Raw genomic sequence first — 288,358 nt, forward strand, 5'->3', positions numbered from 1 at the left:
GTAAAGTGGAAAATTCTACCAAACCCTTGCGATGCACACATCTAAAGTATTAATAATTCACCTCTTTCAAAACTGGCAACTTTTTAATGATATGTAATTTGCTTATAAAATATATTCTCTAATGAACTCTTCCTGAGATATTTAACTGCCCAAAGAACCAATGCCCTTTTGTCTTTTGTATTTAACCAGCTATGGCCATGAGAAACTGGCCAGTCCAGTACTTCAGGTGAACTTCTGACCTGAATCACTTACAGCATTTAAATGACTTCAAGTAGTCATATTTAAACTAGTTCAAGAAAAGAGGCACAATTAAAAGCATGAATTGAGCTCAAAAGAACTCAGGTCTTCTGAAAGAGCAACCAGTGCTCTTAACCTTGAACCATCTCTCCAGCCCCCATACACACAGTTAACTTTGCGCTGGTTTTTGTCAACTTGACAAACTAGTCTCTTTGGAGGAAACCACAATTGCAGGAAGTACTTTTTTCACATGGGCCTGTGAGCATGTTGGTGGGGTATTTTAATTGCTAATTCATGTAGGAAGGACAAGGCCCCTGTAAGGGTGCCATCCTTAGGCAGGAGGTAGGTTAAAAAAGCAAAAACACGAAGCTGTGAACTGGCTTTTTGGAGTCCATTTTCTTAGGAGGGATACCTAACTCAGCCTAGATATAAGGAGGATGACTTGGTCTTGCCTCAAAATGATGTGCCCCTTTGAGGACTCCCCGTGGGAAGCCTTACCCTGAGGAGTGGATTGGGGGTTGGGTGGAGAGGTAGAGGAAGTGGGAGAACAGAAGAGGTAACTGAGATTGGCATGTAAAATGAAAAAAAGATTGTTTACAAAAATAATTCAAAGTGGGGGGGAAAAAAGCTGAGCAAGCCAGTAATCTTACGTTCCTACTGGGTCTCTGCTTCAGTTCCTGCCTCCAGATTCTGGCCCTAGTCCCTGTCCTCATTTCCCTCAGTGATGAAACTTCAAGTCTAAGATAAACCAAGTTGCTTCTGGTCAGGATGTTTATCATGGTAACAAAAACCAAAGGACAGACAAAAATCAATAATAAACTAGAAATTGTGTCTAGAATTAAGTAACTATATAAAACTAATAGAAATATGTGAGAAACCGTACCAAAGAAAAACAAGATTAGTCCAGCCCCCCTCCACACACACACAGAGTCCTTTTGCAGTTGGCATTCTGATTGGTAAGTCACACAAGAACATCAATGTTCTAATGTCTGGCAAGGTACAATTTTAGACCTTACAAAAATAATCAGAAAGCCTTGTTTAAAACCTTTGACCAGTTTTAACCATGAGTGTTGTACAGAGATTTCTGTATAGAAGTATTTACCACAGTCATCACAAAGGGACAAAAAGCAAGCTGAAGGACGTTGAAGGGATAAGGAATGTGATGATACAGCTGTGGCAGCAAGAGAAACAGTATTCGGTTAGTAGTTTACCAACAGGCTGCAGATGTGGTGAAACACCCCACCATCTGATACAAGTCTAACACATATGTATGCACGTATGTTAAAAACTACATATAACATCCATGTATCCCCCAGTCACCTATCCCCATGATCACTGGAGGACCAAGCTGCTGCCTTCCCTGCTGCTACTGCTCTCTAGCAGCTGAGGTTGTCTCTTCACAGGAGGAAAATCCTCCAGTATTCTTATACCCCATCTGACCTTACTACGTCTAAGTGAATAATCTATAGTAATTGCTTCTAATATAAATTTGAAATTTATCAATAAGACAGGTATTAGTTGGTTTTCAAAGCCTAAGAATTAAATGTACTCTTGGTTGAGATTAAAGAAATGATCAGAAGTCAGTTTCCCAAGGTGTCATGAACTAGTGACTTCAGTAGTAAAAACTCAGTAAAATGTCCATTCCCCACCTTGCCACCCACAGACTCTGCTCTCAGAGTGCCTACCACCTTTGTAAGTACTCAGGACCCAATGAACATGATTGAATTTCAGGTTGACCAAATTAAAATTCTACCCAAATTGTAGTGTGCTGAGTATTCAATAGCACTAAATGGGAAATGGGCTCTGAAAAGAATGGAAAGTAGCTGGTGCATTCTAGAGATGCTTTATTTAGAAAAAGACAACAGGACTTTAAGATTTTTTTTTAAATGGCACCCTAATTAGACATAGCTAGTTTCTGATACTACAAGTTATTTACAAGTGGAATACAAAATAAATCTCTAGTAACTAGAGAAGCCAGTTGTCCACTGATTCATTCTGCATTCCCTCTGTTCATCTTTTGCTGCAGTTTCCGATGCCTTTTGTAAATCCGTCTCTTTCTTGCTGTCAGATCTACTTTAGGCTCTGGTTTCACCCACTGTATTTCTACTGGTTTCTCCTCTGCTGGTATAACAAAGACATCTGCAGTGGGATCGTGTGGAACAATAGTCTTTGGTTCTTTCTTCCTCAGTTTCTGAACATCTTTGACTTGTTGTTTCTCTCTGTACTTTGCAGCTGTGACGGACCTTATGATACGCCGATGCTGGACACAACAAAGATGATGGCTTTTAATAAGGCCTCCACTTATGTACCTTCACCCAGAATCTTTTTTTTTAAGTAGTAAATTGCATGCATAATAAAACAAATTCAGTCATATAGGCGGCAAAACACTAATTACAAGAAAAAGTTGCAGACAAAAATAAAACCACCCGCCACACACACACACACACAGAGAGAGAGAGAGAGAGAGAGAGAGAGAGAGAGAGAGAGAACAATCAAAATACCTAGCTTACCATGTTTGGAGACTGGTAATGAGGATTTTCATATAAAGTTGGTCCTCCAAAGCTTCCCTGAAAAATCTTTATGAGATTTAAGACAAAACGAGGTCCTATTTCTACCAGAGCAGCATCTTCTTCTATAATCTACAATAAAAAAGAAACAGTCCTCAGGTTTGGGCATAATATTGACAAAAGGTAAACTACCCAAGCTGTCATCACAAGTGGGCTCTAAGAATTAATAAGCCATGCACAACACACTTTTAATCTCAGCACTACTGGGCTGAGGCAGAGGCAGGTGAGTTCCAGGCCTGCCAGAGCTACATAGACGGACACTGTCTCAAACAAACAAATAAAAAAAATGAAGCACAAGACCATGAGTGATAATCTTGGAAATAAGGTATGGTAAGAACCTGGCAAGTGGCAAATCATAACACTTCTCACAGGACTCAGTTCTCTCCCATCACATGTGTCCCAGAACAAACTCAGGTTACCAGGCTTAGTGGCAAGCATTTACCAGCTGAGTCATCTCAGCAGCCCCACTTTTTAAGATGGCTTTACTGGTACCTGGAACTTGCAGATTAAATTAGGCTGGCCAGTCCACAAGCCCCAGTGATCTACCTGTCTCTACTTCCCAGAGCTAAGATGATATACACGCCACTTATGCCTCAAGTTTTCATGCTCACATACCACGAACTTTACCTCTCAGTGGTTTTCTAAGTTGAGATATCTGAATTTGTTTCATATCTTGAGTCTCACAAACATTCTTTCTTTTTGGTTGTCTGTTTAGACAGGGTCTCTTTACATAGTCCTGGCCATCCTGGAACTCACTATGCTGAACAAGTTGGCCTTGAAGTCACAGGGATTTGGCCGACATTAACATTCTTAATAGATCTACTGTCCTAAGTCAAATTTAACTGATACTGTAAAGCATCTTCTATAAAAACATGCAGACAAGAGCCCCACACCCAATACCTGCTGCATGAACTCTTCTCCATTTTTCTGCACATTTGCATTGCCAAATTTCTGATAGAGACTTCCAGCATCCCTACTTCTACTGATGAGTCATGCAATGACTCACCTAAGCTGTTACTATAGCAATTATGTTTCTCAAAGTCTTACAGCATCCTACCCGTCCCCCTGCTGCACTCTAATACTGCAGGAGAGAACAACGAACTGTCCTTTACAGGATTCCGGAAAGGCTGGAAGCCACTCAGCCCACAGATTTCTAATCTACTTTCTTTTCTAAATGAGTATAGTGGCATGTTACAAACGTTCTATGTCACATCAACTGAAAACCATAAAAAGAAGTAGACAGTGATGACTTCAGGTATGTGACGGCAGACAATCATTTGTCACAAATATCTGAAGGGAAATGGAGTTATTTAAAACAACGAGCACACATTTGCATTGTCAGTAATGCTATATATCCCAATATATTTAAGCACATAAAAAATAAAAGCAAGGCTAACCTGGAAGTTCCGAAACCATATCCTGTTATCCAGAATGGTGAACGTAAACACGTGGTCCACAAATGGCTGACTCCTGGGATGATACCGTGGTGTACTAAAGATCTTGTAGGAAACAAGCCTGTTAGTTTTTCATCCCAACACACTATGTGCTCTGATGTCTAAGTCAACAAGCAAGTTCAGAGGAAGACACTCATCTATTATACAAAAAGTTATGTACCTGAATTAAGAGTTCTTTCAACAAAGCATAATGTGGAAATTCATCAAAGGCCTACAAATAAAAATATAAATACATTATTTGAAATACCTCTTTAAAGACCTTTTTATAATAACTAAATAGAGTTTATAGTGAATGAGAAACTTACAGGGTCAAATGACAAAAGTGGGCGAGAACCTTTCAAGCAGTTTCCAGTCATCTTCAGTTCAGCCAGGGTATGAACTAAAGAATTGTAATGAAAGCACAGTTAAGTCCTTTGACACAATTAACCCCCAAAATCTGTAAGATTTTCATTAAAAAAAAAAAAAAAGTTAAGTCAGACTTACTATTCTGAACTAAGAACTTTGCGGATGGCCCATGAGGTGAATTTGAAAGCCTGAAATACAAGAAAGCTTTTCAGAGGACTGGGATGCACGGTGCAGGGCGTGTTCACTGCAAGCAGATTATAGAAGAAGCATGTCTATGGCACAGACAGGATGTCTATAACATAAAATGTGCATGTCTATAGAACGGAAGACAGCCCATGCCTCTAATATTCATGTTAAATGTTCTTTAGGGGCTTCAAATATTCTACAATCAAACAAGTATAATCTATCCCTCCTTTTCACATAAATGGCTGATCTTGTTATATAAGATGGACAAACAATAAACCCATTCCAACAGCCCAACTCAATTCTACTGTCATATTCTCTTACCACATATAGAGATCCTGCTTTTTCTTAGCTTCAAAGTAGATGCATTTATTGCAGTTTTTCATTTCACAGACCTAAAAAATAGAAACAAAAAGAAATAAAAAGCAACAAATATCATTATTATTATTATTAAGAAGTAAAGTAATTTGCTGCAATAATCAGATTCCTACAAAAAAGATTTAAGCATGGATACCAAACAAATCTGTCTATATTTACTCACAGAATTTTATTTCCTTTCTGGCATTCCACTCAAGGTAAACCTGATACTGTATGCATCCCTCTCAACTCTCTAGTCTACGCTGTATTTTTTTTTTTACTGGCAGGGTACCATGCAGCCCAGGCTGGCTTTCTCCCAATACTCTGCCACCCCCAAGTGTTGAATTGCAAGCCCAGCCAGCCTAGTATTTTAGCGTAACTGTGTCCTTGCTGTACTGAGAGGCCTTCTAATTACAGTTCCTGCACAAACAACAGTGACTGAAAATAAGGCACCAGGCAAAAGAGATGCAATAACTAAACTCTATCTCAACAAAGATACCCTTTACTTTAACCATAAACTTTTCAGTTTTAATTTTATAAAATTTAAAAATTTATTTACACAGGCTTTTGTTCAAGAATTAAGGGATTGGAAAGAAGCAAAACCTCCTTCAGAGCGATTTAATCAACATCTTTTTTCCCCCCCGAGACAGGGTTTCTCTGTAGCTTTGGAGCCTGTTCTGGAACTAGGTCTTGTAGACCATGCTGGCCTCGAACTCACAGAGATCTGCCTATCTCTGCCTCCCAAGTGCTGGGATTAAATGTGTGCCACCTCCAGCTTTATCAATATCTTAAAAGGTTTTATTTTCCAGTGTTGACCTGTAAACCAGGCTGGCCTTGAACTCAAGAGATAGATCCGCCTACTTCCCAACCACACCCATTTTAAATCACAAAAGCATCCTAACAATAAACTTCTGCAATTAGTAATCTCAAGCTACCCAAGATGTGAAACCTGCCAATTTAAGAAATTTAAGTATGGCTTCTTTCTTTCTTTCTTTCTCTTTTTTTAAATTTTTGTTATCTATCTTTTGTGGCTGGTTTTATTTTTTAAAATACTTTCTGAGTTTGTATTTGCCTCCTCTACCGGAATGTTCTTCTGCCAATTTCCTTTTTAAGCCTGGAATAGTAAGTTGACAACTCCCCTTCAGAAAGGCTTTCCTAGTCTAGCTCAGCAATGAAAAATACACACACCACTTTCTTTCTCGCACTTTCTCCTGCTGTTGTAGATCGTGTGTGTCCCGTCTCCCGCACCGGAAGGAAAGCTCCCAACAAAAGGGATTGTTCTACTTCTGGTCAACAAAGCTGCCACAGCTTGCACAGTAATGTCATGTTACAGCAACTTTTGTGCCAAAGAATTATCTTAAAACTGTTTACAAAATTTCACTTTGAAATACAATATTAGCACCTTCAACAATTCTTTAAAATGCTAACTGTTATTAGTCTGTAATACTGGAAGACAAATTTTCCCTGCATATTTAATATTGATAAAGTACTTTTATACAATATAAGTTTTCTATAAATAGCCATATTTTTGAAACTTTATATATGGTGATAATTATTACATGTATCTATCCTAATTTTCAAATATGCTATCATGTAATAAAAATAACTTGAAGATTAGTGAAATTAATAAAATTTCAATTATTCACAAAATGATTTTACAAGTCATTAAATAACCTTTGTTAAATGAGTTATCTTTTTGTTGATAAAATATTTGCAATTAACTATAAAATTACCTCATTTATCACAAATAATTTATCTTTACGGTCCATTTTAGTATCTATAAAAAGAAAGAGAAAGCAATTAAATTATGGATTTGAAGACTACTTTACTTTGACTACATATCCTATCTAGATAATTATTTTTACAATAAAGATTTTCAAGACTGATTAGACCCAAAACCATTCAACCTCTCCATTCTTTGTAAATATAAACTAAGCAAGCAGTGGGCCAATTATGCAGTGTATACTTGCCACTGTTCTGGGGAATAGATGCCAGGGGGAGGCACAAGCCAGGCAAGCACTGTACCACTGAGCTATAGTTTTGCTTTGGTTTTAACTTTTTACTTTATCCAGCCCTCTTACTTTCATTTCAGACAGAGTCTTACCAATTTGCTCAAGCGGGCCTTCAACTTTCAATTTCCAATTCCAAGTAGATTCCAAGTAGCTGGAATTGTAGGTCTGTGTCGCCTGGCCTGGCTCAAAACTGAAACTACTCTTTTATTTATTTATATTTTTTAAGATAGGGTCTCATGTAGTCCAGGCTGGCCTCAAATAGCCCATGTAATTCAGAATGACCCTCAATTCCTGATCCTCCTGCCTCCATCTTCCTATCACTGAAATGACAGGTAAGCACCACTCTGCTCAAGCTCCTGAAACTAAAGAGACAAGCTATGCAGACCAAGCTGGCCTTGAACTCAAGAGATCAGGTGATTCTGCCTCCTAAAAGCTGGGACTACAGATCTGTGTCACCACACCTGGCCAATATTTACAATTTTAACTAATGAAAATATAATTTCGAATCAAATAAACCAATTTTAAAATTGGCTTTGGATAATCAAAGGAATGAAACACATCAATGAAAATTTTGAATTAGTTTCGGGGTGGAAGGCAGCACAACCAATGTCAGCCTGAGAAGCGACCGTTCTGTAAACACCACACAGAAGCATCTCAGGACACAGCCGCCCACAGCAGTGCAGACGGACTGGCCGCTACAACAGAACACTGCTAAGTCATGCGTGGTGGCACACACTTTAGTTCCAACACTGGGCTGATGCAGGCGGATCTTTATGAGTTCCAGGTCGGACTGGTCTACATACTGGCCTCCAGGCTAGCCAAGGCTAGTGAGACCCTGCCTCAAAAAAAAATTTAAAAAAAGTAAAATTTTTTAAAATTCAAAAAGCAATATATGCCAGTCCTTACTGAGTACCTTACCCACCTACCTTCTGATCTTGGAAGCCACTGTAATGAATCCTTGGACTTTTAGAAAATGTTTCTATATTAATAGATACATGTTTAAGAAAGTAAAAAAAGATGTGAATTTTGCCAATAATTTATTACAAAATGTTAAATTTCTTTAAAAAATATGGTACTTGAAAAAACGAACTTTAGAAATGTATGTGTGTATGTCTCTGTCCATCCAGTCAGAGGTCAACCTCAGGTGCTTTTCTTCAGGGGCGCTAACCTTGTTTTTTGAGACAGGGTCCTAGAGCTTGCCAACTAGGCTAGGCTGGCTTGCTCGCAAGTCCTAGATGTTCGCCTGCCTCCATCTTCTAGAGCTGGAGTTACTATCGTGACACAGGTCCACGCAGTTCTGGGGATTAAACTTCACTGACTGAGCTATACCCCAAGCCTTGTACTGTGGTTCTTTACCTGACAAGGCTGAGCAAACAAGGAAATATGTAATGGTATCGTTCTGCAAATGTGTGCAAACGAGCTCAAAGTACACGATATTAAAGTACCTGCTTTAGCATGAGGCATCAACATTCTCAAGTCTTGCATTAAGTGTCTTGTTCTGAAATTTATTCCTCTGGAAGAAAAGATGAGGATCCGCTCCTTATTTTTCCATTTGCCCTAAAGAAAAGAAAACTTTAATACTTGTGCTGAACTTATCTAGTGTGTTTTAACGAGAGTTACTAGAACCAGGCATGGTGGTACACCTCCATCAGCCCCAGCTAGTGAGGCTGAAGCAGGAGAACCACTTGAACCTAGGATTTATAGCTATCTTGCAAACATAGTGAAGGGTCTAAAACAAAGACACTTTCCAACCACCCCTCACTACCCTAACAATGCCTTCTTAGCACTTTTTCTTTTTTAAAAATTTTATTCTCTGCCTTTACAGTCCCCTATGCTCATTCCCAGTTTAACTATGCACAGAAAGAGAAAAAGTCTTTCTAGCCCTAATAATACACGTATTAACGTAAAGTCTTAAACTCAAGTGTATGACTAAACTTGGCCATCCTTATATCTGGCAAATTTCCTTCCTGTCCTCTCTTTTCCTCTCCTTTCCTACTTTCTGCTACCACCATTTCAGTTTCTCTGACTCTGCATAGCCTACTTGCCCTTATTTTCTTACATCGACATCACAGGCACTACTAAATACTGACAGTGCCTCTACACAGTTGGGAACACTTGCGCAGTGTCCTTACTTAAACCCTTACAACTGACTGTGAGATGCAAAGCTCTGGAACGCCTGGCGTCCCCAGACAGAAGCACTCTGGCAGCTGTCTAACTACCAAAATTTAAAAGCCAAGTCATGACTTTACCTCCCGGGGTTTTTCAAAGTTCAAAATGGCATATACCCTCTATTATTGGATTCTAAAATATATTTTATCTACGACATCACTGCCCAACATTAGCCCTGAAAACTGCTCATCTAACCTGGTTCTAATTTTCAGATTTTCTGTGTCTCCCAACTTTAATGCCTTTGATAAATTCTTTTTTTATTCTGTCTCCCCCCCACCCCGTATCAAAATTAAACCCTTTCTCTGAAAACCAACTCAGAGGTTAAGTCCCTCATGTTTCCCCACTATCCTAAAAGTAAGTCTTTATCTCATGAATTCAATGAATGTATCATAGAGCGACTCTGACTAACGATTCCCACATGGTTCTGTCCGCTCCCAAAGGAGGGGGGGGGGCACTAACATGTATCGAAAACCTAAAAGACCAGCTCATTTTTCTCAAAAGTATCTCTCATCCTTTCATACAAGAGGACATGATTTAACTGTTAATTAAAACTGGGCTATAATTTACACTCACCTGTCACATTTCCCTTTTACCTAAAAGCCACAGTACTACACTAAGCACAGAGGACAGATGTTAACAGGTCTAAGGCAAGATCTTTTTCTCCATTAACACATCTTCCTTAACGGGTTTTCAGCTGAGTGAAAATTAATTCTGCTCGCCTTTTGAATAATCATGTAACTTTCTATGACGCCCTCTTTCCTTTGAAACGTCAGTATTTCTGGAAGAAATTTTCTCCATCATCTCTGAGATGCCAAGGCCAGGGAAGCTCACCTTGGCAGAGGGTGAACTGCTGAACACAGATAAAACTCAAGGTCTGGTCTGGTATTTTATTATCCCTAAGATCCAACCAAAGAAGTTAGGGTCACAAGACATAACTTTAAAGGTTTGGCAAAGAAACTTTGGTATCCCTGTCTGATACCGGTCAACATGGCAGGGAATGGAAGGAATGGAGTAAGTAGATACACCCATGAGGAAAAAAAGAAAAGTAAAACAACGACGTCAACAATATCCACGGAAAAACACTACCCCGAGGAGGCTGGGGTGTGGGGAGACGAGTGAAAATACAGTATTAGAAGTAAAAGCCCCGTTAAATGGCCTCCCTGGCTACGGGCTCTACGGACGCCTGACTCAAGGAGGCCACCTGCACAAAACTTTAACATACACATTGTCCAGTCCAGTCAAGGGGATTTTGGCTGCAGTCACGTTGGTAACCAGTAAGCGGGTCACGAAGCTTACGCCACATGCACAGCCCCGGAGCTGGGCCTTTTACCTTGCAAACGGGACCTGGGATGCGATCTCTATCTTCCTCTTCCACCTCATTTGTCACAGCTGCCTGCTTAGCTGGCTTCCCTGTATCTTTCCGACTCCTTTTCGGTTTCTTTGCCTGAACCTCCAAGTCTCCACGCCGCTTCCTCTTGGTCGCCGCCATCTTGCCTCGCCGCGTTAGTGGCCGGCCGTACTTCCGGTTCTGCCGCTCGCGCCTCCTTCCGGTCTCTATGGTAGCACACGCTAGGTTCTGGGTTAGTCATCCAGCCTGAAGGAGCCTTCTTCCGGTCTCGAGGTAGACTATCTAGGCCGGCGGCGGCTCGGTGGTGACGGTGGCCCGCGGGGCGGCGGGACGGAAGAGTGGCGGGAGCTGTGTGACGGGCTCGCTCACTTCGGGGCTCAGGGTGTCTGTTCTTCCTGGGACGGGGCTGGAGAGGGCCTTGAGGCGTCAGACGTCACCTCGGAGGCAGGGGCCTGTGCCCGGGACGCCCCTTGTGCGGCGAGCGGGCCGGTGAGCGGGGTGACTGTCCGGGCCACGGCCGGCCGGGTTGACGGCGCTGGGAGCTGCCGAATAGACCTTAAGCGGGCTGCGTAGCCTTTTTATTCCGTGGAACCCGCGCCAGTTCCAGCTGCCCTGTGAATCGCTTCTTTTCCCCTGGAAGGCGAGGAAACCGTTGTTTTGAGATACAGAATTTTCCCAGAAGTTCAAGACCGTGCAGTGGCAAGAAGTGGGGCGCTCTCTCTCGACAGCCGATTTCGGATTGAGGTCGCCAGCCCCATCAACACTGATGCCAGGTCTGTTGTCCGTCTCTCAGGTTTTCGGAAGTTTGGAAGAGCGGCATCCCTCTCTCCGAACCGCCTGTGCGGTGGACCATCCATGCCTCTCCTAACCCAGCGCGTTCCGGACGAGGACGAGCAGTACTGCTTAGTGGCCAGCCTCGACAACGTTAGGAATCTCTCCACCGTCTTGAAAGCCATTCATTTCAAAGAACACGCCGCGTGTTTTGCTACTAAAAATGGACTCAAAGTTACCGTGGAAAATGCAAAGTGTGTGCAAGCCAATGCTTTTATTCAGGTATGGGAGAGCGGAGGCCCGTTATAGCATTCGCCTAGTTATTGAACTTTGAGGAACTTTGAAGGACTTCTAAAAAACTCAAGTTAGAGAATAAAAATGTCATCACTTGATTTTTTTTCTTTCCCCCACAAATACTTTTCCCATCGTGTGCCACACAGATAATGATTCCTAGTGATAGTTTATTAAGGTTAAACTATGAGGCACTCTTCTCATCGTTTACCGATTTTAAAAGTCCTCACAAAAAATAGACACCTATATCCTATTTTACACAAGTGGCAACTGCAGCAGATTTTATTTCAGCAGTTTCCTGATGAAAACTCAGAATGTTTGTTTACTCCTTACATTGTCATTCTTGTCCTGCACGGTTTAGTTTTTCATGTTACTGGCTGAAATAGCATTTATTTTTATTTTATTTTTTGAACTGAGACAGGTTTTAACATAAACCGGTTACCTGGAACTTGCTTTGTAGAACACACTGAACTCCAGGGCTAGGAGAGCCACCTGCCTCTACTTTTCATTGAAGTCCTGGGACTAAAGCCCTGCACCATCACCCTTAACTGTAATCTATTATAGCTATAATCTTATCCTTTGTCTGGTTCAGATTGGAGCTCAACATTCAATTCATATTTTTGAACATGTGTATAGTATGACCTCACAAATGGAGGAATAAATAAAACATGGTTTCTGTCTTCAAAAGAAGTTGGAGGGGCTCAGCATTAAGAGCTCTGGCCGCTCTTCCAGAGGTCCCTGGTTCAGTTCCCAGTACCCACGTGGCACCTCACAACCATCTGTAACTATAGTTCCAGGTGATCTGATATCCTCACACAGAACACCAATGCACATGAAACTAATTAATTTTCTAAAAAAGTAATTAGAAACTATTATCATTCATGCATTATTAAATTGCCCTCTTTTCAAGTTACTTTAGCCTAAACTGATCAGCACAAGGAAGGAGCAAGGGAAGTAGGTAATAGGTTTATATCCAGAAATGAAGATGAAGGACCATTGCTTGTTGGGGGAGTGGTCTCTTTTTTGTGACTTTTTAATTAATTTTTAAAAATTTTTGTGTATGAGTGTTTTGCATGCATGAATGTCAGCAAAAGGTATGTACCTGGTACCTTCAGAGTGCCTTCCAGAAGAGGGAGTTGGATCCCCTGGAAATGGCTACAGATGGTTGTGAGCCACCATGTGGGTATTGGGAATCGAAGCTGGGTCCTCTGGAAGAGTAGCTGGTGTTCTTAACTGCTAACGTATCTCTCCAGCCTCCCTTTTAAACTCATACATTTTCATCATATCCCCCCCCCCCCCCGCCGCCACTTTTGGAGCTTCTAAATGGGACCTAACTGTTATACCTTTAAAGATTAAACCATTGAGTGGTATTCTAGTGGGTAATGGTTGACAATTTGCCATATCTTAGTGGGGAATGAGAAATTATTATCATGGAGTTGGCACAGTATTGTTAATTTTTAAGTGTAAAATGAAATATTGCATGTGAACTTTCATTCTTTACGATAACCCCACTTTCATGTTCACTTTTCTCAGGCTGAAGTGTTTCAAGAATTTATCATTCAGGAAGAATCTGTTACTTTCCAAATTAACTTAACTATCCTTTTAGACTGTTTATCTATTTTTGGATCAAGTCCTACTCCAGGTAAACTTTATTATTATTTTATCATTGTTTGTTTCCTAGGTGAGTCTAGATCCTGTAGGGTTCACAAAATCATCTCACAAGGCTCTAAGATTCTAAGTTTAAAATCAAGACTTTAAACAGTCATGAATTATATCTTTAACATTGTGAAATTTGTTTTAATTATATATTTTTTCTAACTTACTCAGAATTGACATCTACTTACAGGTAGAGAAAAGTAAGTTTTCCTGACTCCCAGTTGACTGTGTTTAACATTAAAATAAAACTTTTATAAATTATGTCTGTTTCCTCAAATAGTTTTTTCAAAGCATATTTTTACTTGCTTAGGGAATTATTTTTAGAGATTAAAAAACTTAGTTGCCTTGGGCATAAGATTACAAGAATCTCAGAAGAATCCGAGAATGATTTTATTTTATAGGAAAGTAACTTGACGGTAAGCTAGGAAACGTTTAGGTATTGTTGGATCTGAAGAACAGTCTGTAGCTGAGTCTAACTATGCATTTTGAGCAAGTGAGATGGTTAGTGAGTAAAAGTGCTTATCCAGCAAGCCTGACAAAACCTGGGTTTGATTCCCAGGTCCTTTAGGAGCACCAACTCCCAAAAATTGTTCAGTGACATCCAGAGGCATGCGATGGAATTCATGCACCCACACTTATAGCCATTATCCACATGCTAACATACTACAGTAAACATGTTTTTAACTATGCATTTTCTGATGCAGTTCCCCCGCTGGTTTTTCCTAAGAATATGTGCTTTCCCCAAATCCCTCACTGGCCCTCTAACCAGGAGAAAGAAGCCAGAAGTTTTTATATCCCTCCTCTGTAGGGATTTAAGGTGTTAAATAACATCACCAATGGTCACCCTCTATTACTAACAATTTGATTTAAAATAATCTCAGTAGGAGGCATTGTAGATGAGCAGGTGTTTTTCTGAGGCATGTTTCCATTTTAAGTGGAAAATTCATTCAACAAGCTAAACTTGCTCTTGTGTCCTTGCAGTTACAGGAACTGGGATCCTTTGAGAAGAGACATGCATTCTAGAAGCTTAGCAGAATTAGTTATTCTTGAGACAGTATGTGTGTCGTTTAGAGGGAAAGCTAAACCCAGAGCCACAGAGCTGAGCCCCATGTGACTTCTGTCATTGCAGGGACTTTAACTGCACTTCGGATGTGTTACCAAGGTTATGGTCACCCTTTGATGCTATTTCTAGAAGAAGGAGGAGTGGTGACAGTCTGCAAAATTAACACCCAGGAGCCTGAAGAGACTCTGGATTTTGATTTCTGTAGCACCAATGTTATAAATAAAATTATCCTGCAGTCAGAGGGGCTCCGGGAAGCGTTTTCTGAGTTGGACATGACGAGTGATGTTCTACAGATCACCGTATCTCCTGACAAGCCCTATTTCAGGTACATGAGTGCAATTATCCTTAATGTGGTCTGGCAGTGGATCCAACTCTACATCCAACATTTGCTTGAGTTGCAGGAATTTCTACACCTCCTAAAATTCTCAGAACTTTCAGAAGCATTTGATTACTTTATAATTTTACAACTCCAAGATAGGAAATTTAAGACATAAGAAGAATCTACTAAACGTTTTATAGTCGGGCAGTGTTGCTTTGGTGATGAGAAGCCCATTCTTGTAATCTGCAAACCATTGGTATTTTATTTTCTTTTTTAAAAATATTTATTTATTTATTATGTATACAATATTCTTTCTGCGTGTATGCCTAAAGGCCATAAGAGGGCACCAGACCTCATTACAGATGGTTATGAGCAACCATGTGGTTGCTGGGAATTAAACTCAGGACCTTGGGAAGAGCAGGCAATGCTCTTAACCACTGAGCAATCTCTCCAGTCTAAACCACTGGTATTTTCATTGTTGTGTTCCATGATATAGATGAGGTTACATCATGAGGAAAGTTGAGTGAAAACATTTATAACAGCCTAGTTATATTACATGGTATATATATATACATATATATATATGTACATATATATATATATATATATTTCCTTTAGGTTAGTTCAGGATACAAAAGGAAGTACATATTGTTAATAGTTTAGCTTTTTTTTAAAAAAAAAACTTAGTAGCTATTGATCTAATGTACAAATCCATCTTAAAGACACCATCTTCAAATTAAGACAAAAAAACACCATCTTAAAATTAAGGTAGAGGAAAAAGTGCGAATCAGCAGAGAACAAAATTGCAAGCCCTTAAGTACCGAGATAATACTCACAAGTACTTGGGAAACAGTACTTGAGTACTTAGAGGATTGGTCAAGGTGAGCCTCATAGGTCCAGGCATTTTTCAGCATGAATACAGTGTTAAAACTGTTCTGACATTTGTGCCACCAAAATTTCTATGTTTATTATTTCTTTCAAAACTAGAATTTTATAGAACTTAACAACTTTGAAGAAATGAAATAAGAAAATATGTGTTTTGGGAATTTTGTTTATTATTTAGGAACAATTGCAGCATGCTCTTTCTCATGATATTGGCCAGATAAAACTTGCTCATGTTATGTCAAAAAGTTCACCAAAATGGAAAGCAATGGCAACTCCAATTAATTATTTAAAACGAACATCAGTGGCTCCTTTCCCAGATCAGCTCGCAGCAGAAATAACTAAACAACTCATCTTCCATTTCCAGAGCACTAAACCATTTGGTGTGTGGAAATGGTAGTGAATTCTTTTTTTGGATATGTTAAAATTTGAAGTTCCTATGGCACTGGGGAATGGTTAGGTGTGTGGACATAGTGCCCAGGTAATGAGCCTAGACTGGACATTTAGATTGAGCCTAACTGAAGGATATTGAGAGAGAAGCTGTATTAGAAAACAGACTGACTGGGAACATGGAGAGTAGACATAGAACTTGGGAAGATCTCCCAGGTCTGATCGCTGTGCTTGTCACCATGTTACTCCCATGGCAAATACTCAGGCGTTCTAGACATTAAACTCAGATTGTGTACATTTGCCAGCAGTCCAATAGGGACGATCAGTCTAACACAGAAACGCTGTCAGAGTAAAGTGTAATTTCACAGCAGAATTGCATGTAAATGATTCAGCATGAAAAGCTAAGAACAGGCCCCACGCTTACAGTGGTTTAAATGAGGTCTTCCATTACTCACAGTTCTCTGAGATACATTAATATTTATATCTACCTGTGTGTGTGTGTGTGTGTGTGTGTGTGTGTGTGTGTAGGTTTAAGGATGAGGAACATTAACTGTGATTATACAGCTGTACAGAGTATAGCATGTACTCTGAGATTTATTCAGAACTGTTTCTAGGCTAGAGAGATGGTTCAAGCAATTAAGAGCATATACTGCTCTTTCAGAGGGCCCAGGTTTGATTCTGAGCACCATGTCTCACAACTGCCCGTAACTTCAGCTCCAAAATGATCTCTTAGAGCACCTGGATTCACATGCACAGACCGGGACACACACGAATAAAAGTAGAAAATTTTTTTTTTACATGTTTGTTTGTTTTTTTTTGATACAGGGTTTCTCTGTGTATCTTTGGAGCCTGTCCTGGGACTCTCTTTGTAGATCAGGCTGGCCTCGAACTCACAGAGATCTGTCTGCCTCTGCTTTCTGAGTGCTGGGATTAAAGGTGTGTGCGACTACCACCCAGCAGTAAAAATATTTTAATATTTTGTTACAGATACTTTCTACAGCATCCTGTGAAATCTTTATTATGGTGCTTGGTTGGTGTATTTTAGCTGTGTGTGGTGTTCCATGCCATAGTCTCAGCATTTGGAGGTGGAAGCAGAAGGATTTGGTATAAGACCAATCTAAACTATACAGGCAGCTGCAGACCAACATCTGCCTTTTATGTGGTATCACCCAAGTAACCAAGTTTTTTTTTGTTGTTGTTTTACATATATTTTATGTACATGTTATTTTTTGTATTTATAAATATACATATACACATATATATAAATATACACACACTCATTGTGTGTGGTCTATGTGTATGTGGTGAATTTACATGAGTATACAGATGCCTGTGTCCTTATGTGCTCATATAAGGCCAGAAAAGGGCATCGGGATTTTCCTCTGCTGCTCTCACCTTATTGCCTTGGATCACAAGCTCCTCATTTTGGCTAAGCAGCTGCCTACTGGGTTCTGAGAATCTTTCAGTCTTCGTCCCCTAGTGATAGGATTATAGACATACAGTCATATCTGGCCATTATGTGAATTCTGGGATTTGAACCTGAGGCTTGCACTGCAAATGTACTTGCCTGCTGAACCATCTCCCCAGTCCCTATAGCCAGTTTTTGAATATGTCATTTAAGGTAGCATGAGTACTAATATTGCTTATTATCAAACCTATTAATGAGTGATTTGCTTACTTTCAACTCTAGGTTATCTACTTTTGGAAATGCTGGAAGCTCCCACCTTGACTATCCCAAAGATTCCGACTTGGTGGAAGCATTTCACTGTAATAAGACCCAGGTCAACAGGTCAGTTATTGTTTTGTTTTTTAGAGATAGGGTTTCTCTATGGAACAGTCCTATCTGTCCTGAAACTCAGTCTGTAGACCAGGCTGGCCTCGAACTCAGAGATCCAAATGCTGGGATTAAAGGTGTGTTCCACCATGGCCTGGCAACAGGTCAGTTCTTAATATAAAGGCTACATTGTTGATAAAGATGAAGTTAAGTACAAAATTTCCATATAAAACCAAAAAAGGTAATTTTTAATGTTAGAAAATGTATCACATTTAAAAAAAAATAGATGGGCTCTGAATTTCCTGGAGATGTTGGGTTGTAATCACGGGTAGATAAAGTAAGAAAAAAGACCAACACATTGGCAAGTATCTGCTGCTAAATAGTTCCTAGCTAACTGTACTTGGTGTCATGTGCATTGCATTTAGTGGATCCAAATAACAGCTTTTCCTTTGCTCTCCTGCAGATACAAACTTGCTTTACTGAAACCCTCTACAAAGGCATTAGCCCTATCCTGTAAAGTATCTATCCGAACAGATAATCGAGGATTCCTCTCACTACAGTACATGATTAGAAATGAAGATGGGCAGATATGTTTTGTGGAATATTACTGCTGCCCTGATGAAGACGTTCCTGAGTCTTGAATAATTCATTGGGAATATTTGTATGTATTTATAGTTGTCTTGTCACTCTGGCTGTATAATCTTCATGATTTCATAGTGGATTGTCTGCAGAGACTCATGGAGAAAACAAGATCAAGGTTCCATTTTGTAAATTTGTAAATACTTTTATTTTGTGAATAAATATTTTCATATAGCCATAAAGCAATCTGGCTTATTGTATTGCCCCTGTGTCTTTTTTCTTTATTTTATGTATATGTGTGTTTTTTACTTTGTATGTATATGCATTGCATGTGTGGCTGGTGCCTACATAATTCAGAAGAAGGCACTGAATGTCTTAGAATTGGAGTAAAAAATGGCTATGAGCCACCATGTGAGTTCTGAGCACCAAACCCCAGTTCTCTACAAGAGCAACAAATGCTATTAACCCCTGCATTCCCCTCTCCACGGCTATCTTTAGGACTTATACAACACACACACACACACACACACACACACACACACACACATGGGTTTCTCTGTGTAACCACCCTGGCTGTCTTTGTAGAGTAGGCTAACCTTTGTAGCTAGACTTTGTCCTTGTACACAGAGATCTGCCTGCCTCCTACTCCTGAGTACTGGGATTAAATGTGTGTGTTACCATGCCCTGCTCTGTATTTTTCCCCGAACACCATATACAGATAGCCTTCAGGGTTACAGGTGTTCCTGTTCTCGGAGCTGTGTGATACAGTTAGCACCAGATACCTTCCATTTGTCTACAGAAGCTTCTTGACCAAATTGAAACCAGCCATTAATTATTTTTGTATTTTTCTGAGTAAGTTTTACTAAAATGTTTTTTGAGGCATATAGAGTCTTTTGTCTTTAAGAAAACATAATATTAAATTGTAGGATAAGTCCTCTAAGTAGGAGAAAATACACAACTAAAATGAAGTTTCTGACTCTTTACTGTGCTAGGTACTAGCAACTTAGTATAAACCGGTACTAATAGTTTTGGGGTATGATATTTTGTCATGGGAAAATACTGTCATTCCATTGCAATATTCATTTAACATTGCTGGCAGTTGTCTGTTTTTCTAGTCAGTTTGACTCCTGTCCCCAAATAAAAATACCCAAGACAACTGATGATTGAAAATGATTCGGTGCTGTCTACCAAAATGTGAGGGTGCTTTTGGAATGCCCCACCCTAAAACAGCACACAGAACCCTGCAGAGAGCTGGCTTGGGGAGAAATGAATCAGGTGGCTAAGGCCCGAGGTTAGTAGTGATGACTTGTAAGTACCCCAGACAATCTCAGGGTGTCCAGCAGCTACCAAGCAGTAGATATTTGTGAACTTTAGTGTGTGTTTTAAGAGGGAAATGGAACAATTACCTAAGTGTCAGAATACTTTCTGTTTCCGTGAACACTAGGACAAGAGCAACCATAAACTGCAATTATGAAAGGCAGCCATTGGCACTTGAGGGAGCACACTTTTCCTTTATATTTAAAGTAAGACAATTATAATTTTTTAATTGCTTTTTACTAACCCCTCTCTCCCAGCGCACACTATACATTAAAAATGGAGTACATATGATTTTGGGATTTTTTTTTATTGATATTGAGCTCTACATTTTTCTCTGCTCCCCTCCCTGCCTCTCTCTTCCCCCTTCAACCCCTCCCCAAAGGTCCCCATGCTCCCAATTTACTCAGGAGATCTTGTCTTTTTCTACTTCCCATGTAGATTAGATCTATGTATGTCTTTCTTAGTCTCCGCATTGTTGTCTAAGTTCTCTGGGATTGGGGTTTGTAGGCTGGCTTTCTTTGCTTTATGTTTAAAAACCATCTATGAGTGAGTACATGTGATAATTGTCTTTCTGTGTCTGGGTTACTGAAACATGCGGACCTGCTTGTTGGGGTTTCTGTCCTGCCCAGTTCTCATAGCCCGTATGTCCCAAAGAAAATCACACAGAGGTCTACATTAGTTATAAACTGATTGGCCCGTTAGCTCAGGCTTCATATTAGCTCTTATAACTTACATTAACCCATTTTTTTTTTTTATCTATGTTAGCCACATGGCTCAGTACATTTTTCAGCCGGGCAAGTCACACCCTGCTCCTATCCAGACACCGAAGAAGAAGCACTTGGGCGCTGCTAAAGTTCATTTCCCATACAGCCAATGAATGAACACAAGCTGGGTTTTGCAAGATTTGGTTTTGTCTTTTTGAAGTTTATATCATTTTATTTTTGGTAAAATTTTGCTTATCACTATTGGAAGATAGCCCCCCCTTTTTTCTTTTTCGACTTGTTTATTCCCTATTTTATGTTTCTACTTAGAATTTAATCATTCAAGATGATAAAGAGATTAAATACTTTATTAGATTATACTTTTACAAGTTATAAAATTTCTGATATGAACTATTCCTACAAAAATAGTTGTGATTGCTTGAAGCAGTAGGATGTATCATTCTCTGCAGTTGGAGTAGGACTCTTTCAGAATGATATAGAGAGCCGGAGAGATGGCTCAGTGGGTCAGTGTTATCCAAGCAAGTCTGGGGACTTGAGTTCAGTCCTCTAGGACTTAAAGGAAAAGCTGGAAGCAGTGGCATGTACATGTAATCCCAGTACTGGGGCAGGATGGGAGGTGAACAGAGTCAGCAGAAGGTTATGGGCCAGTTTGTCTGGAGTACATCGCACAGCAAAAGGAAGACCTGCTTCAGAAGAGGATAGAAGAATAGACCAAAACTCCTGAAAAGTCCTCAGACCTTCATGTGCACCTACACTCATTTACAATTCTTTAAAGAATATATAGACTCGCCTCTTCCCACCTTTACACTGCATGTTCCTTGTCACCTGAAATAACATGTCTTAGGCGAACCACTAAACTTGGTCCTCACTTCCCAGCATGACTTAAGCATCAAGTTATGTGCACCTAAGCACATACATTGATACTGTAACAGATTTCCCTTTAGGGGAATAGACAGTGCTCTAATTAGCAATGTTAGAGATACAGATTTATCATGGATTGGAATTTTGATCTTTGAATATGTTTTCCTTGTGAAATTAGTAGCTTATTGTTCAATATAAGATAGCTGTAGATTCCCTTGGTAAACTAAAGAAATTCAGGGTTGTAAGTTAAATAAATTCAGAGAATTTAGTCCCTTATCCTTTATGAAAAAGAGTCCTGTTAGGGCCATGGTCTATCCCCATAGGAATGGTGCTGAAGTCTGCTCCTAGTCTTCCTACAGTTACTGTCCTGGAGGGTTTGGTTGATGTTATTGTCTGAGAGGTTTTGATTTGTTACCGATTAGGTTATAACAATATTGTCTTGTCTCTGATCAAGTGGAACTTTGATAAGAAAGTGTGGATGTCTCAGCCCATAAGTGGAACTCAGCGAGCTTATGGACAGTTCGCAAAAACTTTGATGAAGCTGCTTAAACGTGTCCAATATGACAGAATTTGATTTGGGCTTGGATTTCTTCTAACTTGATATGAAGATCATAAGAAGCTAGCTTACCCTTCTACACCCCAAAATGCCACCACCTGTTAGCTAATCCAAAAGATTTGTGTAGCTCAGGCCCATTAGCAACAGTAAGCATTTGTCTACAGCCATACTACCCCAAACACACAATCTAGTAGGTCTCAGCAGCTTAGCAGAGTTAGCCCAGGTTAGTACTTGAATGGGAGAAATATCAAGAGCTTAATTGTGTGATCCCTGTCACTGGGTCCCGACAGACTAATTTAGAAAGTAGCTTGCTACTTACGTAATTTTTCAAAGAGAATGCAATTTTAAGTTAGGTTATGCTATACTGAACATTTCTACTGTTTCTTAATGGTTCACAAAACAGTGAAAATTTTAAGTTGGTGAAACGACTCAGTATGTTACCACGGTGGATTCATGCCTATACATTTATCAAATCCATAAACTATTGTGTGGAAGTGGAGCAACTATCCCAAGCTTACTGAAGTCAATCTGGAACGTCTGGATACCAGCAAATGTCCATCTCCAGGCAGGGAAAAATGAACAATGATAAGCCGAGTAACCAGTAAACAATGACAAAAAGAGTCACAGCAGCACCCAAGGACTAAAGCATGCTGGGAGAACGCTGGCAGCAGCCTGGAGAAACCCTGCCAGTCTGTGGGCTGGCCTTGAGAATACAGTGCGCACAGGCTCTGGCCACAGCCAAACGTCACTTAGGGATTGTGTGACTATTGGATTTTACAGACTGAACAAATGTAAAACAAAATGTCCTGTGAGTCCTAAGTGGTAGGGTATTTGTAGTGAGACACCACGTTCCCCAAAGTCAGGTAACACGGTGAAGGGAGAAGAAATTTTAAAGTTGTATAAACATCTATGAAATTTCTCTCTTGCCTTTGCACCCATGAAAAATCCTATGACTCAGTAATGCCCACTTCTTTCCTAGCTATTTCATCAGCTGAGGAATGTCTTCACAAATCTCTCAGCCTTCCTTTTCTAAAGACTTGTTGCTTATTTATGTGAGGGGCACACGCCGTGGCACCTGTGTGAAAGTGAGGAGATAGCTCTAGAATCCGCTCTTGCCGCGGACTTGGTTGGGCCAGAGTCTCCCTTAGTTCTGCGGCAGCGCTGCATGCTCCAGGCTAGCTGGCTATCAGCTTCTACTTCTAGATGATTCTCCTCTGCCTCTCTCCTCTCCCTAGGAGGGCTGGGATTACAGACACGTGCCACAACACCCAGTTTAGGCTTTTTTTTTTTTTTTTGAGTTCAATGAACGAAATCAGGCAGTCGGGTTTGCACAGCTGGGCCTTGGATGCACAGAGCCACCTTCCCAGCACACCCTTTCCTAAAGATTTTTGAGGCCAGTGTGGTGGAGGCAGTGTGGAAGGAACAACCAGCTATAATCTAGGGATAATTGCCAAGATGACCTTAGACTAAAATCCCTTAATTTCTCTAGTCCTACCCACAATCTTTTCATTTATAAACACAAGTCTGTTCTAATTCTGATACATAGTCAGATCATCGCAAATGTCTCAGGAGACCCCAACATCACTCACAAGCAGTTTTAATAGCCTTAAACAGGCTGTGACAAAAACCATTTCCAAGGATGCTCATCGATGAACTGCTTAGTAAGGTACTGTATAATTTGTTTTAAAACTCAGGGCTGGGGATATGGCGCAGTGCTGGACCAGCACGTGGGTCTGTCCAGCCCATAGTATCTAGAGGGTGGGGCGTAGGAAGAACTTAAAGGAATGAACTGCAATTAGAAAAGAGAAACGGAAAATGATAAGAGTCGTAATAAGCACAAATTCCTGAGAGAGACACGTGAGAGGTGAGAAGTCCAACCTAGACAGAACGCCGTCAAAAGACCTCTTTACCGAGTTACAGCCCTGACTCTGTTCTAAGAGACCTTACGTATCCCACCTGCAGTGCTGCTAGGTGGAACTTTTTCCTCAAGAACTTCCTCAGGAATCCTTAGTTTTAAAAAAATCTCTTCCACTTTGGCTCTGCCACTGCCGTCCATGCTGATAAACGAATTTTGTGCTATAGCGTTCAGGTTAGCAACACAGTTGTTTTTATTGTTGGCTATCTTACGTAGAGTTTTCAATTCACTGACAGCGGAAGGCCTAGAAGGAAGGAGAAAGCATTTTCATTTGTCTTGGTTCTTCCCTTAGCTGACAGTCCTCCCTGCCTCAACTGTGCTCATCCCGAGGCAAGGACAGCATCGTATGGCTCCACATTACCGTCCTCAACCCTGCTGCGTCTTTAAACATGTCCTAAATAGAATCAGAGTCTTGGGTTTCTCCCAAAAGACCTAGAAGTTTTTCCCTGGACTTAGGTGGCAAAGCCAAGTAACAACTCCCTGGGTCGTATTTAATAGCTGCTGAGAAAAATCCTACCTAATTTATCGAATATACTTCAGGATTTTCAAGTAATTTCTGAAGAGCATGAAGATTCGAGTCCCAGCGGCCCTAAGAGGACCCATCTTGCCTGTTTCCAGCCATTAAGGCTTCTATACTCCTGTTTCCTAATACTGGAAGAGCTGAGGCAGCTTAGAAGTATGGGCCAAAATACTCATCCACAAAGTTTCTATAAAGAGTGGTTTTCAGATGCTACTTATGCCTCAAATCTACAAAAAGGGTGATTTTTCATAGCCCTTGGAGGGATGCAGTTACGACATTCCACAGCAATCTGATACACAATAAGGAACTTGGGGTTTTAAGTGTACGCTGTCACTAAAGAGGGTTTCATAACACATAGGAAGTTACCTGTGGCTTTCGTTACCTAGTCAGTAAAGGAGAGTTCACATTAGCAGAGGAAACAGGCACAGATTCCATTCTGTTCAAGGGTCACACCAAATCGGAGGTGGCAGATGTGAGGACTGGACCGGTAGGGTAGTAACCACAAGTCAGCTGCCACACGGTGGCAGGGTTTCCCTGCACAAAATCCTCTGTGTGGCAAGAACATTGACTTGCACTATGTATAATCAGTCTCTGCTTTGGGTTTAAGCGCTTATTTCAAACTATATTTATATTTGCTGTTTTCAGGGGTTCTAGATCCCAATTGAAATGCTAACCAACAAAATGCTTTCTGCATTAGCTTAGTGTTAGTTCTCCCAAGCAGCCAGCTCCTGCCCCATTTGCTTTAAGCATCAGTGGTGTAAAATGAAAAGATCATACACTCACAATAATAAAAGTGGCTGTGAATTTAGTACGTGATTACTGTGGGCCAACACTTTGCAAGCATTTTAACTGCTTCCCCCAGCAACCCGGACACAGGTAAAGCTGTCGTCTCTATTTTATAGACACGCTGAATGGGATTACACATGCTAGAAAGTATCCGTGGTTTGAATCCAGACCTCCCGGTTTCCAGAGTTGGAGTGGAACTATGGCCCACTATGTTGCCAAGGCTGATCTCAGGGTTTATGGGATCTGCCTGTTGCCACCTCCCAAGCAGCTGGGACTAGATGCAGGTGCCACCATGCCCAGCTTTGGAACTACTACTCTACACCACCGTGAATTATAAGGAACAATTAGTTCATAGGGGCATGTTAAAGTCCAGTTTCTCTGATCAGATAAGTGGTTGATTGTTGATATAATGACTCTCCTAAGACTTCATCATGCTCTAAAGTAGGACCCACATTCTTTACCAAACTACAAAAGCATTCTTGAACCCTCAGAGCAAGCATGTCCCACACCCTCTGATTTGAACAAAACCAGCTTAGTCGATGTTGGTCCTAAAGAGAGTAAATATCTTCATTTGCTAAAATTTAAATCCCTGATTATTTCAAAAAGAACACAGGTACACAAAAATACAGCATTAAAAAAAAATAGTAGCCTGCTCTAAAGATGTAGGTGGAGAAACTAGTGCATACAAAGGCCTGGGGCAAAGCAGCCCACGTCCCTGTCTACTGCTGCTTGTGTTCCCCTGGGCTGATTTCTTCCACAGCTCTGCCTCCCTCCCCGGGTAGGCTGTGTGCATCTCTCGGAGTCAGCATTCGCTATGAGAAAGCGCAGCCCTGTGCCAGGGCGAGGCTCTCACCATTCTTCCCAGGCACCGCCCTCCGTCATTCCACTCTGTCTCTGCACACGCTTCTCTTTCTTCTCGCAGCGGCTTCTCTCTTCCATCTGGATGAACTTGCCCTTTGGGAAAGAACTCAGTGGTCACACTCTGGAGGCTTTTCTGGGCCCTCTAGCTACTGCCTCCTTCTTATTCTCATTGCCCAGGGGGCTCTAATCTGTAGCTCACACTTAGTGTTTTCATAGTTTCTTTGAGCTGCTCCCGCACTGAGGGCTATCTCCTTATGGTGAATGACTTTTATTTATCTTCCTTACCTCTGACATCTGATGAATGACCATGTTTTATTTATCTTTTTTTAAGGTTTATTAATTATGTATACAGTGTTCTGTCTGCATGTGTGCCTGCAGGCCAGAAGAGGGTGCCAGATTTTACTACAAATAGTTGTAAACTACCATATGGTTAGTGGGAAATGAACCCAGGACCTCTGGAAGAGCAGACAGTGCTCTTTACCGCCGAGCCATCTCTCCAGCCCCCATGTTTTATTTTTTTATTGCTAGCCTCTGACCTCTCTAGATGTATCTGTTGTTTAGCAGCTGCTTGCCAGATGTTGAAGGCATGAATAAGGCAGGGAAACTGAGTCTGAAATGTTTGAGTGACTCGGAGTATAGTTGCTATCCCACAGGAGGGTCACTGTTTCAGAGGACAGCACTCTTCTCCTCTCCTGAATAGCAAATATGTGTGGATGGTATAGTTATGCCCCTGCCCAGTCTGTGGCAGAAAATGCCAGTAAACCAAGCACTACCAAACCTGGCATGTTGCTGTTGAGCTGCAAGTATTACTCCAGGAAGTTGACGACAGAGAGAGACCAAGAGATGAAGTGTGTGTGTTCGCCTTGCCTTATTCCATGCTAGACCCTCCTACGTGTCCATTTTGTGTGCACAGCAGAATGACTGTTGACTACAAGTCTCCTCTCGACTCTGTCAAAGACAAGGTACCCCAGAACTGCCTCTTAGAGGCTTAGAAGCCACTGTTTGCCATAAAGGAGATCTGAAGGCAGAGAACTAGTCTCCCAAGTTTTTTGTTTCTCGATGTGTGCGGCTGTATCAAGCTAGAGCTTCAGTCCTGATCTGGAAAGCTGCTGACAGTTAGGATCTGAACACTACAGTCAATGGCCCTTCTCGCTCTCTCATACTGACTCTCCTTTAATTTCACAAAGCCAGTGTTAGGATATTTACTTATAAATAGTAGGAAAAGAATGTGAACACAGAATCAAGTAGCAGTTTATGGTACATGTTTGTTAAGTTCACTACTGTCTTGCCTGAGACTGCCTGGCAGATATGCAGCTTTCAGAACAATTCCATTTCAGTTTTCGTGTGTGTGTGTGTGTGTGTGTGTGTGTGTGTATGTATTTCCCAAGACAAAGAAGTTTCTCTGTGTAGGCTGGCTATCCTGAAGCTTACTCTGTAGACCAGGCTAGCCTTGACTTCAGAGATCTACCTGCCTCTGCCTCCCAAGTGCTGGGATTAAAGGTGTGTGCCACCACCAACTGGCCCATTTCACTCTTGATACAGTTCTGCAGAGGTTCTGCAGCAAGACCTGTTTCCACCCTACAGTCCTTCCCCTTTCCTCTCCCAGCCTCCCAGTCCAGAAAAAACTGTCCCCTTGTGTTTATGTGGCCAAGAAGACCTGAGGAAGGACTGAATGCAGGTAATGGACATAAGCTATAAGAGAAGAAATAACGCCAAGGGCTTCTCTAGTTCTAATTATGTCTTAGGTTTTTCCTTTCTGTGTGGTGAAGTCCACTAACGTGCATTTGATAGTAAAAGTAAAATCCAAGGTGAAGTTCTAGAGCTTGAGAATGGCTAGTCTAGCTGAATAGAAGTTAGATGTCATTATGATGTATTGATTTTGGGTTTGGTGTATAGTGATCCCACCACAAAGTTCTTTTTATAATTAAGTTTATTTTTACAGAAAGATGCCTGGGCTTTGATAGGTCAATGGACTCTCTAGTATCTGCTTTCTTTCTCTTCTTGTAAAAAGGAAGATTTTCTTTACCCCCTCTGTTGGCATATATAGCTTCAAAATCCATCAAAAAGCTGTATCAACATAACTTCTCAGTTTGCAGTTGTCCCAGAGATATTTGACTAGGATTAAAATGAAGCTGATAGGCCATGCTCTCATACTGCCAACAGGTCTGGATTAATAGACACAGCCAATCCCTCTTCATTTCTTATTACCTTCCACATGCTAGTGCAAAGCTCTCCGTGTACGTTCTCTCACTCTGCATTAGATTTGTATGGTCTAGATTCTATTTGACCCCTCATTAAAGAAAGCTGAAATCTAGGAGAACTTGTACACAGAAAGTGTTGGAGGAAAGGAGACTAAAACAACTTTATAACGCTACATTTAGTCTGTGGTCTGCATCATTCCTTAGTTACAACTCTTTCGTAATGGAAGGACCACTTTGCAAGGTAATAAGTGACTTTCTGGTTATGGGACATGTTTAATCAGATACTGGACAAACATAATCTCAAAAAGCTGTTCTACTAATAAAGTTCATGTTAATGTTAGTAATGATGATTTCCTATTGGTCAATAGAATGGCTTCTCATTAGTCTCCATTCACTTCCCATCTGCAATCATTATCATCAGCTCTAATTATCACAGGCTCTATGCCAGATGTTCTGTGTTTATCCCTAGTTCATGGAGTAGGAAACTGAGCATTGATTTCTCTAAGACCATATGCTAATACAACAGAGCTGGGCTGAAGCACAGCCATTGGCTGTAATCCCAGTTCTTACTACTACATTGAGTCATACCTCTCTCTCTCCTCTCTCTCTCTCTCTCTCTCTCTCTCTCTCTCTCTCTCTCTCTCTCTCTCTCTCTCCAGGGTTTCTCTGTAGCTTTGGAGCCTGTCCTGGCCTCAGACTCACAGAGATCCAACCTGCCTCTGCCTCCCCAGTGCTGGGATTAAAGGCGTGCACCACCACCACCTTTGAATTATCTCTTACCATTGACACTTGCGTCACATGCTTGAGTTTATCTTTCTGTCATCAATAAAATGCATGTTATAAAATTTAATGCAAAATAACAGAAATACTTAACAGAGAAATTCTCCACACTCAGATGGCCCAGAGATAAAACCATCATCTTTAATAATCACATGTTTCTAAAAACCAGTGTGCATTTTTTCTTACCCCTTTCAGTATATCTGAGGTATTCTCTGTGACTCTCCAAAGCTACAACTCACGATTTTGAATGACTGTGTTATATGAAAACAAGCATGTACCACTGCTTCTTCTAGTTGGCATTTGAGTTTTTCTACCATTTTTTTTCTTCTGAAAGAAGTCAGGGAGATGCAGACAACATGTACATCACTTTTGTAAGGATCTCAAAGGCAAAGTCTGCATCATATTTCAGAGTCATGGGACACATGCGTTTAAACATTTTACTTACTTTTTCCCCCCAAAATACCCAACAAGAAGGTTCAATAGAGTATAAAGACTGACTCACCAACAGCCTTTTTTTTTTAAAGAACTGGACTTACAGTAGTTATAGTAGCTATTGTTTCCATAACAAAAACAGTAGGCTAACACTCGTATGTTTTAATGCTGCATGAGATTTCCAGTCTCATGTTCACTGTTCATTCACATCCCCCTACCCTACCCACATCCCACTCCCACACAAGACAGATTGTGTGTGGTGTGTGTGTGTGTGTGTGTGTGTGTGTGTGTGTGTTTGTAGCCCTTACTGTCCTAGAACTAGCTCTCTAGACCAGGCTACTCTGAAAATCATAAAGATCCGCCTGCCTCTGCCTTCTGAGTGCTGGGATTAAAGCCCTGTGCCTCCACTGCCCAGCCAATAATCCTTATTGTTGTTGTTGTTACAACTACAGTTCATGGGAGCTATGTGTCTCCCATATATTAAATGCCTAGATAGAGTGCTCTTACTATTTTTAGGGATAAAGTGAGAGTTAGGATGTTAATACGAAAGCTCAAATTTGTGTCCCAGTGCTCAGCTATTAGGTCATCGTGCTAGAATCTCTCCAAAAGAAGCAGGCGTGGCCTCCAAAGTTCTTTCCAAGCCTTATTGTTTCACATACACGTATTCTGTAGATTATTTTATCCATCCATATAGCCTCCAGAATATATCTCCTAAAGCTCTTGTTCCAATGTCTAGCAGCTTACTAGACATTGCCAAGTGACTGTGTAAGGAGTGGTACTTCAAACATAGCACACGCAACATGGAAATCATTATCTCCCTAAATCCTAGACTCCCCCAAGCTAGTCTCTTCTCCTCTGGCAGCAGAGGTTCATTATGTTCATCTAGCTGTCGAGCCAGAGACTTTGTCTTTTTTTTTTTTAAAAGATTATTTATGTATGTTAAGAGTGTTCTTTCTGCATGTACACTTTTACACCAGAAGAGGGCATCAGAGCCCTTTACAGACGGTTTTTGAGCCACTGTGTGGTTGCTGAGAATTGAACTCAAGACCTCTCTGGGAGAGCAACCACTGCCCTTAACTACTGAGCCATCTTTCCAGGTCCAAGTCAGAGACTTCCAAGCCACTTTTGTTTTGGGCCACTGCCGCACTTCCTGTCGGATTGGTTTCAAAGTTTGTCAGCATAGACTACAGACTGCTTCTCAATCTGTCATCTATACCTCCTTTTACTACAGCTTAGGAACTTAAAGACCGCAACACCTCTCTTGGGCTGTTGTATCTGCCCTCTAAGTGCTCTTCCTCCTTTTCCCTAGGTACTGTCTTTCAGGCCCTTCGCTATCAGAGCTAACGTCTGAAAGCTGATAACTGGCTACCATATCCTGTCCAAAGGTCTTCAATAGCTTCCTTCTAAATAAGTACTAAACTAATTAGTGTAGTTTATGAACATTCCCTAGAATGACCCTAGTATTTCACCCCAAGTTTATTGGCAGTATGCCATTACCTATGCACCTTAAACTATAGCAAGTCATGACTACTGACTTTCCTGAGAAATGTCGAGCAGCTCCAGGACACCGAGCTTGTGGTCACACTGCTTGGAAGACCCTCTCTGGCATCTTTTCTATCTGGCGTTACAGTTGTCTGCCGACGTTTAAGATCCTGGACCCTTCTTGCGCACAATTTACACTCACAGCTCTGGCTGCACAATTTAGTCCTTGTCATTTTTGTTCCTAATTCTATCAAAAATGTACTACAGGGGACTTTTAGACTGGTTATGTGTATGCTTTCTCCAAGGAAAATATCTGAAACATATTAAGTACTTCTTATTCTTAGGAGCGTTACTTACAAATCGAAGTGTTTGGCCAGGTGGTGGTGGCACATGCATTTAATCCCAGCACTTGGGAGGCAGAGACAGGTGGTTCTCTGTGAGTTCAGAGGTCAGTCTGGTCTACAGAATGAGTTCCAGGATAGCCAAGGCTATACAAAGAAACCCTGTCTCAGAAGACAAAGCAAAACAACAGAAACAAACAAACAAACAAACAAACAAAATGAAGTGCATTTGTAACTCGGGCAAATTTAAACCAAACAACTCCCAAGTTTGTTTCCAAATCTGAAAATCTCTGTCTTTTCTATGTACTGAAATCTTACAGGATGCCCTTGCAACTATTACTCTGCCTTGGAACAAACTCTTGCTTTGAGTGGCCTGTTCTGCTCTAACTTCTTTGCAGAGACTCCAAAAAACAAGAATGTAGGCTGCTGGCCATGGCAGTCCAGAGAGTGTTCCACTGAGTTCCTGAAGGAGGTGGGGTAAAGCACGTTAGAGCACATGGGATCCCGAGCGGAGTCTCAGGACATCTGGGACTGATTGTTCTGGTGAGAGGCTGAAGCCGAGAGAGCGATTCTTGCGCTGCTTTTGGACATCTGGGCTTTGGCAACTACCCCATGGCTTTGCTCAGCAGTTCTTGGGAAACGAGATACGGGCTTGTTTCGGGGAAAGCAAAACCTTTATTGACGTAACATCTACTACAGCGGAGGACATCAAAAGATTTCTTTCCCCCTTATATTGACTCTGGCTAGGTCTAGATGTCACTGTCTTCAGCAGAGAAAGAGCAATTAGCGACCTACGTTAAAATCCCAGCAGCCCTGCCTCTTCCTGGGCGAAGTATCTGGAAAAACTCAGTTCTCAGTGTGTCTGTGTCAAACGGGTTCTGGAGTATGACCTGCTTCATAGATCTCTCAATATGCAGATGCCAACCCATCAAAGTCAGATTCTCTACATAGTGAAAGAATAGGAATCTGAAACCTGATTGACCTAAGTTCAAGCACTTCAGGACACTTTAGACTGTCTGGTCTGCACTGGCTTCCACAAGTGCCCCTCAGTTTCTCCTCCTGCTACGGCTCCTGTCAACTTGAGGCTACTGAGAAAATATATTCACTCCATTTATCTTGAAGTTTCTCTTTAAAAAATTTAAAACATATTTTACTAACTCTGAAAATATACTGTGTTTTCACCATCTTATCTCCTCCCCATCTTCTCCCGGATCCACCTCTGATCTCACCCATCCAACTTTGTTCTCTCGTTTTTCTTAAAGTCCTCAAGTCCTATTAGTGCTGCCTGCACAATTTTACACGTGTGCCTTAAATTTGTGTGGACCTGGCTCATGTTGTCATAACCACTATGAGTTCACACGTATAACTGTTTTATGCAGAGGACATTTCTTCACTGTAGTCATCCAAGCACCACGGCCCCTTACAGTCCTTCCGCTCCCTCTTCCACAATGATCCCTGAGCCCTAGGAGGGGGGGAATGCAGATGATGTGTCCTTGCAGGCTGAGCACTCAACAGTTGCTTAGTCTTTGAACCTTGACCATCTGTGGGTCCCGTATCTTTATACATATTTATTTTTTTATTGCTTTAGTGTGTGTGTGTGTGTGTGTGTGTGTGTGCACGTTCCAGGGCTGAAGGAGCAGAATGCTCCCACAGCACATCAGCATGCATTTGGAGGTCACAGGACAGTTTGCAGGAGTCTGTCCTTTTCTCCTACCGTGTGGGTCCCAGGGATCATCTTCAGAGGTGGCAGCAGGTTCCTTTAAGGGACTTAGGCATCTCACCAGCTCTGAGGTTTCTCTTACTTGAATATAAGCTGGGTAGAAAAAGTTTTACTCCAATTTTGAGGAAAGAGCCTGTGTTGCTTCTCTGAAATTACATACTGCTTGCATTTTCCTTGTCGTTTCATTAGTAGTTATTTCAACACACAATAGGTCCTTTAAAGAGGGCAGCCTGTCAAAGCCTCAATCACATTGTGATTCTGACTAACAATTCCCTCCAATTTCAAATATTTTGACGTGTTACCTCAAGAGTAAGCAGCAACAAGAGTTCTGTAAGGAAGGGGAGGGAGGAGAGTCTAGCTCACACTGACTTAGCAATGCTCTGTTGGGCTTGTTTAGACAGGATTCTGCTTAAATCCTTATGACTTAAGAAGTCCTAACAGCTCATGATTTACTGATATGTCAGTGGTGGAGAATCCCAGTCTCAAGGAGGAGTAAATGATTTGCTCAGGTTCATGGAACGTCCTAAGCAGTGAAAAATAGGTTAAAATCATAAGTCTTACTCCAGTCATGAACATTCCTTACCCTACTCATAACATCAAATAATAATATGGTAATGTCTATGAGTCATTTAAACATCCTGGCTCATTATGACTCCACTTCAGAACACGAATTACTGTCATTATCGATATTTTATTATGATGTTGACAATCAGTGAGCATTTAAGATTTAAGGTTTGCCAGACCTGAGCTTTATGTATGGTCTCATTAATGCAGAAATGAGAGGGAACTGCCATTATTATAGTGGTGCCTAACTACAGGCTAAGGGAGTTGAGTAAGTTCTAAGTGGGGCCAAGGGCGTTAAAGTAAATTCTCTAAGACGGGAGAGCAGAGCGTAGGAGCCTTGAGTCTTGAATCTGCTTTTAGAGTAGAAGCTAGACTGCCTCCAGAGGCCGCATGAAAAAGTTTAGGGACCTGTATTAAATCCCAGCGCCGCCTCTTTCTGGGCACACTAGCTTAAGCGAATCAATTCTCAGGTTTTCCATACAGAAATGGTTCTGGAGCATGTCAGTTGAGTTGCCGTGCGCATTTGTATAACCAAGTCCACCGAAAGTCCTTACTACATTGCAAAAGGAAAAAAAAAATCTGATCAACTTTAGTTTATATCTGACCCCAAACATCTTAAGTTTCGGTTTTAACCTGAGACAAAAACATACCTACCCAGCTGGGGCTTTTAAGTCAGAAATAGCATGTGTTACAGAAATGGAAGCAGATTCATATTCTAGTTTTTTCATATTCTTATTGTTTTGATTTTTAAAATATGCCTTTATACATACTTGCATGCAGGGAGCAAATTCCTCCCTGCTTCTTTGTGTGGTCCTCTGTACCCCTAAACTGAGTGTTATAGAAGGACACTGAGGAACCCAATTCTCTGGACAATAAAGGCAAGAGCCTTTCTCAGGGCCTACCTGAAGTGTGGCTGACGAGGCTGGTGTGGATAGCACGGACTGCAATGTTCTGCAAGCTCATTTCTCCCACTTGACTAACCTAGGGAGTCTGCTGAGAATGGACTGATTAGGAACCACTTCTGGTGAACGAGATCAGAATCCTAACCACATCCATTGTGGTAGATTGAATGTAAGTTTTCCCCATAAGCTCATAGGAAGTGGCACTATTAGGAGGTGTGGCTTTGTTGGAGGAAGTGTGGCCTTGTTGGAGGAAGCATGTCATTGCAGAAGCAGGCTTTGAGGTCTTATATATGCTCAAGCCATGCCCAGTGTCTCAGGCCACTTCTTGTTGCCTTTAAGTCAAGATGTAGGGCTCTCAGTTACTTCTCCAGCACCATGTCTGCCTGCTCACCACCATATCCCACCACAATGATAATGGATTAAACCTCTGAAAGTCTAAGACACCACATTAAATGTTTTCCTTTATAAGAGTTGCCATGTTGTGGTACCTCTCCACAGCAATAGAAACTCGAACTAAGACACCAATAAACCGGACCCTCTTTGTTACAGAACTCTCTGAGAAAAGCACACAGCCTTTTGGATCACATTTATTTGGAACCAAATCTCTAAGTCTATGAATTTGAGAAAAATCTTCAGAACCTTGAGCTCCATTCTGTCAAATGAGAGCTTCATATTGGGTAGTTATAGAACTTTAAATGAAATTGTTTCTAAAAAGGACCTAGCTCAGTTGGGGATTTTAGCAAACACAACCATTTTTAATCTCACTTTTTTTAAATGGCAGCAATTCAGTGCCAATATCACATTGAGATGTACAAGTATAAATGATAAGGAAAGAGAGGAGATTGGGTTAGGTCTCTGCCTAGTATCCCCTTTGGCTTAAATCTAAACATCAAAAAAAAAAATCTGAACATGCTAAATAGGCCCAACTGCCTGCCATGTATTTAGAGACCTAGATATATTCAATGAGAAAAATAATTTTAATATGTTCACTTATTGACTGTTGAAATCCACAAATATACAATCTTGTGGCTATCATATTGTCAACAAAGATCTTGTCTTGCAGGATTTGTCTAAAATGCTCAGCACTGAGAGTGATATGCTTAATGTACACACACACACACACACACACACATTATATATATATATATATATAATATATATATAATATATATATATATATATACTGCATATTACTACAGTCATCTTCTGGAACTCTGGACCGTAACCTAATAAGAGAGGAACTAATTATGTCCAGTATAGAATTTGACAAAAACTATAAATGAGCTAAGATTTTTGCTTAACTAGATAATCACCAGTACCTGGCTGAATCAGACAGGCTGATTCATATACCATAGTGACAACATGGTTTGTGTCTGTGGAAAATCTGACAGAAGATGCAGAACTTACCTCTGCAATAGGGTAAGGAGGCTTTTAGTTTCTTTGCTCTTGACGTGCTCAGTTCCATAGACAAGAATTTGAACCATCAGACACTGTAGGTGAAATGAGAAATGTAACAGGTTACAGACACTCAGAGCAAACATGCCAATGTCAATTGCAAGCCAAAGCCAGAAGCAGACTGGTGGGCCTGGGCTGTCCCAAGTTTACAGATGGAATGCATGCACTTCATCCCACTGGTTCCTGGCCAAAGAGAAGAGTGGTATGGACTGAAGGCTCAAGTTACTTTTTGTAGCCTGCATGTGATATATACACAATCCAGTTTACTGCACTTGTTGCTATAGACGACCAAAGCAACAGGACCCCAAAGTGATAGCATCCGTCCTTAAGACATGGTTATAACACTGGTCTCTATCAGGATATTGTTTTTAAAAAAATTCAAGCTAAATAGATACACAATTGAACTCCATGTATGCCTGCCAAAGCTGCCTTGTAGTCTGATGTTGATCACATTATTCTTAGGCAGGTTTCTTGATGCTTTATTGCTGACATTTGTTTCCACATAAAATAAATCTAATCTCTATCTCAAGCAGCCAACAGAACCTAAGCAAATGCATGAGTTGATTTTCAAAACACCGGACATCAGACAATAAAACAAAAGTGATTACCACAAAGAGAGAAAGTGAGTGTGGCAAATGACATGATTGCCCTAGGTTACCTCTTTGCATTTCTGGGCTATCATACAGAAAAGAAAGAGCAAATTAGGTTTACCAGAATCTCTCATGAAGCTGAGAGTCCAAGTAGACGTCTAGAGAAGGGATACAGAAAGGAGATACCTTCACAGGAAAACAATGGGGATCTGCAGTGACCCTCCCAAGTAGCAAAGGCTAGCCCTTGCATGAGAGAAAACTGCAGAAAGCACAGAAAGGAGTCATGGGCAGGGAATGGTGGGCAGAGCACCTGGCATTTATGCCAGGTTAAGTTAGTGACTGTTCTCACCATGACTAAATGGTGTCTAGTCTCATGCGAGACCTCCAAAGCCACACAAACAAACACCAAGTTGTTTACGAGCAGTTTAACTGGAATGAATTTCGAGAATAATTAGAAGACTACAATGAGATCCAATACCTACTAAGGTCTATAGTGTCAGCCTTTAATCCCAGCACTCTGAAGGCAGAGGTAAGCAGATCTCTGAGTTTGGGGCCAGCCTGGTCTACAGAGCAAGTTCCAGGACTCTGGAACTCAGCATGAAAAACAAACAAACAAAAAACAGTGAAACCTATAATGACAAAAAGCATCCAATCAAAACTAACCAAGAAGCATATGGGAACAGTGGCACATTCCTATAATCCAGCTCTCAGGTAGCTGAAGCAAGAAGAATCATGACTTTAAGACCAATATGAGCTATAGGGAGACCCTGTCACAAAAAAAAAGGAGGAGGAGGAGGAGGAGAAGGAGATGCAGAAGGAGGAGGAGGAGGAGGAGGAGGAAAAGGAGGAGGAGGAAGAGAAGAAGAAGAAGAAGAAGAAGAAGAAGAAGAAGAAGAAGAAGAAGAAGAAGAAGAAGAAGAAGAAGAAGAAGAAGACGAGCACACTGGATGCCCTTCCAGAAGTACTGAGTTTAATTCCCAGAAACCACATGGTGGCTTACAACCATCTGTAATGGGTGCCTCTTCTCACCTGCAGACATACTTGCAGACAGAACACTTTACACATAATAAATAAATAAATAAATCTTTTTCAAAAACTATCATTGGAACTATATTTGTTTTCCACTCACTGCCCCCACGTGTGTGTGTGTGTGTGTGTGTGTGTGTGTGTGTGTGTGTGTGTGCTAAGGTTGAACAGATTCATGGACACACACACATACAGAGAGGGATCAAATAAAAACTTTGGAGATAAATATGTCTTACATAAAAACAAACTGGATATGATTAACAGCTGTTTTGATACTAAATTAAAAAAAAATTTGAAGACACTGAAATGGAACTATCTAAATCAAAGCTAGCTATGGATCATCTCAGTGTAGACAGAATAACAATTTTATAATATTCAATATCTGCTTCTAATTAAAAGCTCTCACCAACTTAGAAGGAAAGGAAAACTTCTTCAGTATAATACAATATCTGAAAAGATCTATAGTTAACATCAACTCTAATAAGGAAAGCCTAAAGAATTTTTTCACAAAGTTTGGGATCAGACAAAGGCGTCTGCTCCCCTCTGGTCTACTTGACACAGCTTTTGCATTCTGATTGCGCAGTAGGATAGGAAGAAGAAATGCAAATCATCCAGCTTGGAATCAAAGATACCATATTTATTAGCACATAATGGGACTATCTGTGTGGAAAATCTGACAGAGCGCACAACACCGGTACTAGAGCTAACAAGCTAAGCAAATGTGCCAAGGTCATGAGACACAAGATTATAGAAAACCCAAATCAATTGTGTGTTCACATATCAGCAACAAACAATCAGAAAGATATATTTTAAACAGGATAAAAATGCAAACTCAGATAAATATGAGAAAATACGTGCAAGACATATATTGAAAACTACAAAATATTATTGTGATAAATTATAATTTATATTAATTCTGTAATCCATGTTCATGAGAGAGGTCACAAACACTATTAAGATGTCATATCCCACCTGGGTGATGGTAGCAGCAGGGAGGGCAATAGCGCAAGCACAAGCAAGCACATGTAAACTCACAATGAGTAAGCAAAACTGGCCAAGACAACCTGTCAGTCGACCCAAAGCATGGTAACTAGTGACACGTGCTCCTAGCCAATCACAACACTACCAGCAGCGACTGCCAGGTTCCTGTGGCAGTTTAATTTCCTTAACCCCATAACCGCTCCCCAACCCCAACACACCTTTTTACAATAAAGAGCTTCTGCATTGGAATCTCCAGAGTCTGTGTCTTCCACATCTTCTCACCCCCTGCCGCCCCTCCCTGGGAAACAGGGATAGCACAACAGGTGGCAACAACAGCCAGCAAAAACCACAATGGCCCATGCCTTTAATCCTTCAATCCCAGCACTCAGGGGCAGAGGCAGGCGGATCTCTATGAGTGTGAGACCAGCCTGATCTGTAGGGTGAGTTACAGGACAGCCAGGGCTGTCACACAGAAAAACCCTGTCTCAAAAACAGAGAGAGAGAGAGAGAGAGAGAGAGAGAGAGAGAGAGAGAGAATAAAATCTCTACAAACAAATCTGGGCCTTCTGTGCAATCTCAGTCACAACTCCAGTAAGTTTTAAAATATGAATTGACATAGTGACTGTAAAATTCCTCTGGAAATGTAAAAAACCCAGAATACCATCAATAAATTTGAAGCAAAATTAGAAGTTCCCAAATTAAAGCCTTGTTTTAAAACTACACCACTCAATATGCATTAGCATATAGACAGACAAATCAATGGAACAGAAGAGTCTAGACACGCAGAAAAATCTTTATTAAATCTGTTAGCATGCAGAGCCATGGGCTTCATTTCCATATGCATGTATCAGTTTACATGGTTCTTGCTGCCCCAGTGGCCACTGTCCCCGGTGAGTGACCCCTTCCTCACCTCTGCTCTCACTCACACCCATCCCATGATGCTCTCTGGTTCCTCCTCCCCCTTCTCTTTAGATTCTCACAGTAACTTCTCTACTTTCTTAAAAAAAAACTCTGAAACACACCTTTTATTATATTTTAAGACACAGAGTCCTAGTACATTTTGTAGACCAGCTTGGCCTGAAAATTTACAGCCATCCTCCTGGCCCTGCATCCCAATTTCTAGGATTACAGGCTTACATCATGCTCTTGGCATTGAATCTGCCTTTTTAGAAATAAAAATTTGGGCTGAGAGATGGCTCAGCCGTTAAAGGTTAGGCTCACAGGCGCGCAACCCAAAGATGAGAAATGAACAGTTCCACTAAGGTTCATCTCGTGAGAAAGCTGGGTGACAGTCTTGCCCTTTCCAAAGCTCAGGCTACACCCTGATGAGGTCAGTAACTGAGGGCTGTTCTCAGTCCTTCAGGCTTCGGTACAAGAGTGCTTCCACTGGCTTTCAAAAGCTCTGGGTCTCATACCCCAGCCGAAGGCCCTCTCCTTCCTGTTGACCTATGGAAGGGACTAAGTCCAGAAGGTTGAACAAACTCCAACAAACAAAACATGCTGCTCTTGCCAGGTATCACCCAGACAGCACCAGTGAGCAATACCAGAGGGGTGCTGTGTGATGGTTTTTGTTTTTTGTTTGTTTGTTTGTTTTGGTTTTGTGAGACAGGGTTTCTCTGTGTAGTCCCTGACTGTCCTGGAACTCACTTTGTTGACCAGGCTGGCCTTGAACGCACAGAGATCTACTTGCCTCTGTCTCCAAGTCCAGGGATCAAAAAAGTGCACCCCCATGCCTTGCTTAGCTCACTGAGTCTCTAGCCTTTTTTTATGTTGGTATACTCACTGGTTATAGACCTTAGAAAGGTTAACAAAAATCAGAAAAGATTGACATATTGTGCTGACTGTTGTTGATTGTCAACTTGACCACATCTGGAATTAACTAAGACTCAGGTGGCTGTGGCACACCCATGAGGGATTTTTCTTAAATCATTTGAAGTGGGAAGCCCCACCTTTAATCTGGGTCTTTTGAGGTGAAAATGTACACCTTTAATCAGGGTCACACCTCCTGCTGGAAGCCTATAAAAAACATGAATGAAGGAAGCTTTAGTTCTTGGCCTGCTTGCCCTCACTCTTGCTGGCAAATCCATCCCATCACTGGCATTAGAGCCTCCTTCTTCATGATCCCATTGTATACTGAAGACCAGCGGAGACATCGAGCCTCATGGACTGAGCAACCACGAGATTCTTAGACTTTGTGTTGGTAGAAAGTCATTGTTGGAATAGCTGGATGGACCACAGACTGCAATCCACTCTCATAAAACCCTGTGTGTGTGTGTGTGTGTGTGTGTGTGTGTGTGTGTTCATTCGATTGGTCTTGGTCCTCTAGAGAACCCTGACTAATACACATACATATATGCACACATTTCCCCCCATATTCTGCTTATAATAAGCCCATGAATAAATGGTAACAAAATCAACTAGAGGTCGCCTTTCTTCGCTCACCTTCCTTAGCAGCCGAATCGCCTTTCTGAGCTCTCCTCTGGCAAAACAGATGCTGCCCATATTGTAAAAGGTCTCGGCTACTTTTTCACCACAGTCACCATAGATGCCAGAATTCAGTGTACACATTAGCAGTCTGTAAGCCTCCTAGGGGGTAAAAATTCAAAATAAAATTAGCCATGCCTATGCTGCGGATATAGTGAAAGGTCCTTTTCCCCACAATGACACAATCAGTCAGGAGCAGTCAGTGACGCCAACTCTCCCAAGTACTCTACCATATGCTGAGTTAATGTTCCCGCTGATAGTTGATGCCAATTAATTCACACACACACAGTACCAGCTAATCTTCAGGCTGTTCTATGGGATGGGAGCTATCGCTGTGCTTTCTTTTCAGAGAATGGAAAGAGGCCTAATAAAAGCTCAACTCTTTTGCAAGATGGCTTTGGCCACAGAGTCAGGATTCCATGCCAGCCTAAATTCCATGTTTCTTCCACTTTTTAAACTTTCAGAAAAGCCCGCGAATAGCAGAATCAAACTCATAAAATTTCTACCTAGATTCACAGTGTTTACCACTTTTCCACATTTATTTTATTGCTATTTTCTTAGATACATGTATATATGAAGATGGGTAGTTATGCAAATATTGTTATTGAAAATCAGTTATATACCGGGCAGTGGTGGCACACACCTTTAATCCCAGCACTTGGGAGGCAGAGGCAGGCGGATCTCTGTGAGTTCGAGGCCAGCCTGGTCTACAAGAGCTAATTCCAGAACAGGCACCAAAACTACAGAGAAACCTTGTCTCGGAAATCAAAAAAAAAGAAAAAAAAGAAAAGAAGAAAGAAAGAAAGAAAGAAAGAAAGAAAGGAAGGAAGGAAGGAAGGAAGGAAGGAAGGAAGGAAGGAAGAAAGAAAGAAAGAAAGAAAGAAAGAAAGAAAGAAAGAAAGAAAGAAAGAAAAGACAGAAAGAACCCACTGATTAAATCTCACTGTACCACACATCCATCCATCCATAGCCGGTGGATATTCAGGCTGATCGCACTTTCTTGCTGTTGTGAAACAAACAGCAATGAAGGCACATATGCAAGTATCTCTGTGGTAGGACAGGTAGACCACTTCCGGGCATATGGCTGGGTCGTGCGGCAGTTTTAGTTTTCCATTTTTGAGATGCCTCTGCACTGATTTCGACCAGCAGTAGGCAACGGTTCCTCCGTCAACATATCACTGCCAGCATTTGCCGCCATCTGCTCTCTTGATTTCTAGAAATTTCTTTTCTTGATTTTGTAGCTGTTTACACTCAGGTGAGATGGAATTTCAATGAGGCTTTAATTTGCGATTCTCTGGTGGCTACAGACATTAGCCACTTTAATACACATTTATTGGGTATCTGTACTTCTTTAGAGGACTGTTTGTTCAGGACATTGTGCAGTTTTCTTTCACCCTCCCCTTGTGTGTCTAGTGTTTGCACTTCTTTATATATTCTAGGTATATCTGTTTCTAAACATGCAGTATTTAGAAAGAGTGAAGAGGCTTAGTTATTCAGTTCCTGCTGTACTCTCATGAATTATGTATGGCACTGCCTAATTACCCATTTTCGAATGTATAAACAAAACATTTCTTTAGTACTAAGTTGAACATATAATCATCATTTTTATGTGCTGTATTGAAGCAAATAGTTTACATATTTTAATATCTTAATAGTTTTGAGCGTTTAAAACATGAGTGTGCTGTATTTACCTCATTTCTACTCTTCATTCTCTCCAACTTCTTCCACACAGCCCCTCTCCCATACACATTCCCTTCTCAAGTTCATGACCTCTTCCATATGTACATGGATTTAGGGGCCACCATGTAGGCTTGACAACATATTAGGGGGTTCACCCCTGAAGAAAACTTGGTTTTCCCTCCCTCTTCAGTCACCGACAGCCTGTAGGTCTTCATCTGGGGATGCACCTTGTGAACGTTCCCCTGGTTGGCACGTCCACTGGTATGGTCGTATGCGGGTTTTATTGTTGGGAGTTCAAGGGTGCAGCCTGCATGTTCTGACCAGAGAAACCACCTCACAGCAGTCCTCCTGGTCCTCTGGCTCTTACAACCTTTCTATTTCCTCACTTGCAATGCTTGTAATGCTCCCCGAGTCTTAGGGGTTGTTGAATGATACATATTTAAGGCTAACTACTACTACTTTTCAGCAAACAATGCCAATAGTTCAGGAATGTCAAAACTCTATGCTTTTGCATTTTTCAGAATAAGAAAGTGTAGATATAGTTGAAAGATGTCTCTGTTAATTTTTCTCAGTATTCAAAAATAATTGACCTACCTAAGTAAATTTATTTCTAAGTATGTCCTCTTTTTTTATACTCATGTACTTGGCATTATTTTCTTTACTCTTCAGATTTTCCATTAATAGTGCAGAGATACAAAACCCATTTTTTGTGATTTTATCTTTTAAAATTTGTTAAACTTACTAGGTGTGTGTGTGTGGGGAGAGAGAGAGACATCTTTAGGACTTTCATATAACATTTCATCATTCTGAAGAGATAATTCAGCCTCCTTTTCTAATTTGAATACTGTTTGTTTCTATTTCCAGACTAATCACTTGATACTTTCAACACAACGTTAAAATGAAGTATTGAGAGTGGACCTTCTTGTCCTATCCCTACTCTATGACACTCAGAGAAAAAGCTTCCAGTTTCCCCCCACAGAGTCTGATACCAGCATGGGCTTTTCATATGTTGATGTAGGAGAGTTTCTATCTATCTGTTGCTTTCATTGGTTAATTAATAAAGAAAACTGCCTTGCCTAATAGGTCAGAAAATAGGTAGACAGGAAAGACAGAACTGAATTCTGGGAGGAAGAAAGCAGGGTCAGGAGAGCTGCCTGCCATGAAGCTGCCAGGTCAGACATGCTGAATCTTTCCCGGTAAGCTATGGCCTCATGGTGCTACACAGATTATTAGAAATAGGTTGAATAAATATGTAAGAGTTAGCCAATAAGAGGCTAGATATAAAGGGCCAGGCAGTGTTTAAATGAATGCAGTTACCGTGTAATTATTTCGGGTGAAGCTAGCTGGGCGAATGGCAGGAAGCAGCCCACTGTTCCATCTACAAATGGCGCCCAAGCTAGCCAAGATCCGGGCAGAATGCAGCCCGCTCCTTCCTTTTACAATATGTGGTCTTTCTTAGGTTGTGGAAATTTCCTTCTGTTCTGGTACTCTACAAGGAGCTTATAACTCACACCTGGCTTGGAAGTAGGTTAAAGAATTCCTTTTCAGAGCAGAAGATGTACAATCAAACTACACATAAGCAACCTCATGAAATAGTTGTTGAGCGCCTACTATGTGCTAGTTACTGCTTGACACACTGGGCGTAACTGGGTACACACTGGGTAGTGAACAAAGTAGACAACAGTTCCTGCCCTCAGGGAGCTTCCTCTCCAGACGGCAGAGCTATTGCTCACAGTCCTGCTTTGTAGCAGATTAGAACTTAATTGTGCTCAAGGTGCTTTTTTTTGTTATTTTGTTTTTTGTTTTTTGTTTTTGTTTTTGTTTTTTGTCTGTTTCCAAGAGTTCACTATTCTAGAGAGCACACAGTTTTAGAAGAGGAGGGCTGTGAAGCACTTTGCGTGTGCAATTTTATTATGAACAAGATTGTTGTGGAATATTACTTTAACTGGGCAAAGATGTGTTATATTTGTTTATGCTGTATTTGTTTAACTATGTAAAGATGTGTTGCATTTGTTTCACTTTGCCTGCCTAAGGCACCTGATTGTTCTAATAAAAAGCAGAATGGCCAATAGCTTAGGCAGTATAAGGCCTCACCCTTTCTGAGGAGTGGATGGGGCATAGGGTAGGGAGAAGGTGGGAGGAATGTCTGGACTGGAGGGAGAGGGAACTGGGATTGGTGTGTAAAATAAGACTGTTTTAAAAATAAAAAAGAATAAGCTATTAAAGGCTGAAAAACTCATCTTTGAAAGTAAAATTATAGACCTGAGATTATTCTATGGCACTGAGATTCAAAATTAACCTTCTGAGCTATTAGAAAATGTCACAGTCACTCTGTTTCTTTCATTTTTACAAATATTAGTTAATAAATGGTGTAGGAGGTTCTTCTGTCTGTGTGTTGCTTTCATTGGTTTAATAAAGAAATTGCCTTGGCCTTTTGATAGGGCAGAACTTAGATAGGCAGAGTAGACAGAACAGAATGCTGGAAAGAAAGGCAGACAGAAAGCCAACATGGAGCCGCCAGGTAAGACATGCTAAATCTTTCCCGGTAAGCCACAACCTCTTGATGACATACAGATTATTAAAAATGGATTAGATTAAGATGTGAGAGTTAGCCAATAAGAGGCTACAGATAAAGGGTCAGGCAGTGATTTAAATGAATACAGTTTCTGTGTGATTATTTTGGGTGTAAGCTAGCTGGGCGGCCAGGACAAAAAATAGGCCCGCATGTTCCTCTTACAAATAAAAACATCATTAGTTGTAAAAATACTTATATGTGGCATAAAGGAAGCTTTTATTAATGAAAAGAAATAAATCCTTAATCCTAGGCTTATAAATTCATTTTAAACTAGTTATATGGCAGAGGAGATCATGTAAAATCTCTCCAAGTGTTCCCACTTGTCTGAGGAAGCATAAGATCTCATAACACAAAAAGTTCTTCACTGTATTCAAATACATAGAGCTTAGGTCATAACCTCCTAAGCAAAAGACTTAGACTAATGGGGTCATTAAATAAAAATGTCAGTATCTGTGCTGGTTGTTTTCAATGTTAACTGGACACAAGTTGGAGAGGAGGGAACTTCAACTGAGAAAAAAATACTTCTATACATCAGCTGTGGGTCATTTTATTAGGGATCAATGGGGGAGGGCCCAGTCCATTATGGGTGGTACCACCCCTGATCTGGTGGTCTTGAGTGTAAGAAAGGCTGAGCAAGCCAAGGGGAGCAAGCCAGTAAGCAGTACTTCTCCATGGCCTCTGTATCAGCTCCGGCCTTCAAGTTTGTCCTACGTAGGTTTCTGCCCTAACTTCCCTCAGTGATGGACTGTGATGTCGAACTGTGAGATGAAATAAGTCCCTTTCTTCCCAATGTTTTATATGGACTTGGTGCTCCATCACAGGTCTAGAACTCATAACTGAGACAGCACCTAAGGCACTTTACAGAAGTTAAATGTGAAGATGAGGTTGTGTCTAGTGAGCGATGAAGGTGAGACTGAAAGGGAAACACAACCGTGAAAAAAAAAAGAAAGAAACCAGCAGTTAGATCCAAAGGTAGTGGCTAGGTTTGATTCCAATTAGTAAATTTATAAAGGTGGAGCTTGAAATGTACTGGATTTGAAGGACTTCACGTATTATCACAAAAGCAAACTATTTTATCAATATCATAAGCCGCAGCAGTCCTGTGTGTGACATCTAGTTTCATCTGACACTTGTGTGAACTCTAGTTTCTGAACTGTGAGACAAAAAAAGGCCATCTATCTATATCTAACAAACAAAACAGAAGTCATGTTTATGACTTGGTAACCTTACATGATTTTCGCCATTTTGGAGGAGCCATGTACAAAAGTCTTCAATGGTGGTGAGACTCTCATTGTTGTCAGAGCCCAGTATCTGATATGCACTAATACTCCTTATATAATATATCTCAACGGCATCTGAAAAAGAGGAGAGGATTATTTAAAGCAAATTTCAAGCCTTCGTAAATGTCTATTATCAGCTTGGGTTCCTTCGGCATCATCATGCTTAAAGTCTGTGCCTGCTCCTACCTCAGGTTTCACAAAACCCTTCAAAAAGATCAAGACAGGATCAGATAGAACCAGACAATAGGCTCATGATGAAACACACGTATGGATTTCAAGTGGGGGGAAAGGGCATCAGTCCAAATAGTCCTGTTATCTAAAAGGCCCAAATAATTCTCATATTAGACACTCAGGGACATTAAAAGACGATACCTCTAGCTAAAACTTAGATATTTTGTGTTTATATATAATGTATGTGTATATATTAAAGATATATAATAATATCAGTGTATGTATGTATATAGAGATATGATTTGACAAACGGGTCCTTGAAGGAAATGCCAGCATTAAAGGTGGAGCAATGGGTGTTACCATTAAAAGTATGGTAATACTTTTATATTATGGTAATACTTTTAATAAAAGTATTAAAAGTATAAAAGTATTAACTCAGAATGCCTTTTAAGGGACTGTGATGGTTAGGAGCTGTGACTAAAACCGGGGCCCTCCAATGCCTGCTTTACCATTCTCTCTTTTATTCTATTTTTTTCACAAAACATATCTTGTTCATATTCCCTTACCCCCCTCCTCTTAGGTTCTCCCCTCTTCCCCATCTCCCTATCCACCTTAAAAAAAACTGTCTCAAAAACTAAACAAAAACACTAAAATAAAAACAAAGAAAATTAACACATAAGTACCAAAACAAAACAAAAAGCACACGATACACACAAGGCCACAGTGTGCATTTTGCATTGGTCAACTACTCCTGGGCACGGAGCCCGCCCTACAGCGTGTGCTTGCCTTCTACTGTCAGCGTATTTGGCAGTTTCTCTAGCTGAAATGTCATATCCATGAACGACACATCGAGAGTAAAAATGAAGGAGGATGTACTGGTCTTCTTCCTTTTAACTCTGAGATAAAACTGCCCATAACCTTGATAGATGCAGGAATGTTGCTGTGGGTAGCTCCATGGCCATCATTCCAGTTTCCCCGAGGGGCTGTCCACCGTCTTCTTGGTGGCTGTGATGGCATGGAATGTAGCCATGAGTACGTCAAGTATGCCAAGTAGTCAAGTCACGGACTGTGGTCAGGTAGGGCCTCAAGTTGTCATGCTTCTCATGGCTCACACTCATCACAGACTTGTGCGCAGCATCAGAAGAGCCAAAGGTGTTTTCTCTTTTGGCCCAACCTTACCAGTGGGCCCAAACTTTTCCATGATTGTGAAGACTCCAGTAGACTCCACAACATACATACAACTACCCCACTTGATGTTGTCAGGATTACAGTCCTGGAAGATAGAAATGGCCTTCCCATGAGAAGTTTCCTTGTTCTCAGTATTGACTGTGCCGCGTAACTTGCTCTGGGTAGATTAATACTGGAGCATGAAGACTATGTCATTGAGGTCAGTTAAAGACATCATCGATGACAATATCCACTTCCTCACAGCTGAAGGCAACCTGAGTGATCAAGTGTCCAGTATGGCCAAATCCGTCCATTTCTACCTTCACCATAATGTCTCAAGGTGGGCATTGCATGTGGCTGTCTGTGGAATAGGAAGAGCTGAAAGTCCTTCTTATGGTTTTTTTTTTATTACATCTTAAATTTTGTTTTTGAGGGTGCACAAAAAGGGTGGTAAGGATAGGTATTTATGTGCCACGGGCACACACGGAGGTTGGAGCACAGCCTTCAGACATCAGTTCTTCCCTTCCGCTGTGCAGAGTCTGGGGACTGAATTCAGGCATCATGATGGGTGGTAAGCACCTTTACCTGGCCATCCTCCATCCTTCCTTCCTCCATCCTTCCTTCTTCCATAACATCCTTATGTAATGGAAATTATGTTGAACTGCTATTATTCTCTCTTCAAATGCTAGGTAGAATTCCACAATGATATTGTCTGCACCTGAAGATTTTTTTCTTAGAAAGGTGAACCACAAATTTATTTTTAATCCTTATGAGGCTATTAAGCTACTTGTTCATCGTGGATAAGTTTTAAATTCTTTGTACAGGACTTTAAATGAAACAAAGTTTCAGATCTTTTTGTAACTAAGTCTTCAATCTCTTCTTTCATAGTATTACCTTTATACATTCTTAGAAAACCTTTGCTCTTGAGTTTAAATTTTAGTTTTTTTCATTTTAGAACTTATTTTCTCATGGCTACTTTTTATTTTCAGTTTGAGTGCATAAAGTTTTAATCTAGCCGAAGTTTAATTTAGTTAATGATAAAACTTGACTATATACAATTTCTAAAACTTTTTTTATTTTATTGTACTGGACTACATAAGGCTTCTTTTATGCAAACCCTTGATGCCTCATATGGTGCTACTCTTGATTGTTAACTTTATGTTACTTAGAATCACCATGGCAACAAATCTCTGGATAAGTCTGTGAGGAATTAGCTGAAATGAGAAATCCTGCCTTAAGTAAGGCCAGTGTCCCTCTGTGGGCTGAGATCCAGGATGAATTAAAAGGAGAAGGGGAGCTGAGAATGGGCCCTCATCAGGGCGCTGCTTCCTGAATGTAAACCAATTGCTGCCATTACACCACACATTCTCTGCTCTGATGGGATGTACTGCCCGGAACTGGTAGCCAAAAGAGACTCTTCCTCCCGTCACTTCATCAGGTATAGTAATGCAGCAATGAGACATGTGGCTAACGTATCCTGCTAGCCTCCCTGTCCATCAAGTCACCTGCCCTCCCAGCAGTCCCCTTTCTTAGACAGTTTTGTTTCTCATTTTATGTCCTTTGTACATATTTCTGCAAATGACATAGCTTCATTCTTCTTTATGGCTGAAAACATTTCACTGTGTGTGTGTTTTATCCATTCCTATCAATGGACACCTAGGTTGTTTCATAATTAGTAAACACCAATATGCAAGTAACTGTTTACACTCCCACTGATAGTGTATAAGAGTTTGCTTTGTTTCACATTCTCTGATTTGTTGTTGCTTGTTTTTTGGTTTGGTTTGTTTTTTTTGTTTTGTTTTTTGAGACAAGGTTTTTCTGTAGCTTTGGTGCCGGTCCTGAAACTAGCTCTTGTAAACCAGGCTGGCCTTGAACTCACAGAGATCCACCTGCCTCTGCCTCCCCGAGTGCTAGGATTAAAGGTGTGTGCCACCACTGTCCCCACTGTCCAACTGGTCCACATTCTCACCAGCATTTTTTCTTGTTTGTTTGATGGTTTTAGTTACTTTTGTAATGAAAATTTCTAGCTTCTTTCATTGTATATTCATATCTCTATACAATCTTTATATATATATATATACAGTGTATATATGTATATATACAATGTGTGCTTAGAAAGTCTTTTCTCTAAGTTTAATTTTAGTTCTTTCTATTTTAGATATTTATTATATATTATGTATTTATTATATATTGTTATATATATAAAATGAGATTTATTATAAAGTTTATCTACAAATTTTTTATTTTCAGTTTTGATGGACAAAAGTTTAATCTAGCTGGAGTTTGATTTAGCTAATTACAAGGCTTGTAGATACACATTTGAAAACTTGACTGATTTAAGAGGGGGGCTACACATGCCTGCTTTCCTGTGAATTCGGCCTGGGGTGATGGAATCTCAACTTAGCCTCTGTGTGCTCTTCTCTGTTTCTGATGTTGAATTACTTCAGGTTTATCGGCTATTGTTGTCCACTTTTGTAACGGTTGCTGCCTTTAAGCTACAGCTATCCGAGTCAGCAAGTGCCCCTCAGCAGTGTGGCAATAAGAGCCACAGACTGAGGAAATTCCGTTCCCTACTAGGAGAACTTATCTAAATCTTTTTCCCACTAATGAACTCAAGATTCAAAGGTTGAGGTAGAATCCTGCTTCCCAGAGAGGCTGAATACCAAGCTGCTCACATAGCTCACCCCCAAGAAGTCCTCATGGTGCTTTTCCTAGCCCCTCCTTATAAACCTTTCTCCACCTGGCTCCTCCCTACAACTTCCTGTCAGCTAGTTGCTTACGCAACCTCCGGACCACAGGTGAATTTTATTTAATCAAACACATCTTTGCATCATTAAGCAAATGTTCCAGAGCACAAACAAACGTAACACATCCTAAAACATATCCCACAACAGGCCATCTGGAAGGCTACTACGCCTACCACTAACCAGGGCCACAAGGTTATTTGCATTTCATCTCCTAAAAACTACTTGCTCATTTCATTATCTCATTTATTGACTCCTTTTCGGGGTTGTTTTTTGTTTGTTTATTTGTTTGTTTGAGTTCTTTTTATATTCTAGATATCACTCAGATGTAGAGCTAGCAGAATTTCCTCCTGTGCTGTAGGCTGCCTCCTCGATGTTTTCCTCCGCTGTGCAGTGGTTGAATTTCGTGAGATCTCATTTGTCAGTTGCTGGTGTTGTTTCCTGAGTGACTGCAGTCATGCTCAGAAGGTGCTCACTGCACCAACAATGAAGTGTGGCCCCTGCTTATGTCTCTATCACTTGGGGAATTTCAAGCCTCATCTTTGGTTTGGTGATCACATTCGGAGCTGATTTTCTTACAGGATAAGAGATAAGATCGAGTCCCAAGCTTTTACATGTGGTAATCCAGTTTTTCTGGCACCTTATTTTGAAGAGCGTGTTTCTTTCCCCAATGTACATGTTTGACATCTTTTATTTAATATTAAAAAAGAAGCATGTAGGGCGCTGACAAGATGACTCAGTGGTAAAGGAACTTGCTTCCAAGTCTGATGACCTGAGATTAGATTCAACCCCCAGATCTACATGGTAAAAGAAAAGAACTGACTTTTTAATTTTCACATATGCACCATGGCATTCACACATGCAAGCATATCTATTTGATAGTAAGCACATGGGCACACACACAGAATAAATATTATTTTTAATTAAATATTGAGAAAAATGTTTTCTTGAAATTGAGGTTTTTCTCATATAAAAAGCTAAATATTCCTCACATTTACAAAAATATCAAATTTCTTATAACTGTAAAGTATGAAAATTTCTTATACATGGAATTCACACACCATGGGTATATATAAATCTTATAAGGAAAAAAATTATTCAATGAAAATTTAGACTTATGAAGTCTTTAATGAACATTTGATGTTGAGAAAACAAAATAAAAAACTTTAAAGTACAAAACAATACTCGGTAACATAGGAAAACAAGAGGAGAAAATAGTATGGAGATTCCCTCTCCAGTTCTCTCCCTCTTCCCTTTTCTCCAGTCGGAAAATAGCCTGCATCATCATGGATTAATTTTACAAGCAGAAGGAAAAGACATTTTACATTCTGCACAAACCCCAAATTCCTCTGACAGGGCAGACCCCACCCCATCGTCTATGGAGCCAAGACAGAGCAAAGGTCCTTTCATGATAGACGCCGGCATCCTTTAGGCTGCCCAAGCCAGCACTGTCCTCCCTCACAGTTCTTCTGTCTCTCTGCCACCCAGTTTCACACCAACAACCTTGGACAGAGAGGTCTTGCTGGAGGATCCACTAGACACTTAGCTTCCCTCTAGAAATCCTAGAACATTATCTCTGAACACATGTCGCACCATTTCTTCCTGCCACATCATTTTCTCTTGGAAGCCAGAAGAAAGGCGTTAAAGCTGAGTGCAGGGAGAAAAGCGTTGATGCTTCCCCTTCTCCTGAGCCCTCGCGGTAAGCCATACTTACAGTGTGCATGAGATCTGTAAGTGTGGCAGACATTCTAAGGGAATACAGGAAAGAGAAAATAGTTGGTTTGGTACTCAATTAATCTGGGAGGATATCATCAGGTGTTACCTCATGTGTTATTATGGAATTGATATTTTTACAAAATCGTGACCAGCTTTATCTTTCCATTATGTGAGTAGCTACCTATAATCTTTTATTTATATATGGATCACTCATTAGTTTGCTTTTCATGTCACCGGGGAAGGACGGTAGATGCAAGATCACCTCTTCCACATACCTCTGTGCTGGGATTCTCCGGACATGGCATAAGCTTTAGCCAGTAAAGCACTCGCCTCGGCAGTTTGGGGGCTGATTTCAGAAAACGAAGAAACACAGATAGAATAGGCCTGGAAAAGAGAAAACCATGACAAGATCAGTCCTGTTCCTTTAACTCTAAGCTCCTGGGTCAGATTTTCTGAGTTCAAATCTCTGCTGCCACTCGTTAGCCATGTAACTTCAGCTGAATTAGCTGTAACTCTGTGCTCCACTTTTCTGATCCTTAAAGGGAGACAAAATGATGATACCTCCTTTAAAAGTCTTTGTGGGTTAAATGAAATACATGCTCAAGCACACACAATAAAAGCAATCTATAATTTTTAACTCTTAGTTTTTGGTGTTGCTATAAGCATTGAATATTCATTACTTTCTTCATTCTGATTTGCTTGTTTTTTTGCTTGTTTATTGATTGGTTGTTTTTTGTTTGTTTGTTTTTGTTCTTGTTTTTTTTTTTTTTTTGAGAGAGAGAGAGAGAGAGAGAGAGAGAGAGAGAGAGAGAGAGAGAGAGAGAGCGTTTCTCTGGATAGCCCTGACTGTCCTGGAACTCCCTCCATAGACCAGGCTGGCCTTGAACTCAGAGATCCACCTGCCTCTGCCTCCGGAATGCTAGGATTAAAGATGTGCACCACCACTGCCTGGCTTGACCACAGTTTTAAGAGAGCCTTGAATTCAAAACTCACATCTTTCCCTGCAGGCAGTGACTCTGGCACCGAAGCAGATCCTCCCATGCTTCTCCCCGTTGTCTGGTGTCTATAATCTTGGGCTGTCTAACTGTTCTCCATGCTTTTTCTTAACTCTATGGGTTTCAGCATTAGACTGTGGGGCTGTGCTACTATTTTTCCAATTTCTGAAATCCAGCATATCTATACATCTGTGGTGAAAGCAGATTTCTGACAGCATTGCCACGTTTTATTCAAAAGAGAGAAAGGTGAATTTAACTAACAGTGCAAGCACATTTTAAATGGAAGTGCCTTAAATGGTTTTCATACCACAGGCTCAATATTTGTTCCTTTGTTTTGGTTTTCCCCGAATATTTGTCAATTAGCTACCTCCAAGGGAGATATACTTTTATTTGTTTAACCTTAAATTTGGCAAGAAAATCAGCTGCAGTGAAGTTAAAGGGCACCCGACATAACAAAATACCACGAGTTTTACATAAGAGGCCATTCTTAGAATTACTATTACTGTGAACAGACACCATGACAACAGCAGCTTTTATGATGGAGAACATTAATTGGGGCTGGCTTACAGGTCAGAGGTTTAGTCCATTACTGTCACAGCAGGAAATATGGTGGCATGCAGGCAGACAGGTGCTGGAGAAGGAGCTGAGAGTTCTACATCTGGATCCACAGGCAACAGGAAGTAAACTGTCAATCACATTGTGTGTGGCTTGAGCATATATGAGACCTCAGAGCCCACCTCCTCAGTGATAGACTTCCTCCAACAAGGTCACACCTAATCCAACAAGGCCACACCTCCTAATAGTGCTGCTCTCTATGGGCCAAGCATTAAAAATTATTATTTATTATTGTCACTATTATTATTTGTTTGTGCATGCAAATATATATGTATAGACACATGTGGAGGTAAGAGGGCTATTCTGTGGAATCTACTGTTTTCTTCCACTGTCACATGGGTTCCAGGGATCAAACTTTGGTCACCACTCTTCCCTTTTTGTCTTCTTCAAGTCAAGTTCAGCTGCCCCTTTGCGTTTTTCCTTTTGGGTTGGACATAGGTTTGGCTTCCTCCTAGCACTAACAGAGATGAGAGGCTTAGGAGAGGATGTGTCATTTCCCAATTAGGTATCAGAACACATATGTTCAATAGAGTCAGGGGCCTCTGGTCAGGTTTTTTAGGTTTGAGGTTGTTGTTTGGAGGAAAGTCAAGGTTAACATGTGTGGTAATTTGAATGTAATTGGCCCCCATAATTTCATTGGTTGTGACACTATTAGGGAGTATAGCTTTGTTAGAGTGGGGACACCTTGTTGGAGGAACTGTATCACTATGGGGTTGAGCTTTAAGGCTTCCTATGCTCAGGGTATCCCCGAGAGTCTCAATCAACTTCCTGTTACCTACAAGATGTAGGCCTCTCAGCTATTCCTTCAGCACCACGTCTTCTTGCATGCTGCCATGCTTCCTTTCATGATGATAATGGACTGACCCTCTGAAACTTAAGTGACTTCCCTCAATTAAATGTTTTCCTTATAAGAGTTGCTGTGGTCATGATGTTTCTTCACATCTATAAAAACCCTAACTAAAACAACATGGAACCAATTCTGCCCCTTAAGATGTTAGGGTTAAAGTAAAGAACCAATCTTATCTCCTTGTTATGAGAAGCAACTGGGCCTGGACTCAAACAAGGCCACCTTGCCAAAGAACCAACCTGCTGCAAATACTGGATGGCTTGCTCATGGTTCTTCCTCAGCTGCTCAATCTGAGCGACTTCTTCATACAGACTAATCAGATCTGATGTGCCATGGCCCTTGGCAATGATCACATTGCCAATGGCCTTTTCAAAATATGCCAGAGCGAGGTTCATCCTGTGCATGGCCAAGGAGGCTCTACAAGAAAAGGAAGAAGGTGAAAAGTCACACAGACTTTTCTTTGCAGACACATAAGGAATTAATTTCAAGAAGAATTTGTCTTCATAGACAAATCATCTGGACGGTTGGCTCAAAATCCAGCATTGCTTTAAATAAACTCCCATTATTCTGAATTTTGCCCACAAAGTCACACAAACTACCAGCATTTGCCTAACCCATGAATATGTTTGATTTTCATACAATTCCTATAAAAATGGGAAAATGTCACCCAGAAATTTATAAAGTGGGATAATTTATTCATAAACACTGACTGTGGATCTTGTGATACCAGTGAAGGTGGGGTTAAACACCAGCCCTAATGACTCAGCAAAAAGCTTGTCATTGCCAACATTGGACATACACTCACAACGCAGAAGCCGGAGAAGTCATGTAAATTTGAGAACAGCCTAAGCCACAGAGTTGAGTTTAACTCAACAAAGAGGAACTCAGGGCTGCCTATTTGTGACTTGCACCTGAAGAGAGCCAAGGCCTGCCAATTAGCCATTCTGGCAGACTGATCTTATCATGAAGATGAGGATGAGGGATAAAAGGCACTGGTCGATTATCTAATCAATCTTTCCGACAAATAATCTCTTATATCAACCAGACAAGTGCTTCTCTTGACCAAAAGTATATCTCTTGTTCTTCAGACATCAAGAATGGCTCCCAGCAAGAGCTTTGAGGGAAATATTAGCAAGTTGTTTGACCGTGACAATCTTGCCTTAGTATGTCTACCCTTCAATGGAAAAAGGCATCACTACAATCAAATCTAGCAGCATGGAGCAGAAAATAAGCTACAAATTCAGATGTTTCAATGACAAGCCAAGTTCTTAAACTCATTCTGTCACCTCCAGTTAATCTTTCTCTGCCTTGTTTTCTTATCTGTCAAATAAAACTATTAAGAATGCCTACCATTATAGGTTACAGCCAAGCCTGAGTGAAAAAAAATTCCAAAGCACTCAGAACAGGGTGTGCTATGTGTTATACCTAGTAAGCATTCTAACACTTAGTACACACACAAAACATACTCAAAGACTGTGGTGTGGATGAGTAAAATAAACACTGGAACTGAATGAGAAAGGAAACATGGGCTTGTTTCACGTAAAGCCGAGCACTTTAAGTACAGACCTTGGGGATAGCAGAAGACATTCACCAGAATCTAACCATGGCCCGATGGACTTGAGTCAAAGTCTGACTTTGTTCTGAACATTCCAACATGTCCCCACCATGTCCCGTTTGACTTCTAGAGTCCTGGCTGTTTTGAGGAGGCAGATGTGACACACGTGTTTCATTTTCTTACCATTCAGCCATCTGCCCTCCCGTGCCAAGTGCTTATAGCTTTTAAAAAGAGATTTCTCTCCAGGATGTGAAGATATTTGAAAAACCTGGGGAGCGGTAAACCTTCATCATTTCTTTTTCCTGATAATCTGATGGGCCCACTCTCCTTTCTATATACTCAATTCTCAGAGGATCCTTAACTCAACTCAGAAGTTCCCAGTCTTGCTCTGGCTGGAACACACCCCGTGGGCTTTCCTTAAGCGCGCATGTCTGTCCAAAGCTCTGGTAGTCGTCTTCAGTGTTCTTTCCTTATCTGCTAAGATGCCACACTTGATGGCAAACGTAAGAGGCAACTTAGAAAAACAAGCCAATCCCGAAGTAAATGCCAAAAGAGTTATGGTACTGCAGGGCAAAGGGAGGCGAGCTCAGCTCACAGATCCGCTATGTCTTAGTGAAGCCACCTGCCAGCAGCAGCGCCCAGTCCTCCTAATGATGCCACCCCAACTCAGTTCCTCATGGCACGGGGACCCCGAATCATAAGATCATGGGTCTGTTATTTCATAACTGTTAGGAATCATAATGTAAATATCTGACAATGCAGGATGTGTTTGCGACCCCAAGGGGTCACAACCCACAGGTGAGAACCACTGCCTGCTACCAATTGCTCAGACTCGGCTCAGTCTCCCAGCTCTCTGAGGAAACCACAATCTTACTGACCACCTTAATGGTGGTTGTAAGGATTAAACATGACAGTGTACCGTAAACTCATAGAACTCACTGATGTAGGTGGGTCTTGTTTCTATGTGTTGCTTTCATTGGTTAATTAATAAAGAAATTGCTTGGCCTGATAGGTCAGAACATAGGTAGGCAGAGTAGATAGAACAGAATGCTGGGAAGAAGGGAAGTGAGGCAGACGCCATGACTCCCTGACCCAAGATGGATGCAGGATAGAATCTTCCTGGTAAGCCATGACCTCGTGATGATATACAGATTATTAGAAATGGGTTAATTAATATGTGAGAGTTAGCTAATAAGGTGCTGAAGACAATGGGCCAGACAGTGTTTAAATGAATACAATTTCCATATAATTATTTCGGGTGTAAACTAGCCGGAAGCCGGGCAGTGGGAACGTGGCCCACGGCTCCTTCTACAACTCACAGTTGATACATATGACTTCTATTATCCGTTGAATTCTGGGCTATGTGCTCTGAACATTTCCCTCCTTTTATCAGGTCAGAGACCAAGGGGGGGGAAAAACTCAGACCTCATTCACAAAATCTTCTGCTTCTTTATGACCAGATCTTACCTGCCCAAAGCAATGGTTAGGTCTTTCTCCGAGACTTGGCTTCCACCAATGCCTCCGTTGCTTAACTCTTTCAGTTCCTTCATGTTTCTGTCCGCTTTCTGCAGGTGGATATAGGCCCGTTTGCCAGTGGGGCAGTCAAGGGAAATGCCAAACACACTAACGGCCACTGTACGGAGATGGCCCCTGGGGAAGCAGAGCGGCGTTTGAAAATAGGTGTTTATTTAACTGTGTTCTCTATTCTCCATGTGGATGTCATCAAGAAGGGAGAATTCTCTGGAAAAGAACACGGCCTTGGGCTTCCTATGGCGGCTGCCTGAATCCAGGTCTGGAATGGTGTCTGCGGGAACTAACGGAAACTGTAATTCATACTAGATTTCCTTTAGAGACACGGACTGCCTGACAACAGTTACTCATTTTCACCAAACTGTTTCATAGCAATGGGAAATGAGAGGAACTAATTATGCTGAAAGGGACTTTTTGGTTCATTTCAAAAATCCAAGGAAAGCAGGTTTGGGGCCAGAGGCAAATAGCAGGGAGGAAAATCCCCTTAATTCCCAAACATCCTTCCATTTCCCGAATTTCAGTCTCTGCCCACTAAGGGTGCAACAGCAGAAGACCACATATCAGCTCTACAATCTGACAGATCCAGCATAGAGGAGGGGGAAGGTGGGGAGAGAAGGGGCCTTCTGAGCTCAGAATGTCCAAAATCATTCAGGAACTCTACTTCTCTGGTCATCTCCCGAGAGGGGAGAATATACACAAATATCAAAACCACACAATGCATTTTTTGAGGACTTTTTTTGATAACACTTTGCTCTCTGGTGTCTGGAAAGGTCTGTGTATCAAGAGCTTGTATACTAGCATGATTCTACTGGGAGACCGGGGAACCCTGATGAACTGTAATCCACTCAGGGCAGATGCCCTTGATGGACATGGTGGGTTTCCAGCACCTTCCTCCTTGTTTCTCATCTCCTCTCTGACTATAAAGTCATTCCTGCGTCCGCACCTTCTTACGTGGACCTTATGGAGGACCTAGATGTTAGAACAGTTTCACGGGAGCCAGTTCCATTTTCCACCCTCCCATTTGGCACGTGGCCTATAACCTTCCTCACCAGATCCACCTGGGAAAGAAAGGATATCGGTTTTGCAGGAGCCAGGCTATCCCCAGGGTGTAGTAGAGCATGACCAGAGCTCCCAGGATTTCCTTTTTCTCCTTGTCTGGGGTTATGTTTCTCTTCCAGGTCAGCAGCGTGCCCCTGGCCGACTCAGCGTGTTTCTTGGCCTGAGATGGGAGGCCTGAGGAGGGTTACAGAGGTGTCAAAGAAGTTAGGAAATGTCAAGAAAAAAAAAGACAATGCATAAGGCATGTCCCAGTAAAGGGTATTCCTCAAAGAGCAGAAGGCAGACAGTGTGGTTGTCAGGTATGGTTCCTAATTTAATGAATCACAGTATCTGTGTTTAGACAGCACTGGTCCCCGTTTCTCACCTAGGCCTAGTAAGCTGGACTCTCTAGAAGAACAGGCCCAGGAAGTGCTATTTTGAACTCCACAGATGATCTTTATGCAGTCTCCCTGGCACTGACCTGTGGACCTCAGTTTAGAAATCCCTAACTGGCAGGGGCGGGAGCTGAGCAGCCCCTCTGAAATGCTGTTGCAAATGCATGTGACCTTTTCAACTTGCAAGCTTCTCCATCTGCCATCTGAGTAGCAAATGATACTCATTATGAAAGCTGCCCCTTACCAAGCACATGAAGACATACGGGGCTAGCTTTCAGCTTTCTGGAAAATACATTCTATAAATATAAGGGGTTAGGAATGTAATTATTTCCATATGAGGTTTTTTTTTGTCCAATCCAAGATGAAGCTGGTCATACTAATTGGACACACACACACACACACACACACAGAGTCCAATTCTAAGGGCAGCGAGGCCCCTCACTAGAAAAATGCAGGGAATGCCAAGTCCCAGCTAGACAGAACTGGCGGGGGTTTCCTCTTGTTTTCTAAAAAAAAAAAAAAATTGGTGTTCCGGAGAACTTATCCAAGCTATTTGTCCCGTTAACAGAGGTAGAAGGCAGACTTGAGAACACTGCCTGTTGGATTACTGCCTCATCATCGACCCTGGCTCACATCTTTCCTTTTCCCTTGTGGAAAAAGAAAGGGGCCAGATGCTACCCTGTTCCCTTCCACTCTATGGAAAACAAGAAGCAACGCTCACTTTCGGCCCTTGCTGCAGACATCTAGGGCTGGCAACCATGGTCATTCCTACCAAGGAGGCCTCTTGTGCCCCGAATCCTCACTTCACACCACTGATTTGTTCCTAAACTATTCTGCTTTGCCTTTGGCCTTGGAGCATGGTTTCACAGCATGAATCCAACTCAATTTCCAACCAGGACAATCTGAAAGGATTGGCCGATGACGCCCGCAGCCCTCATATGTTCTAAATGCGCAAGACCTCCTTATTGAGTTGCAACAATAAAAGGAATGAAGGCTTCTCTGGAATGACTCTAAACCTGATCCTGAACCCAACTAGTCCCCGAAGAGCTTAACTGAAGACAGAAGTGGGCTCTGTGAAGAGGGGGCTTGGTTCTAAGTAAGCAGACTGATGAGGCTTGCAGCCTGCCCTGTACAAATTCCAGGGCCCTGCTTTCAGCTTCTGGTTTACAAGCGCAGAGGTGAGAAACAAGAGTCAAACTTAAAGCAATAATAGGCCTTCAATGGTGGCCAGACACTGTTATTTCCCCTAGGTGATGTTAATTCAGGGTATCTGAGGCCCACACCTGTGTCTGAGGAGAAACAGAGTTAGTAAAAAATTTATTTCCAAGACAGGGTCTTACTTTGTAGCTCTTAGCTCTGACTGTCCTGGAACTCATGATGTAGACCAGGATGACCACAGACTCCCAGGGATCCGCCTGCCTCTGCTAGGATCAGAGGTGTGTACCACTACGCCTGACTATGCCTAGTTAGCATTAGTAAAATCCTCTTATTTTTATGGGCTTCTCTTGGTCTTGACCAGTGGGTAGAATAGGTAGAATTTTGATTGACAGAGTAGTTTGCATTTGAGTAAAGCCTGTGGCCATGAAAACGAAAGTGTAGGAAAAGATAAGAAGTAGACCAATTAAAGTAAAAGTAAAGTTTGAACGTAAAGATACACAAAATAAACACTGGGTCTGTAGTATACAGAGAGAAGACAGAGTCAGGGAGATGCCAAGTAGCTGCCAAAGGAGAAAGACACTAAAACATAGTATTTTTTTAGAAAGACACTAAAACCTTTTTGGTAAGTTGCAGTCTTGTGGTGATATATAAATTAATAGAAATGGGTTAATTTAAGATATAAGAGCTAGGTAGGAATACATCTAAGCCATTGACCAAGCAGTGTTGTAATTAATATAGTTTCTGTGTGATTATTCTGGTCTGGGCGGCTGGGAAACAAAGGTGCAGTTTACACATACTATGTATGAAAGTGTATCATAAAATGTCCTTTGACATCACTATCAGTGACACCTTTAAATGACTCAGCATTTTTAATTAAAAAATACTTTCTTTTATGTAAAGGCAAAAGTTCTGCACATGTGTGTCTACATGAGACTCTTCCCAGGTCTTTCTGTGGAGGATGTCATCTGACTCTAAAATCCATGACTTCCACCCCTGTGGTTGCTCACTTGTTTTCATGTCTCTTTCCTTGTCTGATGGGAAACTTCAGCCAATCACATTCTGCTTAGGGTATGTCCCCCTGGGGCCACACAAAACAAATAAAAGATCCATGTGCGCTTGCCGCTTCCTCTCTCTTTTGCCCCCCTGCGTCCCCAGATCGCTGGAACCCCGGTTTTGTAAGTTTTCCTTTCTTCTGTTTATTAAAGCTAAATCTTTTATATTAAGCTAGTCTGGTTAATTTTTAACTACTGATCGACCACGCCCTTCACCTGTCCTCACACCACCACACTTATTCCCAGAGTCAGTTTCTCTTATTGAGTAATTTATTATCTCTGTCTTAACTTTGAGCATTTTTCAGCTAAGACTCTCTCAAATGCAAACTCACTTTAAGCTGAGTTGTGCTTCCTGCAGGCTAGATCGTCTGTGGGAGTTTTTGTTTGTTTGTTCGTTGTTTGCTAAGCTTTGTTTTGAATTATCCTCAGTTTTGTCTGTACCAGTTTTTTTTTTCTAATCAGAGAAAACAGGGCTTATGACTTTTACCTTTTCTGTTTTTGTAACACAACGGAGCTATGAATACCTGGACAGTTCCCAAGGACAACAAACTGACTGATTAATTTACTGTCTCACTAATAATCAGCAAAATAGCAGGAAACTTGCTGTCCACATACCATATGCTCCTTCCTGTGCACTTGGGGGACAGTTCATTATCATAAGCCAAATGCCCTGGTGGCCTCTGCCTGCCCTTGCTCGGTGCTGCGTCATCAAGCCCTCTAAAATTACCCTTCAGGGCAGTTGGAAAGAGAGTCCCACCTCTGGCATCATTAGATTTATCTCACCTAGCGACAGCCACCTATACATTCTGCTCTAGCAAAGTTTCATGCTCCCTTAGAGACCCCATTCCACCCTCTAGTCCACCAACTGATTGACTAGGGTTTCACTATGTAGTCCAGCATAACCTTGATTTAAGATTCTCTTGTCCTAGTCTCCCAGGTGTGTGTCACCTCACCCAGCCATCCCATTTTAAAAAAACACTTCCTCTGATGGTTTGATTAAGAATGGCCTCCATTGACTCCTACATTTGAATGCTTGGTCCTCAAGAAGTGGCATGACTTGAGAGGTATTAAGAGGTATGGCCTTATTGGAGTAGCTGTGTCGTTGCTGGAGAAAGCATGTCACTGGGGTTGGGCTTTGGGTTTTTCTATTGCAATTCAAAATCAAAACATCAAAGCCAGCACCCAGATAGGCCTGGAAGTGTACGACATCGCCTGGGAGTGTACGACATCAATCCCCACAGTGTGAGGCAGACAGATTTCTGAGTCTGAGGCTAGCCAGGGTTCTATAGTGAGATCCTGTCTCACAAACAAACAATAACAAAAACCCTCCCACTCAATAATTCCAGTTCTCCTACCATGATCTAGTCATCAATGAAAAAGGCATCTTAGTGGTCAAATTTATCTTTGAGAATTCACCTTTTCTTCTGGGGTAGGTAGAGAAAACAAATGTCCTGTAGCCCAGGCTGGCCTTGAACTTGCTCTGTGGTTTGGTTTCTAGCTTGTGATTCTACTGCTGCTCCAGCTTCCTGCCTGTTGTAGATCTCACACCCATGCTGCTGTGCCCTCCTCTCCAATGAACATTTTAGGGTAGGTTGTTTATGACTGGAGAGTTAAAATCAAGCCAGCACTTGGCAGGTGGAGACAGGACGATCAGCAGTTCAACAAAATCCTCAGCTACGTGGGAAGTTGGAGGCCAGCCTGGGCTGCATAATACAACATCGTAAGAGGAATAAAAATAAAAAAGAAAAGCTACAGCCAGATGAAATAGCAAACCTTGAGGCCTCATTTCCAATCTGGTTCACTGTCATCGTCAGCACCCTCTATTGTCCTTTTCTTATCTTTCTCCTATATTTTGTCTATTCCCCTCTTACTCATGCAGGAAGAACTGGATTCGAATGTTGCACCTCACTGTGATTCCATTTTCCCTAAAGATGCACTCAGATATTTCCCTTATAGCACACAGAGGTCCTCCATGCTCTTTCATGAATCATTCCCATTTTGTGTGAATACACTTGTTCTCCATTGATGAATTGTTTGCTGTTTCTTTCAGTACCATAGCCAATCTTCAAAGCATAGCTTTATCCATATGTTGTAAGTATGTATTTAGGAAAGATTCCTGGGAATGCGACTTGGTTTTAAACCAGCCCTTCCTCCATAGACCCCTGAATCCTACTATTTTACCCATTTATTTAGGTTTAACTTTGGTACTAGATCCAAATAACTCAGAGAGCTTCCATCCAACTATCACTGAGAGATTAGTTTTGCTAAAGGGATGCTTTGATATTTTCAGCAGCCTACTGGAAAATTTCCAGTGATCTTCCTTGCCTACTGTATCAATACAAGGCCCTTGGCCCACATTTAAAAGCCATGCTGTTATCTGCCCAGCACAGCCTCTTTTCCAAGTTCATCTTCCTAGTCTAAACTATGGCTAGATAGCGAATCTCACCCACTCTACACAGATGCTGCACACCACACCATGGCTACATAGGGTATCTCCCTGCAGTCTAAAAGGGCACTGCACACAAAACCATGACTAAATAGGATATCTCCCTGTGCTCTCAACAGATGCTGCACACCGCACCATGGCTAGATAGGGTACCCCCTGCAGTCTAAACAGATGCTGCACACCAAACCATGGCTAGATAGGGTACCCCCTGCGGTGTAAACAGATGTTGCACACCAAACCATGGCTAGATAGGGTATCCCCTGCAGTCTAAACATATGCTGCACACCACACCATGGCTAGATAGGGCACCCCCTGCAGTCTAAACAGATGCTGTGCATTGCTCACTTAAGCCTTCACCTCTTGCCCCTGTCTTTCATTAGAATCTTACCTCCCAACAAAGTTCTCGGCTACCAACCACACCCTATTATTGAATGTGCATGCACACACACACACACATATACACATATACACACACACATGCACGCACGGACACATCATTTATCAATTGCTGCTTCAGTTAGGAATGACTTCACTCAGCCTGTCCAAGGGTATTTATTTAAATCAGTTGCAGACCTCTACCCTTAAGCACCTTCTACCAAGGGTCTCCAGGTCACCCTCTTCGTACAAGAGGTTCAAAGTTCTTTGTGTGTGGGTGCATGTACATATAGTCCCAGTGTGTCCCTCCTGATATTTCTTTGGTGCGCACAAATTTCTCATAAAATACTTACTGAAGGGCTGTGTATTGAGAAAAAAAAATCAGGCTTTGGGCTTGACACCCATATTCCCATGTAGGAAGGGACACAGAGGGAAATGAAGAAAGCAGTTCCGATGTCTAGAAACATGCACACACGTGCAGCCAGGCATGAGCACACACATGGATGTTCCTCTCCTTCTCCACAACAGGCTGGTTCATATATTCTATCCATCTGTTTAAAAGCAGTTCCAGGATTAATAGTAACAGAAGTCAGTAGAGCTCCGAGGGCCCTTTAGCCCCCTCAAAGGTCTACGGTGTTGAAAATCTTGTTGTTCTAGTTCACGGGCCAAACACTAGAAAGGGGGAGACTGGGTGAAGACTAGAACTGAACACCGAGGCACTGAGCTATTCTCCAAGAAAGGTCATAATGAGTGCAGTCTAGAAAACCCTAGGTTGGGTGTCGGGGACTCGTGTTTCAAGTTTAGGCTTCTAACTAGAAAATTCTTCCATCTGGAAAAATGATCAAACACTCCCCTTCACAGAATTTTTCTCTTCTAACCTCTTATCCCAAATGTGGTTTCCTCTCATGTAGCAGGCAGAACTGTGACTTTCAGAGAACAAGGCAGTTGACACCATCCTTTGTAGGATTTCCGCCTGGACTATTTTGACTCAGCTTCCAATTGAATAGGAGAGGTAAACTCAGTCAGTGTGTGGCTGGTAGTGTGATGGGACATGGGCAAGCTTGTATAGTCTGACCATGGTTCTCTTCCACCTGCACAATAAGAAACAGTCTCTAGTCTTAGACTAAGTTCAGACAAATCTTCCATTCCACTTCATATTGTCTATCTCCTCAAGTCTGAAGCCAGGTCAACGAGTCTTGGGTAGTGACTGTGAATCTGGGCTTTTCCAGGGCCCAGACAGAGTTCTCATCCATAACAGGGACCCAACTGCCAACGTCGGTCTCCAGCCTTGATCTTATTTGCCCTCTGATGACCAACTGAGAGGAGGCCAAACTTCTTTTGGAAACCATGTCCTCCCTTCAGTTCCATGACACAGTCTTCCATTTTCTTGTCTGCCTCCTCTCCTGTTGCCCATTCCTAACACACCTGCTTTCCACTTTCTCCTGCCCTCTTTCCTCCTCTTTTTGCTTCCTTTTTCCTGATCAAACGTCTAATCTTAAGGCTTCAACTTGGTGCTCTGTACTGATTGTCCCCAAACTTGTATTTTCCTAGCTGTAGATCTACTTTTTAGTTGCCGACAAGTCTAGTTTGCATTCTGTTGCTGGATAAACATGACCGCAAGCACCATGAGGAGGAAAGTTTCATGTGTCTTTCAGCAAAGACTCTCACCATTCGGGTCTGAAGAGAGCCTACAATGTACTGAATAAGGAGTTTTAGATAGGAAAAAACCCCGCAGTTCCCACTCACCCTTGTTCCAGAAATGCCTCAGTCTGTTGCAGATATTTATTGAGCCCTTACTGAAAAGTTCTGAACTCAGAGCTTTTACTTGGGTTCCAGTTTTAGCAAATGCATTCCACCTTGTACCCCAGTACCAGAAAACTCTTGGGTCAGCCTTCTGCATGAGCTGAGTGTTTTCACCTGGTTGCCAGCTTCCCCTTGCCCTGCTCTTTCTCACTGTGCCTTAGTGTCTTAGCCACAAACTAACACCTGCAGTCCTGCGAAGGATTTGCGAGTACTAAAAACTGCTACCTCGGCACACAGTGAACAGTCAATAACTTGTCACTGTCATCATTTTTATTTCTAAGGCACACTGTCTCCTGTGACCAGGGAGTTCCCCCTTTCCCTTGATGAGATATGGCATGGAATTAAGTAGGGGCCCTCCCAGTCATCTGAGCCCCAAGGGAGGGCTCGGTTTGCCTCACAGGCTGCCCCAGCAAGACCTGGCTGGGGAAAGCAAGTACCTCTCAGAGTCAGGTAACCATAAGCCAGGTTGGCTAAAGCTTGAGCACACTTCCAGTGTTCTTTCCCAAAAATAATCCGAGAAAGGATGAAACACCGAATCAGCTCCTTGTTTGCCTTGATATTCTGCAGAGAGAGGAAAAAAAGTCAGTTTAGGGCAGGAAGAAAGTCTGGGGCACCTCACTAGAGGGTAGGACTACATTGGTCTGGAATCTTTTTTGCCATTCTGTTTCATCACTGAGTCCGGTTGGCTCTCCTTTACACACATATCCTAAAACCAAGCTCTTCTCATTTCCGCTTTGTGTTTGTTGTCTCTCAGCCACCCCCAGCTTTTCGTGGCTGTACAGTAACCCTCCTGACTGCGGCCTCTCTTGTCCGCCACACTCGCTCTTCTATCTGTCAGCTAGAGAGCTTCCTTTAGTATTTGTCAGGGAAAGCTTTCATCATAAATAGAGAGAGAGTGAGTTAAATAGCATCATTAGTTTCCTGTTTCCTGCCATTGCCACTCCTACTCAAGCCTATACTCCCCATAACTTCTCCTTCTGTACCACTGAAGAAAATCTAGATTATTTCATCTATTAGTAATCTCGTAGGTAGATTAGAGACAACCACAAAATCATTATCACCAAAACATTAGCAGTGATTTCTTAATATCAAATAGAGTAATAAACCCAATATTTTGAAGGGATTTTGTTTGTTTGTTTTGTTTTGTTTTTTGAGACAGGGTTCCTCTGTGTAACTTTGGAGGCTGTCCTGGAACTCACTATGTAGACCAGGCTGGCCTCAAACTTACAGAGATCTGCCTGCCCCTGCCTCCCGAGTGCTGGGATTAAAGGCGTGTTTTATTGTTTGGTGTTTTGAGACAGAGTTTTGCTATGTAGCTCAGGCTGGTCTTAAATTTATGATCCTCCTGTCTCTGCCTCATGAGTGTTGAGTGGAACCATGCCCAGGTTATCTTTTAAAAAAAAAAAAAGAAAACAAGCAAACAAAACAAAATGATGAACCAAACAAAAACTTGTAGGCATAACTACTTTGTAAATATAGCATGCTCTTCTGTCAGAAGTTAATATTTGCTTGTCTTGTTTCCTGACATTAGCACACATTTTCCACCATTGCTCCCTCATATGTTAGCTGGAATACTTCTCTGAATTGAAATTCCTTAGGGCTGGTGAGATGGCTGAGTAGACTTAGGCACTTGCTGCCTAAAACTACAAACCTGGTGATCTAGGGCTCAATCCCCGGATCTCATGTAAAGCTGGAAAGAACTGACTTTGCAATGCTGTCCTCTCATGGCTATGTGTGCTCTGACGCAGGCACAGGTGCACAGACACAGTCGTCAAGAATGGTAAACAGAAATTTCACCCACCTACTTTTTTTGGCTGCCCAGTGGAACCGTTTGTAATGAAAAGGCAGGCTACCTGATCATTCTTACTCTTTGCTTACCCACTTTCAGAATAACAAGCTTGTTCGTGGGCTTCCTCTAATGGCAAGCAGGTACGTTATTGTAATTATTGTAAGCTTAAATGCTCTTAAACATTTTGTGTGGCAACAGAATCTTTTAAGAGTATAATTAGCTTATGTTACTGTCCTGGATATATACATCATCCTTTCTATTTTTAAGAAAATCCAAAGTCTTTACCATAGTCTCCACATGCTCAGTATGACCGTACACTGATCACTTCTTTAATTTTCTATCCCTTTCCATTCTTGCCTTTCTCTCACCGCTGCAAGCATACTGCCCAGCTGACCCCAAACAGGGTAATGAGCTTCCACTGTGGGCTCCCATGCCTGAGATGTTCTTGTGAGTATTTGGGTCTCTCGCTTCACTTTTATTGTGTTCACTTCAAAGGCTGTTCTTGGCTACTGTCCTAAAATAACCTGTTCCTTACCTGCTTTATTTTGAATCCATGGTCTTCCCATCTGATATGGTTGTTGGTTTACTATCTGCCTCCCCAAATAGACTCTAACTTCCTTAAGAAGTTTCCAGGTGTGATGGCTCACACCTTTAATCTCAGCACTCAGGTGGCAGAGGTGGGTAGATCTCTGTGGAGTTAGGGACCAGCCTGGTCTACACAGTGATACCCATACATCTAGAGCTATACAGTGAGACTCTGTCTTAAAACAACCAGAAAGAGAGGGATTTTTTCCCTCTCGTTCACTGTTATAGGACTGTACACAGAGAAGGTATATTTACAGCATTCAATGAATGGACCATCTCTTGTAATAAGTATAACAATAAGGTAAGAGAGGGAGCTCGGCAGAGAGCTCTAGAAGACCACAAACCACACATTTGTGTTGTCATGCATTTCAGTGACTTTACATAGTCATCCAGTGGCTACAGTGGTCATCAACTCCAAACATTAATTTTTAGGTGAAGCCAAAATAGCCCTTTAAAGAATCGAGAGCTAAAGTTCTGGCTAGTCTGTGATGTGTGCCGGCTACATTGCTTTGGGAAAGGTCAACCAAACCCCAGCTTCCTGTCCTGAAATTTGGAAACCTGTACCATCTACCTTAAAGAGTTATTGTAAGAAGACAATTAGTTCATGTTCACATGATCCAAATTTGTGAAGAGTCATCTAGTTACATTCTTTTTAAAATACAGTAACCCTTCATGTGGGTCCACAGACTGCCTCCTCTTGACTCCTGCATTTCCTACATCAACCAGGTACTTCTGCTTCTTCTGATGCAAGCCACAAACAAGGGACATCTCCCCAAACTTTAAAAATATCCAGTCAGCATTTTGGAGAGTTCATCAAGGGATAACCATAACAAACATTAAGATCTATTATGAGTATAAAACCAAGTACCAGGAAAACTTCCAACAGGAGGAGTCCAGAGCCCTGGGATGGGCTGGCTAACCCTTAACAGTTTGTATCACTCTGATACTCCTTGTCCTAGGGAAGAAGAGACAACCAGTATGGGCGTTAGAGACCACCCCACCACTGTTGCTTATAGTAGTATCCTGTCCTTTAAGGTTGTGATTATTAGACTGAGTGACATTTAACTCCTAAGATATAAATATTTTCATTATCTAAACTGGACAAAGAGTTTCAAACCATGAATCCTCTACTGGTTAGGCTGGTTAGTCTGCTGTGAGTCGACTGATGAGAGTGACTTTCATCTGAGGAACTACTCACATCAGATTGGCTTCTTGTCTATGAAGCGTTGTGTTGACTGTTAATTGGTGTAGGAGGGCCCCGACCCTTTTCTATGGGCAGAAAAGCCCTAGGCAAGTGGGTCTGGACTACATAAGAAAGCTAGCTGGGCATGGACCAGAAAGAGCAAGCTAGAGAGCATCTTTTCTCCATGGTTCCTGCCTGTGACCCTGCATGAGTTCCCGCCATGGCTTCCCTCAGTGATGGACTGTCACCTGCAAGCATAAGCCAAATAAACCCTTTGATCTCCAAGTCACTTTTGGTCATACTGCTTATTGCAGCCACAGAAAGCAGAGAAGCACACTTGCACTGTGTGGAAGACGGTACTTTTTTGCTTATAGAAATGATATTTCCAGAATACATGTGTGAACTGATGAAGATCTAGGTTGGGATGGCTGTCCACCGAAGTTCTTGAGACAGTTTGTGGAGGCAGATGGACAGATACTTATCAAAGAGGTAACAGCAGTGTTTGCCTCTAGGGTCCTTCTCAGTCTTTCCTGTGCCCTCCTCCCACTTTCCTCATATGTACTTTAGAATCATTTTCTCTTGGCCACACATGACCAGGAGTCAGTGTGTGAACTTCTCTGTTGATAAACCACAATCTGGGAGCAGGCTGATGGCTGTGTCCTAATAAGGAAAGTCAGTGTCAAGATCCTAGATTTTGAACCCTTTTGTTTGTACACCTACTCAGAGATCAGAATTCCCAGTCCTTAACTTAACCATATAAATACGTTCACCTTCATCTAGAGGCGAATATGTTCACCTTCATCTGGATGCAAACCTCTGCTGCTTTCTGTTTCTTGTTCTTTGGTTTGTCTGTGATGTGGGATTCCCCTTTGTATGCTTTGAATACCATTGTTGAGTAAAATCTATCTTGGCCTGTTGATAGGGCAGAACTTAGGTAGGCAGGGAAAACTAAACTGAATGCTGGGAGAAAGAAAGACTGAGTGAGAGAGAAGCCATGTAGCCCCACCAGAGACAGATGCCGAAACTTACCAGTAAGCTGCAACTACACGGCGATACACAGGTTAGTGGAAATGGGTTAAATTAAAATGTAAGAGTTAGCCAATAAGAAGTTAGAGCTAATGGGCCAAGCAGTGATTTAAATAATATACTTTCTGTGTAATTATTTTGGGTCTGAGCAGCCGGAAAACAAACTAGCAGCTTCTTACAATATGTCTGATTCTACGGTGATCTTGACATCCTCCCTATATCAATTATCTGCTTGACCGCTGCTGTTCTTGACCTTTTGCTTTACCATCCTGACCCTCTTCTTACCCAAGGATTATCTTGAAACCTTGATATAAGGCATAAGAGACTTCTTAAGATAAGGCTAAACAAACAGCAATTGGGTATGACAAACACCAAATGTTTTAGTTAAAATTTTGGTTAAAAGTTAAAAGTAAGGTTTTAATAGCCTGCCTGCAGAAAGGTAAGACTGCAGGCAGGGAGATTTCTGACCAGCAAGGGGCACTAATCCTGTAGCAGAAGACCCAGCGGAGTGAAGAGCCATTGGAGAACATCTGAAGGAAGAGATGGGCAGGTACCAAGGCAAGAATTCCTCCAACAATCTGAAAAACAACATGAAAACACCAGATCCCAGCGATCTTACGACAGAAGGACTTGAACACCCTATTCCGGAAGAAGTGGAAAACAGTGTCATTATGAAAGCAATAGAGTCTCTTAAACAGGGTATGAATAACTCACTTAAAGAAATAGAAGAAAAATATAACAAAAAGATTGAAGAAATAAATAAAGAAATGGAAGAGAAATATAACAAAAAGTTTGAAGAAATGAGTAAATTCGTAAACGATACCCTGGGAAACCAAGAAAAAACAATCAAACAGGTAATGGAATCAGTTCAAGAATTGAAAACTGAAATGGAGGCAATGAAGAAAACACAAACTGAGGGCCAGCTGGATATGGACAATCTAGGTAAACAAACAGAGACTTCAGGAACAAGCATAACCAATAGAATACAAGAGATAGAAGAACGAATCTCAGATTATGAAGATAACATAGAGAAAATAAATGCTCTGACCAAAGAAAACAGCAAATCCAACAAATTCTCATCACAAAATATTCAGGAAATCTGGGACATAAAAAAAAACCAAATCTAAGAATAATAGGGGTAGAAGAAGGAGAAGAATTGAGATCAAAGGTCCAGAAAATATATTCAACAAAATTATAGAAGAAAACTTTCCCAACCAAAAGAACGATATTCCTATGAAGGTTCAAGAAGCATACAGAACACCGAATAGACTGGATCAGAAAAAAACATCCCCTCGCCATATAATAATCAAAACACAAAGCATTCAGATTAAAGAAAGGATATTAAGAGCTGCAAAGGAAAAAGGTCAGTAACTTATAAAGGTAAACCTATCAGACTTACATAAGACTTCTCTATGAAAACCATGAAAGCCAGAAGGTCCTGGATAGAGGTACTGCAGAAACTAAGAGACCATGGATGCAAGCCCAGACTACTATACCCAGCTAAGCTATTGTTCACTATTAACGGAGAAAACAAAATATTCCAGGATAAAAACAAATTTAAAAAATACGTAGCTACAAATCCAGCCTTACAGAGAATATTAGAAGGAAAATCACAACCCAAGGAATCCAACATTCCCAATACTGCCTACAATAACTCAGACATCTAGCGACCCTTCACAAGCACAGCTCAAAGAAGGAAAACACATACACTCTACTACCCCCCCCCCCCAAAAATGACCGGAGTCAACAACCACTGGTTATTAATATCACTTAATATTAATGGACTCAATTCACCTATAAAAAGGCACAGACTTAGAGATTGGATACGAAAACAGGATCCAACATTCTGCTGTTTACAAGAAACACACCTCAACCACAAAGACAGACACCTGCTCAGAGTAAAGGGTTGGGAAAAGGTTTTCCAAGCAAATGGACCTAAGAAACAAGCAGGTGTGGCCATTCTAATATCTAACAAAATCGACTTCAAACTAAAATCAATCATAAGAGATGGAGATGGACATTTCATACTCATAACAGGAACAATTCATCAGGAAGAAGTCTCAATCCTGAATATCTATACCCCTAATATAAAGGTACCCACATATGTAAAAGAAACTCTTCTAGAACTCAAGACAGTCATCAAACCACACACAATAATAGTAGGAGACTTCAACACTCCTCTCTCACCAATGGACAGGTCAATCAGACAGAAACCTAACAGAGAAATAAGAGAATTATTGGAGGTATTGAATCAAATGGACTTAACAGACATCTATAGAACACTCCACCCGAATAGGAAAGAATATACCTTCTTCTCTGCAGCTCATGGAACCTTCTCTAAAATTGACAACATACTTGGTAACAAAGCAAACTTCCACAGATACAAAAAAATATTAGTAACCACCTGTGTCTTGTCAGATCACCATGGATTAAATTTAGAATTCAACAACAATGCTACCCCCAGGAAGCCAACAAACTCATGGAAGTTGAACAGTCAACTACTAAATCACCCCTGGGTCAAGGAAGAAATAAAGAAAGAAATTAAAGTCTTTCTTGAATTTAATGAAAATAAAGACACAACATACTCAAACCTATGGGACACTATGAAAGCAGTGCTAAGAGGAAAGTTCATAATACTAAGTGCCTAATTAAAGAAAACAGAGAAAGCACACATTGGAGACTTAACAGCACACTTGAAAGCTCTAGAAAAAAAAGAAGCTGATTCACCCAGGAGGAGTAGAAGACTCAAACTGAGGGCTGAAATCAACAAAATAGAAACACAGAAAACAATCCAAAGAATCAATGAAACAAAAAGCTGGTTCTTGGAGAAAATCAATAAGATCGACAAACCCCTATCCAAACGGCAGAGAGAGAACATGCAAATTAATAAGATCAGAAATGAAAAGGGGGACATAACCACAGTCACAGAGGAAATTCAGAGAATCATTAGATCTTACTATGAAAGTTTATATGCCACAAAGTTGGAACATGTAAAAGAAATGGACATTTTTTTAGATAAGTACCATATACCAAAGTTGAACCAAGAACAGGTGAACAATCTAAATAGACCTGTTAGTCTCAAAGAATTAGAAGCTGTTATCAAAAATCTCCCTACCAAAAAAAGCCCAGGACCAGATGGTTTCAATGCAGAATTCTACCAGAACTTCGAGGAAGAGCTAATACCTATACTCCTTAATGTATTCCACAATATAGAAACAGAAGAGTCATTGCCAAACTCCTTTTATGAAGCTACAGTTACTCTGATACCAAAACCACACAAAGACACAAACAAGAAAGAAAATTATAGGCCAATCTCACTCATGAACATCGACGCGAAAATTCTCAATAAAATACTGGCAAACCGAATCCAAGAACACATTAGAAAAATTATCCATTATGATCAAGTAGGCTTCATCCCAGAGATGCAGGGCTGGTTCAACATACGCAAATCTATCAATGTAATCCATCATATAAATAAACTGAAAGAAAAAAACCATATGATCATTTCACTGGATGCTGAAAAAGCATTTGACAAAATTCAACACCCATTTATGATAAAGGTGTTGGAGAGACTGGGGATACAAGGATCATGCCTAAATATAATAAAAGCAATATACAGCAAGCCGACAGCTAATATTAAATTGAACGGAGAGAAACTCAAAGCCTTTCCACTAAAATCAGGAACACTACAAGGCTGTCCACTCTCTCCATACCTCTTCAATATAGTGCTTGAAGTTCTAGCAATAGCAATAAGACAACATAAGGGGATCAAAGGGATTTGAATTGGAAAGGATGAAGTTAAACTTCGTTATTTGCAGACGATATGATAGTGTACATAAGCGACCCCAAAAACTCTACCAAAGAACTTCTACAGATGATTAACACCTTTAGTAATGTGACAGGATACAAGATCAACTCCAAAAAATCGGAGTTGCCCTTTCATACACAAAGGATAAAGAAGCAGAGAGGGAAATCAGAGAAACATCACCTTTCACGATAGCCACAAATAGCATAAAATATCTAGGGGCTACTCTAACCAAGGAAGTGAAAGACCTATTTGACAAGAACTTTAAGTCTTTGAAGAAAGAAACTGAGGAGGATACCAGAAAATGGAAAGACCTCCCCTGCTCTTGGATTGGGAGAATCAACATAGTAAAAATGGCAATTCTACCAAAAGCAATCTATAGATTCAATGCAATCCCCATCAAAATCCCATCAAACTTCTTCACAGACCTTGAGAGAACAATAATCAAGTTTATATGGCAAAACAAAAAACCCAGGATAGCCAAAACAATCTTATACAATAAAGGAACATCTGGAGGCATTACCATCCCTGACTTCAAACTGTATTACACAGCTACAGTATTGAAAACAGCTTGGTATTGGTATAAGAACAGAGAAGTCGACCTATGGAATCGAATAGAAGACCCGGATATTAACCCACAAACCCACGAACACCTAATTTTCGACAAGGGAGTTAAAGGTATCCAATGGAAGAAGGAAAGCATCTTTAACAAATGGTGCTGGCATAACTGGATGTCAACCTGTAGAAGAATGAAAGTAGATCCATATCTATCACCATGCACAAAACTCAAGTCCAAATGGATTAAAGACATCAACATTAATCTGTCCACTTTGAACCTGATAGAAGAGTAAGTGGGAAGTAGTCTACAAGATATAGGCACAGGAGACCACTTCCTAAGTAGAACCCCAGTAGCACAGACAATAAGAGAATCAATGAATAAATGGGACCTACTGAAACTGAGAAGCTTCTGTAAAGCAAAGGACACTGTCAGTAAGACAAAAAGGCTACCTTCTGACTGGGAGAAGATCTTCACCAACCTCTCATCAGACAAAGGTCTGATCTCCAAAATATACAAAGAACTCAAGAAACTAGACACTAAAACTCTAATTAACCCAATTAAAAATGGGGTACTGAACTGAACAGAGAATTCACTACAGATGAACTTCGAATGGCCAAAAGACACTTAAGGTCATCCTCAACCTCTTTAGCGATCAGGGAAATGCAAATCAAAACCACTTTGAGATACCATCTTACACCTGTCAGAAGAGCTAAACTCAAAAACACCAATGATAGCCTATGCTGGAGAGGATGTGGAGTGAGGGGAACACTCATCCATTGTTGGTGGGAATGCAAACCTTTGCAGCCACTGTGGAAATCAGTGTGGCGGTTTCTCAGGAAACTGGGAGTCAACCTCGCTCAGGACCCAGCAGTTCCACTCTTGGGAATATACCCAAGAGATGCCCTATCTCTTGTATATTTTATACAAATATAAAAGTATTTGTTCAACTATGTTTATAACTGCACTCTTTGTAATAGCCAGAAAATGGAAACAACCTAGGTGCCCCTCAATAGAAGAATGGTTAAAAAAGGTGTGGAACATATATACATTAGAGTTTTACTCAGCGGTAAAAAACAGTGACATCTTGAATTTTGCATGCAAATGGATGGAAATAGAAAACGCTTTACTGAGTGAGGTAACCCAGACCCAAAAAGAGGAATATGGTATATACTCACTCATAAGTGAATTCTAGCCATAGTTAAAGGTCTTTGAGTCTATAATTTGTGATCCTAGAGAAGCTAAATAAGAAGGTGAACCTGAAGAAAATCATATAGTTATCCTCCTGGATATTAGAAGTAGATAAGATTGCCAGGCAAACTTGGGTGCATGGGGGGTGGGGGGGTGGAAGTAAGGGAAGATGGTTAGGGAGAGGGGGAGGATTGGGGATGGCTTGGGGGAATGGGAGGGTGGGAGGGAGGAAGGATGGTTATGGGAGCAGGGAAGTTTATATCTCAACTAAGGGAATCATTTTAGGGTTTGCAAGAGACTTGATTCTGGAGGGGTTCCCAGGCCCAAGGAGAGATCCCCAGATTGTTTCCTGGGCTGCAGAGGAGAGGGTACCTGAACTGACCTTGGCCCATTAACCATACTGATGAATATTTTGCATGTCACCACAGAACCTTCATATGGCGAAGGATGGAGATAGAGACAGAGACACATATTGGAATACTGGACTTAACTCCTTAGGTCCAAATGAGAAGCAGAGGGAGGGAGATCGTGAGCAAGGAAAGCAGAACCAGAGGGAACCTTCATCCAACGATGGGTGGAGATAGAGACGGAGACCCACATTGGAGCACTGGACTGAACCCCCAAGGTCCAAATGAAGAGCAGAGGAGGGAGAACAAGAAAAAGGAAGTCAGGACCGCGAAGGGTGCGTTCACCCACTGATACAAGGGGATTGATCAAATGAGAGCTCACCAAGGCCAGCTGGACAGGGACTGAACGAGCATGTGATCAAACCGGATTCTCTGAATGTGGCTGACATGGGGGCTGACTGAGAAGCCACTGACAATGGCACTGGGGCTTGTTTCATCTGCATGGACTGGCTTTTTGGGATCCTGGTCTGTTTGGATGCTCACCTTCCTGGACCTGGAGGGAGGGGCGAGGAACTTGGATTTCCCACAGGGCAGGAAACCCTGACTGCTTTTGGGAACGGTGAGGGAGGAGGAGAGGGAGTGGGGGGGGAGCGGGAGGGTATTAGGAGGAGGGGAGGAAGTGGAAATTCTTTAAATAAATAAATAAGAAAAAAAAAAGTTAAAAATACGAGCCCTCTGTGAGGAACAGAATGAATGGGCCGAGAACTGAAGGGCAGACTGACTCCCCAACCCTGCTCTGCTATATTCTCTTCAAGTTCCAACACACGACGGTTTCCTCATGTGCTTCATTTTATAGCAAAGACAGGCAATCTCATCTTATGCGCACACTTTTGAATGGCAGTCCAAACCCAGTAAATATTTTGTTTTTTTACCATTTTTTCCTTAATGAGCTGATCATATTTCTTCTGGGACTGAGCCAGCTTATGTTTCGGAAAAGACATACAATCAGCAGTCATGTCCTCTTTCTGGACCGCAGTGTCTTCTTCAGTCTCTCTATACTGACAAGCAGCAAACAAATCATCTGTACACTGTGCGGGGTTCCTGGTTTGCTGTGACCTATGGGCATAAGGTGGGAACAAATCAGGATTCTCAAAAAGATACCACAGAAGGCTAAAATATCTTCAGCTGGAGGATATGAACTTGCTTTCTTCTTAGTTACGGTTTCTATTGCTGTGAATAGACACCATAACCACGGAAGCTCGTATGAAAGAAAGTGTTTAGTTGGGGTTGGCTTAGAATTTCGGAGGTTTAGTCTAATATTGTTATGGTGGCATGCAAGCAACTATGGTCTTGGAGAGGAGCTGAGAGATCTACAGTTTGATCCAGAGGCAGCAGAATAGATCCCTACACTAGGCCTAGCTTGATCATATAAGACTTCAAAGTCCACCTCTGCAGTAACACATTTCTTCCAACAAGGCCATACCTACTCCAACAAGGCCACAACCTTCTAATAGTGTCACTTCCAATAGGCCAAGCACTTAAATGCATGAGTCTTGGGGGAGCCATTCCTATTCAAACCACCACACTTTCTAAGTTCAATTTTAAATAAAGATATACAGTGAACTCACACTACTCTCAGATCCAGCATCTATGCAGCAATGCCGTAGCTCAAAGTGAACATCTGGCAAGCTTGCCACCTTGCATTAGAGTTTGTCACCTTGCATTAGAGTCACAATTATTCTGTTTGTAAACCGTGTAACCCTGAGTAAGTGCTCTTTAAATGATTTCTCTATGAATGTGGGTTGATGTGAATGCCTGCCTAACGCAGTTAGAAGGACTAAAGGGGGTGATACTCCTGAATCACTGTGTACAGTGAGCAACATTTTGCAAGCACTTCCTTAATGTCTGCTATTATTACCGCTATTGGTCCCATGGCTTGGTTTCTTCCTACAAAACGAGAGTATTGAGTTGGAAGACCTTGAAAGTCCTGAAATTTAGATCCAAACCAGGAAAAGAAATGGATACAATAAAATAGGGGACATGAAATTACATTCTGAGGATAGGCTAACTTCACAGTTCATTTTTCATAAGTCTCAAAAACTTCAATGTATAATTTGTAATTAACCAAAGAGAATGCTATAGTGGCAGCTGTACAGAAGTCGCAGGAGTCAGGGGAAGCTGCAGTAGTCAGAAGAGAAGGCAGCCAACCACATGCTGGGTCAAGTGCAGAATAAGAAGTGAGTGCCTATTTTGTTGTCTTAGAGACCATTGCGATAAGAAGAAGCAAGCTGAGAATTCTCCCCACAAACACCATAGACACATTAGTAGACAATATTGACAAATCTCTAACTTCAAGCCTCAGAGCAGTTTTGAAGGAGGTAACTGGAAATGTATTCATAGAGAAAAGAGACAAACGTATCCTCACATCACCAGAAAAAACAAGTCAAAATGATCTGGAATAAACAGAATTCTGACATCTTAAGAGCAATGACAGTTAATTAGAAATGTCTCCCATGAGAATCATCTTCATATTTACAAAGGTTTTTAGGGTTCCAACCAATGCAAACTTTTTAAAATAAAGTTTACCTTTCTTAAACAGTTGTAGTAGTTTGTGCCTATAATGCCAGGAGGCTCAAGCAGAAGAATTATGAGTTCAAGGCCAATATGAGCTGCAAAAATGATGTAAAAGAACAAGAAACACTCTCCTTTCACACTGACTGCTTGGGCAATGTACACTTGTTGCTCTTTTAAACAGAGAAAGGAGAAAAGCAGGACAGGAAAATGAATGTCAAGTGTTATCTTTTAGACCAAGTTTGAAAAATTATATAAAACCCACTCAGAGTAATCTCCCAAATAACAAACCCAAAGGCAAGCCGGCATGCCAGGTGACTTGCATAGAGGAGTATTTCTTCAGGCCCGGGAAGAAAGCCCTTCCTACAGATGAGCGTGCTTTGAGTAAACCAAGGGAAAGGCTGGTGATCTGGTATGGCTGGAAAGCAAGAGACAACCTGGGTTCTTATCTATCTGCTCAATGCTATACTTTTTCTCAGGACGTCTGAGAAATGAGTAGCATGGACGTCTGCTAGGAAATCTCTCTCAGAAGTGATCCAGACACGCCAACTCATCTTGGATGTGTGTAATATGTGTTTTAAGAGGACTCTACAGTGGTAGGTTTCTCTATGACCTTTCCAAAAGCTCCTTGTGCAAAGCTCCTTGTGCTAGTAATCCTTGTCTATTTCCCCCTTCTACCTTGCCCTAAAGGTCTTTATGTGAGCTGTCCTTTCCCATGTTTCCTCCTTGACCTTGCCCTACCATTGCCATCTCCATCTTCAGTTTAATCCTTCCTGTTCCCTTGCTTTTCTTACTACCACTGTGCTCCCCCTTTCTTTCCTTCAAAGCCCCACTTCATGGCCCCTTACTGACTTCCTGACCTCTTTGGGTATTCCAAATGAGGCACACGTAAGTGAACATTCAAAACTAACATCCACAGACAAGAGAAAACATATGACATTTGTCTTTCTGGGTCTAGGTTACCTTACTCAGAACGACTGTTTCTGGTTCCATCCACTTACCTACGAATTTCATAATTTATGAACTGAATAACATTCCATTGTTATTCATTATCCATGAATGACCATTATCCATTCATCAGCCAATGGACATCAAAGTTGTTTCCATTCCCTGGCTATTGTGAATAGAGAGTCGCGATGAACATGTATGAGCAATTTGGTACTACAACTCTGTAGTACACTATATGATGAGATACAGGATATACAGTGTTGTGGGTTATATGCCCAAGAGAAGTGTAGCTAGATCATGTAGGAAAGTGAATTGAAATGGAGTTACTCCATAATAGGGTGACAATGCTCTTACTAGACACAGCAGGCTAACAAAAAAATCCAGGGTCATGAATGGGCTACTTCTTTTGGAGTTGTTGGCCAGTGAAGTTCTGTAGACTCCTAAACTATAGACTATTGAGAATGGCCCCCATCGACTCATATATTTGAAGACTGGTCCCCAGTTGGTAGAACTATTTGGGAAAGATTAAGAAGTATAGCCTTGTTGGAGAAACTGTGTCACTAGGGGTAGGCTTTGAGGTTTTAAAATTCCATGTCATTCCCAGTTAGCTCTCTCTACCTCAAGGTTGTGTCTCAAGATGCACACTCAGTTATGACTCCAACACCATGAACACCTGCTTGCAGCCATGCTCCCTGCAATGGTGGTCATAGACTCTGAAACTGTAAGCTCCCAATAAAACTCTTTTTTTCCTGAGTTGTCTTGGTCATGGCTCACGGCATCTGATCACAGCAATGGAAAAGTAACCCTCCTCCCAAAGCTTAGGCACCATTTCAGAAGCGAGAGTGGAAGGATGGTAAGAGCTCGAGGTAGTGGGTGACTGCAGGGAAACAGTGTCTTCTGGACACCACAGAGTGGTTGCAGTTAGGATCTCACAGCCATTGTGATCGCATGTATGAGACCTGTACACAATCTAGCCAGACAGAATCCCAGCATACGGAGAGGAGGTGAGCCTGAAGTCTCAACCTTAGGGAGTTGCTGTTGGCAACTGATGGCTTCTGGGAGAGGAAGTCAGTTCTCTTTGGGGAATTACGCTAGTGGGGGCTCTACACTCAAGAGTGTGTGGTTAGCACAAATTGGATTCGATGGTGACAGAAGAAGACCAAGTTGGGTGGGCGGGGAAGGGGGTTGAACAGTATTAAAATACTTTGTATGAAATTCCCAGGTAGGAGGAAAGTTGGAGGGGATGAGAGGAAGGGAGGGAGTGGGAACTGGAATTGGCAAGTAAAAATGAAAAAAGTAGTTTGTTTTCTTTTTTTAAAAAAAAGTAAAATTAAATTTCCCCAGTAGGGAAGGGGATTGGACAGCATTACAATACATTGTATGAAATTCCCTAAGAACTAAAAAGATACACTCCAAAGGGGATTCGAAAATTTCTCCAAATTCTACTAGGATGCAATTCATATTATAGTCTGATAGAATCTCCCTTTTCTAGGTGCCTCTGTCCACTGCTTCCTCCCACTACCTGAGAGTCTTACTGGCCTGTTAGAAATAAATCCCATTGAAGCAGGGTCTGAATCACATTTGTTACTCAAACCCTATCTAGCTCTCAGTGAATTTAAGCCATTTGCTAGTGAACAAGAAAGGGTATGAGAAAGAGCATGAGTCTTTAGCATGTTTAAAAGTACCAAGGAGTGGGGAAACCTGTAAAAAGAGGTTATCAACTCAGAACGGCTACAGGACATTGCCACTCAATAGAAAACTTTGGCTCGAGCTTCTTATTTCATGGGTGTGGTGCAGACGTCAAGTCTATGAAGTCATGAGAGAGAATACTAATTATAGATATTAAAAATCATAAACTCTAATGTTTTAATGAAGCCTTGAAAGGGATTATGCTGAGATCAAAGCAGCAGTCTTCAATAGCACCCTTAAAGAATGACAAACTTTGAGGTCTTTCCCGCTGAGTTGAGAACAAAATTCCCTGAGCTAGCTTTGAACATTCAGTTAAAAGAAGGTAGGGAAGGTGGCTGTATGTGGTGGTTTGAATAGGAATTGCCCCCCTCCCTTGACTCATGTGTTTGAATGCTTGGTCCAAAGGCAGTGGCACTGTTAGGAGATGCGGCCTTGTTGGAGGAAGTGTGTGGCTGTGGGGGTGGGCTTTGAGATCTCTTTCTCTTGACCGAGAATCCAGATGTAGAACTCTCAGCCTCTTAATATTAACCAGAGTCTTACTATTAATTATAAATGCTCCAGCACTATGTCTGCCTGCGTGTTACCTTGCTTCCTGACATAATAGACTAAACCCCTGAACTGTAAGCCAGCCCCAATGAAGTGTTTTCCTTTTTAAAAGTTGTGTGGTCATGGTGTCTATTCACAGCAATAAAATTCTAACTAAAACACCACATAATAATGACAGGTGAGATATCTCGGGCAAGTCAGAATAAAAGGAATCAGCAAGGTGAGTGAAACCTTCTTAGACCGACTCATTCCATCTGTTGAAATAATAAATATAAAGCTTGATGGGTAATATATTTGAACAATGGCTATTTCCAATATGCTATATTGTGAACTCTACATTTAAAAAAGATTTACTTATTTTTATTTCATTGGTGTTTTGTATAGGCAGAGATTTCCTGGGTCAGCAGCTACTCTCAAATAACCAGAGTCTTAATATTAATTATAAATGCTCAGTCATTAGCTCAGGCTTATTATTAATTAGTGTTTACAATTTAAATTAACCCTTTTCTACTAATCAATATGCTGCCCCAAGGCTCCTGGCAGATCTCTCTGGTGTGTATTGCTTCCTCCCATTATGCCTGGCAACAACTCTGACTCTGACCTTCTTCTCAGGGTTCTCTGTCTGGCTCGGCCCCTAACTTTATCCTGTCCAGCTATTGGCCAGTCAGCTTCTTTATTAAACCAATCACAGTGAAGTATATTCACACAGTGTAAAGGGATATTCCACAGTTTTTCCTGTATCATGTCTGTACACCTTGTGTATGCAGTGCCTATGGAGGCCAAACGAGAGTTTGGATCTCCTAGAACCAGAAACAGGAAGACAGCTATTAACTACCATGTGGGTGCTAGAAATTGAACTCCAGACCTCTGGATGCATAGAGTGTGTTCTTAACTGCTAAATCATCAGTCTCAGAGATGAATACAGAATAAAAAATATAGAATTCTATATTTTAAAGTCCATTTTTATAGTTCCATAACATTTAACCTTATGATATTTTATGATATATGGTAGTTATTATGAACATGAAATACTGGCTAGTTAAAATTAAAATACTCTCAAAAATGTGAAAATAGGCTAAATTTTGATGACTCACTGTAAAAAATAGTATAAAATATTAAACAGTATAAATTATTTAGCAATTATACATAATATTTTAAGTATACTGAGATAAGACAGCATTAAAATTAAACATACTTACTTTTGTTTACTTTTTATTACTGCTCTCAGAAAACTGTAAATGCTGTAAGTGTTTGACAGCCATTGTGTCTCTATGGCCTGGAATAAAGCAGTGGTTCTCATCTAAGGCTGACTCTGCTCTCTGGGGCCATTTGGCAATGCACAGATGGGACAGTGCTACTTGCATATAGTGGCTAAAAGCAAGGTATACTTCTAAATCTTCCTAACAAAGAGTTATCCAGCTCAAAAAGTCAGTAGTGCCATGAGTAAGGAATCACCACATAGAGACAAGCTAATTGTCGAAAGTGGACGACCTGGATTAAATACCACTAATTAGCTGTGCAACTTTGGGCAAACTGCCTAGCCTTTCTCTTTGATTTATAATTACCATTTATACAATGCTGTAATGATGGTCCAGACAGCTCATCCTTACAGAGTCGTGAAAGGACAGGCACACAGAATCTGCTCAATAAGAATTGATTATTAGAATGTAAAAGTTTTATTAGGCCTGGAGAGACGTCTCAGTTGTTAGGAGCACTTACTACTCTTCCCAAACACAGCTCAGTTCCCAACACTCAGGTCAGGTTGTTTACAGCTAACTCCCTGCAGCACTGGGGGACCCAACACCCTCTTCTGGCTTCCACACATGTCTGGCCCATAAAACCCCTTCCCCATTTGAAATTTAAGATCATATAAATAAATCTAAAAATGCTTTTGTGTATCCACTGTCTCTTTATTTCGTGAAATCTTACTCTAATTTTGTCATGCTTTTCTCACCGGATTTACTGGAGTTGTTTAATGCTGCTTTATTTTTATAAACGTGAACATCTTCATAAGTTAGGGAAATACAATTGCCGTCCATCTTTCAGAAGTTGTAGACACCAATGGATGTTATTCCATAATCCTATTAACATAGACAGCCCAGCTGGGGGCCTTTCTCCTTTATGGAAAGTGCATGTATAGCTTTTCACCCAGACTTCTCTGAAAGTGGCGAGTGAGAATCCTGGCAAGGCCTGTGGTACTTACAGGTGGAAGCAGAAGTCCCAGTCGGTGTCATTGCTAACGGATGGAATGCGGATGGGGTTGGCTTGCATTTTCCTACCAAGAATCACAAGTGTGGTCAGTTTTGGGGGAAAGGGCTTAGACATTTGTTCTGTTTTCCTTCTGCTGGATATTACTAACTTTATAAATGAAAACTGCTAAATACAAATCTACAAGTAGACTATGCAGACCCATGTTGAGAAATTCCTAAGATGATGACATTGGAGGTGTTTTTCAGAGCTGAATTTCTTTTTTTCTGTTGTCTACTCTATATTACGTCTCCAAAGTTCCTTTGAAGTATTTCCTAAAGGGCACATCTTTTACATTTACTGGGTCATCTGAACAATGGTGACCTGTTCAACTCAAATACTCTTTGGCAGCGCTGAGGGAAAGCAGAACCACAAAGCAATCAGTTTTCCGTATAACCTGAAGTGTTTTAGTTAATCTTCTCTTTTCCAGGAACCACGCCACTATTTAATAGAAAGTTCTAGTTAAAAGGCTAAAACTCTTGTGCCTGCTTAGGCTGCTGTTAGCTGTTGACAAAAGTGAACTGCACGGGATGGGAGAAGAGTTAATAATGACTTGTAAAATGCATTTCTAAAGACTATCCTTAACCCTTGAATGCACACACACTCCACTAAACGTTGACAACCTCCTAGGCGCTCCCTGAAGATTACTGTGGCAGCTTTCCTTCACCCAGGCTCCAAACACAAGTTATACAAACACGGGATGGGCAGAAGGATTAACCTGCCTTCCTAGGCAGTCCTTCACACGGTTTCCATATAGTTAGTTACACAGGACCCTGGATTAGGACCCGGCCCTGAGGCCCCCCTCTAGAACAAATCTCTTGCTGTTTCTCCTCAGTTTTTCTACTGTTGCTTCCTAAACATGGACTCTCCTGAGTACTAACTAAAGCCCCATCTTCCCCGCCGGTTCAGGTGTTCTGCACTAAAAGGTGAGCCACCTTTGGTTCCCTGACCCATAAACGCCTTCCCGGATCCCTCACCCGGCTGGGCTGGGCAGTTAGGACCTCTGCTGCCTCGGGTCAGCCTCCTGGCCAGGGCCCTGTCCTGAAACACCGAAGCTAGGCTTCTGAACTTGGAGACAATGCGTTGCCATGGGGACGGACGCCGGCTTAGCAAGGACTCCAGCGAGCCATGGCAACACAGGACGCTTCTGGCTCCACAAGAGGGCACAAGGCGGGCTCTCCAGGGCCACTCTGGAGTGATTGATGCCTTGCTCCTGTGAATGGTCCTGTGGTGCCAGTCTCACAAAGACATTACTTCTCAAATATGAAGGATGAGAGGATAAATCCCGTGAAAGAAAGAAAAGAAAGCGTTCCCAGGAGCCTGATAGTTTTTAAAACTCCTCCTTCTGTGGGTGTTTTTGGCAATGATCCTTGGCTAGGCAGTCCAGCCCGTTCCAGAAGTACTCTGCACTTCAGCTGTCCTGGTGTTCTGGGTCTGATGATGATGACCCTTGTGAACAGTATGTTATCAATAGTATTTAATATATGCAGTCAAGTATAAGGACTGTTATCCGTTCCCTGTCATTTCTGTAACAAACTTATTGGCTTAAAAAAAAATACACCTACAATTTTGGAGACCAAAATTTGTGTTACTGGGCAGGAATGCACAGAAGACAGCCATTTTAGCTATTTTTTTTTCTCTTCTGCTTTCAAAGCTATTGAGGCAGTGCATTCAAAGTTCCCTTGAATTCTTGTTCTTTCCTCCACTTTAAAGGATGCCTGATGAGCTGGCATGATGTAGCTCAGAGGGTAAAGGTGCCAGCTGCCAAACCTGACGGCCTGAGTTATTCCTAAGGACCCACATGATCAAAGGAGAGAACAGAATCCAGAGAACACAAATTGTTCACTGGCTTCCACACGCTGCACCGTGGCACACAGGCTCACACATATATGTATGTGCACATACTCAAACACAAATAGATAAATTCTATCAAAATACTTCTAGGAGTTCTGGAGTTAGAGTAGGCCCATCCTAATGATCGTCCAGGACAATCTTAAGGTTAACTAATAAGCCATTTAAATGATCCTCTTCCCTGTATAGAAAAACTTCTTCATAAAGGTTCTGTCTTAGGTAGGGTTTCTATTGCTGTGAACAGACACCACGACGACAGCAACTCTTTTAAAGGAACTCATTTGTTGGACCTGGATTACAATCAGAGGTTTAGTCCATTATCATCATGACAGGAAGCAGGGCAGCATGTATAGAGGTAGCTGAGAGTCCTACCTCCTGATCCACAGGCAACAGGAAGTGAACTGTGTGCCACATGGGGCATAGTTTGAGCATAGGAGTCCTCAAAGTTCACATTTACTTTAGTGACACATTGACTCCAATAAGGCCACACCTACTCCAAAAAAGCCACACCTCCTAATAGTGCCACTCCCTATGGGAGCCATTTTCTTTCAAACCACCACAGGTTCCAAAGTTTGTTTGTTTAAATAGACCTCTTGGAGGAGAAAAGATACTCTTCCTACCAGAGTGTTTGACATGACTTAAATGCACAGCTTCCAAAACTTCTAGAGGTAACACACAGGGAGCCCTTACTACCTGTAAAAAGGCTATGGCCTTTCCTTTTCTCTTCCCCACACATCCTGTACAATCTGGTAGATAGTATACTCTTAACTGTGTTTTCTTCCTCTTTTAGGGCCTGGCTTGTAATAAAAGTGAAGGATTCTCTTCATTCTTATTCACTCCATCTCTTGGGACATAAGTCCTTCTGGAAACCTCTCCATAGGCCGGAACTCATTCCTTATTTGTTTTCAAAGACTATTTGTGGTGGCCTTCACGAGAGCTCATTTTGTTCTTTGATTTCTCCAGTCTCCCATGCCCTCCTGTAATGATCAACAGATCTCAGCCCTGAACTGCTGGCGGAAATCTCCCACTTCTTCCCGAGTCTGCTGCCCTTTCTGGCTCTTTCTCTTGCAGTCGACTTTTTAACTTTGATCAAAAAGCATCACCTCCATCACTGGTGGGCAGCGTTTCTGCTGCTGTCAGCACCCAACACTCCAGAGCTGTCACAGTGCAAAAAGCTGTGCTTCAACATGCTTGGGGAGGTTCTCCCCACAGTGTATCTCATGTTTATCTTAGGACGAGCGGATTGAGTTATTGAGGGCTCTGGAGCCTGTCTTAACAGTTTATAGAAGAACAAATATTCTATGATTCATCCACTACGAAGGATAAGACTATTCTTTCTCACTAATATGATGATGTCAACAATACTCTGTTCTCCATATTGCCTGACTCATAATGGGAAGGTAGAGTAAAAATGGTCACTTTGAAAATTACCTGCAAAGTCCTCACTTGCGAATGCATAGGATAGCTGTTAGCCCATTTTTGCAGCCACAAGGTGTTTGCAGATGAAAGACTCATCATCGAGCCTGCAGTTAACTAAATCACAGCACTAGGAAATACTGTCCTGCAGTTAAAAAGAATCTCCATATTAAAATACATTCCTACACAAGACTGTCTCAGGTCGCCCATTTAATAGTTGCGATTTCTGGAGAGGTTAGCTAAGGGCTGGGAGCCAGAAGGGAAAGGTCTGTTTTTAGTTTACTTAATTATCCTCGTTATAGCTTGACACCTAACCACGGAGGGATATATCCCCTGCCCAGTAATCTGTCCACATGACATCATCGTCTGAGTTGGTGGAATGGTTCCAGTGACGTCAATTGTTCTCTTGGGGAGCATGTACTTGATAACCTAAAATAGAAATAACTCCAATTGCCTTTACCTTTTCTTTCTTTTCTTTTCTTTCTTTCTTTCTTTCTTTTTTTTTTTTTTTTTACTTTTTTGGGGGATAGTGGTGGTGGAGGGAGGGGAACATTAAAGGTTCAAGTAAGCAAACTGAGTATCACACACATGCTTCTCTGGAAATCAAGTTTCAATGTATAACATATCGCATCATTAACAGCTGGGGCAGAGAAGGAAGACTCCAGCTATGAGTGGAGGGAATTGATGATGTTATAGTATGGTGAATAACGCCACTACTTAAGGAGTTGCACTGCTGAATTATTTCTCCTTGATTTAATATTTTGATTTTAAGGTCCAAGAGGTTTGATTTTGTCTTTGTTTTCTTTGCTTCTAGAGACAGAATCTCTCCTTATGCAACCCAAGAAGTTATTCCTTGAACTACTGATTCTTCTGCCTCCACTTCCCGACCACCAAAACAGTCTCCCCATCCCCTAGGATTGAATTATTCTTATTAATAAAATAGGAGGATGTATTTACTTTTTAAAAAACTTAAAAAAAATAAAGGAGATAGAAGCAAGGAAAAATCCAGTATAGGTTTGTATATATAACAAGTACTTTTGAATTAAAGAAATATGACATAAAATGCCTAAAACTGGCCTGAATGGAACAGAGTTCAGAATGAACCCAAGAGCCTGTAGGCAGGATGATGTCATCTTATGTGGTATGGTGGGGACAGCTCCCACTGGTCAAGGATGGAGCGGGATATAAAACCATCACACCGAAGCGCTATTAAACCAATCGACTGAAGGTACAGATCTGCTCACAAATACACCACAAATCAACAAAAGGGATGAAAAAATGAACCAAGTTTATTTTCTGCAATAATTTCTGAAAATTACAAAGATAAAAACGCTAAACTACAGCATATATCTTTTCAATATTTAACCAGAATACCTGTAATAAATATGCATCCTGAAACAAGGAAAAGGCTACGCGCTGTCAGGCATCCTGCAAAAGGTCTCAAGTTTTACATTCTGCAGCATTCCTGTGGGGGGTGGGCACAAGGAGGGGTGGCTTTGTAATTTCTTAAGTTCTGAGACAAATCCGTTCACATTTCTTTGGAGCATTTTTGAGAAATGCTGAAGTGTAATTAGACAACTTAAGAAGAGGACCACCACCAACCTGAAGCCACTTTTGTTTGGCTGGCTTTGGTCTTTACCTAAAACAGATGAACACAGGCAGTTCAGCCATGCGCCTCAGAGCCTGGGCAGCCCCGCAGTCCACTGAACCTGTCAGAGTGGGCCTCCACCCTCAGTAACTAACGTACTAAAAGTTCCGCATCCCACTTATCTCCCTCATGATCGGGGCCATAAGAGAAGCCGCAAGCAAGTCAAATGTTAGTTTCACCTGAAAGTCAACAGATCTATTTTCCCCCAAGACTTTTGCTATGCACCTTGTTCCCATGCCGGGCATTTACTTTTAACATGGAGACACTGGCTGGAACTAACAGTCCTTCCAGGAATCATTTATGGGCGCTAGAGTTTGGGGTGTTTACAGATAGTCAACTGGCAAAAGAAGGACTTCATAAGTAGACTAGAAAATTCTAGGGGTACTGTTGGCAGCTCATATTGAGTTGGGAATATATAACTGACCCTCTGCTATAGCTGAAAAATTTTGAGGAAAAAGTTACATTTTTAAGAAATCTTAAGCATGGTTACCTAAAAATATTCTTAATCTAATCTAATCCCACTTACTTTGGGGTTTAGCTATGAAAACATCTTTAAACGCCAATAAAAATATCATAGAGAAAAAAAAACCTTTTAAAAAAGTTGAGGTTAAGAACCATGAGGCATTTCTTTTGGCTGTAAACACATGGTTTACTGTCCTTTGCTGAAACACAAATATTTGGATTTCCTGAGCTTCGTGGATAATAGCAGGAGTCAAGTTTGCATAGGAAATTTGCAATATGTTGATTTACTTAGAAACCTTTAAAAGGACCGTTCACCCTTGGATTGAAACTTGTATTTCAGTTAGCGGTACTCACCAAACTGTGAGACCTACAAAGAGGGCAAAGACATGTAAGGCAGCTGGGGGGAGAAAGATGAAATCTGCGTTTTTAAATCCACAGGATAAAGGATCTTTTTTATCACTTATTACTCACTTTTAATGTTATTCTAATTTGGTTAGAAATCAAATCGCGGTCGGGGAAGGGAGGGCAAAGATGCTCCCCCGTGGCACAGCCCAAAGGCAGAGAGCAAGGACTATGCACCGTATCTCAGGGACATCACTCAGATAGCCAGGTACCAAGGAAGGTAGGGTAGAGTTTGGGGCAGAGCTGATCCCAGCTGTAGAGTCTGAAGAGATGACAGGGACCTTCACCTCTGCTGGTCTGAAGTACCCAAGCAGTTCTGAGGATAGCATCTTCTCCTGGGGCTAGTCCCCAGAAACCTCTGGAAAAGAAGCTGCACTAGGTCCCAGTGCACACCATGGATGAGAACAATGGCAGTGGTCGGCGACAACTCTAGACCTAACACAAAAACAGGCGACAAAAGGGGCGGAGTCCTGCCAACGCGTCCGTTTTACTTCTTCTGGGACTGGGTTTTACACATGGTGAGTATTTGCTTCAGGACTCTCTGGACATCTTCATCCATTTGGCCCTAGAAAATTCATACAGAAGATACACATTAGAACTTCATTACATCTTGGCACCTTCTCCCCTGGGGAGCGAGATGGCTGAGACTCAGCCTTTTCCGTGCTCCCCATAGTGTTCAGAAGAATATCAGTGCTACCAGTTCTCGCATTTCCATGAGGAGTTGAATCAAAGAGAGTTCCCTGCTTCTCCTTTGGGAGATGACTAAATCTACCAAAATCCTCAGTAAAGGGTAACTGCGGTCTTAGGAGCGTGAGCCCAGCTAGCCAGAAGCAATCATAGGGCAAGGCAGGGCTGAGGGGTATCTGAATATATTGGTATCCTTATTAAATAAAGCCTGGGTCTTCCTGATAGGGAAAGACAGATACATCTTTCAGAGTGATAATTCCCCCTCAGTAAATAATAAACCCACCACCAGTAGGCAAGGCATAGGCTTGACACAAAATCTTACGCGAAAGGCATTGGAGGTTTCTCAAAAAGGAGACTCCTCTAATTCTAGTCCATTCTGCTAGTCTGACGGCGGCACTCTGTGCAACATCTGCTGCCCCATTTACTACTGTTACTATTGAGACAGGGCTGCATGTAACTCAGGCTGGTCTCAAACTCACGACGTAGCAAAGGATGGCAATGAACTCCTGGTCCTCCTGCCTTTACCTCTCAATTTCAGGGATGACAGGTGTGTGACATTGCTTGGCTAGGCTGACACATTTCTTTAGGATGCCGCTGGTGTTACCATACCTGAACAGCATACAGAAGATGCATTCTATAAACCGATATGACCTCCTGGTGTTGTTTCTTACATTCCTGAAAGAGACAACCTGACATTACTAATGGGCTTGGTGGGGGGGGTCTTTGAAGATGCAAATATGAAGTATGAAAAGCTGTCACTCAGGTGTACCACTCTGGTGGTACACATCTGCATTCGTATGTTAGCTCAGAAAGTTTCTAGGGTTGTTAAATTCACTGGTTTGTGTTTCTAAATGCTTGTCACTATTCTAGAGATCTCATCTTAGTACGCCTCCCAGTTTAACACACACACACACACACACACACATACACACACACGAGGAGAGACACAGAGAGAGAGAGAGAGAGAGTCACTGTAAGTGAATGCTGTAAGAAAATAGATGAAAGGCAAAATGAAAGTATTTCAGCATTATTGAGTTAGGGGTAAACTTCATTTTAAGAGATTCTAAGTTGTTTATTTGTGTTTAATTTGCAAATTTATAATTACTAAGTCGTCGTTCACTTAGTTGAAGATAAAATCTATTCATTTTTAAAAGATGCACTGTACACAGATAACGCTGTGTAGTCCCATGGGGTTCAGCTATTTAGTTATCTGTACCAAGGACACAATCAAGGAACAGTCTCAGTCCCAAGGGTCTTCACGACTGCGGCTGCTGCGTCCATCGCTCCTTGCGAAGTTAGAACTACAGTTTCCCCCAGAGACTGTTACTACGGTCCTCGTCCACCTCCCACCTAATCGAAGAGAATGAGGCCCATCTCTTTATTAAGCAAATGAAAACCATAAAATATGAATTACCTAAACAAACCTACACATTCTTATCAATACCCTTTCTCCTCTCCTCACCAGTGTCAGCATCCGAGCGAGCTTTCCCGGTGCCACGTCTGAAGCCTTGATGTTCACGCTACAAGGCTGGTTTGAGACAGTCTTCCCATGTAGCTCAGTCTAGCCTGGACTCACTACGCATCCCAGGCTGGCTTCACTTTCACGGTGATCTCCTGCCTGAGCCTCCTGAGTGCTAGGATGCTAGGATTACAAGTATGTGCCACCGCATCTGCTCTGCGTAATTCTTCACCAGTGGCTTCCTTTCCATTCCTCCTCTGCCATCCCTTAGTTTTCTTTAATATCTGAGGGAAGGATCCATATAACAGCCCAGTCTCTCAAATCTTCATCAGCTTCCTAACGTGCCCTGCCATGTTGCTGCTCACTTCCATGGTCCTAGTCCTGTCTATCACTCCCATCTCTGACTCTGGACAGAAAGCACGTCCTCTCACCACACTCCTCTCTCTAGCAAGCAAGTTGGGTTCTGCCTGACCCCCGAAGTGATAGCTCAGCCCTACTGGACACCTATTTGCTTACTCACTTCACTAGAACTCCGCTGCAATCCAGAGCCCATCCCATCACTCCTTTGGAAAAGTTGTTGCCAAGGTTAAAAGGGCCAAACCATCTAAGTGACACATCCTTAAGTGGTAAAAAAAAAGGATCTTGCAGAAATCATTAAGGATTCAGAGGTGGAGAGGGATTATTATGGATAATCTGAGTAGCCTGCAAATGTAATGACAGGTCTCCTAAGAGAGGAGCAAGGAAACCAGAGGTGGAAAGAGGTAACAGAATAAAAGCAGAAGGTCAGGTGATGGACTCTGAAGCTGGGCAAGGTAAAATGATCCCTAGAAGGCAGGGGGCATCTAGAAGCTGGCAGATAAGGAGATGGATGTTCCCTTCAGTCCCATGAAGGAGCAGCCCTGCTGTGCTCTGATGGTGGTCCAGTGGAACTGATTCTCAGCATTCTCATCTCTACAACTACTTTGTCTATAAACAAGGCTGGAATTTGTGGAAATAGCCAAAGGAAACAAAAATGTGAGTGGGCCTTCTGGGTAGTAAAATAAGCAGAAAAACCAAGAAGCAACTTCAAATATGTAGATGCACAACTACCTAAGATCCTGACCCCCTAATGACAAGATGCACTCAGCACTGCCAGAGCTGAGGCATGACCATCACAGAAATATTGGAGTGACAAAGCAGTGGATGAGGGACTGTGAGTATCTGTCGCTCTCCTGACTTTCCCTTCTCAGTGACAGATGCATCTCCCCATCCCACTGCAACGACTCTACTGGTAGAGTCTGGAGTCCACTGCTCTCTGGACTATCTCTTCTGTGATGGAGGAGGGTTAACTGTCTATGTGTTACTTTCATTGGTTAATAAAGAAACTGCCTTGGCTTTTGATAGGACAGCAGCTTAGATAGGTGGAGTAGACAGACCAGAATGCTGGGAAGAAGACAATGAGGTAGTTGCCATGACTCTCTTCTCTGAGACAGACACAGGTTAAAATCCTCCTGGTAAGCCACCACCTCATGGTGCTACATACATTATTAAAAATGGGTTAGATCAATACGTAAAAGTTAGCCAAAAAGAGGCTACAGATAAGGGGCCAGGCAGTGCTTAAATAAATACAGTTTCCGTGTAATTATTTCAGGAGTAAAGCTAGCTGGGAGGCGGGCGGCGGGAAGCGGCCCACTGCTCCTTCTACACTTCTGCTCACTCTCCAGGCACGGCAGGCCGAGAAGAGAAGCACGCTCACCGTTAGCTGGTTCTGTAGCAGTTTGACCTGCTGCTGAAGCACCTCCAGCTGCTGGCTCTGCCTCTTGGAGGAGCTTGTGGAGTAGGAGAGCTGCGAGAGGCTGTTGAGGGCCTCCTTCAACTTCACGACTTCCTTCGACATCTCATTTATCTAGGGAGAAAGAAGAATGAAATTAGTAGGCTAATAATCTGTCTGCAGAAGCGAGATTCTAGAGATTTCTAGGCCTCCAACATTAGTCATTTCTTTGAATCACTCGTCCAAGTTGTTTTTTTTTTTAATTTCTAAAAGGAAATCCATAAAATAAAGTATAACAAATTCAGACAAACTACTTAAGACCTTGGCGGCTGTGCCATCCAGATAAGGCCCATTGTGTTTTAAGTGTACGAGGGTAGGAAAAACTACAACACCAACATTCTTTCCTTACTTTAAAAGGGGTGCAGCAAAAATACAGTTTTTTTGTTCAAATACAGATCTGCCAATCTGTCTTGTGACACAGGGAACTTTCGCTCATTCTGAACCCACAAAGGATTCTTCATCACCTACAAAGTCAAATACTCAAGAGGGCTTAACTCCCAGACTGCTCCTTAAAGCTCTGAGGACACCTCACCCCTTGTCAGTAGAGCCAGACTTTCCCCTCGGAATGGACAGTCAGTCAGTCCAAGGAGCCCTAAGTCCTCTGGACATCTCGCTTTAAAGTGAACACAATTACTCACGTCGCCCCAGCAGTACCGGGTGAAAAACGAACAGGGTTCTAACACCATTCAGAGCATAAGGGAGAAAATCCAGGTACAGAACGATCCTGAGCTCACTTCTTTTTGCTTCCTTCCATCCTTTGTTTCACACCCAGAAGCACCTCTAAATTGCTGGCTCCCTACAACCGATCACTCTATATCGGCATACCTCTGAAAACCAGCGTTTGCGGTGATTCGGGTGGTGCGGAGACCCGTCACACTTGTCCTGGATCCCTCATACTAGCTGTGCTGGCTAGCTCTCTGTCAACTTGACACAGGCTAGAGTCAGCTGAGAAAATGCCTCCATAGGATCAGGCAAGTCTGTGGGGCGTTCCGAGAAGGATCACAGCAGTAGCAACCCGAAGACACTAGCAAAGCTTGTGTTAAACTATTGATGTTTCTAATTTGTGTGTATGAGTGCACCTATACTGTTGTGTTTTCAGATCAGTCTTTAAAACAATAGCCAAAATCCTTTTTACTTAAAAGACAAGTCTTACTATACAGCCCAGGGTAACCTTCAAGGGCTGGGATTACGGGTGTCTATCACCATACTTGGCTCTCCCTGCTATGAACGTGGTTTTGGTGATGGCGACAGACAGACCCAGAGCCTCTGAGTATTCACGCAGGTTGCGACCAATACGTTCCGTAAAGGTTTAGCACAGGAAAATCGGGAGGGCCTTGTGAGGACTCAGTGCCAGAAACCCAGTAGCGAGGAGCGTTCACCAACCTTTTCATCCTTATCCTCCTCCAGCTTTGAAGAGGTCTCAGAACATCTTTTCATCCCTTCCAGTTCCTCCTGAGCACGCTGGAATTTCTGCAGGAGCTCAGTCACTTCCTGTTCTTTGGATTTCAAGAGGGTCTGGATGTTTTCCTTTTCCCTCTTCACCTGTGAGACCTCACTTCGAACCTGGGCGACCTCCGAGTGGGCTTTCTCTTTCTCTTTCACCGAATCCTTTAATTTTGTTGCTAACGCATTGACTTCACTCTCTAAGGATGCCTGGAGCTTCTCATAGGAAGCCTTGGGGACCATTGCATCTGTCACGGCAGCTTTCTCTTCAAGGAGCTGCTTCTCCAGCTTTGTGACTTCGGCTTCCTTGCTCGCAAGGTGCTCTTTGAGGTTGCTTATTCTCTCTTCCATCTCTTTGGCCGCTGTCCGCAGCGTGGTTATCACCTGCAAATGCTCTGTGATGGACACAGAGTTCTCCTTGTGTGCATCTACCAGCTGTTTGAGCTGCGTCAACTCGTGCAACACCTTGGAATACTGCGACTTCATTTCGGACAGTGCTTCTTCCGCTTTCGCCCTGGACAGGTTTTTCTCATGCATCAGCCTCTCATGCTCCGCTTTGTGGATATATTCAGCTGCATCTTCTAGAGATTTCCTCTTCCTATAATCCTCCAGCTCTGCCTGGGCTTCTTTGTACAGCTGCGACAGCTCGCTCACCTGTTTATTGAGTTCATCTATCATTCTGTTCATGGCCTCTTTCATGTCCCCAGCGTCATCAGGGGCTTCCTGCAGCATCTGACTTTTTAGTGTATCTTTTAGTTTCATGATTTCTTCTTGGGCCTGCTGGTACTTCTCAAACAAAAACGCCTTCTCCTTATTCATATTCTCGATGACAGCGCAGTATGAGCTTTTCACTTCTTCACATTCTTCTGCAGGTGGCTTAGCGGCCCCAGCCTTCTCTTTCTCTGCCAGTTTTGTTTCTAACTCTCTCACCCTCTCTTTATTCCTTTCACTTTCTTCCAGCGCATTCTGCAGGTTCTGCTTTAGAATGCCAACTTCGCCATCAGCCACCCCTGGCTCTCGGAGTTGCAAATAGCCATCTGCGCTCTCATGGGCGAGGAGGCCCAGTTTCATCTGCTTCTGTGCACTCAGGACTTCTTTCATGGCCTCCTCGTACTTGCTCTGAGTGTCTTTGAGTTTCTGGCTGAGGTCAGAGCCGTTCTCTGAAATCTCTGCGCTGTTCAGGCACCTCAGGTCTGTCCTCTGGGACTGGAGTTCGACCCGGAGCTGCTGCTTCTCCGCTTCAGAGCTCTCCAATTGCTTCTGCAAAGCTTGCAGACTATCTTGGAGCTGCTGGATTCTGACATCCGTATGTTCGACAGACGGCGATGATTTGGCATCTGCGGAAGGGGTGTCACTAGACTTGCCCAGGGAGGGGGCCAGGTCAGTCTGAGTGGAATGGAAAGACTCAAAGCTCAGGTCTGCTTCAGCTTCCTTGGGTGACTTGGCCTAGGAAAGAAACCAGGGATGAAAGTTACACTAAGGAGTGGCTAGGTGTGCACACTGGAATGCGAGGGACAACCTGAGGTTTAGGTATGGATGGGCAGTGTGATTCTGCATGTGTCCTGGATCACGTAAACACATGGTCTGTGGCACTGGAGCCAGACGGACAGCGCACGCTTACTCTGTGTTCTATGAGCAGAGATCATTTCTGTAATTTTAAAACATTTTAATTGTTTCATCTGAAGAACCTCCAACCAAACTTTTCTTTGCTTTTTATATCATTTTTCTTTGTCTTTTTTAATATCATTTCAATTGCCCAAGGTACTGCATAGTTATTTTTCACCAGGTTCTTAAGATGATTAGAGGTCAATTTTACTAATAATGGCTATTACTATATGCATTAAAAAAATTTAAGTATAAAATTTCCATGTTAAAAGTCTGGACGAGGAGGGGAAAGGACAAATAGGTAGACAAAACTATGGATATATGAAAAAGTCGTATGGAAACCTACTATTTATTTAATAAACTTATTAGAAATTATAACCTAAAAAGTAAAAGTTTGAATACAGGTACCCACCATGAATGGATAATGCTCCTGCCAGAAACAATAGGTTATTAAATGAAAATGCCAGAGTCAGCTGTATGGGATACCCTCCCCTATGAGTTCTTGATCAGAGAAGCCCCAAGTCTCCCAAAACATTACAGGTTAGTGACATGGCTTTTGGTTACCCACCAGACCTTGGTGGTAAGAATCAGTTGCCAAAAATCCTTTGGTTACATGATAAGGAGAAACCAAGTTGGAGAGGAGGTGAAGTTTTCTCCCTCCTGGCTAACTGCACAGTCAGAAGGTGCGCTGTAGGCTTATAGGGAAGAAAACCCATCAACCTTAGCCATCGTGAACTCTGTGAGAACAATAATGACCTGTCAGGTATGATGCTGCTAGCTGGATTTGAAGCCCACTCTTCAGTAGGAAACTCACACTTGGTCTGTGAACACAGGCCTCAGGGGTAGAGGGAACCTACTACTATTGTTGAGTCTTGCTAAATAATCACAGTCTCAATACTCATGTTTATATGCACAGATTCGTCACAGGTTAGTGTTATTCCCTTTCTTCATCAGGGGAGCTTCTTAGGATGGGTGGGTGACAGTTAATAAAGAATCCATAACTAGACAAAGTACCAGGGATAAGGGACGGTGGACTGACTGCTCAGCCCAAAGTGGACACCTATATCAGCTCCTTCTAAAGCTCGGAGAACAGCATGGAAGAGAGAGAGGAAAACTTGAGCCGGGCTGTGCGGTGGTGGCACACGCCTTTAATCTACAGAGCTAGTTCCAGGACAGCTAGGGCTGTTACACAGAGAAACCCTGTCCTTGGAAAACAAAACAAACAAACAAACAAACAAAAACAAAAAAACAAACCCTTGAATCTGATTGGGAGACGCAGCAAAAAGACGTCTTCTGGACATGAAATAGCCACTACACTTGGGAATCCACTGCAGTTGTGATTTTCTGCACAAGACCCACACAGAGTTGGGCCCTTCAGCATTTCATCGCGGGTGAAGAGGGCCCACGAGGGCCCTTCCCAAGGGACTGCTAGCTGGTAAGGATTGTTGGAGGAGGAGGTGCCATTTTTCTTCTTCAATGGTATAACCACTGGTAAAGTTGATCCAGTAAATAACCTCCTATCTAAGTTTCTGCAGGAACCTATAATTAAAATCTGTGGCTCACTAGCAGAAGACAAGAAAGCAGGAGGGAGATTTGGTGGAAGTGGGGCTTCAGCAGGAGGGGGAGGGGCTTGAGAGGGGAATGGGAGGGTAAAAGTGACCAACTATATAAATGTGTGAAACTAGCAAACAACAAAAAAGCAAGATATAGTATATATATATATATATATAAACATGGAAATATAAAATTTAGAGATGAAAATTTTCATATAACATTCTGTTTATACCACATATATATACTAACTTAATTTATATAAATTGGATCTATATTCTCTATTTAAGTTTTATGTCACTATACTTATTAAACTCTATATAATTATACACAATTTAGCAAGTTCCAAAAACAGAATTAGTGAACCCTGTTAAATAACCTAAAACCATTAAGAGTTTTACAGTTAACACTACTGAAAAAAAGAAACACTACGTAGGAAAAGAAGAAACGTGTAGCTATTTAAAACAAAATGGACCCAACTACCCTTGAACACACCAATACTTTACAGGGCAGCCTGTCAGCGACATGTTTACCAACCTGCAATTTATCTTGTAACTCCTTGTTGTGTAAGGTAAGGGAAGCGACTTTGGCTTGCAATAGGACAAGAAGATCTTGTTGGTCAGCCTCAGAACTGCCATCCAGCAAACTGTCCGCACCTTGGGAGAAAAGAAAGGAAATGTAAAGCCGTGCTTGAAAAACCGCAAGTGTTTTTCCTCTAACCCCTCTGCAGCTGGGCAGAGGGACGGCGGCCGTGAGCTACTGGTGTGTCTGTGCTGTGGAATCGCCGGCACAATGCTACAGGACACAGATGCAGAGCGGACTGTGGCAGCGGGCAGCTCTGGGTACCTGCCATTCACCCCAAGTACCACACCAGGAGTGATTTTCACTTCTCTTTGTCTCCACATCCCAGGTGTGAATCCTTTCAGAGGTCTCCTCTGCATCTGGTTTATCTCTTTACCCTGATTACTTCAGGCGTCATCACCATGCTTGGAAACGCTGCAAATGACTCCCCAACAAGCCTCTTCCTCCCCCGCCCCCTCCTCCCATTCCCGTCCTTCCTGCATGGGAACACATACAGCCCTCCAAACATACAGAGGTTGGCTCATTTCTTTGGTTCAATTATTCTCCCTCCAAAAACTATCTGGAGGTGGAGCAACACCGCTGTCTGTCCCACATCTTTGTTTTCAGGTTTATGTGATGTGGGATTTCCCTTTGTATGCTGTATTGTTTGACTGGCAGGCGCTCTCTCTGTCTGTCTGGGAATACTTAGAGCCCATGGTGTTAAAGTTAGCTTGTGGTCATAGCATGGCCCCATCTGTCTTGGGGACAGAACTTGGTGTTTGTCTGGAATGAGAATGTGGTGCTGTAAGCTGAGAGCTTAAAACCTAGGGACTGCATCTCGAAACAGTGAAAATGCTTAAGATAAATACATAGACTACAGTAATATGAAAGCCTATTTGTAACACACTAAATATTAAGATTGAAAGCAGGTCTAATAACTGCCATACTTTCTATGGGAGGCACTAGACATGGTATTTGAACATGTCTCCAGCAGTGAGGCGACAGGAAATTGTGAGTCCTCTAGGCAATGTCGCTACTCCGCGAGTGCTGTTCATGATTACAGAAACGACTAATTGATGGTGACAAATGATTTTTTTTTTTTTACATCCAAACTTAATTCTTTAACATGTAAGTTAAGCCCCCTTGCAGTGCAGACAGCATGGCCTATGCATGGCTGGCAGACCTGTGCTGGGCATGGGCATGGCTGGTCCTCACGACCTGACACAGAGTGCGTGACTGGCCTCAGCTCTCTTTATGGAAACACGTACAAACCTAAATGTGACCAAAGGAAGGAGAACCAGGTTTCCCGCCCTTACCTGTCGTGCTGTCGCTCAGCCTGTCTCTGTTTTCTTGGATAGAACTGATCTCAGCCTGTGTGGAGAAACACAAACTGACATTGAAAGAATTCCCCTCAATGTGCTCATCACACGTAAGAATCAAATCGCCTTCCCTCTGTGAGCTGCTAAGAGGAGAGCTGTGCTGCTCTGCTACAGAAAAAAAAAAAAAATCTCCCAGAACAGCAGTTAAAATCTATGCAAATAACAGACATGGTGACTTGATAAAGTTTAATTCTGAAAATATCAGCAACTGCAAAGTGTAATTTTGAAAACATCAACAACTCTCAGAACAACTTTAAAGGAACCTTATATAGTTATATTTTAAATTATAGTTGATGTGGCAGTTCATTTCTGGACCATGTTCTAAGACTGTAACAAATACACAGAGGAAGGCACTATGACAATCACAGACGCCTGCCAATCATCCCCCTTGTTTCCCTAGCCCAACCGGTCTCAGCCTGCTCCATTTCCAGGCAGCCAGTACTCCCCTTTTTGCATTTTCGAAAGCCATTCTAATAGAACATCACCTAGTAAGGGGTGCCTGGCCCCTCCTATTCATCATGACGATTTTCTATTGCTGGTGCTGTCTACACGGGATGCAGCTCATTCCGCCCATGGTTTACTATCAAGTGATAGCCTCTCATACAGATTAGTACCTTTATCCACGCAATTCCAGATGACATTTACAATGTACTCAGCTTAGAGATAGCGTGAATAAGCAGTGACATTAAGCACATGATTTGGTATAGGTATATATTTCCTTTCGCTGGATAAACACACTGGGCTGGAACATGTGGTAGGCGCACACTTAACTTGTGACAAAATTGTCAAACATACAAAGTACCTAGCATTTTATAATCCCACCTCCAGAAAATGATAGGTCTAGTTCTACCATAATACACACTCAAGAATCCCCAGTCTTTTTAAGCTTCAGCTATTCCAAATAGTTGTCATTTTAAAAAAATCTTGTTTTGTCTTGCATTGTTTAGGCACTAGATTCCATCTTCCTCTTAAAAGTTACAATTCGTGGTATCACTGGCTGGAACGCACTGCCCCTCTTGAGCTGCAATCAGATTAGAAGACATGGGGACACTAATAACAGGGACACGACTTTCTTGTCATCCCCTGCATAAGTGTGCATCTTAAAAGTTTATTAATGCAGCCTAGTTAGAGTGAAGGAAGTGACAGAGAGAACGGGCTTCAAAATTCATCTTTAGCAATCCTAAGTCGGAGGGAGGTGGATATGCAACCAGCCACACAAGCTTCATAAATTTCATAAACTTTGCTTCATCCAAAGTACAACTCCCTAGTGGTTGTTAGGTAAACAGACATTGACTAGATACCTTCTCTTTTTAAAAACACTTTCCAAACCCATATTCATGGAATGGGTGCAAAAAGGCCTACTGGACTTTCCAAAATTCCTAAAACAACCGCTTTTATAGTCATGAAAAAAACCGTACAGCTACAAGAAAGCAGGTTTCTTGCTGCTTTGGTTCCCTTATGTCAGCTCAACTTCGTGAGAAGATTAGGTTGAAGTAAGCTATTGTCTCTTTAAAAACAAAAACAAAATAATATAAAAATGTTTAATGATTGTGATTATGTTTAGTAGAGTATGTGGGGTGGGAAGTTTGTGTGCGTGAGTACAAGTGCGTGCAGACTTCAGCAGTGGGTGCCAGATCCCCTGGAGCGGCCTGACGTGGGTGCCGGGAGTGGAACCTGCTCTGAACTACTGAGCCATTTCTTCAGACCCTTACTCTTCCTTTTCCCATTTTTTTTTTTTTGTAATAAACTTCATACCCGGAAAATTTTGGATTTGTAAAGCAGTTACACAGAATTTAACATTAACAGAAACAGGGTAAAGATACTACTTTTTGACTGTGTTCATAATACATCTGCTAAAATAGAGATATTAGCAAAATAAATCACTGTTAACTAAACTGCAGCAGTTCTGTATCTAGGGTACAACACATTCCCCACTGGCATCCTTTTTGTCTTTACATGAGGAAGACAATCTGAGTCTTCAGCACACTAGGCAAACACTACCACTGAGCCAAGTCCCTGGGTTCTGATTTTTTTTTTTTTTTTTTTTTTTTTGGAGGCAGGGTGGCATTTTACAAAGCTCAGTCTAGGCATAAACTTTCCATATACTGGGTTGGCACTGAACTTCTGATCTCTGTGCCTCCACCTCTTTAGCTGGGTACTTCAGGTACCACCACATTTGTCTCAATTAATGTATTTTTTTCTAATCTAGTGTCTAATACAGGATGCTTTATTTCATGTCGAGAATTACATGAGATGAGTGCTAGCAACCAGAAGGAGGTAATTAATACCACTGTCATTTGGTTTTGGCTGGAAAAATGGCTCAGGAGTTAAGGGCGGCTGCTGCTCGACCAAAGGTTGGATCAGTGTTTGCAATGTCAGCTCCAGGGGATCCAGTGCCTTCTTCAGGCCGCTGAGGGCACAGCAGCACATGGTGCAAAGCTTCAAATTTTTAAAGTTCAAAAAATATTTTTTCAATTTGTAAACACTGCATATATTTATTAGGTACACAGTGGTGTCGACTTGTAGGATGAAGAGCAGCTAAACTGTGCCAGTTAACACTGCCTCGTGTATTTGTTTATAGTAAAAATACTCAAAACTGCCTCCCAATAACTTTTTGTGTGTACATACGTGTGTTAATAGTGTGTGTGTGTGTGTGTGTGTGTGTGTGTGTGTGTGTGCGTGCGCGCGCGCAGGGGGATGAGTATGGATATCAGAGGACAACCTCGGGTGCTCACCTTGCCTCCCTCTTTGCAACAGGATCTCCTGTTTTCTTTCCTCTGCTGCAGGGGGATTCTCTGTCTCCACCTCCCACCTTACCTCAAGAATGCTAGGGTAACAGACCCACGTTACTGCACCCAGCATTCTGGGGATCTGATCTCAGCTCTTCATTCACAAGTACCTTATCTACTGAGTCATCTCATTGTGAATTCAAGTCACTGTGTCATTTAATAGAGTTCTTTAATTTCTCAACATCTCCCCAAATTCTTGTCTTTTCAACTCTAAGAACCAACATTCTACTCTCATTTCGATGAATTAACGATTTTACATAAACATCATTTATCTCTTATTTAAAAATTATTAGTAAATGTGATTTATTTTTTCTAAACTTTTTTTTTTATGCTGTCCATGCCAGGAAAAATAATCAAGGGGCTCTTTGTGGAGAAATAGTGACTCAAAAGTGTAATCTGTTTTGCCCAGTCTTGTATAAATTAAAGCAAGGCCACCAGGTATCATACGTAGGGTAAGAAAGTTGAACGCAGAAAGGGAATACCTTGAAGGGTGCTTCAGCAAAAAATACTGATTCCTTTCCTGAAAGTGGTGTGGAAGTTATTGACCTTGGAGAAGACACATCGCTCAACTGAAAAAGAAAAAGAAAGCCACTAAGAACGGACATGTCTTCAAAGCCCATCTCCCAAGGTGCTGAACAATGGCTTAATCCCTGTGGTTAGATCTAGCAGTAGGTATGGAGAGGTTCATTTAATTGCAGAGTAAAATCCTCAAGGTAGTTCAGTTGCTTTGAGTATTTCTGAACGCTCTCAGAGTATACCTTCAACCTAATGCTACTATATTAACTGCATCAGCCTTTAAAATCTATAGAATTCTACTGTGGGTTGAGAACACTCTTAATGGATGTGATAACATATTTGTAAATGTCTGACAGATTCAATAGTCCTTCCACTATTTTATCTCTTTTATATCCTGTGCTTAACAATAAAAGCTATCCTGTTTTTATTTGATATTTTGTATTTTTTGTACTTGGTCCCCTACTACATACTCAGAAAAAAATTTAATATTAGTCACCCATAAGTGTAGTGAAAAAAGCAAATATTAATATCTTAAGAAACTAACTAAAATTCATCACTATCTATGTCCTTGCTAGCTAGCCATCCCCTCTGCACTCTCTAGAGCTGCTCATACGAGCTAATGACACTCGAGGCCATCTTAAGGAAAAGCTCCTGTCCTAAGACTTGAAGAAATTTCCTTGAGACTTAAAAAAAGGATACTGCTAAATTCTAATTTTAAGATAGATGAAACCCACGATATTCCAGCTTAATAACTTGACACTGCCATTTACTCTGTGTGAGAGTGTGTGTGCGCGTGCACACACATGCGTGCATGCGTGTGTTCTTCTGGAGCTCCAACCCAGGGGCTCACACATGCTAGGCAGGTGTTTTATCCCTATGCTTCACATCCAGCCCCACAGATTGAAACCGAAAACTACTAAGGGAGATTTGGAATGCGCACTTAGACGTCAGTATTGCAGCATCCCTCTGGACCCAGACGCAGAAGGATGGCTTTTGGTTTTGCTTATGGTTCATTCGCTCTTGATTTTACCTGGGTAGGACTGATAGGAGGTGGTGGAGCTTTGCGTTTTTTTGGAGTTCCACTTCTTTCTGAGCTTATTTTAGAGACTTGATCATGCTGAAAGTTATCACAGGCCACAGAATGGAGGTGGGTTAGTTATGTTAGTAAAGTCGGAGCAAGTAGCTGCAGCAAACGCGAGAACAACCTGCTGGCAGTTACACGTTCCTAGCTTCATCAAGGGCTGAAACACACCGCCCACAGTACAATAAGAAACATGCATTCGCTAAGTTTTCCTCCCAGCAACTCATGCTTTGATAGCAAGAAGGTTTAAAAACCAAACCAAACCAAACGGATTAAGGTGGTGTGTAGAACTGGGAAAAAATGAAGACATGCCTATCAATCACAATGCAGCACCCAGAATGCATTCCGAGTCAGCTTTTCCTCTTAATGCAGAGCACTCTGCACCACTGTGCGACTCCCATTCACCCACCACCCACCACCCTGCTTTGAAGGAATGAGAGGAAAGAAGAGCTTCATATGCAAAGGTTCCTCACAAGCAACAGCTAGCACGTAATAAATCCACTATTAAATATCTGCTTTCTATGACTTAGAAACCACGCTGTATAAATATATAGAAAAGCCAGACACACACAGAGAGCTCACAGGCTCTGAGGAAAACTTCCAAAAAGAAAATGTCCCTCTCGCTACCCCGTGTAACACCAATGCCAATTTCAAACACTTCAGCCAAAATTAAAAGGCTGAATCTCTCATTTTTCACAAATGCTTTAACAATTTTATGGGTATATATACTCACCCATAGGATATGATATTTAAAATATTTTCATTTAGTTTCAAGATTTAGCTACATCACAGGTCTGTTATTACTGCACTTCATAAAAACGCAGTATAAAGTACATACTTTTGAAACAATATAATAAAATGGTTAAAAAAATATTTGCCACCATGTAACAATGGATCATTCACTCAAAATTATGTCAGTCTTTTCTTAAGAATTTTCAACCCAGTTTTTAATCACTGCCCTAAGGAACCACAGCATTTATTCTCAACATTTTCATATTGTCACAAGCAAAAGTTAAAAAAAAATATAGCATCTCATTCCCAAGATAAATACCTGCTTTGGTTTTGTTGGGGTCTTTAAATCTAAAGAGAAAGAGTGAAGAAAAAAAAAGACTATGAGAACCATAATGATTCATATCTTTTATAAATTTTGGGTGGATGGATACACACAGACACACACACACTCAAAAAAAAAAAAACAACTCCCACACAACATTCAACACTTCATCTTTCTTCAAGCATGTATTAAGAAGAATAACAAAACACATCAGATTGCACGAATTCCTTGATCCTTTTGGGGAAAATGAGCGGATAACCTTAAAACAGCATTGGCTATTTTCTTTTACATACCAGCATCCTGAGAGATTTTTGATAATAGAAGGCTTTGAATTCCTGCGTTTTCCGAGAGTTTGGAATAATATAAGGCATTGTGTCCCAGAGAGTCTACAAGGTTCAGGTCGGCACCCTTTTTAATTAAGGCCTCCACAGCACTAGAGCTGCCGGCTTCACACGCGAGCATGAGAGCAGTTCTAGAGAAGAAGAGACGAAAGTCTAGTAAGAACCAAAGGCTGAAATGCTTTCCTGAGGCACGTTTGTCTTGAAAACAAGGAGAGGGGATTAAATACAGTTAAACCTTCAGTCATCTGGCGAACTAAGTGGAAAACTGTCAAGATGAAATAAGGTGGTATTTTTAAAACTTCGGACTAAATCAAAACGCTAAACTATAACCTAATCAAACAGCACAGACAGTCTTCCATACTTGGTCTACAATGACAGAAGGTCCTATGATTGGTGTAAATACCAAGCTTATTTTAGAGGCCGATTCTTCCACCTCTAGTATTTTAAAGGATATACATTATTAAAATTATTATTATTTTATTGCCATTGTTTTAAAACAGGGTTTCTCTGTATAGTCCTGGTTGTCCTGAAATTTACTCTGTAGACCAGGATGGCCTTGAACTCAGCCATTCTCCTGTCTCTGCCTCCCGAGTGCTAACATGAAAGGCATGTGCCACCATATCCAGCTTTAAAATTATTACTGTTGTTATTATGATTATTATTGTTGTTTTTGAAACAGGGTTTCCCTGTGTGGCTGTCCTGGAATTCACTATGTAGTCCAGGCTGACCTCAAACTCAGAGATTCGCTTGCCTTTACCTCCTGAGTTGCTGGGATTAAAAGTGTGTGCCGCCACCATCCAGGTTAAAATTACTTTTAAATACACTCAATATATTTACTTTTGTTTTGTTTAGGAGGAAAAATAAAATCACAGGAAATGGCTTATTCAGTTCAATATTTAATTAGTTTCATTGCAGATTCTTAGTCAAAACAGAGTCTCGGTTATCAGGAAGGTAGAAAGTTAAAAGAGGAAACCACTTTACAACATTAAACTAAAATGGGTATCAGCAAAGTTATGACTTCTGCCTTAACTTGTGGTACCTTCCATTTTTGTCCCTGGAATTCACATCTGCTCCATGATCCAAGAGAAAGTGACAGACCTCACTGTGGCCATTTTGTACTGCAACAAGCAGGGGTATATTCCCATCCTAGGAGAAAAACTCAGACTGTAACTCCAGTTCCAAATACCAGGACTGCAATACCTTGCCCTTCCCACATTTTTCTCATGACGTGTACTGCTAGGCTACACTTTCATCTGCGGTGAGATCCCATGCTCTCTTAGGGCCACCCTCACACTTCACCGTAAGTCTTACACAATGTCACCGACTTTAGCTGTCTTAGGCAATTTCACCCATGTTAGCTTTGCTCTAGAAGCCCAGCTATTCGGGTTGCCTGCTCCATTACCTATCACTAGCTCTGCCTGGTAATGTAAGAGAGAATACACACACTAAGTGTGTTCAGATGACAGTAAGTGGGGGCTGGAGAAATGGCTCAGTGGTTAAGGGCAGGTGCTGCTCGCGCTGAAGTCCTGAGTATGATCCCCTGCACCAACATGTAGGAAAGAAAGACCTGACTTGCTCAATATTTCCTCTCACTTCATGCATGCTGCACCCCCCCAATAAAAATATATGTTTAAAACAAACTTTAAAGTTTAAAGTAAAATTACTGGGGTGGAGAGATGGCTCAGGGTAAGAGCGCTTCCCGCTTTTCCCGAGTACCCAGCTCACAACCAACCATCTACAAATCTAGTTCCTGATGCTCTCTGACCTCCGCAGGCACCAGGCACGCATGTGGTGCACACACATATGTGTGGGCAAAAGACTTTCATACATAAAATAAATAAATAAAAAACCCTAAGCCAAAACAAAGCGATGACAGAAGTATTCCAGACTTCAGACCATGAGGACTTGGGACTGGTTACATAAAAAAGTAGCCTGGGGCCAGGACCCAAGGCTACATATGAAATTCATTTGTATGTTTTTTTTCATATAAAAGACCTTGCAGTTTACACATTTTAGCCATGTATATGAAATACAAGTTTCAGGCTGCGGCATATGTGGAGTTGGGGACTTTTGGAATAAGATGTTTAACCCTACACTGAGGTTCAGAAAGTGTACATGTGTTTCTTTGATCGGGGGGCAAGTACATGCAAATCACATTTCATGCTATAGCATGTCATTAAACCCTGGAACCACATGCCACAGGCACATATAGGTATTCTTGTGATAGGCCAGTGGAGTTACAAAGACTAAACGTTCTCTTCAGAGTTGGAAAATTCTACTAAGAATCATCCAAGGTGAAACCATGGGAAAAAAAAAAAGAAAAACAGAATTTCTAATTAGGTAGCTCCGACAGTTCACAGGGATCGGATTGCCAACTTGAGAAGATGTGGATTCACTTTGGTGACAAATCTACGGATGTTTGTGGGAGGGACTTTCTAAATGAGGTAAGATGTGTTAGGAAGACCCCCTGTAACAGCCAGAATGGAGGAAAGCAAGTTGAGAAATAGCATCAGTTCCCCTTAGCTTTTTAACTCTGGAGGTGGTGGAGCTATCTCCCTCAAGTCCCTGCTGTCCTGACTTCCCCGCCATGATGGTCTGCACGGTGAGAGTCGAAATGAACCCCGCCTTTCTTAAACTGCTGTTGTCTCATACTTTGTTGCGGCAACAAGACAAGTAACATACAAAATGTCCTATTTTTATAAACTGAGACATGAAGTTTTATTCACATTTGGGTTAATGGTAGAACACAAATATATACTTAGAATTGATACATAAGACTATTTTGCCAAAAAAAAATTCTGGTTGTAAATAATTTAGCAAATACTAAGGTCTTTAAGGTCTCGCTAGAAACCCGCACCCCATTCCCTCAGCGCCCACGTGGTACATACCGAGTCCTTTAGGTTTATGGGGCTCTTGTGTTCGCAGAGGACCTGCACAGCTGGAAGGCACCCCTGTGCCGCTGAGGAAGGAAAAACACAAGCGGTCACAGACAACCCAGATCCCCACTTCTAGGAAGGAAGAGTTGCTCTCTGGCCAGCAGATGAACAGCACAGAAGAGAAAGGCTATGCCACAGGGGTGTGAAAACACTCGCTTAATTTCAGTGTTAGCCAAAGCTACAGCCACGGACTCCCAGTACCTGGAGGCAAGCATTTGATTTAGCTTCTCACAGGACTTGGCTTTTCTACAACTAGAAATAAAATTAATAAATAAAATTAATTATATATTCAATCACCCCCCCCCGTGAATTTTTAGTATCAACATCTGTCACTTGAAGCTGTGACAGACAGTAAAACCAAAGGTAGACAAATACAACTGGCCTTCATTGTGATCCCCAAACAAACAAACAAAACAAAACAAAAAGTGTCTTCTAGTCCTGAAATCCACAATTGCTCATTACCACTTTAAACCCTTTAAATTGATTTAAAAATCTATACACATATGTATGCACACATATGCACGTGTGCTTAGTACTAGAGCTTAAAAACAGAGCACATGTTAAGCACGCCCTTCATTACTGAGCTTACTCAGGCAGCCTGAGCTGAATATATTAACCACAGTACTGGCTGCAGGGCAGCAAACCAATGGTAGGGGCACTCCTTGGTAAATCTGTGCGTGACTTACAAAGGGAGCGAATTGAGACCTTCTGGGAGCTACAGAAATCAGCCCCATGAACAGAACAGCAAGGCGAGTGCCAATGGAAGTCTCCTAGAGTAAAACAGACAAATAGGAGAAAGCACGGTACCTGCGTAGTGTAAAGCTGTCTTCCCAGAGCCGTCAGTACTGTCAGCTGGGCTTTTGTACTGCGAGAGAAAAATGAGTATCTTAGAGTAACTGCACAAACACCATCGAGTCCAGCCTTTTCCCTCAAGCATCACTTATTCGGAAGGGCACACACGTGTGTAAATCCTACCCTCTGAGCTCCTTGGCCCTACAGTCCTTGATGAAGAAGAAGACACATACCCAAACAATCAGGACAGCAGCTATGGTCACCCCATTGCAGATATGGTCCTTCAGTCCACCCTGACGTCATCTCTTCAGCCCCATCGGCTAACACCCACGCTCTATGAACTCCTGTGTAGATCCTGTATTTTCCCATTTCCTCTGTCTCCTCTCTTAAAACCAGCTTTCTCCGAGTCACCTACATGGTCTCTGTTTCCTTGCCTCCCATTCACTCCTGAATCCACGTGGCAGGTAATCTGCCCTCAGGATTCCACAGAGATGGCCCAAGTCAAGGTCACCAGGAGTCACGTAGTTCTCACACATCTGTCCTCTGATGGCTTTTGGAGCAGCAGCCTACTCTCTCCCCAGACTTCCCCTTCTTCCTCCTGAGGCTATCTGTGGGGTTCAGCCTCTTGTAGCTTCCCCCCACTACCTGACCAGCCCCCTCCCCATCTCTAACAAACACACAGCCTCACACTTGTCCGTTGCCGTTCCCCGAAGCTCTCTTCCTGGTACTCCCATCTGCACCTACATTCAGATGTCAGTGACCCGAAACAGCAGTGAGTGTTACATAGGTAATGAATCAAAACTTGCTTTAAGCCTGCTCACAACCCAAGCTGGATGACTGTCCCTGCAGTCATCTTCAGTGGGTGATGTAGGATTCCTCTCTGTATGCTGTGAACACCATGGGTTAATAAAGAAACTGTCCTAGGCCTGCACAAGACAGAATATAGGTAGGCAAGGAAAACTAAACTGAATGCTGAGAGAAAGAAGACGGAGTCAGTGAGAAGCCACGTAGCCCCTCTGGAGACAGATGCCAGAACTTTACCCAGTAATTCACAGTCTTGTGGTAATACACAGATTAATGGAGATGGGTTAGTTTAGGATATAAGAGTTAGCCAGAAATATGCTTAAACTATTGGTCAAACAGTATTGCAAATAATATGGTTCCTGTGTGAGTATTTCGGGGCTGAGCAGCCAGGAACAAACAAGCAGCCTCCTACAACAAGTGGAAACTAAGGTATAAGTAAATTAATGAATTGCTTGAATTATGGCAGTGGTGAAGCCAGAATGTGGACCTTCTGGAGCCTGGATACTTATTCGTATACGAATATCACCTGTGAGTGCCCAGGCTTGAGACCCCACTGCACCTGCCTGACACCTCTGGTGTGATTCCTCATAAGCACGCAAAAGGCAAGTTTTCCACTCCTCCATGCCCAGCTTGTTCCTCCCTAAGTTTTTACTATCTCTGTGACCACCAACCACCATTGGCTATTTACCCAAAGAAATAGAAACTGAATTAACTTTTATTTCTCCTCCTCTTTTCCTCCTCTAAGCTCTTACCCACCACATCCTGTAGACCCTTTCTCCAAATCACATATGAGAGACACCTTCTTCTCTTTCTCATTACCTAGCCCAGGCGGCATTTTTCTCTTGTGAACTTAGTCTAGCCTCCAATGGGTCTTCTCGATTTGCTTCTTCCCATCTTAACCCACTTCTATACCCAAAAGAATCATCCTATAAGACTGTAGGTTACTGTCTGCCCTTCATAATTCCACAGAGAATCTAGGATTACTTAGCTTGCACATCTCGACATACAGGGCCCTGCATTTTGTGCCGCATTTTCTCAAGCCTTTGCCTCAGACTCACTCACTGGCTTTCTCCCCACCCTGACCAATCCCTTGCCTACCCACGTCCCGTGTCTTGCTGGTCTGTTTGGAATGGGTTCCACTGGTTCTCTGCACACTGGAGATCTCAGCTTAAACATCACCTTCTCTGGAGGGCTTCCCTAGAAACCATCACTTTCCGTCTTAATGCCCTGGAATTTGTAACACATGTTTCTTTCCTTGTGAACCAGACTCTGCACTCCACAAAGTCAACAACTGCGCTGCTTGCTGGTAGATACTTACTGCTTAGCACCATGCATCGTACCCTGAGAACACTTGATATAAGGGAGGGCAGGAGGACTGACTCAGAGAAGGGCGAGAAGTCATTTGTAATTTCAGGACTCCACAACTTTCATTTTGTGCTAACTGCCTTAAGAAGCGAGGAGTTGAGCATGGTAGCAGCTGGAGGGCAGAAATATCTTCAACAAACAGACAGGGCTAAGAGACCAATGCACAGGGTACAAGAGCAAGGGGTCAGAGAGAACACTAAAGGCAGAGGTGCTTGCTGGGATAAGGAGAGCGGGAGACAAGGGGGTCTCATCTGTACACAGCCTGATTCGCAAAGGGGTGAACAAGTGCTGGAGAGGGTTGCCATGCAAGTCCAGCAGGAGGGCCCTGGAAAGCAGGATTCCTAACAGTAATCTAGAAAGAACAATGTTCGGACGGAGTGCAGGCCAGGGGAGGTAAGAACAGGCTCCCTTAGAGTGAAATGCTTCCTCTGCTGTGGTTAGGAGAAAGGAGATCCAGTTACTACTTACCAAGGCTTTGGCCTAATTTTAGAACAGCACAAGGAACTGTTTAAAGGCTTCAAAGATTTCAGAGAAAAACCAAAGCATTTGCATAACCAGATATAAAATGACATTAGAGGCTAGAATATCTGGTCCTAGCCCACAAGGACTCCGAGCCTGTCAGGTTAAATCTTCCTTAAAATCAGAGCCAGATGTATGGGCCAGAGTGGAACGGGAATTTAAAACGTATTTTTAGAAAGTGAAGTAGGACCCAGGGTGAAGAGAGGAAGGGTACCCTAGCCAAGTGAGTCATATTTCCCCTTTATCCTGGGGACCTGGTCCTGCAGAAGGTAAGGAAGAAGAGCTCCATGTTAAGTGGCCAAGGGCAACTCTCTTAAGTCAACAACACAAACACAGATCGATTTTTCTTGAGTTTTGCTTTAAAGACCCGTGAAGGTTAAATATTCCCAGGATGGGCAGTAGCAAGCATCATGCAGGATGCTGTGTGACCAATGTTGCAAGTTGATGAATGCGACCACAGTCTGACTCGAGAATTTCAAAGCCAAATGAAAGCAAGATGCTGAGGCTCCAAGAGTGCTTGTGAAGGCCAGGACAACAGCTTGACAGGACAGACAGTTCTCCAAACACTTATTTTATTGCTCCATGCGGGTCCTGAAAATAGCCAGCTTGCATTTTGACTGGCAACAGCTGGACATTACTGTACGGCTGCTATTGCGGGGGGGGGGGGTTCGTGAAATACGTATTTTTACAGATTTACAGAGGTCATCACCTTAGTGGGTCATTATCAACTTCCTGGCAAAGTCAGCAAACCAGGAAGTTGGATAAAAATTATAAATAAGAATAAAACCGAGCACTTAAGCAAGGACTAAGAACTAACTAAAAAGCTCATCAAGTTACGGACCAAGGGATCATGGCTGAAACTGTTAATCCAGAAGGGACTGCATGCCATGAGCAACTTCCAGAGCGCACAGGACACCGCAGAGCCCGTGAGCCAGAGGTCACCACAGTTTGGAAAAGAGGAACTGAATAAGGGGGTATTAAGGCCGATCCCAGGGAGACATTCCAATTTCTTGTGATGAGCCACTTTTCTAAGTAGCCATGGAAACAACCTTATTATTGACTGTTCTTTACCAACGGGCTGCAGGACTGCATTAACAGGTATGTACTGAGAAGAGGGGTTTCTCCTTTTACAGATAGGGTTACCTTTAAATTAGTATTAACTAAATAAATAAAGTGATTCACCTATGAGTTACCTGCTTACCTGAAGGAGCTTCTTGACGTACTCTGGGTGACCATTCTTGGCTGCGATATGTAACGCACTGTGTCCTAAATGGATTAAAAAGTAAAAACTGGGGAGACATTCAGACAAAACAAAACACATGCAAGTAAACTGGTTTCCTCCGAGCATCTCCACGCATGTTGATTTTGGCTGATCCCCCCCAGGCCTGCTCTTATTCCCATCTCTCCACCCTACTCTGTTCTTAGGGCCTCACCCTAGTTTTCCCTGTTTTATTTTCATGTCCTGTGTTCTAGCACCCTTCCACTCCCTTCCTTACGGCTGACTTTCTCCCCTTTCTCAAGATCCCCTCTCTGGTTTCATGACCGCAACCATTCGCAGCCAGAATGTGTGCATGAGAGAGCAGGCAGTGTTTGCCTTTCTGAACCTGGGCTACCTCGGTACAGCACTTTCCAATTCTCGTTTTCCCGCACACTTCATAGTTTCATAGAACTCCATGTGTAGATGCAGAACAGTTTCATTATCCACTCCTCTGTTGATGGAGGCTTTAGGCTATTTAGTCCTGGCTATTGTGACTAGAGAAGCAATAGGCAGGGATGTGGTAAGTTTCTCTGTGATACACTCAGGAGTGGTAAGTACGGTAGGTGACCTTGTACTTATTTCTTGTTTGGAAGTCTCCACACTGATTTCCACAGCAGCTGCACAAGTCTGCGCTCCCACTAGCAGCCAATGAGTTCCTCTTCCCCTAGCTTTCATTGTCCTTTATAATCCAAACGGGATAAAAGACTTTAATTTAAAACATGAACAGCCGACATTGCTCCAATGGAGCATGGGGATAAACACGAAGCTAAAAGTACAGACAAGAACTTTCTGAACAGCACACGCTTCCTACATAGTATCTAATTGCTGTGCCAAAGGCAGGAGGAACCAAGTCTCCAGCACAGCGGGGCCGTTCCTCTAGAGATTAAGGCCCCACATTCTTTAGAGTGACCACAGATAACATTCGGAGGCTCCAACCACCGTTTCCTGCAGGTTCCATTCAGCTCCGGTCAGGACTGCACAGTGCTGCATTTAGCTGACATGAGTGTGCACAAAATGCCCATGTCCACAACTGTCACTTCAAACTAGAATACCTCAGGCCTAGAAAGTCAGAAAAGACAGTCCACAAGCTAGCAGACAATATTCCAGAAACCCAAACACTTACACCCTATGTTTGGCCCCTCATTTCCCTCTCTACAAAATGCGTTCAACCCTGAATAAGTGCTACCTGGGGTTTTCAGATATTTACAAATTCTTGTGCAGGAATTCGGCAGACAGGTAACTTCAAGAAACCCTAAGGTGCTACCCAACTGCCCAGTGCCAAATGAACCTCCCTACCAGGGCCTCTACAACTGCTGTATGTTTAGCTCAAATTCTCTTCCCCTCCATTAGCCACACGGTTTGTTCTCTCGCCTTCAGGTTCAACTTGAAGGCTGCCTTTTAAATGAGATCTTTCTTGGGCTAGGGATATAGCTCAGGTAGTAGAATACTTGCCTAAGTGCGCACGATGCCCCAGGTTCAACACCTATCATAGCACAAATGTGGCATTGTGGTAACAGCACCCAGATCAGACGTTCAAGGACATACTTGGCTAAACGGTTGGAGGCTGCCTTGGGAAATATGAGACCTTATCATAAAAAAGAGTCCCTCCCCCCTTTTTGTTCTACCCATTACATATCCCATTTCCTCTTTAACTCCTTTTACACTGGTTTTCTGCGTCATTTCTCCATTCTTCATGATGCCTCATATCTTACAGCACTCTGTTCTCAGCTCTAGTCAAGACATACACTACTGACACCACACGCACACACATGCACACACGCGCGCGCACACACACACACCCACCCACACACACACACTCCTACCTGTTGGTTAACTGGACCCCTGGCTCTGCAGTTCTCTCACTCCCTACTGAGTTCCTAGCTCCTACAACACTGCTGGTGAACAGCTGGTTCTCAACATAGTCCAGTCATTTTGAATTAAAGGCGATGCTAATTTCAATGTCTGTAATGACTGGCTCGATATGCCTAAGTAACTCAATATGCCTAAGAAAGCCTTAAATTGTGTCTTTCCCAACTTGCTTGGCCAATATATCCCCAAGGTAACATTCATAAGCAACCTTTATTTTGGGACTTGCTTCAAACCCAGTTTCAACCTGAGCACAACGGATATTTTTTGCTGGGTCACTGCTGTAGGTGATCATTCTGCTAACTCTACTAACCTGTCACTCTGCCTCCCTGGTCCCCACCCAGGAGAACTCTACTTATGACAATCAAAACCATCACCAGGCATTGCAAAATGTCCCCTATGCACAGAAAGAGCCTAGCGTCGAGACCTAAGATTTTAGGAAGAACAATTTCTTTTACATGACAGCCCAGTTCCACAATGCCATTTTTTCCCCTTTTGATTAGTCTTCAGTTAGCACTGACTAGAATTTTCTAGAGAACCACATGGTTAGGAAACACCGTAAAGAACAGAGGGTCAGAAGATCATGGGAGCCAAACGAATACATGCCAGTTCTCAAAAGAACAGACCTCTCTATTCTGCAAAAGATACCCTGGGATGTTCAGGGCATGTGCGGAGGACATTTTAGTTGGTGTGGGATAATGAGGCAGAAACCCCTCAACTCTCTCTTGAAAAGATGAGGTAGAAGAGACCCTTGAAAAAGGGAAAGTAAGATTTTTCTTTTCCTCTTCTGTTTTATGTACAGGACGATCCTCTGTTTCAGAATTAAATGAAGCCCAAGAATGAGAGTTCATTACACTGTGCATTTAACAGGCTTTAGTGGTCAGCTTGGCCTCTGCAGACACCATTTGTACCACTGTTGCTAAGGACAAGCACATTTTTAATTTTAAACAAATGCTTTACAAATGAACTTCTGGAACACATCCTGATTGTAAACTATGGACTGTTTATACTGTGCATGTAAGGCATTAACTGCTGTCTACCCTGGGAAGAGAGGCTATTCTACACAAATACCACTCATCTGACAAAGTCGTAGTTGTCCAAAGACAACATGGTAGGAGCACTCAGGCAACATACCATAACTAGGTATCAGGCTTTCCTGTCTCTCCGTGTTCGGGTCATACCTAGAAGTGAGTGACTGATGTCTGCAGAAGCAAAATCCATCGACTCCCCTTTGATGTCTGCCTGTAGAAGAGTACTTCTCACAATATTTGGTCTCAATATCCAAATCACAAATCATTCCCAGACACCACCACACTGACAGCAAGATGTCTCTCACATTAAACTAACATTAAAACAAATTTCTCTCTCCAAATACAAAGTCTCCTAGACAGAATATATTATTTATGACGGAAGCCCACTGGAAGGAGACGATGCATATTCCTGGCTCCCAGACAGCCATGGATCTGTCTGGCTGTCAGGAAACAACTTCCCTTTAGACAAATATCAAGGATAACCATAATTCATGTTCACTCTAGCAGATCTTTGCTCACAAACACTAGTTAATTAAAAACCAAGAGCCACAGATGACAGTTGACTAAGTGATCCAATATTGAAAGTGACTCTAAGTATCTGCCAACCTACATGATCATGCCTTACTAGATTATTAATACAGGAAATGGAAGGGGGGAGCCTAATTAGCAGGGTCATGTGATGTCTGGTCACGCGGCACAAGTGCCTGGATCAATTTCTTCAACACCTGGAAATACTTATATAAATATTGAAGAAATAAGACTACATGATATTCAACTAGATATGCCTTAAAATATTTCCTTAAAGGTCAGTTTCAAAATGCAGAATATATTTCTACAAAAAGCCACAAATTTAATTGGTTATTATTTACAATTTTAAATATGTATAAATGGCATTTTTAAGAAGTCCTTGTCTTCAGGTGAATTTTTACCACCGAAACACAAGTACGGTCAGCTCGATACACTCCCAGAGAGAAAGCAGGCCGGAAAATACTTGTTTCCAGTAATACTGTTGTTAGAGTTAGGAGACTGTCCCTGTGCCCCATCTTTAAAGCGCAATATACATCCAAGGCCACTTCTGAGTGCTACCGTCTGGAGTGTTTTCAGGGCCAGGTATGCTGATCCTTGTCTTGTGACCTCTCGTGGCCTCCCCACACGCATGCATTAGCAGCAAGTCAAACATCGCAAGTCATGCCGTTTTTGCTTTCCTTTATCTGGAGTTAAAGCATGAACTACATGTATTGATTCTGATGGGCAGCTATCAGGATGAATTATCTTTTAAAATGTGAATACTATCTTTTCTGTTTTCTTTTTTGGGTCAGGGGATTCTCACTATCTATGAGTCTGGCCATCATAAGAACTCACTATGTGGACCAGGGTGGTCTGATCTCACAGAGATGTGCCTGCCTCTGTTCCCCAAATGCCGGCATTAAAAGCCTGCACCAATACATCCAGCATTATCTTTTCTACTTTCATAAGGTGTCAATTGTGAGTGGGATTAGTGTGTCTAATATAATGAAAGGTCACTCATAAAGTTAAAAACAAAAGCAAGCAAGCAGACAAAAATAAAACAAGTATCCTGGCAACCGTAGATAGTACCGAAGGGGGAGGACTCACAAATTGGAGCCCTCCCAGGACTCCCTATGTTTTACGTTTTCATAGCTCTGATTCCCACTCTTCTAAATATCCTTTCTGACTAAAGAAGTTTCACAAGAAAAAGCACCCCAAGAGATTAGCAAATATTTAGGGTTATTAGTGCGACGAGACACACAAATCACCCTTTAGCCTCTGCTTCTGCCTCTTGCAAAACCTCTGTGTTTCCACTAAGCACACTGCCGTCTAGAATCTGCATGATGAAGGCAGATGTGGTCACAGTCCAAGTGGTACCCAGTGAGGTCTGAGGGCATCCAATGCATGGTATATGAGCTGCACCTCCCTTTCCCACGCTGTTCCTGGCTGTTCCTGGGATGCGGTTCCCTGGGATGCAGTAACCTCAAACCTGGGTGACTGGAGCCACAACTGGACTCGGTGGGTCATCACAAAAAGAAAGACATGAAATCGGAAAGAGGCATGTTGGGAAGTTGGGGGAAGGGCATGGATGCATATGCTCATATTTCATCGTATACGGATATGAAACGCTCAATAAAAAATGAAGAAAAGCTCCCGATGGTGCTGGAATAAGGAGTGGAGAGCTCTGGTCCTCATGATATAGAGAAAGGCCGTCACATTGGTCTAACACTGTCAACTAAGAAAGATGAACTTCCGATGCATTCGCCACTTGTTTTGAATTGCGCCACACTGTCCCTGTGTATATGCATGTTAATAGGGAGAGTCTGAAGGCACATATTCCAGATATCTAGAATAACATCTGGTTTTTCTCTCTAGTCTTCTAGTATATATTTTCATTTCCTTCTGTCTCCTACTTTGGCGTACAGGTAATAACAACAACAATCACAAAGAATCAGCAAAACAAAACAAAACCCCCAAACCCCAGGCATTGCCTTTGTTATATTCCCAGAGTGTCTGATACACAGACAGAATGCCCAGATATCCCATAAGGGAAGAACAAGACCACATAAGAAACAAAGCATCCAGGATGGGTACCGTGGGTGCAGTCAGAGAAGGCTGAACTTCTTACCTATGCACTATACGCTGCTTGACAAACAGCAATTGAAGATGGGGTGAGGGGCAAGCAAAAACAAAGGCACAGGTCTTCCCTATGTCTGAGGGGTTTGGGTTGCTTACTCTAATTTTTAAGCACAACCACTTGGTGTAGACACTGCTAAACCTTTTTAGTTCTTTATCCTTGTTGTTTGAGTCAGAATCTCACCAGTAGTAGCCCAGGCTAGCCTCACATTTGCCCACTCTTCTACCTTAACAGGTAGTGCCACCACACCTGCCCCAAATCTTTTCCTTCTGTTGTGGTTTTTCTGTTTGTTTGTTTTGTTTTTGTCTTTAAGATTTGAAGTTTGCTAACAGCCTACTAGTAAAGAAGAACAAAAAGTTAAGTCCCACGAGTCACCATAAAACAGTAGCCAGCTACAATGAGCTTTCTATGATTTTCTATCATGAGCATTGGCCTGACACTGCTGAGCCGCCAAGGGTGACCCTCTCACTGAAGCCAGCTAAGCTATCTAAAGTATGCAGTCGCCTGCTGACAGTGTCTAGAAGACTCCCTGTGAGACATCCAGAAGAATTTTATGAATTCCAAGCATCTCATATAGAAGCATAATTTAAAAGATAGATTAAAAGATTCCTTGCCTCTAAAGGTTACCTACTCAATAGTTTAAAAAGTAGGGAAAAAATTGCAATTTGACCATTGTAAGATCGTGTGAATAAAAAAGAACAGAGCGCTCCAGTGAGACACATTCTGAAAGGAGGACCCTCCCACTGCTAAGAAAGCCCCCCGGGGCCAGGCATGGGCTCACACCTGTAAACTTAGAGTTCAAGAGGCAGAGGCAGGAGGAATACTGAAAGTTTATGTATGACTGTTGACGTAGATACTGAAAGTTTACTTATGACTGTATACGTAGTGAATTCCAGGCCAGCTGGGATGGTGACCATGGTGAGAATATGATGACAATGATATGATATAATCTATATACATATATCAGTGTATCAGTGTAGGCATTTTAGTGACAGGTTTTTATATCGCGTCTCATCAGGTTTCCATATCGAAGGCTAAAACATCTCAGTAACACCGAGCGACATGTAAGGTGAGTTTACTGAAAATATTGTGTCAAAGCTGGAGGCACAGAGGTGGGTTGATCTGGGTTGCTCTTTGGGGTGTGAAGGTTAGCCAGAATAGCCCATTCAACAGGCTTCGGGCCAACGAGAGACCACGGTTCAAAACACAGTGAGTAACACCTGGGGAATGATATCAGAGGTTGGTCTGTGGTTTACACACACACACACACACACACACACACACACACACGTGCACCTGCATATATATGAACATGACTACACACATACATACGACACATACAAGTGCACCCACAAACATATGAACATGCACACACACACACACACACAAGTGCACCTGCAAATATATGAACATGACTACACACATACATACAACACACACACACACACACAAGTGCACCCACAAACATATGAACATGAACACACACATACACACACCACACACACACAAGTGTACCCACAAACATGAACATGCACACATACATACACACACCATGCACACACAAAGTATACCTCCAAACATATGAACATGACTACACACATACACGAAACACACACACAAGTGCACCCACAAACATATGAACATGAACACACACATACACACAACACACACACAAGTGTACCCACAAACATGAACATGCACACATATACACACACACCATGCGCACACAAAGTATACCTCCAAACATATGAACATGAACACACATACACACAACACACACGCACAAGTGCACCCGCAACTTATGAACATGAACACACACACACATATAAGTGCACTTGCAAACATGAATAGGAACACACACCCCATACCCACAAAAGGCAGAACAGTATTCTATAATTAATTTGAGCTAATTAGAAGTGTTAGGGAGAGCACATTTTTGCTGTTGCTGTTTGTTTGAAGGAACACACCATTTCTTCCTTCTTGTAGGAGGAGAAGCAATGGCTATTCTCTTCACATATTTTTGTACCCCTATCATGAACATTTATCAAAGGAGCTTATTTCTCTCTTTAATGTGAGGAGAGATGACGGGTGATGTTTGGCTGTGACGGAATAACTAGGTTCCCATCTAATCTACTTCCTAACAACAGAAGCAGTCAAACAGAGCCACAGGACAGCGGGTCCACTCACTCTAGCCTAGCTCTCAACACTGCTGTTTTCTTAGAGAGCAACCCCCTCGCTGACATTACTGGAGGTATGCTGGTCACTCACATTTGCACTAGATGACGTGGGATAACTCTAAAAGTACTGACAGTGTGCTTTAAAGTAAACAAAAGAGTTGGGTCCTGAGATTAAAGATGTCATTTTCTTCTCAAAACAGTCACGTTAAGGAAGACATTTATCCTTCTACTAACTGACCTTCCTCATATTTTTTTTTTGAATTCTATGAGAAAAATCATTGGGACTTTGAATTTTCTCCAAAATAGTTATATCAGTTTGAAACATTAGCCTGACTTAATCCTCATTTACTTCCTCAGAAAACAAACACCTGCAACTATTCTCAAAGTATCAAGATTTCCAGCTACTCAATTACTTCAAAAATGGGGGAAAGAAAAGTCAAACATGCCTCGGACTTTGAAAACCATCCTGAAACATTACGTTTTCAACTGTACTGTGGGTAAGAATGGCCGTATGACACCTGGCTGATCCCCGAGATGGCTGCTCTGAAGAGGCCACTCAGGGGAGGGAGCAGAAAGAACTCAGTATAGCTTTGTGAGCAGCCTAGACGAAGACTGCAATTATACCAATTTTATATCCCAGTAAAAACTAATGTAAACCTTTTAGAGGCCAAAGATTTTCAAATGCATCAGACAAATGAAGTCACCAGCTTGAACCTTTCCACATGGTGAACAGAGAACACAGCCTAGGCCAAAGACCCAGGGGCCGTTGCTGGAGAACAGGGCTACACACTCAGGCTGTCCTGCTTTTCCTTGCATTCGCCTTGCTAATAATTTGCCAGCACTGGCTTCACATTAGAATCACCTGAGAGGCTTTTAGGAAACATCCCTGTTAACAATGATAAAATAACCCAGAAAAAGCAGCTTAAGGGAGAAAGGTTCATCTGGCTCACGGTTCCGGGTTCCAGTCTCTGCCGGAAGGGAAGTCACAGTGGCAAGAGCCTGTGGTAGTTGTCTGCATATGTCCACATAGCAATGGATGCATGTACGCCAGTGCCCAGCCCACGCTCTCCACTCTTACTTGATCCATGATCCCGTCTAGGGAATGGTACACTGGTTGGTTCTTCCTCCTTAACATGTCAAGACTAGGCTAGTCATGATATGCCCAGTTTCAGTCTTTCAGGCAATGAATTCTAAATTCTGCCACACTGACAACATTAACCATCACAACAAATAATATTCTCTCTCTCCCTCCCCCCTCTCTATATACTGTTTATTCTTTCTTTCCCCTTCTTCCTTCATCCCTTCCTGGTCCCAAATGACTCTGCAGGCACTGCAGTACAGCCAGGGTCAAGAGGAAGTCATCCTTCTGCCCAGACTCTAAACTAGCTATGAAATACATTACCAATAATTCACCGCACTTATCAGTTTACATAAAATCAAGAATGAGGAGATACTGATCTATACACACACTCCTAGAAAATAATATAAAGAGCCATATTGGAGGAAGAGAAGTATACAGTCTCCAGCTGACTAGACACACCGAATATGAAACTACTAACAGAGACAAACAATGAAGCTATGGTACAGTTTCATTACTGAATTTTGTTTTTCTGCTCCTGGCTAGTCTGCACGCTCCATCTTTCACAGTGACTATGTTCCACCTTTGTGACACCTATCCACACGTTGGTTTGTTGATCTAAGAGCTTCAAAACCACATACCGGAAGTATCTTGGGCAGTCACATCCACACCGTGTGTAACCATGACCTTGAGACATTCCACGTGTCCTTTCGCAGCAGCAAGGTGGAAACTGCAAAGAGAAAAGGAAACACAAATCCTTAGGAGTCATCATCTCAGGTTCATCTCCAACAAAGTTTTACTTTGCCATGAACACAGTCTCTCATCTGAGCTGCATGGCAACACTCCAAGACCTAAGTGGGCATCACAAGTGGGCATCGTTATCAACCTCATGGTGAAGACTAGGTCTCTCATCTGAGCTACATGGTAACCCTGCAAGACTAAAGCGGGTGTCATTGTCAACCTCACGGTGAAGACCAGAGACTCAGAAGGGTCTGATTGTTTGCTCATTTACACTTTTTCTCGGTGCTGGGGCTTGAATCTAGAATGACGTATTACCACTGAGCTACACATTCCTGGCAATCACTGTCGTCTTTTATGAGTTGATGTAGCAGGAAATCAATCTTGGGCCTTTCAACTCAAAGACGAGGCTCTTTGAAAAGTGAGATTCACCAGCTATTTGTCTCTTTCTCCACCCCGGGCTGAGATTCTAAGTAGAAAGTCATCGCCTTTTTCCCTGCTATCCACTGCTTGCAACGAAAGCAACTTTCTTAAATAATACATTCTACTAAGTCACACAGTGGTTGGTTCTCGAAAAAGGCAAGTACGCTGCTGTTTTATAGGTGAGTACCAAAAGTCAAAGGAAACATTTGTTGAGTGTTTAGTATATGTCCAACACCTTTTAGATCTTTATATCTACGTACCCACTTTCATCATCTCTGTCCATCCCTATAATACCCTTTTAAGGTGAGGCTTACATTTGTAGTTGATGGCAGCAATAACAGGTGCCAACAGCAACAAAGTCCCCAACTGGGCTCTAGAACTTAGGGACACTCGAGACTAAATGCTATGTTCACCATCTTTAGAATGCCATTAAAAGGACTAAATTCAAATACCATTCTACCCATTCCTGCAGGTCCCAGAAAGAGGTACTTCTGCAGACTGAAAGAGGTGATGAATAACTTCACTAAACAGTCAGGACCAAAAGTAGAGATGGTCTCCAGCATGGGGTAATGGCATGCCTTCCGCTCAGGCCCGCTCTTACGGAGAGCAGGCAAGCACTCACTCCTCTTCAGGCTCAGCTCTGTTTGAGAGGCGTGTCCTTGGGATGCTTCCTATGCAGGACTCTACCTCTGAGTTAGTGCCCATGTAGTGCTTGTATGGTTTGCACAGCCATCAGAGCCTGGAGTCACAGTCAAGGGGTAAACCCGAGATCTGGATAATTTGAACCCAATTGTATGGCTCCAGACCGCTCCTTACAGCTAAGTGCAGTGAATGGGCAGATCCATCAAAGGAGGATACATTGGGTCCGATAGTAAATTATCAGCTGGAAAACAACAGCTGATTATCTGTGTTTGGACAAAGTACATTCAGCTTGCCTTGAGCCTCAATTCCCACCACTGCAAAGATCAAAGCCTACCTAGTCCCAGTCACATTGTTTCTCTAACACAACCTTTGTACAATCTCTTTACCATCAGAATTCACTCTGTAAATTATTGGCATCTTAGTAAAAATTTACTAATTTGGAAATGTGGTTGCTACATAAACAGAATCTTAGTGAAGCAAAGCTTGCCCCCTAAAAGACAGCATCACACTTCCCTCAGTTGTTCAGAACTGCTTAGGGTGCTTAATTCGATCAATTTACCTTGAAATGGAAGCCTTCTATTTTAACCAGCCTTGGTAGAGTCTGATGAATGTGCCCCAGACATAGACCTGGTATGTGTAATATAATTAACTAGCCTTGCAGATATGGAGTCAAGACATCTGCCTTAGTACTGAACTCTACTTTCAGAGCCACTGACAGCTATGTCCCTACATTGCTAGATTGCTAAGACATGATTAACAAGCTGTTTAATAACTGCCTTCTTTTCTATGGCTATGGGATGTTCACTTTGCTATATCTTCTATGACCAGAAAACCAAAATTTCAAGTGTTGAGACTGGAAGTCACTCTAATGATACCCAAACTAGGAACAGTGTTTGTTTCACACACACACACACACACACACACACACACACACACACACACATACAAACACACACACACACACACTGATATGTTTATTGTTGGTTTGTTTGTTTGAGGCAGAGGCATGCTACACAGCATATGCTGGCCTCACTCATGATCCTATTGACTCGGCTTTTCAAACGCTGGTGGTGCATTTGTGTTACAACACCCAGGGTTTGTACACAAACTTTTCATTAAAGGATAACACGCATAAAGACAATAGCGTATCACTACACAGTTAGCTGAACTTTTGTGAACAGAAGATGCCCTACGAAACACAACAGAGTCAGCCACTTCTATAGCCCCTCTGAAGCTGTTACTTGGGCTCTCCATGTGTGACAGGATTGCATACGGTATCATGGGGAGTTTAGATGGCAAACTCATCTGAAATCAGTGCTATCTCATGGATGCATGCAGCCAAATAAACCCGGCATGAAAGTCACTGGATGACTTAGACCACAGAGCCTCCAACTGTTACTTGGAAGGTCATGGTCATTATAAGGAAGAAATAAAGCATTGAGAAGATGGGCTCGGTTTCCAATTTCACAACAGAAACTCCTCAGACATTGGTTTTAAAGGAAAACTTCTGATGCAAACCTAACTTGACATCTTTGATGACTGGCGGAGCCAATCAGTAAAGGACTCACGGACTACATTTTAATACAGCTTGGTTATGAGTGTGATTTGTTGGGCCCTACCACACCCATCAGACTTTGGGTTATAATTTAGAGTTAAGGTGATTGTTTTCCCCTGTAGTTTGTGGTCTAACAATTCTCCTGCACAATGTTTGCACCCTGCTAGTAAAAAAGAATAACAGACATCCCCCCTCCTCCAATTCATTCTGTATTTTACAAAAAGCTTCAATATTTACTGCTCTTAAGAGAATACCAAAATTACAAATACTTAGAAACAGTTCCCTGCAAGGACAGATACTCACACCTGCAATGTTACACTGCCCCCACAGAACCACACTTTTAGCTAGTAAAGCCATTCTTAGTCCGTGTGGCTGAAAATCAAGCAAGCCATCATTTCAAGGAACATCTCAAAAAGACTCACTTCTGGGTGTTTCTGTATCTTACAGCCACACAGAAGCTGCTGCTTTAATTTTTCCGTCAGAGCAGGCACATACAGATAGGCCCACCTGACAGGAGAGGGATAAGCCAGTTGCCTTTGCCCCAAGTTTTTAATTTATTTAATCCGAGAGGGAAGGAGCGTTCTTAGCATCTTCATTCCCACTCACAGAGCATGTATCCTGGGGAGCTTGGAGCAAAGCTGAACAAACAGGTACGTAAACCTGCTCCCAGGGGACAGTATACAACACTGTGCCCCTCTGTCCCTCTAGAACTGCCCTGGGCTCGTGCCCTGGGGTCTGTGGCATGGAGGAGAGCTATCATGGCCTGCATCCAATTTGCCCACCTGTTAAATGTTCCGTCAGAAATAAGAGAGTTTCTATGTAAAAGCACTGATATGGAGTAAGTACACTCCCACAAATGCCACCAGTTATTACAGCCTCATTGACATAAGACAGAGCAGAGAATGTGACATGTCGCTTAATGAAGGAAACACAGCGCTCAGAATCTATATCTGGTGCCACTACTTTACTAGGGAAGACGAAGGAGGCAGGAGATAAAAGCCGCATGCATTTCCAGATTGGAAGCTCGGAACAAAGTAGTAGACATTCTCAGGCCCCAGAGACCCGCACAACGTCAGCCTTGTCGAAGGCTCACACTTGAGCTACTTATGTTCTGGCACCTTGCAGAAAAGTGACAATCCCCAGAGCAGCACTTGGCAGCAGCGAGACATGAACTGTAGCCTCTGTGACTGTGAACCAGAAGCAGAGCCGACCTGAACAAGTCCCTTAAGTGGGGAACACTGGCTTCCACTGGGTGGAAAAGCAAGACTCATAGGTGATAAAGCTTTGATCCGGAGCCGACAGGGAGCATGTTTCCGCTCCCGTGTGGGCACTTTCAGAGGGGCCGGTCTAGGGTGGAGAGGGACCAGCTCCTGTGTAGTAACTGCAGGAACAAGAATGGAGGGTGGCGTAGATCCCCACCTAATAGTAGATGTCCCTATTGGCCTATGTTATAGAATCCTGGCTATACCATAAAACATCTACCTGTAAATAAAGTTTTGCAGATTGGGATGAGTGCGAAACAAAGCAGTAAATTACCTAAAACCTATACACAAACTCTTTAAAACATGCTCTCCTGATGATGCTGATGGGGGTGAGAATGTGCTACCTCGAGTATGAGATACTTTTAACACTACTATACTTGTATGCTTTTTAAATACTGGTGCTACTGTAGTTAAATTCACCCACTGACATATTTACTACAATATATAGCATCCATATGTCAAATACGGTTCTGAGCCCTGAGAAATAGAGAATAAAACAAACTCTCTTCTTCTGAAATGCAGCTTTTAGTATAAACTCTAAAGGTTAACCAGACTTAAGGAACATTCTGTACCTATCACACACACACACACACACACACACACACACACACACACACGGTGGGGGTGGGAATTTAGCAACATTCAGAGACAGTTCTGGTTACTAATAGGGAAGGGGGAGAAGAGGGACCCCAGCTAATGTGCAGAAGACAGAGATAACTGCTAAGAATCCCAGACATCACAAGACAGCTCCTATCTCAAAATACAAGTACTTCCTGGGTTTAAAAGTGCTGTCCTAAGCCTTCAGATCAACATGTGCTCTATCAAAGACTGAAGAAATAAAACAAGCACATTTTTACATTTTACTGAGATGCAATCTACGTACTATAAAGTCACCATTATAAGATGCTTGTTTTTAGCACAGTCACAAAGGTGTGTGTGACTAACTTCACTGTGCCAGTCAGACTTATTGTCACTATGACAAAACTCCCTGACCTAGGAGAGATGTTTTGGTTCATCATGGTGAGGATGGCACAGTGGGGCAGAGAGCTACACCATGGTGGTCAGGAAGTGGAGAGAAGAGAAGGGACAGGGATGAGGGAGACCCTTCAAAAATACACTGCCAGTGACCTACTTCCTCCAGTCAGGCCCCACCCTTTCCCAAACAGCACCACTAGCTGGGAATCAAACACTAATGTGTGAGGCTCAATGTTCAAGTCATAATGCCCACTCTCTAATTCCGCATTTTCTACAAAATCTCCAGACTAAGAGGCGTTCATTTCCACGTTTCTCCCAGTCCTTAAAAATAAAATAATATCTCATAGTTGTTTTGATTTGCATTTCCCTGATCGCTAAGGATGTTGAGCATGACCTTAAGTGTCTTTTGGCCATTCAAAGTTCTTCTGTTGAGAATTCTCTATTCAGATCAGCACCCCATTTTTTAATTGGGTTAATTAGAGTTTTAGTGTCTAGTTTCTTGAGTTTTTTGTACATTTTGGAGATAAGGCCTTTGTCTGAAGAGGGGTTGGTGAAGATCTTCTCCCAGTCAGAAGGTAGCCTTTTTGTCTTACTGACGGTGTCCTTTGCTTTACAGAAGCTTCTCAGTTTCAGGAGGTCCCATTTATTCATTGATTCTCTTATTGTCTGTGCTACTGGGGTTCTACCTAGGAAGTGGTCTCCTGTGCCTATGTCTTGTAGACTACTTCCCACTTTCTCTTCTATCTGGTTCAAAGTGGTCAGATTAATGTTGAGGTCTTTAATCCATCTGGACTTGATTTTTGTGCATGGTGATAGATATGGATCTACTTTCATTCTTCTACAGGTTGACATCCAGTTATGCTAGCATCATTTGTTAAAGATGCTTTCCTTCTTCCATTGCATACCTTTAGCTCTCTTGTCGAAAATCAAGTGTTCATAGGTTTGTGGGTTAATATCTGGGTCTTCTATTCGATTCCATAGGTCGACTTCTCTGTTCTTATGCCAGTACCAAGCTGTTTTCAATACTGTAGCTGTGTAATAGAGTTTGAAGTCAGGGATGGTTATATCTCCAGAAGTTCCTTTATTATATAAGATTTACACCGGTCAGATTAGCTAAAGTCAAAAACACCAATGATAGCCTATGCTGGAGAGGATGTGGTGAGAGGGGAACTCTCATTCATTGTTGGTGGGAATGCAAACTTGTGCAGCCACTGTGAAAATCAGTGTGGTGGTTTCTCAGGAAATTGGGAGTCAACCTCCCTCAAGACCCAGCAATTCCACTCTTGGGAATATACCCAAGAGATGCCCTATCATACCACAAAAGCATTTGTTCAACTATGTTCATAGCAGCACTATTTGTAATAGCCAGAACCTGGAAACAACCTAGGTGCCCCTCAATAGAAAAATGGTTAAAAAAGGTGTGGAACATATATACATTAGAGTTTTACTCAGCGGTAAAAAAGAGTGACATCTTGAATTTTGCATGCAAATGGATGGAAATAGAAAACGCTTTACTGAGTGAGGTAACCCAGACCCAAAAAGAGGAATATGGTATGTATTCACTCATAAGTGGATTCTAGCCATAATTAAAGGTCTTTGAGCCTATTATTCGTGATCTTAGAGAAGCTAAATAAGAAGGTGAACCTGAAGAAAATCATGTAGTTATCCTCCTGGAGATTGGAAGAAGACAAGAGTGCCAGGCAACCCCGGGTGCATGGGGGGGGGTGGAAGGTTGTTGGAAGGAGAGAGGGTTAGAGAGAAGGGAGTAGGGGAGGAATGGGGAAAGCTCGGGGGATTGGGATGGGGGGAGGGAGGAAGGATGGATATGGGAGCAGGGAAGTATATATTTCAACTAAGGGAGTCATTTTAGGGTTTACAAGAAACTTGATTATAAAGGGGATCCCAGGTCCAAGGAGAGATCCCCAGATTGTTCTCTGGACAGAGGAGAGGGTGCCTGAACTGACCTTGGCCCATAACCATACTGATGAATATTTTGCATATCACCATAGAACCTTCATCTGGCGATGGATGGAGACAGAGACTGAGACCCACATTGGAACACTGGACTTAACTCTCTAGGTCCAAACGAGAAGCAGAAGGAAAGAGAACGTGAGCAAGGAAGGCAGGATCAGAGGGAACCTTTACCCGTTGATGGATGGAGATTGAGACAGAGACCCACACTGGAGCACTGGACTGAGCCCCCAAGGTCTAAATGAGGAGCAGAAGGAGGGAGAACATGAACAAGAAAGGCAGGACCGTGAGGAATGCGTTCACCCACTGATACAAGGGGACTGATCTAATGAGAGTTCACCAAGGCCAGTTGGACTGGGACTGAACGAGCACGTGATCCAACCAGATTCTCTGAATGTGGCTGGCACGGCGTCTTTCTGAAAAGCCATTGACAATGACACTGGAACTTGTTTCCTCTGCATATACTGGATTTTTGGGATCCAGTCTGTTTGGATGCTCACCTTCCTGGAACTGGAGGGAGGAGGGAGGAACTTGAACTTCCCACAGGGCAGGAAACCCTGACTACTCTTAGGGATAAAGAGGGAGGAGAAGAGGGAGTGGGGAGAGTGGGAGGGTGTTGGGAGGAGGGGTGGAAATGGAAACTTTTATAAATTAATAAACTTTTATAAATTAAAAAAGAAAAAAATAAAATAAAATAATAATCACCAGTGTAATTTCCACCTTCTACTAATTCACCCCATTGTGTGAACACTTCCTAGAGACAGGACCATATACTATGTGGTCCACTGGATCGGACTTCATTTAGCATGCTGTCAAGATACATGCATGGATTATCAGTATCTCATGGCTATTTAAGTTCATGAATATAGTGCTTTGCTTTTCACACTTATAACTTGATGCCTACGCTGGTTGTTTCTACTTTTAAAGTATTGTTAATGCTATTATATATATATATATAATATATATATTATATATATATATATATGTAGAGCATACGTGTGTGTGTGTGTGTGTGTGTGTGTGTGTGTGTGTGTGTGTGTGTATGTGGGTATATACTCACAAGCCTGCAAGTTTACACAGTGATGGGATTGCTCACAGATGTATTTACCTCTACGAGACACTTCTAAGTCTTCTAAAGCTACTCCCTACTACGCATTTCTGAGAGAATGCAGGGAGTCCCACTTTTTTTTTATTTAAACAGAACTTTTATTACGATGCAAAATTTACAGAGGCAAAAGTATTTATTTAAAATTTAAAAAATTCTTTATGTATATGTACATGCCTGTGTGTACATGCCATGTGCACAGGGTGCCCACACAGTGCAGAAGAGGGCATCGGGGTCCCCAGAGATGAAGTTGCAGGCTGTCCAGTATGAGTGTTAGGAACTGACTTCCAGCCTTGCACGTCGGTCTTTCTTGATGAGCCCTCTGAAGTAGCTCAGTTTTCTCACAGCTGAACTCTCCCCTTAGAGGAATAGAACGGACTGAATGCAAAACGAGAACGCCCTTCGGTTCTGTCTCTGCCGAAGCTGCTGACTTCTTCTAAAAACTAGAACTGCCATTAAAAAGTCTACACAGTTTGAGAAAGACTGTTTCCTTACAGTTTTATTGAGGTAGTTCAAGAATTCAGTGGAGGCAGGAAGGCTTGAAGAACCTTTTATCTACCTCTTTAATGCAAGGTCCCCGGACAAAACTGTTGGTCATTGCCCAGGGTTATGCGGAGTGGCTCCCTAGAGCTGAAGCGGCAGCACTTTAGTAACCTAAGTCTTGCTTACTCACAGAGTGGTTCATAGACCAAGATTGCATTAGAAATGCAAGTTCTGGGAACTGGAGAGAAGGCTCAGCAATTAAGAGCATCAGCTGCTCTTAAAGAGGACCAGGTTCAACTTGGAGCACCCACATGACAGGTCACATCTGTAACTCCATCCCAAGGAGCTGATGCCCTCTTGTGGCCTCTCTTAGCACTGCACATATATGGTGCACATAAATTCAGACAGCAACACTCATACAAATAAAATCTCAAAGAAGGAAGGGAGGAAGGGAAGAAGTGGAAGCTCTAAAGCCCTAACAAGACCCCAGATTCAAAGCTTCCTGTACTAGATCCCCACTACAGCTCCCACATACCTACAGTAAAAATGCACTGGCCTACATGGAGGACAAACTGAAAACCCTACATCACTACGTTCTGCCACGACACCCACTGTTTCGATATTCCTTAAAAACATACTCTCTTAACCTTAAAACCCATTTTATGGCTATGTCCCACAAAAAGGGATCCCTCCGGTGTCACGTTTTGTTGTCACAGGGCATGTTTAGCTCTGCTAGAAGGCTCAGGCCAGCCCTCAACAGAGATGTAACCAAAAGACACAAACAAGCAGCTGCACGATTTACATGAAGCCACTTTCATCTTGAGACGCGTTTTGATTCTTGGGATGTTTCTGCCTTTGACACTTGGACCAATCCCAAGCTTGTAGCCCCCACCAGTTCTACTTCTCTCTTAAGACTTTTCCTTTCTCACTCCCCACCCCCATCCCCCGTCCCCCAAAGAGAAAGTCACGTCATGGGTGATGTCCCTAGCCTCAAGCCACAACCAGGCAGCCTGAGTATAGGACAGTGGGGGTGGTATAGGAGGGGAGGGTAGCCTGGTGAGGAGCTAGAGGTCTGGTAGCACACTGGCATTCATTTTATTGATACATGGTGGTCACAGAACTTTAGTTCAAAGCAACTGTACGACACCACCATCAGCAATGGCAGATAATCTACTGAAACACTATACTGGCAGTAATTCTATAATAAACTAATGGTTTTCAACTTACAGAAGAGGAAACTGAGGCATATAGGAATTTAATAAATTTAATAATTTGTCCAGAGTCTGAGGATAAGCAACAGAACCCAAATCTAAACCTAGCATTGCATCTTGGGGGCCTGGTCCTCCACTACCATGCTGATACAAGGCTGTTTGCTCAATCACTCTGCGAAACAAGGCACATGCTATGGATTCTAACTCAGTGGTTGTGCTGCTGTTTTAAAAAAAAAATCAAAAAACTGGAAGCATTTGACCAAAAGCAAACATGGGCATGTCCCTGGGACGGTTTAGGGATGCCTGGATAGGGATGCAATCCTAGCCCTGAAGTGAAGGGCCAGCAATGGAGGTTCCCTTTTGTACAAAAGTACTCAATGAGTTGTACAAAGTTCCCTGAAACAAACACCTTGAGACCAGGATGAGATATTCCCCAAGGTTCTTCATCAGAAGGAGACTTGAGCTGCTATTCAAAGGTCCCGAGTTTCAGTTTGGCAAGTTCCAGTTTCTAAAGAGTAAACATAATTCTTCCGGGAGTGGAAGGGAAGACATTCTCAAGGCTGCTTTCAGAAGAACGACTTTTCAGGCATGCTCAGTCACAGAAAATCTTACTCAAATGGAACCCTGTTGCCTTTTACCTGTGTAGGTTCTGTGAGACTTCAACATTTCCCCTGCCTCTGGAACCAACAGATTAAAGAGTCGGCACTCAGCAGACATAACCATTCCCCAGTCCCTACCCATACCAGCTGCATACAAGTCAGATTCCAATTATTACCAAGTGTAGAAAGGGAAAGTAACATCTGCCTGCTCAAAGTTACTGGGGTTCAAAGAAGCTAGGACATGCCTAGAAGTCCAGAATGGGAATTCATTGCTCTAATGCTTTTCTGTTGGAGTCAGGGTCCAGGTACACCACACAGGAAAGGGAAGGTCTGGCTGGTAGACAGAAACCATGAAGGGGGGTTTATACTTTCCTTGTTCCTGCCCGTGTTTTCTGGTTCCCAGTCTGTGGTGGGCTAAGGGCATCTCTGCTGCTCCCACCGGCACTGATGGAGCCAGAGTCCAGCCCTGCAGCACACTTCCCGCCATGGCAAACAAAATCTTCTGAGGTGACAAAATCTTCCACCCTTCTTCCTATTGGCTATTTTGTCGCAGAAACAAGGAAAGTAAGGAATATGATTGTTGACTTTTTATTTTCTCCCTGAGACACGGTTTCTCTGTGTAGCTCTAGCTGTCCTGGAACTCATAGACCAGGCTGGCCTCAAACTCAGAGATCTGCCTGCCTCTGACTCCCAAGTGCTGAGATTGAAGGCAACACCACTGCCTGGTGATAAGTGGTCCTATGTGCCCAGGATTGATATCAAGTGCAATCAGCACTAATATTTCTGGGTTGGGTTCCCCTGGGGAAGGGGTTAGGGAATGTGGTGACAGAAATGGATTATTTTTCTAAAGCTAAGAACCCCTACAGCTGAAGGACACAGCCTTTGCTCGGCATGTTCCAGGCCCTGGGGTCTGGGAAGGGGGTGGGAAGAAATCCACACTCCAAACGTAACACATCTCAGACTCTGTGCTAGAAAGAAGAGCAGGTGATGTGTATTAATTGCAGAATTTCTGGGCTTCTGAGTTAATTCTTTGATGGTCCCGGGCTAAGTGAGACCTTCAGAAGAGAGGTATGTGAGGAACACTGGACAGGGACTGACAAATGAACTGAGATAAATGGGTGACAAAGGGGGAAGCCTTGTGCCCAGCAGTTCAACAAATAATCCCTCTGTCGGCTCTGACCCTAGCAGTTTGGTAATTAAACGAGATTAATGCAGCCACTTTGGGCCTTAGCGGAGAGGTTATAAGCAAGAGGAGATGCGAGAGAGTCTTGAGACACTAACTCGGTGGGATGCGGTTTCTGGGAGGCTGGCAGGAGAATGCGCATGTGTGAAGGATAGGCGCTCCGCACTGATTGCACTGACCCTTGAACTGCCTGGTTGCTGCGCAGCGTGAGAACCTCCCGCTCCAGACGCCCTCTCTCTTGTGAGTGACTGAGGGCAGGTCATTGACTGCCTGCTCCACAGCTCCACCCCCAGTCTCCCTGCTCTGCTCTCTACCAGAGTGACCAAGTTTCCCAGGATCTCTGTAACCCCTGCATTGGCGGTAGCTTCAATCCTAGCCAACCAGGAGGAGGAGGAGGAGGAGGATAGCCAGACAGTCAGGCAACAATCACACACTGCCATCTTTAAAATTCTTCACTTGGCATACTTATTTCACATGCTTCTGTTTTGGGACAAGGTCTGGTGACAAAAAGCTGGCCACGCCTTGAGTCCTTCCTGCTGCTGTCACCCAGGTGTTGGATCACAGGTAGGACAACTGTTTGCTTAATCAGACTCTGCGAACAGCTTTAAAGTAACATTTTCACTCGTAGTTCCTAGCTTCCAAATCTATTCTAGTCATAGTCCACCCCTTCCGATGATGTCTCCCATTAGCAGCACAGTTTTTCAACAAGATGGAATTCCCACTGTAACGTAAATTTCCTTCGAGTGTAACTCTGACATGATCTACCAGGGGGCAAAATTAACCTAACTTGTACACAAGCACTATATACTAAAAAGTATGTGACGGTGTGTTCATGAACTGAAAAAAAAAATCCCCTCACTTCCGGGTTTTTTTCACCCCACCTGCAACTTGTCAGGATACAGCGCCCACTGGGAAGCTTGGCTGAGTTCTTGCTCCCACTGTGGCGTGTCTTGATTAGTATTTCACTAATTAGACTGACCATCTGAATCATCCAGGGTGATTACAAACCCTTCCTATCCAGAGTGTGTTTGTATTATATGGTGGTTTGAATGAGGTGCCCCCTGTGTTCTCATGCATTGGACCATTTGATCCCCTGCTGGTGAGGCTATTTGGGAAAGCTTAGGGGGCTTGGTTTTGCTGAAGGAAGCAGAGCACTGGGGCAAGCTTGGAATTTCCCAGTGTGCTCTCTGCTTCCCATCTGTTGATCAAGATGTGAGCTCTCAGTTGCTGGTACCATGCATACCAAATCCTCACCATGATGCAATGCCTAGAATCATAAGCTCCAACCAAACTCTTGTGTAAGTTTCCTTGGTAATAGTGTTTTATCAGGGAAACAGAAAAACACCCGAGAAGGAAGACCCCATGAGCCCTTTACTCTTGTATCCTTCGTGACTGTAAAGTCAGCATTTTTTTGGATGACACTGCCAAGTTCGACCACCAACGTGGGGAGCCCAGGCCCCCTTGAATCACATTTGCAGCAGCATTTATTGCTGTTTTCTAGGGGCAGGAAGTCCCTTTTCCTTTTACACACTGGAAGCTTACCGGGGTGGGGTTCTGCCCAGAGACCAACCTTCCCCCTATGCTAATGCAGATTTGGTCTTTCCTTAATGGTGCTAATTTTTAACAACTGCAGTCTCTGTCATAGAAGAAGAGTTGGCAGTGATATCCAGCTTGGTCGTTTCCTTTCCCTCTATGCACTGTGTATTTTTCACTTCTTTTGCTCTTCTTCAATGTAGACCTGCAGCACACAAGTGTCACTAATAACCACTTAATAGAGTCAATATGAAGCTGTCTGAAACATCCTCTTCCAAAGAAATTAGTCTATTACTTTTTCATTCAGCCTCAGGCAAGTTCTTAGGATGAGAGCGGAAAGCAGCCAGATTCTTTGCTGAAGTTCACAAGAATAGTCTCTAGCCCAGTGGCTAACACTGCTCCCCTCTGCAACCCCTTGGCCTGGGCCTCCATAGTCAGGTAAGTCCCAGTACTAATGACTTCCAAACTCCTACTTGGACGGCTCACTGAGCTCTGTTTAGTGTTCAACTGCTTTTCTAGTCTAAAATCCCACATTTTTCCATATTCATCTGAAAAAACCCAAACCAAACCAAAAGCAAGAAAGCAAACAAACCAAACCAAAACAAAAAACAAAACCATAAATCTGCATGGTCCTCGGGTCTGTCACAGAGTCTACTTCCTGGGGCTAATTTCTAATTTCCACCCTAGTTACTCTTCTATTCTGATAAAGTATCATGACCAACTGTAGAAGAAAGAGTTAATCTGGGCCTACATTTCCAGGGGCTCAGACATGACAGTGGAGGTCAGCAGACAGCCCCAGGGACTCAATCACGACAGTGGAGGGCAGGAAGAGGTCAGCAAACAGACATGACACCTGGAGCAGCAGCTGAGACCTCACATCTTGAGCCAAACACAGAAACACGTAAAATGGTGTGCATCTTCTGAAGTCTCAATGCCCACCCACAGTGACACACTTTCTACCATCCGATGCCTTTCACCATCTAATGAAAATCAAGGGGATAACCATTGTCCCAGGGTCAGTGAGGCCCCGGAAGAATTCATTTCCCTCTAAAAATTGATGCAGGGCCTGAAGTTATGATGCAGAGGTAAACAGCACTCACTGCTCTTGCAGAGGACCCGGGTTCCATTCCCAGCATCCACGTGGTGGCTCACACCAGCTATAACCCCAGTTTCAGGGGTCTCATGCCCTCTTCTGACCTCCATAGACACAAAGCATGTACATGGTACACCTACACACATGCAGTAAAACACTCATGCTGCAGAAAAGATGTGTTGCTCTCATTGTTAATAAAAAGGCTGATCGGCTGAGAGCGAGGCAGGATTTTCAGGGCAGAGAGAACGCTGGGAAAAAGGCAGAGTTCAAGGGAGTCATGAGGAGTTGCCGGCCAGATGTGGAGAAGCAATGTGGGAAGTTCATCGACGAGGTAAAGGAGCCTCAGGACAGTACATAGATGAATAGAAATGGGTTAGTTTAAGTTACAAGAGCCAGCTAAAAATAAGCCTAAGCTATCAGCTGAGCATTTATAATTAATATTTAAGTCTCTGTGTGGTTCTTTGGGAGCAGGGTGGCAGGACAAAAAACTTCACCTACACACTCATACATACAAAAAAATAAGTAAAATATTGCAAGACCCAATATATGTATTGTATATGTGTATAATTTAAGACCTAGCAAGTATCAGCAGGAAGCAGAAAGCTATTAAATCAGGGGATAAAGAACATCACAACCCAGGCTCCAATTTCCAGAGCAGTTTCAAGAGAGAAAGACTTAGCCCAAACAATCCAGAGCTCAAGTACCAACCACTACCTAAGACCAACCTTCAAGGGGAAGCTGTATGATGCAGAGAGGGACGGAGGCCGCCATCACTCACAGAATATAATGGTTGCCATTAAATAATTCAGAAGTCCTCTGCGAGAAGAGTTAGAGAAGGCTGGTCACATGGCATGATTTGATTTCTAAGACGGAACTGCTGGTACCAACTACCTAACGCATCCCTGTTCTGAGCAAACAGCAAGGCAGAAGGTAAAAGGTCACAGGCCAGAGAAGTGCCTTATTGTACTGGCTTGCAGAGATCAAAACCTACTTCTCTACTTTACACTTCAGCTCCACAGACATCTAAAAATACTTTCAAGAGTTTCTGCTTTCAAGGCCAAAGAGATAAGGTTTCTGAAATGTAGACTACCCACACATAGATACATAGTCTCTTTCCTCTCTCTCTCTCTCTCTCTCTCTCTCTCTCTCTCTCTCTCTCTCTCTCTCTCCTTTCTTCTCTCTCCTCTCTTTCATCCTCTCTCTCTCAATGCCCTTTCTGAGGTCTATACACATATGCTCTGGTGAGTACTGGTTCAAATACTCTGGTCCCAGCCGTGATTTTATTTAGTCTGTTTGTTCCCAAGACAAACACACAGCACTTTAATTAAAGGCATATTCAACACAGGGGAAACCATCTTGAAGCAATTAGACTCTTCCACGGTAAGGTTTCAGGGTATGGAATCCTCCCACTTCCTCACCTCCCCCATGGAAAGGGAGCAGATGGGGCCCAGGAAACTCAAGCCTACCTCCATAAACACAGCCCGCCGCCGCAACTGCCAGCCCTGCTCCGTTCGGCTCTCTGACCCAGCCACCACCCTGCTCCCAGTCTTCCCTAAATGAACTCATCGTTCAACAGCTTTGACTTTTTAAAATCCCCTCCGTAAACAGTGGTGGAAGAAGACATTTTCTGACGGCTTCTTCTTTTACCATGGCAGGGGATCTTCAGGAAGAAACTAAAAAGTCTTGGGCATTTCCATCTGGTCCTGGGCTTTAGCAGTTTCTGGAGGCTGAGCAATGACTACTTGGACCAACACATTCTTGGGACTCCTGGGCTTGCTGGTCCTCTGGATAGTACAAGCTGGGTGCCTTTCTATTGACACTGCCCTGGGAGCAGGGGTGCAGGTGGTGACGCTTCCTCAGAACTGCCATTTCCTCTGGACCCCACGTTAATTCGCCCCTCGGTAATTTACCTCTGAAGCATTATCAGCAAAAAAAGAGGTTATTTCTTCACAGCATCCACAGCAAAGGATTCTTTTGTGCCCAGAACACAGAGAAAGGCTAAACAACAAAAACGATACGGTCCTTGTCCTCCTAGAGCTTAACGACACATGAGATTCGGGTCCTTTGGAAAGCAAGGCCTTTCTCAGTGCCCCTGTTCTGTCAGCCCTACAGAATGTAACTGGACACAGAACTTGGGCAGATCGTGGACAGTTTTACTTAGGAGAAGGTAGAGACATACAGGAAAGGGGGTACATAAGGAGAGCAGGTTTACATGGGGGCATAGCTGAGAGATGGCATTGAATCACCAAGTCCAAACTTGGCCCTCACAGGCAAATTCCCTTCCCTAAAAAGTTCTCGAGAAAGGGATCCTGCAGCCCAATTTTTCATGGACCTGTGTACAAGGAAAGGCAGGAAAAGGCAGGAAATGAGACCGAGCATGGCCAGAGATATAACTTTCAAGTTCAATATGGCCTTATCCTTTAGTGGGAAAAGCGAAGCACCCCATACATGCCACCAAATAATCACCAATCATTTCTAGAGACGTTCCACTGGGCTGATGGAACCAAGAGCAGCAGTGAAGGGGACAAGACCAGCCGTGGTCTGTCTTAGGACACTGTGGCTCGTGAGTTTACCCAACCAAATGTACCCAGAAAGAATAGAGAGAACTAATTTTTCCAGGAGTATGCAGATCACAGGGAACCTCGGCACAGAGGCATCAACAACTATGGGTGAGAAGCCCAAAGCAATGGAGGGATGCCACGTTGGACTCCTTTCATAGCAGAAAGGTCACGTTTACATTGTTATGACTTGATAAAGGGGTAAGGAAGATGGTCTCTGGTATCTCAGCCCCACCTCAGTATGACTATTCAACCACTGGGTTAGACTAGAAATATAAAGCCACGTAAGATTCAACACCATGGTTGCCTATGAAACTTGAATTCACACAGTTACTGATTAATCATTTCAGTCCTTAAGTAAGTATCCCAGGCAGGAAAATGAAGCGTTAACAGATTATGATTTCTGGAAAATCCCGCACTGGAAAAGAGGTCAATTAATTTTTCTAACTTTTAAAATAAGGGTTGTTCAGGAAAAAGAAAAAAGAGATGTTTTACTGGAGCAATATAGGGAGAGCCGTGGTGCAGAGGCCTCACTTGTATCATCTGTAAGACGGAGGCGGGGATCTCTGTGCGGCTTCTGTGTACAGTAATGCCATTGTAAGAGAACAGAGTGAACACGGGCCACACCAAAACATGGATGGCCCCTGAGCACACACTAAGTGAAGAAGCTAGAGGAAGAGGCCACACACATGCTCCATTGACATGGGATATTCAGAAGAGGCGAATGCACAGAGACTGTAAGCTCATTAACGACTAGTGGGTGAAGACAGCGAGAGGTTGTGGGTGACTGCCTAGTGGGCCCAGAGATTTCTGACGGATGACGAATCGCACTGTGAAAAGGGCCCGAGGAACCACACTGTAGATTTTAAAATCATGAAAACGCCTAGTTTTATGTGATGTGCTTTTTAACCACAATAGAGAAGGGAGACTAGAGTATGGCCATCTTCGCCATCTAGTTTATACATAATAAAAAGGAAATAAGGGACGAATTACATACACTCTTTATGCCTGTGTCTAAGTTGTTACTCTAAATTTTCTGTCATCTTTTTAGTGAGTATTACCTCGGTCAAAAGTGTCATAAGCCCTTGTCTTGCCTTCCCCAGGGATAACAATAAAAGGCTGTCTTATGCAGACACCTGAACACAAGGAATAACTGCCAGGAGGCTGTGGCAGGCTAGTACAAAAGGCACTGTCTGTCACCAGAAACCTCAGCACAAAAGCACAGACTCGCCCCCCCCCCCCCCCCCCCGGGCTTCCCAAGGTGCCATGACTCAGACCACCCTTTTAAAGTACCTTAGGCAATTCCAGGGTAGACGCTCCCTGGACTAAGAATCACAGGTCTGGAGTGAAGAAGAAAAGACGTTTCTCGAGTATCTCCTGCTAGTGAGAATTGTGTTCTCTGTGTACACACAGTAACCACAACCCTGGGCCATCCACACTCTCATGGACCTTTATTAACTAACTGTGCACACATCATGGTCCCTAGGGAGAGACTCCACCTCTGAGGAATAGGAGAGCAAGGACAAATACCCCATTTGCTCTACCTAAACACAAAGGAAAATGGACATTTTATGTGAAGAGCCAGGCTAGGAGTACTCGGGGCTCTGTGAGTCATATGGTCTCTGCTATAATTATGCAGCTCTGCCTTTGTAGCTCAGGGGCAGCAATGGACCAGGACTTAATGAACAGCAGACAGAAAGCCATGTCTGCCAACTCTGCTATAAGCTTAACACTTCTAGACATCCTCAGACAAGCACCCCAGTCACTAACCGGAGAAACCTGCCAACAACAACCCCACACCTACAGTTTTTCCTTTCCCATGTTGCTGGGATCTCCGGTGACCGAAGCAATTGGCACGCAAGGCGGTGTCTCGCAGCTGCTTCTGAGGACACCAAAGTAAGGCTTGGCTAGACATGATGGCACACACCTTTAATCCTAGCACTTGGGAGACGGTGGCAGTCATGTACTTGTGAGTTCAAGGGCAACCTGGTCAACATAGTGAGTTCCAGAATATCTAGGGATACAGTCTCAATATGAACAAAAAGAGTGAGGCTCAAGGATTGGGAGGTCATGCATATAACGCCACATGACCCTGTGTGGTCTGAAAGTCACTGTTTTCAATACCACTACCAAAGTAAAGGTGGCTCTAAGCTCCACCTCCCCCTAAACAAAGTTTTAATTATGGCAAGCAGGAATCTGATGCATACCAACAGAAAGCAAAATCTTACTAGAATGTTCATGCAGACACTAGCTATGCTAAAGAGTAACTTAGCAAATCACAAGGTAAGCTCTGAAAGCTGTGTTGTTTCCCATCCAGGGGAGAACTGATTTCCCATCTACCACGGGCTCGCAATCCTGGCACTGTTAGTTCTTTGGTGCAATCGTTGGATGGTTGTCTCCAGGAACAAACACCACTGCTAGGGAAAGTCCAATGTATAATTTGGACTTGGATAGAAAAGAAAACAAATCCATAAATGTTTTAGAATAGGGTTAGGAAGGGGTCAGCAGTAAGTTTTCCAAGTCCCCCAAAACATTGATCAAACTCCCCTTGGATATGCTAGGGATTCTGGAGCCCTTGTTGAAAACCCTAAATGAGCCAATGTTTAGGGGCTTCTTTGTTTGTTTCTTACAGTGTTGGAGACGGAGCCCTGGGCTTTGGACACGCTTCGCAGACACTCTACCACTGAAAGGCTCCCCAACTCGTAACACACGTATGTAAAAACCAGTCTTTTCTCTTACGCGGTCCTGCCCTCGGTGTCATGCTTGGTGGCACTGGTCCCCTTCTTGCCCAGCAGTGAGGCCACCTTCTCAGCATCTCCGTTCTCCACAGCCTGCAGCAGGCGGTCGTCATTCTTGTTCCACTCGTTGGTCTGGGGAGCAAAAGGTTGAGGAAGAGGGGTGAGTGACTTCAGCCACATCGCTGTCAAACCAAGCCCTCCTCCCAACCAGCAGCTCCACAAACGCCTTCAGCTTCACCGTGGGAACACCCCCAGAAGGGTGGTTTCTCCAAAGAAAGCACCAACAGCTTAATGAACTACCAGGCCTCGGCAAACTCTGAGGTACGGTCACTCCCTTCAGCTACTCTTCAGAAGGTGAAGTGGTGTGGACAATGGGCCAGTTTACTCATTAGCCAACTGCTAGCTAACCTTGACAGCTGGGGCTGAGAATGCAGGCCTTTGACCTAGTGCCCAGTTCACCCGAGAGCACTGCGCTACCAAAGCAAACCAGCAAGCAGGTCAAGTTTACCAAGGCTTTAATCACAAGCTATTCCTTCTGGCCTGTTTACCAGGCCTCGATTCTCTGAGCTGTCTGATTAAGTAGCTGTGCAGACTGCCAACTCAATGAAAGAGCAGAAGTTGTCTCTGCCCAAGTTATAACACACGTGAAACAGCCAGTATGACCGAGGGGCTGAATTCTTAAATCTCTGAGAAACTGCCAGTGAATACCATATGAAATAGCACAGCAAAGTCTGTCTGGGCCACCGTCCTCCACATTCCTACTCCGATGGTATACTCAAAAAAGTAGGCATTACCTTGACGACAAACCAAACATTCCATTGAAGGGAAGACAGAAGTGCATGGCCAGGGCCCCCGCTCTTATTACCCGTCTAAGAGGTGTAACAGATTGCAGGTGATGTCCCCCAGAGTGTGCTTTAGAAACAAACAAAGAAACAAAATAAAGCCTTGCTGAAGTGTATTAGGGCCAATGATCTCTGGCTACACTTCCCCGAAAGGGAATAGATTGGTCCCCTGTAAAATCCTTCCCTCATGTGCACTGACTAAATTAAAACTGGACCGGGCCTATCAGAAGAACGTGAAATCTTAGCGGATGACACGGAAAGCGTTTAAGCTAGGCAAGGCCACACGAGAGGCTCTTCTGCCTGCTGCCACTACGGCACTCCATTCTTCAGCGAAAAATCCCATGATGAGGGGTCCCTAAATGAGTTCCAGGTGGATCTCTGGAGAGGCCGCGGCAAGGAAGGGCTCCCTCCTATGCAGCCTGGAGGGCAACAGCACTCGCCTGAGGTCTGAACCGACTCTGAATCAGGCTGCAGGACCTGAGCCTCTCTAGGCAGATGAAGCCGAGAGAAGCTGGCGTCTCCTGTGTGGATGCTCAGTAACTGGCATCGCCATTCAGTCTGTAAGTGCTGCTCCGTGTCTCATGATGGGCAGGGGAACAAGAATAGGTGCTCATACACAGCAGGGACCTTCAGAGTGTGAATGGAGGAAGACTTCAGAGCAAACTGAGAAAGGCAGAGGTGGAAAGGTGACACCTACTTGCTTCTAAACTTTATCTTCCTCAGACACCTCTCCACACACTGGCACCTGATATATTATCTCCTGCGTCTGGCACAACATGGGGGCATGATCGAGAAGCATTCTGATGCCACCTCTCTTAGGAATCTTGAAGTAAATTCCTCTTCTCCACCCTTGTCCCTGTTTCCCCTACCCCCTTGCCAAGAGGCACAACATTGAAATCAAGCACCAGAAGAAACCTTAAAAGTTATCTCGGTCAATCTACAATCAAAAGACGGGATCAGCCGGATAAAAAGACGAAATGGGATGGGCTCTCCTGACAACTGAAGGTCATTTGCACTCTGGAACCAAGAAAGGTTTCCAGAGACCACCATGCATGGAGAATGTCTCCTCCTTGACTCTTCTGTGAAAATCCTCTCCTCTGACAAGCCTTAAGATAGGTCCCACACTGGTCACTTAATTTTAAGAGTTTTCGGCCCAGTTTTGGGTTAAGCTAACATTTTAAAAGCAAAACAAAAACGATACCACCAGGTGCGCAGGTTTAATAAGACCGAACGCCTTATGAAACATCTGGCTTGCATAAGCACGTGCCCACCGGGCAGTGAGAGCAAGTACTTTTTATTAGAGAACCATAATAAAACAATGGAAGCCACGGCTTAAAACACCCTACCATCCACCACCTACACAAAGGACGACTTCTAAAGCTGGCCAGGCCCTGGAGGAGCCCAGGGCCTTCCTGGTGACCTCTCTCTGCTACTCTGTCTGCTGCGTCCTCAGGGGCCACCCACTCTGCTCCACTGAAGCCTACTGTCTAGACGAGATGAAATATGGCATCCTGGCTTTTGCTCGAGGGTTCTGGTTTGTTCGTTTTAGCCCAAACCTCAGTTCCCTGAAGGCAGTGAACTGCAGCTTTTCTTCCTTACAACCCCCGTGCCTGGAGAATGCGCAGTATGTGCTCCCTCTTGACTAATCTAAATCTCTCTTGACTTAGCAAATATTTGCACTGTCATAATAAAATTCATTCTCTTTTAAACAATTAAATCATGTTTCAGTCTTTTAAAAATACATTTACAGGCTAAATGAATCCAACTTCCTTAGCTCTTCCACACAAAAAAGCCAGTTTTCCACAATTCTTAAGCATGGATACTTTCCGCAAATTTCTTCTTGACTAAGATGCCAAACCTCATAAATTCAACCGGGTGAGCCTGTCATTCCCTCACAAGAACCACCCAGATGGCGGGTGAGTGTGCAGACTCTCGGTCTCATTCTAAAGATCTGACCCAGTGGTTTGAGATGATTCCCAGGAGTCTCTTAGGTCCAGGAACTATTCTCACTGATCCCATTCAGGGACATTCAGAATCTCTGCCAAGGCTGGCTAGGGAATTTATGTAAACCAATTCTGTCCTCCACAAGGCCTTAATAAGAATAGGATGGGAAAAAGAGAAAGAAATCCTCTGTTCCAATACAACTCAGCGAACATTAGGCCTTCATTCAGGGGTGCATGTTCAATGTGTCCGTAAGATCTGTGCAGGGTTAACAGCCCCCCTCAGAAGAGACCAAATTCACAAATGACATAAGTAGATGACAGTACAGTCAAAGATGGGGAGTCTGCAAGGCAATCAAATGAACACAACAAGAGCACAGACGATTACTAGAAATAAATGATCAGAGAACAAGACCGACCTACAAAGCCCCACTAGGTATGGCTGTACGCATATAAAGAAAAATCCAGAAAAAACAGAACCACACCGTGTAGAAGTGGATACAATAAAACCAAGGACAAGGCTGTAGTAAAAGCCAGGATGTAAGTTAGGAGTTGGGGGGCTGTGGCTGGTGAGAAAGGGACACATGGGCCTATATAGCGGTCCTGGTCTGCTTTGTAATCTGGCTAGTGGTGCCATAAACACTCACTTGGTTAAGTATCCGCTAAGCCATATATTCGTGTATGTTTTCTCTAGGTAATTAATAAATCATATTTCTCCCCTCCCTTCCCTCCCCCATATATAGAACGAAAACATCGTGAGGGTCTGCTTCTGGCCAAGCTGACATTGGGTCAAGGGTGAACGGATGGACACACTCCCACCTGTTCACCATACCATTTATTGAAGACAAGTCTGTTCCTAAAACCTGGTTCTTAATCATCTGGAAAATCCATAAACCCACTCGGTGATGAAGCTGCTGTTAGATTCATGTACATATACACAAAACATGCATGTAGTTTCAAAGGGTCTCACTGAGTTGCCCTGGCTGGCCTTGAACTTGATCTGTAGCCAAGGGCAGCCTTAACCTTGGGTTGGCTCCTCCCCCAGTCTATGGACTGGCTGGGATGCAGGGTCTATACCATCAAACTGAGCTTATTATTCTTGAACTAGACAATATGTCCCATTCCCGTCTAACTAACACTCCACCAGTCTTTTAACATCCACAATAAACGACTTCTACAGCTACATCCTGACAGTGCATTACGGATATAGAGGCAGGTAACACTTTAATGCAAAATTTCTACTACATTCCTTAGAAATCACATTTTAAAGGACCCTAGAGAAAACTTCCCGGGCAGGAAATTATTTTATTGAATGCAGCTTCACTATTCCAGGAGACTGTTCAAACAGACATTATTTCAACAGAGCAGGAGGCCACATTTGCAAGTTCAGGAAGGCATATGTTACACTCCAGAGACATGTGTAATGTGTCAGCTATGAAGGGCTGCCTGTGGGAAAGGCAGACCTCACCCTCAATGCGGGCTCCCGACATTCCTGCTAATATATCACAAGTGAAATTTTCAGTGGCTAGCCGGTACATCTCCCAGCTATCAAATCACTTCCAAATGACACCTACTTGCTCACTACTCTTCCCTTGAAGCTTGGCCCCTGAAATCCCTGACCGTTTCCATCCAGGGGAGCAAACGGCATGTCATGGTGATGGATGCTGGGGCTTTGGCAACTCGCAACATCTGCCCTTGGTCAGACATGGCATCATCTTCTTGTATTTTGGTTTAATCGTGGAGAACTAAAAAAAACAGTGGAAATTCAGTGGTCACAGACATCTGGCCAATGGGCAGACTTGAGTTTTGAAACAGATCAGTTCAATCCAAGCAAAGTAGTCCAGTGGCATAGAAGAAAGTTGGGAAGAAAAAAGCTTCTTGGAGTCATTAAGAAAGATCCTAAAGCCCAAACCACTGCAAACTGAAATCGCACTTGTTGTATGGGGTTTCCTGGAACAGCCATCAGGGAGAATCTATTTGAGAGATTATGTTTAGCAATGTTTTATTTTTTCCTCTAGTTTATGTAGAAGAATGGACTGTTTTGCCAATACAATCAGCAAGGCAAAGGTAGAAGGCAAACTGTATTTGTACTAAGCATGTTTCAGATGCATGCTACACAGACATAAAAAAAAAAGCCTGTACTTCAAAACTTTAAAGGGGGACAATAAACAGGCAAGCGTCATGGCCCTAACTAGCTTTCTCTGTCATTGTACCAGCCAGTACTTAGTAATGTCTACCTACTAGATGTAAAGTAATGAAGAGGCTACAGATGCTTGTTACACAGAAAAGAGACAAGCCCTATTTATTCACTCATTCAACAAGTATTTGTTTAGCTCCTTTAACATGAGCACCATACCATTTACTCACTGTCTATAAAACTGCACAGATAAATTATAACATTTCCAGGAGTATGCCAACAACAAGAGCTAGCGTCACCTGAAGTGAGTGAAACAGAGAGCCAACCCCATTGAAAGGAGGGAGAACTCTTAGCTGGGAAAATACATTTTTGTACCAGATCATGAACCAAACTGTGCAGGGAGTGATACTCAGGTCAATGGAGAGGAGTCACAGGTGAAGGATGCAGATGCATTCGGTAGATGGTGTAGACAGGAGTTGATTCAAGGAAAGCCTTACAAGATTGCTCTCTTTAGCATCCATAGAAAGGCTAGATTACTAGCGCCTCCTGACATGAACATCTGACTGTTCTCCTACTGCAGGAAGCCCAGCAGTTCCACAAAGACTTTCTTTGCACACGTGTTCAGCGACTCTGGAGCAGCAGCTGACGCCCGTTTAAAGATGAGTTTTGCCCTCACTCCATTTCATCTTAGATTACACACATCTGGGGTCAGACTTTGGCTGCTGCTCACCCCCAAACCGTCACCCGCCATTTACTGGGCCATGTTGTGATCCCTGAGGCCCTTCTATATTAATGTTGTAACTACGTTATGGACATAGGATAATTATAAACACATCTTTCCAAGATCAGGCAGGCCATTCTGCCAACAGACTGCAACATACCACTCTTACTGCTGCACAGGGAGGCACCACTTCCTGGGTGTGGGTCCTGGACTGTGTAAAAGTCGAGAAAAGGAGCCAAGAGTGCAAATATGCATGGATTCCCTCTCCACTCTTGACTGTGGATATGACTGCCTCGAGTTCCCAACTCCGCCAATACCTGGAAATGGTATACCGTATGCCTGAACTAGGGAAAACCCTCTCTCCTAAGTTATTTTGTCACTGTAGCTCATCATAGAAACAGATGTTACTGAGTAGCTTTTTTTCTTTCTTCTGCATCACAAGCCACTGAGGATGAACCCCTTCTCTCTCTGCTCCTCTGTCTTAGGCAGCAGTTACAGTCACATTATCTATTATCTACCATAACCCATCCTCCGACTACGCTGACCAATGTTAAAACACAACATTTAAATATATTAGGGACGGTAGCACAGTGCAAAAGTGCTTGCCTGGAACTCGGTTTTGATAACAATAAAAACAAATAAATAAATAGATAGATAGATAGAGAGATAGACAGATAGACAGATAAAACCATGCAGTGTGTGATGGAAGACTCGTTGGGACTGAAATAAGCCTAGAAACAGGAAAGCCAATTTTACCCTCCATAGAGAAAATTTATTAACCGTGGTCATATTGTGATGGAGTGATGAAGCTAAGGTACTAAAACTATGTTTCAGCCTGGGAATAAAAGGATGGGAACAAACAATCTTGTCCCTAAGGAGCCTCCAGGCTTTGAGGGCAGAACCACACCTAATGGCTGTCACGTTTCTAGAGAGTGGCTATGAAAGAAATTCTATGAACACCCAGAGAAGATACTATTACCACCTTTAAAAAATTAAGTATGTTCCACTAGGAACTTCACTACATTAGGATTTAATATCAACAATAATTCTATGAGGTCAGAAATATTTGCAGCCCATTGTACACACGAGGAGACGAGAGCACAGAAAGATTGAGGGACTCATATACAGTCAACCCATTTACAGTTCCGCTGACTTCTCAAGAGAAAGCAATAGCTCGGTGGAAGGGGAAAGGAAGGAAGAAAGGAACTTTTACAATAAAAAAAGACTGAAGCAAATGTAGATACTGAGGCAAGCAAAGGAAAAAGTGGGGAGAGGATGAAAAGGAAAGGGGAGCATGCAGGGGTATCTGACAAGAGGGCCTGGGAAGAAGTGGACTCGGGCAAGCGGTTCATCTCTGAGACAGTTGTGTTCTACCTCTGAGATGGAGGCAGAAGAGAAGGAGCAGAGAGGCAGAGGTGCAGGGGTGGGGTGTCACGGTGTGTGTTTCAGAGGTGCAGGGGTGGGGTGTCACGGTGTGTGTTTTAGAGGTGCAGGGGTGGGGTGTCACGGTGTGTGTTTTAGAGGTGCAGGGGTGGGGTGTCACGGTGTGTGTTTTATGGCTTCTATAGGTTCTTGGGGAAGAAGACATGAAAGCAAGCAGAGTCACTGGTGAGTAAAAAAGCAAAACAAAATAAAAATCCATAAACAAACAACAACAACAACAAAAAACCAGCGACGCCTCCAACAGCTCCCAGGAAAATAAGAAGGGAAGACCGTGTGAAACAAGGAAGGAGGTTTTCAAGTAAAACCTGAAAGTTTTCATGAAAGTCTGACTGGGAGCAGAAATTATAACTTCATGAAAGAACTATTTGGTAATGCCAGGTGATGATTTCTTAGAAGATCGAACAGGACAGAAGCAATGGGTCATTAATCTTGAGCAGAGGCTGAAGGAATGGGTTCAAGCACCGATTCTGGGGTCAAGGCGATGAGATGGGAATGAGAGACAACCTGAGGTGACTGTGGTGTGACGATGGTGTGCAGGCACGTCCAGGAGTTAGCTCTACAGACGAAGGGCAGGTGTGAGGCAGGTTAATTACAAAAATATGAAAGTCCGGAAAGGAAATGAGAATCCTGAGTAACATTGGGGCATAACTCAGATGTTAGGCTACCCATTCCCAATCTGAGAAGGTGACGTGAGAGTTGACCCACCACAGCCGGTTGAGTGACTGTCAATGGAGGAGAAGGGGTTGATGGTGAGGTAGGGCAACTGAATGGCTTCTTTGCATTTTGTTAATTTCCTACATCTGTAGTTCCTTCCAGCTTATTCATCTACAGCTCTATAGCCTCCTAGAGTGGATTGAACAGCATCCCTAGAAAACTAACATCTTCCTAGAACAGTGGTTCTCAACCTTCCTAATGCGGTGCAGCCCATTAATACAGTTCCTCATGCTGTGGTGACCCCCAAACACAAAATTATTTTAGCTGCTACTTCCTAATTGTAATTTTGCTAATGTTATGAATCATAATGTAAATATCTGTGTTTCCCAATGGTCTTGGCCACCCCCCACGAAAGGGTCACCTGAAGCCCGAAGGGGTCACAACCCACAGGTTGAGAGCCACTATTCTCCAACCTCAGAATATAATCTTATTTGGAAACCGTCTTTGCAGATGTCTTTACGATGAGGCCTTCCGGGTATCTGGTGAGTTCTATGTCCAGTGAATGGTGTCCTTATAAGAAAAGAGACTGTAGGCCCGGGAAAGGTGTCTGGGCATTGATGGCAGCAGAGGCTGGAGTTGTGTTGCCAGGTGAGGCACACCAAGCCTGACGGAGGCACCGGGGATTAGATGAGGCAGAGAGGCGTCTTCCCTTGAGCCTCTGCAGGAAGCATGTCTCTGGCAGCACTGTGGTTTGGGACATCTGAGTTTCAGAGTATGGCAGGATGCATTTCTGTGGTCTTAAGCCCACCCAGCTGTGGCAATCTGTCACCGCAGCCTCAGAAAGCAACCGAAGAGTCAGGCGAGTTCTGTGTTCCTCAGAATACAGATCGCGCGCTAAGTTCCAGTGTCAGAATGTGGAGACCTGGAAAGCCAAACCCGAGACTCCCAGAGCTCTTGATTCCGAGGGACACTCCAGGGACAGGAGGTGATGTCTTAGGGTTACTATGGCTGTGAAGAGACACCCTGACCACGGCAACTCATACAAAGGAAAGCATTTAATAGGTTCAGAGGTTCAGTCCACTGTTGTCATGGTGGTAAGCATGACCACACACAGGCAGACATGGTGCTGGAGAAGGAGCTGAGAGTTACACCGACAGCAGGAGGAGAGACAGCAAGCCACTGGGTCTGAAAGCCCAAAGCTTACTCCAGGTGTTACTCTTCTTCCAGTAAGGCCACACCCTACTCCAACAAGGCCACATTCTCTAGTCCCTGCCAAGTGTTGCCACTTTCAAGTGACCAAGCATCCAAATATATGAGCCTATAGGGACCATTTCTATTCAAACCAGAACAGGTGGTGAACAAGTTGACTGAGCCAGGAGGCAGCTACGGAGGGCAGAGGAAGAGACCTAGGTTTGGTTGGCAATAAGGCTGGAAAGAGAACTCTTAACATTCTCTCTTTTCTCCCTTTCTCCCTTTCCACCTTTCCAGCAGAGACCAGAGCCTTTCATACTGAGTTATACCCCTGAATATCCCTCTAGCTCCCTTTTAAATACAGGAACCATAATTAAAGGAAACTCAACATTACCCATGAAGTTGGTAGCTACACAAAAGCAATTAAAGTATGATTATTTACTTTGCAAACATGTTCACAGGAAGACCTCTGAGAGTAGCAGCACACTCTTAAAAGTTTTATGAACGTACATATAAGATATGATTTATTTTTAAAACTCTTTGTTTAACAGAATAGCCTACGGTCTGAGAAGTTTTTTAAACATGCATTTAAACAGCTATAGGCTTCTAAGTTGTGCTCTCTGTGTAAGTGGCATTGCACAGACTTCCCAGGAAGCAGCGCCACAATGGGCTTACCCACAAACCCTGCCGACATGTGTTTTAGGGTCTACACCGTCAAAGTCAGGGGTGAGGGTGGTTTCCAGCCTGATTATATGTAGCACCATTCCCACCATAGAAGCTAAAAATAGAACAAGAGATAAAATAGTGGCAGAAGAAACGCACTAGCCATGAAAGCGGCTCTTCAAGAAACACGTTCAATGTGAACTCCTTTGCAAGACTGGGTTTCTCTGTAGCTTTGAAGCCTGCCCTGGAACTCACTCTGTGGACCAGGTTGGCCCCAAACTCAGAGAGATCCCTCTGTCTCTGCCTCCCGAGTGCTGGGATTAAAGGCATGAGATACCTCCACCCAAATGTGAACTCTTAACTTTCCGTTTGCTGCTATGCCAAGCCCAGGCTTTCCCAGAATCATTTCAAGATTGAAAACAGAGCTATTCAATGGATTTTGAGTCTGCCACAATTGCCCATTATTCATTTAAGGACTTATTTGTGGACTGAAGACAAAAAAAGAAGTGAAGAGAAAGTCTCACTCGAGGTGTCTTTACCCTAGGGTATACGTTAAGTCAGAAATAACACAGAGTTGAGTAGTGTCTCACAAACATCTCTACCTCAGACTGCTATCAGAATCAGAAACAGGGTCTTTGCACATCAAACCAGTTAAGGACCTACAGACAAAAGGATCCTGACTTTAGGACGGATTCTAAATCCAGCCACTACTGTCTTTATCACAGTAAGAGAAGACAACACATGGAACATGGGGAAGAAAGCAACATGAGTAATGGAAGCAGAGGTTAGACTGTGGTGACAGAAAAGCCAACAATATGGGGCGATCAGCATCCACCAGAAGCTAGGACAAGGACGGGATAGCATCTCCTTCAGGACCTTCAGAAGATGTGAGCCCAACGCCATTTTGCCTTCAGAGTTTCTGGCCTCCTGAACTGCTAAGAGGGCACACTGCTGTTCTTTAAGCCTCACAGTTTGTGGTCGGCCCTGGGATACCAACAGTGACAGACAGAGAGAAGGCTGCGCATTTCCCACCAGATGGCCCTCGATCCTCCATCATGGCTGACTGGAGGCCCACCATACCCTCTGCAGCAACCACACACTTCTCTGGTCTGTTCCGTGTTAGGTCTCAGTCCCTGGCCTAAGCACTGTACTTAGTTGGGTTCAAAGCCGGGCCCTAAAGTCATTTAACTTTGTGCATTTCAGTTTCCTAAAGTATAAAACACAGTTACTAATAGCACACTTTCCATAGTGATGGATGACTCCTCAGTGCCACTCAGTAGACCTATTTGGACACTTTGCAATGAACCACTCTGTTAAAACAGAACTAACTATATGTGGATTCTGGACAACATTCCAAAGCTTTAGGTCACCATTCCAATTTTTTATACATTTTGCAACAGAGGCTAGAAGTCTTATTTCACTAAGAGATTTAAGTAGTCAAAATACTATACATATAAGCCCCGTGGTTTGAGTTCTCAGATGTTATTTGCTTATTATTTCTGTAGTGTTGGGGACTGAACATAGGATTTTTACACGCTAGGCAAGCACTCCCCGGGTCAGTTGTATCCCCAGTGCCCGAGGTTAATTTTAAGAAGTCTGGATATTTTAATGGATTTAAGGCAAAAGACACCATTGATTTATTTATAACAGAACACTTACAGTGCTCGAGAAAGGGCATATTTGTTGTAGCCTTTCTATACTCCAATAATAGCAAACTCAGAATAAACTCCAATATCCACCCACAAGGGGAAAAATCTACTTCCAAGAAATTACTTCTGCCTGATGTTAAAGGCAGAGGTCAGTGCTTTTCAAGAGCACAGAAAACGGCTAAGAGTTCACTCTCAGTCTGAAGTGTCCCAGGCTTCAGAAAAGCCTCTGTACAGGTGACCCTCCGACACCCTCACCACCCCACGCCCCAGGGGACACCAGGCCTCCCAGGCAGGCAGGCCCAGGAAGGCCCAACTCCTCCATGGAACAGTTCTGAGAGCAGCAGAGAAGCCAGAGCTAAAGAAGCTGGCAGATGCGGAGAGCTCAGAAGTTCCTACATACCAAGCTTTATTTGTTACCCTTCGGAGCCCAAAGGGGAGCAGTGCCTTGGGGTTCTATGACTCAGCTAGAGTCTGAGTGATAAACGGACTTGAACAAAACTCACCGAGAGGGAGAAAAGTCTCATCATGCAATTGCAGAGCTTGGCTATATGCCTTAGGCCATGGATTTTGACCCTACTCTAATGTGAATGTCAGGTATCTGTCACGTGACCACTCCTTTAAAAACCAGTGAGTTTGCTGACCACGAAAAACAATGACATCATTTAAAATAATAATGACTTTGACATTCTGGGTCTCTATGTCCCACGGCAGGCAACGTATTATCTCTTATTATAGAGGCAACTTCTACAGAAACGTTCCCTGTGTTCAGCTGGTTGTGTCCCACCAACTGTGAGTTCAGGGACCGGCATTGCGGCTTTTTTTTTCTTATCTTGGGTACCTAGAACAAGGGTGCACAGTCAGAAACGAACAGTCTTATTCAGTAGGTGAATAAGAAAAACCTCAGCAGTCCACTGAGCTCCACACACAACGCAGGTGCTAAACACATCGAAAGAAATCCACCCTCAAGTCCGCCACAAGGCTGTCCTTCCTTTTGCCCACTCTATCTATTTGAGTGTTATTATTGAGATGTGTTCATCCTAACTGCTTCTTCATAGTAGGCAGAAACTGGCTCCCTTCTGCCAAAGCAAATTCAAACTCGGGCCCCTAGTAGGGGAAAGCCACCGAGTTCCAATAGCACTTCTAAGTTTGTATAATGCTGACGCATGGACCCGGAAGTCAGCCTCTCTGGGGTCCCAGACTGCTGGGCAAGTTACATCATCCTTCTGGGCTTCAGTCAAGGAGTAAAAGACAGTAAGAGTAATCTCTACTTGGGGGTTTGGGAGAACCAAATGGGTCTGATACTTCTAAAATAGTATCTGGCGGAGAGAAAGGCATTCAGCAAGTGCTAGCTAATTCGGTTATTACTCACAGTCCCATGGGACATCCCATTGTTATTTTAAATAATGGTCCTTTTTCTCTAGGCTTAGTGGATATTCACATTCACAACACCCGCCCACAACTAGATTCAGATCTGCTGACTGGCTCTGGCAGAGAAGAGATACTGCTGACGGCACGCACAAGTCCAGAAGCATCTGCAACTCTGCTGGGCCAGAGAAATCGCTGCCTTCTAAGCTACTGAAGCGGTATGAACTGGGCGGGGGGAACTCATTAAAAGTCTTAACAGTTTGAAATGACACATCACTTTCCCAGTGAAATGAACTGCACAGTACAAACGAAGGGACGTTTTGCATCTCCACAGAAAATAATGGAAGGACATGCCCAACCTAGAAACTGTGGGATATATCTTGCAGTTTTAGGTCAAGTGGGACAAATTTGGAAAAACCCACTAGACCATGAATGCCAGCTAATAAGTTGCATTCTCGCCTGCCAGGAAAACCCCTGGAAGAAAGCCCAACAAAAACCCACTCATGGAGCCTAAGTCCGAGGGATGAGTGGTGGCAAGCATGATTCATGCCTTCCTGATTTCTGCTTGGTCATCATGAGGAGCACTACCTGTCCTTAACAACACGACAGTAACATGGAAAGACACGTGGGGCCAGTGTATCCAGAAAACAATCACGTAGGATAGGGTCACCATTCTATGAGTTCTATCATTCGATGGCCACCACTGCCATCCAGTCGCTTTTATTGTAAGAGCCTCCTGCTGCCACTGTCTCCAAACCATTCACTCCTCAGGCACCTGGACTTCTAAAACGGCAACACAGAAAGATGGGAAGGATTTTCTTTTCTGCTTGTTTCTCCTCAGCGGGCGGAGATCTCTGAAGAGACGCTCTACGGCATCCAGCAGACCCTGCCCACTCAAGTCCACATGCACACTTCCTTTCCTATATAAAGGTGTGCCGCCAAGAAATAGCATAGTTCCTATGGAAAGTTCCAGGCCATTTAAAAAGAAGACAAGTCATCGGAATACTTGTTTTGGCTCCTACAAAATAAAACGACACTCTTCTAGAAAACCAAGTGGTGTTCAACCAGAAAAACAAACGTGTCCACGATGCCGCTCTGAGGAACCATCCATCTGGAATTCTGAGGCTAGCGTATGGAGAGGCCAAGTGGGAGACGCGCTGGCAGCAGCGAGGAGCAGACTGAGCAATGCAGAAAGTTTGCACTCAGAGGCTGAAAGGGTAAAGAAACAAAGGGAAGCAAAAGGAGGAGGAAAGATGAAAGACGCTAACAGAAGACCCAGGAAACAAATTATGAAGGAATTGAAGCAAAATTAAGAAAGAAAACATAGAAAACTACAAAGCAAATTATCGTGCGTTTTTAAAAAGGCATGTCGATAAACAGACTGGCACTCTGTGGTACCAAACTTAGTGGAATCTTATTGATTTAAAGGGCAAAGAAAAACTCGAATGCTGCCCTGGGGGAGAACAAGTTATTTGCAAAGGTTTCTCTAATTCAGACTGGCTCACATCTTCCCAGAACACTACACACTAAACAACAGAAGGCTGTTCTGAGCAGAAGTTAGAGGAACCAGGCATACCCCGCTGCCCTCTCCTTGGCAGTCCTGCAGGCATGAGGACAGCAGAGACGCCACAGACAGAACCCGCTTCTGCCAAACACATCTGTACAGATTCTTTTAAAAAATTGGGCCAGTTGATTAGGAAGCAAATCAAAATAAGGACACATGAATGTGGAAATTGATATGAATGTCAGGAAGCAAAATTAGCTACTATGGTTATAAAAAAAATCACAAAATTATAAAATAAACACGGAGCTTAAAAACAAAATGTGGTATTGATTGCCACGGGTCTACACTAAACAGACCGGGAGTTACAGGTTTACCACACCATGTTTTCTTGCAATCCACTGTTCTTGACTCAATAACATGCTGCTGACAGATGGTATCTACATGGAATGGATGATAGATATTAATTAGGAAAACCCAGGAGTCCCAATAGGATTTTTCAAAAAAGATTTTAGGTCTTAATTATTTATATATATAATGTTTGGCTATGTGCCTGTGAATGCAGGTGTCCACAGTCCTCAAAGGGGGGTGGGTCCCCTGGAGCTGGAATTGCAGGCAGTTGTAACTTGCCCTACATCGGGGCTTGGGAACCGAACTTGAGTCCTCACCAAAGCAGCAAGCCCTCTTCATCATGAACCCTGGAATTTTTAAGACTCAACTGTTCTCAAGAATTTCATACTGATTTTTGTGCTCACAATATCTTCCAGCCCGATTCCAGGGCTACCATCTTCCCCCTTCTATCCTGCAGGATACCTGTCTTTACCTTGACTAAAGGTAAAGTCACACTTCTGGGCTATTCCATCTAGCACACACTCTATCCGGATCTGGGAGTGTAGCAATTTAGACAGCCAAGGGCAGTAAACATTAAAACTATTATTCTTAGTCTTATGAAACAATAATTTCCTAACTTTTCTCACTATTATCACAATTTGTTAAAAAAAATGCATCTATGAGATTTCCATGAGAATGTTCGAATTGACCGACACTTCAGCTTGCCAAGGTATGTCTACAGCTACAGAATGTTAAACCACTGGGGGTTAAATCTATTTACATTTTGTGGTAAAACACTTGGTGATGCTCCTTGCACACATTGGGAGCTGAATAGCATTTGCTGTCATGCAGACCACTGGTATCATGGTTGCCGCAGCAGCACTGGGGCCTGGCGGCATCATAGAAATTAGATCCACAACCCGTTCTTAACTCAGGGTCAGAGGCCGATACTGGCTGAGTCTGTATAGACAAGAAAATATAGCCCTCTCATGCCAGTGTCTCTCCATATGCTCAGATTCCACCGATTTATTACACTCTAGCCCCGTAAATAAACCCTGGAGAATTACTCTCCATGAAATACTTCCTTAATAAATTACAAAATAGTTATGAGAGAAGATGGACAGCATTTGGAGGTCTCTTTTTACAAATTAAGTGGGTTCTCATTTTCTGGTCTTCAAAATCAGGCCTACAACATAATTTTAAAAGTCACTGGGAAGATTTCATTCTGCAGTAAAGGCAGTTTTCCAAATTAGCACATACATTTACAACTGCCAAACGGTATTTAGGACAGTCAGTTGTTGAAATGTAAGCCAGATTGTGGAATGAGGTAACGAAGTTATTAGGCCAACTAAGACAGAAGGAAAAAATAATTGACTAAAAGATTTCCGTGAAGAGATTTTAAAACTCAGAGATTTGGGGAAATGTCAGAAATCTTCAGAAGCTAAGCACACAGATCACCTAAAATAATAGACACCTGATCTGAGCATGTAGTTTAGGCTTTTATTACATTTAATAGTGTAGGTCCTGAGTTTGTATTGTTAGTTATGTTGTGTGTGTCCAAGCACCCGAGGGAGCCAGAGGCCCCTAACCCTTACAGCCGGAGTAACAGGCAGCTGTGAGCCGCCTGATGTGGGTGCTGGGGACTGAACTTGGGTCCTCTAGGAGCAGCAAGCACGCTTAACCACTGAGCCATTTCTCCAACCTCTAGTTACATATGGAAACTAGATTAATTGCAAAAATCATACAGAATTAAAAAAATAAAATAATAGTATCACTTTTAGTTCTGTCACTCAAGGACAAGAATTCTTTATGGTGTTCTTAATTGTATGATCCACCAGGACAAGAGAAGACTAGAAAAGACTGGTTCCATACGCTGTCTGTTTTTAGTGTTTTACACACAAGGTAGGAATACATACCCTTTCCTTTGTGCCGACAGGTTAAGTGAAGAGGCACGACGCTTATTTGCTTTTAAATATCTGTCTGTCTGTCTATCTATCTATCTATCTACCTACCTATCTCTCTACCTTTCTACCTCTCTACCTATCTATCTATCTATCTACCTATCCATCCACCCAGATAGATAGATATAGATAAGATAGACAGACAGACAGACAGACAGACAGACAGACAGACACACACACACACACACACACACACACAGTATCACTATATGACTCTGACAGATTTGGAACTCTATGCAGACCAGGCTGGACTTGACTCACAGAGTTCCATCAGTCTCTGCCTCCCAAGGGCTGGGATTACAGGTGTGTTCTACCACGTTTGGCTCTCTAAAACCTTTCACCCAATTTGTAATGCTTGCTATTCATAGAGAATAAAACTGATTTTCATACTTTAAAAAAATAAAATAAAAAAAATCTCTTTAAAGGTTTTGTATGGATCAAATGTCTCCCAGCAGTACAACTCTACAGCCGGACATTGAAGTCTACAGATAAGTGGCTGTCCTGCTTTGCATTCTGCTGCTAAGTACCATGACCAAAAGCAACTCTGGGGAGGAAGGGGCTCACATCAGCCTACAGTTTGCAGTCCATAACCAAGGGAAGCCAGGGCCGGAGCTCAAGGCAGGCACCTAGTGGCAGGAACTGAAGCAGAGAGTACGCCAGAATGCTGCTTATGCTCCATGGCCAGCTCTGTTTGCATTCATATACAACGCCGGACCACCCTGCCCAGGGCTGGCACCACCTACAGTGAGCTGGGCCATTCCACATCGATCAGCAATCAGGAAAAGACCCCCACAAACATGCCCGTAGACAATGTAAGGAAAGCAATTCCTCTATGGAGATTTCCTCCTCCCAGATACGTTTAGATTTGTGTCGAGATCTGTTGAGGCAGTGCAGTGGTGATGAGTTCCCGGGTGCTACGCTACCAGGCTTTCCTTATTGAAACAGTGCTGACATTCACACAGTTGTACATGCATGGCTGCGTCCTGCCACACTTACAGTGACTTCAGCAAAAACAAATGCTCCTGAACCGTCTTCCCAACCTGTCACTTAATACCTCAGTTTCCAAGTTTAAAGATTTATTTTTTTTAATCCCTGGGATCACTAATATCACATAACGTAAGTGCTTTCTCTTCTATTAAGATTCCCTTGGCACTTAAACGCCTGTAATAAATCTTAGTATGACTGCCCCATGATATCAGCATTAAAATACCAATGTCATTGCTGAGAACAAAACACCTTCAAAAACATCGAGGCCACTTATCTCCTCATGAGGTAACCTGAAGGGAACTGTTAGTCGGCAATCCATCAGTTGGCAAAATATCTGAAAAGGTCATCAAAGCTGGACAAATATATCTGGACTCATGGTTTCAGGCTTTGGCCCATGGTCCCCTGGCTCTGTTGTTTCCAGACAGTGGTGAGACAGAACGACATGGTAGAAAAACAGCTACAGGAAAGATGCCCATCTTCCTCATCCCATGCTGGCTCCCTGAACAAAATCTACCCTTGCAGAGAAGGAACTTGCTTCCTCCCACTAGGTCCGACTTCCTCAAGCTTCCAGCACCTTCAAATAAATAATCCCATCAAATATGAATCCATATTTGAATCCATCAGTGGGCTAATTCAGCCACAGGGTGACAGACCTTGTGGTCCAATTACCTTTCAAAAGCCCCAGACACTGTTCTGCCCACTGCTGCACTTGGCGCCATTCCTTTACTATGAGTTTTCTTCAGAGCCAACGACTGCAGTAGCAGAGCTAGCCCCGCCCCCCCTTTTTAAGATTTATTTATTTATTATGTATACAGTATTCTTAGTATTCTGCATGTGTGCCTGCAGGCCAGAAGAGGGCACCAGATCTCATTACAGACGGTTGTGAGCCACCGTGTGGTTGTTGGGAATTGAACTCAGGACCTTTGGAAGAACAAGCAGCGCTCTTAACCACTGAGCCATCTCTCCAGCCCCGGAGATAGCCCTTGTCAGAAGCAGTTTCTGCACCAACAGCACTGAAGGAGCAGGGCATGCTAAAATTCCCAGAGGAAGAAGGAAGAGCTCATTTGTCTAGGCACCCCAGCTTCCGAGCTCTTTGCTCCCAACTAGGAGGCAATCAACACAATCACAGAGATTAGGGCACCAGCAATTAGGGAAGACGAGTATCTCTCTCATTGGCTGCCGTGTATGTAGTCTGTTCATTGGCTGCTTCCTGCCATGTCTCTGAGCTACTGACAAGAACAGAAGAGAAAGCCCAGTATGAGGAAGCAGCACTGGAGAAGCCAGCAGGTTTGAGAGACGAGGATAAACCTAGGGTGGGATGAATCTGACAGCATGATGTAGCCAGACTAGAGGCAGTCTGCTGACAGCCTAACCAGAATGGTTGTCTGTGGTTGGGTAGATGACTCCTATTATATAGAGTAGGAGGGTAAATAAAAGCTTTACCTGGAGGGCAGAACCCTAAGTCAGGGAGCTGAGACTAGCACACACCCGTTGAACCAGCATTTGGCCAGACAAACAGCCAGTATGGACCAACAAGCCAGAGGACTATATCTATATTTAGCTAATTAGAGATGCCCACAATGTCTCCAATTCTAATATACACCCCCAAATTCCTTTCTACCTCCAAATTCCAAGGGTTCTGTCCTTTGATCCCAAGCAGAACAGAAGGTGAACAAGGGCACAATACCTCTTCTGTCTGTCTGGTGTTTTAATGCTGGCTGGAGTCATACTGGAGAAAAGAGATTTAAATGAAGTTGGAGAATGAGTTTTTGGTTTGGTCTCTGAAAGTTTTGAATGTTGCCGGCTATAAAAGGCAAAGGGAAGGAGAGACCTATAACATACAGATCCTACTGAATGCACACCCAACGGGCTGGAGAGAACTCAGGAAACCAGCTCCCTCTCAAATACAGTGAAATGTCTGTGCTCAATAAATAGGGCACGAGGTCCTCGCTGGGCCATCCATTCATCCAGCAGATTTTTTCTGAGTGTCTGTGAGAGAACAGCCCAGCACAGCCCAGGGCAATGGGAAGTTAGATTCCAAGGGTGGGAGGGATGCTGGGAGACTTCCCCAGTACCCTGGCTCCTTCAGCCTCCCCAGCCTTGTTCTGAGATTCCTCCTCCAATTAATTTGTAAAAAGCATGGAAATGAAATATCATAAAACCATCTGGGTCTTTTCCCTTCTCTTTCTTTCTTTCTTTCTTTCTTTTTCTTCTTTCTTTCTTTTTCTTCTCCTTCTCCTTCTCCTTCTTCTTAGCAACGTACACTACTTCAGGAAATAAAGTTGAACAGCTTGTATTTCAGAAACATAAGCACAAACCATATGTGTGCTTCTAAACCAGAGACAATAAATACCCCAACTGCTGGGACCAGAGCTAAGGCAAAGGGCTGGGAGGGAGGGAGAACCGCCAAGAGCTTGCTGCCTTGTCAACATTATTTCCAAATAGAAATGGGGAAAACCTGGTAACACACACACGCACACACACACACACACACACACACACACACACACACAAATCTGCATTCATCATTACTTTAAAATATCAACAGTACGTACTTCATATAATTATCGGTAACAATTCAAGCTTTTTGAGATGGGGCATCAGGCAGGTTGCGGCTGAAAAGGGTCTTGAACTTTCAATGTCCTGACCTCTGCCTCCACTGTGCTGAGATGACACGCGTGGACAACCGAGCCTGGCTCCCTCATTTAGATGTAGGAAGGACTCACGGGCCAAAGAGATAGAAAGGAACTCGGAGCTAATCCTGACACCAAGTTCAAATCCCATGACTCACATGGTAGAAGAAGAGAATGGATTCCCACAAGATGCTCTCTGGTCTACTAAGGAGTGTCGTGACACACATAATACATACGGCCTGCCTGCCTGCCTGCCTGCCTTCCTTCCTTCCTTCCTTCCTTCCGATTCAGAAGAAGTTGTCCTGATAGATTTTTGGTGGTGACTCACACAGGTCCACAGTATTCTCATAAGGGTACACTATTAAACCTATCTGTTGCTTTTCGACCCTGTATAGAGAGGCAGCCTTCTCCAGGGCACTGGGCTGTGCGTCCTACTTAGCACTGTGACAAATGAGGCAGAGCTCAACAAGAAGACAAGCATCTTCCCTCGCAGTAGGCAAGGCCACCCCTGCGGTCCAGCCTCCTGAGCCGTTCCTGGATGGCTGGTGAACCCCTGATCCATTCCTCAGCTTTCCTTCCTAATCACCTCCAGGGTGGAGTCCATTCCTAGGGCCTGGGGTTATCTCTCTGTCGAGGCTCCAAGAGACGGACAGCAGACAACAGGAAGACAGCCTCCTTCCCCACAGGCCAGGGATAATGGCTGGACAGTGGGGTCCCCTTACATACCACAAGCCTCCTGGGTCATGTCTGGCTCCAGGTCCTTCTCTAATTAATCAGTGTCAAGTTCACTCATGTCGTACAACCGCAGTCTTGCAACTGTCCTCTCTTGAGAGGACCACAATTACAGAGAAAGCTTGATGATCGGTATTAGAAAATGAACTTCCAGTTCCTTTCACCACTGTTTTCAGAACTAGTGAGGGATCTGCAGTTGTTTGTTTGGCTGGTTGGTTGGTTGGTTGGTGGGGGTAACACTACCAGAAACAGAAAGGCAGGCAGTATGTGAGAACCTCAAATTGCCTGTATAGACTAGAAAATACTAATCTTCCTGGCCCCACAGTTTGAAAGCTGTTTTCTATTGCTTACTCAAAAAAGTATGTATGTGTATAAATAAATATTCTATACCATAGTCTATCTAAAACAAATAATTATAAAAATGTACCATTCCCATAAAATATAAAACAGATCCCTAGTACATTGCTTTGTTAGAAAAAAAAGTATTTTTCATTGGGCGAAGCTAACATAGTCAAAATATATGTATGTGGGCTTATTCTCTCCTTGTATAACACTGCACCAGCCTGTGCTCTACTTGGCCAGCAGCTCCCCATCTAGCTCGAGCTAGCCTGGAACTTGAATTCTTCCCGTCTCTGCCATCAAAGCACGTAGAATTACAAGTGTACATCATGCCGGGCAACAGCACACATCTTTATCCATAATGTTTTCAAAACTAAATATGATCACATGACAAAATATGCTAACATGCACATCCATAAATTAATCCCGTACTTAAAGTTAAGGTTTTGTTTTATTTCCCATCAATTTTCCTCTCCACCATAACCACTTTTGTCCTTTTTTCTTCCCCTCTAATATATTAAAAGCGCTTTTTATGAGGCCATAAACTGTTATTTTATAGGACACATAACATTCCATAAAGTGAATTTAAGACCTTAATTAACTTGACATTCTTTTTTGCTCAAAATTTAGGTTATTATCAACAAAGAAATATGAAGAACCTGGCCAGAAACCTGCCGATATCTTGTTTTCATTTTGTCCTGCTGCAGGAGAGGGTTGGGATTGAACTCGGAACCTTGTGCAGAGTATGTATATAAATATACTTCTGCACTATACCTGGGTCCCTAAAGCTTTAAATAAAAAACCTTAGGTAAATCTCTGGCCATACTGAATCTCAGCAAAATATAAGGGCACTGGATTGCATTACTGAAAAAGAAAATGCATGTTCAGTCCATGAGGCTGAATGTCTCAGCTGCTCTTCAGTAGACCGAGAAAGAATTCCAAAGAAGGAGGCTCTAATGCCAGTGAAGGAATGGACTTGCCAGTGAGACCGAGGGCAAGCAGGCAAAAAGAAAACTTCTCTCTTCCATGTCCTTTATATAGGCTGCCCAGATTAAAGGTGGATCTTCTCACCTCAAAAGATCCAGAATAAAAGTGGTTCTTCCCACTTTAAATTGTTTAATTAAGAAAAACAAGCCCTTACCGGTTTTGGTTAATTCCAGGTATAGTCACGTTGGCAAAAGTCATCAAGCAGACACCACAACTTCCTACTATCCGATAATAAGTTCAGGCTTTCTAATAAAAGTGTACTTTGGCTCCTGCTGTGGCTAAGTTCAAAATGACTTCCTTCCTTCAGGGTTATAATGAATATTCACACCCATTTTTTTTTCTAGTTCCTCAAAGTAACCCACAATGTTATACTCAGGTCTCACATATGTACATGCTATTTGAATTATACAAATCACAAGATTTATTTTAACTACCAGTAGGTTGCATCTACTGACAGAAAAGAGTGTTTCATTATAGTGGCACATATCTAAACAATTTGAATTATTCTGCAGGCCATCTACAGATACATTTCCATATGGTCCTAAAGGGAAAAGAAATCCAATGTCTTTTAGAGAAAGGGAAATTCCCACCTTGGCCGGATAGAGCTTTCTAAGCAATAAGGGCATTAAATAGTTATATGCAAGAATGAAAAACGGGTGTTCGTTTAAATCACAATGAGGTGGGTGCTTTTTTTTTTCTTAATGGTATCTTCTTTAACTGTAACCATCCCAATTCAAACAGACCCGAGCCCCTTTAAAGGAACACATTGATTGAGTCTAAGTTTGGTAACCTAGGAGACCCTCTTCTCCGTCTCCCAGAACCTGTCACCTCAGAAAAGCACTTGGACTTTACAGATGGCCAGTTTTCTAAGCCTCCATCAGAGGGAAGGAAGGAGGAAGAGAAGAGAAATGACACTCCAATATCCCCTAAACAGTAGCCCTGGGGCTGCTTTTAAAGCAGAAATTCCCACGGGAGCAAAGTAGAATTCCAATGCAAAGTCCCAAGACAGGAAGGAAAAAGCACAGACTAAGCAACTGATGCAACAAGCCTTAAAGAATGGCGGGTTTCTGAGTCATGTGGAAATAACAGTTAACACTGGATAGCACACTTAATGCTTGCACAGACATTTAGGGGCAAGGAGCATGCCACATTTTAATATGCAATCAACTCATCCATATATCAAAACAAGACAGGCACAAAGAATCAAGTCAGAGGATGCATGTGAATACATTGTTAGTAGTAACAACATTTAAGTTTAGCTTTTATGAGTCAGCTTCAGAAATTCTGATTTTCTAGAAAATGTACCCATGCTGTGACTTTTGAAGCATCGTGTCCACATTACATGGGTAAGCCCTGGGGACCAGCTGCTCAAATGCTAGTCTAGACATTGCTGTGGAGGAAAATTGTTTAAAGACTTGTAAACAAGGCTAACATTTAGAACAGGAGACTGAGAAAAGAAGACTACCTTCCGTAATACAGATCGGTTTCATTCAGAGTGCCAAAGACCACACAACTCTGCTTCCAGAATGCAGTTAATTTTGAGCCGCAAAGTCAGCCAAGTCCACCGCTGATTCATGAGAGCTAAGTTAGCTTCACAGTTATCTACTTGTTAGCATATGACACAACATGTCTTTACAAATTTCCTCTAAATTGGAGAGTGTCGGTTGTTAGCGCCTCCCGAACAGCATGCTGCACCCTGGGCGGCCTCATCAGCAGAAAAGGATCATCTCAGAGGGTCTGGCAATCCTAGCGAAGCGTCAGCAAGTTTCTCCTGAGTCCTTGCTCTGAGGCTTGCAGACAGTGGCCCACTGTGCCTTCACACACTTTTGCCTCTGTGTGTGCAAACCCCTGAGGTTTTTTTCTAATAGCCAAATTTCTCCCTCATGTAAGCACACTCGTCTAATTGGATAAGGGTCCTCTTAAAGACCTCATGTTAACTTAATTTCCTCTAGAAAAGCCCCGTCTCCAAATACAACCACATTTTGAGATACTGAGAACTGGGTTTTGAGCTCAGTGCATTCATTTGGGTGAGACTCAAGTAAGCTCCTGACAGTCTATTTAGAAATATCTGATTGAACACACAGACCATGCGGCTTATGTGGAACTCGCTATGGAGGTAACCGAAGGAACAGCTTTCCTCCAGCCAAGTGTCCTTTCAAGAGCATGCAGGGCTCAGGACTGAGACAGGCTGGCTCAGTCAGTACCATGACTGCAGCACCAGAGGACCTGAATAAGGATCACCAGCACCCAGGTAAAAGCTAGGATCCACGGTGTAAATCTATGATCCTTGAGCTTAAGCCTGGTGAAACAGCGAATTCCCGGAGTTCACTGGCCAGCCAGTTTAGCTGAATTGATTCATTCAGTGAGAGCCTCTCTCTCTCAAAAGGTAAGGTACAAAGCAATGGAACAAGTGATTGGACACTGACCTCTGGCCTCCACGCTCATGTGCACCTGCGTGCATACACACATGTACCCATTCACATGTACATACAACACACACACACACACACACATAAACAATAAACAAATAGAAAAAAGGAAAAGAGTCAACATACTAAACACTGGTTATGGAAAAAAAATAGCCCAAGCCCAACCCATGAAAGCAGACACTCTTAAATTTCTGGTATTGACTTGTCACATAGACAATATTTTAAATATTGCTCACTATAGCCAAGGCTTACTTAACTATGGTTCCTAATTTTCTAATAAAGTCACATGACAAATTCTTCAAGTCCTGGGCCTGGCATAATGTAAGAGCTCTGTAAACACATACTTATAACATAGCTCCCAACACAATTGGTTCAAAATTTAGACATGATGAACACCATCAGTGAGTGTCGACGGAAAACTTACAGAGTACACTGAAAGAGACGAGAGCTTATATAAGGGGCTGAAGAGATGGTTCAGAGGCTAAGAGCCTGTATCCATGTCAGGGAGCTCATAACTCTCTCTAACTCCAGCTCCAGGGAAGCCAACACCCTCTTTGGGACCCCACAGACACACACACTTACACTATACAGATAATCTGAAATTAAATGAATCTATAAAATGAGGGGTAATATAAGAGAAAGATAAGGAAAGAGAAGTGGTTGTCTACCATCAGTCCTAGCATTCCACAGGCAAACAGTTGGAGCTCTGTGAGTTCGAGGCCAGTCTGGTTTAACAGAGACTTCCAGGCAAGCCATATATATAGACATACTAAGACCCTGTCTTGAAAACAAACAAATAAATAAAAAATAAAAACAGAAGGTAGAAGGGATGGCGTGGTGGTGGAAAACAAACAAACAAACAAAAAGAAAAACCAGGTCCAGGAACTGTGTGCTAAAGGCAGGTTTGTGGCTCACAGAAGTTTCCCAAGTGACTTTTAAAAAAAATACCAGAGGGGCGTGAGTCTGAGACCTCCAAGGAAGCAGACCGGAGCCAGAGACCTTTCCAGGAACAACCCCAACCCAGGGACCTCCACAGGAGAGGATCCAGACCAGGGGCATTTGCGGAAACAGGAATGAGTCAGTGACCTAGGCCAGAGCAGGCCTGAGACAGTGAACTCTACAGAAGCAGGTACAAGGGAGCAACTGCTGAGGGACTAGGCCGGAACCAGAGACTTCTGCCGGTCCAGACAGTCTGGGACCCCGGAGGAAGCAGGACTGAGTCAGGACCTCTGTGGATCCGGGCATGAGTCTAGGACCTCCAAGGGAGCAGGCTGGAATCAGAGACTTCTACGGATCCACTCATGAGTTTGGGGCCACTGAGGGAGTAGGCCTGAGCCAGGACCTCTGCGGGGTTAGGACATGTTGGGACCTCCAAAGGAGTAAGCAGGAACCAGAGACCTCTGCATCCGGATGCAAGTCTGGGATGCAAGTCTGGGACCTCCGAGGGAATAGGCAGGAAACAGAGACCTCTGTGGGTCTGGGGCACAAATCTGGAACAGCCTAAGGAGTAGGCCTGAGCCAGGACCTCTGCCAAAACAGGCCCAAGACAGCAACCTCAGCAGAAAGAGCCCCAAGCAAGCAATCTCTGTGGGTGCAGGCTCGAACAACTCCGGGAATGGCAGAACAAACCCTGGGAGTGTCTAGCGACCTCCAGGAACGCAGAGTGATCAACAAGGTGACTGGAATTTTGGCCCTGACTGCACCACCAGAAGCAACCATCTGAACCTTGTATCCACTGGCACCTAGAAGATTGATCACCAGAGTCACAGACAGCCCCAATTACACCAATCAGAGGAAAAGATGGGTAGACGAGGTAAGAACACACAACACCACAAAGAACAACATGACACCAGTAAAAACTGGTGACCCTACAACAGCAGGACTTGAACAGTCAAATATAGATGAGGCAGAAGAAAATGATCTAAAAATTATCTTTAGGAGAATGTTTGGGGTCCTTAAAGAGGAAATGAAAAATTCCCTCAAAGAAATGGAGGAAAAGACAAACAAAAATAAATTAGAAGACATCAACAAATCTCTTAAAGAAAACCAAGAAAAAAAACAATTGAACATATGAAAAAAAAACCATTCAAGACTTAAAAACTGAAACAGAGACAATAAAGAAAACACAAGCCGAGGGAATTATAGAAATCATGAGAAAACGAGCAGGGACCACAAATGCAAGCATGAACAGCAGAATATAAGAAATGAAAGAGAGACTCTAAAGCGCTGAAGATACAATAGAGGAAATAGACTCATAATGTTAAATAAAACATTAAATTCTAACAAAAGCTTAACACAAAATATCCAGGAAATATGGGACACTATGAAAAGATCAAACCTAAGAATAACAGGTACAGAAGGAGAAGTTCAACTCAAAAGCACAGAAAATATATTTAACAAAATCATAGAAGAAAACTTGCCCAAACTAAAGAAAGATATGCCTATGAAGACACAAGAAGCTTACAGAACACCAAATAGACTGGATCAAAAAAAGAAAAAAAAAGTCCCCTCACCACATAATAATCAAAACACTAAATATTAATCCACATACCTATGAACACCTGATTTTTGACAAAGAAGCAAAAAGTATAAAATGGAAAAAAGAAAGCATATTTAACAAATGGTGCTGCATAACTGGATATCAATATATAGAAGAATGAAACTAGGTCCATATCTATCACCATGCACAAAACTCAAGTCCAAGTAGATCAAAGACCTCAACATAAAGCCAGCCACACTGAACCTTATAGAAGAGAAAGTGGGAAGTACACTTGAACACATTGACACAGGAGACCACTTCCTAAATAAAACCCCAGCAGCACAGACACTGAGAGAAATAATGAATAAATGGGACCTCCTGAAACTGAAAAGCTTCTGTAAAGCAAAGGACACAGTCAACAAGACAAAGCCACAGCCTACAGAATGGAAAAAGATCTTCACCAACCCCACATCAGACAGAGGTCTGACCTCCAAAATACACAAAGAAGAAATTGGTCATCAAAAGAATAAATAATCCAATAAAAAAATGAAGTATAGACCTAAACAGAGAACTCTCAACAGAGGAATCTAAAATGGCTGAAAGACACTTAAGGAAGTGTTCAGCATCCTTAGTCATCAGAGAAATGCAAATCAAAACAACTCTGAGATTCCATCTTACACCTGTAAGAATGGTCAAGATCAAAAACACTGATGACAACTTATGCTGGAGATTTTGTGGGGTAAACGGAACACTTCCGTATTGCTGATGGGAGTGCAAACTGGTACAGCCCCTTTGGATATCAGTGTGGCAATTTCTCAGAAAATTAGGAAACAACCTTCCTCAAGACCCAGCAATTACACTTTTGGGTATATACCCAAAGGATGCTCAATCATACCGCAAAGACAGGTGTTCAACTATGTTCATAACAGCATTGTTTGTCATAGCCAGAACCTGGAAACAACCTAAATGCCTTTTGACCAAAGAATGGATAAGGAAAATATGGTGCATTTACACAATGAAGTACTACATAGCAGAAAAAAAAGTGACTTCTTGAAATTTACAGGCTAATGGATGAATCTAGAAAATATAATGAGTGAGGTAACCGAGACCCAGTGGTGTGGGAGAATTATCTGTATTCTGTCAATCATGTATTTTAATAAAACACTGATTGGCCAGGCAGGAAGTATAGGTGGGTCAACCAGAAAGGAAGTAGAGGCGGGGCGATGAGAACAGGAATATTCTGGGAAGCAGGAAGCTCCCTCTGCCATTCCTGCCCAGATCACCGAAGAAGCAACATGGGAGCTGACAGCTGAAAAAGGTACCAAGCCATATGGCTAACATAGATGAGAATAATGGGTTAAGATAAGTCATAAGAACTAATAAGTAGCCTGACCTAATGGGCCAATCAGCTTTATAATTTATAGAGATCTCTGTCTGATTGATTTTCTCTGGGACTTGCCGGCTGTGAGGTACCAGGCGGGAACAGATACCCCAACAAGCTGGCCCTTCATGTTACAACCCAGAAAGACAATTATCACATAGACTCACTCATAACTGACCTTTAAATATAAGCAAAGAAAATCAGCTTACAATTCACAATCCCAGAGAACCTAGACAACAATGAGGACCCTAAGAGAGACATATATGGATCTAATCTACATGGGAAGTAGAAAAAGACAAGATCTCCTAAGTAAATTGGGAGCATGGGAACCTTGGGAGAGGGTTGAAGGGAAGGGGAGAGGCGGGGAAGGGAGCAGAGAAAAATGTAGAGCTCAATAAAATCAATTAAAAAAATAAAATGCCAGAACTGTATATATGGAAACACAGGTGCATTTTCAAAGACTTTCCACCTCCATCTCCTTTGACTCCCTCACACAGCCAAAGGAACGGCCATGGAAGTGCTAGTGCTTTTACTTGACAAAAAACCTGACACAGATCCAGGAAAATGGCTTTCAGAGCCTGGAAACAATTGAACATTTCATAGGCTGACTCTGCCCCTATCAGTGGTAACCAATCACAGCTTGGTTGCTTTATTTTTAGAAATAAACAAACATTACCCATCCCGCCTTTAAATTTCTGGTTTAAGCTATAGGATGTATATGCATTATTTAAAAAAAAAAACCCTACAGAATCCATATGTATTGTAAAAACTCTTGTGTCTAGATCTTTTTCAGTAAAAGCTCTTTTTGGCTTCACACACCTAAGAGTTTATAAACTGTTTAGTCAAAAGGATTTGTCCCTTTCAAACAAGCTAAGACGGGAGTGACAAATGATTATTTTCTGGAGAAAACGCCCATGATCACACTGGAAGAAGCTTGATTCTTTTTGAGAAGTCAATTTGGGTCCCTCTGAGGTCACTGTCAGTCCCCTGCCTCAGCCTCACAGGGAAGACAACCTAGCAAATACTACAACTTTCCTATATTTATTCAAATGCATTTTTCTTAATCTCAGGGTACAAAGTAATCGAACTTTTAGCGGTGGGGCAAATCAGGGAACAGAGAATATGGATTCTTAGCATGAAGCAAAAATCAAGGCAAAGCATTAGAAGGGGGACAGGGGGCGGAGTTAGGTCGTGGAGGCCACAGCATGTCCTGCACTGCTGCCATTACTAACACACACAGCCCAGAGTGTGGCTACCAACATATGGTCAGCCATGACACATAACAGTTTGGTTCAGATGAAAACCCAAGCTCCTGCTCCAAACTGGGACAGAATCCACAGTGTTCCACTCCCTCCTTTTGTGTTAAGGCCTTGACCTCTGGGCTGCCAAGTCACCTCAGTAACCCAAGGGACATCTAGGGAGGATGTAGTGGCAAAACATGTCCTAATAAACTTACCAACTTCTCTCATACTGTGCCAAGTGGCACTCCACAAATGTCTCAGGAAAATTCCTGTCCCAATACACTCTTCCGGAACCAGTGCCCAACACCCAGAGACAGTGTGCGTGTCTATTCCCTGAGATGGGCTCCATGACATCCTCAACTGATGGCCTATGGCAGGAGTGACGACTCCCAAGGTGAAGCTATGAAGGAAGACAGAGGCTTCTACGCGGCTCTCTCTTGGGATACATGGTTCTGGAACCGGTACTACCATGAGGAAACTCAGGCCATGCCACAGCCACAAGGGTTCTATTCAGAAGCTGCCACCAAGAACACAGGTGACAGCTAGCCTCTGCTACCCGAGTAACCAAGCCGTGATGTGATTCCAACCAAAGTCTTCAATTCAACTGTCCCCAGAAGAGGTCTGTATCACTGATCAGAATGAAACTGTCTCCACCCCATTTGTCCAGAGAATCTATAAATAGTATATCCACTAAATGTAGGAGTAACCATTAGTCAAGCAATCCCAGTCACTGAAATCTGTTTCAGCTCAAGTTAACACCAAAAGACAAGGATTTTCGGTGAGGGAGAAGGGATGCTGGAATCAAACGGCCTTGGCCTTGCACTTGCCAGGCAAGGACACCACCACTGAGCTACACCCCCAGCTCTGGTTAATTTTGATTTTGTCATTTGGGACCTGGAATCTGTATTGAAAGTAGGAAGAAAAAGCAGGAGAGAGAAACACAAATATTTAAGTGCCATCTTCCTGTGCCAGGCACTACCTGGAGTACATAAAAGCAAGGGATTTTATTACTGAAACTGGTGGGAACCCTCCACGGCACACTGTCTTGTGTATAATTAACGCTCAGACATACTGGACTTGGACAGCTGCTGCTACAGGAAAACACAGGAGTCGCAAATGAACGACATTCCATCCACTACGATGGTATAAATATGGTTAACTAGCATTTCCTCTTGAACTACAATCTTTGAGAGTGGGCCCCCTAAGCCACATCCATTAACTTGCTTATTTGTGCTTCCCCTTGAGGGCTGGCCAACCAAGAGGATCTACATGCATGGATTCCCACTCCCATACCCGTAGTTGGGGCAGGCAGAGAGGAGTGAGCTCAGCTTTGTCCTCTCTCAGTCTTGCACCTCTGTCTTTCGAGGATGTCCTGTTGGGCCAACATTCTGCTTCCCTCTCCCAAGAAGCTGAAGGTTAGGGCCAGAGAAGAAGGCCTGGATAGGTCTGGGAACAACTTCACTACCATCAGGGATGTGGAGTGAATTCACTGCCCCCCGAGAAAGGACAGCCAGCTCCTTTCAGGTCTGTGTTAATGTGGCAGGAATGTCAGCACCTAGTGCTGTCTCGATAAGCTTCTTCCCACAACAGACCCCAGCGTGGCAACTCACCTTCACAAGGGGATACTGAGCAAATTACATGGGGAAACCTCCAACCTGTAGGTGGGATGGTTCTAGTTACACTTCCTCTTCCTAGGGCTGTTCCTTCAGCTACAGCAGTCAGAACTCACACTATAAGTCTTGCTTCAGGTCATCAGGACCTAATTTGTGAGTGTCCCTACCCCCACCCCTTGAGTCTCCTTAAGTACTTAAATCGCCCATTTCCATGAAGATAGTTTCCTAAGTGAAAAAGAAAGAGAACAGGACAGACTATAATGAGATCAATTTGTGTTGCACAACTGAGAAACTCCGACTCACGAAGATGCATTTTACTGGGCCTGCGTTACAGTTTTTCAGAAAGCCTATCTACCTGTGTCCCAAGAGCCAGATTATCTACCTGTAAGCTATTCATCTCTGGCTGAATGGAGAGAGGAAGAGAAAAAATGTACTTCATAAATCTTGCTTCTTACTATCATTAACTTCAGGCATGTGAACAATTCAAAGGCATTCCTTGCGGTGACTCTTTAAAACAAACACGGTCTGAAAGCCAGCTAAGGCTATGCACTGTTTAATCCGCAAATGAAGAACACAACGGGAGTCCAGCCTCCTCCACTTCTCTCTCCAGGGCTCAATACATAAAAAAAAAATTCACAGGGACTGGGGATGTCACTCAGTTGGTACAGGGCTTGTCTATCATGTAGAGAGCCCTTGGTTTGGTCTCCAGTATTGCATACACCAGGCATGGTGGTACACACCTTTAATTACGCCACCGATACGGAGGCAGGTGGATGAGAAATTCCAAGTGATTCAGTCATCCTCGGCTAGACAGAGAAATTCTAGGCCAACCCTGGATACATGAATGAGATCTGCTATGGGATATTTGTACACTGTGGGAAGATGTGTTGCTGTGATTGGTTCAATAAAGAGTTGAACGGCCAATAGCCAGGCAGGAGTTACACACAGGACTTCCGGGGACAGAGCAGACTGGGAAGAAGAAAGGCAGAGATACTAGGAGATGCAGAGCCAGCAGAGCCAGCAGGATGTGCAGGAGGAGAGGTATCAGCCCCGAGCCATGTATCATAATGCAGATTCATATAAGTGGTTAGTTTAAGTTATAAGAACTAGTTAGAAACAAGCCTAAGCCATAGATCAAGCTTTTGTAATTAATAAGAAGTCTCTGAGTCATTATTTAGGAGTTGGCAGGACAAAAAAAAATCTTATTAGAGATCCTAACTTAAAAAAAAAAAAGGAGTAGGGGCAGTGTGGGGAGATGGCTCAGAGGTTCAAAGCACTAGTCATATTTCTAACTGGAGAGGCTTCAGCCCCCAGAATCCAACTAAAGGCCAATTGAGCATGGGAGCCTGCCTGAAATTCCTGCCTTGGAAGGCACAAACAGAAAATCCACAAAGCAAGCTAACTATAAAACGTAGCCATAATATTGTATCATCAAGCTTTCAGTTTGACTGAGAGATTCAAAGAATAGAGTAGACAAATGAGAGGTGAACAGACATGAAGAGTTGACCCCCAACATATACACATGTGCAAACATACATACACAGGCACACCACACATGTGTATGCATGAAAATAAAAAAAGAATCTACAACTTTAGAATTACATCATATCATCAGAAATATTGATGATACAGAAGAAAATTTTCATTCATTACCAAACTTATCTTGCGGCTTTCAGGAGGAAAGGGTGAGGCCAAAGCCTGCAGGATTCTTTAATTTTCTCCCCCAGGATATAGTCCATTTTCCCCAGCCAGAGTAGAAGATGGAAGGGAAGAATCGTCTCAACTAGGGATCTAATCTAACCATGTGCTCTCTGTTTGCTCTCAAAGACGGTTCTGAGAAGCAGGAGAACACGAGAATGTATCTATCCATGGAAGGAATATCATAGGAAGTTAGTGGAAGGTTATTATAAGCTAGCCAAAGCTACTGAGCATCTTAACTCCACTGTATCCTTTCTAGATGGAGGTAGAAAGGCAAAATCCAGAGCTAGAGACCAACGGGCCCCAAGGGAACATCTCCAAACTGGAGAGTCTCAAATTCACCGGGGCAACCATATCCAAATGTCTGTGTATCTCAAAACATGAGCACGTGAGTCAGCCTGTGCCTCACTGTGCCACTCCTGTCCTGCAGATTATCTGCCCTGTCTTTGGGCACAAACAACTCCAGATGTGTGCCATCAGGCATTCCCAGGGTCAGAGCTCTTTAGCCTTCACATTCCTACAGAACAAGAAATGCGCTTGTTTTTCTTGGGCTGTACTATAACTGCCCAAGTACTGCACACAGATACTCCTGCCAGGAAATTCTTTTTGTATTTTTATTTTTATTTTACTTTTTTAAGGCTCATTTCCTTTCAAGTGTCTGGTCTTGTTAAGAATTCTGGGAAGATGAACGGTAACATTCTTAATTTACAGCCGAGGTAGCTGTGATTCATACAGTTATCCATTCATGCAGTGGGGATTTGCTGAGCGATTCTTGAGAGCCCGGCTGGTATGTCTGCAAGGAGACACCAGGAGCATGTTCCTCACAAGGGGGCAGGACCTAAACAGACACGTGTGCCACAAACGAACAACCAGCATATCAGGGAGGGGAACGTACTTAAAAGTTAACGTGAGAGGATAGGAAACCAGAAGAGGGATATGTTACTAGAGAATGCTGTGGAAGGTCCAGAGACTCAAGAGGTGGGTAGACTGGAAAGATGCGAAGAAGCCTTGAGCAGACTGAACATGCGTAAAGTGGACAGTTGCGAGCCTGGGGCTAGAGAGTTCAGGCATGCAAGGCAGTACCAGAACATCGCATAGTTCATACTAAGCTCTCCTGGTTTTGTATTCTACAAGATACATCTTGTTCCCTTTCCTGCTCAATAACTACATCTAGAACCACATTTTTTACTTATGTTGACATATATTTAATATCTTCAACTTATGACCTTGATTCTAGCAAGGATTGAAACCACTTGGCTATGCAAATCAAACAGAAGATTAGTGTTCTGCTTCTTGAATGACAGGCCCCTATGAGGTACAAACGCTCAACTATGGCTCCCTCTACTTTCCAATCCCAGATAAACAACACTATAGGTGTATGGTTTCTGCTCTTAAAACTTGATGTTATCTGGCTGATACCATTTGTGTTGACTAAATACGTTAAAGGCTTTTCTAAGCTAAGCATGGTGACATGTGAACAGGTTCCCTGCTGAAGCAAGAGGACCACGGTTAGTTGGGGATCAGCCTGAGCTACATGGCAGGTTCCAAGCCAATCGAGGCTATGAAATAAGTGTCATTTCCCAAAAATAAAGTAGGATGGAGAAACAGTTCAGTGTTTGAGAGTTTGAGATCATCCCAGTGCCCACAATGGGAGGCCTACAACTGCCTGAAATTTCAGCTCCAAGGGACCAAATGCCTTTGTCTGGCCTCTGTGGGCATCTTCTAATATGGACCATACTCATTCAGACACAAGCACAGGCATATGCACACATAGAAAGACAAACAGACAGATACACACACACACACACACACACACACACACACACACACACACACTTAGGTAGAACATCTGCTGCTCTTGTAGAGCACCAAGGTTCAATTCCTAATACTTGTGCCTGAGACTCAAAGCCATCTGCCACTCCAATACCATGGGATCTGATGGGTTTTGTTTGTTTGTTTCTTTTTTTCTTTCTCAGGTACCAGACACATGTAGGCAAAACGCTATGTGTGTGTGTGTGTACACATACATATATACACACATATACATATATATAATAAAAAGGTTTTAAATCTTTAAAATAGACAAATTAAATTAAACAGAGAAACAGTGCTATTCTGAGAACAGCAGGTTGGAGAACAGAAACTGTCAAAGAAAAAAAAGTCTAGCATGCATACCTTCAAAATCAAAAAGAAATCTGGTTGTAAAGCTTGTATAAATTAAAATTAACAAATCTGTTTTAAGAATTTAAACCTGTTTGTTTTTTAGCAGAATAACTCATTGCTCAGCGGTAAAAAGGCAAAGCAGAACTAGAAAGGCCATACAGTAAGACAATCTGGAGGGTAGAAGAACTTGCCACCAAGGCTGACGGCCTGAGTTGGAGCCCCAGAACCTACTTAGTGAAGAGAACTAATTCTAATGAGCTGTCCTCTGCATGCGTGTCAACACACAATATGACCCAATACCTCACATGACAAATAAACACAATGTCAAAAAATATTTTAAAAGAAAAGAGAATGCAAACACAACAGAGACCAGGATGTAGGATCTTCTCAAAAATTATATCTAGAGGACTGCTGCTTGTTTGTATTTTTTTAAAAAGATGTTCTCAAGAAAGAGTGGATCCTAAGGGTTTTCATTTTTAAGACAAATGTTCTTTAAACGTACTACATGCAGTGTACATATGCACCATGGATTGGTGGCATGTCCCCTCCAAATTCCTGTATGAAAACTCTAAACCTCACTGTGGTACACCCCAAGAGCTAGAACCTTGAGGGATAATTCAGCCTTCAGGAATGATGGTAGTGCCCTTTTATAAAAGGGACCCCAGGGTATTCATTTTTCCACCTTGGGAGGAAGCAACAAGAAGCCAGCGGTATCAACCAGCAAGAGGCACACAGCCTACTTAGTCCCTCGTCTGTTGCTTCCATCGTAATACCAGACTGGAGAAATTATGAAGAAAGGAGGTGTATCTGGGCTCTGGGTTCTAGTCCAGCGTCAAGGGATGATATGAGTTGGTAGCCACCTGGCTGGAGCCACCAAAGGCAGCAGACGGCATCCTGTGGAGAGACTGGAACACGGCAAGAGATAGCTAGCAATACTGACTTTTACTAGACACACTCTAGAGAGGGTCCGCTAACCTGCTATCCACCAGCGAGGGCACTGAGTGATCCACTTGTGACAGCACACCCCTCTTAACGGGCCCACCTGGCCCCACACCCCAAAGCAGGCATTTCAAAAGCTTCGAAATGAGGTTCAGTGAGGAGGGACGAAGCACAGCAAGGGCCCTGCCCATGCAGGAACTCCTGCCCCTCAAATTTCTAGGCTCCAGCAATGGAGAGAGTAGCATGGTAATCATTATTTTCAAATAGCGTGCATTTCAATAATCCCGGGGATAGTCGCAAAGTGCTAGTCAGTCGGGAGAGGCTGCTGACAGCAAAGCCTGCACATCAGCCCACTTCACCCTCGTGACACACACAAAGCCGACCAAGGCGTGTCAGAAGACAGCTTCCCGCAGAGCGTGTGATCCTAATCCCTGCTATCTGACTCCCAAACTCAAGAGCCTCCAGTGCTGCACTTCAGTCTCTTAAGCCATAAACTCGGTCCACGCCCCTCTCTGCTAGCCCGCGCTCAACGAATAAATCAATTTTCTTTTTATCATCATTAATCTATCAGCCATCTCTTATTTCTCTCCCATGGGGACATCTAAAGGGCTCCCGATCCCACTCCCAGCATGCCTCTTGAAGCTATCTCCTTCCTGTCAGGGTCTGACTTTTCCTGGGGCCGTTCGTTCCATCTCACCTAAATAGCTCACCACACCCCATACCGCCAAATATGATACACCGCAAGCCATTCACTCTGTCGCATGCAATCGCCTAAGTCAAGTGGCCAGGTTGGTGGCTTACTCAAGTCTTTAATGACCCTCCAGGCTACCCTACTGAATACAAGAATACTAGAGCCTACCCACAGCTGGTCTCCTCAGAAACTCACGCTAGAATTTATTCCCTATCATAAAGCAATACACCGTGAAACCAGGAGAGAATTTTGAGAACTGATAAGCGCTCTGCCTCATGAGCGGACTAAACAGCCCACGTGACTACTAGATGAAGTCTGCTAGAAGAGCCGGTGTGGACAGACCTCTCTCGCTGTGTGCATCCTTTAAACATCTGTTCCTCCTCACTCTTCTTCTTGGATATAGCAGTTTTCTTCAGTCAACTTCTGCTCGGCTCGGTGTCTGTTCTTCCCAGAGTTCCACCTCTCCCCCAATCCTGACCATCACCAATCCCCAAGTACAGGACTGAAGGAGGGACTAGCCCTGTCCACCTTCAAGGAGAATACTCGGAAATGTTTTCTCCATTTATCTTAAAACCCACCTCATAGAGACTGCATTTTCTGCTAAACCTTTAAGACATGCATTTCTATTATGCCTCAGAGAGACTCAGTACTCAGGAATAGAGTGATCATGGAGAAAGCACTCAGGGAGAGATCACTCAGGGAAGTCAGGGCTAGAGCACTCAGGGTACTTAGGGATAGAGTACTTGGGAATTGAGCACTCGAGTACTCAGGAATAGAACACTCAGAGATGCTCAGGTAGAGTACTCAGATACTCTGAGAGAGTACTGAGATGCTCAGAGATAGAGTAATCAGGAGTGGAGAATATAAATGTTTGTTTAGCAGCCAAGGCTGTACATGTCCTGCATCCCCTGGGCTCCTTAGCACCACACCCAGCATCAGTGAGAACTCCACAAATGCTGAATGAGTTGCTGGACTCTGGACCCTTATTTATGTAGTAAGTGGACATGTTTCTCCTGGAAGATAAAAGCCAAGAATTGAAAGATATAATCACCTTGCCACATTTAGAGGTTCATCTTTACTGATTTATCCTCAAAGTTTTCCTAACCACTTTAAAATACATCCTCTCTAAATGAACACACAGAAGATCATGTTAGCTACTTGTGTTCATTAGATTTAAGGGGATCTCAGGACAACCCCACCGTAATGAAGGAACCCCCAGACTGATGGAAGATTCTGATTTCATCTGTCATCTGTCACAGAGCTGAGTGAACAGATGTGGAGGAGAGATGGGGCGGGGAAAGCAGCAACAACTGTACCAGAGACAGCTAACCTTTGGCATGAACTTTCCAGAGAGAAAATGATGAATGTCTAATTACCATCTTGTCTGATGTTTCTTTACCAGACAGACACTACATAGATAATTCTAGAATGTGATGAGTAAAGGAATGAGATATCCGTATCAAAGGGGGTTTCTGTGCATGTACTGATTGATGATAGGGGATGAATTATGCCCTCCATAAATCATGTGCTGAAGTTTTAATTCCTCTACTCTCTCTCTCTAAATATATATGTATATACATATACATACATTATATTGCCCTACTCTCTACATATGCATACATGTATATATATAGACACACACACACATACACACACACACACACACACACACATATATATATACTCTATATATATGTGGAATATGACCTCATTCGTGAGTAGAGTCTTTAAAGAGGTAATCAGGTTAAAATCACATAGTCAGGACACATCAATTCAATGGGACTGATATCCCGTTAGAGGGGAAATTTGAGCACAGCAACAGATCCAGAGGGAAAACAACTCTCCCAAGATGGAAAACTGGAGTAAAACATGGCCACGTCCAAGAATGCCAAGGCCAATGGGCAAACTACCAGCAGCCAGAACAAGAAGGAAAGATCTAAGCAGCTTAGGCCAGAACATGCCCAAATGGACTTAAAGTGCTAGCCCCCCTCCTCTCAAGTAAGACCAACGCAGTTTTTAACTTATGATTAAATTTTCCACTAACACACAACATGATGGTTCCACTGTACTTCCATACACGTACACCTCACTACTTAGCTCATGTTATTAGCTCATTTTCCATCCCATGTTTGATCATTTGCAGAGACAAAGGTCTGGGAAGCAAAGAAAACTTTTCTTTTTAAAGCTTCCTGGGTGAGAATGTAAGAACAACTGCGTTAGATTATGTGGCTAACTTGTCCTCAAACATCAACAGAGTGGAAAGGAAAGAGAGACAGGGAGGGAGGGAGGGAGAAAAGAAAGAACCCCAAATTCAGAACTATGAGGAAACTCATCTTATATGAAATTCAGCAATAGGCTACAAGAACACTCTAGAACTGGAATTTCAGAATGAATTAGTATTCTATTTTTGTTTGATTGACAGTTTGCAACTAAATAATCCCAGACAATTCTCAGGCACCTGACTGCACCTGTGCATGTGGGTCTTTTGGGACCAGCAATACAATACGGGAGTTAAAAGCACACAAATCTGGCATTCTGGATCTAAAATCTAGAAGCCAGGAAGAAGAGGGGAGAACAGACTCTACAAAATTGTCATCCCATACACTGGCATGTGCACATGTGTGCGTGCACACACGCACATACACAAAGAGAAATATGTACTAATGCTTTCCTGAGATGACATTTAAAAAATTTTTTTTTGAAAAAATCTTTTCACCCCCAGTAGTTTGGAAAAATACAATTTAAAATAATAATAATAATAATAATACCAACTGACACTCCAGCTGTTATAACTTGGTAAATATCCAAGTACTTAAACCCAAAGAGATCCACATCCTCTGAGATCTGATCCACATAAATTTAAGAGAAGAATGCTTTCTCCTCTTTTCCCTTGTTTTACTTTAGAGAAAAGGTAGGCTAATAATGGAGCACTGTTGAATGGCTGAGATGATTAGACTGCCAGAATTCTGCAGGTTTCTTTAGGATTTATTTTTATTTCTTGTAATTACGTGTAGGTATGTGTGTCTGCACAAGGGGCTGTGCACACAAGTGCAGATACACGAGGCGGTCAGAGGCAATGGGCTGCCTAGAGCCCGTGTTTGAAACAGTTCTGAGCACCCTGATGTGGGTGCTGGCAATAAACAACTCTGGAAGAGCAGCAAGTGCTCTCAACTACTGAGCCGGCTCTCCATCCCCTGCAGATTATTTAAATACATTAAATTTCTTCAGACTTAGCAATTCCATCACTTCAAATGTGGCTCCAAAGAGTATATTAAATTATAAATAGAAAATAATTCAGAAGGTACTTAGCTTTTGTCCTACCTAATTGCTTGATAAGACAACCTTTCTTTACCTTGGACACAACACGCACTTATAACCCATATATAGAGATGAAGAGTCCCCACCCCATTCTCTGTCTTTCCCATCAATCTCTCTATGGACATTTTTCAAAGTTTATTTTTTCTTAGAGAATGACAAGGCATTAGCACACTTGCCAGCAATTGCAAGATCCCAGGTTCTGAATTTAATCTCCAGCACTGAAAATAAAAATAAATGGGAAGGGAGAAAGAGAAAAAGGAAGGAAGAAGGAAGGAAGGAAGGAAGGAAGGAAGGAAGGAAGGAAGGAAGGAAGGAAGGAAGGAAGGAAAGGTGGGTATTCTAGAAAGGGTCAGACCTTCAGGATTTCCTTTCTACAGTTCTGCTTTGCCCTTTTGGGAAAGAAGACATGCCTATTTCAGAGGCGAGTTATGATAATCATTCTTACCACAGGGCCAGAAGCTTTCTTTCCCTGTTCTTAACTAGCAACAACTCCAAGAACAGCCATGGACTAAAAGACGGCTAGGTGCTGGAGTGACTTGAACATGCTTCATTTAAGATGTGTGTTTTCCTTTTCCAGATGCTGCTGGGACTCTGCGCAGCTCTAGTAAAGATAAATACACTACTTCCGTACCTTCTTCACGAAGCAATTACCAGCGAGTGCAAAGGTGGATGGGAGCCGAGGGAGTCGAAAAGAGAACTGAACAGGAAATACACGGTCCTAAAAGCTTAACGAGACTTCTGAGAGCATCCTATTTTACCCCTGTGGAAACCCAGGGAGGCAAAGCGACCAGTAGGAGTTGGGAATGAGTAGCTGGCAGGGCTTGGGTCAACAAATACAGCTGACAGTCTGTCAAGGGTACGCGCCAAGTACTGATGCAATCCAGCAGGACATGTGGAGCCTCTCTGCCCTCATGGCTTATATTTGTCATACCTTAATAGTCTATAATTGAATATCTGATATAAGAGATGGAGGTTCTGATAGTCTTGACTGAGCTGTTAGTGGCTCTTAAGGTATCTTACTCAAGGTTGACTTATCAGATGGGTCAAGAATATGACTTCTGAATCCACTGAGCATTACTGGAATAAGCTAGCACTTCAAGCAGAGAAAAACACTGTTGCAGTAACAGGAGACAACAACAAAGAGTAGTAAGACCAATCAGGATTTTTAAAAATACTGTTAAAAAGCACAACCAATGACATCACAGGCCCAACGCCAATGTAACGAAGTCCTAAAATGAAATCCATTGTGGGCGCATTATTTTAAGGATATAAACACAGGGCTGGGTTTGGTGGCTTGTGCCCTTGGGAGAGGGAGTGAGGTAGAATCCGAGTTTCAGGTCAGCTTGTGTTATGTGGGTGAGACCATGTCTCAAGAAAACAAAACAAAAGGAAACAAACCTGAGGGTTACAACTGCAATTGAGCAATAGAGCAAATCACCTACCATTTCAAGGCCCTGGGTTCCATTCCCAGCACTGCCGCTGCCAAAAGGGATGGGAACTTCCAGTACCCAGTGCTCATAATGAAAAACTGTTTAAAGTTAAATATAAGTGTCTAACAAACCTCCAATCTACTGTTCAGCCTGGGACATTTATATTTTGAATAAAGGCATTTCAAGTGGGGGGGGGGGAGGAAGCAAGTCAATGAAAATATTTAACTGCTATTATACTCCTGTTTACCTTACAACAAACCTTCATCGTGCCCAGTTAGCTTTCAATAAGGGAGAGACAGTCACATTCCATAGGTCACCGAAAGCCAACGCTGCTTGAGTGGATGATCTAACCCTTCAAGGAAAACTGGATTACGGGAAGGTCAAGTCCCTTTTCAAAAAGCATATTAGGAGGTATTACAAAAATAAGGAAGTGGTTATAAAGTCTGAGTTCCAAGAACGGCAACTCCCTCGTGCGGACGAGGAGAACACCAGGGCAGAACAATCACATTCCCATGCTGAGAGGACACACAGGATCAAACGCCAACACTCAAACACACCACAAGCATACACATGCCACAGAGGCCAAAATCCCTTTTGAAAAAATGTGTTTTGTTGAGGTATTCAACCAGAGTGGTATCAAACCACAGTGAATAAATGGTAGACAACATCCTCAAACACGTGGTTGCTCGACACACCAAAGGAAGGTGAGAAAGTGCTCACGCATGAAAAGGCAGGAAAGTGACCACGGATCCCTCAATGGCAAATGCAAGTGAGCCATGCAGTGTGAAGATTCACATCTCTGATGGAAAGACAGCCCCGTGATCAACCGTGGTTCACTCTCAGTATTGAGTTCTGCAATTTTAACTTTTGCTTTTCAAGTTCTAATGTACCACTGCCCAAGAGAACTGCATTGTAAGTCATAGCTTTTATTTCCTGATAGCCCACTTTAGCAGAGAAACTAGTGAAATTAAACCTGAATATCCCTTTTATGACCTAATGTAGCCAATGTATCACTTCAGCAAAAAAGTCAAAGAGTAGTTTTCATTAATTACTAGATTATGAAACTACATTTTTTTTCATACTAAAATTCCAGTCTCTTTTTAGTCTAGCTCGATTTCTATGTTATATGCTTATTGGAAATACCTGACATGTATTCACATTCCAGAGTATTACACTTAAAATAAATGCACATATCCAAGCTGTACAGTACCCAAGTGAATATTAGAATTGAGTTTCTTTTAAAGTTTAAACCCACGAAACAAAGAGAACTAAAAAAGAAAATAGTTGAGACTCTTAGAAGTAGTCCTAGCCACGTTTTACATTCTTGGCAGGATAGAACTCTGTAAGCATATCACTGTCCCTCCATCCCAAGAATGATTCTTAGATTTTTGGTTGTGGGCCTAGCCTTTAACGGCTGAGCCATCTCTCCAGCCCAACACAAGGATAACTCAATGCTGCTTCTTCATGGATTATAAAAGTCTTCATTGTAACTGAAGCTGCCCCCATGGTAAGGAGAACAAGCCTTTGATTCTCAAAGTATGCTTTGGAGTTCAGCTTATGAAATATGGAGATAAGGGAAATATTGCTTACAGAAAAACAAAACCGGGGACTGGAGAGCTGGCTCAGCACTAAGAGCACATTCTACTCTTGCAGAGGACACGGGTTCAGTTCTCAGCACACACACTGGGCAGCTCAGGCAGCTTGTTCTACCGGCTAGGGATCTGATGCCTCCAGTCATGAGCACTGTCCTCACACACACACAAACCCACAGACAAAACACTCATACACATAATTTAAAAATGTTTTAAATGTAAAACAATATAGTTAGGGGCTGAAGCTGTAAGTCCATAGCAGAGCACTTGCTTAGCATGAACAGTTCTGGGTTCAGTCTTTGGGTTCCACCCCAAAACAAACAAAAATTAAATTTCTGGGACTTTGAATGTAAAAGTATTTAAAAATGGGAAAAAGAAAGAATAATATCTTCTGCATTTCTGTGTTAGTTAATCTTTAGTTTCCCTCAGAGGTGGGTCCTGAATGCATTCTGCATGCATCTCTATGTTCAAGTCCATCTGCCTCTTTGGGTGGGGCGGGCAGAGGTCAACCTCAATCACTCTCTGCCTTTTTCTCTTTCTAATTAGCATATGAAGTATTATTGTGACTTTTTTTAACCAAAGTGCTTTAGTAGCCCTCCTTTCCTTGTGTCTCCATCCCCAAACCTCCATCTCCACTTGTAACCTTCCTCTAATCCCTTTCTTTTTCATAACCTTTGTGTCCTTTCGCCCACCCCTTGTCCTTCCCCATCATCTACTTTTACCCTTTCTTGATTTCCTTTTTAGTTTTTAAAGTTTTACCCACGCTTACACACATGTATGTGCAGATACACACACACACACACACACACACACACACACACACACTGTAGGGTGCAATCCACATAAGAAAGAGAAAATGTTGATCTTGTCTTTCTGTGTTTGATTCATCCCATTTAACATTATATTTTCCAGATCTATCCACTTTCCTATCAAATTTTAGTTTATCAGAATAAAATTCCAATGTGTACAAGCATAATATTTTCATTATTCAGATGTCATCTGTTGACGACATCTAGGAAATTTGTGACTACAGCAGCAATGTGTATAGATGTACAAGCATCTCCGTGGTACAAGGAGTCCTCTGAGTCTCTCCCAGGAGTGGCAGAGTTGGATGATATGATTTGTAGTCACTTGAGAAACGTCCATACTGATTTCTATCCTAGTTGTACTAGCTCGCACCTCCACCAATAACAACAAGGATTTCTCTTTCCCCACATCTTCATCAGCATTTGCTGTTGTCCATCTTCGACTGAGTGAAGAGATACCTCAAAGTAGTTTTAATTTGCATTCCCCGAGGGATGGTCCACCTTGCTTCTCAAGACAAGGACTCTGAGCCTGGAGCTCAACAATTGAGCTACATTGCCTGGTGAGTGAGTTCTCCAGCTCTGCTCCTCTCTGCCCCTTCCAGTGCCACGGTTACAGATGTGAGTTGCCACATCCAACTCTTATGTGGATGATGGGAATCCAAACTCAGAATCTCATGCTTGCATGGAAAGATGTTACACTGAGCCAACTCCCCAACCCACCAGAGGGTCTTTCTTTTTCAAGCCCAGTCTTCCTGTGAAAAACCAGAGGCTCAAGCTAGTGAGGGTACAGAGCTTGAACTTAAGTGACCAACTGAACCAACTCTTGGATAATACTTCTTTTGGTTCTGTCCATAAAACAATGGACAACCGTTCAAAGAGGAAGTTACTGTTTACTTCCTGGCTGAGTTTAGGAAAAGGAGTTTCAAGAAAGACATCAGTGGAGGTGCTCATCACCACACCTGCCCATATACCCCTTTTCTCCCCAAAAGACTCATAATCAGTCAATTCTCTAGTCCGGGTGACTGATCAGTCTTGGTAGATGTAGTATCGTTAGTGGGTGGGGCTTAGTAAGCAGTCGTTTGAAAAGCTTTCTTGGTAGGTAGGAAATATAACAATTAGCAAGTACTGGGCCAGGTAAAAACCCCAAGCTTCAATTGCTTCTAAATCACCCAGGGGTCAGGGCTGAAACACAGAGCATTAACTAGGCGCCCTCCCAAATTTCCATTAGGTAAATATGAGTTAGAGATCAGGAATTTGCACTGCCAACAAATTCCCCAGCTGTGCTGATGGTCCAGTCATCACCCTTGGGGACAGATGCGCTTGACTAAAACAAGAAAACACCCACCGTGACATCAGCACAACTTACTAGGCTTGCCTAGGGTACTCAGAGACTAACTGCTTCAATGTGCAGAGGTGACAGACAGCTGACTCTCCTGGGCTGACTTCCCATGAGACTACCAAGTCTTGAGCTACAGGCCTCACAGCCAAGGCCTGTAACGGGTGAAAAAAGGCCTCAAACAAACATATCTTAAAGCAACCTGAATCTTCACAAACCCTAGATCTGCCCTTGAATATATTGCAAGTATGTATGTATGTATTTATGTATATGTGTGTGTGTGTGTATGTTTTCTAAGAAGAAAAAGATAGTATTTTTCCAGCCATCGCAACACATTTAAAACCTGTCTTTATTTTCAGTAATAGCACATGGCACAGTTTTGCAGATTTCAGCAACATTTTAAATGACTGTAACATGCAGAGCCAAAACATACTTGGCCTATTTTTCACTTCAAATACTCTAGTACCTTCGATTTTTTTATGTATTTAAAAGTATCACCATGGTGACTCTCCCGTAGAAATGGTTGGGATCGTCCTTATTTCTACAGATTTCTCTATGAACAAAAAGTAGCAAGTACCACATGTATTTCATGCATGTTGTCATTATATAATGGGCAACCTTGTCATTCAAATTCTCTCCACTTCATATGTACTTTCCTGGCTGTTGCATTTTGTAAGCTTGCTTAGAATGACTAGAACATTGTTCTCCAGGATTGTAGCAATCTGCCTACTCTTCGCATATCTGGGTCACTCTTAATTCTTCAGCACAATAAATAAACAAAAACAAGCTCTCCATTTTTTCCAGAATTTGGTTAACAGGGTGGCCAAGCCAACAGTGTATTTGAAAACACAAGGTTATGGAAGATGGAAGCCCGAAAAGGCAGAACTTTCAGGAGACACACATGCCCCGTTAACTGAAGTCTGCATCTGTCTTCCATGCTTAACTGACCACCCTAGAGACTCTCTTCCCTCACTAGGAACAAGTGATCCAGAATCTTCTGACAAACTGTGGCTGAACAACTCACAAGTAGAAGAGCTGAATAAACGGAGTTGAAGGGGCTGGAAGGTTGGCTCAGTAGTTAAGAGCACTTGCTGCTCTTGCAGAAGACCCAGGTTTGGTTCCTAGTACCCATATGGTGGCTCGCAACCATTTGTAATTCCAGTACCAGAGATCCAAAGCCCTCTTCTGACCTTCTCGGGCACCAGGCATGCACATGGTGAACAGACATACATGCATGCAAAACATTCATGCACATAAATATTTCTTCAATTTTTAGATGGGATTCAAGATAATTAGACAATTGCGCAGTCCAAACCAGAACCTGAGCACTGTTCAATGAGTTTCTAGCAATTAAGCAGGGTTTTGGATTAATGACAGATGGGTTTTTTGTTTTGTTTTGTTTTTTATGGCCAGTAAGACAAAAATGCCAGACAATATACCCCAGGTCTCCAAATGTAGGTGATTCTCTGCCTCTAGGAAACTGGCTACCTAGTTTGTATATATGAGGTCTAAGTTGATAACCAATGTATTGAGGGTCTCCAATCACTTGAACAAATAATAATAACGATAAAATAGTCAGCCCTTTCTATTCTTGCATTCTAGATCCACAGATTCAATTGAACACATTTAGGAATAGTGTCTATATGGAAAATATATAGATGTGTTTATGTGTGTGTGTTCTTGGTTTAATTACTAAGCAATTCAGAACAACAGCTTGCCTGGCATTTGCACTGTTAGGTATTTTACGAAACCCGGGAACAATGTAATATATAAAAGAGGATTCAACGGGTTACATGAGAATACTATGTGGGTTTTCTTTTTAACAAGAAACGTCAACACCCAGAGAACCCGGCATTCGTGAACTGTCATAACCTCAGTCTACACTGGTCATTACATCATCCAACACAGTGACGCTGCTTGAACTTCTGGGATGAAAATCCCACAAACCCCAGACTACCGCTTACCACTTCAACCCACCTGCCTGCCAAGCTGGAAGGGCTTGGTTAGCTTTCTAAACATACATGAAGCAGGAATCCACAGTGATAGACCCCTGTGACTCCCATGAGGGCGGGTCTTACTTAATACTACATCCAGGGCTCAAAATACAACCCACGTCCCAGCATACAGACATTCCCCCAAGACCCCCAAACCAGGACTACCACCTGAGAGGGTGAAATCATACCCCTTGTTATGTTACAACCAGAAAGCTACCCCACACTCCTAAGCCTCAGGTCCCACTGCGCTCTCAGGCCCTCTTTTTGCTCCACTCCTCCCCAAACAGGTCGAACCACTTTGATTTCCATATTCCCCGCCCCACCCTTATCTCGGGCAACCTAGCCTTATAGACTGATAATCCTGGGCTGGCCCTGTAGGCCTCCTTGAAGCATGTTTTGGTTAAAGTTTACCCAAGATTATCAACTTTCAGTTGCCACTGGCAGCAGAAATGAGGAATTTGAAATTCAATTCCAGGCCTTCTCTCTGTTGGCTGGAATCACTGTAGTCTGTACACCTCCTGACAGCAGACAGGGGCGGGCGTGCGCGGCCACAGCTTTGCTTGATGGGACTCCTGCAGCCGAGCCCCCAGGGACAAATCCTAATTCCTACTTGACTTTGGCGCTTTGTTTATTTGTGGGATAAATTCCTAACAGAGTTGAATTCACTCACTGAAGCCCTCTCCCTGAAAAGAAGAAATCCATTATTCACAAGGTGGGCCGGCACAGTGTACTTCCTACGGAAGGGGAGATTTGGGCACAGACAGGTGCACAGTGTGCACATTTGGGAATGGAGGTGAATAACTGAGCAGCGACAAACTGCCAGAAACTGGAGCAACAAGCTGAGATTCTCCCCCACAGGCCTGAGAATGTCAATTCAGTCCCCTACAGAGGGACTCTGAGATGTGGTAAATCTCCCCCAGGTTGAAGCCACTCTGGAGAGTTGGTTACACCAGTACCATCAGTTAACACACCGGTTCTCTACAGAGCAGTCTCTGACAAGGGGAGATCTTCTGGAATACAGAGGAGTCAACAAATTGAAAGTGAAATTGCTTGATTAACACTTGGCAGGAAGGTGCCCTGTGCTCTTAAATCGTTCCTCATTCAGGTGGAATAGTGTCAGCTTCAGCTGCTCTTTCCTAATGTGTGCCCCACCAAACTGCCGAGTGACAGGCAGGGCCAAAAGAATCCCACACTAGATTTCTCAGGTGATGAGGGGCACTCAGTCCGGGCTGGCAGGGTGTGGTCACACCAAGGGACCTTCCTTCGCGGTATCAGGCGGAATCTGGCTCCCTCCCTGCTCTTCACTCCACGCCCACTCAAATCCCAGCCTTTCCTTTCCAGCAGCAGCCACCACCCTAGCCTTGGCCCTAGGCCTGGCCCCTTTCTCTGGTTACAGCTTCTCAAAACCCCCAATCATTCTACTGCCAGAATATAATCATGTCAAAACCTCATTCTTCAACGCACCCCGCCCTGGGCTTTCAACGCTGCTGCTCGGAGCCACCCATCAAAGATTGCAACTTCATTTCCTATTAGCTGCCCATGCAGGCCTCACTCTTCAGTTAAATCTCCTCACTCTGCTTCCGCTTCTGGCATCCGGACCGCATCATTACTGGATTCCTCTATTAATCGTAACCTGCCCAATCAAATTGGTCCAGCTGCAGGTTCAGCTCTCTTTCCCATGAAGCTTTCTTTCCCTAAACTCCTGTATTGCTGGCTGTCCACACACCAGAGCTCATCTCAAATGGCAAAAGTCACGTATGACCTCAGCTAGACAGTAAACATCTTTAGACCATCCATCCCTTACTGACTATAGAGAAACTACAAAAACCGAGCATTGTGTTAGGTACAGGAGCTACGATTTACTTTGAATTTTCTATATGTCAGGTTTCATCCTAATCTTCATATTGTTTTAAAAGAGATACAGGTCTCACCTGAATTAAGGATGAGAAAAATTAAAGGTCAGAGCAATTATGGAAATTACTGATATCATATAGATACCAGAGGATGAAAGGGACATAGAGAGAAAGCAAGGGGACAAGTTGAGTAACCAGACTCCAAAGAGTACGGAGGATAAATGATGTCAGGGGCTGGAGATGTGGCTCAGTAGCAAAGATTTTACCTAGCGCGTGCGCACACACACACACACACACACACACACACACACACAAACACACACTGAGCTTTCAGCTGCTCAACAACTTTTATGGCTTAGATTTAAATTAGATGAGCAAATCTACAAAGACTGTGGATGACTCAATGCCAATGTTATAATAAGAACGAAAATTTAAAATGATGCCAAAGCTACACAAGTGAAGTTCCTCAAATGTAAAACCAAATTCAACAAGTGTAATTACTACAGTAAAACTCAAATGGGATAAATATAATGTCTTGGTTTTGAGTTCAAATGTTTTACTGCACAAATATACAAAAAGAAGCAGCAAGAATCTCTGGTGGGGGTGGGGGGAATTAATTCTAACACCAGTTTGAATGAAGAGGGCCATGTGACTACCAGAACAGCTAATTAAACCTCAGCATGTGCCAAAAGCAAAACAAGTCTAGGAAGTGAAGATTATTTTTATTGCTATTCTGAAACCAATCTAGAGTCCTGCTCAGAATGCTGGGTCACAATGTGAGACTTAAGCTGTCACCTAGGTTCAGATGGAACTAGCTGGCCTAATTAAAAACACTCAGATTTCACAATTTCGTAAATTATGTGCTGTAGTGGTTTGAATAAGAATGGTCACCATAAGTATATATTTAAATGCTCCAGGAATGCCTTTAGGAGGGATGGCCTTGTTGGAGGAAGGGTGTTCCTTGGGGGTGGGCTTTGAAGTTTCAGAAGCTCAAGGTAGGCCCAGTGTGTCACTCTCTGTGGCCTGCTGACCCAGATGTAGACTTCTCAGCTTCTTCTCCAGCACCATGTCTGCCTGTGAGCCTCCATGTTTCCCTCTATAATAATGAACTAAACTCCTGAACCCATCACCCAGCCCCAATTAGATGTTTTCCTTTGTAAGAGTTGCTGTGGTCATCATGCCTCTTCACGGCAATAGAACATTGACAGAATACATGGACTCATGATCATGTACAGCTATAATGTAAAGTTTATAATATGCAATTGGAAGACAACATAACTCCCGTTTTGTCAATGGAGATATAAGTTCAGATTATGGTATTTCTCATCTGTATAAGAAACCTCAAAACCAGAACCGTAAATATTACTTAAGCAGACCTATACCTTCTCAGCTCAATTAAAGCATGAGATGACTAGCCCTGAAGGAAAATCTTGACTGGAAACCCAGTGTCTCCAGCTGATAACATCCATGAAAAGTTTCCATTCCTAGCTTGGGAAGGCATTCACCTGCATGGGAAACAGCCTGCTACAATAGGCTTCCATGAGCACAACACCATTAGGCAAGTAGCAACCACAGCTATGTCTGAGTTGCAAAACCACTCAAAACTTAAGTCACTAAAGATTGAGAACATTCCGGAACACCTTTAATATCCAAGTTTCAAATGAGAGTGTGGAAATTGCCTATGGAGATGCTAATTGTCTCTAATATCCATTCTCCTTTGCTCCTTGAGGTTTAGCTGGTCTCGTGGATGGCAGAGAATATGATCACCTGCCTCCCCTTAACTTTCACAAGAGGGCAATGCCTTGTACCCCCTCGGGCATATCTTTTCAAAAGGAAAATATTATCCTTCACTTTCTTGAAAACTTAAATGTTGACTAATGCAAGACAATAGCCAGCAAGCCCAGAACAGTACTATCCAACATGGAAGTTGGAAGTCTTCCAATGGATGACTTACACCATTTTAAAAAGGCTCTGGGGTCAGGGCGATGGTTTGGTGTCAAAAACCACTAGCGACACAAAGCCTGAAGATTCAAGTTGCATCGCAGAAACTAACACAAAAAGCCAGATGCAGTGGTATACAGCTGCAGTCCCCGCACTCCTAGGGCAAAACCGGAAAGCAGGGACAGGGGAATGGCCTAATGCTAGCCAGTTAGCCTGGAGTATTCAGCACAGCATCAGGAACAGCGAGAGAGTCTACACACATAGCATGACATGGGTCTAACTATGTGCACTCTCATCTATCTCTGCGCCTTCCCCTTTCTCTTCTCTCCTCTCTCTCTCTCTCTCTCTCTCTCTCTCTCTCTCTCTCTCTCTCTCTCACACACACACACACACACATACACATATACAATAAATAAATAAATAATATACAAACAAACAAATAAATAAACAAACTTGTGATAGTCACGTTAAAATACGTAAACAGAAGCAGGTGACCTAGAGCTCACTGGTTCATAAAATCCAGCAGTCTAGACCATCAGCACTCTGCTGAGCAACTATTTTAAAATGACACAAGACGCCTTAAAAATACTTAACATATTTTGGTGGGGCAGCATTCAATGTCTCTGAAAATCTGCTACATGCTCTATGCTTTTAGTTCATCTCAACTTAAATCAGTACCATCTCAAATGCTCAGTAGACACAAGTGGCTCTGGCTACTGCCAGGCACAGGGCAGCCCTAGAGGCAACAGAGAGGCAGTATAGCTTAGGGCCCAGGAAACAAAAGGGCAGTATAGCTTGGGGCCTGGTGCAATCCATGCAGGGAACTGTGCTGCAGAGCTTCTGGATGCTTGACAATTTCACTTCAGAGGAAAACAGAGCCACTGTATTTTGGCATTTTAGCTCATTATGCCATCATTAATACATCCAGTGGTTTCCAGAAGAACCTTGCAGCTTCCTGGTCATAAAAGGATGGTTTCATGAGGTGGCATTTAACTCATGCCGCAAACAAAGGCTGAGTATAAATGTTCCCCCCCCAAAAAAATGAGCACTGGAAAACACATTTCAAAGGAAAGATAACCAAGGAGAGTGTGCAGGTCCTTGGCCTTTTTCTTGCTCTCTCTCTGTACACCTCCAAGCAGAGCAGCCCCCTGGGTAGCCCAGGGAAGAGCTGGAGAAATCAGCTCAGTGGGCTCCTAAGAAGAGAAAGCAAAATAAAAGCATTTTCAGGCAGCGATTCCCAAAACAGGCAATGCGTTCTCAGCAGCAATGGAAACTAACATATCCTGTGAGTCAGACACAAGGCCCTTCCTCCTTGCCATGGAGGTGGGAGTGCAAGCAGAAATCAAACCCCGGCCATCGGTTCTCAAAGACAGCGCTGAACATTTGGCTAATGCTCTCCCGCCGTCATAGAAACGAATCTGTCCACCTTTATACAGCAAAGATCTTTGTGCAGACACTGCACTCAGAACCTCCACAGTATGATTCAGAAACAGTTCTTGGTGTCTCATCACCAAGGAGAAATCACACAATGAGTTTGTCAAGCCAGGAGAGATGTAGGCCGACAATGGCCCTCCTTGAAAATGATCGTGTAATTCACTCGTGATAGAGAGATAAGAGACAATGACCCAGTGACTCATTTGCTCAGTGGACTGTCAGGTGTTTCCCAAGTTTAGGGGTCAGGGTCTGCATGGCACTTGGTCTCCAGCTGGAAGGTATCAGGTTTACCGAAGAATCAGTTTGGGGTAAGGGAAGAAGCTGTGATTCAGTTTGTCAGCCGTGGAGTGCCACACAGAGAATCCTCTCTGGCTCCAGGAAATAGCAGAAGCAGGGTCTGGCCTCCCCTTCAACACTGATCTGAGGTAGATGTGACCCTCGGCAAGCAAACCACCCAGAATTTTCCAAAACCTCTCCCTTCCATGGGGGAAGAAAGGACACTGACAATGGTGGGCTTGACTACTGTGTACAAGTAGGATAATAAAAAACCATTGTACAGCTGGGCGGTGGTGGTGCACACCTTTAATCTCAGCACTTGGGAGGCAGAGGCAGGTGGCTCTCTGTGAGTTCAAGACCAGCCTGGTCTATAAGAGCAGTTCCAGGATAGGATCCAAAGCAACAGAGAAACTCTGTCTCGAAAAATGAAAAATAAATAAATAAAGCCATTGTACAAAATCACTACGCATATTTTTTTCTTTGGAGGAAGGGGCATTGCTAGGAATTGAACCAGGACTTGTATATATTAGGCAAGTGCACTACCCTAGCCCTCTGTGCAGGCTTATTTCAGCTTAGGGCAGGAAAGACTTTATTTCGGGATCATCTAGAGATTCCAGATTTACAAGCGCTGATGTCCTGAGCGCGCAGTGGAAACTACTTTGTAAGTAAAACCCAGTTCCCGGTCTGACATTTATCCACCATGAGACCCACACAATAAAAGCGACTTTCAGTCTTAGTTCCTCTGTAAAATGCCAGCATTAGACGGCCTAGCCCTGACAGAGTCTGAACATAAAATAACAAGCAGTCTGCAAAGGACTCGGCACAGTCCCTGTCCCTGGCCGTGAGCAGGCTCCTCACTGTCGTCGTTAGTACAGGAACAATTGGGAAGTCTGCACTCTCTGACGGGGTGATGGCCTCGCGGGGTAAGGGCTGGCAGCACAACTGTGAGGAACCGAGTCTGGGTCAATAGCACTGCTTAAAAGTCCGGCACAGTGGTACACATGTGTAACCCCAGTCCTAGAGAAGGTGGCGAGCACGGGAGGATCCTGGGAGTGTGCTAGTCAATCAACCTCATCAAATTGGCAAGCTCTGGGTTCAGTGAGGGACCCTGCCACAAAAAATAAAAAGAAAGAAAGAAAGAAAGGAAGGAAGGAAGGAAGGAAGGAAGGAAGGAAGGAAGGAAGGAAGGAAGGAAGAAAGAATAAGGTACGAACGCTTAAAGCCTTTGGCCTCTGGTCTCCATGTGTGTACTAACAGGCACCTGCACACACGTACATAAATAGATGTACAATATACACATACATGGGGGGAGGTAAGAGAGTAGATAAAATTTTTTAAATGTGGGGATTCAGAGGTTGAGAGTGCTCCCTGCTGTCCCAGAGGACCCAAGTTCAATTCCCAGCACCGACATCAGGCAGCTTCCAACTACCTGCAACTCCAGTCCAAGGGGATTCAACTCTCTTTTCTAGCCTATGATACCACAAACACGGTGGCGGGGGGGGAGTGCAAGTGCACCCCCCCACCCACACAAATAAATCTTTAAAAAAGACAGAAATGTTTCCTCTGATTTCTATGCATCAGGTTAGAACACTCACTTCAATACTGTCATGCTCCTACTTCATTTTGAGGACACTGAAAATCACCCCCAAGATGAAGAAGCATAAGGTCTCTAATTGTGTGGACTCAGCAGAAAGAGGTGGGAACTGCTGGGTGGTGGTGTCGAACACCTTTAATCCCGGCATTTGGGAGACAGTGGCAGGTAGATGTCTGAGTTCAAGACCAAGCCTGGTCTACAGAGCAAGTTCTAGAACAGTCAGGGATACACATAGAAATTCTGTCTCTAAAAACAAAACAAACAAACAAACAAACAAACAAACAAACAAAAAACCAACACCCCCCCCCAAAAAAAATCAGAAGTGAGAGCTTTAAAACCTATTCTAGAATAGAAATGTATTATAGGATGAATTATGTCATGGCCAGAATATTTATGTTGAAGTCCTAAAGCTTCCACATCAGAATGTTACCTTACTTAGATTAAGAAGTAACTTTTACATTAAAGAAAAAAAGCCTACATAATAATCTACTTTAAAATGAGGTCAAGAGAGCGGGCTCTAATCCAATGTAATTAGTGTCCTTATCATAACTAGGAATGTGGACACATACACGCACACAGCCAGAATGTCAAAGATGAAACCTAAAATTGAGATAATACGCCCACAAGCCAAAGGTTCCTGGTATACGCCTGGAGTCCAGGAGCGCCACACAAGAGGCTCTCCCATACAGCCTTCGCCACACCAGTCCTTCCACAGTTCCAGCCTCCAGACCCAACAGACAATAAATTCCTGTTGTTTAGGCCACCCAGCTTGTAGCACCTTGTTATGGCACTTGGCCAATTAACACAAGGTGCGAGAGATTAGGCAGCAAGAAGATTCTCTGTTTCAAAAGGTCTGACAAGACCTGGAAAGTATGCAGTCCGACAACAACCTTACCAAAGTTCTCTCCCAGTCGGTCTTTACTGAGTCTCCTGTCTCCACCCAATGGGGCTGGTTATCTCTCATACATTACTAAGGCATGTCTCTGCAAAAGAGCTTAGCTTGAAACTGGTCAAGGCTAGTATGTCTACAGAGAGACCACGATTTTAAATAGTCCGTGTGTGTGTGTGTGTGTGTGTGTGTGTGTGTGTGTGTGTGTGTGCGTGCAGTGACTCAGGCATCTGTAAGAACTTACGACAAATGACTAAAAATTCCTTGGGAAAAGAAAAAAATACCTTGGCAGCAACAACGGTTCTCGACCTTCATGAGAAGTATAAATCTCAACAGGCAACAGATTCAGAACCTGACTGAGCAGGATGTGTCTGGTTCCTCAAGATTCAGGGGGTGTGAGCATTTCCTTGGCTTAAGACTGCAGCTGACAGGAGCTGCTCCATCATGGTATACCATCAATTTAGTCTTTCCTGAACGCAGTCACTTTAATGGGGCTGCTCTGATTTTCTCCACGCTAGGTCTGCTTCTTCCTTATTATAATGGAACACACAACTGGGAATAAATCTTTCATCAAAGCAAACACACACCCACAAAGTAAACTCTGACTCCCTCCGCCACACTGGAATGGCACTTCTCAAGGTTTGATGCAAAGACCTTTCACTCCCATTTCCCATCCCTCAAACGTCCACCCATTTCACTCGGGCACTAAGAACTGTCATTTGCAAGGAAATCCCAAAAGTCAGAGTGTTTTAGCTTGCATTGGTTTAGCTTGCAACCTTTCTGGCCTCATTTCTCATGATGACAGCTGACTTTTCCACATGGAACGACATGCTAGCTGCTGCAAATATTTCAAGAGGTAAAGGAGCCATATGGAACTAGAAGATAAAGGATGTAGGCGTATATAGTCAGAAAGGAGATAAAGAACGAAGATTGGGGCTTAACTTGTTTCGTAAGCGTCAGCATCAGCCTCTGCATCTGGGAAATAGAATGCATACTTCAGGCTGTTCTTGCTAAAATTCTCACAGCCACGCCCCAAACTGAGGCCCTGGTCTGAATTCACCAAGTCTTACTGTTTTACACGGCCAAGGACAAATGTTGAGATTCGACGTGCTAAGTCTTTGCTCTCCCACCACCCAGCGTCATCCTTCCCCCGACACACCAATCCCTCACCAGGCTTCACAGTCTGCTAGTCCCCACATCTGGCTTTGGTTTCTGGGCACAGCTGGGCTCACCTTAAAGGTCCATTTAGTATCCATGTTCTATTTGTGTTTTGTCTTGAGTGTCTGAGGCACATGATGACTTCGCCCCTCATACTCTGGTTTATCAATTTCTTAGGGTGAGGAGGAGGAGTAGAGTGACAGGTTCACTGCATGGTCAAGGCTAGCCTTGAACTCCCAATTCTCCTGCCTTCACTTCCCATATGTTGGTCAGATTGTTAGACAACCCTGCCCTGCCACATTCTGCATTTCTTTTATGTTTTCCTATCTGTGCCTAACTCAACTATAAGGATGCCGCAAATCAAGTTTTTAAAGGAAACTCAAAAAAAAAAAAAATGGCATCATGGTAGTTTGAATGTAACTGGCCCCCATCTCAGGGAGTGGCACTTTTAGGAGGTATGGCTTTGTGGGAGTGGGTATGACCTTGTTGGAGGAAGTGTGTCACTGTGGGGGCGGGCTTTGAGGTTTCCTATGCTCAGGATAACTCCCAGAGTCTCAGTTGACTTCCTGCTGCCTGTAAGATGGAGGACTCTCAGCTACTCCTCCAGCACCATGTCTGCCTGCATGCCACCATGCTCCCCACCATGTCGATAATGAACTGAACCTCTGAAACTGTAAGCAAGCTCCCTCAATGAAATATTTCCCTTTATAAGAGTTGCTGTGGTCATGGTGTCTCTTCACAGCAACAGAAACCCTAACGAAGACAGTCATCCTCTATGGAAGCACCTCTCTAGCCCCTGTGGAATAATTGTGGGTCCCAAATATATTTAGGGGTATGTTTAACCATGGCCCACAGCATCACTCTGAATCCCCCATGACATACATGTAAGCTTGCCCCCAGGAAGTCAAGCGGAGGAGTCTTCCAGAAAGCACACCCCAGACTGAATCTGTATCTCCACAATGGTCTCCGGGTAGCAGAGTGACTTGAAGGCCACCCATGAGCAACTCCTTGCAGCCGCTCTCATCCTTATTGCTTACTCCTGAATTTTCTTCTCAATGGCCACAAAGCTACCTGGCTGAAACGTGATCACACCAGTGGGTCACCTGTCTCCTCTTTACGTAATCATGAATTTGATCTGCCATCCTTGGCTGCCTACCCTTAGAAACACAAAGAACTCTTTCTTCCCTTTCTTTCTGGCACAAAGACACCCAGAAACACGGGCTGGCTGATGGCTCAGGACACTCAGGAGATACCACCCGCTTCACGAGGATGGTTCATAGCTTGGAACACTCAAGACACACCATGCACTTCAGTAAAGATTATAGTTTGGCTCATTTAATTGAACATCACTTGTAAACCCATCACCTTCTGACTGTGTAACTAGTAATACATACAGACATCTACCAAACACCTCAAAAGGAAAGGCATGCCCTTAAAAAGCAAGCCTCCCAGGTCAACTCACTCCCAGCTCTCAAGGTTCTCTGTAACCCATAAATGATAAGATCTCTAAATTTTAAAATCTTTAAGTTTCTTAGCAGAATGAAGACGTACTGGCCAACTATTTGTCTTCTAAACATCAGACCCTGAGACATGTGCCTGGCCCCCAACAGCACACTGAACTTTTTGGATGAAGACCTAAAATCAGAAGAGTAAGGGAGCTGTCCAAGGCCATGAACCTCGATCCAAGTTTAAAGTTGCGTCCTGGATCCCACCGGTTCACAAACCGCAGTCTCCATCGCAAGCTCCTACATTCAGGAAAGCTGGACTTTCCAATACTTGGCTGCAAAACACTGTTTCTACAACTTAGAGCGTCAGGAATCAATAGAAGTTGCTGCCTCTCTCTAGGCTTCAGTTCCTTAATCTGAAAAAGCTGCTTAATTAGAAAACCACATGAGGTTAGATTAGTGACAAGAATTCCCATCAGTTGCCTAGTGGAATATGGAGTATCCAGTATAAAAATCTGCTAGAATCAGGGCCGCCATACGGCTGCTTAACAAACGGGACTTTGTCTTGAAAGGGGTTTCTTTTTCTGTCTTTATTCCCTCCTTTTGCCTGTCTAGTGACAGAGCCCGAGAAAACAACTGGGGATAAATCTGGGAAGCCCTGTAGATCAGGCTGGCTCTGTTCAAGCAACTTCCTCTGCTCTCCTCCCCCAAGGCTGCTCCTCGGACATTCCTTCTTCGAACGCACTGCCAAAACCAAGACCTTGTTGCTGCCAAATCTCAGAAGCCTTTACTCGTGTTATTATTGTGATCTTTTTTTTTTTTTAATTCATGGAAATGTTTCAAATTTTATTTAAAACTGAGATTTCAGCAACACCCTCTCTCTGGCCACCAGTTTAAAAATTTTTCAACCAGTACTATATGAGCCTATCTCCCTCCTGCCCTGGTTCAGAGATCACACCCCCTACATGATGAGATCTGGCTACAATAATCTCAATGTGGGTAGATGGAAGCAGTCCAAATTCTCTTGGAACAATTTCTTCCCCCTTGGCAGTCCTGGAAATTGAGCACGGGCCTTCTGAATGCCGGGCAAATGCTCTACCATTGAGCTACATTTCCACCCCAAGTTCCCTTATTTGGTAAATTACAGACCGGTATCTCCGGAACTGGGCAAGGCTGTGTACCGCTTGCCTTTCCTCTTTAAGGAAGCCAAAGGTGAGATGCAGGCTTGGTACCACTGGCCAGTGGGTGAGCAGGGTAAAGTTTTCTTGGGGGAAGGGCATCTGAGGAAGTGATATGACTGGAGCTCTCTGGGGCAAATGGCTAAGCTACCTGCTCTTGCCAAGTCACCTCGCATTCTCTGAGTTAATTTACCTTAAGAAGGAAGTAAACTTTTCCTAAGATTTCTTGTTATGTTTTTAAAATTAGTTTTTATGAGAAGGAATTTAGAAGTCATTCCCAAAGCATCTTGCCTGGCCTCTTAGGAGAGCAGTAGGCACACAGCAACATGTCACAGTGCCATCTAAGAGATAGGTAGGTATGGATGCGTGTGGCGCAGTAGCCATATGACGCAGCCTCATTTACCGAAAACACAGAACTGTGCCTACCTGCCTAAACAAAATTCAAGGCAGGGCACAAAAACCCAGGCTCACCTTTAATCATGTAATCTTAAACGGTAGTAGAGCATGCGTACTTTGAAGGTGACTTATCTGGGCTTCCACCTAAAGCTCGTCTACAAATTTCTCTCACGCCATAGCTTTGCGTGAATGCAGTCTGTTATGAGACTCAGATCCCAGCAGTTCAGGAGGTAGGAATCTGTGAAAATATCATTATGCAGCCCCTTGCCATTTGTTCTGATGGGAGAATTGACACTCCACTCAATTCTTCCAATCTATGATAGGCATCAAGGGAGAGAGAATCTCAGGAATTTGGGGGGCATGCAGCAGCAGTGAACAATACTGAGTTCGAGTTTCTTAAAGACCAAGAGGAGCAGTGCTGATAATGTCATTCCTTAATCACCCCATCCTGGCCAAGTGTGGCAGGGGAACACTTAACCAGGCCAGAGGACGGCCATGAGTTCAAGGCTCACCATTTATACAGAATAAGATTCTCAGAAAAAAAAAAAAAAAAGACTAATAAACAAACTAAGATATTTTTCTCAAAAAAAACCCTAAAGTTAATTAACAATAAATATAAATGAAAATTATGAAAACGGCATTGTAAATCAGAATCTTGGCAGCTTTTACTGATTCTTTAATTTGACTGTTCCTTTCTCTACATGACACAGACTTGAGGAATTTCTTACAGGCCATTCTGAGAGCCGCACACACAAATAGCAAGCCTAAAGCGTGCTCATTCACCGACGTCACATTGAGCTGGCGCCTAGTGCTCCAGGAATCTGTAGTTTATTAACCCAGCGCCTTATCAGGGCAGGAGCAGGGCTGTTCCTGGAGGCCTGGGGAGCACGGCGCGGCCGCCAGACCGTGAGTCGCAGCGTACTTACATCACTCTTTCTAAACTTCGCTTTCAGGCTCTTCATGTTTAGTCCATTCAGCCTTCCAAAGTCCTAGGAGATTTGTCAACACCTAAGCAGAGAGAGAGAAAGAAAAATAATGAATGAATGTAGATGGCCAAATAAACACTCCAGATTTTCTTCCCTGATTGGATTACGACACTGGGCATGAGGAGGAGGCAGGGTTGGGTTGGGATGACTGTCAGTGAGCAGCTGGGAAGCAGCCACAACCATACGCTCGCTCTCCCACTCACGATACGCACCCTCCCGCCAACTGACCCGACACGAATAAATTAGGAGACGGAAAAAGGCTTTTATCGTCCTCATTTATTTTAACTGGCATATAAGGATTACATATTCTTGCCACAGAAAATGTGGTTTTTAGAAATACGTATACATCGTGGAAGAGCAAATGAGCCAGCTAACCCGCACAGCACTTCACACGTTCCTCACCGTGGAACCGTGAGAATCTTTACGTTTGAGCAATTTCAAGTACACAGACCAGAATTTATAGGAGTCACCAGGCTACAACAGAGCTCCGGAGTCCGTTCCTCCTGTCCGGCAGAAACGTTATCTTGTGATGAGCATTTACTCAATCTTTCATCATCAATCCCTGTCAAGGACCACGCTGGTCTCTGCTTCAGGGACTTAGCTTTATGGATTCCAAACATTAAGTTACCAAGCATTAAAAGAAGAACGCGTGTGAGTCACACCTTAACCATCTGGACAGCCGTGGTCGGGGTGGGGTTTGCCCAAGGGATTCCAGGGTTGGAAGTTTGGGAGGTGATGGAATCACTCAGAAGTAAGGCCTGGTGGGAGGTCTTTAGGTCTTTGGAAGAGAGAGAACGCTGGTCTCTTGGGTTGAGAGTCAACTGACCCTTAAATCTCTGCCTTCCCAGCAACATGAGTTGTGATTTTTACAGGACCTCCCTATACTGGCCTTTGCTACAAGGCCATCTCTAATAAAACATGCTGTGATTCTCCACTGTAAACTAGTAATCCTTCCTTCCTGATAGTGTTACACAGCCACTGGTATTTCGTTATAGAAATAACACCAAACTAATACGTGACCTGAAGTAATCTCTTTATTTATCCTTTATTTTGCAATGAAACAATTTACCTCCTCTTGAAGGCAGGAATAACAGAAGACGGCAGGAAACACAGTTCCTATTGCACATGCTTTTCATTCCTTGCTTATTTTTCCAGAGTTTGCCTCCCTCCCCTGCTCCTCTTAAATGCACAGTGGAGTGGGTAGAAAATGCCAGGAACAACAATAGCACCCTCGTAAATACCTCATCCCTCAGGGGACCCACTCTAAACAATACTAAGACTCTCCCAGTTCTTTCTCCTCTTCGAGATCCAGCAACTCTTAGTTGGTGCTGGAAGTCTTCAGCCATCACTACACGTAAGAGACAGACGACATTTCTGCCCACTAGAAACTGGATGCAAGGTTTGCAGAGTAAAAAAAAATATTTACATGTATATATATTAAATATATATATGTTATATTATATATTACACACACAAGGAGAAATTGAGATGCTTGTCTGCCATCATGAAGCATGCATTTCTCATCACCCTATACAGTTCCACAATTGAAACAAAAAATCCAAAGTCTGTGTTAAAATACACACAGAACTTATCGTTTTCATTAACCTAGACAAAAAAAAAAATCAAAGTGCACTTAGGTCAGGAAGGCAAAATAATCCATGTGGAAGTTCCCACCATGGTAAGTGCTCGATAAACATCAGTTTCATTCACTGAAGTAATAGTGGTGAGCTTCCAACTAGCAGCACGGCTCCAGCTGAGAGCTATGGAATAGTGGGTAAGTGTGCACTGCTCTAACTGAGAGGTATAGAATAGTGGATAAGTGTGCAAGGCTCCAGCTGAGAGCTATAGAATAGTAGGTAAGTGTGCAAGTCTCCAGCTGAGAGCTATGGAATAGTGGGTAAGTGTGCACTGCTCCATCTGAGAGCTATGGAATTGTGGGTAAGTGTGCACTGCTCTAGCTGAGAGCTATGGAATTGTGGGTAAATGTGCACTGTTCCAGCTGAGAGCTATGGAATAGTGGGTAAGTGTGCAAGGCTCCAGCTGAGAGCTATGGAATTGTGGGTTAAGTGTGCAAGGCTCCAGCTGAGAGCTATGGAATTGTGGGTAAGTGTGCAAGGCTCCAGCTGAGAGCTATGGAATAGTGGGTAAGTGTGCACTGTTATAGCTGAGAGCTATGGAATAGTGGGTAAGTGTGCACTGTTACAGCTGAGAGCTATGGAATAGTGGGTAAGTGTGCACTGCTCCAGCTTGGAATAGTGGGTAAATATTTAACACTCCTAGCTCTTGTTTTTTAAAAATCTTTCAACCCCACCTTGTTGGGGGAGGCTGCTTGTTCATTTCTTGATGCACAAACTCCCAAAATAATCACACAGAAATCTGTATCAATTGCAATACTGCTTGGCCAATAGCTTAAGCATATTTTCTGGCTAACTCTTAAATCCTAAACTTACCCATCTCCATTAGTCTGAGTATCACCATGTGGGTGTGGCTTACTGGGTAAAGTTCTGTCCCCAGTGTCTGCCTCTGGCGGAGCAACATGGCGTCTCCCTGACTCTTCCTACTCTTTCTATATGTCTTTTCCAGCCTGGCTATGTTCTGTAAAGCCATTGGTCAAAAGCAGCTTCTTTATTCATTAACCAACAAAAAAAGCACATATACAAAAGAACCTCCCACACCACCACCTGTGTTCCCCACATTCTTATTTGAACTAAACATGTTTTATGAGGTCAGAAGTGGGGTAGACACAGAAAGTGAATGACCCAACTCAGCCCTCTTCCAATGATCTTATGGAAGTCTCCAGAAGCCACCCTACAAGTTACCCTCTGATGAGCTCTGTTCCAGCCTTGTTGATGCCATCAAGCAGAGGCCTCGGATGAAGGGCATGAAAACAAGGTCATCATAAAGCATTCAGGTGGCATTTATTTGAGATATAGTGAGATCTTTCATGGTCCTTTCTATCTTGCCTTGGAAAGTGTACAGACTGTAATGACGCACTGTTAATTGCTGAGGACTAAATCACAGAGTACCTAGAATAGGCATACAATGAACAAGGAACACACTTGTTCAAGAGGCCTCACTGATAAACCAAAAGTGAGCTGGTTTTTTTCCATGTGAAAACAGACCACTGTTGGAAGAGATGATAGCAAAATAATGATCGTCAAATACTACCAAACCATCACCGGCCTAGGGCTTCGGGACCGACTATTTCTAAACCATGGAAATCATCCTTCAAATTCAATTCCTTCCACTGTCCTAAAATAGCCAAGGAAAGAGATGAAACCAGTGCAATGGAAAAGGAGAAAAGAGAAGTCACAGCTGGAACAAAAACCGCAAATTGTGTGGCCCACCAAGGCAGAACCACCCAGCATTCCTTCATTCACAGAAAAACATCTCAGGCAACAGTGGGTAAGAGTTTTCTGTTTGAGGTCATAGTGGTTATAAGGGAGTTGGGAGTGTGTGTGTGTGTGTGTGTGTGTGTGTGTGTGTGTGTGTGTGTGTGTTTACCTTCGGCTTTCTTTTCTTTTTTTCTTAAAGCCTGGCAGTGAGAAGTATGTGGACTACTTGGGGGAGAATTAAATAAATAAAGTAACAAATTCCAAAAGTTCTCAAGGGAAGGTATAAGCTACTAAATGAGCATTTTCCCGGAGCCCAGGATTTGACTGTGTGATAGCTGGGTGGTCCATGGGTATGGACTGACGATGAGAGGGACCGGTGCTAAGGGGCAAGAGCTGGAAACAGATTCGTAACCCTAGAAACAAGGCTTCCTGACTGAGTGTAATTAGAGGTATTAATCCTGATCTTTGTAAAAGGAGCTAACATCGGGAGCCATGGCTAGTGCAAGGTCACCTGACCCATGGTGGATACCGAGTTTTCTCTGTGCCAGCATCCTCTTTTCTCAAAGACGATGCGAGAGCAAATCACAGACTTGCCTTCCTCCGCTCAACAGGGATTTTATGGTCCCAATTCCAAGACAGAGGATGAACTATGGTCTGTTTTGTATAAAGTGACATCCAAAACACTAATGGCAGTCGTTGGAAAAGTCACTTGAGGTGGCTATTTCAGACCAGCCATGCACAGCTGCTTTCTTCTTCTTCTTTTCTTCTTCTTCTTCTTCTTCTTCTTCTTCTTCTTCTTCTTCTTCTTCTTCTTCTTCTTCTTCTTCTTCTTCTTCTTTTCTTCTCCTCCTCCTCCTCCTCCTTCTCCCTCCCCTCCCCCTCCCTCCTCCTCCTCTCCTTCTTCTTCTTCTTCTTCTTCCTGTTTTGTTTTTGGTTTTGGAGACAGGGTTTCTCTGTGTAACAGTCCTGGCTGTTCTAGAACTTGCTTTGTAGACCAGGTGCTGACCTCGAACTCACAGAGCTCCACCTCTTCCTTCTGCCTCCCGACTGCTGGGATTAAAGGTGTGCACCACCACTGTCTGGCTTAGCGATGCACATCTTACTGGATGTGTTTCACAGGAGTTAAAGAGCTGCACAGCAGCCTGTGCACAGAAAGATGACGCACTGGCCATGGGCAGGAAGATGGCATGCCTACAGGAAAACAACTGAACTGACTTTCTCATTGTAAGCAGACAGGAACACTTGCCCTCTGTGCTGAAATTGCTACCTGCTCAACTATCACCTGTCATGAGTTACTAATCATCACACGATGGGCATAATGTTAAGTAGCAGGGACGGGACAGCACAGAACATATCTGTGTCCACACATAAGAAACACACAGGAGTTTTTAAATTAATTTTCCCTTTAAAAATAGTACCATAGCTCTCAGTCAGACCCTTATCTGATAAACTGAGAGCCTCAATCAAAATAGGTAGCTACTAGCCTAGGAAGTGTGACCATAAACCAAAAAATTAGACTTGCTCATTTAAAATGTGTACAGTGGGTCGAGGTTTTCTTCGGGGTGACAAAACGTTTTTAATATTTATTGTCATGATGGCTGTACAACCTGTGAACATATTAAACATGATTTGACTATGCATCAGGGCAAGACTGAGTGTTACAGGGTTCTCCACCAAGCTATCATTAAAACAAAAGTCTTCACTTCCTCTCTAAGACTTAGACTCAGGAAAATTCTAAGTTAGAAACCCTTGGAGTGATTTGAAAGGAATTTCAATAGGAAAATGCCAACAAGCAATGTTCTGAACCGCTAAAATGCAATTATACCCGAGAGGTTTATTTAGCTATTTCTCTATTATTCCTCATCACGGAGTCAAAGTAGGTTTAAGCTCATGCTACTCCCCATGTGACCCAGGGACCATTGTCCCCCTGGCCCCAGAATCCCCGGACTCTATGACACCCTACCTACACTTTACACTCAATGTAAAGGAATGGAATCTAGGCACTGGACAAATGGTTAATTATGACTATTTCTGAGCATCTTCTATGTTTGAATTTTCACACCACAGGGCAAGGGAGTTGGGAGCAGATGTGGCAGGGGGATTCCTATACCCCAATTCTACATGAGCAATTGGTCATGCGTGACCAATAGGAGTATTAATTCATAAAAGTAGATAGTGGCCACACACACACACACACACACACACACACACACACACTTAGTGTTTGAATCATAAGAATACATCAGCACCTGACAGATCACACCACATGACCCAAATTCTCTGAATTACCACAGAATTAGGAGAGTAAAGTCCTCTAGCTAACTCTTGCATCCTGGAATGTGGGGATGATTTCGACGAATCCAAGTAGCAACACAACAATAATATGTACCTAGACAAGCTTTGAGATTTTCCTCTTCAAAGTTAAAAAGAACATTATTAGACGTAAAATCTACACCCACAAACGTGTCAAAGGGGAAAAACCGAAATACTTGTTTTTTCAGACAATAATTTCTGGGGCAGCAAAAAAAAAAAAATGAATTCTTACCACAAGCTATACAAACGTGTGCTTCTCTCAATCTGGCAGAACTAAACCACTCCGCCAACAGCCTCTCTAGGCCAACTACAACTCTTCCAGAAAGACGGCCTTCACAACCGTCTCTCCAATCTGAGAGAAGCTGCTTTCACTTGCCCCCCCTCCCGCCCGCCTCAAGCTGGGGCTTCCCTAGAAGTTACACCTCTGCTTCTGAAACAAAGAAAATAAATTGGGGGTCAGGGCCCAGTGAATATCCCTATCCTGTTCATTTTTCCTACAGCAGACTGGTCTAGTCTACAACACCGAATTGTAAAGACATTTGGACAGGCAGGTAACGGAAAGGAGAGTCACAACTGATGCAAGGTATGAGCAGAGGAGGACTCTGGAAAAGACTCTTACAATTAGGTGTTGACTACTGCGCACTCACTGGGAATCATTGAGGGCAACAACCAAAAGCAGAGATTTGTTTATAAACGCGGCAGGATTCCAGCCGGCCTTAAGCACAGGATTTAGGCTGGGCGATAGGGGGACATGGTGTCCCTCCAAGCCTGGGTCCGTCTGTGCAGGCCCATGATGCTGAGTGCTCCCACCAGGAATCATTGCGGAATTCTCTCCAAGGTCCTCCCTGTCATGGACCACTAAATCCTAGCACAAGAGATAGTTCAGGAGCCCTGTTACCATCTTCCAGAAAATTTGAAACTTTCTGTATCAGGCTGCCCACTAACTTTGAAATATAAAATTTTTTTTTCAAAGAAGAGTTTTCGTTCTGCTTACATATTCCCAGCCCTGACCACCATCGGTCAATGTGAATGACCATATAGGACAAAGATACCAATTAGGTGTCTGCATAGGCTCACCTTTCACCTCAGCGGAATTCTCTGTGATCTCCAGCACTAAACAGTTAGCCTGGCTGGGATTTGTGGGAAGGCAACAGAATGATTAGGTTTCGCCACATACTGATCAGAGTACTGAGAATATAAAGGTTCGGGCTCCCTTGGCCTCTGAAGTCTCCACAAGCTGCCTCCCTGCCTCCTTCCTTGCTGCCTCCCCCATCATCTCCCAGCATCTTTCACAGCCACATGCCAGTCCAGCCAAGGGGCAGACTCTGAATAATGCATTGTTAGGCTCAGCAGAGACTGAGAATCATCAAACAGAACCTTGGAAACAAGTTCTCAGAACAGAGAGACTGTTCTCAGCCTGATTAGGCAGACAGCTGTGGGCAAGCCCAGTAATTCCCTGCAAGGCAATTTGCCAGTTCCAGGATTTCCACAGGAGTCTACCATTGGCCTTATTTAGCATGGGCATTTCCCCTGCTCAATCCAAAAGAAGTCAGTGAATCATTTTCTCCATCCCTTATCTCCAGTCACCACGTGCAGGGCTTTAATCAACGAGGAACAGACAATGCAAAAAGGCTCTATTCTTGTCTTATCATATGAAAGATCAGGTACAACAAGCAGGTCTCTTTAGTAATTCCTCTTTTTTTAAAAAAAAAAAAGTCATATAATTCTTGATCAGAGCTTAACCTCCTATAATTATATCTTAATCAAAATACCTTGATATTGCCTATAAAGCAATATCATGAATACAAAAATGTTAAGGCTTGAATGTTACATATCCATCCTAGACAGGGCCGAGGTTTCACCCTCAGCTCAGCCACACCCTCTTTGGAGTCCTCATTATAGCTGAGAAAACACCTTATAAACCAATGAATGTGAAATGTGAACCTGAAGCACAAAAATGCAAGTCACTTTGTCTGGTGAAGCCAGGCCAAATGCAAGTTTCCAAAGGATTTAAGAATTTAGAAAAAAAAAAAAATGGTGGCAGTGACCTTGAACCCTTGAACTCCCTCTTCACACACAGAGTAAATGGTTAGAAGGTGGAGACCAGAAAGGGATCTTTCTTTGGGAAAAAAAGAAAGAAAGAAAGAAAAACAAAACTATGCAGCCATTCTCACCATGACTACCTGGCCTCATGAGCAAGACTCGAATGGTATCTGGAAAAATTAGACGTTTGAGTCATACCTGGAGCATCTAAAAGGTGTGAGAGAAGCTGCCCTACCCTTTGAGAATAAGAATGAAGAAGCTGTCTCCGCATTGCAGTCAGTGCGCGCGCTGGGCTGTGTCTGTGTGTAGATGCCTTTCCCGTGTGTTACACGCAGATAACTAGCCACAGCGAGTAGCACGTTGTCTCAAATCTCTGTAAAAAGGGCAGATTAGATGAACACATAAGGAGCGGGGGAAAGGTGACAGCCTAGCAGAGAAGCAAGAACCAGAGATCAGCCATGCCAGGCTCCTCTGGAGAACCCAGGAGAGAAAAAAGCCCCTTCTGCTGCCCTGCAGGGACCGCCATAACAAAGCAGCAGAGGACCACAGGTGGCTGAAGGGAAATGTAGTCCTCACAGCTCTACAAGCATGGTGGGAAGGTGCAGGCAGGCTGGTTCCATCCTGAGGCCCCCTCCCTTGGGCTGGTGGATGGCCATCTATCTTCTCTGTTGTTCTCGTCTAGTCCACATTTGTGTCCATGTCCTAAACTGCCTCTTCGGAGGACACCACGGTTCTTGGAAGAGGCCTGACCATGTAACTTTATTTAGCTTCAATAACGTCTGTTAACTGCATCTCTAAATGCAGTCACATTCTGAAGTACTTGAGCCTTGGACATCAGTACATGAAGTTGGGGGCACACAGTTCGGCCCTTAACACCCCTAGAAAAATCCCAAGAACAAGATTCAGGCCCTAAACATCTGCCAGGCTCAGAGAATACAGTACTGTGGAGCCGTGGTACTGAACTTGAGATTTCCTTATCCCATTCCTCAACAGCTGCAGCTGTATCAAAGCAGGACTCTTTCTGTTTTGTTTTTAAGACAGGGTTTCTCTGTATAACAAACAGTCCTGGCTATCTAGGAACTCACTCTGTGGACCAGGCTGGCCTTGAATTCAAAGAGATCCGCCTACCCCTGCCTTCTGAGTGCTGGGATTAAACCACCGCCCACCATCAAAGCAAGACTCTTAACAGAGACTGTCAATCATGGCAGAAGATGCAGGAAGTGAGAGAAGTATGGAGGCAAACGGGGGGAAAAAAAAAAACTTCAACATTTTATCTCTTTTTAATTTTCTGAAAATGGCCATTCTGGGTCAGGCGTGTGATTAGTGGTAGATTGTACAAAAAAGAAAGGAAAAAAGGAATGGAACATTCCGAGTTCTGAATGCAAAGTATTCAGCCACTGAAATGGAGCCTGGAACCTTTTTAAATCTGTAATAATGAGAAAAGTGAGAACAAGCAATGTACTAACTACTTGCAGGCAGTTGGGCACAACACGAAGTTTTATGATGATATTTCATAAATCTTATTTATTCACCAAATCAGATAGACTCATATGAATATATAAGTGAGCAAATGTGCCTGAGCACTAATTATATAGGCTGGGTGCTTTCATATGTGCTATCTCATTTATGAATAAACTAAAGTACAGGTTTTAAAAATATTATCTATATGATAAATAAGTTAAAAAATGCTTGAGTTCATGAATAGGCCAGTAACTATGACTTGGCCATTTCCACTGACACATCCCACTGAACATCACACAGCAGTCAATAAAGTATATCAGTCAAAATTTTTAAATGCTTTAAGGAATTTTCAAAAAGCATTTCATTTTGGCAATGAGATCTTCCTAAGATACTGTAATAGCTCACATTTTTTCCCCACAGAAAATAAATGAGCACATTCTTTTAGCATCATAAATGTCATTGTGATGTTACATCAAAACAACCGTGCACAAAAACTCTCTGGGGAACATTAATCTTATATTCACAACTCGCATCTATCCAGGAGATGACACTTTCCTTAAGAGCCGAATAGATCTTTCTTTTTGGACATAAATCCCAACATGCACTGGGGTTGATCTCAGCCCATGACTCAGCCAGAACCGTAGGCACTGATGTGAAACTGCCCGGGGCTCTGGCAGAGTAGCTACTCCTGCTCCAGATGAGCCTAACCCAGAAGTCCCGAGGGTACCTCCTGCCCGAAATCCACCCAATTTCAAAGACACAGACTTAACAAAGCAAGCTATCTCTGCAATGCAAATAATAATAATAATCATCATCTTTCTAGGACTAAGGAACGTGCTGTGAGTAACCCTTAGAGAAAGGCTCATTTTAAGGTCTCTCGAATGCTCTCTCTCAATGGACTGTTTATCTTTTGATGCTCACTTCAATATCACCTCCGAAGCACATCGCCATGTTCCCCTCTTAGGGGAGTAACTGTCTGCACAGATCTAGAACCACCCCTCACTGTCCAGGTGTCTGAAGGCACAGGCACCGATGCGCCATTCCTTAAATTTTCTTCATCTTGTATATCAAGTTAAAAAGGATGTAGGTCTGCTGGGTATGATAGGATGGGACATACCTGGACTCCTAGCACCAAAGAGGATGAAGTAGGAGGATCGGGAGTTCAAGACCAACCTAGTGAGAATGACTGAAAAGTAAATTATATTGATATCTTCACGTGTAGTACGGGACGGACAGTATGGTGCTGAGCACAGCTGCCTCCTGTGGTGCAGTCTGGTGGTGTGTGGGTACAGGGGTGAGCACAGCTGCTTGCTGGGGTCCAGCATGGGGGAGGCTCAGAAGCATGACGTGAAGGCAGACACTTATGACCACATAGCTCATGATTATACGTCTATGACACGTCTGAGAAAGACGATGTAATAGACAAAAGTGGAGTAGTGGTCATCCGGGGCTGGTTGGTAACGGAGTGACTGCAAACGGCAGGCAGCTTGTACATCTTCGTCAATCTATTACGTCCCTGGCTTGTGTACTAAAGTTGGGCTCTATCGTGACAGAATATAAACAACTCCTCAGGAAAGCTGCTTCTAAGAGTATCATATGCAGAAAGTAAAAAAACAGAGTTCCATATGCAAAGGGTTTGGTTGTGGAAACTCTCTCCACCGTGCGTGAGAAGACAGCTCTACTCACGGTCATATTTAGCCCCTTGATTTTAGTCTTTAAAAGGATTTTGCTGCCAAAAGTTGGCTAACTGCATATTTCATCAGTTCTCTGACTCACTTTCAGGAGTAGCAATGTTGGCAATGTCACCTACAGTGATCACAGTGGCTCCAGCTGGCCTGTGAAATCTCTTTACCCAGTCATGGGGCATCTTAAGTACTTGGCAGACTAAGGGGCACACACATATTATAAATTATTTCTGTGCATGACAAAAACTGGGAGCAGGAGAAAGGGAATGGATGAAGAATCCCCAAATGATTTCTGCTACCCCAGTTATCGCACCTGGTCATAGAACACCAAGTTCAAACAGCTCTCATGCCAGGCCAACTGAATAACAGCAGTGCCCCTAGCTAGCAGGTTTATGTGCTCCACCATTAAAGGCAAACAGTTTTTAACATGAAGGGCACAGAACACTACCATAATGGAACTAAGATTTATGTCCTCCCAATTGATTACACTGCCACAAACCTACATACATTGTAGCTGACGCTACAAGGGTTTGATGCGATTTAAGGGGATAGACAGAAATGGGAAGAAGAAATCACTGATGCCACACTCATATTTTACATACTGGATTACCAAGGACACGCATGGCTCGTCTAGAAATGAAGAATCACAAAAAAAAAAACCTGCTTACAAAATAAGCATTACTGAGAAGAAGAAGAAGAAGAAGAAGAAGAGGAGGAGGAGGAGGAGGAGGAGGAGGAGGAGGAGGAGGAGGAGGAGGGAGAAGAAGGGAAGAGGAGGAGGAGAAGGAGGGGGGAAGGGGAAGGAGGGAGGAGGGAGAGGGAGGAGGGGGGAGGAGAGGAGGAAAGGAGAGGGAGAGGGAGGGGAGGAGGAGGAGGGAAGAGGGGGGGAGGAGGAGGAGGAGGAGGAGGAGGAGGAGGAGGAGAAGGAGAAGAAGGAGGAGGAGGAGGAGGAGGAGGAGGAGGAGGAGGAGGAGGAGGAGGAGGAGAAGAGAAAAAGTCCATGCGGACTTGTGCACTTGCACAGATCTGCACGGTCAGAGCCTACTTGTCCATTATACCCATTATACCATATAACTTCTGAATAGAAATGCTCAAAGCTGGGGTGAAAAATTCAAGATAAGCAGGGAAGCTTAGTCGGACATGAACTTAGCAAAATCACTGTACATTCTTTGTCTTTCTGCCCTCTGGGCCCCAGGCATGAAACCAGGACTTCATGCATTCTAAGTAATGCTCTACCACTGAGTCACATCCCCAGTGGCTCTAGATGACAGTGGCTCTACTGACAGTGTGCTGGGTGGGGGTGGCAGGAGGTGCGAGTTACCACATCAAGATGAAGGAATCTTACTTCACCAACGCAGCCCAATACCATGGCCACTAGCCACAACCTGCACCGAAGGTCTGAGATGTAGCTGGTGTAAACCAAGATATACTATAAGTGGAAACACACAGGTTTTATGGGAAAAAAAACGTTTGCCTCCTGCTATTACTAATGAATGTTATACTAATTATGTATTAGAAAGGATGGTATTTGAAAGTATTATTCATTTTATGTCATTCCTGCTGTGGCTACTGAAAATCTAAAATTGCCCATGTAGCCTGTATTTGTGACAGGAGTCTCTGCAGGTGACAAATTACTTTTTTCCCCATGAACTGCATATAAAAGCATTTCACTTTATTATTACTGAGGCAGGATAAAGAGCAAACAAAAATGTATATGCTGTCAGCTTTAGCATTACCTCAGTACCTTAATTTTATTAATTTTCTAAATATTGCAAGTTAGTGATAAAATGACAAGTTGTAGTTTTAATGGCTTCCTCAGACATAGATAGAATGAATAACTGACTAACAATTTTATTCTACTTAGGACTCACAGACATCCCATCTTTGCATGCTCAACCATTACCTCCAATACTGTACTATTCAAAACCTACGTCTCTTTTTTTTTCTCTGTTAAGAGTTGGACAGGTGGAGTTTTTTTCAAAGTATTTGATACGGAATGTAACCTTGCATCCACTCCATCCGGAGCACGGTCATGTTTAATTTAAACAGGATTTTACTGCTATGTTTACATGGTGGTTGATGCAAGGCAAGTCCTCTCAGGAACTTCTTAAGGCAACTGAAAGATCAGCCACCTTTATGCTGTTCAAATATATGACGATGTAATAGAAATAGACAAGTAAAAAGAAAACAGAAATATGGATCTATAACCTGTCCTGTGCCACATCAGCGTATGGGACAACCTTTCTTTATTGCTATAGATTATTATTGGCAACAATAATTAATTTTGTCAGCATAGTCACAGTTCTTTAGGAGGTTGGCAGAGAGCCATAACGTGCCATAATAAGTGTCATTTACCTAAATCAGCCGAAATAAGTGTCATTTACCTAAATCAGGGCTTCGACTTTTTACATTACAACCCCTTTTCACAAGGAAAACTTTCGTGATTGTGGTAACAAAATAGGTATATAAAAAGGGTATATACTGGCAAATTAGCAGAAAATTTTTTTAATTCTTTCATATTTATATAACTTCACCATCGTCAATGAAAAATTGCTTAGTAATGAAATGGGTGTGCTTATTCATTTTTACATGAAGAATTAAACCTTGGCTGAACATTTGACACACTGCAGGACTCAAGAGCATCTTCAGTGGTTTGTAGAGTTGGCTGATATTTCAATTTTATAGTTACTAGGTGTTGAGAACATCACCTTGCATAAATACAGAGCATAAAATGGGAGAAACATGTTTAGAGTCACTTGGTAAGTGTTGGAAACTGTCCTAATCCCAAGCCAAAAGTCATTTAGCAATTTTCTTTAAATGAAACTAAAACAGCAACTAATTCATTTTTAAGACCAAACATTCTAATCCGAGATAATGCAAAGATACATGGATTTGATAGGTGCTGAAGAATGATTAAGTTTTCGGAATTTAGCCAGCATGTTTCTGTGAGAGCAGAAAAGTGTGTGTGTGTGTGTGTGTGTGTGTGTGTGTGTGTGTGTGTGTGTGTGTGCAGTCTAAAACTGCAATTCTTAACATGTAATAGCCTTGAGTCTAGGCCGAGTCGTTTCCGGCGCCGATCGATGGGGCTGGTTGGCGGAACAGCATGCACAGTGCAAAATCGTGCAGTGTTCAGAACCAAGGCCACCGTGAACTCTTGCAGTGCATTGTGGGTGAGTGTTGCCCAAGCCACCTCACTCACTTTGTGTTTGCTTTTAACAAATTTCTGGTCACCGTGCATTCAGAAACTCTTCACTGTTGCTACATTTTCCACAGACCTCACATCCGGCTGCTGTGGGATTGGACGCCACAGTTTGGGGAGCTGGGATTTAAAGGACTGCTTTGTAATATTTTTCTCCCTCTTTGAATTGTGTTACAAGTGAGGACCACGTTATTTAACACAACCACTTCTGAATTAAATGGCATTATCATGTTCAGCTACCAGATTTAAAAACTATAGGATAGAAACTTTTATCTGGACAAAGTGGCTACATTACAACAACAACAACAACAACAACAACAACAACAACACAGTTCAGTTCAATTTTTGCGCCCAACGTGACTCTGGATTTCATATTAGACGGTACAAAAATAAAGCTTGGTCAAATCTACCTTCTTAGTACAAACAAACAAAAAACCGAACTGCCTTGAAAGTTGAAACAATCCCAGAATGACTGCTGGCAGGAAGGAGTTCCCCCTTAGCAGCCTGCATGGACCAATTTGTAAAGGGCCCTCCCTCTGGCCACTCCCTCCCTCACGCATCCCTTTCTCTCGAAAGTGAATTAAAAGCTTAGCCAATAATTTTATTAAGACTGCAAATAAAATCCTTCTCCACTTAGCTTTGCTGAGAATACCAACTGACTATCAGAGAAAATATAGGAGAAGGCCGTGTTTCATAACTCAGTTCAGCAGACAAGAACAAACTAGGGTGGAAGGGCCCAACTCAGAAAACTGAAATGTCTGATACTTAAGGAACTTCATTTGTTAGGACATTTCTGTGCCTTGGGAAACTATACTGTCTTGTACAATTCTCTCCAACATATGTATAATTTCAGTGCTGTAAAGATACTGTCATTCTTCAGGACAATGAACAGCACTGATATTATTTTTTTTTTAAAGGTAATTCTAGAAAAGCTGCCCAACAAGACAAGGGCATGGCAGGGGACCTCTGGTGACACCAGCCCTGGAGCCACATATAGAAGTGCCCAAAGCCTCTACCTTTGCACAAAGCGGACAGTGACATTATAAGGGCCACATCTTCTGTTTCTTTTGCCAGGGTAGATATTAACACTCACTTTGACTGTCAGGGGAATCAAGCACCCTTTGTTCTAGGGAATATGCACTCAAAGTAATCAGGGGAGGCATGAGGGAGGGGAAGAAAGCAGGCTTCCCGCCAAACAAGGCAGGAACAGTCCCTGCCATCGACAGTCTGGCCAAGCACGGGCTTCAGCTCCGTGTCATTCGGAGGGAATCCTCCAACTGTGCCTAGTGCTGGCTTTGAGAGACAAGGAAAAGAGCAAAAGAGAAGGTAAAACTTCACACGAACACTGAACGCTGTTGCATGCCATCTAAAGGATGACAGTCCATCAAGATCGCTGACTACACATGCACAGAAGGTGGTGTTGAAATGAGTTTAAAAGAGAGAGAAACTCTAAGAAAATCCTGCACTGTAGAAAAGTTGATAATGGACATTAGTTACTTACTGTTCCTATCCTAGACTGAATAGGTTTTTTTTTTTTTCAATTTAACAACAAAAAGTTCATGAGGCATAAAAAGGTGAATTTCAAGAGAAAAATCCTACTAGCCCCTCAAAGGAAAAAAAATCTAAGGATCTGGTTACATCTATAAACAAATGTCCAAAAAGGTTCTGAGAGCCATGAAACAACTTCCTCCCAGCATGCCTGTGGGAGCCTGCAGATTGTCCACTGAGAGAAAGGAGACACTAGTCAGCACCTAGTCCAGTGCTACAACCTTCCCACAGGGATCCTGAGGGTCGCTGAGTCCTTCCCGAAAGCCTGGCCCATCTGCCGAGCTCAGTCCTTAGTTCCCCTGTGCCTGCCTAGCTGCCGGTTGCAAGGGGCCCCCGTGATTTGGCGGCCTCTCCCAGCAGCACATCAGCACACCCTCATTTTTGAGAGCTCTTCAATCATCAGTAGGTCAACAATGGGAGGAGATGTTCATATTCTCCCTGATTCAGATTCACTTGAACATTCCTGTCAAATTAAGACTCCAAACAGAACCTGCTAAATCCCCGAGAATGCATGAGAGATTTATGTGCTTCCCCCCTCAGCCAGTGGGTTGTAAGGGCTTGGGTTCCACACCGTTTACGTCCTTCACATTCAATAATTTGTGTCACCTGAGACTCCTCATTTTCATGTATTCTTTAAATTGACTTGTCCAGGTTTAAACAAGTCTGCGTTTGTCACAATAATAATTAGTGGTATATAGGACTCCCAAGTCATAATTTGTGTCTAGGGTGGACACACATGCGCGCACACACACTGTTTAGGAGGCCAGTGTTGTGTGAGGTTAGATCTAAGGTCATGTCTCGTTCTGCCACATACCGCCCAAACACATATTTTTATTTTCCTGGGTCTCAGTATCCTCTACAAAATGAGTTTTCACCACTACCTCGGTCCAACCACCAACAATCCACCATAGACTGGATCAGACTATGGACATGCTGAACCCTGAAATTCTGAGTCCAGGAGGGCAGGGCTTGTTATTCCAGAACCTTGAAACCTTTGACTCTCCCTTCAATCTTTGCCCCTTATGAGAAAGCTGACCACACCCCAAGATCAGAATAAAACCAGCCTTGACCTTATTCACTGTGAGGCCAACAGCAAGGTGCCTGCCACGGAGAAAGTGCTCAGGTGAACTCACCTATGTGGCTACAGATATCACATGTAGGCTAGCCTCTGTGTTGGTGCAAGTTTTGAATGCGCTGGTTTGATGTCACCATGGGCATGCTTCTCCCTGTGTGTGGAAGTTTCTCGGGAGGGGGGTTTTCCTCTGCAAGAGCAGCCCTCTGAGAGCCAGCCTACCAGTGAGGAAACGTGGCCCTATATTCCACAGGGGTTGCTAAGACAGTCCCTGCTCGTGAGGAAGCCGGGGCTAACTGGACCAGAGAGAGAAGGAGGAGGGAGGCAAGTTGGGATGTTCCTGCAATGGGCTAAGTGTTGTGAGATAAGGTTCAGGTTGTCCCCAATGTCACCTCAGAGAGAAATGGGGACCTGCTGCCATTTAATGAACAAAAGACAGCACAGGCCCCATTCCAGACCAAGGAATGTTAGCCTTGGATAAGGACTTAAAGCTCAATTTTTCAAATCCTTCAGACCTTAAGAAAACAGCTATAGCACAGAACAACTGTTCTGCTTCTCTGTAATAAGTTTATAAAACTTTGGGGGGCTGGGAGTGGGAAAAGGAGGTGCCTGCACGCTATGCATGGGTCAGAGGATGACTTACACCAGATGGTCAGGCCTGGCAGCGAGTACCTCTACCCACCGAGCCATCTCACCAGCCCCCCCACAGCCACATCTTACTTGTTCTAAACAGCATCATCATACTGGATCCAATAGAACTAGCTCTAAAAAGTGGCCAACTGTGTGAACTGGCTAGTGTAGCAACCAGTGGCTAGTTTTCCAAGTGTGGTTGTAAAGACCACAATTAGTTCTTCTCGGCATACACGGCAGGTTGGCAACCCTTCCTGAGGGGTGGAGGCGCATGACAGAAAACAGATTCCCTTGCTAAGGGGCATAACTGCAACAAGGATTTCCAGGTACATTCCATGAATTTGGAATTCTCAAAAAGTCTGAGTAATTCAAAGAGGCTCAGAAATTGCTTTAGAGCACCAAGGTTCACAAACCTCTTAAAACTGATTTCAAAAATATTTCTGAGCAGACAGCGTCACTGAAAAGAAGCCAATTTCCTCCATGGAAAATCGGTCCAAACGCTGCATTTGATGTGCAGAAGTGCCCGCCGACAGTGCCAGGGTGCTCCTGGATTACTACAGCAAGGCCTTCGTTGGTCTGAGGCATGGATTCTTTTGGAGGAAAAGAGCTCCTTGCTGCCCAAGTGTAAAGGGAGCTTTTCTTGGTGCTTTCCACCCTTCCAGCAAGCTCTGCCAGAGCTTCCTTTCCTGGCTAAGATGCCAGCTCTTCAGCCAGAACCAACAACTGGAAAGATGCAGTGGAAGTTTAAGGCGGGACAGGAGAGGGAATAAAAGCTTGAAAATAAAAAATTCTTGGCTAAACAAGCTGAATTCATCTAAAAATTATTTTTAAAAAAAGTAGAGCTGGGTCTGGTTGCCTAATCTCAGCACTCTGATGGCAGAGGAAGGAGAATTGCAAATTTGAGGCTGGGGGAGGGTTTATTTTGCTCTTATTTATAATAAAATAGCGACACTGGTACTTGAGCGTTCTTTAATTGGGTTTTTGACAGTAAAGAAAACTTATGTAGTACATATGCCACTTTATTACAAACGTGGGTATTCACAAACGCACATTTAAGAAAAGAGTAATTAGGCTAGAAAGGTGGCCCAGTGGTTAGGTAAACTTGCTGCTCTTCCAGAAGACCTGAGCTGGGTTCCCAGCACCCACTGGGGTGGGATGGGGGTCCAAACTGCCTGTAACTACAATGCAAGGGGGACGCAAACACCCTCTTCTGGCCTCTAGAGGCACTGCATGCACGTGGTGTACAGACATACATGCAGACAAAACACCCACACACATGAAATCAATATTCAGACTGCATGCTTAATAACAGGGTGAGCTAATCATGATAAACATGCCCAGGGTGAACAAAGAACATGGGATTACATGACAAAACAAGGTAGGAATATTCAGTGAAGTCCATTTACTCCGGAAAGGAGTAGAGCAGATAGATCACAGGGAAAGGCTGGTAAGATGACCTGAATCCCCACAACACAGCTGGCGGAGCAGTGGAGACACAAAGCGCAAACTTCAAGAAATGGGGTGGCTGGGGGGATTTCCTGCACATCTTCTGCACTCCAGCATGCATTTTGCTGCAGTCTACACTGTTTTGTGACTATCACTTAAACTCATCTCCAACCTAGATGGCTTCATGTCTCATGGCTACTGTTAGGGACTTAATGGCATGTCCGTACATGTTGTTCAATAAATACTAATCATATACCTTGTGGTAGCTGTCTATTAGATTCCCTGAACATAGAGATAAAAGGCACACTTACTTCAGCGAAGGCTTTGTTTGTAAATGCGTTATTAAGTCGGCAGAGCCGCGTTTTAGAATGTTGGCTAAATTCAGTGGTCATCCATAGCAAGTCAGTTTTTTGCTTCCCTACTACAGAAGGCTGGAGCTAGAAAATGGAAGATGTAGCAAGCAATCCTTCTCAAACTCTTGCTGAATTGTTTGCAAATCTAAGCCAGGAGACAAAATCTCTTCATTTAGTGCCTCACTAATGATCCACTGCTTGTGGTCAACCAAGCCCATCTCAAACCTACCATACTGATCGGTTCACCGTCACTTTACCTAGAGGACAAAATGGTTGTAATTCAACATTCCAGTCAGGATGCTTGTCAGTACCACTTACCTATATACGTAAAAAATTAGACTCCTTTTCCTACCCCACTTTCAAAATACACAAAGGCCTTTGACACATCTAGCTTTGTTCTGTCGACTCCTATACTCGTCATCCATGGAAGAGAAAGTTCAGTTGGCTCCCAGCAATGTTGTCTGTACCATGCGTTAAAGGCCTTCTGACACGACTGTTCAAATCCTGAGTATTTTTAGGTCCATGCTGCATGCTGGCTACTCTTTGACTGTCAGAGAAAGGTCATTTCCCCACCATAAAAAGGACCCCATCCCACAATCTTCCTGGATGAAGGCGTTTGAGAGATTATGAACACCCCCTCTGCAGCAAGTCAGGGAAATACTTTTCTATTCTCAGAAGTTCCTTATGCCCGGTGTCACTGGAGACTGTGAAGACGTGTTCAGAGAGATGCTTGTAAGGGAAAGGTCAGCCCCTTTCACACCAGTCCACTGGGAAGACAAGAGTTGTCGAGAAAAAGCAAGATGAGCGTGTGGCCAAGCATCATGTTCCTTGTTTTCTCTTGACTTTAGGTTCAGGTAAAAAACCTGGGTAACAAATACCCAAAGACTTGGGTATTCTGTGGGCTAAGTTACAGAGTGGATTCTTTGTAAGATTGTTTTTCTATTGTTTTGTTTGTTTGTTTGATCCCATCAGAACCTGTATGTGATACTGACTGGGGTACGACAGAGAACATCTAACACCCCCCAGGATGTCCAACACGTGTAGAAGAAAGCGGAGGTGAAAAATACCAAGTAGGAAAGCTAAACAAAAGCATAATATTGATAGGTGGGCTTGGTGGCCTGTGTCTGTAATTCTATACCTTGAGCAGAGGTAGGAGAAAGCTAGGGACCAATCTAGCCCACATAACAAGTTCCAGGCCAGCCAGGACTGCAGTTACATCCTGATTCAATAAAAAGCATCTTATATTCATTTAAATTTATCCAGTATGAGTAACTACTATGTGTCAACACTGCTCATGGTACTCAGGGGACAGCAAATTTAAAAGATGCAAAGCTCTGGCCCTCATAGGTCCGTACCCTACTACAGGAAGACAGCACTAACATAAATTTACATATATGGCAAGGTAGAAATTGACAGGGGACACACAGGGAAGCAAAGTAGGGGAGAGGTTGCAGGATATACTAGGTGGGAGTGTCTGCGGAAGGACCTCAGGGGAAAAGGCCACAGCCCATGTAAGGGAGAGGAGCTCCAGGGAGGAGGAACATCAAAGACAAGAACTCAGGGGCCAGAATGTGCCTCAAAATCTGAAGGAACAACAAGGAGGCCAATGTGTTGACTGCCTAACTCTCCTTTGGGGAGTTGGGACAAGTCATGTCAATAATACAGCTACTCATACAGTGGAGATCCGCCTCTGCTCACGAGTACTTAGACCCACAGGGCGAAAAGGGAAGAAACGAGGAAGGGAACCTGAGTGAGCAATCGCAGATCAGAGGACCAACAAGTCTTTAGCACAACTAGACCAAACTCAGCAATGTGATAGAGAACTATTCTTATTAATAATAGAAAGAAGAAAAAGAAACTCAAACAAAACAATCCAATCAACTAACCTTGACAGAAATATTTAGAGTTTAACAGTGACCCGTGTTCACTTTTTCGTCTAACAGATGGCTGAGACAGAACCTAAATGCTCCCTAAGGAATGAATGACATCATGAAAGCAGCCTTCCAAGAGCTCACTATCCCAGCAACTAGCTGAACAGACAATCTGCGGGTAAGGAGCTTATCTCAGGATGTGAACTGCTACATTACAATATGCTACAGATTATATATATATATATATATATATATATATATATATATATACACTGTATTATTCACATATTAGAATTCCTGTAATAGCAGATGTGAATAAGGACATACATGGATCTCAAAGCAAAAAAAAAAAAATCATAAGGACGCACACTGTAGGTATATAGAGTTATGCCATTAACGTAAAACTGTACACATAAATGCTCATGATTTTTAATTACACACAGAAGGACTGATCATGCTTGGGAACTCTATATGTACTCAGTCATTCCTGCTCACCCGAGGTCAGAAGCAGAGAGGAAACGGCAGATAAACTATCTGCTATCATTTGTTATCATACCCACAAAGTGGAAAGACTAATGCCTTACCGTGCACAATTTATGCTTCTCTTTGAAATAGTTCATATTTATTTACATTTTGGAAGACAAGCAAGCTAACACAGGAAGTGAGGAGAGACGGCATTTCACCCTGTTATATCCGAGGCCCACTTGTCTTAACACCAGATCTCAGTTTCTGACCTCTAAGAGTTGAGTGGCAGTGGAGGCGGGAGTTCACATGGTGATAGAGCCCATCTGAGCACACTACAGGCCCCGAGTCTGATAGCCAGTAACATTAAAAAGAAACAAAGGGGCTGGTTCTCCCAGCAGATAGAGGCACCTTCTGCCAAGCCTCAAGACCTGAGTTCTGTTCCCCAAACCCGCACAGTAGGAGAGAACTGACTTGAAAGTTGTCCTCAGACCTCTGCAAGCATACTGTGGCGCCCATGAGAAACATATCTCACCAGTGAAGAAGCTAAAACTGGCCCCCCAACACCAGAGGTCTCTCCCAGGTCCACAGTATACAAGAATTGGATTTCTTCTGACAAAACTGGCTGCCATAGAAGCATAAAGGAGAAAAGGCCTTGCTAGTAAGTTATTACTGACAAAGGATAAAATTAAATCCATCAGTTTTTTTTTTTAAAAAAAAAGCTTACTGTCATACGTGTAAACAAGGACCCAGCACTTGTTGGACAAAGCAATCAAAGTCCAACCTCCCTGGGATTCACTGCCTTTTTTTTTTTTTCCAACTATGTTCAAACCCATAAGAGATGTAAGCTCGCGCTAAAGAAGCTAATCAAAGTCCCACTAACGGGCAAAACTAGTTCCTCCCCAGGCCGGCCTTTATAGCCTTGAGTTTGGATACCCCAGACAATGAGCAATGAGCTGCCCCTGGCAGCTCCGCGCTATTCTTCCTACCGGGGACCCTAGTCAAATCACCTGTGATCCCAGAGAAGAGAAGCGGCTGGTACCAAGTGAGTGGCCTCGCATCTGCACACTTGGTCACTGGGAGTAAAAAGTTGCCCTGAGTTGGGCTCCCTGGAAAAAGAAAGCCTGGCTTTATATACAGCTCAGGCCTCTGAGAGGTCACCCCTGCCTCTTCAAGTCATTGGGTTCCATCTGGTTTAATTCCCCATCTGCTGCCTTTCCAGACTCAAACCACCCACCCCACCCGGTCATCCCAAAAATGAGATGCGAAATCCAAAAAGAAAAACCGCAGCAAACTAGAGAAGCTAAATTGAAGACACAAACTGGCAGTGATTAGAGAGTTGAAAGAAGGATACCCGCCCTCCCAAACGGGTCGCAATGCCGACCTAAGCCCAGTTGCCTGGAGTGTGCCCCAACTTCAGCATCCTCCTCTCCACCCTCCTAGGAGCTGTGGTGGGGGGAAAGGACAAGAAGGGTGGGGAGCAGGGGGCCGGGACAGGCCCGAAGTGGTCTCGCCTTCGTCCTCCAGCCAGCTCACCGGCTCCCTTGAGTCCGGAAAGGAACAATAGCGGACTGTGGGTCTCCAGAGCCGCCCGCCCGGCGTCTCCCGCTCGCACCTCCTTCTCCGGCTTTTTCAAGTTCAAAGAAGAGGCGGGTCGAGCCTGGGAGCAAGGATTCGGCAGCGGGACGCTTGGCTGGGCATGCAGGTGGGACGGGCTGCCCAGGGGTGCAGCCACATCGTCCTCCCAGGTCCGGTCATTCATTCCCACCCGCGCTCCCTCCGCCGACAACCCGCGCACCAGACCGCCGAAGGAGGCGAGTCCCCTTTTCCTAACTTGGTCGGTCCTCTGTTTCTGCCAGATCCCCACCATCGCTCCAGTTCCTTCAACCACCCCCCACCCACCACCAAACTGTCTTCCGCGGACAGTGGGCGGCCAAGGCTGTGTGTCCAGACCGTAACTCCCGCCCCGCGTTCTCGCCTTCCGCAGCCCCAGACACAAGAGCGGGGATCAAGCCCACACCCCGCATCCCAGCCTCTCCACTCGGCGCCGCCACTCACCCCATCCAAGCGGCTGCCTCAGCTCCCGGCTCCGCTGGCCGTCCCGCCCGCCGCTTCTCCAGGAAAGCGCGGCCGCCGGGCTCGCTTCCTGCTCGGCTTCCTGCGCTGGGTCCCTCCTCCTCCTCCTCCTCCTCCTCCTCCTTCTTCTCCTCCTCCCGACGCGGGGGTCAGTGGGCGCTCAGCTCCCGGGCTCCGCCGGCAGGGCGGGGGCAGCGGCAGCACCACCACGTGGCCACGGGGCGCCGGCCCCCGCCGACCTGGATCCCGTGGGCTAGAGGAGGGAGGTGCTAGCCACTCCCACCCCGAGCGGCCCCAAATTCCCGGAGTCAGGTGACCTGGCCCGGGCACTGCTCCCCGGACCTGCGGGAGGTGCTCTTGGACCGCCCACGCCCGGTCCCGGGGCGAGTCCAGGACGTCCACGTTCAGTTTTGATTTCTGCGGATCACGGGATCCTTCTGCGTGAATCTGTCTCACACCTTAACTTGAAGTTAGTGGGAACCACTGTATGCCTGTCCCGCCGCTGGGGAAGGGATGAGGTCCCGAAAAAGTACTCGTTCCTGGTAAATTCTCAAAGTTTTCTGTGGTCTTGGGAAAAGCAAGGTCAGGGGCAGAAGTCAGAGTCAGTGACCCAAGCCCCTCTGAACCAGAGTCGAAGCGGTTCCATTTCCAAAGTTATCCAACAGAAAGTAGACTGGAATGTACTCACATTTTCTGGGCTGAACCAGTAGGTTGGAGCGACTGTTCCTTACCACTTCTCAGGTGGTAAGACAAAATTTTTGTGCTTTGCTCAGGAGTTGGGGGACAGATCTCCAACCTGGACTGACAGGCTAGACAGGGACAGGAGCGCCCTCAGCGGGGTGTCTGAGTTGGAAGTCCTTAGATTTCCTGAAGCTTCCCTTTCCCAGCCTACCAAGACCGGACCTCAGAACCTAAAAGACTCCTCCATTAATTTGAGGATTTCAAACCTCTCCACTTACTCTCTTAATTTAAGCAACCTTTCCCAAGCATTTTAGTCCAGCCAGCCAGCTAGATCGTAGAAAGTTTGACTCACCAAAGCTCCATGCACTCCTGTGTCTTTGGCACAGAGAGAAGGCTTTGTAACTAAGTGGGGTAGTTGTTCTTGCTAGGATCTGCTGTAAGTCCCCTGAAGTTGGGAGGAAAAACAGCCAACTCCAAGAGAAGTGAGATTCACCCTAACAGTGTACAGTATCTTGGCTCCGCGGTAACATCAGATCCCGTGTGTTTTTTCTCCACCCCCGCACAGCTCCTTGCCCCAAGAGAACAACCTGCCTCAGCCTTCACAAGCCAACTTGCAACTAGGAAACAAAAGCTTCATCCTTAGCTCAATAGTCTCTGCTTCCTCACGCCATGCATCAAAAAAAATTTGCAGGAGTGGAGAGGCCACCCACTCTACAGGTGATGGAGAACTCAGACCACACTAAAAGAAACACACTGGGGAGCACTTTGTTTAATCCTGAGAATTTCTAGAACCCAAGCTTTTATCTTGTTTCGTTTAATCCGTGACCCCAGAATGCTTGAGTGCTGTAGAAGACTGAACCTACAGCACTGAGCATAGCCACCCGTGGATTTTTTTTTCCACCTCTGCATTTTGTTTCATCAAAGGAACGATGGCAGCCAAGTATAAGGAGCTGCTTTGGAAATGTCAGTGTGCACCTATTGTTTAGGGGCTGGTGACGAGTCGTAGTTACACTATTAAACAAGTGTCTAGCCAGCCTTTCCTTCGCCCAAGTCCTGGCCTCTGCTAATCATTCCCAGTCACCTGTACGGAGTCTCTGTCAAGCCGCCAGGCTCCCCGAGGTGTCACAGGTGCTGCTCTCTTTCCTTTGCAACCCAGCCCTCAGCAGCAGGTCCAATGCGTGTGAGGCACTGTGTGGCAGGAAGACTGTGCCAAAACCGTTTCTAGATTCACTCTTTTCAAAGTCACAATTGGCAGCCACTATACTCTAGCTTGAGTCTCCACCTGTCTCAGACAACAGGTAAAATTCTCCCTCCTGCATGGAAATTAGCGGTTAAGTTTGGGGCTAAGTAACATCTCATTAATCTGTTTTTGTTTGACCCAGAACTTTTAGAAATGCTGAGCTCAGGATATTTGGATATGTCTGGTACTGTAAATGGGCAGCAAGAATGAAGTGAGCGTCTGCTATCTAACGTCTGTTAAAATCCGATGGGATAAGCAGGTTACATTCCTTCATCCCCTCCCAGGCAACAGTAGCACAATATATATTGCAACGAATACTAAGAGTAAGGAGACCAAGTGATCATCCATTTCTTAGTTTTGATTTATCCAGACAGGGTATCTCTGTGTAGCCTTGGTTGTCCCGGATCTCATTCTGTAGACCAGGGTGACCTTGAACTCAAAGAGATCCACCTGCATCTGCCTCCCGAGTGCTGGGATTAAAAGTGTGTGCCACCAACGGCTTCAGATCCATTTATTTTGCTTAATTTTGAACTTGAAGTGTTCTAACCTCTTCTGATCTTAATTTCCTAATCAACAAAAGAAGAAGCATCAAATTACATGGCCTCTCAGAACCTTCTCAATTCCAGTTCCTGAACCTATTCTTAATTTGCAGGCCTTTTATAAGAAAACCACCTTCTTGTTTTTACGGTAAAGAATTCTCTAATCATTCTCTTGTCGCGCCACTACGTTGTAAACTCCAGAGTGTGGTCATCTAGCACCTAGTAGGACTTCAAGAATGAAATGCAGTGATTGGTAAGGCACGGTTTTTGTGTTTAAAGCTAAATAATCTCACATCTCTTCTTCCTTGCTCAATCTCTCATCAATGGTGGTTCTCCTCAGATTAGGAAAAAAATTACCCATCCCTGCCTAAGAAAATAGATATCATACCATAACCAAAGTACCATCCACTTTCCTTAGTGTGTGGTGAGTGCTGCGATTTGGGTCTGAAATGTCCGTGTGTGTATGTGCATGCGTGTGTGTGTGTGTGTGTGTGTGTGTGTGTGTGTGTATTCAAGTCTTTGTCCCCCAAGACTGTATTATTGGTTGTGTGCTCAAGACTTGTCTCCCAGGACTGTGTTATTGTGAGATGCTGAAACTTTTAGTAGGTTTCTGAGAGGCGTTCATTTCAGGCTCAACGTATGTGCCCTTGCAGGTGTTTGCCTACCCGAGGATCTCCATCTTTATCCTTGCTTCCTGGCCATGAAGCAAGCAGGGTGACTGTGCCATGAGCGCTGGCCATCATGCCACACTTTGCCACAAGCCCACGAACGCCGTGACCAGGCATTGTGGCCTGCAGTCGCTGTACCTGTGAATTGAAATAAGACTTTCAGCCAAGAGCAACTGCACGTGCCAGTAATCTCAGCTCTTGGCAGGAGAATCAGGAGTACAAAGTCATCTTTATCTTCATGATGAATTCAAGGCCAGATCGGGCTACACGAGACCTCATCTCAAATGTCCAAATTAATTAATTAAAGCTTATCTTTTAATAGTTTGGTTATCTCTCGTATTCTGTTACTGTGAGGGGACACTGACTCACAGTCAGCATCTGACCCCCACTCTGTCTAGTAAAAAGCAGCCAGACTGAGAGAGATGTGGGGCTCTGGAGCCAGTTCAGAGAAGAAGGGGAAAACATAATGCAGTCAGAAGACTGGGAGGAAATAATCTACACACACAAGCTCAAATATTCATAGAGAAAAACATTCTTTTTACGTTTCCCAGTAAGAAGTCATTAACACGGAACGCATTAATAAAGTAACTTTAGATTGTGAAATTTAGCAAGTCCGTCGTGGTAAATCGGCTTCAAACATTAATTGGTTTGTGGTTTTTGAACTAACCAGAAAGCTGGCAGACACCTTTCTAAAGGTAGGTCATTCTACTTGGTGTCTAGCAAGGTTGTACCCCTACTCAGGAGAGGAGGCTACAGGAAGCCCTGCCTCAGTAACCTGCTCCCAGATGGGCTGAGCATCTTGGCCTTGGCATTACAGACCTGAGAAGTCCTTAAGTCTCTGGTGATAACGCAGGAGTGCAGATCCCCAGTGCTATCCTGTCGAGTTTGGGGGTGGCAGATGCTACAGATCTGCTGGGTACCCGATCTACTACAGAATCTAAAATGCAAAATCTACCCAATTACACGTGCTGGTAAGGAGGAAAAAATGAAAGTCTCCATAACCTTTTTATATGGATTATGAATAGAAATGATAGTATATTCTATGTCAGCATTATTTTACCTATTTACTTACCAAAAAAAAAATGTGGTGTCTAGTATTTAGTTTAAGTGCTGGACTGCTGGCCTCATGCAGCCACAGGCCCTGGGTTCAGTCTCCAGCACCATACACCCAAACAAATGGTTGATAGAAAACTAAGAGGTTATTATTCAACTTACATTATATTTCTCTTTGGTGACATTGCTTTAAGGGTTGATGTTATGAGTGAACACACTTTAACAAGTGCTACGTATCCAAACCTTTTCTAAGTGGTCAGCTACAGCGACCTAGCGAGGCCTTTTCTAAGTGATTAGCTACAGCTTAAGTGTGGTGAAGTGTCTGATCTTGTGCACTTTTCAATATTCAGGGGGAGTTGCAAATTCTGGGCAGGTTTGAATAAAGGACAAAAATCGAAACTGGCAATATCATAAGCTCATGCAAGTGTTCGGTCAACTAATCCTTATGTCAGTTTTATGGATCAGAAGGACCCGGGACACAGAGGGAGTAAGCCATTTGCCCAAAGTCATCAGGTTCTGATCAGGTAGTAGGGGTTATGATTCAGCTTAGGACGATCTGGCTGCAGAGCCTTTGTCCTTAACTGTACTGCAGTCCTGGCTACACGAGACCTAACATGGATTTCCTAAGTATCGTTTCTCCTAATATCCAGACCAACCCAGGCATTCTGTTATCCTATAATTTATAAATGGGGAGAATGGGTTTCACATAGATGCAGAAATTTGTACAAATCACAGAACTAGAAAGAATAGAGGTAAGAATTTAAGCCTGGTTGCCCAAGTCTAGAATGGTCCTTTTAGCCATTATTCTATTGGCCTTCAGGCCATCTCTACTAACACATGACAATCAATTTCTTCCCCTTTTTTCAGCCCTGCGGAGGACTGATTTTGGGAGAATAAAGCCCCACCCAGCATCACCCTAGGTACAAGCAACCAAAGGCATGTACAGTTTGACCTTGATGGTCTTTCTCAGAACATTTAAAACTAATCTTTATGGGTATCCCATTGCCAAGTTGGTTCTATTACTGTGGTTGTCAGAAAAGGCAGAAAATGTTCCCCCATCCAGGCTACAGAAGATGTTCTGAAGGGTTCACAGACATCCAGAAACCGCTCTCACCGAGCTCCAGAGTCAGACGAGGTACCTTGGCATGTGAGTTCATATGTACATCGTGCATGGCTTTTCTGGTTTCCTCTGTTGAAGGTCACAATCTCAGAAGCCCTTTAAAGTCACCTTTGGGAGAAATGAAAACAGAAAAAACTGACTACTGAGTGTCTACTGAGTTAAGTTTCCAGGGGAGATGTGAACAAACACTTCCCCGTCCCAAGTAAGACACCAGAGTCAACCAAAGTAACAATACCATCCAAGTCCCGCTTGATGAACTGATGAGTTTATGGGACATAGGTGACCCCAAAGCATCTGCATCCCAAAGTCACATCTCAGCATAAGTGACAGCCTCCTGAGAGTTACATAGATGGAATCCCCTCCAGTTAATCTTCTCTCTGTACGCTAGCACCTTCTGAGACCCATTTGTAGTCGGCGCAACTGGATGCGGAGGGCACAAGAGGAAGGGAATAGCCAGGCAGTGGTTTTAATCCCTTTAATTAAAGATTTTAAACACCTTTAATCCCAGCACTTGGGAAACAGAGGCAGGAAGATCTCTGAGTCTGAGGCCAGCCTGGTCTACAAATAGAGTTCCAGGTCCGCCAGGACTACACAGAGAAACCCTGTCTTAAAACACACAAACAAACAAACAAACAAATAGAACCAAAAAGAAAAGGAGAGAGTAACTGGGTTCTGAGGAGAGGGATTAATGATTTCCCACTCCCTCATTCTGAGCATCAACAGGTTTAATCTTGCAGAAGTTCTTGTGTAGCTCTAATTAAGATAGTAACAGGGAGCTGGAAAGACGTCTCAGTGGGTAAGAGCGCTCACAATGCAATGCAGCAGGAAGACCTAAGTGTTAGTGAACCCCCAGGACCGACAGAAGAAACAGACCTTTCAGTGCAATGAGAGCCAACCAAAACGATGAGCAGGGAGTGATAGATAGACAAGGACACCCAATATCTTGCCCTACCTCTACCTCTACTTCCACACATTCACATATGTACACCACACCACACCACACATACACATTGATACCATCAGTTACGCCTGAAGGATGCTGCCCCACAACAGTGTTTCACGCCCATATCTTTGGACGCTGGTTAAAATGGCATGATGTGAGTTGTGACAGCAGCATCTTTCACTGTCTTCATCACCGCATAGGGCCCTCTGCAGGGTTAGCTATCCTAGTTGTACTGAACTGAGCTAACTCTCAGCCTGCAAACAGAGCAAGCCCTGTAACACAGGTAGAGTGCGGTTCCCGTATCGAGCCTTGCAAAAGTTCCAAGTTCTTGCTCCAGAAGGGGTGATTCTTAGCCCAGCTGCTATTTCTTTTGTACTCTTGTTTTCTGTTATGATGCTTTCTCTGAGCTTTGAGAACTTCACACTCTCCGTTTGAGATATATCAAGTTCTGCTTAGAAGCTGTTTTAGTTCGGATTCCTTCTTCATCCAGGGAGTACATCTGAATACTCTTTTTACTGATAAGTTTTTGTTTTTGTTTTATCTGCTGATGTTGTGTTTTTCAAACACCCTGTAGCCATTTGGCTTCTGATCTCGCACTTTTTTCTGTCTCCATTCTCTCTAAAATCCCCAGTAATCTCATGCAGAGGTCACTTCGTGTTTTAAAACTCACCTTCCTGCTGTGGGTGAACACACATGGCAGACTGTTCCCGCTTAGGGCACTTTACTGCCCCGCTGGGAAAATATTCAACACAATTCCACACACTCTCTGTTTGCTTTGCCTTCCTGCAAATTCCTCAGCTCTCCAACCATGCACCTGGAGGAGGGTTGTCACAGTCAGGATGGGAATTCTCTAAGTTAAAGCTCGTCCTGGCCTCTCGTATGAGACTCCTGTAATTTCTCATTCTAGACTTCTGGTTTCAGTTGCAGAATATGAAGATGGCTGGCAACATGTTCTGGGTGTCTTTGTCATTTCAGAAGAGGAAAGAGGGGTGGAATTGGGGGAGTCAGAGAGGTCTGTAGCAAACGGTTCCTGCAACAGAGCTAAAAAGAGCTGACGAAAAGAAGGCCAGTGGAAACCAGCAAAGCAGGAAGGGGGAAGCAAGACTCCCCCAGATTCCTAGAACCCCAAGAACACAAAAGGCAGGAAGATGAATTGTCTCCAATAGTAAAACAGTAAGTGGGGACAGGGAAGGTTCTGAGGCAAAAGATATCTGGGTAGTTATTGGTCATCTGGGGGGGGGGGAGTATGTCCCTTGAATTGTGTAACAAGGAAGAGAATTTTGGAGGCCCTCTGAAAAGAATGGCAAAACAAAGGAAGCTGGCACCAAGTAAGGCTGGGAACCTCTTACCCAGAGACCCAGGGCGCACGGACAGGGAGGGAGGGAGGTGGAGCTCTGAGGGGGTCTCATATTTGCTTTGTGGCCTTCTGGGAAGTATTTTAAACATTTTTATTTAAACTGTGTGTCTTAAGAGGGCTCTCCACTTACTTTCAACTTGATGTGCTCATATGAGCACATACAAATTAGAGGGACATTCCTCCCCTTCCTGGTTCCCCGTCCCGGGCCCAGAATCTGACCCACCCAGAGTCTGGGTATTCTCTCCTGATTGCTTGTTCCAGATAGAAACTGTCTAAACACTAGAAGGGTGCTTGGGAGAAGCTATAGCACGTGTGAGGTGAGTTCTGTGGAAGGCCAGGGAGAGCAGGGAGGTGACCTAAGGTGACCAAAGGAGGATTTTCTCCCAACTCAGAGCTGCTGCCAGAATCATGGTGGAAATGAGCTTTGCTTTTTCTTTGCTTTGAAACATGAAATAAAGTTGGAAAATGAAAATTTCTTAACCACACAAAGCTGATATACTCAGGCAGTAAATTTAAAACTTACTAAGTGACGTCTATGCTTAAAAGCTATGTCAAATTGTTTTGTTGTTCTTGGCTTCTCGTTGTTCATTTTGGACAGAAAACAGTTAACTAAAAGGAAGCAAGTGTTCTCTGCCTGGTACAGAATAAAAGTGAAATAATACCATTATCAGTAAATAGAGAAGCATCAAAGAGTCATAAAAGGTATGGGAGAGGAGAGAGCGGCGTATAGAGAATCGGCTGTCATTAGGCTGCAGCTTTTAGGATACTATTTGCTAGATCTTATAAAGAAACTTTATCCACTAAATGTAAGCTCCAACATTAAACTCACAAGGAAATATGAGATAATTTCTGGTCCTTAAGGAACCCCCGTCCCACTTGGAGTGATAGCATAATTGTGCGGTGGGAGAGTCGACTACCTCATCCTAATGTATGTCTCTGGAATTCTTCCAGTTGGTTATTAATTCAGAAAATCTACAGACCTCTCCAAACACAGCAATTATCCCAAGGAGCTACCCTCTTCATATAAGAAATTAACATCTACAAAGGAAATTTCTGCTAGTAATAACCAGTAGGTACTGGTTCTTCACTGGCGCCCTCCTTTCTAAGAACCATCATTTCACAGAAAGAAGAGATCTGGACCCCAACACCTGGTCTAGTCAGAGGTGACAAGCCCCCCATTTCCTGGGACATTTCAACACTTCATCTGCACTGCAAGCTCTCTCTCTGTACAGCTCCTCCACAACCTTTCCCGGGTGCCCAAGCCCTTAACCATTGGTTTATCTCTATAAATAAGTTTCAAGGATCTGTCAAGCAACCCTTTGTATCTTGCACGTCTCCTGCCTTCTGTTTCTCCACGCTAATGAGCCAGGTTCTTTTCTCCTGTTACTGTATCTATGCCCAGTGTATCTGTAGACTGTTAAGCTATGAAGGCTAGATGACTAAATGTTAAATATCTCTAGGGTTTAAAAAGTCAGCAAAAGAAGGCAGCCAGTTGAATATATCTTTAATACCTGTCTTAGTCAGTGTTCTATTTCTGTGGAAAGACACTATGGCCATGGCAACGTTTATAGAAGAAAGCATTTAGTTGGGATTTGCTTGCAGTTTCAGAAGTTTAATCTATTATGGTGGGAAATATGGCACCACACAGGCAGACATGGTGCTGGAGAAGTAGCTGAGAGTTCTACATTCAGATCTGCAAGCAACAGGAAGAGAGAGAGTAAGCCCACCCCAGAGACATATGTCCTCCAACAAGGCCACACCCCCTAATCCTTCTAATTATACCACTCCCTGATAGCTAAGCATTCAGATATATGAGCCTATGGGGCCATTCTTACTCAATCACCGCAGCACCTACCAGCGTAGCGAGGTCCACGCTAGACTTCAGACTTTTTCAGTCCTTGCTCATAAGTACTCATTATGTATTTCAAAGCCCCCATAGCTGCTTACCCTTCTCATAACTCAGCTATTCTCGCTAATCTCTATTCTTGCTGTTCTTCTTATGGTCTCTCTATCCTCTATCCCTCTCTCATAGATAGCCCCAGTCATGCCTAGTGTGCTGGCCATGTCCAGTCTGTTTCTCTTTCTCTCTGCTCCAGACTCTTCCAGATGCCTCTGTCTGGGAGGATGAGCTGAGTCCGAGGAAAGGTAAGTGTGCTGCTTGCCCGTTCCCCAGCCTCCCTCAATCCCGGAGGCAGTCAATGCAGTGGGGAGTTAAGTCAAACAGGAACTCATTTATTTTTACGCAGCAAACATCTTTTAAAGAAAAATAAAACACAGGAGGGTGGAAAAGGAGCCATCCAATCACTCTGAAGGTCACCCTATCAAGCACTCAGGAACCCTACATTTACTCTATTGTCCACGAGCTGTTCATGCGCTGACATCATGTTGCCTGGTTTCTGTGTCTAATCGGGTCTTGGTGCACACAACTCAGGATCCACCTGTGTGACTTTCGTTTGGCACCATCTTAGTTCCACATGTGCCCTACAACACACCTCAACCGTATCATGGAGCAGTCACATTGGCAGGGGTTTTTTCCTTTCCTGCACCTCCCTTCCTTATATCTGGTGCTCAAAACCCCTCACATACAATAATAGGTGAAGGGAACTCATTAGAGCTCTAATCAGCTGCTTATGATTCAATGCTAATGGCTTTAATTTTAACAAGTGCTCATTTCCTTCATATTTTAAAAAGTTACCAGCTTTGGATCAGAGACTCAAGACCGTCAGAGCTGAGGTTTTTGTGGTCCTTTTGATGGTCCCTTATCGTCACAAGATGTCCTGTCTATCTGCAGCATTAAGTGTTTCAAACAGGCAGAAGGTGAATAGACACCCAGCAAAGCCTGCCCTCTTAGGAACGGTTTTCAAATGTTTTTACTAGAATATACGAATTATATGTGGGGCTTTGGTGTGATGTTTTCATGCATGTACATACTGTATTTCAATTATATTCACTCTTACCACCATTCTACTCTTTAGGATATTTTTTTAAAGGCTCCACCCAATTCATGCCTAGTGCTGCAAACCTGGTCAAAAGCCCAAGGACCCATGGCTGGGGAGGTCATAGGCCCTAGAAGGAAAATCCACTGTTGTGGTTTTGCTCCATGTCAAACTTTCTCCTAAATATGCATGTCTGTACTCATATTGAGCTGTTCTCCACCTGGTCCAAGAAGCATCCTTTCCAGGGGGCGGCCACCAATACAGAGACTCAAAACTGGTCAACATGCTGATAAAACGTGACTGTTGTGTGCTCAGCTGTAGATGGGATAGCTGTGTCAACCTCGCACTGCGTGAGAGAGCAGAAAGAATGTAAGTACTGGAGGATGGGGAAGAGGGCATGGCCATCATGATGATAAGCTCACAGCAAACGTGATTAGCTGCAGAAGACCTGTGTGAGATCAAGTCACTCAGCGATTCCATCATGCATGGGGGAGAGAATCAAAAGTTCCCGCCCCTTGATGAGGCACTATTGCCAATTGATGCAGTCATTTTTCTTTGAGGGATGGGTCCGTTGTTAGGTTTCCCACATTCATAGAGGTAGCACTATTGAACTGACTTAGTGAGTTATTGAGGGGACAAACGGGGGCGTGGGGTAAGAGAGATCGCTTTGCAGTTAGGAGCACTGGCTGCTCTCTCAGAGGACTTGGGTTCAATTTCTGGTACCTTCAGGATAGCTTATAACCTTTTCTAACTCCAGTTCTAGGGAACCCAATGCCCACTTTTGGCCTCCATGTGATGTACATATATACATGCAGGCAAAACATTCATACACATAAATTTTTAAAAGAAGGACATCAAGTGGAAAGGGCACATGGTGGATCATATTATGGGAAGTGAGAAGTGGTATTAAATATGACCAAGGGGTCAATAAAATCAAGATCCCTTGTTCGTGTCATGAAATTTCAAAGAATAATATTTAACTTTTAAAAAGAAAGGGGGTAAAGTTGTAACAGTTATCTTTTGTTGGGTGAACAGCAACCTATGAACACACACCACTAAAAGGGAAGAATGAAAATAAAAGAGTTTTTACTTTGGAATATCACACACCAGAGAAACTTGGAATTCTGTTAATAGGAAAACAAGAAGACTGGATATTGACTTTATCTGTTACTATAAAGTGAGGGATTCCAGGACCATCATCCTCAAATATGACATCCTGGAATTTGGATTATTTTAAATTAAAGGAATGTGGAGGGCAGTAGATGTTGCAAGAGAATTTCTCTGAAGTCTCTTGTTTTCTTAAAGTCTGTGTCTCCACCCCAAGGAAGAAAACAATGACCTCTGTTTCCTTCCCCCAATTTCTGTGAATTAAACTTGTACCGCAGGAAGCACTGAGGTCTGCTGGCACTTCTGGACAGACCTACATCCCACCAGTACCCTTTCTTCTGGCTCCACAGAGAATCACTAACAAGCCGTTATCTACTCAGACAGTCCAGTGATCTTTTGGACCATTTTACCCTCAATCATCGCACTGAGTTCTCCTAAAAACCATTTGCTGTCTCTGGCATATCTCACTCAGTCTCCTTAAAAAGTATATAAAATTCTAAAATAAAAAAAAAAATCATGGTTCACAGGTGATCACACTCGTGTGATTTTCCCCTGAGCTGAGATATTCCCTTTTGACAAGTTTACACTTCTGTCTTTTCCTTTGTTAATGTTTTTGGTCGTCAGATCTTAAGTGAGACTCATAAGGTGAAAACACAGCACCCAAAGTGACGCCAGGTCCTGAAATGTAGGCAGCCTGTGGTCCCCTATGGATCTTCGGAGCTTCATTCTCGGCAAAGGAGAAAACCCAGGACATCAAACACCCACACACATCCTCAGACAAAAATGGGTTAAGGAAAAAAAAATCATTCTCTGCCAAAATGAAGTCAAGAAAGAAATGTGATTTTCTTGGGTCCTGGTGAAAGGAATGAAAACACAAATACGAGAGTTTTCTGACAGTTTGTAACCCTAAACCTGACCTTGGCAGGATCTAGTGCAGACACTTCTGTGGTCTGGGAAGCCTTGGGTAGAAAAAATATTTTATAGAAAAGTAAATTTTATTCAAAGAACACCACAGTCTCTAGCATATGTGAGGATACTCCTTCAGCCAGGCTTTGGGAATTCTGATCCTTAAGAGGAATCTTTCAGAAACAACATAAAATTTTAAGTGCACGAGAAAACACGCTACCCTAAATTAGGATCAGCAGAAACACTGGAGGGCAGAATTAGAATCTGGGCACAGTGTCATCTATTGATATAGACTTTAAAGGGAATATCATTAAAATATTTGTGAACTGTCAGAAAAACTTGAGAAATGAACACAAGACCATCAAGAATAAAGAATTATTTTTAAAAGAACTAAAGTTAATTTCTCTAAATGTTGAATATAGCAATTAAAGTGTAAACCGTAATGTATGAATTAAAAACAGCTGATTTGTCGTAGATAATGAGAGAACTACTATGTCTCAACATAGTCTCCAAACTTCTTAAAGTGGAAACTTAAATCCTAAAACACCTATGTTCAAGCAGAATGGAAGGTACATAGGTTATGATGGCTACACCCTTATGAACTGGCCACAGCATTTCTATGAAAAGGAAATCCAGAAGTGACATCTACCTCTCGCACCATACGAGGGTTCAGAGTTTGCCCTCTTCAGGGTCCTCTGTCTTCTGTCACCTGAGCACACGACATGATTGCTTTCTTCAGATAACACTCACCTTGATTGTGAACGTCCCAGCATCCAGAACTATGAAAACTAAAATCCACACTAATTGCTCATCCCTGGTACTCTATCACAGCACACAATTTGACAAGAACATTTGGCAAACTGCAAGGAAAGTTTTCAGAATTGTTTCCTAATGCTCTACACAGAGATGAAGGTATGGAAACCATGAAATTGAGGCTAATTGACATGAATGTAAAATATTCAAAACACATGGAATTGGATTTCTAAAAGAATAGACAGAAGAACGTAAAGGCAACATTAAATGTTAAAATGAAAAACATGGATATCCAGAATTGGCAAGAATATGATTTCTCATATTGGTAGAAAAATATATCAGAAATCAAGCAAAAAATAAATGATTTTCTAATGTTCTGCTGAGGCTTTAAAAGATTGAGGTCATAGACTTAATTAAAAGACCCAGAGAAAAAGATGGCAAAAAAAGAAAAATCAAATACTTATCTTTTCAATAAAAGTAAGAGAATCTAGAATCTAAAGATATGATTCATGGTATAGAGAGAAAATAATTTACCCTAGAATTGTATACCCTACTAAACTGTCTTTCAAGGTTAAGAGCAACTTGAAGAAATTTTCAGAAGAATATAGGATGGTATAATATTCATTTTGGTTTCTTCATAGAATCCTTTATGCCTGCCTCTGTTACACATATTTCCACTGTTCTAAATCACCACTGTATGGCACTTACAGCAGCATGAAAATTCTGCATATTGCTTGGGTCCCTGGAAAGAAGGAGCTGGTAGTAGATGACACTATCTATTTAATGTCTATACTCCTTTTCTTTTGCCACCTCTCTTTTTTTCCTTTCCTTTCTTTCTTTCCTTTTTATTTGAACAATACATCAACGTCACGTGTAGATAAGTGTATAAATGGTATTGGCAAGGATCTGTTGGAGGGCAGTCATATCTGATACTCTGTTGATTTGGGAACAGAATGAGGAGCTTCAGTTGCTTAAGGATGTGCTGGGGAGTTTATATTGTGGATAGAATTTTTCTTCCCCAAACCAAATCCTGTGTACCTCGGTTCCTCAGAATGTAAATTTGCAGGGATTATGGACTTTAAAGTGATAAGGTAACAGGAGGTGATTTGAGTGTGCCTTATTCCAATCTGGTGTTTTTAGTAAGATAAGAATCCAGAGGCACAAAAACATGACTATGTGAAGAGGTAGCAAGATAGCAACTGTATGCAAGTCAAATGGAGGGACCTCAAGGAAAACCAATCCTGCTGCAATTTGTTCTTGGATTTCCAGCCTTTAGAGCTGTACAAATATTGGTATCTGATGTTTAGGTTCCTAGTCTGTGGCATTTTGTTGTTTCTGGTTTGCTGTAGCTAAGACAGTCTTTCTTCTGTACATCCTTCTCCCCAGTACCAATATAAAGGTTCATTTGGGAGAGGGGGCACTAGATATTCAGTTTCTGATTGAGTGTGATGCTGCATGCCTGGAAATTGAAGTGCTCAGAAGGCTGAGGCAAAATTGAGGCCAGCCTGGGCTATGTGGCAAAACCTAGTTTTAAAATAAACAACCAAATTCATCTTTTCTTTCTGTAGAACTGATGTCATGTGGTCAAGGAGACCCAAGAACTCTGACTGCTAGGAAACCCATATGCTAGGGTTCACACTGACTGCCTGAGCATGGTTAAGGTCAGTCTTGGGCTGGAGTGAAACCATTAAGTAGCACCACCCATCTTTCTTTCTGAAGAATTCCTTCCTCGTGTATCCCTGGCCAGGGTTCCATACAAGCAGAAGCTGGATTTCCCCCTGGCTGTACCATGACTCTGTTCTTTATAATGCTCATGACCCAAAAGATGACTCTTCTGGCTCTGGGATCTGCACTCTTTCCCAAAAGTATGTTGGGTAAGATGTTGAAAGACAAGGCTAGACAGTTCCACAATCCAGATAGGAAAGCCTGAGGAGACAACTGCTTCCTAGGCTGTGCACCAGAGGCATGCTGCCGTTGTATGGAGGAAGGCAGAACATCTCTGCTACAGGCAAACACAGGAGGCTGTGCGAGGCCTCAAGAGCTCTAGGCAAATGCAGAGCGATGCAGGAAGTTCTGTCGCACTCAATACCATTTGTGTTATTTTGGTATTGACTTGCAATACTATTTGGTATTGATAGATTTGAAAGTTAAATTTTGTAATGTGGTTGGTAGGCTATTACAGCCAGTCTCAAATTCCACTGCTTTCCTTCTAAACCAAACAAAGGGAACTGAATGGTACTTGGAACCCGTGGATTCTCAAAATACTTCAGGTTGTGGGATTCAGGAAAGAGTCTCTTCATTCTTTTTTAAAGATTTGTTTATATATATATGTGTGTGTGTGTGTGTGTGTAATACAATACATATATGCATGTATGTATTTTGTCTGCATGTATGTCTTGCATGTTTGGATCCCCTGAGTTATAGCTGGTGTCATGTGGGTAGTGGGTCCTCAGAACAAACAGCCAGCCCTCTTAAACTCTGAGTTATCTCTCCAGCTCCAGTCATCCTTGCTTGACTATGCTCAGATGCACGTCACTATTCACCTTAGCCTGTGGAGCCTGGAGTTGGTGGATGCTGCCATCTTGGCTGGCCAGAAACCCCCAAGAATCCATTGCATCCCTGGGGCTAGGATTAGGGTGCTGCACCTGGTTTTCTACATTAGTTCTGGGCATCCAGACTCAGGTCCTCACACCTCCCTGAGCACTTTCTGACTATCCTGCCTGGTTTATGTAAACTTGGCACAGGCTAGAATCATCAGAGAGGAAGGAGCCTCCGTTGAGAAAATAAGATCCAGCTGTAAGGCATTTTCTTAACTAGTGATCAATGGGGGAGGGCTCAGCCCTCTGTGGGGGTGGTGCCATCCCCGGGCTGGTGGTCCTGGGTTCTACAAGAAAGCAGGCTGAGCAAGCCATGGGAGCAAGGCAAGAAGCAGCTCCCGACCATGGCCTCTGCTTCAGCTCTTGCCCCTAGGTTCCTGCCCTGTTTGAGTTCCTGTCCTGACTTCCTTCAGGGATGAACAGCAATGCTGAAGTGTAAGCCAAGTAAACCCTTTTCTCCTCAACATGCTTTTCAGTCATGATGTTACTGAGCCGTCTCCCCAACACTCTTCCCGCTTCTTTAACACAGATTCTCTTCCCTATTTATCCGGACCATCCTGGAAATCATGATTCTCCTGTCTCAGCCTGTGTGTCACCACAGTCAGTTATCTGGTATTTTCCCTTCCTAACCAATACATTTAAAGTTTCCACAACATTCGAGCACTTGTGGGAGGATTGCCCATCCGTACCCTGCCGCGCTGAGGGATGACAATAAGTCTTGCTGTGGGAGGTGAAACGAGAACAGAGTTTTAAGTGGCACCCAGAAGTGGACACTTAGGATCCTGTGTGTGCTTCACCGTAGCTCCATGCCCGGCCGCCTTCCGAGGGAGGCATAAAATCAGCCCCATTCACCTTGAGCCTCTGAGCTACAGTTTCGTGACGCACTACTATTAGCTCTCGTGGGCCGAGAGGTAAAAGCAAGATGTGTGTGACCACAGAACCACCTCCCTGTCCAAACCAATACAATAAATAGATGGCTTCACACAGATTTTAAGTAAAAAGGTTTTGATTTATAATTTTATTTTGAAAGATATTATGTTTTTATTTAGGAAGTTAAAGGCACTAAATTCTGCTCCCAACAACTCACACGATCGGCATCTGTTTAAGATCAACTTCATTGTGGCAAGTCTAGGATGGGCAGAACAGGTTTGTTTTCCTCTAAAGGATTCAGATTATAACCATATTCAGACTGTGGCCCTATGTGGGTTTTTTTTTATTTTAGCCCACACAGCAAGGCATTTAGTAAATGCTCAATAAATGCACACCACTTGATTGCTATGCTTGAAATAGAGTGCATAGCTGAGTTGGTCCGTTGCCTTCCTCCCACACGATCTTTTGTACCTCACTAAAACTCATGGTTAACCAAAGGAAAGAATCTAATACCATTTTTGAAAGGTTTCCTTTCCATGTCTTTTGAAAGTGTTTAAAGGCTTGAGGGGGGAGCTAAACTGGGGAGCATTGCTCGGAAATGTGGATAGAATCTTTCCCATGGGGTCTGTCCTCCCATGAGTTTTATCATTTTAAATATAGGCAGAAACAGCTGCAATTGCTATTTTGATTTTGTTCAACCGTTAGGGAGACAGCCAGGTTTGGGACAGAGACTTCCTTTCCTCTTTCAAGTCCTTGTTAACTACGATGAGGAAGCCTCCCATTTAGATATGGGGCAAAAGGCTTTTTGAAACTCAGCCCTTCCTGAGACATGGTGCCTTGGATGTTTCAGGCAGTGCCTTCCAGAAAACATGACCGGTTTGTTTGTATCTGCTACAAATGTTGTAGAAGGCTTTTACTTATTCTTTATTTTATTAGGCATGGACCAGCTGCTTTTCTCAAGGCTTTGACAAAATAAAGCAACTTAAGAAAGTTCTTGTTTTCCCTTTTTTCTTGCTATCTGGGCTAGGGAGATGGATGAGCCAGGTGTTAAAGTTCCTGCTGCAGGAGGATGAGGGCCTTAGCTTATGTCCTCAGCACACATGAAAACCTGGGCATGGCAGTAGTGCCACTGCTGGGGAGGCCGAGGCAGCTAGACCCTTATGGCTTGTGAGCCAGCCAGTCTAGCCAAAGAAGTGAGCTCCAGGCACCGTGGAAGACGGTCTCAAGGAGTAGGATGGGGAGAGATTGAGGAAGACACCTAAAATTGGCCTCTGTTCTCAACATTAACATAGCAGACACCTGTACACTGTAACATGCATTAACACATACGTGACACATGAATAACAAAACCAAAAAGGAGAAAAAGGCATAGTCTTAGGGGTGGGAGAGATGGCAGTGAAGCAGCAGAGGCTAGACAGGAAGGAAACTTGGGCTGGAAAATCCCAAGGCCCGACCCCAGTGATCCACCTCCTCCATCTAGTCTCCACTTCTCAAAGGTTCTCTAACTTTCTACAATAAAGTCACCATCTGGGGACCAAGTGTTTAGAACACATAAGGCAACAAGAGACATTTCACACCCAAACCACAACAGCACCAGTTAATTGGACGGAGTAATGACTTCCATTGTGACAGTTCATTCATGCCTATGTAACACTCGGATCAAGCTCACTCCCTCCATTGCTGTCTCCTTCTGGCCTCTCACCCCTCCCGGAAGCCCTCTCCCTTCTCTCTAGGAGCCCTCTCCTCCTGAACTGTATGTTTTTCCTCTGCTTCCTCTCTCTACCCTTGCCCCTTCCCCTCTTTCTCCTCCTCTCTTTTTCCTCATTTACAATCTGCACATGGGGAAAAGCTTCTAAGTGCTCCCCTGGTTCTGACGCACATCTCTCAACAAGATTGTCTCCAGTTCCATCCACCTCAGCATAAGTGACAAGGCTTGTTCTGACCACTCCTCCACTGCTGCAAATTCAGATCACAGAGCCTCTAATTCTGCCAGCATTCCCTCCACATCCATATGGGTGACAGGGTTATCTTGAGCGTTGGAAAAGCAGTCTTTCGGAAATCATATTCAGCAGTCCGAGATAAGCCGCTGTGAAGCAATAACAAGAATGAAGAGTGGAGCCAAGCTCTGTGCCTTGGAATCCCAGAGCTGCCACTGGCTGGCTGTGAGATCCCGAGCAAGCCAACTCGTATCCATCTGAGTCTTAGAGGACCATCTCCACCCTGGGCCAAGGGGAACATCTCATTGGGAGTTCTTTGAGATCTAAATGTAAGCAAGAAAGCTGGCCAGGGCACTTGGCCAGGCACTTGGCTGAATGCCTGATCTATGAAGAGCTTTTTGTACCAGCAAGGGCTTCAAACTGTAACCAGCCATTAACGATACCACCTTTGATGAACCACTTCTCTGAAGAGTGTTTTATTTTGCTTATTTCCCCTTCTAAAACATGAGAGCGTTGCCAAACATGAAACACTGTGGCTGAAGGGCAATTTAGGAATGAAGAAAGAGAAAAAGAGTTTAAACCTCATGATTCGAAACCTCCCTGTTTTATCTTCGGGTTTTGAAAACCACTGTTAAATCATTTGGTATTTTGGTTTTAGCATAATATGCAACATTAAAAAAACCAGAGCGTTTACCAATTGAGGGGTCTGGTTACATATTTCCGTGTGATGCGCAGAAAGAAAACCTTTCTTCTTTCTAAAGGGTTTGGTTCTACTTCTAGTTTACAAAGTCAATTTCCTTTTCCTACTCAGATCCAAGCAGTGCACATCGCTGCCTAACTTTCTGGTTCTTGGTGTCACTCTGGAGGTGGCATGCCCAGCCTAAGCGCTTTACAGGATGGGGGGAGAGGAGGGGAGGGTGCTTCAGGTTCATCAACCCTGCAATTTTAGCAGGGTCATCAGACAACAAGGATAATAGCAGAGTTGTAGAACATTCGATCCATCTAATATAACCCCTCATTTTACAGATGAGTAAGTCTCTCATCCTGGAACTACAGTTCGGTCCTAAAATACTTCACATTGATAATATCATTTGCCTCCCCGATTGCCCTTTGAGGTGAGAGAGGATGAGTGTTAGTTACCTCTTCTTTGGGATTATATGGGACACACCCAAGCCCTGGAGCAGTCAGTACTCATCCATAAACCAATGCTTCAGGCTGCCTTGGGACATCTTACTGAGGCCCATCTAGACCACAGGTCTGCCAGCTTTCATATTTCTGGTTTTTAATCCTGAGGGTGCAGAACAGAAGCTCCGTCCCAATAAGATGCGCAAGGTTCTACATCTCGTCTTACTTCTTCCCTTGGCCTCCTATCTCCTCACCATGTCCACTTTTCCCTTTAGGAACCATCAGTGACTCTGTACCTGCCAAGTCTTCATTGTTTGAAACACCCTCCCGACGTTACTCTTAGCCCCGGCCATTTCCTTTGAAGAATCAATTCCAGATACTCATCATTTCTCTTCGGCCCCATCCTTCCCTTCTCAAGACCTCACTCTAGCTGGAGTCCTAGGAAAAGCTTGTTTCAGCCCTGCTTCTGATTCTCCACAACAAGGGGAATGAGGAGATGTGCGGATCTAAGTAGAGATACGGGAGTGCAGCCCCAGAGAGACTGGGAGAAGGCCGCGAAGGAAGGAAAGGTTGGCTTTAACCCTCATAACTGTACATTACCTAGCTCCAAACCTTAGCAAGTCTCCAAGAGAGAGTCCAATACAATCCGCGAATCCCCCTGAAGCAGTAGTGTGCTCTTAAATCAGTTCTTAAAAAGCAAATAAAATCCTGATTTGTGGAATTTGCCAGTTTCTAAAGTGTAAAAATGCTCCCATGACAGGAGGGTCTCAAGTGGCTGTGATGTCACTAAAGGCAGCCATGCATTGGCATTCTCCTTTGTGAGCGGGTTTCCAGGCACTGACTCTAGAATCATTCACTGTCTTTAGTTGAAGCTAAAGTGGGTGGGGTTCTGTTCCTTGTGACCAAATATGTCCATTAAGTTAAGGATCATTGACTACCACCCGAAAAGAGAGAAAATGAAATATAGGCTTGTAAAGGCAGTATCATATCTCACAGGAAATTGGTAGTACCAGCCTTGGCTAATCTGATACTTCCTGAACCTATTCCTCTGTTACTGTAAACTTCTCTTTCATTGCTCTGAAATATTTCCCGTGTGGTAGGCAATGATTATGATTATGATTATTGTGGGAATCTTAGTAACTATATGTAACTCAGATTCATTGAATTGTGGGTATCTTGAGTCCAGCAAAAACACACTTTGTGAAAAACATGGAGCATTCAGGCCATTCCTCTAAAGATAAATAGCTCTTTTCTTAGTGTCCAATGCAAATATTTTTACTCCATTCTTAAGCTTTCCTCTGTAGATAATAACCTTTTGCCGTCGACACCAAACCATGAGGAACTTTGCCTAAAACATTTAAAACTTCAATTAAACGCCGCATGTGTAATGTTTGCCTTTCAAGTACTTCTAATGAGTTGATGACAGGATACACAAAATTGTTCCATAACTATTAATGACATTCTTTTTGGGGAAGTCACCTGACCCCAGACCCATCCCAAAGCTCCCTGGTTTATAAGCTGAATCCAGCTTTCATAACTATTACAATGTGAACTTGAAAGTTCCTCTCCAACTCAGGCAGCCGCAGGAGTCACGGCTACAGAAAAGAACTTGGCTCAGAGAGCTATCACCTTCTAGAAACTTCTCATAACCTTCTCCCCTCTCTTACTCTGAGCCAGACTACATACACTTCCCTGTGTTCCCATTCCATCCTGTGCGTGTGTGGCTTCCTGGTGTTTTGCCAAGGCCTGTGTGTGTGTGAGTGAATGTCTCTTGAGTCTCTAGAATGGTACCATTTATGCCGTCCCCTGAGTTTATTTGAGGCTCTGCTTTGGGAATTTGGGAGCTAGTTAACTTATGAGGAGAGCCTGGGTCACTACCAGCTCCCACTCCCCCGTCTTGAGCTCCTCCCTTTCCCTTTACACAGCATTGCTTTGGGCAAGGAGCCAATATCCTGAAGCTGTAGGTGGTCCCTGAACCCTGTGAGGTCAAGAGAGAAAGTCCAGTTTCTGGTACCTGACACCAGCCACTGTTAACACCAGAATGTGCATGCTTTCCTTAAATGAGAAAAATATTCTTTTCCAGATTGTAGTTCTTACTGCACTTCGTGGAGTAGGTGTGGAGAGATCTTATTTCTCTCTGTTTATTTTCAGAGCTTCAAAATAAATAAATAAAAGTTACCTCTGACATTTTATTTTTTTTTTTTACAAAACCTCCACACAGTCCTCTACCTTCCATGGTCTAAAATAGCAAAGTTAAAGTAGGAAATACCAGTTATTGTTATCAATTAAATAAACAGACAGAAAAAATTCAAGCAACTGCAATCAAGATTTCCTGGGTTTGAAGTCTTGCATGCTGGGACATCGGGAGACAGAACAAAGGTTAGAAAGTGGTGTCTGGCCCAGTTGTTTGTGTCTGTTGCTCTGTGGTTGTGGTGGAGGTGGGCAGAGGGACGGCTCCCCTACTTAAAAAAAGGCAAAACCAAGTTTCTGGTGACTCTTTAGTCCAGGGAGACTTTGTGGCTAAGAAACCCCAAGAACAAAACAATTACAACCAGACATGGAGCAAACAAAGACTCTCTGGCCCCTGGAACTATTTTATATGAATCCTGACTACAAAAGGCAGCCAGGTTCCAGATTTTGTAAGACATCAGTGACAAGCCGGAATGTTTCATTTCTGCTCTCAGTGAGAAGTTCAGTTTAAAGAGTTATCCTCATGGATGTGTGAAAAGCTAGCGGACTCAGGCTCACTAACCACCCTGGTAAACTTTGAGGCTGCCGAACGTTCTTGGAGCTTTTGTGCTGATACAGTTTCATGACCGGGGAAAACTATTCCAGTCATTTCCTTAGCTCTAATAGTTTCCATCCATAACTTCAAAGGGGATGGCTGCAAGAATGAGGAGGTTGTGCCTGCCTCTTTCTGAGCAATGCTTCTAGAAGTTTTGATAACTAAGTTCAGGGAAGAGCTGGTCCTTAGCCATCCTCATTATCTTGAACCTCCTTCTGTGTGACCACTTGTACATGCTGGGGCTTGATACAACCCGTCTGTGTAAAAAGATACTGTTTTTCATATGTTACTTTGTTGCTGTAAGAAGGCAACAATATATGGGCCTAGAATTATAGCTTCACAGGCCCCATAAAACTGGGTATAGTGCTCTACCACAACCCCAGCGATCTGGAAGTGGAGGTACAAGGATCAGAAATTCAAGGTGGCCTACAACTACATCAAGTCTGAGTCCAGCCCACTGTACATGAGGGTCTAGTTAGAATGATGGCTTCTATATAGAGTGGATTTCCAGGGCTCTGTGGCTACGCCTAAAGAATTCAACTCTCCCCTTTCATTTTCTGCTCTATTTTAGGAAACTTCTAACCAGTCTCTATTTCCCCTCTTCTCTGAGATCATCATCAAAACTCAGCAGTCTTTGCACACCGAAAGTGGATTTTCAGACTTGTTAAGTGGCTCACAGTTAAGCTCAGAAATCAAATACAAATTCCCGGAAGATCTGGTTACCAACTAACCCCTGCAAGGTCATCCCATCATCTCTTCCTTTCTCACTGGGCCCCAGCTAGCATCATATCCTCCATCCTTTCTGAACATGCCAAACTCTACGCCTCCTCCCCATCAAAGCCTTGGGAACTTGCTGTTTTTTTCTGCCTGGAGTACCATTCCCTGGCTCCTTCGATTTCATCCTTAGGTCTCAGCTCCAGGGTTACCTGCCTCCTTGGCTCTCCTTTCCAGACTACACACCCCATCGCACGTGACAAAAGGTTGCTGGTCACTCTAACTATATTCTCTGGTCTCTGCCAGTTGGTGCTTTCCCAGCCATTTGCTGATTAATTTTCCTTGTGTTTCTGTTCTGTGTCCTCTAACAGAACCTAAGTGTGAGAGAGTGGGGACTCATGTTTGGTCAGTCCTGTTTCAAATGGGAACAGAATGGGAATTGAATAATCATTTGTTGAGTGATTGAATGTCCTATATTATTGCCGTTCTGTCTTTCACAGCGTGTTGCCTCAGCTTTAGAATCCAATCTGAGCCCATGCCTTTTGAGCAGTACCGCCTCCTCCTTCCCCACCGTTTCAGGCTTCATTCTATAAAACCTCCTTTTGCAAGCATGTTCCAGTTTGCTCAGGAGAACTGTGCTTTCACTGGGGCCTGATACATTGTGAGAACTCCCAAGTGTTAAAGGGAAATGGAGAACAATGGAACATCACATTGCCCTGGATGAGTGCCTTTCTCTGAGCCCGACATGATCAGCCAAGTCACAAGCAGTGGCAGCTATTTTGGATCTCTCTTTTCCTTTTTTTTTTCTTTACTTCTCTTGTTCTCTTCCTCTTTGTCTTCCTCCTTCTCCTCTTCTCCTTTTTCTTTTTCTTTAGATGACTGACTCCACGTATGGTTCAAGTTCAATATCCTTGCTCTGGCTTCTCTTTTCTTTCTTTAAAGCAGTTTATTAGGTTAACTTAGAATTTCAAAAAAAAATGTTTCTCTGATATTTACTTCTAAAACACACAATGTTCTAGTGCTATAGTTTTCTAGGAGGGAAATTCAAATTGATTTCATCTGGTAGAGCTCAGTTTTTCTCTCCTGGCAGGAGTATGTTTCTAATGGAGGGCTGGATGACCCAATTAATTTTGCTAAATGTCTTATGAAATTTTCTCAGGTAGAAACAATGCACATATATATGTACTTTCGGCTCAAAATTCTTTCATATGGTGCTATGTCAGTCGCCAATGTTAAGACTCCTTTCCTTCCTCACCAACACTATATACCTAGTATTTAAACATTAAAAAGCACATTTGAATTGCTGGCCTTGTGCACAGTTTGAGGCTGTGTAGTTTTCAGAGAAAGGAGTCAGTGTAGAGAGTGTCCTAACCTGTGTCCCTACTGGGCCACATTCAGGCCTTAGAGATGAAAACGGTTCTGTGTCAGGGTCACACACATCTCCCTAATGAGGTCTCACAACTCATTATGACACAGTCAGTAAAAGGCTTCGTCGTGGACGTGCAATAGAGTCTACAAGCTTTTGGTGGACAGGAGTTTTTTGTTGTTGTTGTTGTTGTTGATGATGTTTAGAATAATAGTTTCTGAGGTTTTCTTTATAAAAATCCCATTGTTCCCTTGTGGATTCCCTTAATCTACGGGTGTGTGCGCAATCAGTTGGATAACCAGCATCTCGCTGCAGATGTCAGCAGCTCTGGTCAAAGCAGAGGCTGTGTATGTTGCTGTTGACCTGGGTAGCCTCAGCATGGGCAGATTTAGCTGCTCACCTTCCGGGTTTCAAAATGTTGATGACAGCACTGAGCTCCCTCCTTTAGCGTTTCCTCTGAGGACCTATAATGACATGTGAATATATTCTACGTAGACATTGAGTGAAGTTGGAAAAGACATTCAAGAAAATTGAATAAAGTTTAAACTAAGTCATACTTCAAGGCCATGTCCAAAACCTTGTGTTTCAAGGCAGTTTGAAACACACAACACCACTTGAAATAAATGAGCTACAACTACAGACAGGAGGCATATCCCCTAGTTTACTACCGTGGTCTTTCTAGGACTACTAGACTCGCCTAAATTCTAAGATAAAAGACGTACCTTTGACTGGGCATTTTCCATTTTTCTTTTAAGAAACATTTTGTACTAATGTACTTTGTGCACTTACATACAGGAAAGAGAGCTATTTCCTTCAAAACAAGCAGCGTGTATATTTAGTGACTGGCTGCTTCCCCTGCCGCACATCCATCCCAGTGACTATTACTCGGGGCAATAGCTAACTAATACTTCCATGGGTAAGCTAGGGGGGAAACCACCCACAAAACCTTACGGAGTCCTCCATTTTACTTTCTTCTTATCTCTGCGGGCAATTGCGAGCAGCTGGGAGACTTGTTCCAGACCTCCTAGCACCAGGAGCAATGGGCTCCAAACCTGCTGCAGGCCAGTTCCCCACTGCAGCCTCCCCCAGTCTTTGCCTCTGTTTGGAGAGCCTTTTCCACTCCCACCGGTTTCTGAACCATCGAAGTGGAAGGAAGCGAAAGTGCTAATTAAACAATCACGTGGGAGCTCTCCATGCCACCCAACTCTAGGTAACAGGTTTCTATTTGTTCTGTTAATGGGTCGCCCCGTGAAATCCTTTCCTTGGATTAAAAAGCCGCTCAACAATGGGAAGCTGCTTTATTTCAAAGGCCTGTGAAACCCACAGTTGGCCATGCCAAGGAGAAAAGGCAGCTGATGCAATAGCAGTGGGGTTATCCTTCCCCTCGTTGGGTTATCCCCCCACACACACCCCTTTCTTTCTCTCCTTTCCTTCCTCTTTGGCCTTCCTCTCTGACATAGAGATAGTATGGAATAATGTGGTTGTCTTGACAACACAGTAATCTAGAATTTGCCCATGGGCTGGTAGGAAGAGTTCTGTAAGCCTTTTATCTTGGCTCTACTTTAAAGGGCCTCTTGTGAAAAGTTAAAGGAAAAACCGTGAAGGAAATACCACTAGAGGGGCCTTTCCCAGGTGAGCCTGGCGGCTATTAGAAACATGACTGTGCCAGTTGCTGCCTGAGAAATCAAACTTCGGTGACCTTTACTCTTTGACCACAGCACCTAGAACATATGTTTACACAGCACCCGGAGACTTGTATTGCCCATCAAGAACGTGAGGCTATGGGCCTTTACAGTACACTTAGCCAACAGCATGGCCCTGTTCTCGAACACAAGTTACTCCACCAAAGAATTGCTGCCTGGTAACAAATCAACCTTGTGTGCTTAGTAGAAGTGCCTACCTTCTTCAGAACATGGATTTAGACACATGAATCTGTTTCCTGAATTATAGTCCCTAGGGCCCTTAAATAAAGTCCTGCAACTTTCTCCATTTCTTCCTCAAGGTCCAGAGCAAACGGATTTGCTCACACTTTACAGTTAGAGACTTGCACAGCTCCGTGAGGGCAGCCTGCATAGTCACAAAGGGCACAGTGATCGGGAAGCCTTGATGGCCCGATACTCTGTCTTTGCAGTGTTGAAATCCAGCAAGTTGAAAGAGGAAAGTTATGCCTGGGACATTCTACAGCTAGTCCTGCTGAGAGGGATTGGGTATTAACCTAAGAGCTCTGAGCTGGCCAAATAGAGCTCCCAGATTGTGGGTCCCCTCCAAATGGCTAGGAACAGATGGGTTGACACAAGCTTACAGACCATGAGGCTGGGACCCAAGACACTTGAAGGATGATGGTAGATGGGGCATGGGGGACCCAGTCTACAGAAAGGACAGTGGTGTTGTCCATTCGCTGGCAAAGGGATTCTACTGTAAGCCAGCGAGACACAGGCCTGTTACCCTACCCCAAATTCCAGGGCGATATGGAATGTCCCCAGGAATGTAATCCGAATCTTTCATCTGGGATTCTTTCCCAACAAAGCCACCTCACCTACTTACTTAGCAGTCTACTAGCAGCCACAGATAAGAAACAGGTTCTATGTGAAACCATCAAAATACAAGCTTTGGATTTTTTAAAATTTTTCTCACCCCCATTTAAAAAAAAACACTCTTAGTCTACAGATTTTTACCTTTTTAATTATTATACCTTTATAGTAATTAAAAACTCAGGCTGGGCGGTGGTAGTGCATGCCTTTAATTCCAGCTTTTGGGTGGCTGAGGCAGGTGGATCTCTGTGAGTTCCAGGACAGCCAGGACTACATTAATAAAACCCTGTCTTGAAAATCAAACAACAAAAACCAAAACAAACAAACCCTCCATATTTCATTAGTGAAGAACAGAAAATTTAAAAACATCACCCGTAGTCCAAATTACTAGAGAAGTTCATAAATAGTATCGTACCAGTTTGCGTGTTCATGTTGCATGCACACATTTACCCCTCCCCCATTATCATTCCCCATAAAGGAAATAAAATAAGACTATATTCTCTCTCTCTCTCTCTCTCTCTCTCTCTCTCTCTCTCTCTCTCTCTCTCTTGAGTATTCTCTCTTTTTATTTTAATTTATTTGTCTGTTTTCAGACAGGCTAGCCTCAAACTCCTTCCTCAGCCTTCTGAGGGCAGGGATCATAGGCACGCCCTACCCTATCTAGCTCCAATCTCTATTGTGCCACACAAAATGTACCAAATTTATAGTAGATGAACTAACCTTTGTGGTTCGATAGTTAGGTTGATTCTCATCTCTAGTCCCTGACAAACAACTGCTACGATAAATACCCCCAGGAATCCACTTCTGCTTCTATCTGCCCGTGATAACTGCTTTTGAAGGATTTCATAGAAGTGAGATTTTTTTTTTTTATTTAAAAAACATTTAGACAGGGTCATGTGTATCACAGCAGGTCTTGAACATGAACGTCCCATCCTCCTGCCTCTACTTCTCAAGCAGCTTGTACAGCATTATGGGCTTATATTCCCATCCTTGTTCTATGGGGTGCTAGGGGCTGAACCCAGAGTTTTGCCCATAGCATGCAGGCACTCTACTCACGGAACCATGTCTGCAGCCCCAGAAGGCGGTTTTCTGACTTAAGGATCTGAACATACTGGGAGGTGCTTGTTCAGTCACCCCCCAGAGCTGCTGTTTCAAGTTCCATTCCCATCAGGAGGCTTTCAGGAGTTGGGTAGCATCGTTAGAGTGAAAGCCAGACCGAGCTTGTAGATGGGTGAGAGGTCGGAGTTAGCGTATGCCTAAACGTAGCTCTTCCCCAACTTTCATGGGATTTGCAGAAGTGCAAAGGGTCACCAGGATGAGGGTATAAATGATGTTTCTTTCTCAGGGTTTGGAGTCTAGGCAAGCACTGCGAGAGTGCAAATTACCCTAGAGAGATCACCACCAAGTTGTCTAAACATTCTATTTGCCTGTAATTGCATCTTATGGTTACATAGAACAGCAAGTTCGCATGGTGCTGAATCAGGATTTATTAAAATTGCACTAAAACCACATCCTGTAATTTGAAAAAGCAAAACAAGACCTCTTTCTGCTCCTTACTCAATGAGTTATAATTATTGGCTTATATGCATGCATTCTGTACCCACCCTGCTCACAAGTCCCTTGAGAGTCTTTATTCTTATCACCTAGACAAGCAGAGGCTGAATACTATGTCTGACATCAAAAATGAGCTCTTAACTTTAACTTCAATAATATATAAAAAAAAAAATCTCAGCTCAAATCTCTTCCATTTTCCAAACCCTGAGCCTCAGAATCTTCAAGTCCGTCTGCATATCAGTTTTCTCTTTGGGGAATCCATGTGTAATCCTCCATAAAGCAGGCAGGCATCTGTGCTTCTGGACCAAATCAATAGAGAGAACGAGAGACCTGTCCGCTCAAAGTGTAGCTTGAAATTTAGAGGCCCTGTCAAGCAAAGGAGTTTTCAGATTTGTGTTTGCAGTAAGCAAAGATCTGTACTGGGCAATTCCGTACTGCAAACAGAGCAATATCAAAATCTTAATGAATTGCTGTAGACCTCAGACTGTCTTCCTTGTAAGTGGATGTGTGACCTAAGGCAGCCTTTGCAGATAGATTTCCCCTGTGGCTGAGAGGTAATGTTCCCGGAACACATTCTAATGTCAAGAGGAGCTCTTCCCCAGTGAGCAGGCAGTCATGTTTGGTGACTAGTGGTTGGGTCTGCGGTTTGTTTATTTTCCTACACAAAAATGCAATGGATTATACAATCTCTTCAGTGGGCAGCCTTAGAATTCCCCTGGTACAATGGCTCATTCTTTTAAAAATGCATTAAAGATTGATGAGTTATCCCTCGTGCATAATAGTACATGCCATACGCTATACTCGTGTGCCTGCCCCTTCTTTTCCTTTCTCTCCCACTCACCCGTTTTTTGTTTGTTTGTTTGTTTTTTGTTTGTTTTCAACACTGACTATAAACTTAGTCTTAGTTGCCTGAGCTTGCTTGAAATTTTTTGGTTGTTGGTTTTGAGTTTTTTTGTTTTGTTTTTTTGTAACAACTACAACACATTTCCCTCCACATTTGTGATTTTGTGATTTTTGTTTAACCTTTCCTCTGCTTTTTTATTTTTGGTCCAAGTCATCTTTACTTTCATTTTCCTCCATGCCTGTCACATTCAGTCAAGGTTTGATGCATGATCAAGGTGAAAAAAAAGCCTTTCCTTCTCATGATTGAAAAGGGACCTGCTTTCTCTCTGCGAATAGCCTATTCCAGAACACTGCCTGTCTTGATAGAATTCTCAGCCTTTTCTTCTGAAAGGCTGCTTAACAGGCAGCTTTATGGTCTGTCTGGAGCACAGGCAGGACATGTAGGCTTGGGATTTGGTGCTCTGAGTTCGCAGCGTTTCTTTGGTAAATGCGATGGAGAAACTTTTATCGCTGGCCTCGCCTCCCTTCCTTCCTCCCTGCTTCTGTTGCTTACAGATGTTCTGAACTGAAATCCTTGTTCCTTGTTCAAGGAGAAATTGCTAGCCCTCAGCTTGCAAATCAAAGCCCAAAAGATGTTAAATGTTATTAAACTCAGACCCCGAGAGCCTCTCTCACTAACGGGGTACAAAGAACTTGAAAAAAAAAAAGACTCTAGTGCAGTGAATGGTTGGTTCTAAGATGTGGCTTGCACGGGACAAATTAATTCTGCTCTCATGTCTTCAGCGCTGCTCTGTTTAATTCTGTTGGCTCGGGCATGAGCACGGGAGGGAAGCAGTGTGTGCCGTTAGAGATTTTGCTCAAATCCATTCTTGAGCGAGTGTGGGAGGGGATAATATAAATTCTAAAATGTGGAGCATCTCATGTTCTCTGATGAGTCATTTCCTCACTTTTCATTAATTGGCTTAGATCCAACCCTCGGAGAAACACTATTATAATGCATTTGTTCACAAACTGAGAAATTTCACGCAAAATTTAATAAATCCGACCTGCCAATTTGAAGAAGAGGAAAAAAAAAATCTTGCTACATTGTGTTAAATTAGGTTAGGGGCATTTCCAATTTCGAAACCAGCTTTACTTTTTAAATTACACCTTTTTAAAACGCTCGTTCATAAGTATATTTGGAGGTGTATGCTGCTTATAGAGATATAGAGAGTAATATTCTTGTATTTTTTCATCTACTGTAGCTTCATTAAGTAATCTTCTCTTAGTGGTTGGCATTTTGTGGCAGAATGCCTTAAAGCTCAATCACAGGCAAATCTGAGGTGGTAACATGTAGTTCTCTTCTTTCTGTAACTGTGATGTGATAACATGTATGTAGCTCTCCACTTCCCGTAACTGTGAGGTGATAACATGTATATTGCTCTCCTCTTCCCGTAACTGTGAGGTGATAACATGTATGTTGCTCTCCTCTTCCCATAACTGGGAAAGCTGAGATGGTGTGTAGCTGACTCAACCATTGCCCAGAACCGTCCTTGTTGAAATTAGACGTGGACTAGCCCAGGAAATCATCCCAAGTGAGCTAGTTTAGACTTAGCTAAGAGTCTTGGGGAGGGGGTATGTTTGTCCAACTGGTTTAGAAATTATCAGGCATGAAATCGGCATGATTGATAATTTATCAAATTTCTATTTTTACCAAGATGTAAACCTGCAGAACATGTCACCAAGAACGCTGATCATGCCCTGGGATGAAGTCACATTGAGTATGGAGGCTGAAGACTAGAAGGAGGCAGGGAAGAGCTCCAGGCTAGGCCGATTGAACAAACTAGGCAGCCCTGTGGATTAAGTAAGCACAAAGTCTGAAAGTAAAGTCTGATTGTGGCCTTTCGTTTCATGCACCGTAATCCTCGAATCTCAATCTCTCAGTACAGCAAAAATGGTCACCAGCATTCAGTGTTTGTTTCGGCCCTGATTCCTTGACCGTTCTGTCACCTCTGTCCACAACACCTTATCCCCTTGTCCATATGGAACAGTGGATCTGGCTTTTAAAACTCAGGATTGCTCTTGTTATCTCCAGAATGCTATCACTGAACACAAAGGTGGAGCCATAACTGCCCCACTACCTGCCCCATGCTTCGATTCTTTTTTTTTTTTTAACCAAAGCACTCCTGTGTACACGTTTACTTGATGTCTCCGTGTGCTTCTGCTGATGAACCACAAGATCCCTGAGGATGAAGCTTGTCTTCATTTATATTTGTTTTTTTTTATTTTGCCTACCGCAGAACCAAGCATATTTTGTAAGCTCATTGCAATTATACAGAGTGAACTAATGAAGGAATGAGTGAATGGATGAATGAAGAGGTCCATTTTTAGCACACCAAAGCAGAAACAATACCTCCAGAGATGCTCTTGAGGGCATATTGTAAGGCAAAGTAGATTAAATGCTATCTGAGAAAGTGCCATAAATCAAATGGTTTTCTTGGCTCTTAAGGGATCATAGACAGCATGAAGAAAGAATTTTATAAGTCATCTAGCTCAAATCCCACTTCAAGTGAAAAGGTCTTTCTAGGGCTTTATTGACAAATGAGGGTCTGGCTTGCATCTGAATCCCCAAGAGCCAGAGGGAGAATCAACTCAATAGGGAGTCTCTTTTATCACCCCCAATACTGTCATAAATATACTTGACCTTTGTCTAGCGTCTGGGATTCCCTATGTACTCTACGGTGTATCTATTTTCATTTTTCACCCTCCTGTTTTATGACCTTTCATTCCAGACAGGGTACCGAAGACAGACCAAAGAAAGTATTTCAGCCATGCTTAGCTTAGAGAGCCAATGGGTTTATTAGAGTTATTTATAGGACTACAGAGAAGGGGCTACTTATAGATGTATGATTGGCTCAAAGGCAGCTAGCTCACTAAAAAGTCAACCCCAGCATGTGTGAGGATCCATGAAAGCTGTATCCCTGGCTCCCTTGCCTAACTTTTAGGCAGTTGAGACTGCCAGTGTCCTCTCTCAGCAATTGGTACCACTTATATCACATTGGGGAGGACCTTTTGAGTCTTGTAAGTTTCATGAGCTTCCTGAAGATGGCGTTTCATTTACTTTAGAATCTTCTAAGCCTCCCTCTTTCCTCCAGGAGGAAATGTTTCCACTCAGAGGAAATATATATGTAGTGGTTGGAACGTAATTGGGCCCCATAATCTCAGAGGAAATGACACTACTAGGTGGTATGGCCTTGTTGGAAGAAGTTTTGTCACTCTGGGACAAACTTTGAGATTTCCTATGCTCAGGATACTGCTCAGTGTCTCAGTTATCATCCTGTTGCCTTCTGATCCAGATGTAGAACTCTTAGTCCCAGCACCACGCCTGCATGCACGCTGCCATGCTCCCCACCATGATGATAATGGACTGAACCGTTGAAACTATAAGTGAGCTGCCCTCAATTAAATGTTTCCTTCACAAGAGTTGCTGTGATTATAGTGTCTCTTCACAGCAATAAAAACCCTAATAAAGACAAGCTCCATAATTCTTACGAAGCTCTGTGAGATTGAGAATTCCTATTACTATTTTACAAAGGAGGAAACTGAGGTACAAAACAATATTTTGACAAATGCTAGCAGATCTCTAGGCCAGGTATGTCTTGTTCAAGCTCCTCCGCTCTCACTTGGATTTCTGAGCTCTCATTTCCTCACTGTGACGTGAGTGGGAGTGATGGATTGTGGGACTTCAAAAGTCTTCCTACTCCAGGAGAAACCGAGTTCAACAGTGCAGGCTGAAGCTTAGGGTACATTTGTCTCCCTTGCCCCCTGAGGTGCTCTCTGGAGAGGCATGAGCCCTGCTTTTAAGTCTGGGAGGAAGAGAACTGGCATGTGGTTTTGAGTGAAGCTGAATTTTTTTGTTAGCTTGTATTTGTTGTACAAAGCAATAGGATATATATTTAGCCTTTGAATTAGAGAGCTGCCTGCTAAGTACTTAGTTGTGTCTCTCTCCACTCATTTGTTGAAATTCTAAGCCAGAATATCTTTAAAAGACGGTTGTATTTGGAGATAATGCCTAAAAGGAAGTCATTAAGTTAAAGATAAGGTCATGTGACTCATCACTTGAGTCTCATGAGTGAGTGCTAATCTACGTTGATTCTTTTAATGAGAGGAAAATGATATTGTATGCATGCTAACACACACACACAGTCATCATACAAAAAAAGTTGCAGGTACACACAGTAGGAGTCAAGTCTCAAAGAAACTAAGTCTGGGGATGGAGAGATGGCTCAAAGGTTAAGCGCACTGACTGCTCTGCTGCCCTCCCAGAGGCCCTGAGTTCAATTCCCAGCACCTACAGGGTGGCTCATGACCATCTATAGCAGGATCTGATGTCCTCTTCTGGAATGTATGCATACATGTGGACAAAGCACTCAGAAGGAGAGGGAGAATCTGAAGAAGGAAAAGGAAGATTGAGAAGAAGGAGAAGAAAAAGAGGAGGAGGAGGAGGAAGAAGAAGAGGAAGAGGAAGAGGAAGAGGAAGAGGAAGAAGAAGAAGAAGAAGAAGAAGAAGAAGAAGAAGAAGAAGAAGAAGAAGAAGAAGAAGAAGAAGAAGAAGCAGCAGCAGCAGCAGCTAAGCTTGTTTGATTTTGGATTTTTGATCTCCAGGGCTGGGAGAATAAATTTCTGTTGTTTAAGCTACCCAGTCTGTGATATTTGGCTATGACAGCCCTAGCAAAGTGATTCACTGCCTTATCTTTGACCTTTGTGATATTTACTACTGCATAATTCACTTCATTGTAGTTTCCTGTGCCTTTTGTTGTTATTTGGTATCCCAGGCTGAGTGAACTCTTGATCCTCCTGCATCAGCTGCTTGAGTACTGGGATTACCACACCCTCACAGAGGACGGTGGATGATCACATGCTTGGTGAGAGGCAGGTCGTCTTAGAAACAGGAGGGAGCAGGAGGTGTTGGAAAAGCGGTAGAATCTGCGTTTTGCTCTCCAACCAGGGTAGGTCACATAATTGGCCCTAAGGAGGGAACTTCTGAGGGTATGGTGTGTGATCAAGGGACAGAGCGAAACTGACAGTCCAATGCATGGATTTAGACAACATCCCCGACCTCAGCCAACCAAACAAATTTATTAACAACAGATGAGAAAATAAATTTTGCCTAGCTTCAGGGAGTGAGAATTCATAATGCCCTGTGTAGCAGTCAGAGTAGGCTCGCATGACACCTACCTAGTTGTACGGGTTTTCCGGTACTAATTTAGGTTATTTTAGCTCTAACTTCAAATCAGGGAGTTGGGCCACTACTGGGAAAAGAGAGCTAGGCTAGCAAAAATATAAGTAGCACATAATATCAAACAACTCAAGCTTGGTTCTGAACTACGATTAGAAATGTTTCTGATTAAGAGTGATTTTTCTTGAGCCATTTCTTTTTTTTTTTTTAACAAACCAGTGGTCAGGTTAACCATGGCCACATCATTTCTGGCTTTCAAAGCTTATATTCAAACAGCTGCCTTTGGTCTTCTTGTCTCTAAGATCTTCCCTTCTGGCTTATTTTGCATCTTATTGACACTAAGATCATAAGCTTTCATTATCTTCTCCCCGACCCCTAAACATTTGTTTGGCTTTGAAACTACAAAAGTTTAGTGCTTGCCAAGCCTGCAATTCTGTATTCTTCCTCAGAAAAGTATGTTGTCTGGGAGGTGAGTCCAGAAGTTAGTTTACTCCATGCCATACCACTTTGGTCAATGTACTAGGCTGTCAGATGATTTGTGTGTGGGGGGGGGGGGCTGGCATTAAAAGTGTGAACTAAGGTTTCTAAGGAAGCCATATCGATGTCTTAGAGCCTATAGACTAAGGTTAGTTGAGCACCGGGATTATGGAAGGGGGATATTAACAACAGAATGACAGTTATCTAGTGGCATCTTTAGTCTCCTTTTATAGACAATTTTAATCAACCTCTGCATCTGACCTAACCTCCACTGGACTTCTAGTTAAAAGCGGGGATGGGTGACTAAGCTTCAAGTGTTTCTAACCTCTACCAACCCTAAAGCTGAGAATGTGTGACTCTTACATTAGCCATTTCCTCTGTTTATTACAGCCCCTGCATGTGATATCCCCGTGGATGTTAACTAGGGTGTTTCTTTAGTTCATGTTATCTTTTCCACAGTGGAGCATTGCCCTGGTGGTGACTTGAATCCAGATTCCTGGATATAGTCATTTGTATTTGGCTTAGAATATGTTATTTCCTCTAAGGTAGACTTGTTATTTGATGCTCATAGAAGCTGAAGTGCTGGTGGCTTCTGCTGGCCGTTTGAACTGAAGAAATGGGTGTGTAAAGTGAAGGGTGTGCTGCTTTGTGTAGTAATATACACAATAAAATCTGTTGTGTAGAGAGGAAAGAATGAGGCAGGTGCAGAGAAGCCAAGGGAAAAAAGTACATGGTTGGTAAGGAATGGAGGGATCAAGACCAGTGAAGCTTTTCATCCCTTGGTCCAGGGGTTGAGAGATCAGATGTCAATCTTCCCCTCCAGGGCCTCGGATCTCTGTGTTTTTAACTTACCTCACTCCCCTTGACTTACAGGAGTGTGATGGTTTTGAAACTTTGTTAAAAATTGTCTAGACCAAGGCAATGTAAAAGGACACACCCTTGGTGTAGCCTATAAGACGGTCCCTAAAGTGGGCATCGCAGATGGTTCTCATCCTCTTTCCTCCGTTAGCTTCGGTAGACATCACTACTCCAGCCTGCTTTCTGCTCTTTTATTTCTGCTTTCTGCTCTTTTATTGCCCTTCACCTATTTCCAGCTCTTCCCTAACTTAAAATAAATAGCTGAAATCCTCTTTCTTCTCGTCCTATTAGGATTCCACATATTTTTTTAAAAATCCATTCGAGTTTGGTCTAGGTCAGCGGTTCTCTTCCTAATGCTGCGACCCTTGATACAGTTCCTCAAGTTGTGAGGATACCCAATCACAAAATTATTTTTATTGCTACTTCGTAACTGTAATTTTGCTACTGTTTTGAATTGGAATGTAAATAACTGTGTTTTCTGATGGTCTTAGGCAACCACTGGAAAGGGGTCATTTTATCCCAAAGGGGTAACGACCTACAAGCTGAGAACCGCTGTTCTAGGTAAAAGTTTTTACAGACTTTTCAATACAACTTCACTTCTTTAAACTTCCATTGTTCCAATTGTTTCTTTTACAATTCTTAAAAATGTAACAACTGCTGTGACTGTGGTGGGGGGGAATGTAAGTTCCTCCTGGTATACCTAGAAGCTAAATGCTCTAACACCCTGTAGTTCAGTAATAATTAGAAAAATCAAGAAATATATCACAGAATGTCAACAAAGGAAAGTGGCTCCCAAATACATAGAAATATTCACATTGTTAAAACATGAAATTTATCAGAAAATACAAATTATATTTACCTGACATTACTATTCAGTTTAATCTATAGCATCTGCACGGAATGTGGTAACAATACCAAATAGAGAGGAAACCGGAAGGAGAACCTGGAAAACAGAAAAGAATTTGAAGAGGATGGGTATCCTTAGAAAGGAAGTTGATGAGAGAGAGAAGACGAGAAAGGGGTGGCATGATGGTAAAGCCTTTCTTTTCCCACCCTTCCAAATGGGCTGAACACTACCTGGACTCATACAGGATCTCTGCTCTTTGGACGGAAAAGGAGAAACTGTAAAGGTGAAGTCCATTAAAAACAAACAGCAAGGTGATGAGGGCAAGCACCTCCTTCAGCAATGGAGACTTGGTATCCATGGCCTCTGACCCAGGGTGGAGCACTCCAGTCTTCATGTGGAGCACTCTAGTCTTCATGTGGAGCACTCTAGTCTTCATGTGGAGCACTCTAGGCTGTATGACAAATCTGAACCAATAGTAACAAATTGATGTTTTTAAATAACAAATGAATCCTAATAGACCAACACCCACTTAAAAGATTTGTACAACACTCCCTATTATCACGTGGTTCATGAGCATATGAAGTAGCCACACCCACTTTGCACTGTAGATCACAGAAACCCAAGACCAAAGTCAGAAGATTCTAACAAGAAACATCACTTGGTCATCGCCTTTGTTGATGAGGCTGCTTATGACTCGTCATTGACCTTTGGTTCATGAGAACCCTCCACCCTGTCTGTCTTGGGATTTCCTAAGGCTATGCCCTATGACTTGTGTTGGTTTGGGTCATGTATTTGTCTCCTACCATCTAGACCCCAAAGTTATGTTAAGCAATGTCATGAGTTTCCTTCAGGATATCCTCTGCCTACCCTGTAGACAGAACACTCTAAAGGATTTGTGTGTTTGTTTTTTACACTCTAAAAGATTTGAAGTGCAGAACAGAGCACATTCTGTGTCTATTTCTTTTCCTCAAATAAGTTGTTTGTTCCGTTTTATGAAAACATCAAAAGCAACATGAATGGGAAGCTATGTGTGGGGGCGGACACCTTTAATCCCAGCACTTAGAAGGCAGAACCAGGCAGATCTCTGGGAGCTCAAGGCCAGCCTGGTCTACACAGTGAGAGTCAAGTAGAAAAGGCAATGCCTACCAGTTTCAGTTCAGCTTCCTGGAACTTACAAAGATCACCACGTTTCCCTTGGTTTTGGTTCCAGCCTAGACTCATAATGAGTCTAACCCTGAGTCAAGCAGTGACCAAAAGCAGATGCCAAAGTAACCCTGGAGCCCTGTAATCAACAAGCACAAACACTAGCCTTTTTATTTTTACAACTATTTGTACAAATCGCTACCTTTGTTACCTCCTTCTCTGCGCCCACATCAGCCCCGAGTCTTGAAATATCTTAGTTTTACAATGGTGAGTTTATTGGTTTTTCTTGTGTGTATGTCTGTTAATATGTGCGAGAGAAGCCTCCGATTTGATGAGTCATACAAAGAAACCAGGCTTCTAAATTCTGCCCCATTTGTTCAGATTTGATTTCAAAGAAACATGGGAGAGTTTCAGACAGATATACAAGCACATATAGTTTGCTGCTCTTCTTTCCTGCTGTCTGGGAGACATCTTCTGATAGGCTAAAATCAGCCTGTGAGGGAAGGGAATCAGTTCTGCCTTCCTTCATCCTTGGCCAACTCCTTTTTCTCCTTAAATGGCCAAATCTGCAATCTGTGCTGTTTCCAGTCTTTCCACACGTTACGGGCAAAGCACTCCGTGGGTGTAAAACTCTACCCTGACGAGGCCACAGAGCCGGGCGCTTTGCGTTTTCCAGAGTGCAGACCTGGGGCGCTGGAAAACTGAAGCGTTGTTCTGCCAGTCAGATGAAAACTGGCGGACTGTTCCTTGACTTTGAAATCCAAATCGGAGGACATTCATCGCTGTTCACTCGGTCGAATTTGGATGATTCACCGTCCAAATCCAAGTCACAGTGCTGTGAAGAAATATGAAACTCATTTTCCCCCCAAGACTCAGATACCACAGATCCGACTGAACAGTTCACAGCAAGGTCAACTCCAATCCTGTCACGTGCTGATCAGCTCATCTGGGAGCGGCAAAGAAGGACGTTTGGGTTCAAGGAGTTATTGGCCCAGCTCCTCACACACAGAAGCCGTCACCAGATAACTGTGGGCTGAAGAATAGAGTTGCCACACGGCATGCTGTCTTTTAGTGGCCTCGGGTTCCTTCACATAGTAAGGATGAATCAGAAGGATACAATAAGATGTCGTCTGTTTACAGAGTAAGGAGTGTTATCTGGGAATTGGAAAAGAAACTGAAGACTTTCTACTGGGCAGGCTGTACCATGTGTGAAGCTCAGTACAGACTGGAATGCCAGACTTCTGGGTTCAAAGCACTGAACATTTGCTTTGGTTCAAAGCACTGAACACAAAGCCAGCAGTAGTGGTGATTGTTTAGCATCTCCAGACCCCAGGCAGCAGGCTGTGGCTCTTGTCAGTGTTCTCATCTTAATGTGGGCAAGAGAGGGTCTATTCTGCAGCCATTTTGAGGGACGACAGTGGCCCAGAAAAACAGATTTAGGTATCCCTAAATTCCACATTCCGATGTGGAATCAGCGTTCCTAAGTTTTTAGAGTTTTACCGAATGAAGAAAGTCATAAAATCCAGGCAAGTTTAAAAGACACTGGTGGGCACATCAGAGAGGTGGTTACAGCGAGATGGGGGCAGCTTTTCAACAGGCCCCAGATGCTGCATGACGACAGTCTTAGCTTTGGGGTTGGGGAAAGCTAGGAGTCCGGTAAATTAGTAGATTCTAAAAGGTCTTCATCTATCAGTCACAGGATGCTGGCTCTGACACAGAGGAAGGGCTGCTCCAGAGGGCTAGAGCTAGCCCAAGATAAGGCAACAAGTTGTGATGCTACAATGTTCCAACCTCTCCACACAACCTCAGTTCTGATTAGTCTCTGCACACTTAACTTCTTCTCAGGAGTTTCCCTTTCTTTTTTAATTTATTTTTTAAAAGAGAACAAACTATCTTTTTCATTATATATATCAATCCAAGTTCCCACTCCCTCCCTTTCTCCCATTCTTTCCATATACCCTCCCACCCCACTCCCATCCACTCCTCAGAGAGGGTAAGGCACATTGCTTTGTGGAAGGTCCAAGGCCCTCCCTACTATATCTAGTCTGAGCAAGGTATCTATCCAAAGATAATAGGTACCCAAAAAGCCAGTACAAGCAGTAGGAATAAATCCTGGTGCCACTGCCAGTGGCCCCTCAGTCTGCCCCAGCCATGCAACTGTCAACCACATTCAGAGGGACTAGTTTGGTCCTACGCTTGTTCCTTCCCAGTCCAGTTGGAGTTGGTGAGCTCCCATTAGCTCAGGTAGACTGTTTCTGTGGGTGTCCCCATCATGGTCTGGACCTCCTTGCTCATATTCTCACTCCTCCCACTCTTCAACTGGACTTTGGGAGCTCAATCCAGTGCTCCGCTAGGTCTCTGCCTTTGTTTCCATCAGTGGCCAGATGAAGGTTCTATGGTGATATTTAAGATAGTCATCAATATGACTACAGGGCAAGTCAAGATCAGGCCCCCTCTCCTTTATTGCTTAGGGTCTTAACTGGGGTCATCCTTGTGGATTCCTGGGAATTTCTCTAGAGCCAGGTTTCTTGCTACCCCATAATGGCTCCTTCAATCAAGATATCTCTTTCCTTGCTCTCATCTCTGTCCTTCCTCCATCTCGAATATCCCATTCCCTCATATTTTCCTCTCCCCTCCCCTTTTCCCCTCCTCTTTCCCTTCCATCTTCCCTTCTCTCCCCACCCCCATACTTCCAATTTTGTCAGGCAATCTTATCTGTTTTGACTTTCCAGGTGGATCTATATATGTTTTTCTTAGGGTTCACCTTATTACTTAGCTTCTCTAGGATCATGAACTACAGGCTCAATGTCTTTTGTTTATAGCTAGTATACACTTATGAATGAGTAGATACCATATTCATCCTTTTGGATTTGGGTCACCTCACTCAGGATAGTGTTTTCTAATTCCACCCATTTGCATGGTTTCCAAGGCTCTGAGGTCTGAGTCAACTTCCAACACATAATAGCATGGAAGACGACAGGGAGTAGGAAAAGAAAAACAACTTGAATAATCATGATCTATATTTTACAGGTAGCCTGGAGAGGTTAAATAACATGTCCCAAACCATACAACTAACGCTGCAAAGCCAGGACTCAAAATTGGAATGTCGCATTCCAGAACGGAAGATAGCGCTGTGTTCTAAAACATGCCCTCCTGTGGGGCAGCAGCGCGGCAGGTGACAATAAACCCTCTGCTGCCAAGTGGCCATTGTCTTCAGCACTGTAATTAGAGAAAGCCAGCCTGAATAAACAAAACTGAATTTTACAAACAAAACTTATTAGAAATGTGTGTTGTTGGATTACCTTCACAATGAAGAATAATTAGGACCAGGATGGCAAAGCACTGCCCAGGGGAGTTGGGTTTAAGAGGGGAAATGCGGGGGGGGAGGGATAGAGTTAGCTGTATTCCTTTCAGAGCAATGAGCTCTGCTGAAATGGGGTCCAGAGATGCAAAAGCTTACTTTCTTAAACACCGTCCACATTCTTCTCAAGTCTTCTTTGCATTCCTTATAAGTTGTTTAAGTCACGTATTAGCCAGCAGCTATACACGGAGCCTCTCCTGTGAGGCCAGTGTCGTGCGAGATGCTGGAGATGCAGCTGTGGAAGCTCCACCCTCGGGTACCAGGACCCTTGGGTTAGGAGGCAAAGGAAGACAGATAAGAAATAAATCCACCAGAGTGCTATAGTAGATGAGAAGGAAGTATTGGAAAACAAGAGGACAGAAAGCCACAGGAGAGGGCCAGAGACATTATTTAATATAGAACTGTTAAGAAAGCAGTCTCTAGCAGAGAGACCTTTTGAGAACATGACTGAAGGAGATACCTTTTCTATGGATAGTGCAGAAATGAACTTTAACCCAGTTCATGGAAGAGAACTTTAGACCTGGAAGGGACCTACAGAGGTGTTGCATTCTTTAATAGAGGAAATGAGTCCCAGGAAGTTGTCTTTCATTCAGAGTCTTGTCATGAATATGTTATCAATAAAGCTTGATGGAAAATGATAAATAAGCACTCCCCTTTAATTCAACAACAATTGCTTTGCCAGTATTATGTGCCACTGGCCTAGGCTCATGTCTTCTGCATTGCATTCTATGGTTTCTTGATTCATACTAAATTTCAAGTTAATGAGGTTTTGTTGTGATTTTATATTTTAGTTAGCCTAAGGTATGGTTTCCCTTTGTGTGATATGTTAATATGGTAAGTGGTGAACCAAATTTTGGTGGTTGTGGACACAGCTGTTTCTGACATTACCAACCACTCTATCCCTATCTCTTCTTTTAATTGTTGACAACTTCTTTTTCTTCTTCTTCTTCTTCTTCTTCTTCTTCTTCTTCTTCTTCTTCTTCTTCTTCTTCTTCTTCTTCTTCCTCCTCCCCCTCCCCCTCCTCCTCCTCCTCCCCCTCCTCCTCCTCCCCCTCCTCCCCCTCCTCCTCCTCCCCCTCCTCCTCCTCCTCCCCCCTCCTCCTCCTCCCCCTCCTCCTCCTCCCCCTCCTCCTCCTCCCCCTCCTCCCCCTCCTCCTCCTCCCCCTCCTCCCCCTCCTCCTCCTCCTCCTCCTCCTCCTCCTCCTCTTCTTCTTCTTCTTCTTCTTCTTCTTCTTCTTCTTCCTCTTTCTCTTCCTCTTCCCTCCTCTTCCTCTATCTACTACTCCTTCTTCTCGTTAGAAATTGCTCTGCAGTCAATGTTTACTGGTGAAATTATACTGTTTGCTCTTTTGTGTAACAGAAAAATTCTGTTCTAGTGTTGAAGGTTGGGCAAAAGGAGAAGAGTCTGTTGGGCAAAAGTAGAAGAACTTGAACATGAAAGGAACCAGAATATTCAAGTTCAAATCATAGGGCAAAGTTGGTGTCTCCATGGATAACTGGCAACAGAAGGTGATGTAAGAGGTTTCCAGGTATCAGGTATCACACCAAGCACAGAGTATGTATGTAGATCAGAGTCAGCTACCAGAGCAAGGAGGTGGACGTTTGGGCAGAGACAGGAATGTGTGACTGAAGGAGAAGAGACAAGACGTTTGCAAGGCTAGGGTTAGGGCCCAGAATGGCAGCAATTGGGTCTGTGATGGTTCAAGTTGCATGCAAACCTGACTGGGCTAAGTGACAGTCAGCTGGAAAGCCCGTTTCTGGATGTCTCTTCAAGGATGCTTCTAGAAGAAGATAGTGCTAGAATCAGCAGTCTTAGCTAAGGCGACTGTCTTTGGCAGTATGAGTGGGAATTGCATTGGAATACAAAGAACACAGAACTGAAGGAAGGGTCCACCTGTCCTCTCTTCTTGAGATATATCATCCATGTTTGTCTTTGGGGGACATCAGAACTGAGGCCCCAGCACTTCTATCCCACTCCCTGATTATTCCTTCTCTTTCCTCCAGTTTTACACTGAACTGTATCGTTGACCCTCCAGTTGTGAATTCTAGGTAAATGGGGTTTTAAAGCTGGTAAGTTTATATTAGAAGAAATTATTACCCAGTCACTGAGGTACATGCCTATAATATTAGCTACTCAGGAGGCTGGAACAAAAGGATCACCAGTCTAAGAATGGGAAAAATGCCTCTTCAAAAATTCAATCTAATTTAATTTAAAAACAAAAGTATTCTCAATCTGTAGGAGTTGGAAAGGGAGCCTTTGACCATTGTCTCTAGAGAAGAACACACATAGAGTTGTCTTTGGCGATTTAAGAACTAAAGTTCTCCAAAGAAAAAGATATATCTAGATATATAAGTATAGATAGAGATAGAGATAGAGGTGTCAAAGGAAATTTGTGATGAGAATCAGCTCACACAGTATGAGGCTAAGAAGTCTTACAATACACTGATCCCACCCCTAATCACATTACACTCCACAGAATGCTTCCAGTATGTATGTGTTTTTTATTTCTTTTTTTCTTCATGGGAGGCACATTTAGATTACACCTGCCTTTTATAAATATTTATTTTCTTTTGAAAACCTGACTAGACGGTTAAGAAGGTGATGGGACATTGCATGAGTGCATCCAAGTGTGCAAAGGGCCTACTGTAGTGACAGTCCTTCCCGTATCCTCTCGACTCCCCCCAGTCTCATGCAGGCACTAGTCCTTACTTTCCTTTCCTTAGCAACAGCCACCAGAGGACATTTGTGTGCAAGGAGACAGTACTCCAATTCTAGAACGTTCCCACAGTGACTTGGGAGCAGCCGTCAGCCTAAGGAAGGAGAAAGCGTAGAGATAAGCAACGGCTTCCGCATTCCTTTGGTGGCAGGCTTTGGATGGATGTTTCCCATCGCTTTCCTGTCAATGCTGAGGAGCAGAATCTTGAAGACCATGTGGTGGGCTGCTTCTCATGGCATGTCCTGCTGACTGGTACCTCTACTGTATCACGTCCCTATCTCCTTACCGGATCTTTCTACCACAACCTCTCAAATGAACTGCTGGTACTCAAAGACTTTTCCCAGAATCAGCTCATGGCAAAACCCAAGCCCAGAGAGTGACCAAACCAGAATCAACCTAGGTTATCTGGCTGTACAACTCAGACCTTAAGGACCGCATAGGAATGAAAGAAGTCTTTCATGAAGAACAAGGAATTCTGATAGGCGCAAAGGAAAAGGATCTAAATACCAAACTGACTGGTGGAACATTGCCAATAATCCCAGCACTTGGGACGCTGAGGAAGAAGGATTGAAAGCTTGAGACAAGCTTGGGCTACTTATTGGGACTGTTTCCAAAATAATAAAAAAAAAAATCATTCCAAGCTGTAAAAGTCTTATGGTCAAGTGTTGGTTTTATTCTTTTAGGTTTGGTTTTGTTTACAGCCGAGTTCTGAATTGGGTATTAATCTCTGTGGGAGAGTCAGTGGCTGCTTACCAGCCTGTGACTTTCCCGATTGGAGGAGGGAAACGTGATGATGTGGAGAGGCTTTTGGAAATCAAAAAGACATGGCAGGTGTGTGAAGGACAATCGTGGGTACTCACACTCATGTGCTCTATCGACCAATCAAGGAACACTACCCCAAACACAGAGCAAAACACTCATCCCTCCACATCCTAAATTTATGAGGAACTTTGTGGTTTAGCCTCTTCCTTACAAGGAGAAAATAGAGACCGCAAGAAACAGGAAATGACCACACGCGCTATCTCTGTGCAATAGGCCTAAAGCGTCTGGCGTGCTTCCTTTTCCCGTTTGCTCTCAAGCTCGTGGGATCCGACTGGGAGTCTGAACTGTGCTGAGCAGGAGCGACTCCACATAGTCACTATTTGAAAAACTTTGTACTTTCTTCTTTTTGAACACAATTTTTAAGAATTAATATTTATTAATTACATGCCTGGGCTTATGCATGGATGTCTGTGCATTGCATGTGTGCCTGGTGCCCACGAAAGTCAGAAGAAGGACCCTATGAAATTGGGGCTAAAGTTGTGAGCTCCCCTGTGGGTCCTTGGAATTAGACCTTGGTCCTCCAGAAGAGCAGCCTTACCTGCTGAACCATCTCTCTAGCCCCTATAGCTTTTGTTTTTAAAATTATTTGTGTGTGTGTGTGTGTGTGTGTGTGTGTGTGTGTGTGTGAGAGAGAGAGAGAGAGAGAGAGAGAGAGAGAGAGAGAGAGAACACAGATCAGAGGACAACTGTCAGGAGCTAGTTCTCTCCTTTTCCACTGTGTGAGATGACCAGAACTCAGGTTATCAGGTTAGCACAGCAAGAGCCTCCTTCTGAGCCATCTCACTGGCCTGGGTTTACACTTTTCCTTACACAGAAGGAAGACATCGGCAGAGTTACTACATGCAAACAACCTGGGTCTTCAGGAATGATCAATAGATAGCCACAGAGACCTGTGGAGGCCGCCAGGCAGGTGTGAAGGCACATAGTTACATTCCTGGAGTTCTCTGGATCCCATCTTGGTTATCCCCATAACCTGCACTGGCAGACAAAAGCAAAGCTCAGCACCCCCAGAATGCTTGCACGTCTGGTTTGAGACCCAGCCCCACTCCATTTTCTTGCTGGGTTCCGGGGCTCCTGTCTGTAAAATCACAACAGTACAGATCCCAGCACAAGGCAGTTGTACCCTTAGGTTAAAGAGGCTCTAATAAGGAAACTGTCACCACTATGGGCAGAACAGGGGAAACCAATGAGCACCAGCTCATACCAGAACTGGTGACTTAAAACAGCCAGTACTGCTCCTAGACTCATGGGACATTTCTAGAAGGGAGGATGATGATGGATTTGTCTGTGGGAGTGCCAGAGACAGCCGTCTGTGTCTTTCTGTGGGGGGCACAATACTACTGCTCCTTCTCAGCCCTGAGGCTGCTCTGCCTATTCTAGGAAACTGGTATTTCCTGCTGGTAGCCCTCCCTCGCCTATGGCTTAATCCTTCTGGAATCCAGTGTAAGGAAGGAAAGCTGCAGCCATCCATAACAGCCAGCTACCCATGGTGTGAAGTAGACCACAGAAGGGCAGAGGATGGATCCGGAGGATCAGGCAGAGATTGGACCACGTGATAATGGCAGCTGCCCCGTAGGACAATTACTCCTTGACGCCCTCAGAACAAGGCAAACAAACACACGGTAAGACTACAAGTCTGTTAGCAATATGTTACCTAGAGTTCTCTGAGCCTCTTCGTATCCTGGCTGCCACAGGATTGGCAGGTCCATTCCTTATGCTTTTACTTGGATGATCAGACTGAGGAGAAAGGCCTGATTCCCATTTCTGGGCCATTGTTCTCGAGTGACAACAACCTCCACAATAGGGTGTTTGTTGGACCCAGAGTTGAGCCATTATATGCTGCTTCTATCTATTCAGGCTTTCTTCCCCCGATAAAGTCAACTTCCTCCAGATAGCTCGGCAGCACACCACTCAAGCTGAGCAGATAGATGATAGGTCTGTTCTTCCTCTCTGCATACTGGGTGCGGATCTAGGCTCAGAGGCTCCTTTGGGGAGTTCAAGTCATTTACAGAATTGAATCCTGCCTCGTTCTTTCACCAGTGTTCATTAATAAGAAAAATTGTTGCAATCTATTGGATCTAGTCATTAGTAAAACAGTATATAAGAGTCGGGCAGTGGTGGCACATGCCTTTAGTCCCAGCATTTGAGAGGGAGAGGCAAGCGGATCTCTGTGAGTTCGAAGCCAGATTGCTCTATAAGAGCTAGTTCCAGGACAGGCACAAAAGCTACATAGAAACCCTGTCTCAAAACCAACAAACAAACAATCCAAACGAACCAACCAAATAAGCAAACAAAAAACACTATGTTAGAGGTTTTACATATTTTTTGACATTTAATCTTTATAGCTACTCTGTCAAAATTAATCCCCTCTCTTTTGCAGGCAAGAAGACTGAGACTCCAAAGTTTGACCCATGCTGTGAGTATGTAGCAGGAGGCTTACTTTGTGCCCACATTGCTTGGAGATTTTCATGAAGTAACTGATTTAATCACCATAGCTCAATAAGGGGCTGGGCTGGCCCCAAAAGTCTCTGCACCTCACAACCGTGTCACCAAATCCTCCTTGAATCATATATTCTCTCCTAGACTTTTTCTCTAGTTACAAAACACATGGAAGCCAAAAATAAGCTTTCTGACTTTAGAAGGCTTATCTTACAGTGGAAGACATGAATCATACAAATGGACCCGTTTGGGACGATTCACAACTGTATTGAGTCAGTTGCTAAACTGAGCAGCACAGTTGACGGTGTTGGGGGAAGTTAGAAAACAGGAAGACTGGGAAGTCACAAGAAGAGGCTTAAAGAGAAGCTGGTTTTCAGTGAGAATGAGGTTGGCCAAGAGAGGAATGTCCATGGAGACGCTAGGATATCCATGAATAGAGAAAGAAAACAGTAGCAAGCCCAACCAGTGTAGGTGAGAAGATGAGCTTACGTCATAGGGTGTCCTCGCAGCTGGAGCAAAGAGGACCGAGCAAGAACAAGGACTTCATAAAAGTCACAAGGGGACGGGAGTCAGTGCGGCAGCCAAAAGACTCGTCGTAGTGATGGGGATTAAATAGGAGCATGAGGCAAGCTCTGCCTTAGGAGGAAGGGAAGCCCCCCAGATGGATATCAAGAAGCACAAATGCTAAGTAACAAACACTAAGTTACAGAAGAAAGCGACCAGATGACTCCACTAGTCACGACCTTGATCATGCTCAGTAACGGAAGGAGTGACAGATGGAGGAACTATCTGTGCATGGGTTTCTGAATCTACATGGATAGATGACATGACTATGACCCTTCAGATTAGAGAAACAAAGTTTAATTTTGCTTTTTTTTTCTTCCTGGTGAGTGGGATGCCTACCAATACAAAAAGCTTCTAGAACTCCCTTCTGGTCTGTCAGTCAAACCTTAGACCCCACTTCTGCTGTTCCTTAGCTGTGTGTGACTTCAGGGTTGATGGTCAGAAGAGTCAGGGAAGGCAAAGGGCGGCTCCTTGCATCCCCAGAGTGTGTGTGAAGCATGCCTCAAAATTGGTAGACTGAAAAAAAGGTCTAAACAAGTCAAATTTATTACCGTGTTAAATCTTGAGGAATGTAAAATACATTGGTATTAATCAACCAGTCAGCCACGATTTACTCATTGGGCAGAAGTCCTGCTCTGCCTTGACCCTGAGAAGTGTTTATACTTACGGGTGCTCTAGGCAAAGAAATGGCATGTTTTCATTAAAATGTGCACTTTAATTTCTGTTAAAATGTCTAAGGGATCATTTCCAAAAAACCTTCCAATTACCAGTTATCCCTAAGTGGTACATATTTCCTATTAAGATCTAGTAACGTTCTGGCATCTAGACCATTTGAAAATTTAGGTGCTTCTCTGCAAAGCAAATAAGCACACAAACGATCAAATAAATAAATCCTTCTCTGATCGGCAGGTCGGCTTTCATTTCCTTTGGGAGAGGCCACAGTCAAGCTGTAAATATATTTAATTTGTAGATTTTTGCCCTGTTCCCTGGCCTTCCCCAATTTATTGAGCACAAATTGAGAGTTGGATTTACTTGTTCTTTTAAATGTTTTGAATTATCTTTATTGCCTATAAATTAAGAGAAGCTCATTTTGCCTGGCAAACAAACAGCATACTCCAGTCTAAAGCATGCCTCATGCTGTGTGAAGCTTTTTTCCAAATAGATTTCTCTCTCTCTCTCTCTCTCTCTCTCTCTCTCTCTCTCTCCCCCCCCCCACTGTGTGTGTGTGTAAAAGGAAAAAGAGAGAGACACAGAGAGACAGCGGGGGGAGAGGAGCACATGAAGGTTTCCTCAGAACACAGTGGAAGTATAGACTGAGTCCTTGAAGAGATACTAAGCCCTAACTTGGAAACATCTGCTCCAATCAAGTCTCCACCAAACTTTTGAAGAGGCTTTACCAGACACAAAATGGCATTTCCTGATCAGCTGTCGGGAATACTATGTGTCTACAGACATGAATCACATCCCGTTTGTACATTCCATTTCAACAACAGAAACATGAGCCTTTTCCCACTGGTCCTTACCAGCTTTGGAGGGTAGGGCAGGAACCCGCCTCTCTTCTGTGAGACACTCAGCCTGAACGTTCTGCTCCCTGGGGCTAAGATGCCATGCAGAACCAAAATGAGAGAAGTTAGGTGATGAGTTGGGTTGGTCATATAGCCAGCAAAGCCCAAAACCCACCACTATGTGCACTAAAGACTTTGGAGCTTCAGCAGCACTGACTCAAGAAATTTGCTCAGCGCCCACTCCATGACATCGTGTCTCCATTAGACTCACCTGTGCTCTGTGATGTCATGTCTCTGTTAGACTCACCTGTGCTCCGTGATGTCATGTCTCCATTAGACTCACCTGTGCTCCGTGACGTCATGTCTCCATTAGACTCACCTGTGCTCCGTGATGTCATGTCTCTGTTAGACTCACCTGTGCTCTGTAATGTCATGTCTCTGTTAGACTCACCTGTGCTCCGTGACGTCATGTCTCCATTAGACTCACCTGTGCTCCGTGATGTCTTGTCTCTGTTAGACTCACCTGTGCTCTGTGATGTCATGTCTCTGTTAGACTCACCTGTGCTCTGTGATGTCATGTCTCCATTAGACTCACCTGTGCTCCGTGATGTCATGTCTCTGTTAGACTCACCTGTGCTCCGTGATGCCATGTCTCTGTTAGACTCACCTGTGCTCCGTGACATTGTGTCTCTGTTAGACTCACCTAGACTCACTCCAGCTTGATGCCACCATTGGCTTTTCTTACTTGGAGTGATGGGTGGTGGAGCCACTTGCTATGTCAGAAGGACATGGCCAGAAAGCAGGGCTGGAGACACATCTCAGTCTCACACCCACTTCACAGCCTCCTATTGAACAGCCTGGAACTGTTTTCTACATAGATCTCTTTGTCTCCTGGCCGCCTGCTGTCTGTGCCTTTACACTCTGCTTGCATTTTCACAGGATCCCTGAACATATGTTTCTTACTATGCACACCCCAATACTCTCTCACTTCTTTCCCCCATCCCTTGCCCCATTTTCTTCTTCCATATATACATACACACACACTTACACACACAGAGAGTCACATACATTCATATATATGCACACAGACTCATACACTCACACACTGAGCATGTATGTCATGCCAGTTGCAGAGAAGTTCTATAAATCACCATAGCTTTAGCGGAGAAGATGTACAGAGTAAAAGAACTATAATAAAATAAAATGCATCACCCAAGGATTTGTATGGGAACTAAGGAAGACTTCAAGAAACTGGAAATTCTGTAGTGCTAGGTGTCTCTATGAGAAAAGGGTGAGAAGTGATGCTGAAAGACAAGCCAGGGGCTATTGTGGAATATTTAACTATGTAAAGAGGTGTTACATTTGCTTACGCTGTGGAATATTACTTGAACGGTGTAAAGGTGTGTTACTTTTGTTTCTGCTGCCTTTGTTAATGATGCAAGAATGTGTTACATTTGTTTATGCTGCATTTGTTTAATTACATAAAGATGTGTTGCATTTGTTTCACCTTGTCTGCCCAAGGCACTGGATTGTTTAATAAAACGTTGAATGACTAATAGTTAGGCAGGAGACAGATGAGCGGGGCTGGCAGGCAGAGAAAAAAATTGGAGGAAACTACAAATCTAGGAAAAAGAGAGAAAAGAATGAGAGAGAAAGAGAGGGACATACCCAGAGCCAGAAGCCAGGCAGCCACCAGACAGGCAGACAGACAGGAGAAGCAGTGAAAGAAGAAAGAAAGAAAGAAAGAAAGAAAGAAAGAAAGAAAGAAAGAAAGAAAGAAAGAGGGAGGGAGGGAGGAAGGGAGGAAGGAAGGAAAAAAGCCCCGAGGTAAAATATAGATAACAAGAAACAGATTAAAATGAGAGCTAAGAAAAGGTTGAGTACCATAAGTAATAACAAGTCCCTGTTCAATGATCTGGGAGCTGGTTGGTAGCAGAAAAGAAAAAAAAAAGAGTCGCTACAAGGGGCCAAGTCCACCAGTTTTTTATTTTATTCATTAATTCTTATATACTCTGTTGGAGAACACTATTATTTCTTTCTCATGCTACTTGTTGGAGACAGGTATTACTCACTAACTTTATTTTACAGTAGGAAAAGCTCAGGCTTAATTAATATCAGTCAACATCCAACTGGGACATGAAAGCTATTCTAAATATTTACAACAAAAGAAATGTGATTGAAGGCTTTGGTTATCCTGATGGTGGTGGCCATGAGAACCCAGACATCTTTGATGGGAGCAACATCATTCGGCCCAGAAGAGCAACATTCTTCGGCCCAGAAGAAACACTGGGGGGCGTTGGCTATTGAAGCCCATATGAACCAGTTAGCCAGTAGAAAGTGTAGCCAGAGGAGGCACCTGGGGCAAGGGTATGTGTGGTATCAAGTCCTTATGGGCTGAAGCCACTTAGAAGTTGCAGGGCTTGGGGCACATACTGCCCTAAAGTTCAAGCAGGGGACATTGTATTTGTGCAGTCCCATGTGGCTCAGGTAGCACACTAAAGGTAGGGAGATTTGAGCAGGATTTGGTTACTGAGATTAATTATCCACGTGTGGGAGACGAGCAGAGCAGCTGCAAGGGACTGTGCAGAGTCATGAGAATAGCGTGGTTGGTAGAGGGTATCCAGAGGGACAGGGAAGGAAAGGTTAATGGACCCCGGAAGGGGAGGGATTTTTGTAGAGCATGCTACCTGAAGACGAATAATGAGGGTTTTGTCAAGGGATGCACCTGAAACCTCACAATGGTATGGGGGGCTGGGAGAATATAGCAATAATAGAGATTGGATGAAAATATGTATCTTGATTATTTGTCCCCCCCCCCCGCCTTGATTTTTGGGTCGTTGTGGTATAGAATCGCATGTAGTACCAGCTAGCCTTGACCTCACTATGTAGCTGAGGCTCGCTATGTAGCTGAGTTGAAGCCCTGATCTTGCCTCCACTCCTCAAGTGCTGAGGTTACAGGTATTGGCCTTCTCGCCAGACTCTCCTTTCCTCTCTTTCAGTAGCTGGGGCTCTGCACTGGCCAAACACACACACACACACACACACACACACACACACACACACACACACACACACACACAAATCCTCTGTTCATGATAACATGTATACTCTGTGTCTCTGTGACAAGACCAAAGCCCAGAGAATCTCGGTCACTTTCCCAACGCCATACACTTGCTTACACAACTGAAAAATAAATATAGCAGATACAAAATCCACATTTGTTAACCACAATCCCAGACTCTTTGCTTGTGGGATAATTTCCGACATTCCTTCTTCACATCAAGGATTAAGACTCTGCCCGCCTCATCGTCACAGAATCAGATTCACACAGATGCTCAGAACCATTTACATCTGGTGACTTACTTGCTGCTCTCTGGATCCTGCCCCTTCAACATCACCATGGCTCCCCCCCACACACACCTTGTTAATTGAATGTCTACACATCCCTAATCACCACTCCCATTACTACCATTTGCTGTGAGGACAGAGGAGCCCTCTGTGAGAGTGAAGTCTGCGGTGCCTACAGATCATGAGCTTCTCTGATCTCCAAGCAAACTATGCCGCAGAAATGCATTTCCTGCCAGGGGCCAGCTGTAAACTGGCTGAATCCAAGAAGTAGAGGCATTGGGCTTTAGAAGAAATCGCAGCGGTGGAAACCTCCATATTTGCAGATGTATATTATTGTGTTACTCATAATTGCGGACCGTTAGAAGCAGTACAAGGATCCAAGAATACATCACACTCTTATGACTGCCTCTCCCCACACACTGATGAAAGCTTACCTACTTCTGTTTAGAGTATATTTTTGGACAAAGCTGTCAAGGATGCATTGTGATGCAAGGAGAAAAGAAAAGAGTAAACACCTCTTGCCCATATTTTTGGCCCCAAGTAGGTATGAGAATTCTCTGCCATGGAACTGCCCAGCTAGAAGCAAAGTTCAGTCCAGGGGAAGGAGGAAGTGGTTTAGGCAGCTCTGGCCAAGCCTGAAGGAGAAGATCTTTTCCTGGGGTATTTTTATATGCATCTTCTCGCTCTCAGATTAGCAAGTCTTTGAGGATTAGGGAAGAGCTGTGATCCAGGAAACTGTGGCCTTGGAGGATGAGCAGAGAAATGGTTAGTAGGTACAGCGGAACAACGTCCTATGACTCGTACCTGTCCAGTTCATGTCTCCATCGGTAGGAGTCTGAGGTTAAAGCCACAAGTCAAGTATCTGTCGAGGCAGCCAATCTCCAAACTTCTCCAGAGTTCTGGATTTCAAACAGTGATCTGCAGACCCCTGGGGATTTCTAGGACTCATTAGCAGGGTTTTTCAATGTCAAGTTGTTTTAATATTATGATGTCATTTGCGTTTCTTACTCTGTGGTGCAGATTAACTGTGGGTAAAATCTGGCACACTAACGAAACTAAGGCAGTGGTTTTTTTATACTTTGATATAGTTTGGTGTTTAAACATATTCATACGGCTTTTTAAAAAAGCTGGTTTACCAGGTCATCTGATTATCAGTTCATGAGATGGCAAATATCCTAGTCAGGGCTACTATCACTGTGACTAAAAGCAGATAAATTTATATAATTTATCTCAGCAGGAACTGATGCAGAGGCCATGAAGGAGTGCTCTTATTTGCTTGCTTCTCTTGTCTTGAGCAGCCTGCTTCCTTACAGCACCAAGACCATAAGGTCAGAAGAGACACCACCCACACTCACGATGGGCTAGTCCCTCTCACATCACTAATAAAGAAAATGCCCTATGGGCTTGCCTACAGCCAGATCTTATGGAACCAGTTTCTCAGCTGAGATTCCCTCCCCTCACGTCTGTAGTTTATGTCAAGTTCACATAGCCAGCTTAGCAAGTTAACATTAAGCATTTGTGTTTCAAATCAGGTCTATTGGCTCTTGTAAGGAACAAAATCATGTTCATTTGAGTAACAAGCTGAACCTATCACGTTTTTCGTAGACCCTATTTTTGTTTGACAAGTGACTGACTGTCTATGGTTATTCAGATTGAAATATTTGGCAGGGGTCTTACAAAATCAGAATAAAATCAGTCTGTCACTTCAAGTACAGAATAGAGTGCCCAGGAAGTGCTCAGTGAATGTGTAAGGGCAGATGAAATCCAGAATGGGTATGTATTGTTGGCATGGATACAGCCGTGACAAGAACCAGTGCCCATAGACAATTGGCAAAGCTTCTTCCGTAAGGTTTGGAATGACAAAGGCTTTTTTGGGCACAACTGCAGTGTTTGTGAATGACTGACCTGTGTGCCCTAAAACTCAGCTGCATCTTCTTCCTCCCTGGTGTTTGCAGCCTGAGCCTGCTCAGCCACCAAGACCCCCTACTGAGACGAGTTAATTCCCGCTGTGCCGTGGTAGTTGGTCGCCCTTCAGTAACCACCTCACTGTGGCTCTCCTGTGAACATGGGCCTGTCCTTTATTCTCTTCGCCGCTTGTCAGGTTTTCAGGACCAAGCTGTGAGGAACATGGCATTCAAAGAAAACAAGTGATAATGTCTGTTGCCATGATAAAGTGCATTTTTTTCTGTCTTTTTACAGTGCTGGAGATGAAATCCCAGCCTCAAACTTGCTCTCTAGTGCTTTATTGTTGAACTGGAGACCAGCCTAAGATTCAAGCTTCTTAGCACAAAAACAATTTCTTGGAAAAAAAAAAAAAGACTGTGTTTTCCTTATGAACTTATGAGTTCCCCAACCCTTAAAAGACTTTGCTGATTAACTTGCCCAGGCTATAAGCATGCATATTTTTGATAATGTACAATAAAAAGTGTAAATCACCAACGGCGTTTGCAATTCAGCACCAAATGACCAATATACAATGTGCCAAAAGAATCTGCTCCAAGTGCGAGGTAGTTTAGCAGCATTTACTGTACCAGTGAAGAAGTTCATTGGTGTCGCTTAAGAGCTATAATTAATAAAAGCTGATTATTTTGATGCGGGGAGTGAACCAAAGGTCCTGCGTGTCCCTTTCTGCAGAATTGTACGCTCAGTAACTGCTCTTTAGCAAAGTCCCTCATGTGTGATGTTTTAGAGAGTAACAAAGGAGATGGTTGTCAATCATCTGAGAAAATTTATGCAAAAGCTTCCCTCCCTTTTTCGGTTACAGATAGCAACCTACCCCCACCATGATTCGTGGTGGATCCCCAGAGCATAGCAAAATAGGAAAATGCCATGCAATTTACATATATTCTCTCATGTACTTTAAATTGCCTCTTGATTGTTTACAATACCTGACGTGATGTAAGCATCATATAAACTATCGTTATCATGTGCTGTTTAAGGAATAAAGATAAAAATGGAGGAGATCCTTGCATGTTTAATAAAGCGCACATTTTTTTCTAACTCCTTTTACTCTTTGCTTGGGTGACTTTGCAGATGTGGGAGTTGGGACTATGGAAGCCTCCTGACTGCTATTATCGTGTTTGACTAGATTTCCCTCAAATAATTCAACCAAAGCAACATCTTACAGCAAATTAAATGCAGAAGCAGAGATGAGATTCCAGATGTCTTTTGTTAGGTTAAACTTTAAAGAACTTGCAAAAATGCAAAATAATTTCAGTACTGTCCTTTAATGTCCTTTCATTGTAAAAATATGCTCTTTCTTCATAAAACTGTGTTATGATAACCTATTACAGAACCTCTTTCATTTCATTTATTTATTTATATTTTTGTTTTATTTTATGTGTATGGATGCTTTGCTCGCATGTACATCTGTGTACCACATGCATGCCTGAAAACGTGTCAGGTCCCCTGGAAGTAGAGTTACAAATGGTTATGGGCTGCTATATCAGTGCTGGGAATCGAAGCCAGGTCCTCTGGAAGAGCAACCAGGGCTCTTAACAGCTGAGCCACCTCTCCAGCCCTGTACCCTTTTCATTTTAATGAATACACAAATATTTTTAAATTTTAAGTTTTAATGTATGTCAATAAGTACTGATACACATAGAACTCACCCAAACAAAAACTCTTTTAGACCCTCCAAAGCTTTGCAGCATGCGATGAAGTCAGGACGAGTTTGAACACTTAAGTTTCAGGATTCTCTTTTATCCACCTATTCTTCTAAAACTGTGGTGAGGGGGTTTTAAAAGGATTCTTTATCATCAAAAGAGTTTTTAATCACAGAATGCAAGTCCATGCATGCAAAAAAGCAGTAAAATCTGCGAGGCTGTGCACTCACACACAGGAACTGGAAGGAGGCTGTGGTGACAACTGAAATGTCAGGGCTCTCTTTGATGTTTTTATATCAATGTTTTAATGGTTTAAGAAGTCAAATGAGAAACAGTCAGAGACATTGCAATACTATCGCTTTGCCAAATGGTTTAGAGTGTGATTTCTCTAAGTCCCTCCACCCCCGTTTTATTTCACCGAATCCAGTTGTCTGCTAGGCTGGGGTCACAGATCCTCTCGCGTACTTTGACAACAAGGGAATTGCAGCTGTGTCTGTCTCGGAGTCTGTGTGGACTGCCTTTGCCTCCGAAGGCTGCTGATGGAGCTATAGAAATTGTACAGCGGAAGCGTGGGGCCAAGGACTAGGTTTCTGAATGTCAACTACTGGTCTGAAAGGAGTTCGCACCTGGCTTTCTTGACACTGCCCAAACGGCTGTTCCGTGCGGCCAGGAAGACAGCACTGGGCCATGTCGACAGAAAGGAGTGAGCAGATTTAACACGAAACTGGTTATGAATGAAATTTCTCAAGAATGCAAACCGATCCACACAGAGATAAGAACAGGTAACAGTGTAGAGCGCCGGACTAAGGTTGCCTTCCCACTGGCAGCAATGGAGGACACGGAGGGCACGGAGGGCACGGAGGGCACGGAGGGCATGGGGCTGAGGTAAGAACTGGAAGGAACCTGGGACTCATAGCTGTGCCGGTCTCCAGTCTGGACCTGTGCCAGGTGGAGAAGTGGTCTATGGTGAACTATACAAAAATTCTGCAATTCATTCTTTTGTTCATCATTAGGGTCTAGGAACGTAGTAGTGAGCACAACAGACGAGAATCTTCCTCTTCATACTCTAGAGAGGAACCTTGGTCCTCTGTGTTGTTGCAGCAACTCTGGATGATTCCTTTCAGAGATCTATAGCCCCAGTTTGCCTTGAAGTAATGACTCGCCTGCTTCAACCTCACCAATGCAAGTATTACAGGCATGTTCCACTGCGTCTGGATAGGCAGAGAACTTACAAAGATGTTTATTTAGCTCATGATTCTGGTGACGAGAAGGCACTGGAATTCCGACCAGAGCTTCCTGACTATGTCACAATATAGGAAGCAGAAGAGGGCAAGGAACGGAGTAGCCTGGCTCCCATCAGCCCACTCTCCAGAGGGCTAATCTAGCCACAGGAAACCTGACTCAGCCCCTTGAGACACCATACATCCATTTATGAGGGTGCACCTAATTATCTGGGTCCTAATTATCTCTCCATAGAACCCACTTCTTACTCATCCCCCACCTCAACAAGGCCACACTAGAGGCTAAACCTCCATCACATGAACCTTCAGGGAGTGTTGAAACTTTATCTGAAGCACAGCGCCGGGAGGCAGAAAAATGATTAAAATAACTAGGCGATCCACAAGGAGCTATAATCCATGATAATAACAAGGTGGGAATAGGAGGTAGGGATGAGTGTGTGGACGTGGGAGTGAGGAGCCTCACACAAAAGGTGGCATTTGGACAAAGAACTATTCTGTTGCTGTTGTATATGGACTGTTTACTTGCATACATGCAAGAAAACAGACAGCAGACAGCACTACCCTTCTTCCATGTACAGAGGAGACTACTGTCAACCACTTGTTGGCCCGCTTTTACATTGTTCTCTGTGTCTGTATGAATTTATAACAGTTCTCAGTGGTGCAGCTTGGGTCTGCATGTACAGCTGCTTTCCTATGGACTGCCCAGCCCGCGCGGCTTCCGTGTGATCTGCTGGATCTCTGCCATCGCTTCCCCAGGTGCCGAAGACGGGGAAGAGGTGAGAGTTAGTTTTTCATCTGTGTAATGGAATCCTTAAAGCTGGATTTATTCGTTGAAAAAGGTGAAGAAGAAGAGAGAAAGAGAGAGAATCTCTCTCCGACACACACACACACACACACACACACACACACACACATACACACACATGTTAACTGCTCTCCCTTTTTAAAATAAAATCACCAATACTTTAGACATGGGAACCTCACCCTGATAACACTATCTAATCCATATTACCTCCCAAAAGTCCCATCTGTAAACATTAAATATGATTAAAGTTTCCAACTTCTTTATTCAATTTTTTAGAATTTTATACATGAATACTCTGTTTACATAATTTCCACTCCTCTCTTTATCCTTTCCAACTAGCTCTCTCTGTGTCCTCACAACTTGCCATCAGTTTCTTAACTTTATTTATTAATGTTATGTATATAAGTGTGTGTGTATGTGTTAGGGCTGGTCCCTTGGGATCAGCTAACCCATCAAGTCTGTTCTAGATTATTCAACATCTTAATCCTTCATATTAAAAATTAAATTCCAGCACATGAACCATCAGAGGACACTCAAACCATATCTGAAACCACCTAGAGGTACAGCCCAATGGGGGAACCTGGGGTCCCATCTCAGTTCTGTCATTGATGTCAGCCCTGTTTGTCTCAGTTTCTTTAGCAAGGTAAGGGAGGAACCTGTAGGATGTAGGGCTACTCACGGGGAGAATGATGGCAGCAGCCAGTTGTAATGGGTAATCTGAAGGAAACTCACTCTTAGCTAATATACCTGGGAGGGTCATAATCCAAGCACAATCCAAGAATAATTTCATTTTTGTTGCTTTTGTTTATTATTTTTTTGTTTGCTTGCTTTTGTTTTTTAAGAAACTGAGGTCGCAAGACTCTCTTATTTTGATTTCTTGGAGTTTTCTCACAAGCATTCAGCAATCTCACACGACTCCATTCCAGGACCACATTCCGACAGACTCTGTGGTGTATAGTGAGTGCTTTCCAGACTCAGTGTGAGGTTTCATTATCTCTAGAACGGCTTGGGGTAGAGGAAAGGACTGGGGCAGGTCAAAGACCTTCTGGCTCTGGTCGAGGAGGAACTAAACAGATGCTGTGGGAAGCCTTGGAGGACTTTAGGCAGGGAGGTGAACTGTGTAAAGTTCATGATTCGTACAGCTGTGTGCAGAATACACTGTAATGGGACAAGAGTGTGGAGGTGGGGCAGGCATGGGGCTGTTCGGAGCTGCAGAAGAGACTGGTTCTTTAACTAGAGAGGCAGCAGTGACAGGCGTTCCTTGGACATGGCTTTGTTGTGACTCTGTTGGATGGTGATGGGGCTCTAAGACAGAAAGGAGGTTGGCTCCGGGCCACGGACAGTGGTGCCATGGCCGAGAACACACTGAGGCAGATGGATATATCACTCCGGGCCACATTAACTGTACCACAGTCTTTGCCCTGCGTTCTTATTCCAGTCACTCTGCTTTAGACTTCGTCTCAAGGTCAAGGTCAGACTACAGTGGTTTCAGAAGCTTCCCAGAGCTGCTCAGGTTCTGGGCAAGGGTACTTCCTGTTCTTCTCTCAACAAGCTTTCCTGTAGTCCTCGAAGCCTCCCACATCCTCCCTTGCCTCCTTGAGTCTAACTGGCTCGTCTTTCAAGGCCATGTATTGTCTCCTTTACAGCAGCTTGTTTCCTCTGAGTTTTTTGTTTGTTTGTTTGTTTGTTTTCTTGTTATTACATAGCAAAGCTTCCCCTCCTCCTAGTCTCCCCCTAGATTCCCCGACCCCATCCATGCCTCCTCCATTGTTTGTCTTCAGATACAGGTGGCATCCCATGAATCTGAGCTAGCCATAGTATATCAAGCTACAGTGAGATCAGACACCCCCTCCTCCACCAACGTTAGATGAGGTAATCCAGCAGGCAACAGAGTCAGAGACAGGCCCTGCTCTCACTGCTAAGAGTCCCCCATGAAGATCAAGTCACAGAACTGTAATATGTATGTAGGGGATCTAGGTCACAAATTGTATGTATTACTTTTAGTATATTATGAGTTTTATCTTTTAAATTTTTATTTACTATCTTTCACTAATACGGTCTCGAAAATGAGCATGCAACACTGGGGTTCATGTGTCTGGGAACTTTGGGAGGAAGAGTGGGGACTAGAAGGGTCCCCAAGAAGAGAGAAAACTGTAGAGAATAAAATTATCTGTTTTGTGGGAGCTCAGAGATGCGTGACACACCATCCCGTTTGTGCTAAATTCCAACCGGAGTGCCAGGCCCATTTCCAAGAGATGAAAATTGTCTGAAGTTATCTCCGGGGAATGCCTGGGGGCTGTTTCTCTGGTGCAGGAACTCTGAGGAGGAGGCAGTTGAGCAGGCAGATCTTGGATAGTGTAGCATCTGTCCTCAATTTCCTTCAGGCCTCGCTCTGTTTTTAGTCAGTTTCTCAGGCTAAGCAGAAGAAACCCAGTCTTTGTAGAGCACACCCTGGGCCAGTTCTCTGGGTTTATAGGAGCCACAGGCTGCTGTTTGTAACAAACTAGGGGCTGCCCCTACTACTGGTAAACTGACAGAAATCATGGGGAGTTGGTTCCAGGACCCACTATGAATAACAAAATCCATGAATCCTCACGACTCTCACATAAAATGGTGTAACAATCACACGTGACTTATGCAGGGCATACATACTTCAAGTCACCTTTAGCTTACTTATAGCTAACATAGACAAACACTGTACAGTATTGCTTATGGGAAAATGGAAAGTCTATTCACATCCCATATAGAGGTGTTCCCTCCCAAATATTTTTGATCACTGTTAGCTAAATATCCAGATTGGAATCTATTTCTAGAGAGAGATGATGCAGTTTGTGTCTTAGTG

At 43.2% G+C, this 288,358-nt stretch overlaps 4 protein-coding genes and 1 long non-coding RNA gene across 8 annotated transcripts; 2 read left to right on the forward strand and 3 right to left on the reverse strand.

Annotated features, from left to right (window-relative positions):
• Positions 1 to 2,064: 2,064 nt before the first annotated feature.
• Brix1 (biogenesis of ribosomes BRX1) lies at positions 2,065 to 10,848 on the reverse strand. Its single transcript, XM_048429442.3, has 10 exons — positions 10,655 to 10,848; positions 8,601 to 8,712; positions 6,877 to 6,920; positions 5,111 to 5,181; positions 4,742 to 4,791; positions 4,564 to 4,637; positions 4,419 to 4,469; positions 4,202 to 4,303; positions 2,748 to 2,876; positions 2,065 to 2,497 (listed from the first exon to the last, which is right to left on the reverse strand). The coding sequence occupies exons 1-10, from the start codon at positions 10,811 to 10,813 to the stop codon at positions 2,228 to 2,230; spliced, it is 1,062 nt and encodes a 353-aa protein (XP_048285399.3). The 5' UTR covers positions 10,814 to 10,848; the 3' UTR covers positions 2,065 to 2,227.
• A 79-nt stretch (positions 10,849 to 10,927) lies between these two features.
• Positions 10,928 to 18,657, forward strand: Rad1 (RAD1 checkpoint DNA exonuclease). 2 transcript variants are annotated; one of them, XM_048429460.3, is made up of 6 exons: positions 10,928 to 11,031; positions 11,466 to 11,725; positions 13,268 to 13,376; positions 14,520 to 14,778; positions 17,735 to 17,833; positions 18,282 to 18,657. In XM_048429460.3, the coding sequence occupies exons 2-6, from the start codon at positions 11,528 to 11,530 to the stop codon at positions 18,457 to 18,459; spliced, it is 843 nt and encodes a 280-aa protein (XP_048285417.1). In that variant the 5' UTR covers positions 10,928 to 11,031; positions 11,466 to 11,527; the 3' UTR covers positions 18,460 to 18,657. The 2 variants fall into 2 exon arrangements, with proteins under 2 accessions (XP_048285417.1, XP_048285412.1); XM_048429455.3 differs by having other exon boundaries at positions 11,025 to 11,161.
• Positions 18,658 to 23,937: 5,280 nt separating this feature from the next.
• On the reverse strand, positions 23,938 to 85,587 carry Ttc23l (tetratricopeptide repeat domain 23 like). 2 transcript variants are annotated; one of them, XM_048429496.3, is made up of 13 exons: positions 85,496 to 85,587; positions 84,475 to 84,546; positions 77,450 to 77,633; positions 66,473 to 66,596; positions 58,845 to 59,001; positions 57,706 to 57,831; positions 54,923 to 55,100; positions 52,502 to 52,610; positions 46,379 to 46,503; positions 40,852 to 40,995; positions 35,765 to 35,847; positions 25,928 to 26,028; positions 23,938 to 24,012 (listed from the first exon to the last, which is right to left on the reverse strand). In XM_048429496.3, exons 2-12 carry the CDS (start codon positions 84,540 to 84,542, stop codon positions 25,953 to 25,955), a joined length of 1,374 nt encoding a protein of 457 aa, XP_048285453.2. In that variant the 5' UTR covers positions 84,543 to 84,546; positions 85,496 to 85,587; the 3' UTR covers positions 23,938 to 24,012; positions 25,928 to 25,952. The 2 variants fall into 2 exon arrangements, with proteins under 2 accessions (XP_048285453.2, XP_087753074.1); XM_087896948.1 differs by lacking the exons at positions 23,938 to 24,012; positions 25,928 to 26,028 and adding an exon at positions 32,760 to 34,008.
• Positions 85,588 to 89,056: 3,469 nt separating this feature from the next.
• Positions 89,057 to 227,063, reverse strand: Rai14 (retinoic acid induced 14). 2 transcript variants are annotated; one of them, XM_048429507.3, is made up of 18 exons: positions 226,924 to 227,063; positions 203,388 to 203,469; positions 143,114 to 143,244; positions 123,685 to 123,773; positions 114,191 to 114,255; positions 110,317 to 110,374; positions 109,462 to 109,532; positions 107,613 to 107,719; positions 106,526 to 106,704; positions 106,230 to 106,258; positions 105,128 to 105,214; positions 104,064 to 104,150; positions 100,730 to 100,784; positions 99,390 to 99,508; positions 95,637 to 97,142; positions 94,179 to 94,328; positions 91,594 to 91,659; positions 89,057 to 90,862 (listed from the first exon to the last, which is right to left on the reverse strand). In XM_048429507.3, exons 2-18 carry the CDS (start codon positions 203,421 to 203,423, stop codon positions 90,785 to 90,787), a joined length of 2,913 nt encoding a protein of 970 aa, XP_048285464.3. In that variant the 5' UTR covers positions 203,424 to 203,469; positions 226,924 to 227,063; the 3' UTR covers positions 89,057 to 90,784. The 2 variants fall into 2 exon arrangements, with proteins under 2 accessions (XP_048285464.3, XP_048285474.3); XM_048429517.3 differs by lacking the exon at positions 105,128 to 105,214.
• Positions 227,064 to 227,256: 193 nt separating this feature from the next.
• Positions 227,257 to 230,390, forward strand: LOC148119699 (uncharacterized). The gene is made up of 3 exons (XR_015735011.1): positions 227,257 to 227,483; positions 229,515 to 229,654; positions 230,055 to 230,390. It is a non-coding gene; the product is annotated as an uncharacterized LOC148119699 (long non-coding RNA).
• Positions 230,391 to 288,358: the final 57,968 nt, after the last annotated feature.

The sequence above is a fragment of the Myodes glareolus genome, chromosome 15 (assembly GCF_982192425.1).
Source record: "Myodes glareolus chromosome 15, mMyoGla1.1, whole genome shotgun sequence".
NCBI classification, from domain to species: domain Eukaryota; kingdom Metazoa; phylum Chordata; class Mammalia; order Rodentia; family Cricetidae; genus Myodes; species Myodes glareolus.

Excerpts from the sequence above, each read along its gene's own strand:
- Brix1 (XM_048429442.3), bottom strand. The coding sequence starts at position 10,813 with ATGGCGGCGACCAAGAGGAAGCGGCGTGGAGACTTGGAGGTTCAGGCA. Across the intron at positions 6,921-8,600 it reads GATGCCTCATGCTAAAGCAG|ATACTAAAATGGACCGTAAA; the intron begins GTACTTTAATAT and ends TTCTTTTTATAG. Across the intron at positions 2,498-2,747 it reads ATTACCAGTCTCCAAACATG|CATCGGCGTATCATAAGGTC; the intron begins GTAAGCTAGGTA and ends TGTTGTGTCCAG.
- Rad1 (XM_048429460.3), top strand. The coding sequence starts at position 11,528 with ATGCCTCTCCTAACCCAGCGCGTTCCGGACGAGGACGAGCAGTACTGC. Across the intron at positions 13,377-14,519 it reads TGGATCAAGTCCTACTCCAG|GGACTTTAACTGCACTTCGG; the intron begins GTAAACTTTATT and ends CTGTCATTGCAG. Across the intron at positions 17,834-18,281 it reads AATAAGACCCAGGTCAACAG|ATACAAACTTGCTTTACTGA; the intron begins GTCAGTTATTGT and ends GCTCTCCTGCAG.
- Ttc23l (XM_048429496.3), bottom strand. The coding sequence starts at position 84,542 with ATGCAAGCCAACCCCATCCGCATTCCATCCGTTAGCAATGACACCGAC. Across the intron at positions 57,832-58,844 it reads GCCTGGCTCCTGCAAAACCG|TGGCAAACGGGCCTATATCC; the intron begins ATATCCTTTCTT and ends TGACTGCCCCAC. Across the intron at positions 55,101-57,705 it reads CTAACCATTGCTTTGGGCAG|AGCCTCCTTGGCCATGCACA; the intron begins GTAAGATCTGGT and ends CTTTTCTTGTAG.
- Rai14 (XM_048429507.3), bottom strand. The coding sequence starts at position 203,423 with ATGAAGAGCCTGAAAGCGAAGTTTAGAAAGAGTGAT. Across the intron at positions 97,143-99,389 it reads AGTTACAAGATAAATTGCAG|GCCAAGTCACCCAAGGAAGC; the intron begins GTTGGTAAACAT and ends TTTCTTTCCTAG. Across the intron at positions 90,863-91,593 it reads ATCTTCTGTATGCTGTTCAG|GGCCAAATGGATGAAGATGT; the intron begins GTATGGTAACAC and ends TGAATTTTCTAG.